The following is a 268219-nucleotide window of genomic DNA, read 5'->3' as shown; positions in this document are numbered from 1 at the left end:
TAAAATTGAGTATCATCAGCCAGCCTAAAGAGGTCAAGAAGGCAAGCTATAGGCTTGGATATTCAGATTGACACATTGTAAAGGCTGCCTATGTGAAGTGGGGCTTCTGAAGCCTTCTTTTCAGTATGATATTTCCATGGTTTTCCACCAGTGCCCTCTAACATAGTCAGCGGTGACACAGGAAAGACAACAGGAACAAAACTCAGGGAAAGGTGTGGTTCATTGCACACCAGAGTAGGAACCATGATCTCTTAGCTGTCATCGTGATAGAAGCAAGGTAGAAACCTTCGGGGTAATGGAGAGTAGGGTGGTGTTTTCTCCCTCACTTTGGACTCTGCCTTTGAAAGCCTTTTACGCAATGGATCCTTCCCCTGTTACGTAGTCAGCCATGTCATCTTCACCTTCACTGAACTGAATGCATTTGTGCATTTAAAACAGAATGTATTTTGTATTAGTGCTATCTACTTCGTATTTCTCTGGAGACATCTAGTGGAAAAAGTATGGTATGCAGATGTGTTTAGAAACACTGGTAATGTCCATCACATTTTGATTAAACTGATAAATTGAAATTCATAGAAAACAACTTAATTTCCAAATGCCAACCAAGTTGGGATTAATAATCTCTTGCAAGAAATCTCTTCAGGCTCCTGCAGAAGGGACTAATAAGTGAAGTCAAATCTGGATGAGAGCAAAGGTATGGTAAATGGTTGGACATACATTACTTTGCTTTCTGAGTCATTTTTTTTTCTACACTGGCTGGCACATGAGAAGAAAGCATGACTATGCGTGTACACGCACACATGCTGATACACAGGTGTGTGCCTACGCATGGAAGTCAAAGGCTGACATTGTGTGTCTTCCTCACTGTCCACCTTAGTTTATTCTTTAGGAATTTCACAAAATATATACGGTGCAGTTTGATAATATACCCTACTGTCTTCTAACTCTTCCCAGACACCCCAAGCCCAACTTCATGTCCTTCTATTTATTCATCTATCTATCGATCTATCTATCTATTGATCTATCGATCTATCAATCTATCGATCTAACTAAAACCATTGAGTTCCAAGTTAGTGCTAAGTGTGCGTGTGTGTGAATCTATCCCCCGGAGCATGGTCAACAATTGCTCCAATGGGCACATCTTGCCAGGCCAGTCATTATTGTAGTTCACAGGGCCCACACCTTTTGGTGACTTCTCTTCCCTAGCTTCCCATATGAGGTTCCAAAAGCCTGTATTGTTTGGGGTGGGGGTGACCCCTGACCACCAACTTGAAGAGATGTATCCCACATCGCTCACTGGGCTTTTTGTTTGGTGAACTGTGGCTTCTGAGAGAAGCATGAATGTATACTGCACTTTAACTCTCCTCCCCGCCCTCTCTCTCTGTATGTATGTGTATATATAAACTTACATATGTGTGTATGATATTATGAAACTTACACAATAGTTTATACTATATAAACTATATAATAGTTTATACTATATAAACTATATAATAGTTTATACTATATAAACTATATAATAGTTTATACTATATAAACTATATAATAGTTTATACTATATAAACTATATACACTATATGTGTGTATATATATATATATACACATATATATATATGCATATATATATATATATGCACACACTTACACAATAGTAAACTTCTATATGGCTTTTTCAGACATCCTTCATACTGTTTATTCCTTTCAAACCGTCCTCTATGCTCTCCTTCTATTCCCCATCCATTTGAACCTATCTGCTCATTATTTTCTTTCCCCCTTTTACTATTTGCTTTTTTTCTTCTAGCTTCCCCCTGCCATGGGCCCTTTCTAGTCTCCTGGCTTCAGGAGGTTTTCTCAGTTAAACACGCAGAGATCTAGAGAAGCAGAGTTAGGATGCACACAGAAGCAGGAAATTCAGTGTTTGTCTTTCTGGCTATGGGTTACTTTGTTTAGTATAACTATTTCTAGTTTCAGCTATCTTAGTTTGGGGCAATTTCTCCCTGAGCCCAGAGCACGTTGCTTAGTTATTGTGGACACCAGCAGGTTCTGAGAAACCCACAGAGTGGTTATCGTTCCTCCACCCTTGGGAGTTTTTTCTCTCACACAGTAGGTTGTAGGGTCCCATCTTACACTTCTACTTCTGTACACATTTTTTTTCTGTATTTATCTGTGCAAACATTAGTGCCAGCCATATATCCATGACACCTGCCACACATGCATATGTGACACATAGCTCCAAGATGTGAAAGAAAACGTGTTGATTTTAAGCTTCCTGATTCTGGGTTTTTGTGTTTAACACCACAATCTTCAGTTCCATTCATTTTTCTATGAATTATGTGATTTTGGCTTTCTTTATGCCTAAATAAAGCCTCCCTGTGTATAAACCCAGATCCCATGATGTATTTATCCATATCTTTACAGTTATTTAAATATAAGATATTACCTAGCACTGGGGACAATTTTACTTCTTTTTTTTCTACCTCTTTTATTTCTTCCTCCCAGATTATTGATCTAAGACAGAGGATTATATTGAGGAATACTGTGATGAATGTAGATCTTGTTATAGATCCGTCAGAGGTCTCAGATCCTAATGCTTTAATTTCCATAGTTCATATTAGCTATTATAAGTCCCCCCTCTCTCTGTGTGTCTCTCTGTCTCTGTTCCTGTCTCCTCTGTCTCTGTCTCTCTCTGGTTAGTTCGGCTAAGTGCTTGCCAACCCTGCTTTGTCATTCACACACTTATCTTTGCTTCATTTGTCCTCGTGTCCCTCATTAGTTAGTCTGAAGTTCATTCATTTCTATCTTGTTCCTTAGAATCTTATCCTATTGGCTGTTTGAGGTTGGTTTGTTCTTTTCTTCCTAAGAATTTAAAGAGAAATGTGAATTAATTCATTTGACAACTTCTTAATTTTTTTTAAACGAGCATTCAACAAGTATAGCTCAAGCAAGCTCAACACTGCCTTTGCTGGGACCCAAGGGTTCGGGGAATTCCATTTATATTTTCATTTGACTCAAACCATTTTCTTTCCTCCTTTGTTCCTTCAGTGACAGCCACAGATCAGTCAAGGGCACATTGTTCAACATCCTTGAATTTATACAGCATCTCAGATTTCTTCAGTTATTGTCTTCTCCACTCATTTCACTTTCATCTAATAAACTGTCAGGTTGTTTTGTTTTATTTTGAGACTTACTAATGGCATAAAGTATTTTAGAGAAAGTCCCATAGGCTTCTGAGAAGCCTGTCTGTTCCTTGGTGATTGATGGATGGATACACTTTGGACATCTAGGGTCCAGCTTAACTCTGAAATTTCATTTTTGGTTTCTGTTGGGGTGATTTACATTCCGATGAGAGTGAGATACTAAAGTCACACAAAATTATTATCACTGACCTTTTTGACCTTGATATCCTGTAGCAAATCTTTTGTGAAGCTGGGTGACCAGTTTCAGGACGGAGAGGCCTATTCAGTTGGAGCTTGCATCTTTTCTTTCTTGTCTTTTCGGCTGCTGTTGAAATAGAACAGCATCAGGTCAACCAGAACCATCTTTTCTGGGTCTTTCTTTCCTTTCATGCCAGCACCCTCTGCTGGTCACTCTCAGCTCTGCAGTTTATCGGCTAGAACGGGCTCTTCCAGCTCCCCAAGACTTCCCATTATGTAGAACATTTTTTAAAAATAAATTCATTCATTCATTCATTCATTCACTTTACATCCCAATATTAGCTTCCCTTCTCCCCTCCCAACTTCTCTTTTCATTCCCCCTCCCCTTCTCCTCTGAGAAGAGGGAGAGGGCGTCACTGATGGGTATCACCCCACTCTGACAATTCAAGTCAGTCACCCTAGGACTAGGCGCATCCTCTACTACTGAGACCAGACAAGGTGGCCCAGTTAGGGAGACCAGAATCCCTAGGCATGCAACAGATTCAGGGATAGCCCCTGATTCCCGCTACATATGTGTGTGGTGGGGAGGGGTCCATGGTTGCTCTTTGCTTAGTGGTTCAATCTCTTTGAGTCCCCAAGGGTCCAGGTTGGTTGGCTCTGTTGGTCTTCCTATGAAGTCCTTATCCTCTTCGGGTCCCTCAATTTTGTAGAACATAATAAGGCAAATGTTCTAGCCAAAAAGAGTCTCCAAGGTGCCTTAGGTGAGGTAAGCAAACAGAGAATGCTACGAAGTTAAAACTATTTAGGATAAAATTACAAATGCTGAGTTAATGAAAGGAAAGGGGTAGAGAAGTAGAAAAGGGAAGCAGAGTTAAATAAAGACAAGGTCTGAACAGGAGTTTTCAGATCACACACAGCATTAAACTTCACACTGTAGATAGAGATGAAGCTGCAGTGAGTCTACCAGGCTCCCAGCATTCCTAGTCCCTACCACAGTGATCCCTGTGACTCCAGAGGTTGGCCTACCTACTGAGCTCAGGCTTGGGTTAACAGACATCACAGATTTTCTCGGTGATAAGCTCATTTCCGAGTCCGAGGATCAGGAAATCAACAACCAAGCAATTGTCCCAGTCAAGTTTCCTGCCATCTGAACATCACAGTGTGCCCACGGCTGTACTAATCCTTCTTCATGACTTCCTTCTTTACGTCCTCATTCTGGAGTGGTGACAACTTACCCACACTTTCTGGCTCATGATTATTCTGTGTTTCAGGTTTCCAGGATGGCTCAGTCGTCAATAATAGGTCCTTAACAGGATGGTCTCTAACCACAGACTTTCCTCCTCCACATAGAGAGAAGAACAAACTGTGGCTTAAGTGTTAATTGCTCATGACCTGAGATCAGCTAGCAGAGGCATATCAACCGAGGAATTGTCTAGATCAGCCTGGGCTGTATGTATTTCTGTGTGAGACTGTCTTGATTATTGATTGATGAGGAATACCAAACCCACCATGGGAGGCACTATTTCCTGGACAAATAGACCTGGAATTAATAAGGAAAGCTATCTGAGCACATGCAGGCTTGCAGGTAAGCAGCTTGGGTACATCTGTTTGTTTCTCTCTACTCCTCACTGTGGGCCTTAAGTGAAAAAGCTATTCTGAGCCCTACCTTGACTTTGATACATTGTAACCTGGGATTGTAAGCCATGGAAACCCTGTCCTTTCCTAAGTTGCTTTTGGTCAGGATGGCCTATCCCCACAGCCCCTTCTGCACAGCTGACAACACCACCCAGGAAAAGTTACTGTCTTTCTCATAACACTGCAGTATATGAGCCTTCTGAAAAATGTGGACTTACTGTATTCTGTGGAAATGGACTGTCAGTCTCTGTTGATCAGGGTTATCTGACAAACCTTTGGTTACCAACTTTTTTGATGACTGGAATTCTATTATGTAGAGCAGGGGACACTTCACCTAATATAGAATATCCCCCACTGGCTCTTGTAGCACTAGTGAGAGACAGTGGGACCTTTGAGAGTGGGTCTGATGGGATGTCTTCTGGCCTCTTGAGGTCTTCCTCTTCTCTTTGGTTTCTGGTTATCAGATGAGCTGTTTGCATGCTCACAAGCACTCTCTTAAGCACTGAGCCAAAAGCAAACTGTTATTTCTCTCACAGTTTTGTTATAGTAATGGGAAACATGTTTAGCACACATGCACCTTTCTGGAATGTCATGAGTAACACTTGAGACTTTTCAGATAGATTTTTTTTTTTCTGCTTCCTTCCATGCTGAAGATTAAATCCAGGGCTTTGCAGAATTTCAAGGTGATCTTTTTTTATTTAGATCAGAGCCTGCTAGCACAGCTAAGGGTAAATCCTAAGTAAATCTTATCACAAAAAGATTAGCACCTCGTCTTTCCCCAAACAAGGATCAATTCTCTCTATCTCTCTTCTTTCTCAAAAACATACACATCACTTGAAGACTGAAGGGAGTTTCTGAATACTAATAAAAACTAAATGCTTTAAAACAAACAAATTAAAACTAAAAGCTTAGAGCCAAGAAAGAGATAGCACTATATACTTGAAAGAACCTGTGACTCTGGTCATCAGTGACCTGGGCTGACCCCTAAATTTTCCAGCCATAAGCTGCATGCTCACTAGGATAGTTACTTTTCTCTCTGTCTCCACTTCTTAGGCTAAATAATCAGCTAATAATATCTGTCCTTTCAACTCTTTAAAGATGCTTTGAGTTGTTTCCAAAGTAGGAGACAGGTTTTAAGTAAATTTCTGAATAATTCTTGTGTGTTGTTGAACCTGACAGAAGAAGTCATCACTCTCAAACTGTCAACTATGAATCCCAGCAGGTGGAAGCCCAGGGGCAGCTGGACAGTGTCTGCCTGAAACAGCCATCTCTCGAAAGCACCAAAAATAACAGTCAAAATGTCTCAAGTTCTTTCTTCTTAAAGATGGAGTGAACTGTGAATAATAGTTGTGTTACCCTGGGAAGCAGGTAGGTAGAAGATGGAGAATGATTTAGCTCTTGGGAGAGCACCGTGTGGAGAGGAAAGCAGGGAGGTGCTGTTGAAGCTGTCCGAGAGCACAGTTCTAGAACAACTCTGAAAACAGAGTTGTACAGGAGAAAAGCAGCTTGAATGGGAGAGGAGATAAATAATTTTGTTCGGAAAATTGAAAGATTATTTTAATGTATCTCATTTAAGAGACAAAAACCTTGATGCTGATATGATTATTATGAAAATGTATCAAGATGCTGGGCAGTAATTTTCCCAGCTTATTTATAAATACGTGGAAATTAAAATTTTAGGGGCTGGAGTGATAGCTCAGTGGTTAAGAGCACTGGCTGTTTTTGCAGAGGATTTGAACTTAGATCCCAGCACCCACATTGGGTGGTTCACAATTGCCTGTGGGGAATCTAACACCATTTCTAGCCTCTATAGGCATACACACACACACACACACACACACACACACACACACACGAAAATCAAGAAAATTGCACAATTTTTAACGTTCTTTTTTAGTATTTTCTCTGTAAGGTGTTAGATAGAGATGTTTTATTGTTTGTGTGTCTTTAGCTAGTTAGTTTTGATATTTTGGTTTGGCTACCAAGAGACTTGTACATATACTCCTCACAAAAGAAAAAAAAAAAAAACAAACAAGGACCCAACAGTCTGCTTTGCAGGGTGTCCCTAAAGGTAGCCGTTTCTTATCGATGGGTAAAACAATCAAAGAGTAGAGTCTGATCTCTTTGCTTGGTGACTGTTCAGGTCAAGCTTCATACAGCCTTGTGATGCATTTGTGCTAAATTGTAGTGAGGGTTTTTTTTTTTCTCTTAAAGTCTTTGCAGGTCTTCTCTGTATGCCATGTTGGCTTATCAAGAAGAAATCCTGGGTCAAAATCAGTGTTGCTATTTTTGTTGATCATGTTGCCATAGTAATACATCCCTTGTGGTTTAGAAAAGCCTTCTTTTGCTCAAGTGCTATTTTTATTTACTTCAAAGTGAAGCTGAGATTAAAAACACAATGCTTACAGATTTAAGGACCATGTCCAGCATAAAGACTGAGATAACCAATGCACGCTGCCTTTTCACATTCCGTATATGCTCTAAGTCTTAGGGATTGTAGTGTCAGAATGACCAAGGGAGCAAATGGGTATTTGTGTCTGTTTTATTTTCCATCTGTGGTCATATGGGGGGTGGGGTATTATTTCCCATCAATATTTGGTTTGATGTCAAAACATATGAAGCCACACATACACCTCAAGAAGTATAGACCTTTATGACATACACACTGTGCCTTCTCTGCAAAGCAAGGAGGCTTCCCGGGAGCTTCCACAGTAGCTTAGGAGAGTGTGAAGATAAGGACTGACTAGGCTTTTATTGGAAGAATTAGAGTTCTGGGTCACAGCACATGCTTTCACAGAAGGTGTGGGCAAGCTTGAAGCCCCTGAGCTTTCTGATTGGCAGGAGTCATGTAATGAGGCTTGTGTCTGTTAGTGATATGTTGATGACAGATCAAACTGTGTATAGTTGTCTTTTTCATCCCACTTTTCTCATGTAAGCTGAGACTGTAAATATGTGAAATAAAATTATATCTGATGGTTATTAATTTATTTGTGGTAAATATGGTATATATGTATACCTGCATCAATCAGATGAAATGGCATGGGGGGTGGCGCTGACAACTGAATTACTAGGATGGTTACCATGCAGTGGCAGAAAAATACTCCTCAGTCCACTGAAGAATAGAAAGCTTCCTCCAGAAGCAGTTTCTCATTTTCTACCTTTTTTGTTTCTCTGTTCTGCCTTCCGTTTTATATTTTTCCCCATGGGATTTGTGGATTAGAGGTAATAACATTCCTTAGCCCACAGAGGGCTAAGGAATTCCTTAACCAACAAAGGGAATGTTGAAGTTCCTTTCTTGTCCTATGCTGCTGTTAATTTCTTTTTTAAAAACGCACCCAACTTGGTCATCCTTTTCTTCTCATGAAAGCTCATGTAACTGTAAATGGAATGTATGTGGTTAAAAACACACTATGGTTTGCTTCAGTGTGAGTACATTATGAGTTTGCACATGTAGCACTATTTGGCGTGCATACACACACACACACACACACACACACACACACACACACACACATCATATGCTCAATACTAGTCTTAACATTAACCAAGTGGCTATATGTAGATTCTATCCATTACTTCTAAGCATTGATTATTAGTCAATTATATGTGCATAGACTGCTGTAGCCTCTGCTAGTCATAAGAGGCTAGAGATTTCTTTTGGGTCTACTTTCTTATCAGACATATTAGTCAGTGTTTTATAGAAGGGAATAGCTCTAATGAATATATCTTACTGAGGAGTTTAGACTGTCTTATAGCAAATATCTGGACAGTTTAACAATGACTGCCACCATAGTGGAGAAGTTGAGAACCCAGTAACTGCTCAGTCCACAACCCTGGATACTTGAGCAGAAGTTCTGGAGGATTCCTGGAGAGACACCAGTCTTCAGTTCACATTGAGGGGCTGAGGAAGCTGCAGTCTGGTATCAGTGAAGAATCTCTGGGACCAGCAGTACACCTAGGATGGGGGAAACTCCTAGAAGTTTATGGGAGTAACCTCAGCTGAGACTCCCAGCAGCTGGGGGGAGACTAAATTGGCCACCTCTTATAGCCAGGAAGGACTTCCAGGGGAGAGAGGGGGACAACACACCCACAACAATTTTGACCCTAGATTTATCTTACCTACAAAATGAACAGGAATAAAGATTGGATACAGGGTGAATGGCCAAAAAATGAATGTTCCAACTTGTGTCCTATCCTATGGGAGAAAGCCAACCTCTGAGACTATTAATGATACTCAGCTATGCTTGTGGACAAGAGCCCAGCATAACTGTCTCCTGATAGGCTTCATCCAGTAATTGATGGAAACAGATGCAGAGACCCACAGCCAGACATTAGGTGGAGCTTGGAGAGTCTTATGGAAGAGTCAGGGGAAGGATTGAGGAATCTGAAGGGGTGAGGGACACCACAGGAAGACCCACAGAGTCAACTAACCTGGACCCATGGAGGCTCACAGAGCCTGAACCACCAACCAAAGAACATGCAAAGGCTGGACTTTGGTCCTCTACACATACGTAGCAGAAGTGCAGCTTGGTCTTCCTGTGGGTCCCCTAACAATTGGAGTGAGGGTTTATCTGACTCTGTTGCCTCCCTTTGAATCTCCTTCCCGTATCGGGACTGCCTTGTCAGGCCTCAGTGGGAGAGGATGTACTTAGTCCTGCTGGGACTTGATGTGCCAGGGTGAGTTGGCACCCATGGGGGGGGGGGACTTCTCTTTCTCTGAGAACAGGAGGGGTAATGGAGGAAGGAGTTTGTGACAGTGGTAGTGGGAAGAGAGAATGGAGGGGTCTTCAATCCAGATATAAGGTGAATAAATAAATAAATAAATTAATGGGGAAAGGAAGAGTGGCAGTGGCTGTGGCAGCAGAAGGCGGGCAACAGCCTTGATGAACTGGGAAGACGATACAAAGGCAATGAAGCAAATAACGAAGCTCTCGCATGAGCCTGTGATCTGGTTGCTGCTAGAAGATTCGGTCCACACTGAGGGCAGGTCATCCCTCTATAAATAACTAGATTAAGAAAAAACACTTAGAGGTATACCAGAGGCTTATCTCTTGGTGGATTTCAGATTCAAGTTGACAATTAAGTTTGACCATCATAGATGTCCTGGGCTTCTGTTGTATTCTCAAATCCTTGGGCTAAGGTAAAATGTTTGCTTTCCTGTATGTCTATGTCTATGGATACACCTATAAGGTAAAGACAGCCTATGGCGTGTCTAGTCAATGTATTATTTGCTTTTCAAAGTCCTTCTGAATACTTACTGTAGTTTACTCTCGTCATTCAGTGAGCTGAGATATGATTGCCTTTCTTTTCTGGCTTTAGTGGCTAAAATCTTGGTAAAGATAAATTAGAATAAGTTCCAACTAATAGATCATAGAATAAAACTGGTTTTTATGAAAGTTTACACTAGCCTGGATTAGTTAAAGTAGATGTCTATCAAAAAGTTGTGATAAATGGGCAGATTTTAAGCATAATTAGTGGAGCCTAGTATTACCCAGACCCAGTGGCAGTTGGAGAAAATCATCCATTATTGCAGCATGGACCTTAATTTGACTTGGTACTAATTCTGTCTTGCTTCATCTAGTTTCTAAGTTTTGGTACAGATTAGGTCTCAGTACATTGGGTCTGAGCAATACCAAGTAAATCTCAGAAATGCAGCATTTATTATGAGAGTCGCTTAAGACTGATCTTGAAGATGGGACTTGTGATACCATGTGGGAATCTAGAAACGTCTATTCCTGTGCTCCTTCTGTTTTTAATTTGATGGCTAACTTTACATATGTAACTTTATCTTACTTACTTGAAGTTGAATTTAAAGTATTGGAATGGATGATTTTGAGATTCCTTCCAATCTGAAATTCTCTAACTATAGCATGCTTGTAATTTACATGGGATAATAACTTTCAAATAACAAAGATTTAAAATAGTCTGCATCTTTATTTGCATTGGCACAAATCAGAAGTAACAATGATTATCTATTTGGTACACAATGCTTTTGTGTACCTAAAACATGTCTTTGAATTGATTTATATCAATTAAAGTATCATTATACAATATGTATTAGTACTAGGTAAGATACACTTATCAGAGGTGATAAATTCCCTTCATTAGTTGAAGAAACATTTTCCAGCAGTTACTGAATGGCGTGCACAACTAGTCAAGGTGAGGAGAACAAGCCACATCGAATGTTCAGCCTTACATGCGACTTCTACATCATATCTGCTCTTCCCAAGGCTTGGGTATCATTATAGAAGTGGGGTTGGAAGAATTGTGAGATCCAGGAGTGGTAGATAACTCAAGGAAACAGTGTCTTCCAGACACAGCAGATCGATTACACATATTCAGTTGTTACAGCATGCAAATGCCTGTCAAATCCTCAGGCCAGTCTCAATCCCAGCATGGAGATAGGAGGTGGACACAAAGTCCCACCCCTAGCTGAGGTGCTATTAGCAGCCCAGAGTTGCTGGGAGAGGGAGAGTCAATTTTCTCTAAGAGTACATACCCTACTCCAGTCACCCATACCCCAGTGGAAGACCACACCTCTAAGAATATATGGGCAGCACAAATTAAGCTTTACAGATTTTTTTTTAAGGACACAAAGTTGAGTGAAGAGGGAAGAGGGTTGGATTTGGAGGAGTTGGGGGAAGATGAATATGATCAAAACACATCATATAAAATTCTCAACAAACTGATAAAATTGCATGGGCAGTGAATATTTTCCTTTATAAAAGTGTCGGACCTGACACTAGGTCTAATCTCCATTCCACCTTCACCCTTCAGTCATGTACACAGGTAGGTGTGATTGACAGGCCTCAGGCCCTAGAGAGATTTACATACTAATAAGGTACCTGAAGGCCAGAGGGTGGAGCCAATTAAGCATTCCTCCCCAGCCCCTCCCCATCTTTCCCTCCCTGTTTTACTCAGGTCCGCCCTGGGTTTTATGGGGTGTGCATCCAGATCCATCCACTATCCGTCATGCCAATAAACCAGTTTTGGAAACCCAGGGACTTCCTCGTGTGTTGGGGCCGAGCTGTGAGGAACTGTGGAGAGGCCTTTAGTCAGCAGCTGGGCCTAACTTCCAGCTGGAGGAACCCAGAGCGTTCCCAGCCAACTACCCACAGACTGGTATGAAGAACCCTGCGGTTCCCCAGGTTTTTTACCCACATAAAAAACAGAATATAAGTAGCTATACTGCCTTACAAAAGTTTTCATGGCAGACAGGGGCAGGGATGATTGATGCTGACTTTGCTGACAAATGTTGAGTGACATTCTTGAGTAAGTTTGAGGACTCAGAAAGGTCTCTACTTATGTGCAGAGGACAGGGAATCATGTGCAAAATTCTCTATGGGATTTGTAATTCATTGCGCTGGGATTATTGTCCCATTTAAACTCAAGGTTCCTATGGGCAAACCTGGGTAGAAGAGGGCAAGATTAAAAAGGAGAAAGCATGCAGTCTGGTAAGGAAGCAGCAGAGCTAATTATTAATTATAATTAATAATTAGGATGTGGCCGGGCAGTGGTGGCGCACGCCTTTAATCCTAGCACTTGGGAGGCAGACGCAGGCAGATTTCTGAGTTGGAGGCCAGCCTGGTCTACAAAGTGAGTTCCAAGACAGCCAGGACTACACAGAGAAACCCTGTCTCGAAAAAAACCAAAAAAAAAAAAAAAAAAAAAAATTAGGATGTGATATTCCAGGTACTCAAGAATCTACTGACTTTTAATGCTGTTTTTTTCATTGTAACTAGCATGAGTTCCCTAAGGAATTCCCTGGTTAGGATAAACAGAAATGAGAGAAAGCTCTTAGTTCCATTATAGTAGGTTCATGTAAGCAGCTAAATTTATCACATTGACGAGGTTTCTCCAGTGGGAAGAACTACCTGGAAGAATTAATGTGACAGGTGTCTGTTTGAAGCAGATTGTGTTTCCTCCCAGCTGTGATGTGTGCATGCATGAACCTGTGCACAGACTCTGCAGAAAGATGTTTTCAAAGGTCAAAGTCAGTGTGAAGATGTCCCCAGGGCTCTCTTCCTGACTGAAGCTCATAACTCACCCTCCCTTCCTCACAAGCAAAGGGCTTGAGAGTTAGTCTTGTCATGTTTTTTCAAGTCTCCTGGTCACATCTGAAGGACAATTCCCACACAGATGCCAGTCGCCACTTCACAGAAAGTGAGAGGGTGGGAGCCATGGCCAGGGACATAGTTTTTGCTGGAATTGTGTTATGAAGGTTGCCATTACATTTCTGTTGGAGTTAAGTAATTGAATGGTATTCTGGTAAGAAAAGCATGCTTCCATCACTTCATAGAACTGGTGATCTAAATGGAAAGGTAGACAGAAGACATTAACAAAGGGAAATTGTCAAAGAACTTGTGTGTCCGTTTTTGTTCCTGCTCTGATTAGCTGATAGCCAATTCTGTTCAATAACCATCAGCATATATCAGACAGGGAAAAATTATAGAGAAAAAAGTCACAACAGTAATTCTCTTAAGTGTGGTATTCTAAAAAATTATCATTTAAGTTTGTTCTCAGCTTAAATGTATTCAACTAACCTTTGTAAAATTTCATGACAACAGAGTATGCCTTGACTTTCTACACTGCGGCAATCTTGTTCCCCCCACCACATCTTGTTCCCCTCTCTCACCTTCTCTCTCCAACCCTCTCTCTTCTCTCCCACTCTCTGTTATTCTGCACACGAAACTAACTTTGGTTGCTGTAGCATTTGGCCTTTTATTTGTTTCAATTATATGCACCCAATAATCAAATGATTGAAATCTTTATCCTTGTCTGCAATGATTACTGTTGGTAATTACAGGAATCAAGGGGTCTCAGATGAGAACAGCTTCAGTAGGCTTAGCCTGCTAAAATCATTTCTCTACAATTAAGTTAAAATACAAGAATTCAACTGAATTGTTAATGAAAACTGCATTTACTGTCATACTGTACTTGTTTTCCTGGCACAGATCACTCTTGGGTTGTGCAGGGTGATTTTTCTTTAAGGCTTAATGGCGATTCTACATTGAAGTTTTCTGTGGAGACCAAAAACAAGAGGGCGGGGAATTCCTTTTAACTTGTATTTATGGTGTGGACTTTTGGCAGGCTCTCAGATGTGAGAGGAAATAGTTAACTGCAGTTGTATGTTGTGTGATAATAGCTTCGTGCTCACAACTTCCTTATAATTTTATTTTATTATGATAGCGATATGTAAGTGAAACAGAGCAACTCCTGCTTTATTTTTCTTGCTGTCTTCTTCCTCCCTCACCCCGTCTGTCCCATTCTCTTCTTCCGTATGCTTCTTTGAAGTATGATGCATGTGTTAAAACATGCCTTATTCTGTAAACACGTCAATGGACGTTGAGTACACTGAAAGTTTCCTCCGTGTTGTTATCCTCCACTGACCATGGATACGCTAAGTGAGATACGCGCACTCTAGAAGCGGTTGAGCTGTACTCATCCCACCAATCCTACTGTTTTGGTTTGTTTGAGGAACCCTAGCGAAGGTGTGTGACATGTAGGATGAACACGTGTCTCTGGGGTCTTAGCAGACGTTAGTTACCCCAAACCCAAGAGTCCTCCTGTTCCCTGGAAACACCACAGCTGTGAAGAAGAGACACGGCGGAAACATGAACGAAAGCAACAGAGGCAAGTCTGTTGGGGGAAGCTTTCAGATAGTTGTGGTCTGTGGAAGCCATCCTAAAAATTGTGAGCTAGAAATGAAATTAACTCATCCAAATGGCTATAAAAATTCAGCTGGGTCAGTTTCTCACGGCACACTATGCATTGTTCTGGTGGCAGTTTTTATTGCTTTTGATTTTTAACTAAAAGTATTGCATGATGGTGTCAGAGCCCAGTACTTTGACTGTGCCAGGCAAGGGCCCTGTTGCTATGTGGTATCCCTAGCCTCTTTATTCCCTTATTGAACAAAATTGTAATTTTTTAAAATAATAAACCTTCTTTATTCCCTCTCTCCTTGCCTTCAGCAATAGGTCTCCAGAAACCATTGATTTCAGATTTTACTTCCAGTTAAAAACACAATCTGTTGCAGTCTGGGGTGTCTTAGACTTAGAATATCACTCTGTAATTAACCTATACCATGCCCGCCCACCTGGGTAAGGACACTCTCAGAAACATGATTAATCAAGAATGAGGCTGATTCTTTTTGTTAGACAGGAGAGTAATACAGATGCTTCCGTGCCCACAAAGGTCCACACGGGCTCTGGGAAAGTAATTATCTTAGGAAGTCTTGTGCCATTCCAGAGTCAATCTGTTTTGTATCTTTGTTATATAATTACCACCAATGTTATTTTTGTAGTCATCTAGTGTGTGTGTGTGTGTGTGTGTGTGTGTGTGTGTGCTCATATAAATGCATGACTTAGCAGGTACAAAGAGAGGTCAGAGGATGGCCTAAAGATGTCTTCCTTGATAACTTCTCCGTCTTATTTTTTGACCCAGGTTTGCAGTGAACCTGGAGTTTTCAGATTTGGCTAAAACAGCTGACTACTGAGATCCTGACATCTGCCTGCCTTCATTCCCCACACCTGAACTCAGGTTGCCAGGGTTGCACAGAAAGCACAGCCCTCCACACCATCTCCCTAAACCACAGTCCTCTCTTCTTTCCTAGGATCTCTTCCATAAACGCATTCATTTTGAAATCTCAAACCGTTATTTTCTTGTTTATTTTTTGTAAAGAATTTATATTTAAAAACTACTCTTGGGTTCAGTCTTTAAAAGCACTGGCTGCTCTTTCAGAGGACCTGGGTTCAATTCCCAGGGCTTTTATGATGGCTCACAACCATAGGTAACCCCAGGGGATCTGATAGCCTGGCTTCTCTAGGCACTGCATACATGTGCTATACATACATGCAGGTTAAAAGCTCATACAGATAAAATTTAAAAAGAAAACACTCTCTACTTCCAGAATAACTCAGAATAACAATTCTCCCATTTCTGTTTCTCTGTCCCTTATAGTTTATTCTCTATGGGCACAGAACTCAAAAGCAGGGATTTAAAAAAAATATTATTATAAACATAAAATAGATTGTATTTTTATATTTTATTTCATATGTTTTTCCATTTTGTCGAAAATAGCCTTTTTCCCTCACATAACTTATCCTGATTACAATTTCCTCTCTCTCTACTCCTCCCAACTCCCAAGCCATCCAGATCCACACTCTTTGTGCTCCTCACTAGAAGACAAGCAGGCTTCTAAGGGATAGGAATAGAATAGAATAGAATAGAATAGAATAGAATAGAATAGAATAGAATAGAATAGAATAGAATAGAATAGAATAGAAGAAAATCATCATCATCATCATCATCATCATCATCATCATCATCACCATCACCATCACCATCACACATTGGAATTGGACAAAACAAGTAAGCAGAAAGAAAAAGTCCCAGGAAAACACACAAGTAACAGATGCAGATGCAGAAAACCATCATTTGCATACTCAAGAGTCCCATAAAAACACTAAGCTGGAAGCCATAATACATACGTAGAGGACCTGCTGTAGGCCTGTGCAGGCCCTGCAATGCGATCCCAGTCTCTAAGGGCTTTGGTCATGTTGATTTACAGGGCCTTGTTTTCTTGGTGTCCTCCACCTGGCTCTTACACTTTTTTTCTGACTCCTCTTCTTCAGGTTTCCCTGAGTCTTGAGGGGAATGATTTGAAGGAGACATCCTGTTTAGGGCTGAGTGTTCCAAGGTCCCTCACTTCCTGCAGAACGTCTGCCTGTGGGCCGTGTGTTCCCATCTGCTTCAGAAGGAAGCTTCTCTGATGATGGCTGAGCAAGGCCCTGATTTATGAGTTATAGTAGAGTGTCTGGGAGTTATTTTATTGCTATAGCATTTTTATTTGTGTATTTTAGAACAGTAGATTCCTGGTCACTCAAGCAATGTCAAGCATAGGTTTCATCTCATGGAGAGGGCCTTAAGTCAAGTCACATGTTGGTTGGTTACTCCTACATGCTTTGTGCCACCGCTGCCCTAGCAGAGCTTGCAGGTCAGACATGATTGTACATCAGAGGACAACTGGGTTGTTGTTTATGTTTCCCCTTTGGTGGTGTGCAGAGTACTTTCCTGTACCAAAACCACTGGCAAGTAAAGGTAAAGGTACTATGTAGGCTCCAGCTCAACTTCTCTATGTTCAATGAGTTCTGTATGTATTGTCTTCAGCAATGGGGCCTTGCCATCAGTTTGCGGAGAACAACCTACAATCTTGGCAATAGTATGGGTTGTTTAGGGATTTCTATGAGACCCCCCCCCCCAACAATTCAATTAGATGTAGCCCAATACTGGTACAGGAAGCTTCATTAGCTTCATTTGGTGACAAATGAGTTGTCCAGTTTGGGTTCTGTTGGTGATTTCATTTAGATGACTTTAGTGTGTGTGTGTGTGTGTGTGTGCGCGCGCGCGCGCGTGCGCGCGCATGTGTGCATAAAATGAAACTTCTAGAGGTTTTTATACTACCCTTCAAGTGCCCCTAAATTTTAGTGATCTCTCCCCACATTCTCTCCCACCTCTTCCCCGGCTCTCTATTTAACCCTTCCATTCCAGTTGCTCTTCTATCCATTTTTAATTATCTATGTCCCTTTTTCCTTTCCTAGGGAGATCTATATGTCTCTACCCAATCCCTTACTCCATACCTACCCTCTGTGGTTCTCTGGATTGTAGTTTGGCCATTGACTTAACAGTTAATATCCATATATAAACCAATGCATATAATACTTGTCTTTCAGGGATTGGGTTACCTCACTAAGAATGATCATTTTTAGCTTCATCTGTTTACCTGCAAATATCATAATTTTGTCTTTAAAATGGCTAAGTAATCTTCCATTGTGTAAATGTACCACAATTTATTTATTCCTTCATCTGTTGGAGGAAATCTATGCTGACTCCAGTTTCTGTCTATTGTGAAAAGAGCACCAATGAACAGGGTTCCAATGTCTCTATGGTTGATGAAGCATCTTGGCGATACACTCTCAAGAATAATAGTCAGATCTTGAGATAGAACGATGCCCATCTTCCCAAGCAACCGCCACTCTGATTTCCAAAGTGGCTGTATGAGTTTACACCCCCCCCCCCAAGCAGTGGAAGGGTGTTTCCCTTACCTCACATCCTTGCCAGCATGAACTGTCACTCATTTTATTGATCTTAGCCATTCTGATGGGTGTAAGTTAAAATCTGAAAGTAGTTTTGACTTGCATTTCCTTGGTAACTAAGGATGTTGAACATTTCTTTAAGGGCTTTTCAGACATTTGAGTTTCCTCTTTGGAGAATTCTCTGTTTAGATCTGTAACTGATTTTTAAATTGGGTTATTTGTCTTTTTTTCTTTTCTTTCTTTCTTTTCTTTCTTTCTTTCTTTCTTTCTTTTCTTTCTTTCTTTTTTTTTTTTTAGTTCTTTATATACTTTGGCTATTAGGCCTCTATCAGATGTGTAGTTGACAAAACAAAACAAAAAAGAAAACCTCTTTTCCTATTCTGTAGGCTGTCAAAAAGCCAAATATGTTCAATTTTTCTTGTGCTTTTTGAAATACAGGTTTTCCACCCCTCCCCCAGGCCCAAGTTATTACTCATCTATGTATCCAGCCAGGACAGAGAGCTAGGAATCCTTGAAGTCTCTGTTCTTCCTATCCACCCTCCTGAGTTGTTCTTTAACATTATCTGTAAGTTTCATTAGCATATATACTGTCCTAATTCTGTAGATTTCAGGACCTAGCCTGAGACTGACTAAATGGTATTATATGATTTTTTTTTTCTTTCTGAGTTTAGGCAAGTATGTGATTTGGTAGGGACTGGAGAGTTGCCTTTGGAATTAACAGCCTTACTATTCTCGCAGAGGACTCAGATGTGCCATACAGCACCCACATTGTAGCTCAATCTCCAGTACCAGGGCATTCATTGGTCTCTTCTGACCACCAGGGGCAGTATATGTATGTGGTGCACATAAACCTCACACAGGTAAACACTCATACCCATAATCAAGAAAGAAATCATCTTTTACAAAGTCTGATTTGGCAATGATAACTAGTATTTGAAGAGTGACAATACTTGATGATGTGTGCGAGTTTGCAGGCTCCTTCTGCTGCCCTAAGGTGAATTATAGTTTCATTTTATTCAAGTTGTACTAAGAGAGGGCACTCACATACCACTTGGTCTTAATTCTTGGGTTTTTCTCATTCTTATCCTCAGTCTGGTCTTGCTTGGGTAAATAGGTCTTAACACAGTGATGTTTTTTGGAAGGAAGACTCTGAAATACAACTTGGTGTCCATGCTCCTCTCCTTGCACAGATCTCTTAGCTCAGTTTAAAAGCTTTGAATCATCCACCAAGCTGCGTCCTCCCGCTTTCCATGCTCATGGCTGTCACATAAAGCATCAGTCTGATTCAATATCCCTAGTACACCCTGTATTTGATGAGTAAGCCTATAGTAGAAGTAACTAGGTTTAGGTAATATTTAATAGAGGCACCTAGTTAATCTCCCTCCATTCATTTATCCACACGGGTAGGTCAGCACTGTCCATAGAAGCAAATGATCAAAAAGTACAGCCAATAAAAATTCTTCTTCCTCCAGGGAGAATGAGAATGGCCAGCATCAAAACCAGTCCTTTAAAACTCTTTGTTAACTGACATTTCTCCAGACTCTGGCTGTCCCTTCATTCTGACAGACACCTTTTTTTCTATCTAGATTAATACAGTATATCAGTTTGAGCCTGAGGTTCATTCTGTTTTCTCATGGTGAATTACAGTTTTTATTTGAATCAAGTTGTATCAGAGAGAACTTATTTAACACTTATTCCTTATTTCTTTGGGCTTTCTCATTTTTATCCTCAAATAATGGGAAAAAGGTGTCATGATCCATGGTTCCTCGCACTTGGAAAAAATGCTCCTAATTGGCTTTTCCACCTTTTAGTCATGCTGACACAGAGTGACTTGATCCAGAATACTGTAATAAATAAATCAGTAATGTACTAGTATAAAACTATAAATTGGATTTTTTTACTTCCAAGTCTGATAGTTAAAGAAGAACGTTCTGACATAAATTTAAGTATGTACCCTTAGTTATTATCATCAATTAAACAGGATTATATCTGACTTTGTCTCAGTTTAGTATTCTCAAACTAGTAATGTGAAATCAGGCATTCTAGTTTATAGCTTGGCCATCACCATGGAAACAGGAAGTAAACATCTAGGCTGTATGTACCAAGCTTCTGATCCTAGCTGACTTGAGTGTGTGGTTGCAGAGGAACAAGCTACAGATTCGGACAGAGTTAGGTTCCAGAATGCATGTGCATTCATAATTAATTGGTCTGATGTCTCCAATAACAACTGGAAACTGTTTTGTATTGCAGTAATTATTATTTGGGGTGTTTTTAATCCCACTATGACCAAATAGTTACCAAATAAAAGACACAAAACTTTTAAATTTATAATAAGCCTTATAGCACTAGAGCTGGGCAGATATCAACCCACTAAACTGTTTTGTTTGCTTCCCTGTCTTTATCCCAGAGATACTAATTACTCACCATATGTTCTACCTCGGCTGCTCCTGCTCCATCAGGCCAGCCCTCATGGCCTTGTGTTCACGATCCACACTACCCCATGGCAACCTCCTCCTCTTCTTCTTCCCCCTCCTGCTTGAGACCCACCCCAACCCTGGAATCTCACTCCACCCCCTTTCTTCTGCCCAGCTCAGGCTGTGGGCATTTTTATTAGCCAGCGATAATTTGGGGGGCAAGATTTGTACAACAGAAGCTGATATACGTGAGAATCTCTTTGTCTTGGAACAGCCACATCTTGGGGTACAGAATTTAGCATGTGAATACAGGCAGCACCAGACCAACCCTCTACAGTTTTTTCTTTAAGTTGTTTTGGATATAGCCCAGAAAAAGCAAATTAGTGAGACACTGTCAGTGGGCCTAGTCCTTCTTCCTCTGAGAGGTATGTACAACTGCCTTGTCACTATGTCCCTTTTAACTTTGTCTCTAATTCACAGCAGCTTTTTTTAATTTTCAGATGGCATGGACCTCGTGTTCTCATATGCTTCACCCTACCTTTTCCTTTTATTTTCACCTTTCAGCTGAAATAACCAATTAGTCTGATGATAACTTTTTCTAAAGAAGTAATTTGAACACTAATCTCCAAAATGACAAGATTTATCCTCTTCTTGTCCAATATAATGAGCTGAAGTAATTTAATTCTAAAAGCTGGTAAATCCACAAATTACCCACAGGCATACTTTCCATATCAGTTAAAATTCCATTACTAAATAGAGTAAAATTTAAACTGTGAAAATTGCAATCAGCATTTGAATCCACTTGTCTGTCCCTTGCTCCTCACTGAACAGTAAGACTATAATTTGATGTGCATGTGAAGTACCATATGGGGGTTACATAATATATAATGACATTAAAAGGCTGTAGATCCATAAAAAAGCACTAATTGAAAGTTCCTTCTTCAAAAGGAATCATGAGAGTTTCATGTTCAGAGATGGTGTGAGGCTGGTGGCGTTGGCTTTTCTTGTTAATGTCAACTTATTTTAACAACCACAGACTCAAAAGCATAATTATAGATTGGCAACATGCATAAAATACTATCCATGTAAATTAATTTGAACCTATTAATTAGAAATCTAAAAGTGGGATGAATAGATGACTCAGGAGATAAATGTGCTGTGGCCAACCCAGAACCAGCTCTTGATAATGGTACTGCAATGTCCACAAGTGTACATGACTGACACATATGTGCCCACACATACACATGACACACAATAGACCAATGTAAGGTATCTAATCTTAACTGATGTAATAATTCCATTGGTAAATTGATTTATATGTATATATGTATACAATTTATAATTTTGAGGGCTTTTAAGTTATAATTGGATTTCTACTCACAATAGAATGCTAATGCTAAAATTTACAAAGATCTAAATAAAGAGAAAATATCATGTTTGTAGATCAGAAGTTAGTGTACACTTTAAAAACAGATTACTTTTGTTTCATATGTGTGAGTGTTTGTCTACATGTATGTATGTGTACCACATGATGCAGGGTTCCTAGAGGCAAGAAGAGGGCATGATACCCCTTTGGAGCTTTAGTTACAGACTGTGGGCTGCCATGTTGGTACTGCAAAGCAAATTCCAGTCCTCTACAAAAGCATCCACCTACATCCACCTTCGGGTCTGATACTGTCTTCTGTCCTTCCTGGGTACTTGCATATACATGTTACACATGTATGTACTTGGGCATAAATACACAGACACAGACACACACAGACACACAGACACACACACACACACACACACACACACACACAAATAAAGCCCTGTTCTTTTAAATCATTTTAAAGATTAAATGATTAAAATCATTTAATCATCATTTGGTAAGATTTCTTGAACTTATTCTTCCTGACTGATGATGTTTCACACCATCTGACAGGATCAACTGAATTTTGGGAAGCATGCCAAGACCATTCAAAAGATAAATAATAGTCCTTTATACACATGGTTTTGGAACAACTAGACAGCACACATAAAAGATTGAGCCTTATCCTTCCCATGCTGTGTACTGAAGGATTAACTGGTTACAGCTAAAAGATCTAAATGTAAGAGCAAACACTATAAAATCCAAAAAGTTGAGGAAAAATATTCAGGTAGATATGTTCATGATTTTTACAACACATGAGTAACTCTATTTAAGTGGGAAAACTGGACTCTAAATATTTTTAAGCTTTCTGAGCTTCACAGGTCTGGTAGCTTAAATGATGGCCCCTAAAGGCTCCTTGGGAATGGCACTATTAGTAGGTGTGGCATTGTTAAATAGAGTGTTGTCACTAGGATGGACTTTGTAGTTTCAAATGCTCAAAACATGTCAGTGTCTGTCTTCCTGCCACCTACAGATCCAGACATAGAACTCTCAGCTTTCTCTCCAGCACCATGTCTGTCGGTGTGCTGCCATGTTTCCTATGATGATAATAACGAACTTAACTTCTTAACTGTAAGCTAACCCCAGTTAAATGTTTTTCTTTATGAGAGTTGTTGTGGTCATGATGTCTCTTTAAAGCAGTAAAACACTGACTAAGATAATAGCACCCTCAAGAAACTCCAAAGCCAGTACATGCTCTGCAAAATTTACCAGTGATCTCTCTCAGAAGGGACTTGGTTCTGTGATGTATATAAAACTCTTAAAATTAAGTAATAAAAACAAAATAACTCATGATTAAGGTTATTCAACTTAAGTTCTGAAAATTTACTTTTATAGGGAAATTATACAAGTGGCCACTGAAAAGATGTGAGATTTTAGTGACTATTAATGAAATGTCAATCAAAAGCAAATTGTCATTTCACATCCACTAGGATGGCTAGAGTCAAGTCTGTGGTCAACCAAGCGCAATAATAATAGCCTGTATTGCTTTATGGGGGGCATCTGGGACATGCCTGACCAATATACTAATGGAATGCTTAGTAGCTAGGGAGTGACACTATTTGAAAGGATTAGAAGGATTAAGAGGTGTTGTTGGAGGAAGTGTGTCATTGGAGGTGGGCTTTGACATTTCAAAAGCCTATGCCAAGCCTGAGCGAGAGTCTCTCTCTACCTATGTATCCAGATTTAACTCTCAGCTGCTTCTTCAGCTACTACTCCAGTGTCCTGACTGCCACCAGATTACCAGCCATGATGAAAATAGACTAAACCTCTGAAACTGTAAGCATCCAATTAAATGCTTTCTTTTTAAAGAGTTGACTTGGTCATGGTGTCTCCTCATAGCAATAGAATAGTGACTAAGAAAGAAGGTGTCTTACACCTGACACTGGGCTTTTATTTGACAACTTATTGGTTCTGGGTAGAGCATTATCTTCTGTGTATGATAACTATGATCCAGTGATACCAGTTGTGAATATATTCCCAAATAACTCTATATTCTATTGTAGATATACTTGCTCATTCGTGTTCACTGCTGCTCTATTCACAATAGCTAGGACATGGAAACAGCCAAATATCTATCAAATGATAGGTGGATAATAAAAGCATTCTGCTTACGTATGATGGGATTTTAATGATCTCTAGAAACATAAATCATAAAAGCTGTAGGTAAATTGATGGAACTGGCAATATTATACCAAGTGACAATGCAAATGCAGAAAGAATGGTGTCAATGTTTTCACTCATGTGGATACTATATCATTAGATTTGTGTATTTAACTTGGAGCACCTGTAGAAGTCAGAAAACTAGAAAGCGGCTATGGAAGTGAGTGAAAGAGATTAAAGGGAGGGAGAGAGTGCAAAATGCTATGAAGGAGGACAGGGGAGTACTGGTGATAGAGATTTAAATAGGGAGAGAGATGGAAGGACAGGAGAGAGGAAGGATAGCAGAAGGATAACTAACATCAAGGGTATTTGAAAAAGCAATATGGAAACCTACTTTATAAGCATCCTAAATATTTATGCATCTGTGTATATATTCATGTTAAATAATTTCAGAATTGAAAGAATTTCTTTTTAACTTTATATTCAAATGTGATGACTGTTTCCTGTGTCCTTCCTTCTGGTCCTTAAGTGGGTTTTGTCATGACAAACTCCTACATAAAATTCTTTAATGACAGAACTTATATCTTGGATAAAGACCAACTACTGAGTAACTGTTACTCATCATTAAACCTCACTCTGCCTGTCTTTTATCTAAACCTAGGCTAAGTCGCCCTCTCATTGTCTCCCTGTGGGCAGCTGGCTCATGATGCATGACTATAATTGTTATTTCCAGAGATCATTAACCACATCCTAGATCAATGATATTTTATCATTTCATTCTCAATTTATATTACAATGCCTGCCAAAATGCACGCATAGGGCTGGTGAGGTGGCTTGGTGGTTAAGGCACTTGCCTGGAGGCAGAATCATCGGAGTTCCAGCCAGGGTGTGTATATGGTGGAAAGAGAGCTGTAGAATACATATCCTCTGAACTCTACACTTGTGCCACAGCATTCCCTCCACAAACATCAAGTAAATGAATGGAATAAAAAAAGATCTGTAAGTACACAGTTAGTCAATGTTTGAGAATAAAACATTGAGATAATAAAAAGACAGTACCTCATTTAACAAAATACCTTGTTTTTACATGACTTGCTATGTAATGAAGAAAACAGAGGCACTCTTCAGACTCCATTAAGCTCCAGATGTATAAAGAATAATAGCACATTTATAATCTCCTACAGTACGCATGAGAGTTTTTCCAGAGTTGACCTCGTGGACCACTCTAGAAAGAACTCATCCACTTTCTGTCTCTCCTGTCTACCTCACAGGTACTAATTGTGGAGATGTTGCACAGCTTTCTCTGGAGGTATGTGAAAAATGCCTGTTTGTCCCAGATACTGGGGCAAATGACAGAATCAGTTCCACACAAATGGACTGGTGAACCAACGAGGTTATTGGACTGACTTACAGGAGCATGTATCACTGACTTACAGAACAGCTGTACCACTGGAAAACCTACCCCATGAAGGGTAATGATATCACAAAAGCTGCTCCATGGAGTCCCACCTTCAGCTAACCTTCTGTCTGTTATCTACCATCTCACAAGAACACGTGCAGCTCAGGGGAGGGTGAGCAGCAGAGGAGTAAAGGCTGGAATTTCAGGTTCGAGTCTTGTGACCTTCCCTTCTTTGCTTGACAGCAGATTTTTAGTAATCCAGTAACTCAAGCTATCACTATGGTGTTTTACTTTTGTGTTGCCATGACTACAGACCATGGTTATCTCTGCTCCAGGATGGCAAAGGGATTACATGGTCATGTTGTGCCCTCTAGAAAGGGTTATATTGCTACAGAGAAAGTATGGGATGATACAAAGTGAAAGAAAAACTAAAGACCAAAAATATTTTTACAAATTGATTTCTTATTTACAACTTTGTACTTTATGAAACTTAACAAATTTATTTTTAGAGAATGCATCCACATTCCTATCAGTGATAAAATTTTGTAATTCAATGTCTCTTAATGACCTGCCCCAAATTTTAGTCTATATTTTACAGATGCGAGATACAGTTCTCTTCTCTAATGACAGCTCAAAAATTGTCCAGACCAACACAAAAGCTTTATACACTTTTATGGTACATTTATATTTTTATTCTGCACTGATGATTCATGCATATTATAATTATAATTATAATTTTATTATTCTAGTTTGATCAGGTTTATGCCAGTGAACTACATTGTTTTTTTATTCTACTTATTTTTGTTATGTTTGTATACTGTCAAAGCCAAAGAGAGGTATTTTTAAACAAATGATTGGTCATTTCCAGGACACACAAGCACCAGCTTCAATGCCAGAATTTTTGGGGGGCTTAAAAAAGTACAGAGATCTTGTAGTATTTCAGGAATTCTGGAACTTCTAAAATGCCAACTGAATTTTTTTTAAGAGGGTTGCTTTCTTGGCTAGCTTGCCCTGGCTGTAACAAAATGCCTGAGACCAGCTTAAAAAAAAAAGTTTTCTGCAACTGCTTTCATTCCATGTTGTTAGGTTGTTTGCTATATGAGGGCCTTTGGAGAGGCAGAGTACATTGCAGTGGGCACAGGATAGAGGAGGCTGTTCACCTCAAGAGGTACAGAAAACAGAGGCTTGGGTCCCACCCTCTCCTTCAGGAGCGCTCACCCATTACCCAACTCTCCTCTAGCCCCTACTTCCCGAAGGTTCCAATCGCTACAAGTCAGCAAGCAATCCTATAAGACCAAAGGCCTTTTGCTGACATGCAAGATTTAAATTATAACAGTTGCATTTGGGGGTGTATATTTGTTTTAATCATTGGTTTTCAATCTCACAGGAGTGTTTTTTTTTTTTTCTTTTCTTTGTTTCTCATCTTTATTTAGTCTCTGCTTCAGGAAGAAGCAGAGTGAAACTGACAAGCCCTTGAGGTTTTTCATCTCATAGTTGGAGAAAAATCTGACTATACTTGCTAATTGATTTTGGTTTTAGCTCGTTAGAATGATTCCCCTTTTCTTCTCACTTGACATCACTACTGTCATGTTTACTTGCCAGTACTCTTATTATTTTCCCCATGCCTGTGGTCCTTTCCCTGAAGCCAAGTTTTTGTCGGTTAATCTGTATCTGCTACTTAAAGCAGTCAGAAGAGAAAAGAAACAGAATATGATGAAACATAAAGCCACAAAGTGAACCCATACAGAACACACACACACACACACACACACACACACACACACACACACACACACACGCGCACACTCACACACATACACTCACACACACACAATGAAATTGCTTAAACTCAAGGCCCAGACAAAGAGGTCTTAGGGTTTCCACACAAAGCATGAATGAGAACCAGTGAAATGACTCAGCGGGTAAGTGTGCTCATTGCACAAGCCCCATGACCTGAGTTTGACCTCTAGAAGCTACACAGAGGTGGAAGGAAGGAACTGACTCCACGAAGTATCCTTTGACTTTCCGAGCACACTGTGGTATGCACACACCCATATCACACAAGCACATACAAAAGATAATGTTACATTGAAGAAATTGCTTAAAGAGTTGTTTTTATGTGGGTGCATTTGAGTGCAGGTCCTCTCAGGGGCCAGAGGAGGGAGTCAGATCCTCTGGAGTTGGAGTCACAGATGAGCAGCCTGGTGTGGTTGCTGGGACCTTAACACCGGTTCTTCGACAGACTAGCAAATGCTTTTAAGTTAGTCATCTCTCCAGATCCAATAATAAATATTTTAAAGCAAGAGTTAAAAAAATTAGACTTAACTAAAATTCAATACTCTTGCTTTGTGAAGGACGGTGAAAAGCCCAGTTATGAACTAGACAATGTCTGCAATCCACACACATAGCAAGCGTGAACGATAACTCTCAAAAGCTGGTATTATAAAGAAAATGAACAAGAAGTCTAAGGAAAATAACAAACACGTGGAGAGTCATTTCTTCATGAAGCGTGTAGATAAGAAGTAACCTCAGAACTGGTGTTTAAATCATTATCCACTGCAACACACAAATTAGACCCACAATATGTTGTCATTGTGTAACTGTCACCAGGACAGTTACTGTGCTTAAACTGTGGTTAAAATCACACCACAGATGAACAAAAAGCAGGGAAACTGAGTCACTCATATGTTGTGTGTAAAGTGGTAGAGCAACCCAAAATATATATTGCCCATCCCCCCCATATATAAAAACATGTGGGTGTTCAACTAATATAGTATCTAGCTATTCTAGTCCTTGATGTTTACCTCAAAAAACAAATGGAATACTCACAGAGGGACCTGCTCAGTGTGGATCCATTGGCAATCAGCCTCACCTGAGAAAGTTCTGGATATCTTGCAGTGAAAGAGACAAATTGTATTATGGCCAAACTGTGGAATGATACTATAGCAAACAGCCAATGAGTTGGCCGATTCTCCAGAGAGTTTTCTGACATGAAAAACATTAATCTCTAAAGGCTGCATACTGGAACTCCACTAACACAACGTTGTGAATGATTTTGTTTCCAAATGACTAAATTATACAAGCATAAATCAGGTTAGTGGTTAAGTGGGGGAGGGCTTGGGAATTAAAAAATTTTTAAAAAGATGTGACTATGACCAGTCTCGATGAGAAAAAATTTCTGCCACTTGCCTGTAGATCTGGATTCACATGCACACATTTTTACCCAATGTACAGGCACCTTCTCTCTACACCCCAGCCTGAATCAAGATGTAAAGACTAAATAGGGAAGGGTCAGGGTGATCTATACTAACAAGATATATCCATAAGGGAAAATAGGTAAATGCTACATCAACATTTCTGATTTATTTTTGTCGCATGCATAGTGATGTCAAGATTTAAAATATTTAATTAGAGGAGAAAACAGAAGAAATACCTTATGTTGTTTTTACTTCATTTACCAGGTCAGCCGGTGCTGCCAAGGCTGTGGATTTGCTCTGGCTCTATGTTGTGGATGTAGATGGGACATTCTCAGCCAGAAAATGTATATATCAGCAACGGAGGTCTAAAGACATGAAGGGCCACACATGCAGATGTGCAGAGCTTGCCACCCCCTGGGGTCCTTAGGACAGACTTAGGGCAGGGTGCCTTCTCAAAGCTAAGTCAGCCCAACAAGTTACTTCCTGGGAGTGAATTAAGTCTCTCAGAGTATACTGGTACCCTCAAAGCACCTCAGTGCAGAATGCCTATTATTCCCAGGAAGTAGGGAAACTTTCATTATTGGCAGGAAAAAAATGTTCAAAACAATTGGGCCTAAAGGAGAATAAGGTAAGTTCATTGCAATCATTAAATGACTACATTAAAGAAAATTTAAGTATGGCATTGGGATGGTGCTTCTACTCAAGTCTAGAGGAGCGGTTTGAAGGTGGGAGGAAAGCAATAGAAAATCTAAAGTAGCAAAAAGAACTTGAGAACTGCCACAGTTTAGAGTGAGAGTGAAGACTGCTCCCACCACAATCAGGCATGGGGACCCCATGCTAGAGATTGAACCACCAACCAAAGACCTAGGCCTCCCTGCACATATGTAGCAGATATACAGCTTGGTCTTCATGTAGGTCCTGAACAACTGGAGTGGGGGCTATCCCAAAAGCTATTGCCTGTCCATGGGATATGTTCTTCTAGCTGGGCTGCCTTGTCTAGCCTCAGTGGGAGAGGGTGAGCCTAGCCTCTCAGAGACTTGAAATGCCAGGGTGGTGGGATTCTCAGAGGGGCCCACGCACTCAGAAGTGAAGGGGAGGGGTTGTGGGAGAGGGTGACCTGGAGGGGGCAGTGAGTAGAATCGAAAGTGAATAGTTTTTTTTTTTTTTTCTTTTTAACTAAGAAAAAATCATCACTGAGGAGGTGGTGGCCTCAGTGGGCTGGAAACATAGGTCAGAAATGAATACATTTGCCTTTCAGAAGTGTCTAGCGTCTGTCTCATCCTCACCAATGAGAAGCTCTCCCATGGTGGTTGTTAAAAACGGTGTGTGGATTAAGTTACAGTAGGAAAAACAGTGAAGAAATGTGTGTGGATTGTATTCAATTCTCTGCTCTAGCAAAGAGCTACAGAGAGCTTTGGGAATATGATACTGTTAGATGAAGGAAATCGACTGAGTTGTGAGTTTAGGCCTAACCCATTCTTAATAAAGCAACCAACCATACCAGCTTATGGGCAGCACTAGAGACACCTGTATGTACCTGTACTCCTGAAAGCTACTACGGAGACTTGCAAAACTAGAAAAATCTCCAGTCAGCTTTCCCACAAGATTAGGAGTCTGTGAGATGCTACAGATTTCAATTGACCACAATGTGTTTTGTTTTCCTTTTTTTTTTTCTGTTTTTGTTTTCTTCTGAGTTGTTCATATTCATCAACTTTATCCACATAATGCAGGTGATGGAACTGAGGCGAGTCTGATAAACAGATACAAACATGTCGTTACAAATGCTTGCCATATATGTATTTTCAACTCTCTAGCGGTCACACTGGAAAGTAAAAATAACATAAAACTTATTAAGCTAATATTACCTTAAGTCACTTCAAGCAAAATATTTTAACATGTCACCAATGGTAATTAAAACCCTTATCGCATTGAGTATCTCTAACCTGTGAGTGTTTTAATACTTATGGCCTAACTTGAACCACAGCAACTGCGGCTCATTCTATGGACTCAAAATCCATGCAGACCGCTTTATTCAAATGTGCAGCCCTAAGACATTAAAGATTTTGAACTAGTTTCACTGTGACACCTTCAGTTCTGGTCAGGCTAGAGAAGTATGGTTGCATCCTGCCCTGGTAACATGGCCTCATCTTGGCCCAGTTTCTCATGCCCAGTCTTATTATTTCCCAGCAGAGAGGTCTTCACACTGGGTAGATCTTATTGACACCAGAATGCATATAGATGTATTACAGAAATCTACATTAGAAGTGAAACAAACTAGGTACTTTTAGAAACATTCAGAAAGGGGCTTTAAAATCTGTTAAAACAATTTTGGAAAGGCGAAATATAAGCTGATTTAGCTCTGCTTTTGGTTGTAAATAGCTCAGATACCAGCAGGTGTCTTCCTTCTACTGAAGGAACTGTAAAGAAGTAACAGAATTCTATCTGCCAAAAGCACAAAGAATTTGAAGCCTCCATCTAAACATCCAGTAGAGAGTTGAAGGCTTAGAAATTGCTTAAATCTTTGTTTAAACTTCAACTCAATTCAGCCAAACATCAAGACAAACATAGAGAGTTTCCAAAAATCTCATGAGCCTTTACTTCTTTAATTATCTATGTAAAATTTATTTGAGACACCTTAAACATTTAAGAATAGAATTCAAATAAATAACACGTGTCAAACTGCCCGAGCTAAGTGCAGCACAAGACACCAAAAAAATTACTAGAATTTGTAGAATTCTGAGGGGAAAGTCAAAGAAGTACATTGCAAGTTTGAATTTACTGGCATCTCTACTTAAAACATAAGAAAAAAAATAAGAACTTATTTTCAGAATGACGATCTATGTTCCGTGATGTGGTTTTTTTGAAATTTGGGCCACTGTAAATGTATTCATGGAGATTTTCCACTGGTTTTTGTCAGGCTGGTTTTGAGGGTGGAGGGCAGCCATCCACCCTACTGACTACACAGAGTGTGGTGCCTAGGAATGACAGTGCTTGGCAAGGGATCGTGGGACTGGACAGCTATTTACTGGCTGAATTCTATGTCTATCAAGGACTAGTACATGTAGAAGAATGCATTCCATACCCTTATTGGACAGATTACCCCTACATATGCTAGAAAACTGACTTTGCTTTTTGGGAATAGTGTTTTGCCACCCTTGAATTTTCATTTCTATATTTTATTACTCCCCGAATATTACTCAGAGAATGTGGTGGCTTGCCTTCATGTACTGGATCACCGAAGTGTGTCAGTCAGGTTGTTCTTCATATCTTGGCAAGAAATGAACCCCCCTTTTTTTTGCACTATTTTAATCACCAGCCAATAAACAAAATATAATTTAAAAAAGTTTGATATACACATAGGCAACTCATGAAACATATTTTTTTTCCAGGATGATAAGCACTTTGAAAAATAATTAATCATCCTACAAAAAGATTCACTGCCATTTTTTTAAAATAGCCAGTCTTCTTATAAAAACTAATACAGATTTATTTCTACAGAAAATGTCAGGCTTTCACTGCTGGCACACAGGGAGGAGTCCCCTTTATATCACACTTCGTTATAAATAAGATAAATAAAGGTTATTCAGCCTCAAATCTGTTCATCTTCATTGGGATTTTCTGCAAAATTCCCCCCCAAAATGTATACTTTCTTTTGATATCATGAGGGAATAAAACCAAGAAAATGCTATTACCACAAATGGAAGGTGATTTTAAATTTCTCCTGAATATTGAGAATTTCTAGGCATAGGAACAAGCATAATAAAGAAAAAAGCCCAAGTTGCTCACTTAGGGCAGTTTCCTTTGTCAGAAAACCCAGTGTTGCTTCCAGTTTCTCACTCTGTGCTGTCCGTTCCTCTTAGTTAATGCTGCCCTGAAATCAGAGTATAAAATATTGTAAGGAAATTTGACACTAATGGTGATACTCCATTCCTATTCACCAGGGCACCTACCGGTGGCGTCAGAGCCGTGAGGCAGTCATTTCCGGAATACTGAGAAGCAGGTGTTCTCTGACCCACATAAATACCTGTCAGTCATCAGGAGTCCAGTAAAATGCCAGTACTCTGCCATTCCGGAACAACAATGAGAAGAGAAAAGAAGAGAAGAAAAGAGAAGAGAAAAGGGGAGGGGAGGGGAGGGGAGGGGAGGGGAGGGGAGGGGAGGGGAGGGGAGGGGAGGGGAGAGGAGAGGAGAGGAGAGGAGAGGAGAGGAGAGGAGAGGAGAGAAGAGAAGAGCGGAAAACAGAAAGGTGTTGTTGGTTTTATTACCTTTGGTGTTATTTGAAGGGCAGAGAGGATTTGAAATCAATTCTGACAAGACATGTAGAATGAATATATATAAAGGGTCATTATTTCAAAAACACCCAAGAGGCAAGATCTATTGATTAAAAAAAACTCCAACATTAAAAATAAGCCTGCAGGGTTTCTATTACTGAGCAATTGGAATGTTTTGGTAGAACTCTGTGTGCTAAGACACTGGATATAAAGGTGCATTTGAAGCATTACTCACAACCACTAGGTTAGTGTATCTCTAAATGCCTGTAGCATGTTCTTAAATTCTCACAGAAAGCAGATTTAGGGGTAGATGCTCAAAGCCTTGGCTTTTCTAATACTTGAAGTCCAGAGCTGAGATCCCATGCTGTATACTGCATAATGCCTGTGATGTGGTTTGGTTTAAAGACTTTAATTTTGTGCATGGTTCTTTCTTTACAAAAATGGGCATGCATTTATGGAACTTTACCTAACTTGTTGTCAAAATAAACAAGGCTTCAGAATCAAAACCCTTCTATGTAGACAATGTTCTTCTGGTGTTTATACTTGGGGAGCTGTGGTGAAGGGGATGGTCCCCAAGGGTATGCAAAAGCGCCATCACAAACCTTCAGTTATAAATTGACTCAGTTTCCTCGTTTGTACGTGAGTTGAAATGGCAGCTCTTTAAATGTCTCCATTTGTATTACACACAGAGAATGGCTGACATTATTGCTGCTGCCATTTCTTACTTTTGGTCACATTATGCAGTTTCGATCTATACTAAATTACATTGCTTCTGTAGTCCACAGACACAAATTCTAAAGTAAAACAGACTCAGCAAATTTTCATTGTTTTGAAGTAATGCTAACAGCACATGGTGAGGAATCTTTCTAGGATGGCTTGAAAGAGACGCACTTAATTAATTTATACTGTAAGAGATCGCCAATGTCATTTTTTTAGAATATGTGTAAATATTTTCCTCTCAAAAGTCTAGGAAGTGAATGGAATCTAAGGAAAGTATCTCATAAATGACAAAATAAATGGGAATTAAAAGCTTTCCATAAGGAAACATAAACTAAGCACTATATCAATTCCACTGATAAAGTTTTCTGAGCGATATTAGTTTTAAAGCAATGAACCACTCAGCAAAGCGAGAGCTGTTTGTTCCTCTGCAGAGTGACACTGAGTGCTCAGGGCATCAGAAAATCACTGCCCTGCATTTAGATGCTGGACATGCATGTTTCCTAAGTGCTTGAACAACAGGAGCTTGTTATCGGGTTATTCCTGAGAACTTCGCCACGAGCTGGATTTCCAGAATGTGGATGAAGGGCCATATTTACCTTGGTAAGTAGTTAAATCTGATGCTCACAAGGGGTGTGAATTTGATGACAAAATGCCAACATAAATAGTCTATCATCAAGACAAAGCTTTCTTTCGCTATTAAAAGTGTGGCCGATAAGATCTTCAAACTGTTTCAGACATTTTTTTTAAATAGAAGATTGGAATCGAGTCCTATGGGTAGATGGTTTTTTGTATTAATAATTGTGCCTGGTAATTATTTATATGTCCAGAAGAAGTAACTTGGTAATGGTTGCTTATTAAATTATTACATAAAGATGGATGGAAGTCTTCCGTGAACAATCACCTCTAGCAATCCCCTCTCCCCCCAAGTTATGAAAATGTCTAATGTTTATTATTTCAACATACACTGTTTTGGATATAAAAATATCTATTGTAGGAGTCACTTACCACATGAAATCAATTGCATTGGTTTTAATTGAAAAAGAGCTAAAAACTGTCTGTGGGTGATTGTAACAGTACAAGGATAAAAGGTGCGTTTATTTAACAGAAACACTTGTAAAATAAATCGTGAAAGCAAAAGCAGGCTACAAAAGAGGAGGGTTCATGTTGCCTCTGCTTTGTTCAAACATATTACAGGTTAATATGCCACAACAGATAAACTTTAGAAAGTGTAAATGAGCATTTGATAATGGGATTTCAAACATTTTGCCTGCCCAGTGCACTAAGGAAAATATGTATAGGTATGGTAAACATTCCTTCTCCAAGTGTCACAATCTTGTGGTCACATAATCTTCGTGGGCAGCTGTGTCCGTGGGGCTTAAATCATAGTCAATGCTTGAGTCCTCCTCCTGGGCGTGTTTCTCCTTTGGTATAATAGGAACAGTGTCTTCCACCACCACCTTCTCCGACTTGAAGGAGGAGCACACTCTCTTGCCTACCTGTAAACCCAAAGTGTCCGTATTCCTTTCTCTATGGTCTACTAGCACACACTGTTCATTGAGACCAGGAATGCTGCGGTCACCCCGTGAAGCTAATCCTTGGGATTCCAGTTGGATATTTCTCTCAAGTGCTCCTGCCGCCTGTTGACGAGTAATCTCTTCTGAAACAGAGAAGATTTGGTTTGCGTTTTGCTCAGCAGCATTTTGTTTTGACCGTCTATGAAATAACCCGAAGTTTTTGATATCAGCCACAAAATTCACTTTCCTCTGCTTCTCCCTGGGCGGCTCCTGCACCACCAGGGCAGAACCATTGCTTAGGTTATGTCTCTCGGAGGCAATGACTGCCGACCGCGGGTGGATCAGAGTGGTTAAATCAAAGAGGCTGAGATTCTTTCTCTTGTCCTTGCCATTACCTTCGCTATGGCTCTTCTCGTCGGAGTCCGCTGGGCTCGCTGCGTTGGCTGACTGTATCGTCGAGAGCTTGCTTCCTCTGAGCAACCCCAGAACTTCGAAGCGGAAGCTAGAAATGTCTTGCTTTAGTTCCTGAATGAAATCCAAATGACACGTTAGGTGCTGACTTAATGGCGATATCATTTTCTGATTTCTTAGATCTGTCTGAAACGGTCCTGCACCTTTTGAAGACCCAGGGTTCTGTCCTCCTGCGTTTCTACTTAGACTTTCAGGTTCTTTCTCTGATACCTGGTGTCATTAATTTCCCTATTGGCATTTTATAACCTAGAATGATGGTTATTCTTCACAGCTAACATTATGGAGCAGTGAGATCCCCAAAACACGCTTCTGGGTATATCACTAGTATTAGGCCTACTCAATAGATTAATTTAAGTATGGATTCATAATATTATAGCATTTGCGGGTAAGTAGGACCTACTGGGAGAATGGAAATCATGATGAGCATGTCCATGGGCCCTTTCTACTCCTGGGAGCCATAATATGAACTGTTCCACCCTGCGCTCTCTGTCATAATGGATCAATGCTTCTCAAACCATGACCCAAAGCTCTTTTCAGTTGCTTCTCTTTAGTGTTTTGTGACAACAATGAGGAAAGCAGCTGTGCCACATAAAGAAATCTAAGTGTGCCATAGAAAGAAACAAAAGGGATTGTACTTTCTGTCACTGTTCAGTGGGTTGTCTATTTTCTTTGAGACAGTGGTTTCAAATATTTCCTCTCTGGAGTCTGCTTCTAACTGCCAAGTCACTTCATGGTCCTGGGGTCAAGTGTTTTAATGCAGTAAATTTTTTTTTTCGATGAAAAGAGATGTGCAAAGTAAAAATAACATGAACCTTAGCCTTCCGAGAAACTCCCTCTGTTCTCAATACCTTCTGTGGGTACTGGCCTAAACCAACCACTGGGTCTAGAAGTCCTGGCTCTGATCCACATGAGGCTCCTAGATCTTATATTTTCCTTATTTCGTTGGGAAACCTTTTTCTTAGCCTCTCTCCTGCCCCCAAGCCACACTGTCTTCCGGGACAAAGGGAAGCATTTAGCCTCATAATTGAGATTTATAGTTGCAGGAAAACATTTTTGACAATCTGTGCTGACTGTTTGGCAGTTCCTCTCCTTGCACACCTCACTGACTATTTAGCTGTTGTTCTATGAAGATCTTTTATGCTTTTATTGTTTTGATTTCACCTGTAAAATCACATTAACCTGAAAGAATTCCTCCAAAATTTATAAACAGCCAGGTAAAATAAAAGAATCAATCTACATTTTAATTTTAAACATACCATTTCCTGTGTTCATTTATTTCTTCTCACAAAAACTTTAAAAATAGAAAATCCAGTTCAAAGACTAAGCTTTCAAGTTGCAATTGATGAAAACCTTATATCCCTGCCAATGAGAGCTGCAGAGACCGGGAAGTCTGTGCCATTGGTAGTAGGCTGGTCAGTAAATGCTTCCGATGTAGACATCAGGCTGACATACAGATGAGAAGCTCACCCGGAGCAGCAGGAATTGGGGGCATGGATCAGAATGTTATCAGGGACTAGAGGCTTCCTCGCCAGTAAGCTAAGCCCCCTTGACAGTATGGATTAAGTATGTTTCAAAGCAATTTGGGAAATTTCTCTACTTTGCTGTTGTTTTTCTGTTTGTCTGTACTCTCCCTCTAAGTTCCATGGAAGTTTAATTTAAAACACAGGAGGCACGGCATGAATGTCTGCTAGAACACATGGGGCTAGGTGTGTAAATCTGGCCTTAAAGGCTGCCTCCGAACACTGCCTCCATGATGAAGGTGAAGCATTACCTTGACATTCTCCTCTGTCAAGCCTTCTTCTGTTTTTGCCTCTCTGATCATGGCTGCCACGTACCGCTTCACCAGGTTCCTCATCACCTCCTGAACGACAGGATTGACATTCAGTGCATGGGTTCACGTTCTGTCCAGAGTCAGATCTGCATTTTGTTTGAACAGACATTTCAGGAACAAACGCAAGCACTACTTACTTGGTATTGGTGGTGTCTTCTCAAGTTATCAGCAGCACGCCGCTGAAAAGGAAAGGACATTCCCGTGTGGTTATATAGACACATTATTATCCTCAAAGTTGCTGCTTTGGCAGATAAGGCTGTTCTTGTTGTCTGTTATCACCAAAGTGGGGCCAAGGAGTCACAGTCACAGAGAGGCTTCACATGCATCCAAAGAATCAATGAACAAAAGTGAAAAAGTGCAAGTCTATAATGTATAGGACTCTTGAAGCAGAGTAAATGAACAGTGCTAGAAGTGGGGTTCTGAGATAGGCTGCAGGGCCGTGGGAGAATGGACTAATCATACTGGATGCACACCCCAACAGCCCTAGAAATTACTGCAAGGCAGAGACAGGAAATGACCAGGGAAGGAAATAGAAAATGGAATTGGTGTTTCTCATAAATATCAACACAGAAAAATATAGAAATCGATCATTGTAAATAGCAATACACAGTCTAAAATCTTGGAGGGCACTGAAGGGGATTCTTGTTTTAATTAGATGAGATTTAATAAAATCAGTGAATAAAGAGCTAATGAGCCACAGGACTAGTTTAAGCCTTTGGTTTTTAAGGTAGTGAGTGTGACTTTCAGTGACCTTTCACCTTGTGGCTTTGGAGATGGAACCCAGGGAAGCCAGGGTGTGACTGAGTCCTCCCATTGAGTCACACCTACCAAGCTCCCCACTCTGTTACCTCTTGGAAGAGACTGACATGGTCTAGGAGCAAAGGTGGGTCTTCACACTACATCAACTTCTTTGTCCAGAATGGAGAAAAGATGGTTGATGGCCGACAAAACCCATTAAGAACCGAGTTAAACAACAAATGAGATTAAAATTTTATATTTTTGCCTTTCATGAGTATTTCTAAAAGCATTAATAAAAACCTGTCTATGATGACTTCACATAATGCATTTTAATACACAGCGGCATTGATTCTTAAGAGAGAACACTGAAAAATGTCAATCCAAGTAAAAACATTTCTGTAATAAAGAAATCAATTTGGTATATTTTGAGAAGCTAAGGGAATAATAGTTCTTGGTTTCTAAGAAGGCTTTTGATCTTTTTCCCTAGTAAATATTTAACCATAGGCTGATAAGATAGAATTTCAGAAAGAGTGGCTGTGATTAATGTTCACTGCACTAGAACTGAATTCTATGATTAAGGTATTTGCCAACAAAATCTTAAAAAATTAGACTATCTTGAAGAGTGTAGCATGGAAGTTTTATGGCTGGGCCACCAGATGGGGGTGGTGTCTGCCTCCTGATGAGACAAAACTCAAGATAAACTCCAAGAGAAAAAGCATTTCCAGGAAGAAACAGTGGCCTTACCAGATCCTATAGCAGCATTGCTTAAAATAAGTACTAAATAAGTTGTATGTATGTATGTATGTATGTATGTATGTATCTTTAACACTCACTAAAAGTGTTCCATATCAATAAATGACTTCCATAATACTTTAAGCATATAGACTCTTAACTTAATATAGAACCAATTCAGTTGGTCCACCTTCGCTTGTTTTAGAATCTTTTTAAATTCAGTAAGATAATGTCAGAAGAAGTTGGAGGTCATAGTTGAGCTTTACTGAGCCTAAAACTAAGATTAGGGTTAATCAACCCAGAGTTAGGAGTGATAAACAAGGATATCATGGTGAATTTAAACATTAAAATGGGCACATTTAATGCTGAGAGTTGCATTTTGTAGCTTTTATTTTTAAATAGATTGCTTGTCAACTCTGCCTGGCATTAAAATGGGCCAAGATCAAAGACTTAATTTAGCTCCAGTCTAGGGTGAGTATTTTGGAAGACGTGCACATGGTGGCGTCGTTCCCTTTGTCAGCTGTACACATGTCAATAATCCACTTGTAGCTGGATTGCATGTGGAATGTTCTCTGGTAGGATGGCATTCAAGACGGGGCTGACGGTATACCCATATGCCACATTAGCATAAACGGGTTCCACCTGATGTGTTAGGATCAACCGTAGCATTTGAACTAATGGGAAGAAAACGAAGTAGTGAGAAGCCTCAACTGTGCAAGAGAAGCTGTTTCAACAGCTGCACCGGCTCTCCGAAGCTGTGAGAGAGGTCTGCAGCAGGAGAGAGGCTCCGGGGATGCACTGTGGCATTTGCTACCTTTTTAGCTTCTATTCTTTCCAGGTCTACCATGTGGACTGTCAGGCTTTCTGCAAAGGTTGATTCCCTGCAGTCAACGTTCAGGGTCATTTTCTTTCATTTCCACTCTGGTTTCTGTCTGTCACTAAGTTCCTGGCCCATGAATTATGCCTTTTAGTCTTTCCTCTGCTCAGTGAATCCTATTAAGGATGCAACCTGCTGTGTTCTTCAGAACTGTAAAAAAAAAAAAAAATCCTTACTCCAGAAATTGCAGTTTGACTCTGCTTGAGATGAGTTTACTTAGTGTCTAGAGGACACTTTCAGCATGCAGTTGTTAATTTCTCTTCATAAGCACACGTTCTAAAAGTATAAAATAAAGAAGCAGGAGTCCTAGATACCATCATGTCAGACCAAGTGATCAGGGCCTCATTCCTGTAGTTCCAAGAGTACCAAGCATGTCCCATACCACCTCCCATTTGTGCAAGTAAATTGAAATGCATAAAAATGAAATCTGTGAAACATGATAATCAACTGCACTCTTTTACAGAGTCCTCTTGGTTTAAAAGGAGGAAACAATGGATATTTCAGTTTTGAAGCTGCCTCTGGAAAGTCACAATACTTCAAGGAAGCTGTACTTTCTGTCACAAATGCTAAAATGCAGAGGATGAATTATAGATTACTCAAAATTCCCAAACATTCTTACAGAAATTCCAACCTCTGAGTGTCATAATTTTAGACCCCTTTTGAAATATAAGTATATTCAGCTGACATATATACACATATCACATCCATATTCATATATATGTGTGTGTGTGTGTATCCACACACTACCCTATTCTAAACACCAAAGCATGTGACCTTGATAGTGTATGATGAGAATGACATGTACCATGTGTTCCTATGATGTTCTTACCTTAATTCTGTCAGATAAGAAAATATCCTTGGTGTGAGATCTCAACTAACTACACGTAAACATGTAAATAGCTATTTTACAAAAAAAAAAAAAAAAAAAAAAAAAAAAAAAAAAAAAAAAAAAGGCAAGTTGAATAAACAGTTCCCAGCAAATCTTACAGCAGTAAGTCAGGGGAACCAGGGTTTTCATGGATGGCTGCTATCCTTTCTGTAAGATCCACAGTCAAGCCCACTGAGAGTGGTAAAGCCTGAACTGTACATTTTGACAAATTACCATCAAAGATGAAGTGCAAGCATGGACTACTGTCTTCGTTTACAACTGCTGGGGAGTTGGGGGGGGGGCAGCAAATTCACAGGTTCTAATTCTCTTGTCACTGACTTAATTAATTGTATTTCTGTGGCAACTGCTGAGTCTTTAGTCGTTCATCTATATCCGGAGGCTGGCTGACACCGAATGACCCTGAGACTATGCATCATGTTGTACTAGGCACAAAAGAGAAGATCACACAGTGGAAAGTATAAAACTCAAGAAATGCCATTGTTTTATCAAAGATCTGATAGCTTGGAGAGTTAGTATGTTGCCCTATTAAGCATCCGAGTTACAAACCCACCCTGTCTACAGCATTAAGAATGTTTCACTTTAATTAAATGCTTTCGGGAGGCATTACCTTAGCCTTCTTGGACTTTAATTAAATGTATTTAAACCATTTCAACAATAAGCACAGAGGTTGATTTTTAGCTTATAAAGCTGAGATAGACCATAATGCTTTCTTTGAGTAGGGATTTCCCATTAATCTAGAATTAGAAATAATTCTAGATGATTCTGGTATAAGCTGTAGTCTGAGGACTAAAGCTTTAGTACCATTGAAAGCATTGACAAACATCTGATAAGGGACTATAGAAATGGCACCATGGTTAAGAGCACTGGCTGCTCTTGCAGAGGACCCAGGTTTGGTTTCTAGCACTCACAAGGTAACTCACAACCATCTGCAACTCCGTTCCAGGGGATCCAACATATTATTCTGACCTCCAAGAAGTCTTAGACATACAATAAAGATAAAAATATTTTTCAGGCTCATGATCTTTGATGCTATTATTTGATTAGTATACTCTCAGTAATTGGCCTTTCAGTGAGATTTCATGATTGCCTAGGGAAAGAATATGTCAATAATGGGTGTACTTCCTTCATAAAGGTTTTGCTCAACAATAAAACGTTTCTTCATCATTTGTTTTCCTGCATAAAGTAATCAAGTGAAAGGTTGATTTACCTGAAAATATCAATTTTCCATCAGAGGAAGTCTGAGGTTAAGACAAACATGAGTTAATGAGTTTTCAGGACTACTGAATCACTATTTCCAGGAAGCTTGAACAGCAAGATGAGATCAGCAATAATGGCTCCTGGAGAGAGACCAGGGCAGTCACCCCAAGAAGAGCTGTGTTTCTAGGCTCTTTCTGAGAATGGGCACTGAACAACCAGCAGTGTGAACTCACACAACTTAAGGATGACAAGACTCTCTAAGTGAACTACAGTAGGAAGATTAGAGAGAACGCCTGGAAGACCATAATCATCTCTGGCTGAAATGTGCATGATTGTCTTAGACAGGTGGGAGGTGTTTATTCTGCAACACTGGGCTACCATCTTGGGCCTTTGGGATCCTGATGTTCACTTACCTCCTTTTAAGGGAACAACGGATATTGTTTGATTAATGTCTGTCTCATAACTACCTAACTCTGTGGCTTGGTGGTTTCCCTCATCATTAATGGGTACCTTAAAGACAGAATTTAACCATCTTTTGGTATCCATCACAGGTTTCAGAGATGAGCAACAGATTGAATTTTTTAAAAGCATGGAATAGATTTACACGCTGCCGTTCAGAGCAGAATTCAAAACCACCTGTTCAAATCAGGGCTTTGAGAAATGGTTGCCTGAGATTTCCAAAGGCCTCATAGAAAAAATCAAAAGCTGAGTGTGGAGCACAGAAACCTGCTGTGCACTCCTCAGCCTTTCCAGGGAGTAAGAGGGTGATGAAGAGCCAAGTGCACTGAGAAACAAAAGACCTATTTGTCCCTCCTTGCTTCTGTCCCCAAGAAGCTTTGTCCCTAAGGGATCATGAGAAACTGGATAAAGTAAACAAGTTGTTTTCTAAAGTAAATGGTTGAACTGGATGATCTCTAAGTTCCCTTTGATGGGTGATGAGAACATATTTTAAGGCTTGATTTGATTTTGCAAAATGCATGTCACTGGTTTTCTGGTTTGGTCTCTCTCTCTCTCTCTCTCTCTCTCTCTCTCTCTCTCTCTCTCTCTCTCTCTCTCTGTGTGTAAACCTTTACCATCAAGTGTCTATGCAGCAAACTGTCACGGAGGTTGGTAAATGTGAGTGACATCACAGCTGAGTAACTTCATAGTAATAGCAATGACTTTGTACCCTTTTTCCTCATTAACTCTTCTACAGTCTCACAACCATCTTTTTAAAAATGAAACTGCATGTATTTATTGTGTGTGTACATGTAGACATGTGTGTGGACGTACATGCCCTAGCATGTGTACAGAGGTCAGACAATAACTTTTAGAAGTTGGTTCTTTCCTACTATGCAGAAAGCACCACGGAATTACCTTTCTGGGCCAGTTTCGTAACAATCAATTCATGTTCTTTTTGTTTTGGAGATAAAAGCAAAATATACAAATAATCTCTCTCTCTTTCTCTCTCTCTCTCTCTCTCTCTCTCTCTCTCTCTCTCTCTCTCTCACACACACACACACACACACACACACACACACACTCGCACCACAACTAAGAGCTCACAAGACAATCTATTATATCTTTAGAGAGTAGAAAAAGAACAAATTCTGAGTTTGGTTGGAACAAAGGATGCCCAAGACCTTTAAGGCAAGAAAATAAGAGCTCTTTGGTGCTGCAAAGAAGGTGGAGGAGGCAGGCATGACTCAGAATATTTGGTTTGGCATAAATTCTTAGAGCACTAAAGCATGCACAATAAAAGATTAGAAAAAAAATGTATGTTGCAAAGGAAAAAAATTAATAGTTTGTGGCCAATTAGCTTAAATTGTCTTGCTGTACACCAGATTAGAGCCAAGGATGTACATTTAAAAATAGAGAATCAGAAGAATTTTGTTTTTTTGAGAACAGTATTCTATAGTCAAAATAACTCTGGAACTCACATCATTTAAGGTCTCATTCTGAAAAATGGAAATTGTTCCTTTAATAGATAATTGAATGTCATCTGTGGTCATGGATCTGTGACCGTGTACCCAGACAGAACTAAACTTTTTCTGACTTCAGAAGCAAAACAGGGTTTGTGCCCCTTGGTGCTTAGAAGGGAAGAAGTCCAAATGAATTTTAAGACCTTCCTTGTATCTAAAAACTGGAGGTTCCATAGACTAAAGGTTGTTAGTGAGGGGCTTTAGAAATAACTAGAGGGCAGTTCTGAGAGTGGTCCTCCAGCCTTTGTGTGGATAGAACAGGAGGATGCAGTATTAAGAGAGGGGTGTGGTAGATTGTAACAAGTTTCATGGGGACATTAAAACCCCAGGTTCTCCGCTGCTTTTCCTAAAATTGAAATGTGAAAGACACTTTTCATGAGTTGACTCTCCTTTTTCAAAATCAAAACACTTATATGTGAAGTAATGTTCTAAGCCATATTGACTAAAGTAACATAGTCATTGCTGTCTTTTCCTTTTGAAGATCCATTTTAAACAATCTTAGAAATTTAGTCAGGTGTGATAGTACAGCCTTTTAATCCCAGCACTGGGGATGCAAAGGCAGATGCATCTCTAAGAGTTCCAGGCTAGCCTGGGCTACATAATGTGACCCTGCCTCAATAAATTCTTACATTGAAATACAGTAAATAAATTTTGATCCAGAAAGGAGTGAGCTGAATGTCCACACCGCAGAAACCATTTATCACATAGTTGATATACAATGTATGCATTGTTGGTGTAGCATCTTATATATTACCACATACATTTTGTATTGGTAATTGTATTATCAGCTAACATATTGATTAGTTTGTTTCACAGATATTATTGTAATGTCTTTACTGCTGTACCTTTCCCACAGATGCCTTAAAGGATGGGGCCCCAACTTTATATATCATCTACACCCCAAATTCTAGCTAAGTTACTGACCTGTGGAACACATGCCTTTATTACTTAGTGATCCCCGAAAGACTTTTTCTGTTCAATTCATTATTCTACAGCATTTTAAAAATTATTTAAATTTAACACAGCTTAGTAGACAAATTAAACATTTAGAGTAAAAGAATTCTACTTCTTACTAGCACTGATAAAGACAGCAAGTTACTAAGAGGTTTTCTATGTTATTTTCCTAATCCAGCTGTGATTTGTAAGGTTAAGTATATTCTCCAACTGTGATTCCTCAAGCTTAGAGGTCATAGTATATAGAAGCAAACAAAATCACCTCTTCTGAGCAGCGAGTCTTGCATACCAGTCAATTTCTCATTGGAATTAGAATTGATACTGGGTTGAAGGGACAATCCATGGCATTCTCTGTAGGAGAAAGCCTGTGAAAGCTAATCACAAGCTGTTGAATATGTAGTCAAGGACAAAAGGGAAGACCCTTACCTGCCAGTGCCAGCATCACAATCCAGGCCCTGTTTCTAGTTTTACAGCTTCTATAAACTTTTCCTGGTGAGTTCCCTCTAGATTAATCCTACCCATGCCATCTCCACACTCCCAAGGCCACCTCAAGATATGCAGCTACCATATTGGCCCAAATGTGACACAAGCAAGACTCTCAGACTATACACATGAGAGAGAAAGAAATCCACATGCCTGAGTCACACAACAAAACAAAACAATAGGAAGTGCCAAGACATTATGTCTCACCTGCCAACCCAGCTCCTATAGAAATGGCCTCCAAGAAGAATGCATGTCCCTGACCTCAACCAAGGACTCTTATAGAAATGGTCTTCTGTGAGAATGACCTGGATGACCACAGATTTTCAAATAACACAAGACATGAATTTTAAAATAACATTCATAAACTTGAAAGAGATAAAGAAGTTTAAAAAGACAAGAACAAATACTCCAGTGAACTTAAGGAGGACAGAAATAAATGCCTATGTGATGTTCAAGAAAACATAGACATACAGTTGAATGAAATGACAAAGTCAATTTAGTATTTGAAAACTGAATTCTGTAAATAAACGGAAATATTAAGGAGGACTCAAGCTGAAAGGAAGCTGGAACTGAAAAACCCCATTCAAAGCCTTTACTAGTACAATGGTCCAAATAGAAGCTATCAGAATACCTGTGGTGGTTGGAGTAGTAATGGTCCTATACACTCATATATTTGCACGTGTGGTCTTTAGGTATTAAGACAGAAGTTGCTACCAGGAACTAGCATATTGCTGTGACCATGCTTGCTGTTGGTGAAATGTGGACTTTGGGACTTTAGATTAGGAAATTAGTTGAATGCTCTAAGCAGGGTTGATGTGCCATAGTAGCAGGAGCAGGGAAGATAGTGGTGCTGACAGAAGTGTAGACAATAATGGCCCTACTCACAAGGCTTCAGAGAGAATATTAGTAAGTGGCCTAGAGATTGTTCTTGTGATATTTTGGCAAAAAATGTGGCTCCATTTTGCTCTTTTCCAAAATGTCTGCCTGAGGCTGAATTGAAGAGTTTTGGATTAATGACATTGGCAGAGGAGATTTCAAGATAGCATAGAATGGAATGTTTCTCATGATTATTAGTATGGCCAGTCATATGGAAATCTATAATGAAAAAGAACAAACTGAGCAAAGAAAACTAAAAAAATATGTACAGTTTGAGGGGAAAAGGATCACCACTAAGTATAATGGAGATAACTCCAGTTCTCAAGGAGATTAAAAAAAAATGCTTAAAGCAAAGCCTGATCCTAAATGAAAGAAAGTGGTCACCTCAGGGCAAGACATGTGCTTCCAAGTTGTAAAAAGTAAAGGAAAGCCTAAGCTGTGAAGAGAACTTGGCAGCTTTAAATACAAGAAAGGGGTTTTGGAATCTGCCTTTTAGACTAAGGAAAGCCACTGAGTTAAGTGTATGTCAGGAGTGTCTTTGCATAGAGGCCTCTCTTGCATGAGGCTGTGATGGTGAATCCTGGATTTCATTGGAGATCCCGATATGCTGGAGATGCAGAGCTGTGGAATACATCCTGAGGAAAGCTGAAGGCCAAGTGTGGAACCAGCCCAAGAGAGACCATTGTGTTTCAGTCAACAAAGCTAAAAGGAGTTGGAGATCTCAAGAACATTTTGACATCAGACATGGAGATATGGAGTTTGGAGTTTTCTGTGCTGCTTTTAGGTCTTTCTTTGGTCCAGTGTTACCCCACTATGCTCACTTTCCTCTCTTTTGGAAGAAGACTGCATATTCTGTGGCACTGTATATTGGACATATGTATATTGGAAATGGCTGGTTTCCCAGTGGAAACTTTAAAAGCCAGAAGAGTCTGAAGCAGTGCACTTCATGTTCTAAAAGGGCCCAGACTATTGTGCCCAGAAAAATTATCTGCCATAGTTGAAAGAAAAATTAGCTTCCCAGGATATAGCAGGAAAAAAAAAAAACCCAAACCCAACAACAACAAAACCCAAACAAACAAAAAACAACAACAAAAACAAACCAAAAACAAAAAACCAAGCCCCCTCAAAACAAAAACAAGCAAACACCCCCCCAAAAAAAACCAAAACCAAAACAAGCAGAAACTCCAAAAAACCCATGTCGACCATACCAGCCCTAGAACTGAAGAGAAGAGTAACATAGACAATAGACTGTAGAAGGAAAACAAATTTAGACACAAGTATTGAAACACAAAGTAAGACTTTGAACACAAACAGCAAGAAAACTTGAAATGGCAGCCATCAATTCACACCTTTCAATAATAACTTTAAATACTAATAGCTTCAACTGCATAATTAAAAGGCATAGGTTAATAGAATGGATTAAGAAACAAAATTTTGGATTGGAGAGATGGTTAAGCATTGAGAGCATTTGCTGCTCTTCCAGAACACCAGAGTTTGGTTCCAGCATCCATGTCAGTCAGGTGACTCACAACTCTGTATAATTCCAACTCCAGGGGATCTGACACCTCTCACCTCTGCAGGTGCCTTCACTCATCTGCATGTACATACATGCAGATAAAGACATCATCACCATCACCACCATCACCATCACCATCACCATCATCATCATCATACAAGTCCATCTTTCTGTTGCCTACAAGAAACTAATTCTGTCTTCAAGGAAAAGCACTATGCTAATGTGAAAGGTTAAGAAAATATTTTGAGAGCACTGAGCAGACCTTGGGTGGCAGCTCTGCCCCCAACATCCAAGAAACCAGAGGAAGCAGGGATCCCAGGCGCTCGAACTCAGGCATTATCTTAGGTAAGCAGACAGCAGGGCCTGCCCTAAACAGGGAGTAACTGGGAACCAAAAGGACCCAGGAAGTCACTCCCAGCCTGGAACACTGGTTCCTTCTGGTCTGGGCCAGAGCACTGAGCAGACCTTGGGTGGCAGCTCTGCCCCCAACATCCAAGAACCCAGAGGAAGCAGGGATCCCAGGTGCTCGAACTCAGGCAGTATCTTAGGTAAGCAGACAGCAGGGCCTGCCCTAAACAGGGAGTAACTGGGAACCAAAAGGACCCAGGAAGTCACTCCCGGCCCGGAACACTGGTTCCTTCTGGTCTGGGCCAGAGCACTGAGCAGATCTTGGGTGGCAGCTCTGCCCCCAACATCCAAGAACCCAGAGGAAACAGGGATCCCAGGCACTGGAACTCAGGCAGTATCCTAGGTAAGCAGACAGCAGGGCCTGCCCTAAACAGGGAGTAACTGGGAACCAAAAGGACCCAGGAAGTTACTCCTGGCCCGGAACACTGGTTCCTTCCGGTCTGGGCCAGAGCACTGAGCAGATCTTGGGTGGCAGCTCTGTCCCCAACCTCCAAGAACCCAGAGGAAGCAGGGATCCCAGGCGCTCTAATTTGGACAGTGTCTTAGAAACTAGTTCTCAGATCTGAGGCCTAGATCAGACCTCTGCCAGGTCTGCTGTTGTGTAGACCCCGGATTCCACCTGAGACATACTGGAAGTTCCACTCAATCCAGAGCCACAGAGGAACAAATGAACTCAGAGCTTCAGACAACGTATCCTGAGATATTCTAGAGGAGACACTGCACCCAGAACAGCAGACACCTAGCTGGACTACTACCTTGGAGGCACCATATCCTGAGGCATCCTAGAGGTACCACTGTAATCAATGCAGCTGGAAAAGATCACAGAGACATCTGGACCCCTAGGAGATCAGACACAAGCTAGATAACTAGAAAGACAGGCTTCAGTCAGAGACAGCAAGTACAGGCAGCACTAGAGTTAACCAGATGGCAAAAGGCAAGAGCAAGAATGTAAGCAACAGAAACCAAAGTTACATGGCATCATCAGAACCCAGCTCCCCCATCAGAGCAAGCCCTGAACACCCCATCACACCAGAAAAGCAGGAATCAGAATTAAAATCACTTCTCATGATGATGATAGAGGGCTTTAAGAAAGACATAAATAACACTCTCAAAGAACTTAAGGAGAGCACTGGTAAACAGATAGAAACCCTTAAAGAGGAAACACAAAAATCCCTTAAGGAATTTTAAGAAAATGCAACCAAAAGGGAAAAGGAATTAAACAGAACCATGCAGGATCTAAAAATAGAAGTAGAAACAATAAAGAAATCACAAAGGGACAATACCCTGGAGATAGAAAACCTAAAAAACCAACCAGGAGTCATAGACACAAGTATCACCAACAGAATACAAGAGATGGAAGAGAGAATCTCATGTGCAGAAGATACCATGGAAAACATTGACACAACTGTCAAAGAAAATGCAAAATACAAAAAGCTACTAACCCAAAATATACAAGAAATCCAAGACACAATGAGAAGGCCAAACCTAAGGATAATAGGTATAGATGAGGGGGAAGACTCCCAACTAAAAGGACCAGTAAATATCCTCAACAAAATTATAGAGGAAAACTTCCCTAACCTAAAGAAAGAGATGTCCATAAATATACAAGAAGCTTACAGAACTCCAAATAGTTTAGACCAGAAAAGAAATACTTCCCTCCATATAATAGTCAAAACATCAAATGTACAAAACAAAGAAAAAATACTAAAAGCAGTAAGGGAAAAAGGCAAAGTAACATATAAAGGCAGACCTATAAGAATTACACCAGACTTCTCACCAGAGACCATAAAAGCCAGAAGATCCTGGACCGATATCATAGAGACCCTAAGAGAATACAAATGCCAGCCCAGACTACTATACCCAGCAAAACTGTCAATCATTATTGATGGAGAAACCAAAATATTCCATGACAAATCCAAATTTACACAGTATCTCAACACAAATCCAGCACTTCAAAGAATAATTGGTGGAAAACTCCAACACAAGGAGGGAAACTACAACCTAGAAAAAGCAAGAAAGTAATGTTCCAAAACCCCCAAAAAAAGATAGTTACACAAACATATCTCCACGGATGTTAGCCCAAAAGCTTGGATTAGTGAAGACTCAACCCACAGACCACATGAAGCTCATGAAGAAGGAAGACCAAGAGGGGATGCCTCAGTTCTACTTAGAACGAGAAATAAAAATGCTCAAGGGAGCAAATAGGGAAACAAAACATAGAACAGAAACTGAAGGAGGGGCCATCAGGAGACCTTTCCACCTGGGTATTCACCCCATGTACAGCCACCTAATCTAAACACTGTTGTGGATGGCTGGAAGTGCATAATGTGAGGAACATGATATAGCTGTCTCCTTAGAGGTCTGCCAAAGACTAACACACTCAGAGGACAATGCTCACAGTTAACCACTGATATGATCAGGGGTTTCCCAATGGAGAACTTAGTGAGAGGACTGAAGGAGCAGAAAGGGTTATTGACCCCAGGTGGAAAGCAACAATACCAAACAACCAGAGCCCCCCAGGGTCTAAACCACCAGCCTGGGAACACATAAGGAGAGACCCAAGTCTCCAGAGGTATATGTAGGGGAGGATGGCCTTGTCGCACATAGGTGGGAGAGGAGTTTCTTGGTCCCATAAAAAAAAAATGAACACACAGTGGGGGGGGGGAATGATGTGAGGGTGGGGAGAGGATAGTGGCGGGGGGTAGGTGCGGTTACTGCCTCATAGAAGCATGAGGAGGGGGATGGGATAGGAGGTTTCTGGGTGGTGGGAGGAAGTAGGCTAAGAGGATAAAATCTGAAATGTAAATACTACAACCAATTTTAACAAGCGGGGAAAAAAAGTCTTCAGAATCAACATCTTTAAGAAAAAAATGTCAGCCCCCGGGGGTGGGAAATTTTTTTTTTTCTTGATACTAAAACTTGTTCTGAGAATTGTATATTGCAGAATACACAGCCTTGGTGTATCTACTCATCAAGCATACTGAGCAGACCTGCCCAAACCTCTGATGTCCTGGAATTCCATCTGGATTCAGTGAAGACACAGCATTAGAGGCTTATCAACTTACTCTTCCCCCCAACCCCTCTTCTAAAATCTCAACGCCCTTAATCAGCATGAAGAAGTTAAAGAAGAGTCAGCGCCCCTATTCCCTGAGCTTGGGGACTAATGTGGTTAATAATGGTCTGTCTTTCTAGGGACAAGTAGTGGTTTTGTTGGAACAGGGGGGATTAGCTAGGACTTATTGCATAGCCATAACCTATTTGTAGAAATCTGTATAATTATTATCAAGATGAAGTTATAATTTCTAAAATGGTACAAAATTTACTTTGATCTCAAATTTAAGGTTTTCATTGGTACGAGCCTCTTATTAATATAAAAATGAGATGAATATTGATACGCTCATGGGCACTGTGCCTGTATAACACATTTAGGAATACAATGCCTAGACCCAGCCCTTTTTTAACCTTTTTAACTGATTTGGGACGCTTAACCTATGAGTTAAGGGACTATAGCAAATTCATATTTTTGAGTTTATTGTTAGGGTGTTTCCCATATTTTATTTAGAAATAGCTGAGAGGAGTGAACAGACAACAGTCCAGGTTACCTTGCATGGATAGTTGGTTTTCAAAACATCAGAAGTCCATAGAACTGACGCTACAAATATTTATATATTAATGTTCATATTGATTAGAGACCTGTCTGCTCCTGACAGCTTCCTGTCGTGGATTCTAAGAAGAAATTGAGCATCCTTGGAGTTACTCCAGTTGTATGGTAACAGCCACTAGGCAAGAATTGCCTCTCTCCATCTACAGACAAATTACTGTCCAGAAAAGGACACACATGCAGAATAGTCGACTGATTATATCTGCCTAGACAGAGTAATCAGTCCTTAATAATCCTGCATCACCAAGGTCTGTCAGATGATTCTGGGCCAGAAGGCTGAAGATTTGATGCTCCAACGTTCGGTAGTATAGGGGCTTTTCAGGTGTTCAGAGGTCTCTATAAATTGGCTAAGTTTTAGAAGCTATGCTTTGTGCTTCCCACAATTATAGTTAACTCAGTCATTCTGGATTTCTGACGGGGTTGAAAACTTATAGCTATTTACCGTAAGAGAAAAGATTTGAGTGGATGGTAGTCAGCTGACATTCATCCTAAAGCCAGGTTCAGAACTAAATATTTTAGTTAGGATAGATGACAGAGGTGCTAGTTAGTCAACAAAATGATGGACTGGGTATTAGGACTATCTTGTACCTCACTGGTACAAATTGGCATAATTATGCTCTAATTGTATTTTGAGAGAAAAGTTTCATTTTAACAGGAAGGGTGATGTGTAGGAGGAGCTAAGGTAGGAGGAGTACTGAGAGCAAGAAAAGGAGTAAGAAGAGGAGGAGAAGAAGGATAGGAGAAGCTAGGTGATGAAAGAGAGAAAGAGGGGGGAGACAGGGAGGCAGATATTCATGTATCTCCACCAGTCAAAGATAGTTGTTATATCTAGGTCGGTCAGTGGGTTACACCTCTGATTGAACAATTCCAAACTTATAACGCTTATGATTAACATTATTTAAAAAAAATGTATAAATGCAAAAAGGAAAAGGGGGCATGTGATAGGGGTTTTCTAAGGGGGGTGGGGGGGAATGGGGAAAGGGGATGGCATCTGAAGTGTAAATAAAATATCTAATAAAAAAAGAAAAAAAAGAAAAAAAAGGTAAAAAAAAGATTCATAATTCTGAGTCTTTATTAATTGCTCTACAAAACCATCTTTCCATTTGAAAATGTAACTTGCATTATGTTTTTGAGCTTCTGATGAGCAATTGGCATTCAGTTTCATTCACATTGAATTCATTTTGTTGGATGCAATTTGGTATTCTTTAGTCTAAACTTAGGTGGTCTGAGTGATGCTGAAGACAGACAGAAAAGCAGTCTAGGAGTAGGATATTGAAATGGAATATTGAAAGCATAATTTGAAGGTAATTCAACAAAATTGTTCTGCTAAGGGAGAAATTTTTCAGATAAAATTCTCAAAAGATTAGAAACTGTGTTTTCCTGGAAATTTCAGAAACCCATTATGACAGGCTTTCAAACTTTCTTGAGATACGGAAGAATAAAATGAAGGTTCTAAAAAAAAAAAAAAATATTTTAAGGATCGGGGAGCAAGCAAGTGTTGTAACTTCATATTTGAAAAATATATATTTCAAAATTTAAGAAATAAATGAGGACATTTCATTCCAAATAAGGGTATGAGTACTCACAATGGCACTACAATTCTAAACAAGTGTGCACCAAACTTTGGTGTACCCAATCTCATAAAAAATGTTACTAGACTTCATGATGCAGATAAACCCCAACTTAGTAATAGCACGTGGTTTCAATACTTCTCTTTCCCAAATGGACAGGTAGAAGATAAACACGGTAACTCAGAATTAAATGACAGCATACATCAAATGGGACTTAAGAGATATCTACAGAATAATTACCCCCCAGCACCAATGAACATACTTTCTACTCCGCAGTCCATGGAAGCTCCTGGAATAAATTAGATCATATCCTGGGACACCAATATTTAAAAACTCATAAAAATTAAAGTCATTCTACTTATCCTTTCTGACCACAAAGCAATGAAGCTTAAAATCAACAGTAAATAAACTTCAAGTAAACACATCAACTCATGAAGATTATAAAACATATTACTGAGTAATACATGGTCCAAAGAAGAAATAAAATATTCCCCAAATGAAATTAAAGCACATCAAAACCTCTGAGACACATTAAAAGCCCTCTGAAGAGGGAAATGTATAGCTCTAAGAAAACAGAAAGAGCACAAATAAATTACTTAATAGTGGCATTCAAGAATTTGAAAATGCAACAACGAACCAAATCTAGTACATGGGACGTGGGAAGAAATAGTAAAAATCAGAGAAGAAATTAATCAATAGATTTATCAATTCTTTGTATTGCTTTGGTTTTTTTTTAACTTATTTTTAAAAAGAGTTAGTTTGAAGACCAACAGAATCAACTAACCTAGACTCTTGGGGACACCAACCAAAGAGCATACAAGAGCTGGACCTAGGCCCCCTGCCACATATGGAACAGGTGTGCAGCTTGGTCTTCATGCAGGTCTCCCAACAACTAGAGTGTAGGCTGTCCCTGATGCTGTTGCCCGCCTGTGGACACTGGTTCTCTAACTGGGCTGCCTTGTCTAGTCTTAGTGGGAGAAGATGTACCTAGTCCTTCAGTGACTTGATTTGCCAGCTTGAGTTGATACACAGGGAGGACCTCCCCTTTCTGAGAGATGAAGGGAAGAGGGTATGGGGAGAGGTGGTGTGAGGGAGGAAGTGAAGGGGGAGCTGTGTTATCTTTTGCTTTATCTTACTATATTTATTTATAAAATCCAATAAGTTTTTAAAATAAAATTATAAAGTTAAAAAATCTAAAATAAAAAGGTAAATTTCTAGGTTCTTTAAAACACCAAAGTGAGCTCTTTAACTTAAACAGACCCATAACAATATTGAAAGAGTATAACAAGCCTTCTAGATTAAAATCAAAACAGCAAAACAATAATAACAACAATAAAAAGCAAAGCCCAGGTCCAAATGGATTCACAGAAGAATTCTACCAAACTTTCAAAGATCTACAAGTACTTCTTAAATCATTGAAAAAAAAAAACCAAAAAAAAAAAAAAACCAAAAAACAAAATAGAAACAGAAACTGCACTTCTAAACTCCTTATATGAAGCCCATGTTATTATAATACCAGATAGATAAAGCAGGTAAAGACACAAGAGAGAAAACTATAGGCTAATGTCCTCAATAAACACAGATGTAAATTTTTTTTTTAAAAAAATATGTGTAGTTTTGGCATCTATCTAAAAGATCACTCACCATAATAAAGTTGAATTTATCCTGGATAAATAGGGATAGCTGAGCATATGCAAGCTTGTTAAAGAAAAAAATCAAATAAATGTCTTAAAAACTTCCACATGATCATTGCAACAGATGCAAACATGTCTTTGAAAAAAGTCCTGGAGCCATAGGACTGAAAGGAAAAGACCTCAATAAAGACTTATAAAGGCTGACAAACCAACAGCCAGCATCATCTTAAATGATGGATTCAGTGCTAGGCACTAGGACTTGAAGACACTACAGCATGCATCTTTCCTCATGGACTCCACTGTTCAGAGGGAGAAAGAGCCCTGTATTAGCTACACCACAGATAAATCACTGTTGAAAATGCAGAAAAGCTAGAAATCAGGGCACAGAGAGAGTGGGCTATGTCCCCAAGCCTAGGCTAACGGAATGGGGTCTCATTGAAGAGGGTGGAACCCACTGAATTGTGAGTGTTGTCTTTCATTCAGAAAACAGGCTAGGGAAGAGTCCTAGCTACTCTGTCAGGGAGTTGAACATGAGTGATGTACAGTTAAACGTCACTGTGTGCAATCAGTCAGGACAGGAAGTCATAAGATCTGCCCATATTCAGTTGCCCACAATCAACTCTACGCAAACACATGCTGGACAGCTTTTGTAATACTAATAGGATGTGCCCTTACCCCAATTGTCCCAAAGCTTTCTGGCTTTCTTCTCATTTTTTTCTTACATAAGTGTGTCCATATCCATTTGACCAGGTACCACAAGGACTTGGGACTTGGGATGACATTGAAAGGTGTAGGCAGGGTACCTCCTTCTTCAAAGTAGCTCATCCAAAGCTTTGTTCGAGCAAATTTCCATTCTATATCTGCATGGTCCTGAATGAGAGAAGATGACAACTTTAGACAGGCTTTATAATTCACAACGTAATATAAACCTCACAGACAGAGCCTGAACCTGACACAGAGTGGTTCTTGGAGTATTAATTAGATGGCTTATAAAATCACTGCTAACTCCCATAGACAATGGCTTACCCAGTAGGGACATATGCCACCATCACGCTGTCCATCATTCTCTAGGGAAACAGAGATCTACAGTTGTGTATTAAAGAGACAGTGGTGATTAGTTATGACTGGGAGGCAATGCTATAGTTGTAGCCCTGGAAATTGCATGGTTCAGTCTCATTAGATACCAGCCAGAGGGGTGGCTTTATATCTTAGCCCAGGCTTTGTACATGCTTAGATGAATGCCACGTGCACAGATGCTCACTGATGAACATTTGGTGCTTCAGGCAATGTCTTAGCAGATATGTTTCCACATGGATAACTCTCTCACCTTCAGACTACTGGTGTAAATTTACAGAGAAATCCCACCAACACACAATGCAGCATACTGCCTCCACCATAGCACCGAGTCTGGGTGCGATTATTGTATAAGAGCTATTCATCAGGATATTTGTGTCCCAGGATGGTGGCCAAATATCATCTACTATTCCAGCATTATCACAAGACTACATGCATCGCACATCATTGCTCAGCTCAAGTTATGCATCCCAGAGAAACCTAGAACATCGGAGGCACATTCACAGAAGATTCTACTCTCTCTCCTCAATGTTGGAATTATTTCCTAATTTCCTTTGTTTTTATTATATCCTTTGAGACAAAGAACTTTTAAGAAATCAAGGATATGACTGATTTACAGTAGATGCATTAGAAATGTATGATCAATGTAAAAGTAGATGTCTTTTGCTACAGCTTGTGCTAACCTCCCTACATTCTCCAATTTACTCTATGGCTCTGAGGTGTGGGTGGCAGGAATGCAAAAGAGATCTCACAGAGTCAGTGCTGTGATTCTGGGAGACACAGACTTCAGTGCTTGACATGCACACATCCCAAGGAGTTTCCCTCACATGACACTGAGGGTTCTCTAACTCTGTCCTGATGCTTGCCCATCTTACAATGGTTTCAGCATTTGGGCTAAATAAAATGTGAGACCTGAGGATTGCTTTCCATCCATTGCCTAAAAAAACAAGACTCATTAAAAGAAAACAATGAGTCCGTGTCACAATTCTATTGAGTAATGTTTTCTTCTGTACATAGCTGGGGCATCTACTGTTCTATGGAACCCAAAATGTTGGCACTCTGTCTATACCTAGCTCGATGGATGGGTTTCTCTTCTTTTCTGGTGCTCTGGATGTATGTGATGTCTATCTACAAATAGATAGGTAGATAGGTAGATAGATGGATAGCTAGCTAGATAGCTAGCTAGCTAGCTAGCTAGCTAGATAGATAGATAGATAGATAGATAGATAGATAGATAGATAGATAGATAGATAGATAGATAGATAAGTAAATAAAAAAGCTTGGCTCTGGGATGTTCCATGAGGTTCTGTGTAGCCAAAAATTCTGATGTTCATCCTCAGGCCAATAGAGCCAAAGGGATTCTTACATATAGCCTGTGACTCAAACACACAAATGTCATATTCTCATGTCCTGAACATTTCTTTCATCAGTGAGAGGTTGGAGAAAAATTTACCTCTGTGAATAAAATCGAACTAAAATCCAGAGTGCTGCTTAACAAAGATCACAGTAGCAGTTCAGCAGTTCTGCTACAGACTCAAGGGCACACTCTAACTGCTGCTACATGAGATAAAAAAGGGACAGCATCTAGCTATGCTGCACACTAAGGTGTGACTACGAACAACTTCTCATACATGTCTTGTGCCATGATGAATTTCAACTTGTAATATAGCTATTCTCTGTAGACTTAGACCACGAGTTCATAAGTTCAAAGTTTTACATGGACAAAGACTCCACCTCCATTGCTGCAATGTTTCTATAACAGTCCTTGGTAACACAATCATAATCAGTCAGTAAGACATTTTGCTTATTGATTTTGTGCTTTGTGACACAGTATCTCATGTTTAGCCTAGGCTAGTCTGGAACATATTTTGTAGCTCAGGATAGTCTTGAATTCAAAATGGTCTATCCACCTCAGCCTTCTAACTGCTGGGATTACAGATAAGCAACTATGCCTAGGCAGAATTTATAAGATTATGAATAAATAATGCTATGTTGTTTGCAAGCCAGGATTTTAAATAATATATATCATGTCACATATTGGTCTAGAGAATTCAAGATCATTTCTATATTTGTTGTATTTACTAAGCTTTTAGAAATTCAATTTCATGGGTCTGTGCACCACGTGTATGCCTGTGCCAGCTGAGGACATTAGATACCCTAGGAGTGGAGTTAAAAACTGGCGTCAGCTCCATGTGGGTGCTGGGAATCAAACCTGGGACCTTTAGAAGAACAGCCAGTGCTCTGAAATGCTAAGCCATCTCTCCAACCTCTGCTTTTTCTAGGCTTTAAGAAAAAATTTTTTTCTTTACCAGATTAATCTCTAGGATTTATTTTCATCTTTCCAAGCTGGTGTGGGTTTGTTTATGCTGAGTTAGCAGATCACAGGAACAGAGATGATGCTGAGTCTGATGGGCTACTGAGAGATGACCTATCTCATTCTAAATTGTTTGATGGTGGTGGCTCCCCGGCAATATAGGTTGGCTTAATTTTCCCTGTTACTCTGTGTATAAAATGGATTAATGTACAGCCATTTATGCTATACTACTGTTTACATAAACCACCAATAAACCATTTACAACTCTGATCTTTCTCTCATCAATAGTAAATTATTGCTTTATTTTTTCTGATGATAAGATAGAATAGAGGTGAGAACAATGTTATGCAGAAAGGATATTTAATTAAAAGTAAATTGTCAACTTACGGCAATTAGTTGGTAAGAATTATTCATCATAGCGATTAACATGTTCAGCAGGACAACCAGAGAGATGACATTATATGTCCCAAACATGGTGGCCCCAACAAACTCAGTGAATTCATGCTGGGCTTTGACATTAGTAACATAGAGATTGATGAGTCCAAATATTGACCAAAACAGAGACTGTAGTGTCTCAAATAACCTGGAATGAAATATGAAAGTAGTAATGTAATCTTATAAAGTATATTATATGTATGTACATATATATGTGACAAGTTTAAAGCAAAAATTACAAAATAAAAAATAATTTAAAGTATTTTTATCAAACTGATACAAAAATTATACTCCTTTGTTCTATTTACTAAACTATCCAAAAATTGAAGTCTACCTTGTTTGCTGGAGCAAATGGATAAAGGAGAATTCAGACCCTGGAAATATATGATTGCTGTGGTAAAGAATAGTTTATAATTTCTCACATAATTGGAGGGAAATGCAGAGATAATAATATAATATTCACGACACATGGAAATTATGTAAAGTTTCTATCTTAGCATCTTTATGAGACACAGTCACCCTTACTTACTTTTGTATTGTCTATGGTTTATTTTGTGCTGGCCATGCTGACAGAAATACACAATTGGATCAGAGAACAATTGACTCACAATGTCAAAAGATTTACTATTTATTCATAGACAGCTTGCCGAGTTCTATCCTCCGTCTCTGATGGACAGTAAATTCTAAAGCTTACTACCTGATGAGAGCCAGTCATGCCTTTTCTGGTTCATGCTTAGTTATGAAAAGATTAAAACAAATTATATTTGTTTTTCAGATATTTTACATTTATAACTGGACCTTACATAGTATACTGCATTGGACAACAGATAGAGTCAGAGTGCTTACATACTATATTTTAACTTCAAGGCATATTTTACTCACTCAGGTTAACAAGTAAATTCTGGTTGTTTTATTAAAAGGGGAATTTCCTTTATTTTTAACATGAGAAAACATAATAGTCTCAAAGTCACTTGAACCCAAATTAAGAATTCTTTGTTTTCATGTTTTGTGTCACACATTAACATGGCATAGTAAGACAATGGTAGAGGTTTTAGCCTCTTAGACATATTTAAAATACGACTCTATTAATATTTTATTAGAAAAAAATGAAGACAAGACTCTTGGGGTGCCAGGCATGGATTGTGAGGAGATGGAATTTCAGTGTTTAGAAAGACCAGGCCTAGACTGCAATCCCATTCAGAGAGTGAGTCAACTACATTCCAACTGCATAGCTCCTGATCCCTTCCTGAGCTGCCCACCCTGTGAATATGAGGTCAGCTATGGTCAGATGACCCAGAAAGACAGATTCATGAAGCTAATGATCTAAGTGGAATATGAGCAGTCTCCCTCTCTGGTGGAAATACTAAGATGATGTAAGTGCCCGAAGAGCCTGAGAACGAGTTTATGAGGCTCACTGGGAACACGGTATGTGAGAGGTTTGCCACAATGTATACCAAGATGCAGACAACGAAGGATGAATAAACCACAGGATAAGAAAGGACGCTATGCAGGGAGACACTGCATCATATTGAGGCAGATGAGGACAGAACCCTCCTGGACCTGCTGTGTTAACTCTCTCTTCCTAAAGCTGGGCTTGTCCTCCTTGCTCAGAGGACCTGAGGGCTCAGTTCTGTGTATCTTACAGCAGAGTGCCTGTTACTGACACAATTCACTTCTGGCTCTCATGATCAAAGAAGTTTAACTAAATATCTCTCAACTGCCACTTAGACCTTATTTCTACAAATCTATTGCTTTTTTACAAATAAAAGCTTCATATTTCAATCAGTTGAAAAGCTGAGTTTAGGAGAAGAAATTTAATTTTTCTTTACACATTAGAAGGGTTAAATGCTGCAATAGATAACTGTAATAAAGGTGTTGCTTTAATCACACTTAGCTAGAAGGAAGGGCACTACTACATGAGATGGTGAAGATGTGTTCATATGGGAAAGCCCAGATGGGTCTCCAAATTGTCATGGAGACTCAAGTGAACCCATCAACTCTAGAAAAGTTCATAAAAACAGCTTAATTTGGTGCAAGATTCAAATTCCTTAAGTTTTCATAACTCTTAGACATCCTTTGAATTTAATATGATTTACTGCATCCTTTCTTTCCCAATAGTGATGACTATTAATAGGAATATATAATGATAATCCAGATGCATTTGTCCTGACATGAGTGAGCATCTCCAGAAGTTTTACACGATGGAGCTGAGATTTGATTCAGTAATTAAAGCACTTGCTGTGTAAGCCACTCCCTGGAATCCAGATCTCAAGCATCCACACAAAAGCTGGGCAGGTTTGGCTCCTTCTTGCCTATAAATCCCAGTCTTTAGGGGGTGGAGACAGGGGATGCCTGGGGCAAGTGGCCAATCTAGCTAAATCAGCATGCTTTGGGCTCAGTAAGAGACACACCTCAGTGAATCTGAGAATGATGTAGGGAGACACCAGTCTTCAACCTCTGTCTTCCATATGCACACATACACACATGTGTAACCATATATATATATATATATATATATATATATATATATATATATATACACACACACATACATGAATCACATAGGAAAGAAAAGACAACATTACACAGCAATGACATGACAAGTGCCTTTTCATTATGGCCACCTCCTCAAGCATTCCCATAAAAGCAACCATGCAGATTAAAAGGACGCCATGGTTGAAAGTCCCCATTTGCTTCTGTCTGAAAGAACTAATTTTTTTAGAGAATGTTCACCAGTCATTTAGCAAATGTCTACAGGCATTTAAAAAATTAAGATTCAGCCTGGGAAATGCACAAAGACATTTTGTGACCAAGTATAGAATTTTCTTTTTTCCTTTCCCTTTGTTTAATGGGATAAAACAGTGGGGAGATTTATAGGACATTTTGCCTAGCTAAAATATATCTGCTCCTTGGGTGAACTAAGCTCCTCGTATTAAGGTATCCCTGGATGAGTTGTTTCTTTGTTGGACTTTTATGTAGGTTAATATTTCAAAGCCATTGCTTCTAGGAATATTTTAATCATTACTGATTCTCAAATCCACAGAGACCCACACTGTCCATAAATTTAGGAGTTGTTAGCTGAATCACATCTCAGAGGTCCTTAATGTGGCTTCGATTTTCCACATTGTGTTAGTGAAAAAATTGATGTTTTTAGGAAATGCTCATTAATTTCCCAAGGTAATGCCACAACCTAATTAACTGATGTGCCACAAAATCTTTGGTGATCTCTAAACTCAAGACCCACTTTATATGGGTCAGGGTTTTGTTTTTATCAAAATAGCATTTTATTTATTCCCCTTTGAAGGTATTTTCTAGCTGTTATTTTTCTTTAAATGACCATGATCCTTCTCTCCTAAATGCTGAGAGCTAAAAAAAACAAAATAAAGTAATAAAAGGTATGGTGTTCTGAGCTGACATTTCCTTTTGTCCTAGGAGACTGAAATGAGGAGCAAACAGACTCGTGCTGAGACCCAACTCAACATTTACTTTTTGATGTCTACCTTAACAAGGTCACATTAAAATACATAAAGTGTGACCTTAGCTAGCCAGCATAAGACATTAGAACTTTGGCTCCAACTGCAATACATACAAATGAGCTTGGCCTAATCAGAACTGTGCTAAAGCTCATGGCCTCCCTCTTCACAGGAGAGTCCCTTTACAGAATTACTTCAGATACCAAATAGTTGGTGTCTTTTAGTGACATGCATTTTTTCCATGTCAGTGATTTGCTGATGACAAATGCAGACTCGTATGAAAATCAAGGCACAGTCTATACTCACTGAGAGTGCAGAGCGGGCACATCTGGGGTGTGTGTTAGAAAAAGTATGTCTGAGAAGAATGAAAATTTGAGAAATGTGAAGGCAAAATAGGGGGCACTGAAATGGAAAATAATATACTGCGGATTCAGAACCAATTTGTCAGGAAATCCTAAAATAATGTTAGGATCCTGGAAACAAAACTTAAAAGAGGTAAAGGCCAGATCACTGAAGGACCAAGATGGTCCAGCTAAGGCCAGAGGTGAATCTGGTAAGAGGCAGGAAATCATTTGGGTACTTTAAATTGTGGAGTCTCTAATCTTGGTCTAGAAATACCTTTCCTGAGAAGGAATTAGACAGATAGACAGACAGACAGATAGGACAGGACAAACTCAGTGGCCAGAGGATGTAGACTTAGTCTCAGACAGTGAGCAAAGGAAGATATTGCCAAGATAATGATACTGATGGTGGGAATTTAACAAAGGCCATATGATGGGAAGAGGAAGGCACAATGCTAAACCCAGGTTTCTGTTTCACTTGATCTCTGAGTGGGTGGATTATGACAAAACTGGAAAAGAGAGCTGAGAATGAGGGAGGGAAATTTTGGAAAGAGATTGGTGAGCTGCCCATGATTGGAATTTTTTTTCAGGAGTCACAGCGAGTATGACCTAAGATGATAAACACTGACTAGAACCAGTGGTCAGAATGTCCTACCCTCTACTTTCTTAAGTAATTTTGGTGAAGTCTTGGAGGCAGGAGCTAAATGAAGAATGACCAAGAGGTGAAGAAACATGTTCATACAGAGTAACATTGATAAAAGAAAGGGGACAGACAACTGCAGTCTGGGGGAGAAGGGTAAGAAGTTAATGAAACAAAGGAGAACTGGCACTCTACCCAAAATAATACTGTTTCAGATTTGCTACTGTCTTTGGGGACCTCGGATGATAGCACAGATACTGTGTTAGGCAGTTTGTATGAATTAATTTTAATGCCATTTGGAATATGGTCTCTGAAACGATGGGTAATAAAAGATGAAATTTTTTGTGGGAGAAAGACTGGATGTGAAAGAAAGCAGAGATCGACTGTAGATAGATAACAAGAGACACCAAGTATCACCATATGTCCCTCTTACAGTGACAGACATCTGCTACATAAAAACAGAGTCAGCTAAGGATAAGCTTAAGCCTGACACAGCCTATTTAATAATATCAGAGTTAGTTGTATTATTTAGCTTTTAATATCATTGAGAAAACATAATTGTCATTTACAGAAAAAAATAATTTAGATGAAACATCTTTGGGGGAGAGTGTCAGATGACTTAGTCCTACAATATCTGAGGTATACAATTATCTATTGCTTTTCAAGTCATGAAAGAAATCATGGGTATAGATAAAATAAAACCATACTTAAGTTAAAATAATCCAACATATTTATTTGGCGACTAGATTTATATCAGGTAATTTATATTGGACATCTAAACTAAAATGTTTTTGGTCTGATGTTATATTCAATTATTTACTAATAAAACAATATTAGGAACAAAAGGGTGCCTTGAAATTTTAGGGTGTCATAAACCAGGACAGTGTTAGAATAGCCCATCAAAGGAATCAGGCAAGTGAGAAGGGATGGGCTGTGAATGAGATCTTTCCCATTAACTTAGAAAGGATGAGAGAGGGAGGTGACTCAGTTGTAGGTGCTGTGTAGAAGATCCTTCAGGAATATAGCACATGGAAAGGACGCAGCAACCATACAGGAGGAGAACTCGGCAAATAGCTTTTAATGGGATATACACTACAAACCAGCAAAAGTTTTAAGAGAAGTGGTGCTTGGTATGAAAGAAAGCCACAGACACAATCAGCCACCAGACATCCAGAAAGATTCTAAGAGGCATAGAAAAAGGGTGGTGGTTCTGGTACTTATTGCCTTATGCTCTCATTGCCTTTGACCAATTCACAAGAGAAAACAAAAAGTAAAACACACACACACACACACACACACACACACACACACACACACACACACACACACACACAGAGTTGTAAAATAATCACAGCCATCTGAGACAAGATACCATGTAATGTCCTAGCTAACAAAGGTACCACTGAAGAAGGTACCACCACCTCCCTGCAGCCCAAAGTCAGAGAGACCTAATGAAGGCCAAGGAGTAGACTTGAGGACAATTGAGATGTGACAAGGAGGAATCAGGATTTCATGGTTTCTTATGACTGCTAGTTTATATCAAATGTAAAAGGGTGAGATTAACTGTACAAATAAACAGATGCTGGTTAATTAAAATGGAGTTTTAAATATCAGGATAGAAACAAACAGATGCAGGATTAAACCAACTAGAGCATTTCAGCTACGGATGATTTAGATTATATGAAGTGTCTGCTTTCCTCCCAGCTAGAAAATTACTCTTTTGCAGTGTATATAATTCTATGAGGACCCACAAGGAAGGTTACTAAGGTGACAAGAGAAGCATGTGTTCAACTGTGATTGCTGTGTACGAAGAAGTCACCCAGCTTCTTAACCTACTAGCCTTTTATTTTTCACAGTGGGAAGGAAATAGACCCAGGCAGAAAGCCTCTGAGGTGGTGGCACAGACACTAGTCTCTCATGAGCACGAGCTGCCATCAGTTGACAGTGTCTGTGGATAACTGCTCATCCTCATGAAAGCATACAGGAAATTTTACCTAGGCAATAATAATGGGTAGATTTGAGTATTCATTTTGGATAATGTTTTTACATGCTCATGTTTTTTTATACTGCTCTAAAACTCAAAAGAAACATATGAAGGGCCATGTGGAAATACAGAAAAGCATTTGGATTTCTCAACAAGATTGAGTGTGTGTGAATACTTATAAGATGTCAATAATACATAGTTTCCTTTTTGAATTTCACATTTTCCCTATGTATGCAATTCACATATATATATATATACATATATATATACTCATATGTATATATTGCATACATAACCCTTCCTTTTCATGAAGCCATTCAAAAGAAAAAACATTTATTAAAACTTGAAATAAATGTGCCCAGTATTTCTTTTCTTAATGCCAGAGGTCTACATTTCTATTCAGAGCTGTGTTAATTCCATTTCCTGTATTATTCATAGCTTTAATTCTCCATTTCCTTTGCAATACTTGTGGTGAATTTTTCACATTTGTAACATCATAGTCTCAGGTCTGCCCAACATTACCAGGAGCAAGGCCCCTCCAACTTACGTGGAAAACGCGTTGTTCTGTTTCTCGCACCGTATGCCTTTGCAGCTTAACCCCTTTGTTTCCTCATAGTAGAAGTACAGTTGATTTAGGCCATTTGCAAAAGCTAGCAGCACAAGGCAGTAGATGAATAAGAACTTTAGGATGTCCAGAAGCATTCTTCCCAGAGATATCTGCAGAGGCCCCAGGTGAGAATTGGCAGTGAACAGAGAGATCAGGCGGAGGGAACTGAAGATGTTTGCAATGGCAAATAAAGCCTCTGCCACCAGGGTGGGGTGCCACATGTCCCATGATTCCCGTGGGTTCAGAGCACTGTACTGAAGAAACAGAAATGAAGGCAAGGTAAGCACACATGCTGACAGAATCAAATTCAGGTCTGTGGAGCTTTCTAGGGTCCACCTCAGCCACTCTTTGGAAGGCGTATGCTTTAAGATGGCAGCAGTTAGAGTAAGCCATACAAAGATGGAAATTCATTAATTTATAATTCATGAGACTTAATCCATGTGGCTGTAGAGGCCCATCCTTCTTATTTTGTTTATGTCAGTGTGTTAAAGTCTGGCACCTCCAATTTCTGTCTTCACATAAAGAAAACACCTTCTCTTATTCAACTGACCTGGTTCAACTTTTAGACTCTTGCCTGAGTGACATTATAAAATAATCAAATCTGAACAATAGATGAGTATCTTTTAAAATCCCAGTCAATGAGCTTGAATAAGTGCTTGAATATTTCGACTATATACAGTACGAAAGGGGAAGTATATTGATAACAATGTAAGCACTATTTAAACTTCTCAAAACTGTTCAATAGGACACACAATAGGAACATAACATGCCATAACATCCTCTTAGACCAGAACACAGACAGATACATCTAAGTATAACAGAAAAATTTAGGTGGATTAACATGAAATATTGCAGGAATAGAGGGCAAGCGGTGAGAAATGGATTGGGTCTCTATGCTGTCAAAGTGTTCAGAGTCTAGAGGAGCCGCTATGCCTCATTAGCAGCTTTGTACCAGTTAGAGATGACCTGGTGCTGAAGTCATCATCCTCATATTATAACAGAGTCTATTTCTACCCAGAAACTGACATACACAGAACCATTCTTAGTGAGTGATCTTGGCTGTGATTGAAAGAATTATAATGGATAATCATTGAAAGCACGAGGCTCTACTTTTGCCCCAATATAAGAATCCACACTGGATTCAGAGTCCAGTATGTCTGGTGGCTGTTATGGAATGATGATGTACAGACATCATCACAATTACATAGCAGTCAGGGCTTTTTGAGCAATATTACTGGGTTTAATGGTGTTGTAATGGCAAACTACCATTAAAAGTTACTAAGGTTCCTGGGAGACTCACAGATATCTTCTCAGGAGCCATCTGCTTCCATCATCTGGATAATAAGCCCAGGGACCTTGTTCTCCAGAGAATATTTATTTTCTTAAGAAACTTAAAGTCTTTCTTCCCCCAGGGGGAAGACAGGCAGCTAGCTCAGCTGCATCCTGTAAATTCTGAGAATCATAATTTCCGATTTCCTTTCCTGTGGTATAATCCCCTTGTGAACTGGGCACATCTGGCTCTCATCACATCCCTCATTGGGGAACTGGGACATGGAGGATGATGCTAAGATTACAATGTAAATCAATAATTTGTCTGTTTGATGACCCAGACACCTTGCTTCCTATCAGAGAACAAACAAAGACATAAACTGTAAGCAATGAGTGCTTGAGCCCATTCTTTTAAGTTTTGTTTTGCCTTAAAAGTCTCCTCCCGCCTGACACAAACACATTTTCTTAGGTTTCTAAATAGTTGTGGCAGTGTGCACCTGTAATCCATACCCAAGGACTCAGGGAGTAGGTTGTGAGTTGGAGGGAAGGCAGTGTAAGCTCTTTGGTGAGTTCAAGGTTAGCCTGGGCTGCACAGTGAGACTGTCTAAAAGCAGAAAGCAAACAGATAAACTGAGTAAATAAGCAATTGTATCAAAGCAATTAAAAAGCTTTGGAAACCACAGTGCTTTTTAAATCCAAATAGAATAAAGTATTTGGCCAATGGGCATATTTTCTAAATCTATTGTTGGGTATTAACATGTTAATTTGAAAATTTAACTTTGGTTCCAGTTCTTCCTTCTAGCCTACCACTAGCCCCTTGAGCCTCAGCTTCCTAGTGGTGTGGATACAAGGTCCCCCTAATTTTTTCTTGACACCCACCTCAGCCACTTCTCTGAGCCCACCTCCATTGTTTTGTTACTCCCCAACAACCTACAGGGGCCCCAAAGCTACCATTTTTGGCTAGGACCCAGGTAAGCCACCAGAGTTCCTCCTTCTCTCACCTACTTTATTCTTTCTAGGGACCTCTTACTCCAGCCTCCTCTCACCCACCTCCATCTCCTTCAGATGGGCTGCCATTCATAGCCAGAGTGTCTCTAGTCTGCCTCTGCCTCCTTTTGTGGAGGAAGACCTGTGTTTGTTTGAAGAAAAATGTCCTTCACAGGCTCATAAATTTTAATGTTAGGTCACCAGGGAGTGACAGTATTTAAAAGGATTAGGATGTATGGGCTTGTTGGGGGAAGTGTGTCACTTGGGGAAAACTCTGCAGTTTCAAAAGCCCAAATTAGACTCAGAGTCTCTCTCTTTCTCTCTCTTCCTCTCCCTCCATCTGTCCCTCCCTCCCTCCCTTTCCCCTTCTCTCTCTCTCTCTCTCTCTCTCTCTCTCTCTCTCTCTCTCTCTCTCTCTCTCTCTCTCTCTCTCTTGCTCTCTCTCTGACAGCAAGCAGATTAGAATGTAGCTCTCAACTCCTTCTCCAGCACTGTGTCTGCCTGTGTGCTGCCATGCTTCTCACATGATGATAAAGGGTTAAACCTCTGAAGCTCCAAGCAATGCCTCAATGAATTGTTTTCCTTTCTAAGAGTTTCTGGGGTCATGGCGTCTCCTTACAGCCATATAACACGACTAAGACAAGACCAAAGTCACATAAGAGATCTCCAGAGTCAGCCCCCTTCCCCAACTCTAGTCTACATTGTTTACATTGTACCTACCAGTACTGCTTGGAGTCTGAAACCAGAATTCTAACCAGAACTTCAAATCTTGGAGCAATCAGAGTCTGAGCCCTAAGACCCAGAGTGATCCTAACACTAAAAAACAAGCCATCATTCTTCTGGTTCACAACCTGTCAGAGTTGGGTAATAGACACCAAAGAATTGAACACACACCCAGCAAAGGTGAGACCAGATATCTACATATCTACACTGAGAACGCTACAAACATCAGAACTGCAGATGACTAGATCTCAGCACAAACACAAGCACCAACACCTAGGACAGTATGCTTCCACCCACAGCTAGCACCCCTATGTTAACATGCCCCAAGAAAATCAGTTTAGGTCAATCGCAAGACAAGAATTTCAAAATAGCAATTATAAGCATGTTCAAGGATATGAGAGAGGATATGAATAGATGCCTCCATGAAGACTGTAACAATGAAAACGGTTGAATAAAATAATGAAGACAATTCAAGATGTGAGAAAAATTTAACAAAGAAATAAAATCACTAAAGAAAAGATCTCTAAACTAAGGCTCCAGAAACATCTTACAAGATAGAGTGTAAAGACTGTAAGTGCAAGAAGACCAGGACATGTGCTTAGACAGTGTCTTCTATACATGACAGAGAAACTACATTCATGATATTTCATCCACCTGATCACCTAAACAAGACCTGTACAATGAAAACACCAGCTGACCTACCAATGTGGATAGGGAAAAATCTCTCATGGTCCCACCCCAAGAGCTACAAGCAGCCAATGGCTGCTGAGACAAGGAGAATCAGTCTTCTCCAGGGAGGAGCCCTGGTAGGTTATCTGATCCCAAGAGGCAAGCCCTAAGTACATGTCTATACGAGCAACAGCAAATGGACTCAGCAGGGTGTTTATGTGAGTGCGTGAGTGTGTATATGTGTATGGTGTGTGTGTGTTGTGTGTGTGTGAGAGAGAGAAAATCATTAAAGAAGAGGTCATGATTTTGAAATAAAGTATGGGGATACAGGAGGAGTTGGAATAAAGACAAGGAGGGCAGAAATAAATACAGTGCTAACATATGAAGTAAATTTACAAATAAATAAAATTAATTATGTTATATATTTTAAACTCAACCCCTGGAAGATCCTCTGTCTCACCTGCTCTTTAATGATAAGGTTTCTTTCCCAGCCTCTTCTCATTCACCAGTTCTCCCCAGATACCTCCCACATTCTCACCTTTCAGGGCTAACCCTAACTCAGACTTCCCACCCTCTTATCCCACTGCACACTCTACTGACAGGATGATTTTTCCCGGTTTTGAGACCTCGAATTTACAGACAAAAACTTAACTCTATCATCATTCGATCCCTCTGTTTACGCCTCCAGATTTGAGAGGATGGTGCACCCAGTTTCCCAGCATCTAATACCAAGCACTTCCTTATATCTTTCAATCTCAAACCAATTCCCCCTCTTTCTTCAATTATCATCGTGACATAGTGACATGTCCTAACTGCTTTTTCTTGTATTGTATCTCATTTATTCATTGCTACATTATCTTTCAAAGAAAAAATTGGTCATGCCATGTATTAATATTCTCAACTACTCCATTTTCTGGAGACAACATTTTGAGTTCTTAACATCTGACAAATGAAGCCTGTATCTTGCATCCATTTGTCAGTAGTCTGGTACTGAATGCCCTGGACCTACAACCATACTTGTGATTCTCTTAGGCTTTCAGTTTTGCTACATTCTCACCAAAATGTCATTCTATAAATGCTTAACCCTTTCCTGAGAATTAATGTAAGTTCTAGCAATTCTGACTTTTCATTTGTTGCTCCTCTATGAAACCTGTGTTGGATCCTGAGAGGTGGTTAAATTCTGTCTTTAAGGTGCTCATTAATGATGAAAGGGGAAACCACCAAGCCACAGAGTTAGGCAGTTATGAGACAGACATCAATCAAACAATGTTCATTGTTCCCTTAAAAGGAGGTAAGTGAGCATCAGAATCCCAAAGGCTCCCCACACAAAATGGTAGCCCAGTGTTGTAGAATAAACACCTCCCACCTGTCTAAGACAATCATGCACATTTCTTCACACACTCAAGTAACTGTGTTTCACTACACTCCTACTGTGAAGTAATTTTCCCTATATTCTTCCTTTCTGATGAATATAATTTTTCTGAGAACTCTTTTTTGTAGACGTGAAATCATGTGCCATGTGGTTCCTATCCTGAAGGGAGCACTGTCCTCTGAATTTCTTCACAGCTGAAGCTCTAAAAAAAACATGAGAAGAGTCAGATATGTTTAAGGACCTGGACGGTACAGAATGTGAATCAGCTGTAGAAATATGGGATTCTGGATAGAGCTGAGGGCTTGGGAACAGGAAGAAGAACCTAAGTATGTCAAACTCGAGTCATGAAGACTTGGCAGGCTGTTAAGAGCCGATGATGGATTGAATCATAATATTGGGTCATAAGTTCCTAGACTACAGAAAAATGTGCTAGTTCATCTTCATGACCATTACAAGTTCATCAATCAATAGGAGTAAAACTTCCAGGTGGATGTAACATGAAAATGGCTGCTGCCATAGTATAATCCAGAATGTCCTCCTAGGACTCATTGGTTAGACCATGAACTCCAGCGTGGTGCTAATGGGAGATGACAAACCTTTCAGATGTGATTGCATCATTTAGGGAGATGACATTGAGGGGGATGAGGGGACCCTGGTCTCATCCTTGTTCCTTTCTTTCTTTTACAGGTGGCTTGTTTGCTCCACCATGCATTCCTCAGCATATTATAGAAAGTGCCAAGTGACCCTCAAACTGTGAACCGAAGACCTTCTCCTTTTATAAGTTGATTGTCTCAGATATTTGATATAGTAATGAAATCTGACTAGCACATCCGTCATAAGAGGTTAAACAGGAAAAAAGTGTATTAATTTTAATGAGTACTTTACAAGATGAAAAATTTCCCCTTGTACAAATTTGCTAATAAAGAAAAAAAAAAAAAAAAAAAAAGACAAGCGAAAGGCATAAGGATTTCTTTCCTAACAGGTAATTCTAGAACAACTAGGATTCAGCTGCCTGCAGAGCCCTGCTGCAAAACTGAAGAATGTCCCAGACAGCATGGTTTGAGGGGGTAACATCCTTCATAAGACAGAAGCAGCAGTCCTTGTCCTCTGTTAACTGATAGGGAATGAAGTCATACATCCAAAACTGTTTAATGAAATGATGTAAAAACTCTACCATGGCTGTGAAAACAACTGTTTGTATTCATAATAATTTTGATTGTTGAAAATGTTCAAATTATCTAGTCAAGAGTCAAATAACAGAGTCAACTATCCTGGGCCCATGGGAGCTCACAGAGACTGAAACACTAGCCAAAGGCATACCTAGGACCCTTACATATCTGTTGTAGATGTGCAGCTTGGTCCCCTAACAATTGCAAAGTGGGCTGTCCCTCTGACTCTGTTGCCTGCCATTGGATCCTCTTCCCCTAGCTGGGAGAGGATGCACTTAGTCCTACTGGGACTTGATGTCCTAGGGCAGGATGGTAACCTAGGGGTGCTTCTCCTTCTCTGAGGATAATTGGGGGGAAGGATTTCTGAGTAGGACTGGGAGGAGAGTAGTGGGGCTGCAACCTGCATGTAAAGTGAATAAATAAGTAAAGTAAATTATTGAAGATGAAAAAGAGGAGAAAGAGGAGGAGAAGGAAGAAGAGGAAGAAGAGGAGGAGGAGGAGAAAAATAGAGAGAAGGAGCTTGGGGAGATTAATAATGAGTTCCAAAGTACAAATTGTCTGATCCGATATTGAATGCTCAACACTTAGAACTACTGTAATGCTAAATAAACACACACACACACACACACACACACCATATACACATAATTTATATATATGTAGAAAAGCCTGAAAAGAAGAAGGATTTGAAGGCTCTAAACAGAAAGAAAGGATAAAGATGTAAATAGTAATTACCCTGATCTGATCAATACATATTCTGGACATATGTTAAAATAATAAAATATAACACTGCACTTCATACATATGTATAAGTGGAAGTTAATAAAGATTTTATTTTACAATCCCCAAAAATAACAAGATGCCAGGCTTGTTGTTCATAAGACTGATAGAAATTTTGTTTCTTCAGTATTTTGTTGAATATGAGCAACATTTTAATTGAACAATAGCTAGAAACTGAAACATCCCTAAATTTGGGCAGCTTTGTTCCTGTGCTACATGAATATTCACAGAGAATAAGAACATTGTTTAGAGCTACACTAAGTGCATAGGAACTCTCACGGATGCTTCTGATTTTTTTAGCTTAGATGATAAATTACATGTATTATTCATGTGGCACCGAATCAGAATCTATTCTTTATTTTTCCTAAACTGATTCAATAATCAGTTTGTGTTATTCATGTGGCACCGAATCAGAATCTATTCTTTATTTTTCCTAAACTGATTCAATAATCAGTTTGTGACAAATTGTGTTTTAAAGGAGACAAAAAGGAAGAGACAAAATAAAAGCAGGCAAAGGGAAAACATATACTTTAGTTCAAAATAAGTTATCTCAAAAGTATAAAAATTTCAGCTGTCATTACAGAACTAAATGCTTTATATAAATTATGTTGCTGTGCTAAGAGCTGGGGCATACCCTACCCTGAGGGTTGTGTGAGATTTCAGACAGACAGTATCATGATTAAAAGGACAAAGACAAAGAAATGCTATTCTGTTCCTATCACACCAAACTGTTAGGTCAAGTTGAAATAATCCTATCAATTCTTTTGAAGTGTAATATTTTGATTTACCCATGAAAACATATTTATTTGTTGCATCTTGTAAGAATAGATTTGGTTTGCTTAAATTTAAGTGATGTTTGAAGAAGAATTTGTTTAGAATTAGGTAGAATTAGAGTTAAAGAGTTATTTCATTCTGAGGTAGTCATGTTAATTAGAAGACAGACGATAGGGTGGCATCTTTGAAGTGCTTGTTACAGCAATTCTAGGACATGCATGGTTTCTGTACTTCAGCCTATAAATAAAACAAGAAGCTGATAAATACTGCACACAGGGATCTTTTGATAAAAATTGATAGCAACGGAAGCTGTGCCTTTAAGAATTAGATGTATGTATGTGTCATCAACTAAGTAAAGAGCAATTGATTACCTTTACAAATGCGACAATCTTCAAGGAGATTGTTGCCAGATACAAGGAGTTCATCACAAAGTCCATCAGATTCCACCAGTCGTGGATGTAATCCTGGAGTCCGCCATCCCACATCTGTTTAATCTCTCCCCATATAAAACCTGCAATTATAGAGAAATTCAGCGTAAGTGGGACTTTCAATCTAGTGACATTCCCTAACAAAGGATATACGCAGCAAAGTAATCACAGATAGTGAAGCCATGGACTGCATAATCATGTAAGACACAGTAACTCTTTTGTACGTAATCATAGTGAGTCTCAAACATCTTTTTTAAGACAGAGGACACCAAGCTAATTCTAGAAGATTTTATTAGCTCATTATTTATTTATTCATTTGATACATTAATTTAAAAGTTATGATGTTTGGGGCTGTAGAGGTAGATTAGCAAGAGGACTCTTGCAAGAGAGTCCACCTGGTGGTGGCTAAAACAGTCTCCCTTGGCCCACTTCCCTGTTTTTGTTTTCTATTTGAGATTATAATATACTTACATAATTTCTTCTTTCCCTTTTCTCTACACAAACCTCTCCATATACCCGTCTTTTCTCTTTCAAACTCATAATCTCCTTGTTCATCAAGTTTTGTCATATAAATATACATATATGTGTAACGTTACTTGTATGTGTGATTTCAAGACTGGTCGTTTGGTATTGGACATTTGGTGTGCTCTTCCCTCAGGAAGGTTACTTCTCCCATTTCCAGCAGTCCTTTAATTGCCTATTGTTCCCCCATCTACTTTAGCATACCCATTGGCGTCATGCTTGTTTAGCTCATTTGCCCTTATACCCACAGATAAGTGTAGTCTTCACCCATCATCAAGGAAACTTCTCTTTGCAACATATGGAGCTGATCACAGTAAACCCCAACCAATCAAAATGCAGAGTTGTGCAGCCCAGTCCCAATGGATACAGCTACAAAACACACCAGCACCAAGGCTCAGGGAACATTGTAGAAGAGGAGGCAGAAAGATTCTAAGGTCCAAAAGATTTGGTTTGGCTATGAGCCTGTGTCTCCTGGTAATGTCAGTAGCTACACCCATAAAACCTTGCAAATATATCTTTCTAGTTCCAGGGGATCCAACCCCCACTTCTGGACTCAGAAGGCTCTGCAGGCACATGGAACACATACACATGTACACACAAAATACATATTCAAATAAGAGAAAATAGTACTAAAGTCTTTAAAAAGTTTAAGTTTTTAATTTCCTTATAACTCTCATGGAAAATGTCATAAAATGTTTTTACCTTATAAGCATGTTTTGGACTACATTTTTCTGGCAAGTCAAATGACTTAAAAATGATGGAAAATAGTTTACCTGAAAAAAAAATAAAGCAAACGCTTCCCTCTAGTCAAGTGATCAAAGAATCTAACTTTGATTCTTTATGCAGTTGGTGCTTTGAGAGGTTGACTATCAGTCTGTGGAGAATGGATGCTTACAGCATCCCTGCTAATTTATTGAGTACCACATACAGGACAATAACCTCAGCCCCACATCTAGGATCCATATAAATTCTTCTTTTATATAACCAGTTTTTAAACATAGTTTTTTATTATTACTTTATTTCCGTTGGTGTTTTGCCTGCATGTATGTGTCTGCATGAAGGTGTCAGAAGCCCTAGAGCTGGAGTTACAGACAGGTGTGGGTTGTCATGTGGGTCTCAGAAATTGAATCCAGGTCCTCTGGAAGAGCAATCAGTGCTCTTAACTGCTGAGTCACCTTTCCAGACCTTTCTCTTTTCTTTTCTAATAGAAAATATTACATTGTATAATTCTCTGGAATGTTTATAAAGTATTTATATAGGTCATTATTTTATTCCCATAATCTTATTAAAATAATGAACAACTATTTTTAGAGCCTAATGAGCGCTTTCAAGTGATCTAGCACTATGAAATATTAAAGAGATAAATTCATTTATTACAACTGCATTCATCAAAATAAATGAGACTCCTGTATAATAATGGTAGCCTGAAATGCCACATGTAAAATACCACGTTTGATAGCTGCTGAGAATACAGGAAGTTGAAAAGATTATAATTGCTTTTTACTAAATGCAAGAAGAAGTCAGATTAACTATAAATATCATAACTTGTCACATCCTCATAAGAAATGTAAGAAATGAAAAGCTGTCAGATTCACAGAGAAGCTTGCCACTCTTCCAGTCTCCTGAGAGAACAAGAACACAGGGCCAAGGAGATGACTTAGTGGGTAAAAGTGTTTGCCTTTCCAGCTAGTTCAATCCCTGTCATCCATGTAAATGCTGTTATATGGTAGAACATGTCTGTAATCCCAGGGACCCCAGGGCAAGATGAGAGTCAGAGATCAATTGCTCAGAAGCTCCCTGGCCAGCTCATCTGAAGTGTGAAGCCTCTTGGCTATAAACAAGAGAGACCCTGGCTCTAAAATAAGGTGGAAGACAGGAACAGACACCCTCTGCATTCTACTCCATGCCTCCCCACTCCAACTCAAGAAGGAGATTAGACTGGGAGCCTGGAATTGCAAGGTTTTTGTTTTTTGGTTTTTTGGTTTGTTTTTTTTTTTTTTTTTTTTTTTTTTTTTTTTTTTTTGACAAAGCACACACCTGGTCTAGGCATCTCTCATAGAAGGAGCGAACTGCTTATTTAATCCAAGGAAGAGGCAAGGCATAGTCCTGGGTGTCAGGTTTATAAGAACACCCAGTGTCATGAATTATGGCTGGAAAGAGATCAGAAAACTGCCCCTGCAAAGTCTGACTACCATAGAGTGAAGGGCAGCACCACAGACCTCAAACCATGGAGTTCATACAGAGGCCCCATGATTGAAACAATAATACCCTCAAACGTCCTAACTAGATTACCTTCTGAGACTTTCCACATAAAGTGACCCCTTGAGCTTTCAGGTAGGAGTGGGACCTTACCTGACACTTTGAAGAAAGGAGAAACACAGAACTGAATAAGATACAATTCATACGCTGGATTTCAGAGGTGGCAGGAAACCTAGAATTTATTTCATATAATGAGAAAAATCCTTTGGTACACATGACAACGCTCTCCTCTTGCACACTGAAGGTATTTTTTTCTGGTACAGTGGCAGGTTCTTGAAATCCAGCCATGGCCACAGTTTACATGGAAAGACACAGCACAAAGAAGCAGTGTGACAGATTGCTGGGTTACTAGTTAATGGGGACACTAGGGTTGGGTTTGAATCGCCAAATGTGATGGCCAGGACAATTTCTTACTGTGCAGATCCTTCAACGCCCACTATTTATTTTGTTGTATATAAAATTGTGCCAATCCCCAGAGCTCAGAAGATATGCATGTGTACAAAACCATTGATTTGCAGGTGTGTTTTCCATTAGCATTCAGAAGAACACAGAGAGATGGAAACTGCTATGTCAGTCAGATGGGTGTGGTACCAAGAAACACTGGGATTATATGACTTTCAATGAAAAGATTCTATCACAACTGCAAAAGGTTTACAAGCATTGTTTCTTATCACTGATACTACTGCAATGTTTGATTATTAAAATAGCTGACATTTGATTAAGATCTGTCATCTACAAGTAGACAGAGACTTGATCTGGCCCTGCCTCAGAAACGGTAAATCAGATCTTTGACAGGCAAAGTATGAAAAGATAGCTTCTGGCCAAATGTGAAGAATTCTCTGGAAGTTGTGTTGCTCTAAAATTGGTGGAGACAGACATTCTAGCCTCAAGTCTAGAATGCCTTTCAGTGTGCTTTCTCAGAAGAAATTTTGGCAAGGTATGGAAACCCAGTCCATATAACTCTCGAGAGAGAAGCTAGTTAAGTTTCTCTTCATGCTTTTGCAATTCGGTCATTTGAATTTGTATGTATTATCAAATGTAACAGATCTTAAATTACCCACACACCAATCAGAACATTGGTGACAGAGGGCAGAGAAGACCTCTTGACAAGCAGTGAGAGAAGCAGTTGTAAACCCATGACATGGTAGCATTTTAGTTTAAGAGGTCTTTAAAAGGTGGGTCCAAGGAAGTGAAACTTCACCTGGAAGTGAGCGCTGGTCGATATCCAAGGTTTCTTAAGGCTAAAAATCCTAGAGCCTGTAAGGCTTCTGTGGACTTCATAGAGATGGATCTCATGTGACCTTTCTGACCACCCAGGATCTTACCTCAATCCTGACATAAATCAAGGGAAAATAGATGTGGATAAAACTGTTAGTTTGTGATATGACTTTTCAAGAACTCATTTTTAACAACTTTATAGATAACATTATCAATTGACGCTTATTGATTAATGGGTGAAATCTTTTTAGAAGACTTTTTCTTAAAGATTTATTCACTTTAATTTGTATGAGTGTTTGAACTCTGTGTGTGTGTGTGTGTGTGTGTGTGTGTCTGTGTGTCTGTGTGTGTGTGATCATTATGTGCCCATAGAAGAAGGGATTGGATCCCCTGGAACCAGAGTTACAGATGGTTGTGAGCCACCATCTGGATTCCAGGAACTGAACCTGGGTCTTCTGCAAGACTATCCAGTGTTCCTAACTGCTGAGTATCTCTACAGCCCTAGAATGCTTTTTATTTTTCAACCCCCAGGTTGGAGTATCACCTCATAAATATCCTCCTCATCACACACCTGCTTGATGGTTGTTGACTCCCAGTCTGCTATAATCATGTTAGTGAAATGCCAAGTTTTATCTCTTCTGGCAACAACCACCGCATTTTTGAACAAACAAGCCATTAAAAAACGAGAGGGTGCTAGTACAAACTGAAATGCATCCAGGGAGTTAACTGTTCACGGAAACGGAAAAAAAAAATGGGAGAGAACAAAGCTTCGGGGAACTTCTGTCACAATGTGTTTGTCCTGTTCCCATAATGGAACATTTCAACATTGCGTTCTCTCTCTGTCTGTCTGTGTGTATTTATATACAGATGACACATTTCTCAGGCCTGTGGTAGAAGCATCGTTACAGTCCTTGGAGTCAAGATTCAGGATGGAAACAGCGCATGGGGAACGGGTCCCGGAAGTCCCTTTCAGACATGCTCTAGGGGTCTGGATGTTTGTCCTTTTTGCTTGTTTCTTTTAAAAACCTCTCCTGAGGCTGTTCACTCAGGAGCACTTGAGTGGTCTATCCTGAACATGGTTGTGAGGGACTAAGGGAGTAGGCCATTTCTGATTTCACACTCATTGCCAATTCAGATTTCAAGCTCTAGGGTGTAATCGTGTCACTGGGAGGGATCCTTGGCCTTGCCCTCTCTTGCTGTGCCTATGTACACAGATAGTAATCAAAGATAGTAATCAAATGCCCAGACAAAGAGCAAGGCATCTTTTCATCAGAGTAATCTCCAAGGACTTGTTGTTCAAGGCCCCGAGCTGTCCAGGCTGACCTCTATAGCCCCTTTATTGAAGATGGGGTTGCACTGTGAGGGCAGGTCTGGATCGTGAGACAACAAATCAGCAAAGATAAAAAGAACCCAAAGAATTCCTCATAGCTGGGAGTTTCCTTTGCTTTTCGAATTGGAGAATTGAAATGTGTCTCTGGGCTCAGAAGACTGTCTCTGTCAAAAATAATTGTATTACTAGAAGTTATTTTACTTCGTGGAGAGTGACATGATACCAGAACCTCCAGGAGACAGTAAGTTAAGGGCAGCTTCTAGGGTCCCGGAATATATTTAAAACCTAGATGGAGTGGAAGATAAAAGCCTGCAAAATTCCCTTTCTGAAGGCAGCTTGCAGGAAGCTAGAGATGACCTCCTGTTGGCAGGTTACGGACAGATCTGAGGATACTTTCCGCTATCCCACACTTGCCCCCTCCCTTCCATACCCCACAAAGAGAATCACTGCAAAGGGAGATGGTAAGAAATCCATATCGTTCTGACTGTGCAGTTTTGGCTCTTCTATGGGGCAGTAAATATCAGAGAGGTTTGAGAGTGCCTACTCTTTAATACTTCCTTAATTCAAGTGAGGGCATGCCAAGAAAACCTCCGAAGCCTGGGGATTGTACAGCAAGGAGAAACTAGTACTCCACACTCCCTGTGGAGCCATCTTCCTGACAGCTATCTGGAGTATCTCTCCCTTGGTCTGATTCAACATGGAAAATGGAAAACCAAGCTGTTTGTAAGTAGGGCAGCTAGTGGCGGCCTGAACGCTTACCATTCTATGTGTCTGGGTTTGCAGTACTCTTGCTAAGTCCACACATGGTGCAGAAAAAGCTGTGTGTGCCTCTTCTTGCCAAACTCAAGAGAGACTTGTAAGGACCAAAGAAGACCACACAGATTGACTAACTGCAGGGTCCGTAGTGGTTGAGGGAACTGCAAGGTGTGAGACAGAGCTGAATCTGTGTTCCCGTGTTCAGGCACAATAGGGCTGTCTAGAGAGTGCAGCACATCCCTGAAATGTCAACATATTCATTCCTGGCACAGGTACTCAGTCATTCCCAGAAAGCAGGACATCCAGGAAGACCTGTGGCCTGGGTGCTGATTGGTTAATTGAAGACCTAACTTCTGCTGTTAGCTGTCTTCCCTAAGGGAGCAGGGATGGAGAAAAGAAGAGATCTGTGTGCCCTGGGGCTGGAGTGAAAGCATGAGACATATGTAGATGAATGCATCCAGGTCCTTTAGGATACAGGGCAGTCTTTCATGAAGAAGAGAAAATCTTTAAAGTGCTTATAAGTTAAAAAAAAAATCTTAAAATAGACCCAGTCCTTTGCTGATTGGATTTAAGGCCCATTCTACAGGAGGAAACACAAACCTGTACTGTAAACCCAGCTTAGGAGTTAACAGGCCCCGAGGGTAGATCTACTACTATTCTGAGGATCTATTATTACTGTTATTCTGATAAATGGACACAACATCAAACTGACCTCCAAATCCATTTCTCTATACCCACACCCTGGTGATGCTCTCAGACCTTATCAGAAAAGCACCATTGTGCAGTGGTTTACACAGAAACTCACAAATTGCTCAAAGTGCACAGAATACCAGTGGAGTTGTTAGCCATAATTGGGACACCTACACCACTGCTCTTCCTAAGGCTCAGAGACCACCATAGAAAGACGGAGGAAAGACCCCATGCTAACCAGACAAAACACTGTCTTCTGGACATGACAGGACTTTTTGTGCTCACAAACTCACAACAGCTATGTTTGCATAAGACTTGCACAAGACCAATCCTGTCAGCATTCTGGCATAAGGATGATAGAGCAAGAGATCCTTACTAGAGAGCAATGAATATTTGATGGCTTTGGGGAGAAGTGAAGTCAATTTTTATGAAGGATGTGGCTTCTGAGCAGCACAAATGGGTCTTGATGGGTTATTAAAAGAAGGAGATACAAAGTTGTGAGCTTGGGAGGTGCGGATGGACACGAGGAGAGATGGGGGAGGATCTGGGAGGAACTGTAGAAGGAGTAGAAGAGAATCTGAAGAAAAAAAAAACACTGAAATTCTCAAGTATTTAGGAAAATGTTAACAATAAAGTAAGCTGGTCTTACATCTTCATAATTCAATGTTTCAGGAAGCCTACGTCTAAGAGTGATCTCATTCAAAAATAGAGACAGGCTCTCTAGTTGAGGTGGGCTGAGTAGAGTGTCTAGAAAAAGTAAACCTACTTTTCATCTAGATTCTGGGGAGTAGTGTTTCATAATTGTCCTATGAGAACTAAGTCTGGTATGAGATCTTTTTCCATAATTGTTTCTCATTCTTGAGTGTGTTTAAGTACCTCTGCATTTTCTGAATCAACTAAGCAGAAGGACAACTTAAAATTTCAATTTACTGAAAATAATTCACAGGGCTTCTGAGTGTAGTCAGCAGACCATCAAGAATGGCTGATGTACCGCAAATGGAGATAATTACTCTGCATTTGAAGACATTTGAATAACCCTTGAGTCTCTGTGGTTTTGTCCACTGTTTTAGTATTAGAAATAAAAAAATTAGAAAAACAAAATGAAGGAAGACCATAGTTTCAGATTAGTAAGAAGAAATGCCATGTCAGTTTCTGATGAAACCAAGAATATACAACTTGGTTCTGATAGTTTGCACCTAAATAAAATTAATCAATACTTAATTAGGAAGTTTAAGTGATGTCGTAGCATTTTTTCACATTATCTTCTTTAATTTCAATGCTTCCATGAAAATTACAGCAGAATATTTAAATTGATAGGAAAACAACAAAGGTTTCTTTGCTCCAGTTGCCTTGTCAATAATTAGTAGAAGCTGCATAATGTTAGTTTTTAAAATGTGTGAATTTTCATTATAAAGATTACCACATTCCACTTAAGATGAATTCTCTTTAAAAACAATGGACTAAAACACCTTTTACATGTGTGTATCTCTCAACAGACGTTTAAATATTAAGAATGTTCTTACAATCAAGGGAACTTAACTTTATGCCCCAGAAACTGATTCTTAGAAACTAGAAAGCAAATGTAACATTTACAGGTACTTCCTGTTCCTCCCTCTCTTCCTCCTCTCTTTGCCCTCATTTTCTTTCCCCCTTTCATCTCTCTTCCTTCCCCATCCTCCCCCTCCCTTCCTTCTCTCCTTCCATCTTTCCTCCCCCAACCTTTCCTTCCTCCAAGACATTGCTTATTTTGGCACTAGAGAGCCACACAGACTGTTCTAACCCAGTGGGAGCGATGAGGGAGAGGAGAGTAGCAGAGCTGTGGGGTGGTACAGAGGATTTAGTGTGTAAAGTGTGACACTTGTTATCGTCCTGACCAAAGTCCCTGCCTCCTTACACCTTTACACAGGTAAATTATACTTGTGTAAAGGTGTAAGGAGGCAGGGAATGGTGCACATGTATGCAGAGTTGGTGTTCTAGAAAATCCCTGTTTCTTTTAATCCCGTCTCTCCCATTTCTGTCAGTGTCTCACAGAGAAACAAGGTTCTTTCTTTGGAGGCTCGGGGGTTTTTTGTATCAACAAGCACCTGCTGGCCCTTTGATTCTGGACAAGGAATTCAACTTCTGAAGCCTGTCCCCTCTCTGGAAGACAAGCCATTCCTATTGTCTAATAGAGCCACATGGAGCAGAGTTGCTGTGACATCCACAGCAGAAGGTGCATTCAAATTTTTCAGCCTCTTCAGCATCAATGTCGTTGTGCAACTACATGTATTATTATCATTTCTAACTAAGGAAAACCAATTCATGCACCATCCAACCCTCTGACTTTTGTATGTCTTGGTGTCTAGGTTACTTTTCAATATGTGTCCCCTTCCCATCTAGACTAGGCACCAATATTCTCAGAAACTCAGTAGATTACACTTTTGGATGTTCAATTTGAAACGTGCTGTTATAACCTGTCAGAGGTCATTTTTTCCCCAGTAGAGAAATCAATTATTGCAAACCAGCAGGTGAACAGACAACGATTGAAATATTTCTAAATATTGTGTGTCCTGACAGTTTACTGTGCACAATTGTATACAAATAGCCTTTAAGTAGTCCCACCAGCACATACAGATAAACAGGAAGAAAAATGTGTCACGCTGTAATGGTTGTCTGGTTTCTGTTTGTTTGTTTGCTTGCTTGCTTGCTTGAAATCACAATAGTTCTTTAGAATACCAAGTGGCTGCTCTGCCTCTGTGTTGGGATCTCTACATGACTGAAGCTCATGTTGAGGTTGGTTAAGTGTTGTGTCATGGGGGAGGAGTGGAAGAAAGCTATATGCTAGCTTCTTATCATTGTAACACCATTTCGAGCTGATCGAGAGGCTAGGTGCTTTAGAAGTAAGGCTGAAATTATGAGTCACTGAAGACATATGATCTTAGTGGCAATCTGTAAAAGGAGGATCACTGATGTATGACTCAGTGGTAGAGCACATGTTTAACATTCAGGAGACCCTGGGTTCACTCCATAGCACCACAAATAATGGGAAACAAAAATGACCACAAGAATATATGTGTGTGTGTGTCACAAGCATAAAAATTATAATATATGTGTATAATATGTGTATATAAAATGTATATAACATATATATGTCACAAGCATAAAAATTATACATAGATATGTATATATGTATACAAAATGCATATAATATATATATGTCACAAGCATAAAAATTATACATAGATATGTATATATATGTATATAAAGTGGTCACAAGACAATGATTGTTGCTTCCTATGAATGTCAAGATGAGAATAAGATCAACCTTATTAAATCCATGTCACCTGTTTGGCAGACTTAGCTGAACATTTTCAGACTTCTTAACTTCAGTGTTTTAAGTTACATAATATACAGTAAATGAGGGAAATGAGAAGCCAGTGTTGCTAAAGAAAAATTGCTAAAGCAGCCTGCGATCCAGGCAAGCTGGGTAACGTGGATATTGTGAGCACGTCTTGCTTTGTGGCTAGCAATTCTCCAGGCGCTATTTTTAACCAAGCTGAGATTCTGTTCTCTGCTCCATCATCTCCTCACTTCACCCTTCTCGTTGTGCTCGCAGAGCACAGATTTGCATGCTGTCTGGCTGTGGCATATTCTTAGGCATGACTTAACGCCAATCTCTTCTGCAGCCATTTTACCTTCTCTTGGGAGCAAAGCAGTATTTAATATATGACAACCTTTACTGAAGTGCTACTTTTATGAAAAAATTTTATCAATTCTGCAAGTTTTTGCTAAGTTGATTATATAAGTGTATATGTGTATATTTCTATGTACATTTATGTGTGTGTGTATACTTTTGTGCTACACAAAATCTATGGAACTATTTTTTAACCTGTTATAATTTAGTTATAATGGATTTTAAGAAAAAACTCAAACTGGTTTTTGGGAAGGTCTGAAAACCAGTATCTCAAGGAAGTTTTTTCTTCTCTTTAATTTTATTTTATGTGTATTAAGTGTTTGCTTGCATGTGTTTATATGCACTATACACAACACACACCTATACACACACACATATATGTATATATATACACACATGCACACACACACGTACGTGTGTGTGTGTGTGTGTGTGTATCCTGCAGTGTCCAGTTGAGAGCCAAGCTGCTAGTTTTGTGCTGGGAACAGAACCATGGTCCTCTGCAAGAGTAGCTAGTGCTCTTAATCACAGAGTTATCTCTCCAGCCCCATGTCATTCTACTTTATTGTTATAAATCTAGAACCATATAGGAAATGTCTTACTATCAGCATCAGTGACCCTTACTAAAAAGGGTCACTGATGCAGCAACCAAATCAGACCACACCCCTTTAATCTAGATCACATGTTCGTAGAACAGTCTCAGCACTCCTGTCCTAATGTCATCTTCTGCGCCCTTTTGAGAACAGCAATTCCATCTCCCTACTGAGGGTAGACTTAATGGGACATCAACTGTCATCCAGTGAAAATCCTTGCCCTTTATTGATGAAGGTACTGAAAACCCCAAGGGTTTGTGCCTGCTTATATTTTAAGTCTGTAGAGGTATCCATAGCATCCCAGTAAGGGGTTCACAGCTCTTATAATTCTGGGTCTGCTAAAGCACTGCACACTCATCTTTAGCAAGGAGGCTCTCAAGATTCACAAGTATACCTCTCTTGAGAGACCTACCTGATACATAAACACATATCACATGTCCTGTTGCTGAAGAGAGATAAGCATTCACATTCTTTTTATTAAAAATTATGTTTTCATGCTAAAAACATTCATATCAATGTGCCTCCTCTAGTCATATGATCCTGAAAACATTAAGTCTAACAGATACTTTAGCTTCTTGAAATTATAATACATTTAAGACTATACATTAATCACTGAGTGTGTCTCTGACATCATTTCTTTCATCCACCTGTCAAAAAGTATTCTGCTACAAACTTAATACATAGCAGGTGATCAAAAGTTGTTTAACTTCAAAGTTAGATGTTTTTATTTTTTATAATATTTACCATTTTCTGCAATTCTGATCAATAGTTCATTACCTATTCCCTCTAGTGAAATTTAAGCTCCATGAGTTCAAGTTCCTTTTGCTTGCTGTGTGATAGTCCCACCCTTTGACTCTTTAAGGTAGCCAATGTATACTCACTGACTGCACGAAGACTAGCAAATACTATTCATGCTCACAACATGCTACACCTGTACGATCTTCCTTAAAAAAAAAAAAAGTTGTGCATTCCATTTGGTACGTCAGGATTTTCAGACATCTTGTGTGAGTTATGAATACATAAGATATGACCTCTTAAATGCTTTAGTAAGAGTTACTCCAGAAAGTTTCTCTCTGAAGAAAATTAACATAAAATATGTTCCTTATGTGAGATAGTTTGATTGACAGTGATAATTTCATCTTACTATCAACTTCCTTGCTGTAATGATTTTTTGAGTAATTACAGCTCTAACCTTTCCTTTTCCTTTATATAAGCATGTAGTGGATTCACATCAGATTAGTCAGGACTGATTCGAAAGCTCCCTTGACATGGTGTTTACAAAAAAAAGTAGTAACATGTAAAACACCAATCTCACATCACTATACTGTTCTTCATTACCACGTATTCTAAGGTTTAGGACTGAAGGTGGGTCACCTTCTTTCTCCCAGCTGGTTCTCATGTTACACACCTCGCAGTTTTGAAGTTAACTCCAGCAGATCTCCTGAGATTTTATGAATCATAAAAATGTGTCATGTTCTCTAAAAAACTGGGTCTGAGACCAAGGGGACTTTAAGTGAAATTGAGAAACTGTGCTTTCTCAGCAAACCACAGTAGGAGACAGGAACAGGTTATTAAAATGCAAATTCTAAGCATGGCTACAGTAACGGAAAGAAAGAAAAGCACAGTTTTTAATAAATAAGGTTTTCTACTCTGATTATAGCAGCTCTAAAATAATTATATATCTCTGGTAACATGAAGGTTACATTTTTTTCTATTGTTTAAATTTCCTATTTCTCTAACTCCAGAATTTACTGAGAAAACAATAGATGAAATATACATATATATATGTATAATCAGTAGTTCTTTAGAGACACATACTTATCTAGTGGAAGGCATATAAGAAAACTAGAGGGTGCAGTCAATAGCAGACCACCTGCTTGCACCTGTTAAGGCCTGGGATCAGATGCTAGCACAGGAGAAAAATAAGAGATTATGTGTTTCAATGGGACACACCAAAAAGATTCAGAGGACAAGCAAGGCACAAATCCTGATTCACTTGTGGGATAAGGAGCCAACAACATGTATAATTCTGTAACCTAAGATTACCTTTCCTGCATTGCATTCGGGAGCAAGCACAACACAGTTGGTAAAACATTTGTTTGATTTAGAAGATGAGGTCTTAGAGCTACCATGGCCAGAACCCGTGTGTCATCTCTCCCTCCTCCCCAAATATTAGTGACTAGTCTTTCTAAGCAACAAAATTCCACGGCAGAGACACGTTCGTTATTATATTTTCTATAGTAACACATTTACCCAGGACCCATGGTAATATCATCCACTCCACGATGGTTGGTGGTGGACCTTGCCTGTTCAAGTCTGACCTGTCGATGTGCTGAGAGGCTAGCAGCAGCAGAAACAAAAAGGTCAGGTAGGAGGCTGTGTGGCAGATAAACTTGATAAATGGCTTTCTGATGAACAGTCCAAGGGGGCTTTTGGGGGCTATCAGGTAGCACACAGAGAAGACAGGGAAGAGTAGTCCTATTATGAAACACGTCACCATCTTCACCGCCCAGTGTCTTCTCCTCCAGCCTGGGAACTCATCGTACCAGCGGGAAGCGAGCAGCTGCTGGCAGTTGGGCTGAGCAACAAACTAGGAGGAAAGGAAAAGGAAAATTAGAACCCTGTTATATGTAGTGACCTCAGGTCATCAGGAAGAACTCAAGACACCTTTATCCTTTGCCACGTAGTTTTAGTAAAAGGTAATGACACCCTTGAATATTTTTCCTAATTTCATTTTAAAATCGAATTTAAACAAAACATGCATTCTTTGGTAAAAGCAATATTAGAATTTAAAGACACAAGCTGTGGTTCACCTGATCTTAGAGTAAAATAACCAAACATGCGAACCCATTCTAACAAAGACCATATAATGGGTACTTACTGCACTCACGGCACAGTGCTGTGTGCTTAGGCTTAAATCAAGTCAAAATGCACTGGAAATGGAGGCAGAGGGAATAAGAATGCACATGTTCCAGTCTTATTCTCTGTTTTGATCAAACACCAACCACAAAAGCAATTTGGGGAGGAGGTGATTTATTTAGCTTGCAGGTTACCGTTATGCAAAAAGCCAAGGCAGGAACCTGGGGGTGGGAACTCAAGCAGAGACCATGGAAGAATGCTATTTATTGACTTCTCATCTATGTTTTTTACAAAGGCCAAGCCCCCATGCCCAGAGTTCATGCTCATAGCAGGCTGAGCTAAATTAGCAACTTAGAAAAACGCCCCACAGACATTCCCATAAACCAACATAATAGAGGGCCCACTCCATTTGACATCCTGGGTGTGTCTATGTCCCTGTCAAGTTGACAACAGATTACTCAACCCAGAGAATATACTACCTGCAAAATGGCCAGACATTTAAGAAAACTTATACACACAGGATAGGAAATGAAAGTGTTCGCATCACAGTCTCCTGGTCTAATGAGTTATGATGACATTATACATAATTTTCCTTTTAATTTTTTAATTTTCTGTCATATGCTTGCATGGATTTCACTCTCATAAAAGCAAATATATATTCAATGGGTTCTGGTTAATAGAAAAATGAGCATAATATTATAAGCAAACTAGTGAACATTAACATCATCATAGCTGAGTTTAGTAGAAACATTACTGAGTATATTATCATATATACTAATCAATTATTATATACAAGCTATTTCACAAACATCTTCCTCCAGTAACATGCCTAAGGTGTAATAAATATATTGCTTTCCTCTCTTAAATGAGGAGGGAAGAAGAGTTATAAGAAATCACTATAATTATCCAACATTTCAGATCAAGATGGAGTGTTTAAATTCACTGTCCAGATTTTCTACACACAAGTTTCTTTTTCACTGTGACTGACACCTCAGTGTCACATGAATGGAGTTGCAAATGGTCAAGGATGCCTTTTGGAGAGAAGAAAGCTGTTCAAGACAAGACACAGCAGGGGAGTACCAGACTATACTGGTTGTAAAATGTGCAGTGGGTGTGAGGAATGGTGGTATAATTCTGCATGAGGCCAACATGTAAAAGCCTTGTTGGCATCAGAAAATCACTTTCTCTGCATGCAAATTAGACACCTGTCCCTTCATGGTTCTTTTCACCCTTCTCCACATTCCCCACTCTTCCTCTTCATCTCTCAGCTATATGGACCTGTTAAGACTTGTCCCTGCCTCTTTTCAGGTGGTGTGCAAACAATCCCTGGGTGACAGGAAAGGATGCTTCCTTGGAAACAAAAAGAGGCAATGGAATGATGGATTGAGAAATCCAGATTCTGAGGTGCTTACCCATGTTGGTTAGATGACTGCTAGTTGGTCTTCTTGTTCTGGACACTTACAAATCAAAGCATATAAGAGTGGGCAGGGAGACCGGAAATAAATTGAAATTTTATGATACTGGCTTCAGTAAATGCAGAAAAATCAAAGCATTCCTTCAAGGAAGGGTCAGGAGGGCAATTTGTTTTTTTATTGTTATGAATTTAAGTGACTTTAAGACTCTGTAGAAAGGAAAGTTTGAATTTATATCAAGGAATTTAGACTTTCACTTGTTTTCTGGCCAAAGTCAGGCTATTTGAAGTGAAAGCCGAGTCCTGACGCATCAACAGAGTTCTCGCCAAATGCACAAGGGACCCTAACAAGCTCTGTTGCTTCTAGAGCCCCATCTGCTGCACAGTATCCTTCCCAAAGGCACTTCATATACAAATAATCTAGCAGTTATTTCATTTCCCATGACAAAATATTCTTAAGGAATTAGAACTCAGCATAGGTTAAAATTTCTTTTTGTTGAAAACATTTTAAATATTTATTCATTTTATTTGTGTTTATGTTTGCCTGCATGTATGTATGTGCACCATGTCTGTGGTGGGTGACCATGGAGGACAGAAGATAGAGTCTGATCCCCTAGAACTGGAGGATTTAGTGATGGTTTGGAGCCACCATGTAGATGCTGAGTCCTCTGTAAGCTCAACAGTATTCTCAACCCCTGAGTCATCTCTCCAGCCTGGTTAAAAAATTCTCAACAGGATACAACTGAACCCACTGAAGATAGAAAAATATGACTATAAAAGGCTATGATCTCATCATATTTTATGTATAAAGAGACCAATCAAGAGATTACACAGAGAAAAACACATTTCATACACTCTGGAAAAATGGAAGAAAGGTTTAAAGATGTGTCACCATGGTCTAAATGAAGTTGGGCTCACAACTCTATCCCTCCTGACCTAAGTCAAATGAGGCAGGGAGACCCCACCATTATTTTGCTTACAGTTTTACTTTTCAGGCTTTCATCAATTGGCCACCTTCCCTTGGACTGACAGAAGTGTCATATATAATGGTGGAAGAGAGTGAATGTTGTGTCATCTGCTTTGATACCCCAAGGTATCACATAAGGACACTGAAAATCCTCTCCCAACAGAAACAAGCTAGGGCCCAGGCCTTAAACACATGTGCTCTTATTCAAGCTATGGCATTTATTTAAGATTTACTTTTTTTATTTTATGTGTATGCTTACATGTATGTAAGTATACCACCTGTCTACCTGATGTATACAGAAGCTAGAGGAGGGTATTGGCTCCCCTATAGCTTAAGTAACAGACAGTTGTGAGCTGCCACTTGGGTGCTGGAATTAAATAAGATGTAACCTAAATCTAGCACTGGACATTTTACTTGGCAGCCTATGATGCCTAGCTTGGGCATTGTCTTTCTTATTTTTGGTGACCCTGCTTATATCCCTTTTGCATGTATATATAATTTAGGAAGGTTCTGCAGTGGTTGGTTTCCACATGGTTTTTCAAAGGGCCTTGTTTTTCCTTTACCCTGCCCTCATCCTATTTATCTCTCCTAACTAGTTTTCTCTTCATCTTTCCATAGCACTCAATTCTATTTCTCCTTTCGGGATGATCCTCTATGACCTCAACCCCTTATCAAATACCTAATGTCTCTGGTCATTTAGATTGTAGCACACAGATCAAAAGCTGGAAGCTGATATCCACATATAACAGAACACAAAATAGTTGTCTTTTGGAGGTTCAGGGCCCTATATCTTATCACAGAGAATTTTCTCATTCATGTTCATTGCTGCTCTGTTCATAATAGCCAGAAATTACAAACAGCCTAGATGTCCATAAAGAATAGATAATAAAAACATGGTCTATTTATACAATGGAATATTATCCAGCTGTCAAAATTAGAAATTATGAAATTTGAAAAAAAAAAAAAAAAAAGAAGAAGTGAATGGGACTAGAAATATAGTCAAACTCACTGGGGTAATTCAGAACCCCAAAGGCAAGAACTGCAGGATTATTTTAAACTTTTAATTGCTAAAGTAGATGATCTTATCCTCTGTTTCCCCTCCATTGTCTCCTTCCTTCCTTCCTTCCTTCTTTCCTTACTTCTCTGAGTCTTTTTGTACTTCTTGTCAACTTACTCAGCTTTCTCCAACTCCCTCTGAAGGACTTTTTCAGAGAACTGACCCTCTCTTTGACTAAACTACATGTCCATCCAGGGAAGACCCGGCCAGACACCAGAGCATTGCCCACATGAAGTTGGGGGTCTGCAGCCAGAGTTTCTCCACTGTCTTCCTGAGGCAGAAATAAAGGAACCACTGTTTTCTGCACCCACCTGAACTTGGGGAAGTGGATTTTCACCACAGGTCTGTGGATAAGGCCAACCCCTATACAAAGCAAACTCTCAGCATTCAAACTTACAATGGTCCCATGCAATTATAAAAGAGTCACTAAAAAATAATTTTAAATTCTTCATAATTTGTATCCAATAACCTTAAAGACATTTCAAAAACCTTATCCTTTTAGTATTATAGAGCCACTGAGTCACAGGATTTTTTAATCACTAAGGACATTGTGAAAAATAACTGAATCTAATCCAAATTTCATAAATAAATTGTGATCCAACATGAATTAATTAAAAACAACTGCACAAAATACTAAAATCCCAAAACATAAAGAAAAAATGAAGAGAAGACTAAAAATGAAAAATATATTAAAAACTACTTAAATGATTTATTTCATTTAGATTTTTCCAATTATGTTGAGTATATGCTTTTGAAGTAAGATCTGATAACTTTTTGAATTTCCTTAGTTTTTGTTGCTATGTCGTCGTCGTTTTCATTTCTAATTTTGTTAATTTGAATACTGTTTCTGTGCCTTTTAGTCAGTTTGACTAAGCCTTTTTCTATCTTGTTAATTTTCCCAGACTCTTGGTTTTGTTTATTCTTTGGATTGTTCTTTTTGTTTCTAATTGGTTGGTTTCAGCCCTGAGTTGACTATTTCCTGCTGTCTACTCCTCTTGAGTGCATTTGCTTCCTCTTTTTCTAGAGCTTTAGGGTATGCTGTTAAGTTGCTAGTGTAGGATCTTTACAATTTCTTTATGAAGGCACTTAGTGCTATGAATTTTCTTCTTAACACTGCTTTCACTGTGTCCCGTAAGTTTGGGTATATTGTGTCTTCATTTTCATTGAATTCTAGGAAGTCCTTAACTTCTTTTTTATTTCTCCCCTGACATTCATTGAGTAGAGAGTTGTGCAGTTTCCATGAGTATGTGGGCTTTCTGTTGGTTTTATTGTTATTGAAGTCTACCCTTAGACTGTGGTGATCTGATAGAGTGCATGGAATTATTTCAATTTTCTTGTACCTGTTGACGCTTGTTTTATGTTCGATTATATAGTCAGTTTTGGAGAAGGTACCATGAGGTACTGAAAAGAAGGTATATTCTTTTGTTTTGGAGTGAAATGTTCTGTAGATATCCGTTAAATCCATTTGGATCATAACCTCTATTAGGTTTCACTCTGCCTCTGTTTAGATTCTGTTTCAGTGGCCTGTCCATTGGTGAGAGAGTGGGGTGTTGAAGTTTCCCACTCTTACTGTGTGAAGTTCAGTGTGTGTTTTGAACTTTGGTAAAGTTTCTTTTATGAATGTGGGAGCCCTTGTATTTGGAGCATAGATGTTCAGCATTGAGACTTCATCTTGGTGGATTTTTCCTTTGATGAGTATGAAGTGTCCTTCCTCATCTCTTTTGATTACTTTTGGTTGAAAGTCTATTTTACTGGATACTAGAATGGCTACTCAAGAAGTCAGACTCTAAAAATAAATAACCCAATTTAAAAATGGGATTCAGAGCTAAACAGAGAATTCTCAACAGAGAAATCTCGAATGGCCGAGAAACACTCAAAGAAATGTTCAACATCCTTAGTCATCAGGGAAATGCAAATCTAAATGACTCTGAGCTTCTACCTTACTCCCATCAAAATGCCTATGATCAAAACCTCAAGTGACAGCATGTGCTGGCCAGGATGTGGAGAAAAGAGAACACTCCTCCGTTGTTGATGGGATTGCCAACTTGTATAATGACTCTGGAAATCTAGCTATTTCTCAAGAAATAGGAAATAGTTCTAACTGAAGACCCACCTATACTGCTCCTGGGTATATACCCACCATACTACAGCTATTAAAAACAAGGACATCATGAATTTTCCAGGCAAATGGATGTAACTAGAAAATAACACCCTAAGTAAGGTAACCCAGACCCAAAGGGACATACATGGTATGTACTCACCGATGTATCCATGATACACCCACAGACCTAAAGAAGTTAAACAAGAAGGAAGGCTCAAGTGAGGATGCACAAATCCCACTTAGAAGGGGGGGAAATATTCATGAGAGGCAGAAGAAAGAAGGAACCTGGGTGGAATAGGATGGGGGAGGGAAACAGGGAGACAGGCATGAAGAGAGGCAGGAGAGATGCCTAGAGGGCCAGGAGAATGAATGGAAATATACAGCTGCCCAGGATGGAGGGTGGAGAGTTGGGGGAATCTCTAAGCGGTCCCAGAGACCTGGAATGGAGGAGGCTCTCAGAATTCAGTGCTGGTGACCTAAGCCAAAATGCCCAACAGTGAGAATATGGACCCTGAAGAGACCACCTCTAGGAGTTAGACAGGATCCCACTGGAGGGATGGGAACGTCTACCCACCTACAAAACTTTCGACCCAAAATTGCTCCTGTCTAAAAGAAATGCAGGGATGAAAACGGAGCACAGATTGATAGAATGGCCAACCAGTGACCTGCCCAATTTGAGATCCATCTCACAGGGGGGCACCAGTCTCTGACCCTATTACTGATGCTATGTTTTGCTTGCAGACAAAAGCCTGACGTGGCTGTCCTGAGAGGCTCTACCAGCAACTGACTAAACAGATACAGATACTCACAGCCAAGCATGGAATGGAGGTCAGAGACCCCTATGGAAGAGTTAGGGCAAGAATTGAAGGAACTGAGGGGGATGGGAATCCCACAGGAAGACCAATGGTGTCAACTAACCTGAACATCTGGGAGTTCCCAAAGACTAAGCCACCAAACAAAGGGCACACATGGGCTGGTCTGAGTCACCCTGAACGTTTGTAGCAGAGGACTGCCTTGTCTGGCCTCAGTGGGAAAAGATGTAGAGACTTGATGTACCAGAGTGGGGGGATACCCAGAAGAAGCACCCTCTCAGAGGGGAAGAGGAGAAGTGAAGGGGGAACTGGGAGGTTGGGCAGCATTTAGGATGTAAATAAGTAAAATAATTACTTAATAAAAATACTATCAACTTAATAACCCCCCACTGCATAGACAAGAACTTAAACAAACTGAAAGGAAGCAGACAACAAACATCACAATGATGATTGTTCCCAGATGTGATTGATTTAGAATTCACCCTTCCTTTATATTTCCAAACCTCATACCCAAAATTTACACTACAAAATGTGTATATTCTAGAGACAATCATTCAATATTTGTTTTGGTTGCTTTTTTCAAAAAATGTGGGTTTTTTTTTAAATGTTGATAACAGGGTTTCAGGGCTCTCCCGGAACAGAGAGTTCCCCCAAATTATGTTATCTCTAGATGAAAAACCTGTTCTGTTATATTAGCCATTTATGTCACTTCAAAGCTGCCAGCGACTTTCACCTCCAGCTGACTATTTCCCAGAGAGAGCTACAGTCGTATCCACAGCAAAGACAATTCCCCAGTCTCCCTGCCTGTATTCAGATCATGTGACTGATTATATCTATTTACTTCATAAATCAAAGCACCATTTTCCTGTGCTGTTTCCTAATTAAAGCCAGCACTGTCTGTCAGACCCTAGCTACGAGAGAGAGAGAGAGAGAGAGAGAGAGAGAGAGAGAGAGAGAGAGAGAGAGAGAGAGAGAGAGAAAAGGAACAGTCTCTTGGAACTAGTAAGCCCATTTCAGGGAACTCAATGTGTATTGAAGATGGGTCATGTTATAGATAACTTACTATGGACTTCTGAAACAGAGGTCCAGAAAGCAGGGGAGATGATGCTCAATGTAAAATGATCATTGGAAATTCAAGGCAGCAAGTAAAGCCTGAAATAACAGGCAGGCTTCTGGCAGATACATGCTGGCTTCTGAATGTTCCTTGGCTTCTGTTTAGGAAAGACCATTCTGAAAATGTCGAGGAGAAATCCCTGGGCTAGTCTGTAATTTACTGTGGACTTAACAGAGATACAGTAGAAAAGGAAGCTGTCACCATCTCTATGCATCTATGTGAAAAATTTCGTCAGGGAACTTCTGAGTTTATGTCCTTGTTATTTGCAGCCCTGGCTGTGGCCAGTGACTCAGTCATTAACTAGAAGCATGTCAAGGACGCAGTGTGGCAGACCTAACGTTATACCTGGTGAAAAATACTAATTATTGCATGAATGTTAACAGTTTGGAAACACTGATTTGATATATTTGATGCCTAATAAAGCTATTCATAGATCTAGTGTATAGAATAAACATTTTAAGATTAGTTAGAATTTAATGTAAATATACATTCTACTATAAAAAAATCTAGTGTTAATCTTTGTGAGCAAAAAAGAGAATTTTGTAACCCAATTGTAATTAATATGTCATAAAAGGAATAATTAGTATGAGAAATATATCTATTATAAAAATAGTAATAGCTCAAGAATAATAGCCATATAATAAGTAGTTTGCCAGTGACTAATTTGCAAATTGTTTTTAGGAACTTTCTTGAAATAAAAAAAAACCCTATGAATACTTTATCATATCTGAGAAAACAATGTAAAAAGTCTTAAGAATGATCAGGAAAACTAACTGAGACCCTTGAGAGCCCATTTTCCCCTGCCAACAAGCCCTCTGGTCCCACTGAATGCAAAGAATTGTCAAACTGGTTTTCTAATCACTTTCCTTGAGCATACAGGATAAATTAGACTTTCAGAATGGGATTCAAGGATGTCCTATCACTAGGATACCATGTTGACGTAGGTGAGGGATGATAACCCATCCCTGTCTAATGTGTTGATATTAACCAGGCAAGCACATTGTTAAAGTTCTTAAAATACTCCTCAGTCTATGTTCAAAATTGGCGTAGAAACTGATCTGCAACGGAAGTGAGTAGTAACAGGAGGCTAGAAATGCCAGGCAGTCTTTAAAAGGAGGTGGTGATAGCTCAGCACTGAATACATTAAACTATAGAACTTGATACGGGTGGGCATGGTGCTTCATGTCTGTAATCCCAGCACTAGGAAAATGGAAACAGAAAAACCGAGTGTTTGGGACTACCCTGATGTGCACAGTGAGACACTGTTGCAACCAAGCAAGCAAGCAACAAACATATAAACAAATAAATTGAACCTAGAAAACAAGGCTAAGTGACCAGAAACTATAATCACTGAATAATGGCAGCTCTTTGACAATTACAAAGGGAGCAGTTGGCACTGTCTCCACACATGTTCATCACAGCCCATTTGAAGGCATAAGTAAATAATTGAAATGATCTCTGGAAATATTTCTATGATGCTGCCTAAAGTTTTTTTTTTTTTAAGACTAAAGAGACATGAGAGGCAGGAACTTCTTGGTTATTGATGGAACCATGTGTTTCTTTGTGTGTTGAATAACTCAGGATAGTACAAGGTGAAAACAGAGTGAGGTGTGGTCCACAGTCAGGTATTAAGGACTGACTCTCCAGTCCCCAGTCACTGATGAGCAAACAAAAGTCCCACACAGAGATGAGCCATATCCAGAAAGGGTGTTTTTCATCTCCACTGAAGTAAAAGACCTAAGTTTGCTTCTATCTGCATCAGGGCAAAGACCCTGGGCAGATGGGCATCCATGCACACTAAGATGTATTCATTCTTATTACACAAAAGAGTCTAATCAGTGTTCTGTTTGTTCTTTTTCCTGCCCTGTGTATTTCCACATAACAGCCAGACTTCCTAATTCTTAAAAAAAAAAACAACTTTATTATGAAAAATGTGGAAATAAAAATAGCACATGCTAACATCTATCAGAACAGTGTCTATACATGTCAATGAACTTATATGTAGTTAAAAGAGCTATCAGAAAGGAAACTATGTAGCTTCTCATTTTCTAATATATTTTATGCACTTATCCACCACCAAAAAATAAGAAATACAGGACAGAGTTAGATGCAGAAAAACAATTAGCTTTATATTCTCTTTTATAAGTCCTGTGCATCCCTTCATTCTGTCCTTCCTCATCTCCAATACATGGCCTTTCTTGATCTCTTTCTACATAATATGATGGACCCACATCACATTTGGTCTCACACATACATATAATATTGGCAGATTCTGCAGTGCGGAAGAACATGAAGGGCCTTTTCTTTCTGAGATTGTGTGACCTCACTTAATATTATACATTTTAAGTCCATCCATTTTTCTGAAGACTTTGTGATTTACATTTTTAGAGTTGAATAACATTCATATGTATGTGTGTGTTGTGTATATATGTACATATGTGTATATATGCATACATATGTCATTCATATATATGTTGTGTTATACACACACATACATCAGTTTCTTTATCCATTCATGTATTGATTGATAACTAGACTCTAATTCTTTATAATAGTGAATAAAACAGTAATAAACATGGTAGTGAAAAAGTGTCTATTTTAGGATACTGAGTTATCTGGGTATATGCTCAGAGTGAAAAAACTGGATCGTATTGTATACTTTCAATGCCTGAGAAAATCAAATCATGTAAGTCCTTAGACTCAGAAGACCAATACTCTTTTTTCCCCCACAATTAAAATCTAGTTTACAGGGTAGGGATTCTTTTCTGTCAATCTAAACATGCTGGTAAAACAGATAATGGGCTATGTGTATTTAAAATGTATGGTCATGAGCTTATAAACAAACTTTTGAAACAGGTTATCTGTAGGTATCCCTAAATGGTTCAGACCTTGATGTGTAGATTAAGCTGGTCTTGAACTCACAGATAACTACCTGCCTCTATCTCCTAACTGCTAAGATTAGAGGCAAGCACTACGCTATGCCTGGCCTAAATCGACTCTAAGTTTAATCTTAGGATCAAATTCCTGGTGACCCTCAGTTTTAACTGTTAACTTGAAAAGATCTAGAATCTCCTGGGGAGTGAGCCTCCATGAGCCACTGTTTATACATCAGGTTGGCCCAGCAGACAGGGCTGTGGGTGGTTATCTCCATTGTCTATTCTGTGTGGGAAGAACACCCCAGATATGGCCAGCAACTTTTGGTAGGGGCCCATATAAAAGGACATGACAAAAGGCACACTATCCGCTGTTGCACAGGCTTGTTCTTCACTTACACTGGAGAGTCCATTTCCTCTGTTGCTGTCACTGCTGATTCTCTCTCGGATAATAGAAACAGCTTTTTCTAGGAGGCAGACGTAGGAGAATCTCTAAATTCAAGGCCAGGCTGGTCTACAAAGTAAGCTATTGTACAGACAGGTCAACACAGAAAAACCCTGCTTGAAAACAACCAAAACCAAACAACCAAACCAAACTAACAAATCAACCAAATAAAAAACATAGACTTCTAACATAGACTGAAGACCAGGAATCATCAGGGTTTTTGGTACCAAATTGGCTCTATCAAAGCACACAGTCTTCTGGATTGAGCAACTACTAGGTTCTTGGCCTCTTCGGTGTGAGACAGCTGTTGTTGGACTGCTCTGACTGGGTGAGGTAATCTAGGAAATCGGCTTTTATTATATATTCATAGCTCATCTTATGTTTCTCTAGAGGACCCTGACTAATACATTCTGTGATGTCTCTCCCTTCACTAAAGTTCTGGCTGTTGACAATGCATAGCTTTGAAAGCTACCTTGGCTATCCCTCGAAAAGTATTCACTAATCATTACACTACTCAATTGTCTGCTCACTAAAGTTGGAATGAAACCACTTTGTTTCCAACACATGAGAACTAATGTGTTTTGGAGACAGCAGGGTTCATGTAGTAACTGGCACCTAGGGAGATCTGTCTGCTCTCACTAGAACAAAAGAGACACATGAACAAAATTGTACATGATGATCAGGACATTCTAATACATTCTGTGTATTAGAATGTATTACAGTCTCTCTTGATATCACTTCCAGGAAGCAGAGAACAAGGGGCAAAGTACCTTTGAAGGGGGATAAGGCTTTTTCATCACGGTTCAGTCATTTTCTCCTGACTGTCCCCAGTGTCTGCAGTCTAAGCATCCACAGTACATCTCAGTCCTGGACAATGCATCTCTTCAGCTCCCTGCTGTAGCTGGGTACCAATTTCTCACTAGGATTGTTGACTACAGTCTCACCACTTTCTTTTATTCCTTTTTGTTTCTTTATGATGACCCAAATCATATTCCTAAAATGATAGATACATAATTTCCTCTTGTTTAATCAGTTCAGGATTTCCACTTGTAATGAACACAAACTCCATTCGCTTAAGTCCTTGGCTTGTATGGCTTTCATCAGGGCCACCCCAGGCAATCACGACCCGCTATTTAAAGACATCACAAAGCCTAGGATTTTAGTTACTGGCAGCTTGGATCTATGGTGGCCAATAAAACTTTTTCAAGGGATCTGGACCAGAAGATTGCCAGTACAGAAAGGAACTTCACTGCTAGCTGTCTGACTTCAGGTACTGGTAAATTTGCTTTTATAAAAATTTGCATAGACTGTATCACTGTGTACTCTGTGTTATTTTGTTAAAACAAAATGTACTATTTTATCATATTGTTTTCTTAAATGCTGTCCTACAAGAGTCCATTAAGTGGGCAGCTGAAATGACTCCCAATTCTTTGTTCCAGCTCTAGAAGCTCACAGTCTGACATCTAGATTCCAATGATACCAACCTTCTCCTTGCCTCCTCCTGCTGCCTGCTATGTGGCTGTCAATTCTTGGCATTCCTTGGCATTCAGGGACCTCATTCCAGTCTCTGCCTGTGTCATCACAACACAGTTTCTCGGGTGCCTCACTTAGCACTGACTACCCTCTCATATAAGAATACCAGTCGTAGCAACATAGCCCACTGACCTCACCTTCCAACGTCTCATGAACACCAATCCTATTTCCAAATAAGGATGTGTTCTTTAGCACTAGAGCCGAGTTGCTAAAATACCAAGCTGTAATGTTCATAATTATACATTTTCTGATCGTTGCCTAACACATAATTTTGACATTATAGTTTATATTGCAGGTGCTATTTCATATGCTCCCAATATATATCAAACCCATGAATCATCTCTAAAACCCCCAATAACTCTAGAAACACTGTTAATTAGCTGTGATTGCTAACTTCAATCCATATTCTTTTAAAACAAGGATTTTATTATTAATATTGTTTACATATGAATGTTTCACCTGCATGTACATGTACTACATGTGTACAGTGCCATGGAGGCCAGAAGAGGGCGTCAGATTCCCTGGAACTAGAGTCACAGATGACTGTGGACCACGATGTGGGTGCTGGGAACTAGTTTTTCATTTTGTTTTGTTTTGTTGTTGTTGTTTGTTTGTTTGTTTGGCAAGAGCAGCCAGTGCTCTGAACCACTGAGCCAACTCTCCAGCTTCTAAACACTCATGTTTTTGATAAACTGAGGTGATTCCACAGAGGCAGACTGTAGCTCCTGATCTTTCTCTTCTACTAGATGTTGAATGCCCTACCCACCCCGTCTTTCCTGTCTCTATTATTTTCTGATTTATTATTCTACCACAATCTGCAATTATAAATGTTAAGACAAAAATAATTATAAATCTAAAACTACTCCATGTCTCTCTGCAGCTATAGTTAAATCTTTTTAAGGGCTTTCAGGAAACTTACCTATTGTAACTGTCATAAAATATTTGACTGCTTACACAGGCGAGATATCAAGCAAAGAATCCCTTGTTTTGTGGTAGAATTCGAGCTATTGTGCAGTACAATTGGAATTTTGGTGGTTTGAAGTGAGAGGTATGGAACGTTAATCTGGCCTAGAACTGAACCTTTCAGCATGTACTGCTTATTTTACTGTGCACATTGTGTTGATTACTGGTAAACTATCTACATAAGACATGAGCCATAAACTCATACAATGTCAAAATAAACACAGCTGTGAAGCTAAACTTCCCCTCAGCTATGTACTATTCAACCTGAATAAACACAATAGCAAGAAAGCAGAGAACACCTGGATCAGGTTCAAGGTTTGCTTGGGCATCATCAGAAGACACACAGAGGACAAATGGTGCTTAGCCTCAGGAGACACCAGCAACTTGCAAAGCTAAAACGCATGAAATGGACTGCGATGGTGAATGATAATGTCACCCATAGGCTCTGGAATGTGAACACTAAGTCTCCAGTTGGTGGTGCTGTTTGCACAGGTATAGGAGGTGTGACCTTTGCTGGAGGACGTATGCCATTGGGGCAGGCACTGAAGTTTCAAAAGCCTGGTGCCATTACCTTTTGAGTCTCCTTTCCTCTCTCCTTCCCTCCCTCTTTCTCTTCTCAGTCTGTTTCATGCTCCTGGTTGTGATGTAAGCTCCCAGCTGCCAGCTCTTGCTGCCATGCCGTTCCCATCACTGTGGACTCTAACCCTCTGGCACCATAAGCCAAGATATACTCTGGCAGAAGAGTTCATTATAGAACTAAGTTGCCCTGTTCATGGTATTTTTGTCAGAAACAAAGAAGCAACTGGTACACAGACTAACAGTATGAGGGAGGTTTGATGAAATTAGAATTTTCATACATTACCCATCAGATATGAACTGGAGAATAGGGAAGAGCCTTAATTTTTAATTATATATATATATATAATGGATATATATATATATATATATATATATATATGATATTGAAGTCATTCTAACTTTCACCATAGAGTCACAGAAAAATGAATTGCCTATCCATGCAAACATTGGAATAAAAATAAAGTGATTGTTTCATTTATAAGAATGCCACAATAAAACAGTAAAGTGCCCATTGATCCATGAAAAAAATATATGTTATGACCACAAATGCTAATTACTTTCAATAGAAGAAACAAGTTGTAATTGACTATATATATGCATACACACACGCCAATTTTACTATAATAATGTGCTATTAAAAATAAGCCTGTCCTTAACTTCTGGGGCTACAGGTACCCTGATGCTTAGGTTTTTGTCAGTTGAACGCAAGCTATGGTTCTGGGAAGAGGTTAATTGATTGTGTGTGTGTGTGTGTGTGTGTGTGTGTGTGTGTGTGTGTGTGTGTTTGGTTCTTTAAAATGTAATTTTGTTGGTTGTGTGTGTTGACCCAAATCTTTAATCTCAGCACTAACTTGGCAGAGGCAGGGGGAGCTCTGTGAACTGAGGGGAAGCTTGCTTTACACGGTAAGTTCTAGGTCTGCAAGGACTACATAGTGAGACTGTCTCAAAGTTACACTGAAGAAAAGAGTAAAGAGGATCACAAACAGTTCATGCTGTTACAATTCTATTTGTGAAAACCCTAGAAAGTGCAAAGTAATCTATACTTTAGAAATCAAATCTGCAGGTGCCTGAGAGGTGATTCGATCACTAAAGAACAAAAGGCAGCTTCTGAGGATGGTGGGTGTGCTCACATCTAACCATGATGGTGTTCTCGCACTATGTGCGCACACTAAAAAAGTACCAAAATGTACTCAGGTATGTGCAGCCTATCAGTCGCCAATTTTACTATAATAATATGCTATTAAAAAATAAGCCTGCTTGCATCTGCTGGGGCCACGAGGCAGCTAATCTGTTATCTAGCATATCATGCTGGCTAAGTTTTTGTCAATTGGACCCAAGCTAGCGTCATCTGTAATGAGGTGACTTAATTGATATATGTTCCACAAGATTGGCCTGTGGGGCATTTTCTTGGCTAATGATTAATGCGAGAGGGCCCAGTCCACTAGGCAGGTGGCTCTAGGTTGCATAAAATGAAAGCCAAGCAAACCAGGATGAGCGAGCCAGTAAGCACCATCCTCTGTGGCCTCTGCTTCATTTCCTAAGTCTAGGTTCCTGGCTTCAGCTCCTCCTCGACTTATTTCAGCTATAAGCTGAAATGAACCCCTTCTTCCCCGTGTGCTTCTGGTCATGGTGTTTATCATGGCAAGAGAAAGCAAACATGGGCACTTGGCAAAGCAACTTCCTGACTCTCTCCTGTCTTTGTCTCCTTGTTTCGTTTTGATGCACACTGGAGTTCATCTCATCTCCAGATAACATCATCATTTGACACCAGGATTACTTGAGATCTAAGCCCAGAAACTTAGTTATTTCACAACTAATTCTAATAGCTTCTAAATTCTTCTTTAGCCCTCCTTAAGTTATTTTAGCAGACTATACTAATAGAATTCTTTTCTCTCTCCTGTTCCTTTACATACACAGAACTATGTATGTACAATGGAAAATATAATTAGAAAGACAAACCAGAAATAAATAACCTTTTTCTTTTAATATAAAGTTATTAACTACGTTAATACATTGAAAAGAAAGGAGCAATATTGGATTTTTATGCAAAACACATTGGTATTCAATGCATATATAAGAAATGAAATTATTTTTATAATTTTTCATCTCTAGAGGTTGGATAATTCTCACTACTCATATAAAATCAAACACTTTAAATAGAGCAACAGTGTTTTTCCTTTCCTGTTCTCATGAATAAGTACCACAGAGTATATGCAGACGGCTTTAAACACAGTGCTTTCTTGCTTTCTTTTTTCTTTTTTTCTTTTTTTTTTTTTTTTTTGTTTTTTTGTTTTTTTGTTTTTTTGTTTTTTTGTTTTTTTGTTTTTTGGAACAGTCAACACTCAGTAGACAGGTCTTCAAACTTAATCACTACTTCAGAAGAATGTTAACACAAATTTTGGATTATGTCCAAAACATATATACTGGTTGCCTTTAAATAACATGCACACATACAAACACACACACAGAAACAAATGAAAGACCATGATGCACTATAATCCCATTCCTTGGGAGGCAGAGGCAGTAGAATCAAAAGTTCAAGCTTAGCTTAGGATATATAATGAGTTCATGTCTATCAAGGGCTACATTTTGAGATCCTGTCTCACCAGACTAAGGACTGGGCATAATACTAAGCGGCAGAGTGCTTATCTAGCATCTATGGGCCCTGAGTTCAATTCTCAACACTACAATAAGTTAAATAATCAAATATTACAAAAAATGGGAACAATGTATAGGAGTGAAGCATAATGAAATCTGATCACAAAGCTCAAGGCAAAACCTCAAACAAGACTAATGTCCAGAAAGTTTAATTTTCGCTGACTTCCCCAGGCGAGCAGCATGTGCACTCCATCTCTTCTCACCAGGCCTCCTACCACGTGTCAGTTAACATAATGGAAAGCAATCCAGAGGCTCTAGATCCCTCCACGCTCCAAGCTATCACTCAAGAGCTGGCTATCCTAGCTCCAAAGGGCCTGATTATTACGTGGAAGAATTCATACAAATTACAACTGATTCTTTGTCATTTCTGATTTGCTTCCAAGAAGTAATAAGAACTCTGTTTTATTTGGTCCCACTGCTTGCCTGCATTTTTGTTGTCGTTGTTTGTGTCTCATGGAGTCTGCAGACTTTTTTCCTATTCTGTATACTGCTTCATCGCTTGAATGATGGCATTCTTTACTGTACAAAAGTTTTTTTAGTTTCATAAGGTCTCAGTTATTAATAATTGATTTTAATGCCAGTGGCATTGAATTCATGTTCAGAGAATTTTTTCCCCTCATCTATCAGGTTCAGGATATCAGGTCCTGTGCTGATGTCCTTGAACATTTTGGGGCTGGGTTTCGTTCTGGTGAGAGAGGAAGTTGGTTCATTTTCTACCTGCCATTTTTCAGCTTGGCCAGCACCATTTGTTAGAGATGCTGTCTTTTCTCTTATATGTATTTTGGCCTCTTGGTAAAGCAAAATCAGGTAGTTGTGTGGGGTGGGGGTGGGGGGCTTAGTTCTAGTTCATCCATCAATGAGTCTGCAGTGAATAAAAAATTAAAAAAAAAAAAAACAGAAATTACATCCATGCATCGATGTCCCCGAGCTACGTTTCAGAGTGGAACAAATTGTGATTCTACAAGCTAAGCTTTCCTGTTCAGTTATCTCAGCCTCTTTTTAACCTCTGGATCTATTGCTAATGGGAAAGAGGAAGTGAGAACAGATATACTGTCCCTATAATCGATGCCAGCATCCAATCCTCACCAACATACTACTCTATCTCCTAAAAGAAAAAAAAAAAACTAAAATGGGTTTTAACACTCAGCAGTAAGTGTAACCTTAGCAACACTGGAGGTGACTGCAAGTGTACAGACTCCTTCTCTCCTCACATCTGAACGTTCGATGGAAGGAGAGGAAAATCCGAGGGGGTTCAGAAATGCCCAACATTTCTTGCTAAATTCTCTAGCAGTGAAAAGTCCACTTGATGGCAAGCAGAACCTCCCTGCTTTCTGTCACATGGATGTATTATTGCCAAGGATTAGTGACTATCTCATCCCTCCAAACATTTACAATGCAGGTCTTGTGAGAGATGCAGTCAGAATGTCTGCCCATGTTTCTGTGTGGATAAGTTTACTTCACACACACACACACACACACACACACACACACACACACACACCAAAATAACAAAACAAAAAACCAAAACCTGTTTAAAGCTGAAGATAGAATATTTCCCTTCTCTTAAATTCAGTAACACTATGATATATTGCCCGATATCTTGTAGGGTACCTCATTACTTGATCCTAAGGCGATTCAAACATCACGGTAAATATTTTATACCTTGTTCTAGAAGTTAAGAACACTGTATTACACACACACACTATTTAAATTAAAAGTCCTAACTTCCAGTAAACTGTATATTCATTAGTTGAAAGTAAAAATGACAACAGTACTTCAAGAGGCAAAGAAACTCTTCTTTTTCTTTTATACAGGTAAACAACAATTTAAGAACCTGCCTCGGTAGGTTGAAGGAGGATAGCTCACATAGCACACAGCAAAGACATCCTTTGTGTCTTCCCATCTCTGAGGTAGTCTCACTACTTCATTTTTACCACAGCAATCTCCCACTATGTCTACACAGGCTAATCTTCTTAAGGAAGGCAATGTCCTCCTGTACCTGGAGAAACGCTTCCAGTCTAGGGAGGCATGAAGGCAACAAAACACTGAACACAGATGGAGGAAGGGGGATCACAGTTGAGGTGTTTCAGGTCAGGGCAGGGCAGTGCAGGATTGACCTTAAAAGGCTTGGTGTGAAGACACAATCATTTTTGAGTTGATGATTTGAAACACCTATCAGCTAAGAGGTGATTAGCTTCTGGTACTGTGATGGTTTGTATATGCTTGGCCCAGGGAGTGGCACTATTAGAAGGTGTGGCCCTGTTAGAGTAGGTGTGTCATTGTGGGTATGGGCTTTAAGACCTTCCTCCTAGCTGTCAGGAAGACAGTATTTTGCTAGCAGGCTTCAGATGAAGATGTAGAACTCTCAGCTCCTCCTGCACCATGTCTGCCTGGATGTTACCATGTTCTTGCCTTATGATAATGGACTGAACCTCTGAGACTGTAAGCCAGTCCCAACTAAATGTTGCCCTTTATAAGACTTGCATTGGTCATGGTGTCTCTTCACAGCAGTAAAAGCCTAACTAAGACTAGTATCATATCTTGTCAGAGTCTGGACTGTGGCCTGATGCCCACAGTGATGTTAATCCACTAGAGGAACATATAGTAAGCATGAAATAGCAATAGCAATGCCCTGTAAGGTGTATGGAATTAGGACTAAATAGTCAGTTTTAATTGTAGAATTGCTATTTAAATGGAGAAAATATAATTCAGTATAGTTAATATAAAAGGATGGGAAATTACATGGTTTCATAGTCTTGGTCTTTCTTTTTTCTTCAGCTGGGGGAGGGAGCAGGGAACCCAGTTTAGTCAGGTACATGGGGCAGAGGGCCCAAGCCTCAGCATCTTAAGAACATCAAGCATCCATGGTATTTGTCCCAATCTTTCCTCCTCCCCAGCCAGCCTCCTGATCTTCATTCTTTCTTCTCTGGCCACCTTTCATCCTTTGAAATATCCTCTCTGGTTCTTTGCCCATAGCGGTGGGCTCTCCTCTATCCATGAACCACAATGCCCATGAACCACAGCCTTAAGTCCAGTGTCATGAGATGGGGATGACCCTTCTAAATTTTTATGTATGGTTCAAGGTATGAGTATCTCTGTAAAATGTGAAAAACACACACTTATGAGACAGGTGATTTGAGAGAATTACAGAGAAACTTCCTGCCTTTCTTCCCATTTATTTAACATTAAAATGTTAGCTTTCTTACTTTTCCTAATAAAGTACGTATATTTGATTGCCTTGGCACAGAGCCTTGAAGCTTCAAGAAACATATCGTGGGCTATTTAGATTATTTTTATTTATAGACAGTTAATCAATCAATCAATTAATTAACTTGGTTTGAGGTACAGGCTCACAATACAGCACAGGCTGGCTTTGAACTCACAACCCTCCAGCCTCTACCTCCTGGTGCTAGGATTGTGAGATTGTCAGCACTTGGTTGAAACATCTATATTTCAAAGGGAAACAAGACTAGCAGAATTAAGTAGTGGATTTTATTTAATTAGGTATTTCTAATTTTTTATTTTAGGGTATAAATATTTGACCTTCTCCCCTTCTCTTTCTTCTCCGTTTGTTCTGAGATTTTGAAATTTCATGTGTATTTTATGAACTTAGAGCACTCCTCAGGGTGGACAGACTGTACATCAAGTACACAACTACCTCAGGAACTAGTAGCTCCTTCATTTTATAGCACAATACAAGTGTTTCACAATTCAGAGGGTGATGACTGTCTTGCGAAATTTCAAAATGGGTCTGTGTAGGCAGAGAGGAAGCTTGGTGTTGATGAATAGCTCATCTCAAAAGATAGTGAGTGTGCCCATTTCCCTGGCTGCCCTTCCTTCCTTCCTTCCTTCCTTCCTTCCTTCCTTCCTTCCTTCCTTCCACAGAAGGACAGAGTAGGCACTTTCTTTTAATAGCCCTTATATCTTTTCCTCCACTCCAAGTCTTGCATACTGTAGGAACCGAACTCCTTTATTGAGCTACTGATTAACTGATGTGGGATCTGTAAACATAAGAATGGAGTGTCTGGTCACAGCTTTCTGTGTTATGATGCTTACCCTAAGAAACAAAGCCATACCACATACATTTACATTGTCATTCACACAATAAACACTCAGTCAACAGTTCCTGTTGGTAATGAGTGGTTTTGTCACAGTTGGGGGCCAAGCACTCAGTCTGCTTTCCATTTTGTTAAAATGAGCGAGCTGCTAGCTGTAGAACAACTGTTTTGTTCTGCTTTCAGCCAGTTGTGTCATTGGTTGAGTCTAAGATTCTGCCAACTGAGTCTTTGTATCCTGGAAGAGGCATCTCAAAATGAGTTAGAGCCTGAATCAGGTGAGAAGCCAAAAGATGGGGCCTTATTAGCAAGTATCTCAAAAATCTGGACTCTCGGATTTACAAACACCTCATAGATTCTTCATCCACTTTCATTTCCTGGAAGAGAAAGAAACCCATGAGATTTATTCCTAATCCTGAAGACACCTGAGCTGGATGTTCCAAGCACAGGGATGTTCTCGAGTGAAAATCTATGAGAGACTCACCAAATGTTCTCTTCCTGTTACTGTTTGTTTGTTTGTTTGTGCTCAGCCCAGTGAGTATCACTATTAGAAAGTGTGACCTTGCTGGATGAGGTTTGTCACTGTGGGTGTGGGCTTTAAGACCCTCAACCTAGCTGCCTGGAAGCCAGTATTCTGTTAGCAGCCTTCAGATGAAGATGCAGAACTCATAGCTCCTCCTGCACCATGCCTCCGGATGCTGCCATGTTCCCACCTTGATGATAATGGACTGAACCTCTGAACCTGTAAGCCAACCTCAGTTTCAATGTTGTCCTTATGAGAGTTGCCTTGGTCCTGGTGTCTGTTCATAGCAGTAAAACGCTAACTAAGACACTTCCCTTAGAAGTTACAGGTGAAAGCTAGTATAGAACTTATGTCTTGGAATTTACAGCTAGTAAAATGATGCTCACTGAGCCCAGTTGGGCTTTCTAGGGACACAAAACTAGAAGCATCAGATGTTGTCTCCCTACGGGATGTAGTGCTGATGAGGACATCATGTTGTACTATAGGAGGTTAGGATTGAAGTTGACCCCCATATGAGGTCAGAGTCCTACAGACATAATCTCAACTCAGCAAGAGTTAGTGCATGAATCACAAGACTCATAGATAATAAAAAGCCTAAGACAAATAATACTGATTTCACAAGCTCTGAGGGAGGAATAAAAAAGCTAGGTACTCAGTTGTCCTGCATAAATCATCTCCAACTGCATCAAGAACCTCAGCATAAAACCTGATACCCCCAAGCTATTAGAGGAGAAAGTAGGGAATAAACTTTAGTTTATAGGCACAGGAAAGGATTTTCTAAAGATGGCTCCAAGTAGCCCAGGCATTAAGATCAACAAATAACAAATGGGACCTCCTGAAACAAACAAACAAACAAACAAACAAGCAAACAAAACCCTTTTGTACAATAAAGGGCACCATCATTCAAAAACAGAGACAGCCAACAGAATGGGAAAATAATCTTTACCAGCTACATAAATATGCTGACAGATGCTCAGGGTCTAGAATAAAAAGCCTCAAAGGAATATTGTAAGCAAAACAACCCAATTCAAAACAAGTCATGGAACTGAACAGAAAAGTCTCAAAAGAATAAATACAAATGGCTGAGAAATACTTTTTAGAAATGTTCGACTATCAGCTATCAGGAAATAAAAAAGTAAAACTACTTTGAAATTGCATCTTACCCAAGTCAAAATGGCTAAGACCACACACCCCTCAAAAAGAAAACACATGCTAGTGTGGGTTTAAGGAAGGGAATAGTTACTCACTGCTGGTGGGTGTGCAAACTGCTGCAGCCACTGGGAAAATCAAGTATAAGTTCCTAGAAGAGCTAGAAATAGATCTACCACAGGATCCAGCTATACTACAACTGGGCATCCACCCAAAAGCCTACATCTCCTACAGAGATGCTTGCCCATTCATGTTCACTTCTGCTCAATCCTCAATAACCAGGAAACAGAAACAGCCTAGGTGTCCATCACTGATGAATGGGCAAAAAAATGTGATACATATATAGAATATTATTCAGTTGTAAAAAAAAAAAAGATGAGATGGCAGATAAATGGAGGGGGCAGAAACAGTCATTCTGAGTGATGTTACTCAGACTCAGAAAAAGAAAGGCTATGTATTTTCTCTCATATGATGATGCTATTTGGGAATCTTTAGATGCAGGTATCCAAACTGCTGTTCCTATAGGGGTCAAGAAACTAATAAGGGACAATGGGGATGATTTCAAGGGAAAGAGAGAGTATACAGATGGGATTAAGGAGGGTGGTGGAATAATGGGGCAGGAAGTGTTAGGTAGTACAAGGGGCAAGGTAGATGAGGGAGCATGAGGAGGTAACACTAAAGACCTGTGAAAAAGACATATGTGAACCTATAATAGTAAAAGGGCTTCCATATATAAATATATATGGAATACATAATGCATAATGCATATATATATATATATATATGACTGTAAATACAGTTATCCTGTAATATGGGGCTAATATATAACCTCAGGCAACCAGAGACTATTACCTGAAAATATTACTGGCAGGTATTGGCTCCCTATTTTGATAAGTTAGTAGGTAGAATCCATTAGATAACCCTAAATTTCACAGGCTATTGAGACTGCTCTTGGTACCCTCTATAACCTGATACTAAAACCCCATTGCTGAAGACACTACACACTTAGTCATAGGATGTGAAAAAAAATAACAAGCTTGTATAGACCTAGAAGTTTCATCTTTTTAAAGCTAGCTTTCATATTGGAAGTTTCTATGCATACTACTTAGGAAGAAATGTAATTAGCAGTCTTACTCAACTGTGAGCCATGAAAGACAAAATAACCAGTATCCAACAAGACATGTCCTCTGGTGAAATAGTGTCAGAGATGCCTTGGCAGTAACCAACCATTTCATGATTTAATTTGAAACTCACTTCATAAGATGGAACTTATAACTGAGCCCAAAACTCATTGTTAACTAAGCCATAGGGGAGAAGCTAGTATGACTCTTCTCTAAACAGAGATATTCATAAACTGCCCCTAATTTTTCATCTTCTTATAGTAGATTAGTGAATCATCAGGGATCATTCCAGAACCTTCTTTCTGCAGTAGATGTCTTTTAGAACAAGGGCCCACAACTGTCCAAGGTGCAGAGAATAGAAACTCAACTCTCAGTGGTTCATCTGTATCTACTCCTTTCCGCCAAGGTTTAGGAATCATTATGGAAGAATACTAGACTGTAAGAACCAGATGTAATAAATGTTTTCAGTAAAACAGTGTTTGTTGACATGATAGGGCCATGGCACACATGAGATCACAGCAGCTGTGACAGTATACACAAGGACAGGCACAATCACAGCATGAAAGAGGAGAGATTATGAAGCTCCACCCTTAGCTGAAGAGCTATTGCCACCTGACAGTTGCTGGGGAAGAAGAGAATTTTCTTCAGAGATGTGGCAATCTTAAGCATCTTTAGGATAAGGTTCTGCACTCTAAACCAGTAAGATGGTGTGTCTGGGAAGAGAGCTATGCTAGGAGAGCATAGAAGATTGTCCTTATTTGAGTTCCAGCCTATGGGAAAAGAGAGCAGGGCTTTCTTGTAACTAGGGACTACAACACCAATAGTCATGCCAAATACACCACCCCAACCATTTTGCCTTTGCTCTATACTGGTGACCCTTTCTGAAATACAGTATATTAATACCATCTCTTGAATGAGACTGCGGAATGCAGGTCTTGTTTCTTACACTTATTTCAATTTTAGTTGCTACTCAGAAGAGGAGACCCTCACCCCATACACACCTTTTCTTCAGTCCACATGATCAAACCCATTCAAAATTTCATCCAATATGGCTTTCCCTAGAGTTTACATTCATTCGCTTTCCCATTTCTCATCTTCCATACCACACTTAGCATCCTCACTCTTCTAAACAAAGCACCAAAACTGACCTTTCAAAACACACACTTTGGCCTGGAATGTTCTCTGTTGAACATTTCTTATGCTTTGTGTAGGGGGTGGAGAGACAGCTCAGCAATTAAGAGGCACTGGCTTCTCTTGCAGATGTCCAGGGCTCTGTTTCCAGGCTCACTGCCGTCTGTAACTCCAGTTACAGGGGATTCAACGCCCTCTTCTGTCACTTTCAGACACTGCACACATGTGGTGCACATACATACATGTAGGCAAACATTCAAACACCTGAATTAAAAATGTATAAAACTGTAAAAAGTTAAATGCATTTTGTTGCTTCTAGAATGAAGGCTGAAATACTCCAGAAGACCATTCCCTGAGCTAGCTCTGCCTGTCATTCTCCAGGGCTAGCCTGTGTGTTGATTCTGGAGACTGAGCTTCATGGCCCTTGGTTTACTCACTGCACATGATGTCCCTACTGCCACAAATGGTTCTCTAGCCCTCAGCACTCCTTTCCTTTTCTAGCTCCATTTTCTTGGTTGGCCATCTGATACATTGATATGCTTTGGCACTGTTATATAGCTCCCTATTTATCTCATAATGCAATTTTTAAAACTGATTCTCTCTGTTGGACTTGGGCACAAAACCAAAAACTTTTCAGTTTATCAATGTCTAATACTACCTGGAGTAAATGGCCACAAATAGTATTGTTTTTCAGGGATAAGCAAGTAAATACATATAAGAATGAATAAATGAATTCACATGGTATGAGTCTTATTTCTCCCTCCAAAACTACATCAGTTCCTAGGATAGTTAATATTCGTGGTCAGCTTGACAGTATCTAGATGGAGTTTTTAACTGGGATAATTGGTTGAGGGGGGCAGTCATTCTGAATGTGATAGCATCATTCTGTGCCTGCTCGGGTCATGAACTGAATGAAAAGGAAAAAGCAAGTTGAGTACCAACTTTCATCTTCCTCTGCTTCCTGATTAAAGAGGCGGAGTGGCTAATGGTCTCCTACTCCTGCAACCATGTCTTCCCCAAGATGATAGACTATGCACTCAAACTGTGAGCCAAAACAAAACCATCCTTTCCAACGCTGTTCTCATCATGCATTCTGTCATAACAGAAAGAAGTGACAAAGACAATTCCTGAAAGAATCTGCAAAATTTTTGTGGTCTAGAGTCGTAAGTACTTGTCCAGGCTCAACTTTGAGATGTGTTGACATTTTTTTTCAGGTATCTTAGCCTGGATATCTAGTATAAGCCAACAGTGTCAAAGCTGTGACTGACACTTTATTTTCAGTTTAGACAGGTACATCTCCTGTGTCAACATGCAGACCTGTAAGAATCTTTGCAAAGTAACACATATTAGTTTGGGCTATGACCCCCAACACTTCCTTTCTTCTCCAGCTCCATTTTCTCAGTTGTCCATCTGATGCTAGCAAATGAGTTAGCATCATTGATTTATAGCAAAAATAACAAGGTGCCATGCTGAAGAATGCAGTCTCCGGAACTGGAAAGGCTGCTCTTTGAAATGCACATAACAAACATAGCTTATTTTAACATTTTATTAATCAAACAACATTCTAAGTGCTTATCACAGTACTAGATGCAAAGCAACCACCTACTTCCTTCGGTCATCAGGCACACACCCACCAAGACATTATACTTGCAGGACAACTGACAAATAGTTCTGTATTAGCTCACAACCTTGCAGAAAAGCTGGCTCACTACGTTCAGTCAGGTATTGCTTCCTCTTGGCACTGTCTAGACTGCTAGGACATTACTACACACTGGACTGTGACACACAGGCCGGTTGCCAGCTCAGCCTGTTGCAAAGTCGTCTAGTTTTCACACAGACTGACATCTCCTAGAAGCTGTCCTTCTCTCCTCTCCTGTAAATGTGTATGGGAGTTTGAGCTCCTGGCTAGGAAGGAGGATACCTTCCAACCTACATCCTTATAGAAAAGTATGGCAAAGCAAGGGCATGTGTTAGGAATCCTGCTGGTCATTTTTAGGGTTATTTATGTATAGTATCATAAAATCTGTAAATAACAATACTTTGACTTCTTCTTTTCCAAGCTATACCCCTTAATCTCTTTTAGTTGTCTGTATTTCGTTTGCTTATTTGCTAGTCCCTCCCCCCTTGTGTGTGTGCATGTGTTTCTGTGTTTTCAAATTTTCTTGTAGTTGTGTTTTAAAGAGAGAGTAGTTTAGAGATTGTCTTTATTTATTTATTTATTTATTTATCACATAGGTTAATGCTTGGGCTACATTTCAGCCTCCAAGGAAGCAAAGGATTCTAAAGACCAAAGCATATGAGGATTCTAAGTGTGAAAATGAACTCATTCATTCAAGATCAGCTAACTTAGGAGTGAGGAAGAAAGTGCCTAGGGTGTTCTAGAATAGGTGACAGAAAGCTTTCTTGGGCTTACCCATTGTGCTACTAAAAGTTCAAGTCTTGTTATTCATATAAGTTAATTATAAATGTAACCTTGAATGTAATGTTATGGATGTGTCAACTTTAGAAGCACTCATTTGAATTTTTACTTGTTTCATACCAGGGCAGCACATGAAATAGCAAGGGTTACTCCATGTCATCAAAAGACTTTTAGTATTTGAGTTATTGCATTTCAAAATGAAACACATCTTGAACCACATATAGTCTTCAGGAAGTGGTTGACTCATGGGGAGGGGGGTCACTCTGAGGGCTGAGGAGATATTGCTGTTAAAATATGAACGCTGATTCTTAAAAGTCTTTGACATAAAACGTCTGATAAACAGATCTTAGGAAAACACAACCTCTCTACTTACGAGCTATTTTTAATCATTACAAGTCTCAACAAGGATGGTATTTTTAAACTAGGAAGCTGGAAAAAACATTTTTATTTTTAAATTGCCCTTTGTGAGTTTATTTTCCTCTCAGCTGCTTCTCTTGGGTTCATCTAAGTTTTGTATATATTTTCTTTTCCTTGGTTGATACAGAAGACTAAGTCTGGGGTCGAAGAACAAAGAAAGGTCTAACTGAACAAGAGCTCATACATAGGCATGGAGATAGGATGGTGTGACACTGTCTGTAGGTAGAGAACAAAACTTGGGGTTTGATACCTGGGACTATGTGACTTGTTTCCTTGTAGTCTTGTGTATTCATAAGACAGAGAACTAGACTCAAAACTATTTTTAGAAGTCAATAATAATTTCTTTCTTTTTCTTTTTCCTTTTTTTTTTTTTTTGTTTGTTTGTTTTTTCGAGACAGGATTTCTCTGTGTAGTCCTGGGTGTCCTGAAACTCACACTGTAGACCAGGCTGGCCTTGAACTCAGAAATCTTCCTGCCTCTGCCTCCCAAGTGCTGGGATTAAAGGCGTGCGCCACCACTGCCTGGCATAATAATTTCTTTCTTATTGGCAAGTTACCTGAGTTTAGGGATTTAAAAAGTTAGAGGTTTTTACCCAGAAAAGTTAACAGCCACTAAGTGGAAATGTCTTAGATTAAACAGAACATGTAGCATTAGATGCAGAGTTAATATCTGGTTTATAAGCTCATGGCATCCAAATATGCATCTCAAATACCATTCATCCATTAATGCTAAAGTATATCAGAAGATTTTAAAACAGTTTCACTCTGAAATTTTGCTTGTCATAAAACCCAAATAGCATCATTAATATAAAGAACCGTATGTGTTTGAAAATGTTTCTAAGCACACGATTTGTGATCTATGAAAACCAATGATTCCTGCCTTGGAATTTGTTGAGATATTTTTCTGAGTTACTCATTTCTTTTTAAATCACTTTAGTCAAGGAAGGACAAGAAGAGAATCTTGGTCACTTGCTTTGATTAATTCAACAAATATGTGTTATTCATCTGCCGGGATCCAGCTGTGTGCTAGACACTGTAGATCTTGTAATAAGGAAAACAGGAAAAAAATATCTCAGGGTAGTTGGCCTTGTAATGGAGGGACCTGGGCAGCCAAACAAAATCAGCAGGTAACAGGTCAGTATGTTATATACATAATAGGGAATGAGTGGGGTGGAGACATTGGGAAGACTATGGCCATCCTCAGAGTGAAACTCTGAGCCACTATAAACCCTGGCAGGGACCCCAGTGATAGACCTGAGATGAAAAGATAAACATAGAAGCAGTCAGCAGCAGCCATTTTGGATAAAGCAGATATTTCCAAAGAGATGCTCCTATTTGTGGTGTTGGTATTTTCTGACAAGTTAGAGGGCACGTGGGGAGTGGTACACACTCAGTGTAGGGAATTAGTATTGCAACTGATACTGTAGATGTGGTCGTTTATAGGGGTGGGAACACATTTATCTAACATACTAATGTGAATGCATTAGTAACAGAGGCCCGGAATATATAGTGAACAGTATCCCTGGAGACTTAACTAGAAGCAGAGGAAAATCCCATTCTGTCCAAGGTCTTTGTTTGTAGTGATATTCTGAAGAACCTTCTGGTGGGTCCTCCTTGTTTCAGAAGTGTGAGTTCTGAATTCCTGAACCTTGAGGTAGTCAGACGGGGCCTCTATAGAAGCAAGAACGTGAAAAGAAGCATAGGGCTAAGAGTGGGGCCCTCAGGGGAGGGACCTCCTGTCAACCGAGAAGAGAAGAGCGAGCATCTCAGGGGGAATACAAGACAAATAAGAAACAAAAAATGTCTTACACTGTGATCTTGGACTTCTGGCTTCTCGTCAAGAAAATAATTATTGTCCTTTAAAACACCCAATATGCATCATCTTGTCATAGAAATCCTAGCACTAGAATATGAGACCACCCTTTGCTCCTGAAAAGTGAGAACTGGAACTCTGTATGAAACAAAATGAATAAAAAAATAGCCACAACTCTGGAAATTAATACAAATCAGTTAGTGAAATGACTAGAACAATGAGTTTCCTTTCTTCAGTTAATTTCATCATTGATGATGATATTTGAAATGGCTATCAGCCTGAGAACAGGCCACGGATGTGCTATACTGTAGAGGAAGGAAGTTGAAATTCAGAATAATTCTGATCTATATAAATAGAGGCCAGTGGTCAAGAGGAACTTGCTGATGGGAACCTGGTGTGGCTGCTCCTTGGAAGGTCTGGCCAGCAACTGACCAGTGCAGATGTGGATGCTTGGAGCCAACCATCAGACTGAGCTCAGCGAACCTGGTGGGAGAGCTGGTGGAAGGACTGGAGGAGCGGAGGGGGATTGCAACCTCATTGGAAGAACAACCTAGGTTGGCTTAACCTCCCAGCTCTCACAGAGTCTAGACCACCAACCAAGGAGTGTACCTGGAGGGATCCATGACTCCAAATATATATGTAGCAGAGAATGGCCTTGCCCGACAGCAATGGGAGGGGAGGCCCTTGGTCTTGGGGAGGTTTGATGTTCCAGCATAGGGGAATGCTGGAGTGCTTGGGGCGAGAGAGTGTGGGTAGGTGGGGGAGCACTCTTATACAGGCAAAGGGGATGGGGGAGGGCAGATGTGGGATTGGTGGTGGCAGAGGGGTAACTGGGAAGAAAATAAGAAAAATAAAAAATAAAAAAGAATTAGAGGCCAGGATTCAGGCAGATGGATGTGCTAGGAAATGAGAGAAGCAAGAAGTGAGAGCCTTGTTTGAACAGGATCCTGAACTGTGTGTGTGCAGAGCAGAGTCTGCAAACACAGAGGCTAAAGCAGGCTTGTAGGATCGAGCTGAGGTTTTTAAAAAATTGCCTTTGAAATTGAGAAGCAAAACCCAAATTACTTCAGCTGGTTGTAAGAGGCCAAAGAGAAAGTTCAAGAGCAATCTGAGTGAGCAGTTCCTGCGTGGCTCCGAGAACGGACTTACCAGAGGAGGATTCTAAGTTACATTGGGATGATGGTGTCTTAACAAGGCTCAAGAAAGCAAAGCAGAAAAATTACCATAATCAATAAAGTTCATCAGATACAAGAGACACAAAGAAAGGTTAGAACTGGAAACTCAAATATCTAAGTTTTAAGAACATTACTGAGTGGGCTTAACAGCACAGTGGGCATACCAGGGAAGAATAAACCAGTGTGAACACAGATGAACCGATAGTATTCAATCTGAAAAAAGAAAGAAAAATACTAAACAAATGGTGGAACCTCTCCAGTGTACAAGACAATGTCAGAAGACTCAGGAAAAGAAAGGGCTGGATACAGTGGTGCAACCTTAAGTAGTCTAAAGTTTGCAAATTTTTAAAATAAGAATGGCTGGTAGTTAAGACAATGTGCAATTAAATATCTATATGTCAACATATGAGACTTGCATGAGACTTGTTAGAATTAACGCTGGGTTAATACATTTACCTCAGATGTGGATTACTTCCCAAATTTTATTTGAATGCATTTACTAAATTGCCAAACAAACTTTTACTCAAGTACATTCTTAATATATTCCATTCTCAATCTATTAGTGTTAGATTTTTGATTTGCTTTGTTTTGCTACATTTATTTTTATCTGTGTGTGAGTTTTTGCCTGCACTCATATATGTACACCAGATGAGTGCCTGATGTCTGTTTGAGTCAGAAGAGGGCATCTGATCCCCAAGAACTGGAGTTACAGATGGTGGTAGGCTGCCATGTCGGTGCTGGGAAACAAACTCAGGTCCTCTAGAAGACCAGAAAGTACGTTTAATCCATGAGCCATCTCTCCAGCCCTCAGGGTTAGGTATTTCATACTAATCGCAGACATGGGCCAACTCAGTCAGTGGTGGAGCCTAATCTTTAAACACATGGTCTTATCGGTGATTTACACAGATACACAGGACAGTGTTAAAAAAAAAAAAAAAAAAAAAAAAAAAAAAAAAACCTGCTGGCCACTGCCCGGCAAAATATTTATTGTAAGTATTTAGAAGATTTTGAGGAATGGCCCATTAGAAGAGTCTTCCAAACAAAGAACTGCCTTTCTACACTTCACAGACTAAACATGAAGCTTGCCAAGAGACAGATGAAGAATAGTTTCACATGATTGAAAACACAGACTACACATTCCTAGTTCCCACAGTGCCAATATGAGAGACAATCTCTTACGTCTGAAGAAGACTGGAAGGCATCTCCAGGTGCCACCTTTGCTACTTTGTTCCCTGTGGCAAAATAACAGAGATGAAGGATGGCTTATTTGAGACCATTCTTTTACGTTTTAGTCCACAGTCAGTCTCTGTTGCCTTGGGGCCTGAGATGAGGTGGAACATTCTGGTGACCTCGTAAAAGTGGAGGACGTGTCTCAGTATTTTCTCAAAGGCACACTCCAAGTCACCTCGAACTCCTGCCATAGACCCCACCTCCTAAGGTTTCCAGAAATGAAGTAGCGACACAGGCTAGTGACCAAGCCTTTCGTTCATAAGCCTCTGGGGACCATTTACAGTGCAAATGACAATATTCTGTGAAATCTTAGGAAGATTAGAATAGCAAATGTTGTAATGAGCTCACGTTTTTAATGTTTAAGGCAATGCAGCCGGCTGTTAAATGGCACCTCTCTGGTTGTTGCTGGGATGTGGCATTTAAAACTCTCCTCGGGATTTTGTGCTGAAAGCGAGGGACATCATAGACAAATACTTAGTGTTCAAACTATCTTCACTTTTATTTTTATACTTATTTATTTACTTATTTTGTGTGGGTAACTCTTGAAGCATGAATGTGGTAGTCTGTGCTAATTTTGACTTTTGGAACTGACAGTAAATGTTCAGATTGCTCAATTTTACTATTAATTGACTCAGAATAAAGAGTTTTCCAATTAATTTCATTTGGGCATATTTTATTTTATTATTCCTTACTTCCATCTCCCTGTGTAATGTAGTTTGTAGGCATTCTAATAAATCATTATAATGTATCATCCAAAGTCCTTTGAAAACAAAGGAAAATTTTTTCCTTTCCAAAATATAAACTGCATATGGTGATGTGTGATCATCTTATTGAACCCAACTGTATGTTACATGTTTTCTTTTGCTGTGTGTCAAATATCATGTAATGATGCCTTGTTACAGGTTTGAATAAAGCCTCTTACTGTATTTTCTTTATAATTAAGTTATCCTCTAAACATTGACGACAGACCTCTCGTTCATCATTTTGTTGATAATTTCCAGTTAAATAAAATGACTGTTTACATTAAGAAACATTACTATTTTTTTAAGTTTATAGAAAAATTTATAATGTTCAGATTAAAAAAAATAATATGTACTTATATGTGAATGGGTGTTTCCCCTGCATGTATATGTGTGTACCATGTGCATGCAGTGACGGTAGAGGCCAGGAGAGGGCGTCGGATCCTCTGGAACTGGAATTACAGGTAGTGGTGAGTTGCCGTGTAGGCACTGGGAACCAAACTGGGTCATCTGGGACACAGCCAGTGCTCTTAATCACTGAGCCTTCTCTCCATCCCCTGTTGTTTAGATTTACAAGAAGCCTTGTAGTCTAACCCTTTCTATTACATGGTACCTTCATCACTGGTATACACACACAGATCCATTTTTAAAAAGATAATCTATTAGTGAACTTGATTATTTGTAATGCCAAAGAAAGGAAACAAAGGTGTTAAAATACATTGTATTCATAAATGAGTCTTCAGGTTCAAGAGGGTTTTTCACTTTAGTTTTCCGTCTTCTGGTCTGCAGTAATTATTGGACACTTTAATCCAAACTTGATGAGAAAAAGCACATGGCTACATAGGCAGCAGACAAATGTATGGCAGCTGGGAGCTGGACCAGCAAGATCAAGGCTCTGGCATTTTTTTTTCAGGGTGATTTTTGCCAACAGTTCATCATTTTGATAATCAAATCACTATGAATGTGACTGTAGAACATGACTGTGAAGGGCAAGGTTTCTGTCCATCTTGAAATTTGGAGTTAGGAAAGAAAGGTTAACTATGTTATAAGCATTTTGTTTTATATAGTATTATAATATATTGAGACTATATTCGAGCTCACTGAGATGTATAGACTTTGAGTCTGAACAAGTGCTTGTTTGAGTGGTTAATCTAACTGCAATTTATTGCAAAAATTTATTATTATTTTTTTTTACTTCAAAAGTATTTTACTCACTTTGTCTTAAGTGAAAGAAAACTATTTGAGGCTTAAAAGGCAGTAATATACATTTTAAGATTTTCAGACTCAAATGATTATCCTTTAAAATATTCTATTATAAGCATTTAAAATCAGCCTTTAAAATTCAATTATTTAGAGTATGATTAGTGTCCATCTTCAGTCTCTTCCTTCTCTGGGATTTATGGACAACAGGCCTATTATTCTCATATCCACTCCACATGCTCCAAAGTAGTTGGCCTGTCAGCCTATAAGAGCCACACACTGAAGCTAGGACAATGGCCTTGTCCAAAGGCCAATGCTCTAAACAATCTGGGTCTTGGTTATTCTTCATTATCAGAAGAAGCTACGGAGATGAGAATGCTGTCTTAGTGTCTCAGTGTGGGGCAGCAATATACTCCAAAGAGAGTAAGCAAAATACCAACTGTAAAGCTAGGCAAGGCATAGGAGGGTACAACCAAGGAGGCTCCAACACCCATTATATTTAAATAGCTCTTGCAGATGTCTGGCTCCTAAATTTTCATTACAGTATGGATGCTCCATCAACAACATCCTTAGGTGTATTTGTCTGAACAGATAAAAGCCAAACTATATCATGAATAAAGCTAGGTGTCAACCAATATGGCTTAAAGTACTTTGCTAAGCTTTACATCCTGTAATTACCTGATTTGTTCATTATAAAAAATTTACACTAACATATAAAATAACATTTTTACATACTTGCCTAATCAGTGTTTAAGTATTGCTTGACCCCAATCCCAGGGAGCCATCCACTCATTAGTCAGTCCACAGATTTACTAGTGTTGAAGACAGGGGGAACAGTCAAGAAAATGATACACAAAACTTTGTTGTTTTTTCCCAAGTGGTCCAGTAATAAAATGCCTATGGTGAGTGTCATTGGGCATTATAAAAACAGATTTTGAACTGAAAAAAAATCGCTCAGAAAATCTACGTTGAGCTCATAAGAGTATTGGGTACATGGTGATTGTGAAAACTAGCCACATCAAAATCCTAGTTCTGATCGTCACAGAGCCCACATTCTCATGAGGAGGAGAAAACTGAGGCACAATTACCATAAGTTTTGGTCAGTGTATTTACTCCTGTAGTGGATAAGGGCGTACTGAAATAGTGCCAGTGAGGAAGAGTTGGGCTTAATTATCTATGTTCCAAAATCTAGTTTTATAAAACAAAATTCATGATAGCTCATAATCTTGTTGAGCAGATATTTGTGCTCCCTGGGTCTTTCACAGAAATGACTAAGTAATAACCCAAAAGTAAAAGCACAGGGAGGGCGCACGGGGCTGGGAAGAGCTGGGGAGAAGGGTGGAGAAATGTGTGATGTTATACAGAGAACACTGATTTTCAGCTGGGCAGAAAACGGCAAGCCCTGGAGATGAGTGCTGGGAATGGGTACGCAGCCTTGGGAATGGACTGGATCAACAGGACTGTCCACGGAGGAGTCCTTGAGGGACCAAGAGGCAAAATTGAGGATGGATTGGGTAATCTTGGAGGTGTCCCTACACAGGTTAAAGGTGCTTCCTCTTCATGGTCTTTCTTTTTAGTATCTTTCCCACTGAACTGTGATGCATTCTTCTTCAGGAAGCCTCTCATAAAAGCCTTAGGCAAAGTTAGGAATCATTTTCCTGGGCTCCAAGGAGGTATCTCCAGGACACTTCAAGGTGCTAGGAAATTTCTGGAAGAAATTCAAGCTTGGCCTTATGCTTACTCTCTTGCTTTTCTGTTCCTGGACTTTGGCATAGGATAGATATTTCAAACATCATGAAAGTTCACAAAAAGACAGAAACCATCCCCCAACTATCCAGCAGTTTCTTGCCCAGAGCTCTGGCTGCTTCCTACTGTTTCTTCCTGTGTTCTCTTCCCTGGCAGCTACCAAGAAGCTTCCTAGCATCACCCCAGGTGGCCCTGGAAAAGGAGAACAAAGGAGGATCCATGCTAGGTGTCCCCTGGAGCTAACTGGAAAAGTCACTGTGCTTTGGGAAAGCCATGGAGAATGACAATGGTCTCCAGCACTTAACACTGCACTGAGGCTGCAGACATGAAAATCAGGCTTTCCTCAGCACACAGGAGCTGGCACCTGAGCTGAGGCAGGCAGGGCCCACTGACTGCTACTGCAGAGGATGTTTCTCAAAGCTGACAGGGAGAATGTAATACAAAGGACAAAAGCCTGTCACCCAGTGGTGTCTCCTGGGACCCACCTGTGGGTACCATCTTTGGAGCTTAGTGTCAGAATGACAAGTCACTAAACTATCATAAGGTCATTGTCAGTCCTAGGAACTTTTACTGGGGAGATGTACTCCAATAATTAAAACATTAAATAACTCTGTTTAGGATGAACTCTCCCAATGTAATCAAAGCAACCCAAGGAAGAGAAGTTGGCAACATTCTCACTTGCACGATCTGGGAGGACACTCGAGTGTTCAAGCCACAGAGAATTTATTGAGAACTTTGTGTTTTATTAATTTCCAGAGGAAACCCCTATTTCCTTCTTTTCTCTGGGACACAGAATGGGGTAAATTCACTGTGAAAAAAAGGGCAAGTCCTTAATTTTACTTAGTGATGAGAGACAATGAAAATACAGGTCACTAAACATGGACTGCAGAGAAAATAATTCTGAAATTCCAGTGGGCACACATGTGCAGAAGAAAGATATGCCATGGTTTGCCTTCACTGACAAATGAAGCAACTGTATCTGAATAACGGAAACCACCTGCTAGCTCTTGCTTGTCAGTCATCGTGAAGCCAGAAGTACCAGGCTACACAGAAAAGCAATTCATCCTAGGACCAAGAAAAGGTATCCGATATACAGTGCAATTTTCAATGTCATTGTCATCAGCCTAGTGTTGTTGGCCATGGAAAACTTGTGTATGCACATGTACCTCTTTGGAAATAAACTCCTTAATTGTTTTCCAATTATTTAAAGCAAAATTAAGTATAAGCTAACTACTATGTTGACTTTAAAGATAATATTTGCTACTTTATTTTTCTTTTAGATATGGAACTATGATTTCTTAATCAGTGCACTTGTAAAGGCTAAATAAACATTTATATAATATAGATATAGACAATCACAGATTTAACTGTAGAAGGAATAAAAATGTAATTATGTTCAGATAAGAATTAGGAGAAAGTAGTTACATGTCACTTAATTAGCTGCAGAGAAACCCACAGGGACTGAGTTCCAAGCTCTTAAAGCCTAGTGTTAAATTAAATGCCTAATGACCTGTCATAGTTCTGTCTGCTGACTGACAAGTCCCGAACAGGCATTCAAGTCCTGCATTACTCGGTGGCAGGCACAGAAATGTGTGAAAGTGTGATGCTCAGAAAGAAGCTGAGGAGATGCATCTGGGAATTTGAGATCCATAGCAACAGCAGGTGTGTTCAAGCATGTGGAGCAAAGAAGCAGGCCCTTGCATTCAGTTTGTGAGTGTCTGCTACAGAGCAGAAGCAGAGAGCATGCACCTACAGGAAGGCTGATCTCTCCTATACGTTTTACAGAACTTGGTGTGGTTTCATGAGCTGTCATCCTTGAACCTGCCTGCTTTGTTCAATCTCACAGGGGAATGGATCATTGTTCACCAAACCACCAACACTTATAAAACTGCTAGGAAGTGAGGTGACTATCATTTCCTCTGTGATTTTATTTTAGGAGTGACTTTAGGTAGAAACACATCCTTAAAGTAAAATATATATAGAAGATAGATAGATAGATAGATAGATAGATAGATAGATGCATGCATACATACATGGATGATAGATGGATGATAGATAGGAAGTGAGAAACACAGAGAGACAGACAGAGAGGTGGCAATGTCCCCCTCTACCTATCAAAAGTACATGCTGGCCTTTCCAGGGATCCCAATAAGGTCAATCTTTGATACAGAACACTAGTGGCATTTGGGAGTTTATTTTTAGTGAACTCATTAAATGGGTTCAGAACTTTAATGAGTTCATTCATTTGCACTGTAGGAAATTTGGATTGAGCTTCAATTAGCAGTAGATAGCTTAGAAAAGGATCAAAGGCCTTGCGTTTAACCTGGAGTGTTTTCCATATGTGAGTGTGCATCACCTACCTGCTTGCTGACACACTCCCCTTGGGTGGTCTTAGGGCTGCAGCCTTTGTGTTCCTCCATCCCTTGTGCCATCTTTGATAACTAATAATCATTTCTTAACCATGAAAGTTGGGATAAACTCAGAAACATACAACCATAACTCTTGGATGGTGCAGAGGAGCTCTAGGAAGCTGGAATCAGCTCAGTTCCCATACAGTGGGAGGGCCGAACTGACAGGGACCTGCCCACGTCCTCATTCAGTTCAATCAAGGCTAGATAAAAGGAAAATTAGGTGTAGCAGAGGGGCTGATCTAATGTTGAGTTCTCTCCTCCCTTTACCAACCCTATTAACTCAAAAGACCAAAACCCACATTAGTGCCAAAGGTACATTCAACACCACAATGTTGCTGAAAAACTTCTGTTAAAGGAAGAAGTGAATTAAAAATATGTATTTTTCAGCTGATTTGCAAAGCCATAAAGAGGTAGATTGGTAATGTTTCACTGAACAGGATGTATTTATTTGCTTTCTGTTATGTAATATCTAGGCTACTCCACTGCTGGATTCATTTTTCAGTGTTCTCAGTGATGTGTGACTGAACCTAGGTAAGATTTCGGCTCTACAAATACTTAGGGAATCTGTCAAGCTCTCTGCATACATCCAGTGATGTCAGGAATATGAGAAATGACAGCACAGAAACAATTTTGACCTTCACAAATTCTACATCCTCAAAGATTATGCCAGAGACCGAGTGACAAGCTTCCTAAGACATGTCCCTAGCCATGCCTCTGTCTTACCTAATGCACAGGAAGAGTTCCGGTCTAGCTATGGGGTACATGGTTCTGACCTTTCCCCTTTATTTTGTGACTTTATTCTCAATGGCACAGGGATATGGGTACTGGCTTCCTGTCTGTCAAAGCTCTAAGTGAGACCAAAAGGACTACTGACACATACAACAATAGGTTTAAAAAAAAAAAGAAATATGTTCCACCATTAGGACCTAAACTTGCGCTCAGAGCCCAACATTTAATAAGGATAACACTTGGCACCATTTAATTCTCTGTGACTGGGAATCCATACAGTAAAATAAAACAGAAACCAAACAGTATACACAGCTTGTTCATTCTGATCTCCTCAGCAACCACAGAATTTAACACAGTCACTGTACTGCACTGCTAGGACTGGGGCAGGGTAACATCTGCTTTCCAAAAGCATGGTTCCTATAACTACGGCATCGTTAGTTGAATTCATAGAAATGGTAAATTCTTCACAGGCAAGATACTGGCATTTCTTTTGGGAAAAAACATTTGAACAAATCTTCATTCTGGTTCTAGCATGAGGGCTACTAATGTATATGTTGCTTGTTTTTGTCAAGTTGACACAGACTGGAGTCATCAGGAAAGACAGGCTCTTGCAATAGCAAAAAGAAAAAGAAAGAAAATACCTCTATAGGTGGCCTATACCCAAGTCCGATTCAACTTTTCTTGAATAATGATTGGCGTAGGAGATACAAGACCACTGTGGTGGGAGGTGCCACCATAGGGCAGGTGGTCTTGGGTGGCATATATACGTGTGTGTGTGTGTGTGTGCGTGTGTGTGTGTGTGTATACACACATATATGTGTGTGTGTTTGTGTACATATGTATATATGTATACACACACACTAAAAAGAAGACAAAAGCAGATGGAGCCAGGGGCATCAAGCCAGTAAGCAGCAGTGTTCCTCCACAGTATGTACTTCAGTCTAGTTGCCAGTTCCTACCTTGATCCCCTGCCCTGACTTCCTGCAGTGATAGAGTATAGCTTGGAAGTGTGAGATGAACTAACCCCTCTCCCCTTGCTACTTTTGGTCAATGTTTTATGATGTATACAATATGAGTAGCTATTGACACCGTAAGACGGGTGAGCAAGATGGGAACACTCCTAGCACAGCACAGTGTGGGATGTGTATAATGACGGAGTTCTCAGGGAAGTGAGATTTTATTTTTTGATAGCAATATATTCCTTATACAATTAACAGCACATTTGCTCCCTGAAAGGCTTTAAATGGATATTTTAGGTTAGCAGTCAATGTGATGACTATCCTAACACAGAACTCATGCCTTTGTGTACAATTAGGATCTTTAACTGGGATGCATCCAGGGCAAGTGGGCTATGAGGTGAGCATTCAAGAATAAGTAAGGACTTAGCTAACCCAAAGATTAGTGGGAAGGAATCAGACTCAGACCTGAGGCAAAGATCAACTTTGTTTAGACTAGACCAAGGAAAACCTATAATAAAAACTTGGAAGGCAAGGCATTCCACTAAAGCAGAGTTTCATTTAATACACGTGGTCTTGCTCAAAATTTTAGAATCAAATATATGTGGAGGCCAATCCTTTCTGGATAATCTAGAAATAGGTTTCATAAAACCCAATTTCCAATTTTAAAGAGTATACACGGGAGTAAAATTTTATTATGGATATTTTTATGCTGCCATCGGTCAAACAATTTCACGTTGCCTCATGAAAACTGTCAGCCCCAGAGGGTGGGGGTGGGGGTGGGGAACTGCTCTTTGGAAGCAAAGGCAGAATTTCATGAGCAACCATAGAAGAATTATTGTCATTTTGCTTCTCCACTGACGTCTCTAAGGACGAAAGGAGAAAATGCAAACTGCGTTTTTAAGAAGCACTCCTCTGAAAGGCCATTACTAATTCTTATTTCTTATTACAGGTTTTATGTAGTCCGTCTTTCATCTTAGTGTTTTTGAGGGTCCTATTACCTCCAAGATCACAGCTGCATATTAGCAGAATAACAGGCATCTTGAAAGGTTTTGGGGACTGATCAGACGCCTTTCCTTCCACTGCTGTTTTCACGTTGACATAACAAACAAGGGATGTAAAATGTTGACTTTTGTTCCCCAGACTTTGAAGGCAAGCTCACTTTGTAAAATCGTGAAGTAGACAAAGAACTGAGATAAAGAAACGGGTATTAAGGGGGATAAATAATTTTAATGATTCAGTTTGTTCACTGTCTCTCAGAATTGTCTAGAAGGTGTATGGAGGGCTGGCTGAGCGTGTCACCAAGCAGGAACGTATGACCTGAGCTCTGCCTGGAGTTTGTTACATGAAACATAGTCAAAGTCTTAAAGCCAGAGAAATGAAAGAATGATTCAGCTGCATGAAGCTCTTTTGTAAGCCAACATGCCCAAACATATGCATATGTAAGAAATTCACACTAAAATAATTGACTTGAGGTTTTTTTTCTTTTAAACAAGAATTTAGTAGCTTAAAGGATTAAGTCTTACTAAAGGCATTCTGTCAGGAGGACACTGAAAAGCAATTTATCAGAAGTTTGTTGCGGGGCTTTCAAAAAGTCTCTGTGACTGAGAGTAAAGTTAAAATTGAAGGTGCAAGATCAATGTAAAATATAATAATAAATTAAAAATAAGTAAAAACTACTTGATTCAGAGCTGCTAAGATGAACACTTGAACTTGGCAGACTGCCTCTCTTATTTTTTGTTTTGCGGTTTGAACATCTTAGTGATTTTATTACAATCACGGTGTAAAGAGAAAAATCAGCGCTGCACAGGAGACCTTGACAATCATTAACCAGTCCTGTAAATGCCTCAACCCTGAAGAGAACCAAAGAAAGACGATCGAGATGCAGAGATGCCGCGCAAACAAGAGATCTTTTAATCCTGCCCCCAAATCTGAATTCTGTCTATTAGCAATCAGGCACCTCTATGGCCAGCCCTAGGGTCCTGGCAACAGCAGGACAAGTCATCACTAGCTGCAGAGAGGGGACACATTCCCACTGTTGGTGGTGTTGCGTGTCCTCCTACGCATGTGCTATATCCAATAAGGGGCTCTATTCCTCCCCTCTTCTTCTTCTTTTTTTTAATTCCTTCACCCAGAGGCAGCCTTTGTATCCCCTCCTCCTTTTCTGAATAAATCTCCCATGTGAGACCTGTAGTATGGTGTGATTTCTTGGATCCCGCTACATAGATCCAACATTGTCACATGGAGTCCCATCATGCTGTCTACTGCTTATTAAAATTGTTGTAATTTCTTTTAAACATGGCTTCTTGATTCTTAAACATTAGGACCCCAAGGCTCGAGTCAGCACAAACCCAGTGTGGCTTCAGAGTCTGAGGAAGTGCACAGAACTGTTGTTCCAGTCCCTCTCAGAGGAAGACTTCAGTTTGTCTCAGGTGCCATGAGAACCACACAATAGTCAAAACCTAAGAATCGAGTTCAGGTATTCTGAATTGGAAAGATAATACGTAACAATAGAAAAGCGACAGGGCTGATACAGAACAGGCAATACTCAGTATAAAAGCAAGGGAGCATTTTAAAACTGCGTCATCTCAGGGTTAGATAGATTGCTCAGCAGTTAAGAGCACTGGCTCCTCCTGTAGAGTCTTTGGTTCTCAGCATCCACATGGCCACTCACAACCATCTGTAACTCCAGTTCTGAGGGATCTGATTTCCCCCTTCTGGATTCTACAGGCACTGAAGACATATGACACACACACACACATTCAGGCAAACAGTCATACACATAAAATAAAAAAGAGATTTTTAATAAAAATAAAGTAAAATTGATTAGTCTCTTTTCTTCCTTTTCATATTATGTAGTTTTCTTACATCTTGGTTAGGAATAGGCAATTATTTTCTTTCAAGAGTGGAAGAGAACAAATATTTTATGGAGGTTAAAACAAACACCTGAATGACCAAAAAAAAAAAAAAATCTCTCAGAACTGGATGTAAACAGATATTGTGACTGATACAGATATGAGTGGCCTAGGTACAGACGTGAGTGGTGGCCTAGATACAGATGTGAGTGGCAAAGTACAGATGTGAGTGGCCTAGGTACAGATGTGAGTGGCGTAAGTACATATGTGAGTGGTCTAAGTACAGATGTGAGTTGTCTAGATACAGATGTGAGTGGCCTAGGTACATACATGAGTTGTCTAGGTACAGATGTGAGTGGTCTAGATACAGATGTGAGTGGCCTAGGTACAGATGTGAGTGGCCTAGGTACAGATGTGAGTGGCCTAGGTACATACATAAGTTGTCTAGGTACAGATGTGAATCGTCTAGATATAGATGTGAGTGGCATAAGTACAGATGTGAGTTGTCTAGGTACAGATGTGAGTTGTCTAGATACAGATTGAGTGGCCTAAGTACAGATGTGAGTTGTCTAGGTACAGATGTGAGTTGTCTAGATACAGATGTGAGTGGCCTAAGTAGAGACTGGTGCTGTACGTATAGATGTGAGTAGCTTAGGTACAGATGTGAGCTGTTTAGGTTTTTTCACTGAAAACATCAAAATCTACCAAAATTTCATGGAAAAGCTATTTCCCACAACTAATTCTTTAGCCTCTATTCCTGACAGATCAAGAAGGTGAGCAAACATAAGAAAGCACCAATAGACTCATTACTGTTAACAGAAGACTCTTCTTGTGTTAGTTCTTAATAATGCATTCAAGTATAATAGCTTATAATTAATTGTCCTTACACCCACCCACAGGTGTTACTCTTCTTATAAATTTGTAAGGAACATGTTATATATATGAACATTATAAAATCCATTTTATTAAGTAAATGAGAAAACTCAAGAATCTCCGTGTGTGACCCTCTAGAGTTTAACATCTAGGCTGACAAGAGTTATAAGTGGTAGCGTCAAAATTCTCCACCTAGTCTAGGGAATCCAAATTTGTTGGGTTTCCATTTTATTACAAGTGACTGTACATGCTTTCATGCAGATGCCAAAAGCAACTTCAAATTATTGAACCACTGATCACTATTCTTCAATGTGGAGATAATTATGAATCCTGCCAACATTAAATGCCACCTCCTTACAAGAGAATAAAAGTGCTGTTAAATGTCACACTAATTCTGAGTAGCACTGGCTTGTCAGTGATGTGATTCTATCTCATTGATGGATTGTGTCTGGCAACACTTACCTCTTTTTGACGGTACTTAATGGCTAATTTTAGCCTCGCAAGATCATTTCCACTCTGTTCTTCGATCAGGCTATTGTCATCACGGTAATTAAGAATGATTTCCAGCTCTCTGGAACTCCGTGTCTGATCTAGGAGGTCCTTAGCAAATTGTTTGCACTGTCTAGACAGCTCCTCATACTCCGACTTGAATTCGTTCTCCACCTTGCTCAGTTCTTGTAGCTCCCAGCTTAACTGAAAGGCTGTGAGGAAAGGGTCTTCACTTGACAGGGCAATGAGCGAAGGGCTGGCCAGTGCCTTGTAGATGTTGAGCCTGGACCGTGAGTGCCTGAGGCTGTCCACATCTGAGCTGGAGACACACTCAACACAGTTACAGCGGACCTCATGGGGTCTGGGCACCGAGACACCTTTCTGGACCAAAAGTTTGATTATCTCATAATTATTTGTATGTGCAGCCAAGATGATCGGGGTGATGTCTGGAGTGAATTCGGAGAACTGTTTATCAAGGAGAATGGGAGGCACCTGAAAAGAAAAGAAAGCAGAGGTGTGGGCGTACATTCATTTCGTGAAGCTTTTGAATTTCAAACAGCACAGGACAGCAGTGCTGAGCAAGGGTCATAAATCATTTGTCATGTTTCCTTGCAGGAGAGACTTCTCCACACCCCCTTCCCATGAAAGAAAATTTCAAGAAAATTTAACTCCAATATAGTAAAATATCCTCCTTGGAAAATGAACTGTGACTTTTTTCTGAAATCTTAAAATGGATGGCCATGGGAGATCTAGAGGAAAAGCTTTCCTTACTCCTGTTATTTTTCAACAGATAGTCTTTTCTTTTCTATAGATACTGGCTTGATAATCAATAAATAAACATTGAAGAAGTTGTTTTTAACACCAAGATCTCAGGGCTAGAGAGATTGCCCAGTAGTTAGAACACTGGCTCATCTTGCAGAGGACCTGTCTTCGGTTACCAGCATCAACATGATGGCTCACAACTGTCTATAACTCCAGTTCTGGGGCATCTGGTGCCTTTCTCTGGCCACTGTGAACATGATACATACATGGTAGACATACATACCTGCAGGCAAATACTCATAATGACTTTGAATGTTTTCCTAAGTCTTACTGTAAAGATAAAGATGTTTCTAATGGAGTTATTTTAATATCATATAGCCATGCAGTTATCTGCATACATGGAGACTCTTTTCCCTTATGTGTCAACAGCTGTTCTCAGACGTCATCCATGTACTTCATGGTGAAGCCACTTGTCTCCAATCTGAAGCATACAATTTTAAAAATCCACAGTGTGCTACTTTACCCAAATTTATAAATACCTGTTATTAGAATCTGTACTTTTTACACTAGTAATGAAATAAACAATTTTAGGAGTGAAATTTATCATAACGTGACAGCTATCCAATCAAAGAGTCTTTGTCCCTTTTTATTCAGAATTTCTTAGAATATATTACACTGACAGAAAAAATGTGCACATAGTATTATTTTGTGTATTAGAAATGTTAAAAATAGTATACATTTGTTTGTTTCTTTGTTTTCAAGACCTGATCTCACTATGTAGTTCTGGATGTCCTGGAACTAACTATATAAAACAGGCTGGCCTTGAACTCACAGAGTTCGCCTTCCTCTGCCTCCAGAGTTCTGGAATTAATGGCGTGCATAGCCTTACCCCACTAGTAGCCATATTCTAATATGGATGTTTTCTTAGTTGGACATAAACATGTGAATAGGTTCCTAAGTCCATCTCATGTAGAATAGTTTGCCTAATAACATGAAGTTTCCATGATCCAAGAGTCTTCTACATACTGCAGCATACAAAACCCAGAAGTTTCATAAAACAGATACTTCTCAAGTAGTTTAATCAAAACTAGCTGGGTTCTGAGGCTTCATTTTGTTCACAGTATAATCTATCAGTGTAATACAATAGCACTTGTTAAAAACTCGGTTTATAAATGTTTTCTCTCTCATACATGCAGATTTCTTTGACTTTCTAATTCAAATCATTTAAAGTTTACTTTAAAATCCAATTAATAGATGCTATTTAGAATTTGAAAATGTACACATACACCCAATGATACAAAGGCATATTTCTATATGAGCTATTTAGTCAAGAATAAGTGGCATTTATATGGATGAATCAATGAATGGGTGGATGGTTAGATGGATGGATGGATGAATGGATGAATGGATGAATGGATGAATGGATGAATGGATGAATGGATGAATGAATACTTGGATGGATGAATAGATGGAAAGAGGGATTGCTTAGGTTACACTCTTATCCAATCAAATTCAACTATACAATCTCAGGGATAACTTACTGCTCCAAAACAGTAAGCAGTATGCAGGTTGCTAACACACAGCAACACAACTCTCGGGTCTCAGGGTAAGGCGAAGAATTTACCAACATGGCCACAGTTAGTCCATGAAGCAAAGATGACTGGGCTTGAAACTTTAAATGTAATAACAGTTTGATCTGACATATGATCAGGAAGCTGAGAGTGAAGGAACCACCTTTACATGCCTACAGTTCTCAATGTACCTATCTTTAACATCTGTATGACGTGAGCTCACAAAATCTTAGGCTGCCTGTGGAGCCTAATGCAGAGAACACTACTCTGAACAAGGCATGTTGAAATGGTAACAGAGAATATTTAAATGTTTATAATATGTCATTTAGGAGCTAGAAAAATTAAAATATATCTCCTCCTAGTTAATATATGTTTTTTATTTTTTTATCTATCATATTCTAAGTTGAACTGTTTGCACATGGTCAGCATTCAGTGGGTTTAAACAGTTGGCAGATAGAAGCGCTTGGTGTAATAGTAATTAGGTGGGGGGATGGGGAGTGGATGTGGATTTCATCAAAACATAAACAATAAAAATGCCTTAAGTCCCATTGAATTAAAATCAGAAGAGTCAACAGTGGACTTTTATTGCAAAGAGTTGATCATTGGTCATTTAGTGAAGAACTGAGAAATTGGACTTTCAGGAAAGAAAATTATTATATTTAATTTTTGAAACAAAGAGGTTATAATTACTTAAAGAGAGAATGTTCTATCTTTATGATTATTAGAAACATCAAGTGGAAAAAGTCGGCTGTAACATATACAACACACACACACAAGGGTGCAAACACACATGGCATTTTTCTTCATAAAGGGAAATATTTGGCAAATGTATCATGTAAGTAAAAGAAACTTAAAGAGAAAGCAAATGTTAAATAAAACATAAACATCAAGGACGGTCCCTGTTCTAAGCAATGATTGGACTATAGAAGATAGCCCAGACCTCTGGTGTGCTAAAACAATCACACTGTCTTAGATGCCTACTAAGATCCAAGGCATTAAAACCAGTGCATTACAATCACCAGTGTTGCAGAATACACGAGAAACAAAGGGACAACTTTGAATATTCTCACTACAAAAAAAATCACAAATGGCCCAGGGGTGGGGCCTGTTGAGTGTGTTGACTGAAGCTTTCTTTGTTCAGTGTCCACTGCCCCCAAAACCTGAATAATTGTACATGCCAAAACTACATTTTCAGAAGGAAATTAGAAAGTCTGCCTTGGATGGCTTACATGGTCCTGCACTTGGTAAAGTTACCATACACTGTATCATGCTCCTGTATTTGGTAAAGTTACCACACACTGTATTAGACACACAAGGTCCCATACAACATTCATATAGTAAAAGTCGGTATGTAAAACAGAATAGATTACATAGAGAGCTTTTAGAATGGAAATTACAGTAATGATAAAATATTTAACAGTGATGCGTGTGAGCTAAAGAAAATTAAAATCCAGTAGAAAAAGTAAAACCGTACTGTCTGGAATGATATCCGAATATGGGGAAAATCTATTGTCAGTAGATGGTAGCTAACAGAGAAGTCAATGACTGGCCATTGCGCAGAAAACCAGATGCAGCAGAATGCTCAGCCTTTAATGGGACATGCATATCCCATTACATCTACTCAGAGTGCAGAGATAATTGAGGAAGAGGAGGTAGAAAGACTGATGAGGGAAAGGTGGTGTGTGAATCCAGGAACCAGTGTCTGCAGGTCACAGCAAGGTACACTTGATCTCGAAGTGGCTGTGACAGCATGCTCATGCCATGCAAGCCCTGATCTCAGTGCAAAGAAAAGTGAGAACCAAATCCCACCCCTAGCTATGGAGATTTAGGGGAATTTCCCCCTAATTAATTGATTGGCTAATAAAGACAAGAAGAAGCCAATTGCTGGGCGAAAAGGAGGAGGAGGGCCTTCTGGTCCGAATGAGGAAGCAGAACGTGGGAGGAAGAAACAGGTCTTTTTTACTGAGAGGTGGGAGCAAGAACAGACAAGATGTTGTCTGGGAACTGTTAGACCTGGTGGCGGCTTCTGCCACCGGAAGATTTCCAATATAGAATAGTTGATGAGTTTAGGACGATAGATTCTGCACCCAATGGTTGTGTCATCTGTTGATTTTAAACTAAGATTGTCTGGTGTTTTTCATTCGCAGCGATTCAGGTAGGCCGGAGGGAAAGAACATAGCTGGGGCAGAATTCAACCAGGCTTTCGAACAGGAAGACTGGGCAAAGGATCGAGCTCCAGGGGAGAGGTAACTTTTGTGGAGCATGGGCTGGCGAGAGTGAGCCCACAGCTGGCTGAGGGGACCAAGAGAGCCATCTTGTAACTCTGGAGAGGCAGAGCCGGCGTTTGTGGCTTTGGCCAGGAGAAACAGGAGATCTTGGGCTTGGGCTATGCACTTAGCTAGGAACAGAGACCGCCAATGACGGTGGAGCAGGATTTAACATGGATAGGTCTTAAAACTATATGCTACAGCTATTAGCAGTTGTTAAGTGTTGAAAAGGGGAGACTTAGTTCTTTCTAGAGTCTACCTGTGGTGAGCAGACCACCACTCAGTGGAAGGCAACATCTGTAGGAACATCTGAGCAGCAGAAATTTATCTGGTTAGGTTTTAAGGCACAGAGTTGTATGAATGGCAAAGTGGACGTGGGGAGAGGTGAGAGAAGGGATTAAATATGACCAAAACACATTGCACAAAATCCTCAAAAAGTAATGAAAAATTAATGATGATGGTTTGTATATGCTTAGTCCAGGGATAGGCACTATTAGGAAGTGTGGCCTTGTTGAAGTAGGTGTGTCCCTGTGGGTGTAAGCTTTAAGAGCCTCATCCTAGCTGTCTGAAAGTCAGTATTCTGCTAGAAACCTTCAGATGAAGATGTAGAACTCTCAGCTCCTCCAGCACCATGCCTGCCTAGATGCTGCCATTTTCCCACCTTGGTGATAATGTCCTGAAACTCTGAACCTGTAAGCCAGCCCCAAATATATGTTGTCCTTTCTAAGACTTGCCTTGGTTATGGTGTCTGTTCACAGCATTAAAACCCTAACTAGGGCAATGAGTTTAAACAATAGAACTGAAGAAAATATAAACATTTCTAATCTATGAAATATGGAGGAAATCATAAAATCATTATGTCAAGTTCTATATAAATATATGTATTTCATAGCATTTTGTTGGAATCTTTTAATACTAGAAGTTGATGAAATAATGATCATTATTATTAATGATCATTAATAATAATATTAATAATATGGAGAAATTATCTAAGAATAAAAATTATTGTCGACTCCACTTCAAGAATATAACAAAAATATGAATTTTCTGAACAGCTATTTTAGAATGATCCCTGAGGATTATATATAATACCTTTGCATGTGAATAGTGGCGTTTGTAGTCTTGTGGATAAGCAGATCGTTTATTAAGTGACACTTAAGCAATTTTCCACCCAAACAAAATTAGTCCTCTCACTCAGTTTATAACAGTAAATTTTATATGAAGTAAATATTTAAATATTAAAACCAAAAGGCAACATAATTATAGAAAAATAAATAGTTATGTGGCTCTGAGGTTAAGGAGAACTCTCTCAGCAAAAATGTAAACACAGAATTGAAACCTGAATATTTTATTATTCAGTTCTTGCATGTAATGTTGAAAAATACCAAGTATGAACTCAGAAAATGAACTAATAAACAACAGTAAAGGACATGTGCAACACAGGGAACATACTTACTATCCCCACTACCCAGAGCAGCAATGATTTGAAAAGAAATTCGTGTGCCAGGCAAGAGACACATTGCTGCTTCTAAATATCTCCCTTACAGGAGAAAATCAAAGCATCGAAAACAAAATGCCAGGATATTTCTCACTGACAGTTATACAAAGGAAAATTATAACAATAGCAAAATGTACCATGCTCCTACCATGTTGCCAAATTTGAAACACCATAGAGACAAGGTACAACAGTTACAGAATGGTAGTTTCTGTAACCTTGCAGGAGGGTTACCTGCTACTTTTGTGAATTCTGAGAACCACACTTTTCACTCCAGAAAACACTTCACACAAGCAGGGCATGGTGACAATATTTCTCCATACTTCTCCACACATGACCTTACTTAACTGCAAGTTCTACATCCAGATTCAACAAAGCACACATCAAAAGTTCTTTAATAATGTTTCTACTGGGGATAAAGAGATGGCTCAGAGTTAAGAGCACTTACTGTTCTTGCAGAGGATCTGGGATCCCAGCATCCATGTGGTAGTTCATAGTCATTTGTAACCCCAGTCTTAGGGATTCTGATACCCTCTTCTAGCCTGTGTGTATCCTGAATGCACATGTGTCCAGACATATGAAGGCAAAACATTTATACACATAAAAATCATAAATAAAATGTCTTGTAAAATGTATCTGCATTAAGTATGTACAAACTTTTATTTGTTATTCTTTCCCCATATGTAAAAATTCTAATTATGGATCATTTGCATTTCATTGGGCATCATAGATAATCCATAATTAACATGCAGACACTGTGCCCTTTTATATAAAGAACTGGAGCATCCCAGAGGTTGCGTATGCTAGGAGAATCCAGTCTCCCATGGATAGCAAAAGCAGTCTGTGTTACTCTTAGCCATGATAGAAATTTGGAGATCACATCGATATTTTTCAAACATAAACATTTGAGAAAAGCAGAGATATTCTGCATTGTCTACACTATACCAGACATGTACCTTGTCTGACCCTGCTATACCACAGAATCTCACTTGGTGAGCAAAGACTCACTCATCAGGGGAACCTGGCATGTTAACATCAAATTCCATCACTCATTTCCTTGTTGATTTTTCTTTCTCCTTCCTCTTTAACCAAATGTATCAAACATTCGTACATAGTCCAAGCATCCTCACTGCAGTGATAAGCATGGTAAAGGTTGGCTGTGTTTAAGCTGCCTTTTCTTTCCTCTAATGTGGGCGGGTGAGAGGAGAGGTACTGTCAATTATCCATGAGAGGAGATGAACAAGCACTTGAAGAAGCTGGTGAAAATAGTAACACATACTATGTGAATTCCATTTCCTTGTCTCCTTAAAGGCTCTTACAAAGCTCTGTGAACCTCCCAAAGACGTAATACACCCAACATTAATGACATATCCATGTCCACTGTCAGCTTTGCAAATGATTTTAATTATTAATCATTAATACATTTGTTTTAAGCTACATTAAACATATGGCTTTGTGTAAGCCTACAGAAAGTCCTGCTTCAAATGAAATATACTGACAAATAGAAATGCCACTGACTTTGAGAAGTTCAGGGGGCACATGGGAAATACAACATTGTGAGACCTTTGATGGCAGACTGTAGAGATAGAAATACTTGCATCGCATGAAATGGGTTATGGACAAACACATCTCACCTAGTTGACTGACATCATGTAAATGTGCCTGGAGTCTGATAATAATGCCCTAAGTAACAGCTAACACATAGGAAACACCATGCTCTATGGCCTGTGCTGAGAACTTGTGTCCTACCTTGGTCAATCTTCAGGATTATTATTTTTTTTAGTTAAATGTTTTGTTTTATACAAATAAGAATGGCAAGTCTTAGTGAAATTAAGTGCCATGTCCATGTCCATAAATGCATGCATCCCAACTTTAAATTATTCAATATACTATACATTTCTTTTTAAAAATGTATTTTTTATTAAAGAGCGTGTGTGTGTGTGTGTGTGTGTGTGTGTGTGTGTGTGTGTGCATGCGCACACATGCTCTGCATGGATGCCAGAAACCAAACTCAGGTCCCTTGGAAGTGCAGCAAGCGCTTTTAACCTATGAGTCATGTCTCCAGCCCTGAGACTATGTCTCTTCTGGCTAAGGCAACCATGACAGCCACCAAGATAAAATGACCCACATTAAATTCTGCCTCAACCACTTTTAGCTACATGAAAAATAACAAAGCCAGTTAATACCTTTCTATTTCTGCTCTCCCATTCTCTAATGCACACATTTATTCCAGATCTTTCTCACTATAGATTAAGATTCAGAGAAACATTTATCAAAGACTTCTCAAAGTTTATTCCCACAGGGTTGTGATAGGTGAAAGGTGAAGCTCTGTTGATCTTTATAAAATCACCAAACAGAAGGCAGGGTGTATGACAACCTTGGGACTGTTTGGAGGAAGAGCAGAGAACTGTCTTGTTCGGTTTCTCCAGATTAATTTGCTTCTCCTCACATAAACACAGTCCCAATTATAGTACTTCATTCATCTGCAAGGTAGAACAGCCATTTTCTGGCGGGCAGTTTCATAAGCACATATGTCAAGGTTTAGAGGGATTTCTGTTACTAAAATTTTAAGCTATTGATGCAGGGCATGAAGATCTTTGCTGTGAACTGCTATGTATATTTTCCAATTGGTGATCACTGAACATTCTCTGTATGTATAGATACTATAAGTTATAGTGAAGAAAAATCTATTAAATGTTCTTTAGAAGATGTTAACCAGCAGAGTTTAAATATAATTTCCTAGGAATTGTCAGTAGTTATATGCTAACTCTGGCCCATTATTTGACTTTCAATTTATCTTGATAATGTTTTGCCATCTCCTTTTTGGAACTCCCTGGTCCTTGGGCGTCCATGACAATTTTTCTTGGGCTAGACAATTTTTCTACAGTGTTGGTATAGATATTGTTACAGTAATTGCAGTATTCAGAATGTTATTGAAGGACAACACCTGTTCTTTAGTTTTTCTCATCAGAAAAAAACTGAATATAGTCTTGACTGAGATTCTCTTAAGGAGTAAAATCAATCAAAGGTAGACATAAAAGCATTCTATATGTAATACTTCACAAAGCATAATCTGGTATCATCATTGTGATTGACATCTTCACTATCACTATCATCTCTATGGTAGCCCTCTCTTAGTCTCCCCAGGTGGCATGCGTCCATTCCACTCTTTAGCTGTGTTCCTGCTGAGAATCAATAAAGCCAATGTCCCCTCAATTCTCTGCACAGCGCTAGCTGTTCTCCGGGCATGAACTGTGGGTGGTGTAACGTGAAAGTCTATGTTTCTAGCCATTCAATAGCTGCTTGGTGCAGCTGGAGCTTCTGCCACTCATTTTGCCAGCTTCCAGGAATATAGCAGTGTGCACAGCAGATAATGTCTTTGTCTTCATTCAGAGAAATAATAAAGACATGGTCCCTAAGTAAACAAGATGATGGATCTATTAAAAACGGAAGAACTATAGAGTTCTCCAAGAAAGCCACAGTAGAGTAAGAAGAAAGGAAACATAGAACAGAGATTGGATTAAAGCTCTCTGGATTAAAGCAAAGGGAAATGAGGCTGTGACAATGAGGTATGGGAGGGTCAAGTGATGCCTGTGTGACTAACGGCCGAGCACTCTTGGAAGATGGGACAATGGGCATAAAGACTATAATACCTGGGCATGCCTGGAGCTTTGGGCAATTGAAGAGAAAACAGTTGGTTGTAGAAGAGTGTAGATGGCAATATTAGATGAAAGTAGATGATAGGCATGCAATTTGACTCATTTTCAGAAACTGTGGCTGTTATGTCATAGCAACATGAAAAGGGTAATGAGACATTTTGAGTGGAGGGACAACATGCAGAACCACTCTGGCATGTGCATTGAGCTAAAGGAATGGAGGATCCACTAAGGAGGAAGAGGACAGTCCTCAACGTAGATAATACTGGGTAGGTATCTAAGCCGTTGTGATTTGTTAGTGGAACATTATAGACATAAGATGAAATCCCACACAGAGAGGCCAAGGGTGACTGAACATCCAGACCTGAGCAGAGCAAGAGGCAAATCCTTGAGAACATTCTCAGAGAAAGAGTTTGGAGACACAAGAGAGTTCAAGATACAGTCTTTTCAAGTTGAACTTGAAATAGCATAAGAATGTGGACCTCAATATTTGACAGTTATCAGCATACAAGCAGTATTTAAAGCCATGAGCCTGAATGTCATTTTACAAGCTAGAAGTGAGTGCAGGAAGAAAATAGTAGTTAGAGATTTGAACTTGCTGACATTTCAAATTTTAGACTTTGAGAAGATGAGCGAGGAGCTGTAAAGGGTACGGAGAACACAGACAGTGGAACAGGCGATTGTACAGTGTGGAATGCAGAATGCTGAGGAAGATAGGCTAAATGAGTGGGTGGACTTTCCCTTATGATCAAATCTATTAGCACAAGAAAAAACAAGAGGTATTACTTCAGGGAGTAGCAAACATGTCCTGTGGACTTGCTACATGTCTGGGGAAAGAAGGCAAAGAATTAAGCATGAAGACAAGTGGGAGTCACATGTACTCACTCAAAGTGAATCAGCATGCCTTTAGAATGAAACTAGTCCGGATGGCTGCATGCCTTTCTTCAGCCCTCTCTGGATTCCCGGTTATAAGACAGAGTTGCAGAGACTGGAATTTTTCCAGATAATATTACAAAAGGAGTGTATCAGTCAACCATCCATTACTGTATCAAGTACTTGTGATGAGCAACTTAAAAAGACAAACAGTTGATTTGGGTTCAGGATGAGAGGATTCTGTTCATGGCAGATATCCTGGATGACTGGGTCTGTGGAGCATATCATGGTAGTCTTGGAGGCACGTTAATCTTCTGGTGTACTATCCATGACATAGCACCTCACACTGGTCCAACCTGTTAAAGTCCCACCGTTCCCTCAAGCACCATGAAAGAGTGACATACAACTACAGCAAGGCATGAGGGGAAACCTGAGTGCAGATGGGAGGTGTTACTGATGAACCATGGGACATGTGATGCCACAGGCAAGCAGAATCACAATGCATTGGGATGTTAATTCTAGAAGGAAGGAGGAGCAGGGGTGAAATCATTTACAGATTTAGAAAAGATGAACCAAGTGACCTGGAAGTGACGATAAAGAACAGTCCTAATGAGTGACAGATGCTTGTAAGACAGACTCTGACTTCAGACAAACCATAGCCTTCAAAAACCAGTGTGGGAAGAATATTAATAAAACAACAGAAAATCCTAGAATTTCAGATATGACCAAGGCACTTAGGCCAGAAGAGAGTGTTGAGACAATCACAAAAGGCTCAAGGAATTAAATAAGGTCAGGGTAGGAAATTATTTTTACTGTAGAAAGAAATGGATACTCAAGCACAACAGGCATTTAGAAACTTAGAACACTGTCAGAGAATCTCTTCATGAGGCACAAGAGAAACTTGTTATGAGGCAGGAGGGTAAAAATGCAAATAAGAAACAGTATTCAAAGCTTCAAGAGGATTGGTGGGATAGCACACTTGTCCTTAGAACCCACAATAAAAAAAAAGCATGGTGATACATACTTGTAACCTCAAAATAGGGGAGGAAGAGAGAAGTACATTCATGGGACTCACTGACTAGCCAGCCTCTCCTAGTTACAGAACACCAGGCCAATCAAAGACTCTGTCTCAGAAAACAAAGAGGAAGGTAACTGAGGAATGGTATTCAAGGATGAAATATTGCTTCTATACATATGGGTGAACTGCGTGGAAACCCACATACATGTACTGACCTGAACATATACCAAAAAACTCACTGTGAATACAAATACACACATGCGTGCTCATGAATACACATGCACATATGCATGCCTCAAAGGCTATAAGGGGGAAATAGCAACTCACTAACACAGGCCAAATTATCAATATAATGTCAGATCTCTGGTTGATAGCCTGAAATTCAAGCCCAGAAAATAAAGAACTACCAATTAAGGTGGTTATCTCCAACAGAGGAATCTTTTTAAACTGATGAGAAATTCAACGGAAGCTCATGACCACAAAGCAGCATGCTGAAGAACTTAAATGGGTATAATATACAGAGAATAATGGAAGAATGTCAATCACAAGAGCACAAGAAAGAAAAATCTAGAACAAATGAAAGGAAAGAAAAGAAGTGACCCACAGCTCTAACAAGCCAAGTCTGGTAGTAACAGGAAAGAAAGTAAAGAACAGTAGTCTAATCCATGCCCTCAAAATCAACATGAATTTGTAAATATGTGTTAATAATGAATTTAAATATAAGTGCCTCAACCTACTAATAGAAGGCTTGATTGGATTAGAAACTGTATCTGATCAGATGGTGTCACACAACAGGTACCCACTGGTAAAGATATCCTTAGATTGAAAGTCAAAGGATAGATGCCAGTCTTTGAGATGAAAAGAAACCAAATATAATCCACTCTAGCTATTCTGGTAGTTGGTATTGTATACTTAAAACCAAAATTACTCTAAAAAGACAGCAAAGGCCACTATGTATTAGTAAGAGGAATACTTCATCAGGAAGATATAACAATTGTGAAAATATAAGCACCAAGCATCAATCCTTCAGATTTCATAAAACAAACAAAAATAGACATAAAATTTTGAATACATCATCATACAACAAGAGTGGGGGATTTCAGTACTCTGTTCTCCTCTTTCAATAGACAATCTAAAATAAAACATAAACCAATAAATGTCAGAGTTACACAACATTATAGATCAAATGCACTCAACAGATATCTATAGAATATCACATCCAACAGAAACAAGATATATTCTTCTCTGGAGCCTGTGGAAAATTTAGGAGATAAAGCAGTCCTTTCATAGACACCTATGACCTACAAAAATTAAATCAGGAATATACAAATGATGTAAACAGTGAGAAAGACTAAACCAGTGGTAAAAATTTCTCCCATGATGAAAGACTCTACACCAGACAGATTTGATACTGAATTATTTCAAACATTGTTGTTAGAAGAGCTAACAACAATCCTCTTCAAACTGTCTCATAAGACAGAAAGGAACAGACCTTTACCAAGCTTACTCTATAAAGCTGGCATAACCTTGAGGCCAGAAATGGAAAAAGCCAAACAAAGAAAACTACAGGTGAATTTCCTTGATGAATATAAATTTTCACAATATAATTTTTCAAAACTTAAAGAATACGTTGAGGAGATCATGCATCATCACCAACCATAACTAACTTGCATTCCAGGAATATAAAAGTCATTCATGATACACAAATCAACAAGGTTAACTCAAGACAAAAACAGAGTTAGGGACAACAGTCAATGATCATTTTTATCAGTGCAGAAAAGACACAAAAAATGGCTCTAAGTGATAAAATGCTAAAACAAAACAAAACCAAAAATTTAAATATAATAAAAAAGCTGTCAATGCCAAACCCATTGCCAATCATTACTCTAAACTGTTAAAACCTAAAAGCATGGCCTCTAGATCCTAGTGTGAAAGATGAATAACAACTCTCCACATTCCTGTTCAGTATAGAGTTCACATCCTTAGCTAGAGTGATGATAGACTAGAATAAAGTGAATTAGAAAGAGGAAAGGAAGAAGTCAATTTCTTCTTATTTGTAGATGACATGACTCTGTACATTAATGAGCCTAAAGATTCAACTAGAACACTCTCAGACCCAATCAACCATACAGTCCAGTAGGAGGATGCAAGATCAACTTACAAAATTAGTAGCTTTTCCATATGGGAACTATAAAGCCACATAATGAAATAATGAAATAAATGAAAAGAAAACTCCACTCAGAGTAATTTTTTAAAAAGAACCTAGGAGTAGGACTAAAGAAAGATGTGTAAGACAAAAACAATTAAAGAAGATACTAGAATATCTAAAGAACCAACCAAGTCATGGATCAGTCGAATAGATACTATGACAATGGCTCTATTAAGGAAGTTAATCTACAAACAATATAATCAACATCAAAATCCTGATTCTGCTCCTCACAGAACAGAATCAACAGCTACAAAGTTGATCTGAGTCCCCAGGTAGCAGAAGCAGCACCTGCCTAAGTGCAATGCTAGGGATACCACAAATACTCGGCAAGAACTTACATCACAGAGCCATGGAAACAAGCATAATACAGCACAAAACATACACACAGACCAAACGGTGAGCACAAAGGTCACAGAAATCAAACTTGAAGGATTAGACTTACCTAATTTTTGAAAAATGCATCAAAAACATAAATGGTTCTAGGGCCAAAGGCCTCGGCCTAAGATCTGAAATGATGAAACTGCTAAGGGGAAGGAATTCAAGATGCAGGTGCACACAAGAGTGTCGGATGCAGGCTCTAGGGGAAGCAATTCAAGATGCAGGCACATGCGAGCATGTCTGATACAGACTCCAACAGCACAGGCCATAATCCCATCCCAAAAACTGACTTTTTTTTTAGTAAACAATGGTTTCAGTTGTTTACATTCCATTAATATCTTTATTTTGCTGTTCTTTTTGGCTGCATGCAAGTCTATAGTTATATATCATATAATATATATATGTATATGTATACATATATATATGGAGAGAGAGAGACAGAGAGAGATAACTTATATATGTTATAATTTGATCACAAGAAATTAAAAAGCTTGTCAGCAAAGGACACAATCACGTCAGTGGAAAGAGAATGTGGAACTAGAACAATAGTCTTTACGAGCTACATATCAGACAGGGATTCATATCTAGGATATACAAAGAACTATAAAAGCTTTAAAGGCAAAAATGAAATCACCCAGTCAACTAATGCATAAATGAATGTATTGGCAGTTCTCAAACACAAAAAAAATGTAAATGGTCAAAAAAGACTTGAAGATGTGTTTAACACACTTAGCAATAGGGTAAATTCAAATTAAGACTGCTCTGAGATCCGGTCTCCTCAATGGAACAATGATTTAAAGATGCTGACAAACGTGTTAGAGATGAGGAACACTAATTATCCACTGGTGGAAATATAAAATTATGCAGTCACCAAGGAATTCAGTGTGTAAGTTCATACAATGATTAGAAAGAGAACTCCCATATGACTCACTATACCATTCTTGGTTATATAGGAGAAGACCTTAATTCAATAGACTTTTAAAAATATCTCTGTGCACTGTGTGATGGTTTGTATATGTTTGGCCCAGGGAGTGGTGCTATTAGAAGGTGTGGTCTTGTTGGAGGAAGTGTGTCCCTATGGGTGTGGGCTATAAAGACCCTTGTCCTAGATGCCTGGAAGCTAGTCTTCTCTTGGCGGTCTTCCATGAAGATGTAGAACTCTCAGCCCTTCCTGCATCATGCCTGCATGGATGTTGCCATGCTTCCACCTTGATGATAATGGACTGAACCTATGAAACTGTAAGCCAGCCCCAATTAAATGTTGTCCTTTATAAGACTTGTGTTAGTCATGGTGTCTGTTCACAGTAAAACCCTAACTAAGACAGAAGTTGGTACCAAGGACTAGGGTATTGCTGTGATAAGCCTGACCATGCTTTTGTTTGGAAGAATGTGGATTTGGGGACTTTGGATTTGGAAAACCATGGCATGCTTTAAGTGGGGCTTAATGGGGCTTAATGGGCCAACCTAGTAAGAATATGGAAGACGGTGATGCTGAGGGTGGTTTGAACTGTGTAGGCCTGCTAGCCCAGGAGGTTTCAGTGGAGAACATTAACATGTGGCCAAGGGACTGGGTTTTTTTGTTTTTTTTTTTTGTTTTGTTTGTTTTTTGTTTTGTTTTGTTTTGTTTTTTGATGTTTTGGTGAAGACCATGGCTGCTTTTTGCCATTGTCTGAAGAGACTGCCTAAAGTTGAGGTAAAGAGATTTATATTAATTGCATTGACAAAGGAAGTCTCAAAAAAGCCCAACAGAGACTTTGTTCTCTGGTTAAATCTGATGAAGAGCATTTTAAACAAATGTAGCAAGCCGAGAAAGGAAAAATATAAAATATATAGTTTGAGTATTAAAGGGACAGCAGGAAGTGAATTGGAGCTAAATCCTGTGTTTAAGAACATTAAATTGAATTAAGGAAGTAGTGACCTTGGGGCAAGATTCTACCCAACTAAATTTAAGTCCAGGCATGGTAGTACAAGCCTTTAATCCCAGGAGTCAAAGACAAGCAGAACTCTGAGTTCAAGGCCAGCCTAGAACAGAACAAGTTCTAGGTGAAGAAAAACTTAAATCCAGGCTTGGTGGACCATATCTTTAATCCCAGTGCTTAGGAGACAAGCATGCTGATCTCTGAGTTTAAAAGTCAGTCTATGGAGCAAGATCCAGGACAGCCAAGCTTAGGCAGTGAAGGAGTTGGAAAAGAGGAAGCTAGTGATAATGTAATAGAACAAGGGGACATGTTCCAGCTCCTGCAAGCAACAGAACTTGGCAGATTCGCCCATGTGGCTCTGGCTTTAGAATGAAAAAATAGAAGGGACTACTAGGACAATTGATGCTGGTTAGCTGGAGCTAAGAAATTAGTGGTGATTAAGAAGAGACCAGCATCACTGAGGAAGTGTTTTCTGAGAGCACAAAAAAGCTGTGTTCCAGAGATAGTCAAGGTTGTACCTCCTGCTGCAGCTGTACTTGTATATGTAAGAGTCACCCAGGTGGTACTGGTTTTAAAGGCATGAAGGCAGCATGAAGAACAGCTGAGGCTTGGCACTGTGAGAAGCCATGGAAGGCCACTGGTGAAAGTGCAGCCTCAGTTGTAGTTGATGGCCTGGTACCGAAAGGGTCATGAAAAGGATATGAGGCTTGACACTGTGAAGAGAGCCCATGAGAGACTATTGGTGAAGCCTAGTTGCAGGGGAAGACTCCAGCATATTAGAGATGCCAGTACCATGGGATGATCACTAAGAACAGCAGCAGCAGTGGAGTGGATCAACCTGAGCTTAGAGTGCTACAGAGGGCAGAGCTGGAGAAGTGACAGCAGCCCTTCGGAGGAGTCCAAAAGATCATGTGTGGATCCCAGACATTGAAACAAGAAGCTGTAACATTGAAGCTGCCTTGGAGACCCAAAGATGTTAAAGATGCCAGAGTTGTGGCATACTTGCCAAGGAAAGCTGCTAACAGGGAGTGAACCAGCCCAGGAGAAAGAAGTTTGTTGTAGTCAACAAAGATGAAAAAGGAGTTGGAGATCTAAAGACTGCTTTGACATCAGACATGGAGATGGCAGAGTCTGGAGTTTGCCCAGCTGGTTACCTATCTTAATTCAGGGATTACAGTAAAGTGATTGGATGGATCTCAGAAGAGACCTTGAACTTTGGACTTTCACCACTGTTGAGACTGCTATAGACTATGGGGACTCTGGAAGTTGGACTAAATATATTTTGCATTATGCTATGTTTAGGCATGGCCCGCATAGACTCATATGTTTGATCAAGCCTATTGGGACCAAGGAGTGCAATGCGATGGTTTGTATATGCTTGGCCCAGGGAGTGGCGCTATTAGAAGGTGTGGTCTTGTTGGAGGAAGTGTGTCACTGTGGGGGTGGGCTTGGAGTCCCTCCTCCTAGCTGCCTGAGGATGCCCAGCCTGTCCCTGGCTTCCTTCAGATGAAAATGTAGAACTCTCAGCTCCTCCTGCATTATGCCTGCCTGGATGCTGCCATGCTTCTACCTTGATGACAATGGACTGAACCTCTGAACCTGTAAGCCAGCCCCAATTAAATGTCATTTATAAGACCTGCCTTGATCATGGTGTCTGTTCACAGCAATAAAACCCTAACTAAGACAACGTGCATAAAGGGTGTTTCTTTCCCTGTGTTCATGGAGTGTTTTCTGACGAAAAGTGTGTAATTAGCCAATGTGTTCTGATGCTTGCCACTCAGTGCTAAACAGAATCACTTTGGTCAGTTTTGTCATATGCTTTGTAAATTCCCTATTTCAAATATTTTCTATCTTATGATTTTATTCTAAATAAGCAAAGATGTTCACCTCATGGTAACCTGGAAACAAAGAGTAAATGACAATGGGTTAGCGTATATCCATAGTGGTGTAACTTCCTTCCAGCCCCCTAAGGATTGCACCAACTGTCAACACAACCATGAGCTGAGGACCAAGCCTTCCACACACTGCCCCTGGAGAATGCTTATGATTTAAACCATGGCCTCACTCAGAACATTTCAGCCCAGTTCATGATTATTGCTCCACCTTTAATTGTTGGTCAGCTGTGGTGGAGACTAAAGGAAAATCAGGAACCATATGCACACTGAATCAACTTATAGCATCTGTTGCAAAATCCTAAACTATCTACAGTCTTAAGGAAAGTATGGTTGTTCCTGTTGTTTTCGTTATGAAGGTGCATGTGAGGAGTGTGGGAAATTGACACAGTGGCTCACACTTTATCAAAACACTCAAAGTGTACAGCATAGGATATCGGCAAAGGGAAGGTAGGCTCCTTTAACTCCATCTAAAATGCAAATGAGAAAAAAGTCCTGTGTTGAACGTAGAGTAACCTCCTCCAGCAAAGATGGCAGTGCCTGTCCCTGCAGAGTCACAGCTTCATGGATCAGCTTAGAACAAACTCCTGGCAGAGCCCCACCTACCGCCGGCTTGCTGATGTATGCTTGGCCTGACATTCATCTCCCACTCTCCTGCTAATGTGCTGTTCTCACCTCCCTCTTCCCAGCAATTTCTCAGTGTGCCAGCAGCGTCTCCCTTATTACTGCCAATCTCTTCCTGCAGCCATCCAGGAGGAAATCGGGCAAGTTGTGTGCACCCAGTGATTATAATGTTATTAAGATATACCAGGAGCCTCAGGCTGAATGGATTTCAAGACAGTTCTGCAGAGCCATGGGCTCCAGAACCAGATTTTATTTCCAGGCTGTAGCATGCTCTCTGTTGCTGGTGCAGTTTGTAAGATGACCAAAGAAGGACTTTAGTAAAACCCTCGAAAGCGATCAAACCTGAACTTGGCTTTTTCAGGATAACTATTCAGTCTCTGAGCTTCAAGGTCTATATCCCTAACCTCAAATACTTACCTCCAACCCAGAGTTTCTTCCCTTCAGTACCATTACACCTGCATTTTTCCCTAGTTGGTTCAACTCTATTACTTACTGGGGACTACATTAGATAAATGGTCCATGAAATCTGTGAGGCACCCATAAAAGCCACTAAAATGAACCTTTAATTCAATGCTGCAATTAAGGAAGTTGGAAAGGGGGCCAGTTAAATTTCTTTGGCCCCTGTGTCAGTAGTTTTAACCAACTACCATTGATTGAAAACAATTACAGAAATTAAAAATGGCCTCTGAAATAATATCTTTTTCCTTGATTTTTTTCCAGAAAATACAAATATTTATTAGACATTAGCATTAGAGTGAGCATTGTGTTGGCTTTCTGTTACTGTAATACTTGCCTGACATATCAATCTGTAAAAAAAAAAAAAAAGAAAGTTTCTTTCAGCTTACAAGTTGGAAGAGCCAGTGGCAGCACTCATTTGGATCTGAGGTGAGATGGCACATCATGATGTCATGCTAGAAATGTGCATGTAATTAGAGTTAGCCATTCACCTCCCATGAAGCTGGTGAGAGCAGGGAAGAGGAAAGGTGTGTTCCTGACACTCTGAAGACTTCTCACTGGGCTCCAACTCAGTTCCCACCACACCCTGATAGTTCTATAGGCAGAGGACCACACCTTTAACATACTTATGGGTCTTTGGGAAATTACAATAGGTATTGTGATTTCTTACATAGAGTTTCCATGCAAATATAGACCTTTTTCTATTAGGAATTTGAGTACCCACAGGCTGCAATATCTGGAAGAATCTTGACAATAATCCCCATTTATATAATTATAGCTAACCATTCCAGTTAGCCTCTCTTTATCAAAGGGCAGAAACAAAACTTTCCACAGAGCTTGCTCTAAAATTTTCATAAGGTAACAATCTCAAATGGTCACAAATTGTTTTAGATCTGCTGTGAGGTTCCAGTATAATTTTTAAATGTGTTATAAGCTCAAGGAATGGAATAGGAATTGAGAGTACTTCTTGGTTTTGCAGAGAATCCAAGTTTAATTCCCAGTACCCACATGGTGGCTCACAATCAACCAGAATTCCAATTCTTGGGCAATCTGACATGCTCTTCTGGCCTCTGCAGACACTAGGCAAACGTGCATATATGCGGGCAAAAAAATCATACACAGATAATAAAATTCAGAATATAAAGTGTAAATATAGTTTTTTCTATTTTGTTTTCTTATTCTTGATGTCACTATATACAAATATGGTTTTAGTAGTGCATTGAATTAGTTGCCTATGGATAAAACTTAATCATCACATCAAACAAATCCATGTGCATTCCCTCAGAGGTTCCAGAAGCCAAGAAAAAATGTTGTTACTAGGTTACACATGAGACAGGATGAGAATGGCAAAGAAAAAGCCAGTCAGTCACCCATCTTCACCTCATTTAAGTGAGAAGAGATTACACATCTAGTAATGTGTTTGCCACCATCAACCTTTCTCAGCCTCCGGGATCTGTCTACTCCTTGCGTGGGAGTGAACCTTAAGTTCGTTGGTGCTCAGAGCCTGTGATCAGGCATATTCTTCCTGTGGTTGTAATAAATGTTTCAAACTATATATGGTGTGAAATGTGAACACTGAGACCTTAACTGATGTATAAATTCAATCCACAAAAGACAAATTATGACAACAAATATGAGGATGGTCCCTGCAAGCTTAGGAAAGTGAGCCTAATTCTAATTCTTCCTCTATTGACTATTGAATCAGTAACATCCATTTTACCCATAAAGACGGAAGGGTGATGAGGCAAGTTGGAAGGGCATGTTCAAGTCAGCGGCTGCTCATTCTGGCCACGGTATAGACTTTTCTGATTCCTACCTCTGCTTGTGTTAAATGTACTCAGTTACATCCAATGGGCTCAGCTTTAGTGCTATAATTAGTGAAGAAATTCAATGAGCAAATTCTCACAGGGATGTGTTTGTAGATTGAATCATGACTTTTAGCATGATTTTACTTTTATGTGTGTATCTCCATGTGTATCTGCATGCATGTTTGCCAGTGTACATGACGGTGCCTGGGACAGCTAGAAGACGGTGGCAGAACACATGAGCTAGAGGTACAGGTGGTTGTCAGCCACCAGGTATGTTTATTGGGAATGGAACTCGAGTGCTGATAATAGCCAGTTCTCTTAATCACCGAGCCATCATGCCAGCCCTAATCACAACATTTTTAATAGGTTGGAGAACTTTAGTGATATATAACCTCCCCAAAGCTTTTCATCAGAGGTCGTGTTTGATAGACTATGTTCTGAGGAACAATTAGCATCTTTTGATGGACATTTTAATTAAATTAAGTATAGTGAGCCTAAAGTGCATCGCGAGTGTGAGTATATAATACATTTCAAATGGCACCCAAGTGAAGGAGCTTCCACTGTCTGTGTTCTTGTAAAACACTGTGCAGGTTCACATGCAAATCTCTACAATGATTTGATCAGTAAGACTGTCAAGCACTTCCTTGTTGTGAGAAAGCTAAGGCTCAAGTAACTATATGGCTTTTCTGATGCTAAAGATAACAATTCTATCCAGGCTTTTCTCTTCTAATCTCTTGGGACATGTTCTTAACGCCCTCCAACCCAAGAATGACTCAGGTTCTGTGCCAGGCAAGGGATGCTGTTTCTCTAGGAAATCTGCTAGGTAAGAGAAGTGGCTACACACTGCTAGAGTTTTTCTTTCTGGAACGTGTGTTTGCTTTTCGCCTGATGTTTTTCGAAAGGGGTCAAATGCTTCACTCGGTGGGCTCCTGACATATCTGATGTGTTTTGCTTTAATGCCATCTGTGTTGTGATGTGCTAACGGTGGAGCAAGAGAGCACATCCCCAAGGGATTATGTGTAACTGCTGGCCTTCACAAGACCAAGGTTACCCACATATGATCAAGAACAGCTAACTGGCTAAAGCTACCTTATCACAGTAACAGTGTTCAAGGGCCATGCTTTAATATGATTTCATCTGAAGCTACTCACTTCTTCCATGGTTGTCATTGGCTGACTAAACAATCTATGCTCCGTGCTGTAATAGCTTTAAAATTCCCTACTGTGGAATAATAAAACCCAATTCTTTTTTCAGATCTTCAAAGTACTTGTTAATATTGACTACACTGAATTATAAAACAAAACAATCAAATAGGGAGAAGATTGCTAGCTATTTGACTCTAGAGGCACATCAAGAAAATATCGTACAGCATTTTTATTGATCACTTAAAATCAGAGTTTAAATAAAGCAGAATTGTTAGCTGTTGATGTCAGTAGATCTTAAAGCAGGATAAACATTTTGAAGCAGTGAGAAAGAACACTGTTTTGTGTATTTTTGATACAGGGTCTCACTCTGTAGTCCAGGCTAGCCCTGAACTCACAGTGATCTTCCTATCTTGGCATCTCAAGTGCCAGGATTATCTCAGCATGCCACTACAATGGCTAGCTTGGGAAATGACATCTGTACCCCTCACTATTTATTTTCTTTGTGTTCTATTCTCTTCCCTGCTGTGAATTTTAATAGTAGCTGATAATGGATTCCTGGAACTTTGGGTTCATTTACTTTACTGATAGCAGGCAGATTCACACTGTGTGCTCACTGTTGATATCCCAGACTTAAACCAAAGGCAGGATTTCAGGAGAACAACCAGGGGAAGCCACCATCAGGTGAACAATGAAGGACAGTCACAGAGTTTTCATTCTACCAATGAATCTGTGCTCTAACTAAACTTCTAGCCTGGTTATAATGTGGTCTACGTGTAATTTAATAATCCCTGCGTTAAAATCATGTCTGTGGAAGGCAAATGGCTTTTGCTGAAGCCTAGTAAAGGAAACCCAATAAACCTTTCCAGAGCTTCTGATTCTTGAACCGGAAAGCAAACGGAGGCAACATAAAATATTGTATCGGTTTAAAGAACAGGTAGGTCTACACCCAGTATCCAGGGATATATTTACTAAATGTCCACAGACAGTGAAAAGGGTTATACAGTTCTAGTTATTGGTATTTTTTTCTGGGGCATATTTTTGAATTAACATGCTAATGCCAGAATTCCATTTCATGCTCTTTGATTTTTCTGATTTCATAATAGTTAATGTTTCTAAAGCCACAGAATTATATTATAAAGATGACTGAGAGTGTAAACCCATCCCCATATGCACTGGTATGGAAAGAAAAGAGCAAACTTTGCTCACCCTGAGCTGCTGATTCCCTATTTTCAAATATGAACAGAGAAGTCATACATATTTGGGGGTAAACTGTAAGACATTCTGGGTTATTGATCTATATGCATTTATAGGAAGGCACAGATCGTGGTCTGGTACAGTTATGGTAGCATTATTATATTGATTTCACATGTAAATTTATAAAAATGAAAAATTTAAGCAACACTGGACTTTAAAAAGCTGGTGGGGTTACGATAACACAGCCACAGAACCACAGCTCAGGGAGATGCAGAGTTCTCAAATCAAAAGTGGAAAAGAGAGCCAGAGGACAGCCTTCTGCCAGTCCCTTCTGCCTTATCCCAGCACTTCACAGCCTCTAGTGACTAGTGTCCAGATGCTATGGCCATGGCAAAGAGTACAGAGGGCCACAATTAACATTTATCGAGCAACCAGACTTAAAATGGCATCGTAATATACAGAATACACAGGACCAGAATATTTTTAATAATATGTCTATTCTGTACCGTCAATTAGAACAATTAACAGTCCAAATGTCTCCTATCCAAATTGATGCTGTGGCTAAAGCCGGGCCAGCTAGGTGAGTGGTTGTATTCAAGGAGCCAGAAGTTTCAAGACTGATGACTCCTGGCTTTGCCATCTGGAAAATGTCACTCGAGATGAATTCTTTCATTTCCTCACCACTGGGAGAACAAGAGTGCCTACTTTCATAAAATGGAGTCAACATTCCCAAGAGCTCTGCATTACAAAAGCTTTCAGTCAGGCCAAATCCCAGGCACTCTGTGAACCCCCTTCTCTTTTCTTCTTTTTGAAGTAAAGTACTGGATTAGATGCCTTCATGACCTGCCCCGGGGTTATAGAGTTCTTGAAGTTCTTGAAGTTGTTTGTAGTTAAGTTTTAGAATCAATGTGTCTTCAACCTAAATACTCTAGGATCTCACTGCTGCACTAATTAACAATATTATTCTGAGGATTTTATGGGATTAATGGCAATCTCCTAAAAACCTGGTTAGCACCATATAGTTTAACACCCGACACAGACAAATGCATGTATTCTATGAATTTCAGCATCTCCTAAGTCACAGATCCTCTAGTGTTGTGCCCAGACCAGCATCAGCCTCTCCTGGGAACTTGCTTATTTCTATATAAATTTCAGGGTATCATTTCAAAGCTGCTGTGCCAAGAGCCACAGGTGGGGACCAGCAGCTCATCAGGCCCATCTTGTGAGTCTGAGGATGCTAAAAGTGCAGAAGCACAGGTGCAAATGAAGAGTGGGGAAGCCTGTCCTGCCTCTGGAGAAACACTTACTAGGGCAAATGCAGCTGTAATTGATCTGGCCTCTGAAGACATCTAGGAGGCATGTCAACTGGAAATAGTTCAAATTCAAGTAATCAATCAACTGACTAAAAAACAAGGATGAGAACTCATCCTTGGCTACTGTCTCTAGGGAAGAGAGGTATCATAAAGGCTAGAGAGAAGTTAAGAAAAACAAAACATACAGAGGACACCAGGGTTAGGATGCTAGCAAGAGAGCCATCCCTGTGAGGAGACACCTTCACACAGGTGTCGAGAACCATGGGTTGTCTGTGCCCTCATTACATCAAAGACATCAACTATTGTTCTTTTCATTATTATAGAAATATTTTCTAAAACCTCAACATGCTGAAACCTGACTTATGAAGACCTACATTAAATACAGAAGGAGTTTTATGATTATCTTTTACTTACCTAGAGAAACTAAACCTTTTCATTAAAAGCCACACTGAGAAGAGTCACTTGATGTGCTAAGAACCCATAAATACTTTAAGACGATTAAGGCTAAGACATGAGAAGCTGTTAGAAATGAAAGAGATCTGGGTGCTTGTTTGCATTCCTTATGCTCATGTATCTACTCATTCAGACCCCATTAGACCTCTACTTCTAATTAACTCTGAAGTATCAATAGTCATCAGTATCCAATCTGGTCCCTTAGGCCCTTTCTCATAGAGTCTATTTTCACCAGTGTTCTTATAATTTTCCAAGGTATTAAGCCAAGCATCACCATCTTTCCCCTTACATGTCTCCTGCTCTCTCACACCCTGTACCAGAGTGTGTTTATAAAATCCAGTTATTTTACTTTCATAAAGATAACAGGATGTTTTTCCTTTCATCTTTTCTGTTGTGACCATGGTGGGTTTTTTTTCCATTCTTTCTCCATAACTAGAGCTTAACACCTTTGAGAATAGGAATAGCTATCTTTCTTTAGGCTCCAGCACAAGGCCTATCTAGCTAAACCAGCAGAAATTACTCCCTGGAGAGTGTAATTAAGAAGTACAACAATTCGCTTCAAATCTCCCAGTGCTCATAATCGGAGTATGTCACCAAACACTGGATCTATTCCAGAGGAAAAATATATAGCATGTGACAAATTTATAAAATAATAATATATAAATATTTTAGGATCTTAGTAATTTGCTAATAATTAGTTTTTAATGGTTTTATCTTAGAACCTCTTCCTTGGCCTCCACTTTAAGTTACATTGATCAAACTTAGTAGATTATTACTGTTTTCATGCCTTAATACTTTGCTCCAGGGGCCTCAGCATTAGTATTGATATGTTTTAGAATGGTTGGAGATAAATATTTATCTGTACATCTGTAATTCTGTGGATTACCGCAGTACACAAAATTATTTCAATAATTGCAAGGGTTGCCTAAAAACTTTTACTTTATTTGAGAAAAAAAGGTCCAGTTAAAAATAGAATTGTTTCGAACATCACATGATGTATGAATAGTGATATTCCAATTGATGTCTGCATCTAAAAGATGTGCTGCCTAATGAAATCATGCACACGCAGCCAAACAGTAATGGGGTTTAAGGCAGCTCTCAACACATCTTTATGGACGTTTATGGACTGAACTGTCTATGTTCATACTGCCAAAGCCTCATTTCTATTGTGCAGCAGACCAGGAACTCTAAGATAGCTTGGGATTGCTCTTAAAAAATTATCAAGTTCAAATCAAAAAAGGACAGCTTTCCCTTAATATCCTTCACCAAAGTAGAATGCACAAATAGAAAAAGGGATTCTTGGCCAGAAGCCTCATGTGAGAGACATCTTCCAGAAGCACATGGCCTGGGAAGCTTCAGAGTCTTGGCAGACTGCAAACCTTTACTACTTTCTATTAATAATCAGGGTCCAAGTGCCTGTAAGGAGCCAGGACCTACTTGTGAGATGAGGACTTAGCTCAGAAGTTGAATGTTTTTCAACAAACACTCTCATAATAGCAGATACCTTCTCCAGACACCAGATTTCTCCAGTTTGCACAAATGGCAGTGTCTAAAGAATCCTCTAGAAAGCAAACTGGTGAGTCTCTTCAGTTGCAGATAAAAAAAATTACATTAAATGCCGATTTTGTCCTATAGACTTCTGGGCATCTATGGTGGTCTACATGCAAGGCTTAGCACCTGATCTATGGCTACTTAAGCAAAACTGTAAGGGAGTATACAATATAGTGTGTTGCTAGTAGAACATGTAGATGCTTTGGGGCTATGATTACAGGCACAAACGTAAAGCCCAAAGGTGTCTAAGGGTAGCATCTTGGGTCTTTAATGTTCTCTAGAAGCTCCTGTACTGTAGCGTTAGCCCCAGGGTATCAGTGTTCAAAGTTCAATCTTTTGGGACATGACGGAGGCTTTTCCCACATGAATGCATTATTTTAATACTGGATGCATGGATTTGTGGGCTACAGGGAAATGACAGAGACTCTTGCAAGTAGCACCCAGTTGAAGGAAGGATATTGTGGAAGCCATGCTCTTGAAGGGTCCTTTCACTTTGCATCTTGGCCCTTGTGAGTTGGTGAGCATTCTCTCTGTCTCATCTTCTCAAAGGTGCCATTCTGTCTTAGCACAGGCCACATAATACAAAGCTGAACAACCACGGGCAATAGTCTCGGAACTGTGAGAATGTACCTTTGCTCTCCTAAGCTAGGTACTTTTCAAGTCTGCATCACAGTGATGTAATTCAACCACTTAGACAGCAGAACCTCAGCTTATACCCATTAGTACAGACTCCTGTTTTCTCTATCCAGGCAATTGAAGCATCTTAGTAGTGGAACACTGGGGTCAAACAGTTAAGTGTCTTTAGGTGCTACTCTAACTTTATGCTCCAATCTAGGTCTGCTCAAGTTTCCAAGGGTCAATGTAAACTTGATCCTATCAGTGAAGTTCCACAATGTAAGAAGGTAGTCCAGAACTGGATATGAAACACAAAAAGTTGGCAAAGCAATACAGAGAAGTATGGTTCATTTAGAGATTTAGTTTATCAAAGTTTTGGTTCAGTGAAGAAGGGGTGAATGAGGGTGAGGTTTGAGAATGAATCATTGTCTACAGCATCTCAGAACTGGAAAAAAATGTTCGGCCACAGTGTTCAACCTACTAACTGTGAAGATCTTGATAAAAGTTCTTCAGAGAAGCAAAGGCAGTGAAGTAGTCATAGCATAGTTTGGATATGTGATTTCTCATATGTCATCATTTTCAGAAACCTCTATTATCAAACAGGCAGAAGTTTCTAGAAGTGGAATGGACACGTCTCCCATGATTCCACTTTGAAAGATGGATTTTGGAGCCATGGTAGTATCTGCAGTGTCTTTGCCATTAATCCACTAATTAGCCTTGATGCAAGAAAGCAAAGGGGCCAATGTTTGGGAAACATGATCAAACAGGCCATTCCAACACAGGAAAGGGCAGTATCAAAACAAAAGATCCAGACAGATAAAAGATGCCTTGCTTGTTCCCATCAACAGTCGCTCCATTTCTATGGAGGTAAATACGCAGAGAAAAAGCAAGATACGCTGCACTGAACTTACATCTACTTTCCTTTCATAGCAATCAAGTGCCACCACACCTCTGCCATTGGTAAATATGTTGCATTCCTGCTAAGGGAAGAGTTGGACTTCTTTCTAGCAGTCATATATGCTTCTTGAAGTATGAATTTGCAAGAAGCCTTAGGACTGTGTTAACAGACAATATCAAAATTAGATGGTGGTGTTTGCTTTTACGGGAAGATGTGGCAACCCACAACATGCAAGAAAGTTAAATAGAAAGACAGTCCAACAAATTACAGTTTGATAGTTCAGAATGTTGAAATGAAATGAAAGATGGAAGGAAAACAAACACACAGAGATACACACACACACACACACACACAGAGGATATTTACAAATGTAAAGAAACATTTCATAGGCAAAATAAACTGAAAACAACACACACACACCTGCTTCTCTCCACTTGGCTTTTTGTGGTTCAGCAGTAGCTCCACGGCTCCAACCACCTCTTTTCTGATGGCATGAAGCAGCGCATCGCCAACATAGACGTTGAAACTCAACAACAGTTCAATAAGCTCCAGGTTCTCGTTTTCAATGGCAATGAGGAGAGCGGTCCTTCCAAGGGGGTCAATGCAGTTAATGTTGATTTTAAAATAAATCTCAGCTTCTTCCAGAGATTTCTTGACGCTCGCATAGTCCCCCTTTTCTACAGCATTCAAGTAGGCTTTCTCTGATGGCGAGAGTTCAGATTCTGCTCGGACAATCCTCAGTGGGATGCGGTCTCTGTAGGGGGCGTTGACATTTCTTTTGTAATAGAACTGAGCCATGCTTCAGGCCATGCTAGTCCGTCATCTCTAGAAGCACACAGAGAAAGCATAGTGTGAGCACCAGCATGCTATCAAACGCACAATCACTATTGACAACAATAGTGTCTCTATTGATGAGTGAAAGATGCTTTTCCTTAGGTAACAAAAATAGGTACTCAGCTGCCTAGTAAACAGAAGTTAATAGTTCTTTTTAAAATATTTAATTATATGCTTGTATGTGTACACCTGTGACAGTTTATGTGCAACACACACACATGCATACATACACATGCATGCGTGTGCACACAAGTGCTCACAGGGGTTAGAGGAGAGCATTGAATTCTCTGAAACTGGAGTTTCAAACTGTTATGAGCCACCATGTGGATGCTGAGAACTGAGCTCAGGATCTTTGCAAGAGCAGTCAATGCTCTTAGCCACTGAGCCATCTATCTCTCTAGGCTCTACTGTTCTAATCTAACAGTAGAAAACTATCTTAAAATTTTAAAGTAACATTAAGCTGAGACTTTGAGAAATTATTTGCAAATATACATATTTATACACACATATGAATATATTTGCATATATACATGCATGTAAACACATATGTATGTACGTGTCCAAACACGTACATGTGCAAAGCATGTTAAAAATTAGAAGTCATGCCTTAGGAATGTTCAAATACACCACCCACTCTAAGGTTTGCTGATCATGAAGCTGGTGCTACCATTGTAGAGTCCTGTCATGGTAGAAAAAAAAATCTTCTCATTTGTATGTTGTCTGTCCTTAACACTAACAAGGATTCACATCAAAGTTAGTGTGAATAATGGAACTACTGTTAGTGAAGTAACATTGAGTTGAATGAATGTAATTTTATTATTTTCTGTTCGTAAGTGAATTCAGTGAGGGATGATATTAATTATCATGAGACTATGCAACTCACCCTAGAAAAAATAAAACGGAAACAATGTATTATGAAGATACATTTCTCAGTTCTTCCAGCTCTGAGATGACCTACAAGGTAGGGAAGCTTTCCTTTGAAAACTTGTTTTTGTTTGGAAGTCACAGTAAAGATTAGCTGAAGCTAAGGAAATAAATTTAAAATAATCACACATGAAATAAGCCAGTGGGAGCAGTACTGTCTCAGCAAAAAACTAGTGTGGCAAAGTCTCAGGAAAATTTGTATTTTTCATATAAATTCTGTACTGAACTTTTCTGCACTTCATACCTGTTACTTCAACTATTCTCTGAAAACATGTGAGTCTATATCTATAGTATAAAATTAAAATAAAAGGTCATATAAACCACTTGCATATTCCTGTTAATTGGTATTTGTAAGCCTAATGAGTGTGTGAGTAAACTAGCCTGAGATGTATAGTACTTTAACTGTAGATTAAATAGACTTTGCACTAACAAATGTGACCATATTTTTAAAGATTTATATTTTAGTTTTTAATTTTATGCATATGTGCCTGTCTGTGTGTGGTTATATGCACAAGAATATATGTGACTACACAGATCAACATAGGACATTGGATCCCTTGGAACTAGAGTTGTGAGTGCTCCTGTGTCACCCTACATGGGTCGTGGCTACTGAATTCGGATCCTCTGGAAGAGTAGGGACCAATTTTAACTGCTGAGCCATCTCTCCACCTCCAAATATGATTACATTTAATAGCTTTCAACTTGAGAAACTGAAATGTTCACCTATAGCTTCTTTCTAGTCGTGATTTCAATGCTCGTATAATTAAATTTCAACCTTTGGCCTCCAGATTACTCATTAGGAATTCTCCAGTGTCTAGGTAGATGAATTAATCATTAAGACCATCATTTCATACTCTGCAGCTGTTAAGTATGTTATAATGGACATTTTCTTCAGGTGTCTTCATAGACTAGTTAGACTTGAGTATGTCACATCTATTAATATTAGACACACAAATTAGTTAAATAAAGTCTGAGTGTAATTTAATTATTCTGAGGATCTTTTGACTCATTCTGGAATAAGAGAAGAATCATTTATGTTACTTAAGGGCAAGGAAGCTTCACTATTCTTTGAGTATAATGAAAACATTGACAAATCAAAGTTCTTATGATACTACTATCTTTTAAGGATCTCAGCTTGAATCCCTAATTAAGCACTATTACTACAAGTTACTATAAGTAGCCACGACCATAGGTTACTATTAAAATCATTGTCTTTTAAGAAGGAGATGAGCCATTTCTGCAGGACTTGAAGTTAGCATCCAAAATACCTGGGATAGATGTCAGAGACCTCACATGCTAATTCTGCATGGACCATAGCATGTATGTTTCCTCCAGTATATAAACTTCTGTTATCTTATTTTGTCCTTATATACAATACTTAAGAAAATATACATTTTCTTTATGTTCTTGGGTTTAATGTTTCTTATCAAATCATATATTTTGGTTGAGAAAGTAAACACAGGTAAAACTAAGATATACATATATTACATACACATATATTACATACATATATATAATATAAAAATTTTTTAGGAATAATAATTTATCTGGATTGGGAATTGGTCAAAAAAATAGAAAATAATTTCATTGCATTTCTTTTTCTTAATAATACTAACAATACCATCAATTAACAAATTAGGGCCTACATTTACTTCTCATTTACAAAATATAAATAAGGTGTCAATGGAAAAGAACATTAGGTCTTAGTGAACTGGGAGAGAAGAGACAGAAGAAGAAAATTTTGCTTTAATTAAAATTTATTTCATTGGAATCAGTTTAACTCCCATAAACAGAATGCATTCAGGTGCATTTTAAAGTGATACTATCCTGAATGATACTGTATTTCAGAGGTAGAGTGAGTGCTGGATACATAAGAAAATCTGTTTGTATATCTATAGGAGGAGGAATCAAACTGAAGGCTTAGAAAGGTCTTTCATTTTTCAAGCTCTTGGATTTAAAAAAAAATAAAGAGATAACGTACATGAAAAAAGTGCTGGGCATGCTTGAAATACAATTAAAGTTTATGTAGATTCGATAAAGTTCAAATATTTAAAGTGGGATATTGACACACTGAAGTGGAGCATAGCTTTGCTGCTAAAGCCTTAAAGAACAAGGAGACTGTGTAAGTTTGCAACCCAGAAACTTGGCCTTGTTGTTACTTGAGATGCAGCGTGTGGACACAGGAGCAGTGGAATGAGCAGATAAGGCTGATCGGACTCCTAGGCAGACACACTTATCAGCAACTGCAGACCTGCCACTCAACGATGGGAAGTCAGTAAAAGAACAGGGCACTGAGAGCAGAAAATACCTTTCACCAAAAATGTTGAATAAAGGCCTGGTACAGAATCACATCTCCAAAATGAGGTTTTTGAAGAAAAAAAAAATCTCTCCACCAAGAGTACAGAAATTTGAGATCTACCTTCCTTCCTTCCTTCCTTCCTTCCTTCCTTCCTTCCTTCCTTCCTTCCTTTTTCTCTCCCTTCCTCTCTCTCTCTTCTTTCCCTCTTTTCTTTCCTTTCTGGCCCTTTATAAATCAAACAATTCATTACATCAGGTTTCAAGGAATTAGTAGATGAAGATTAACAGTTAAAAAAATTAAATCTTGCAATATGACTTTTGACATTCATTTTTCTTAAGTATGGTAGGAGATTTAAGAAAAAATAGAGTTGTGGTTTGACATCAACATGAAAATAATGTACAACCATAGGTAAGCAGCAAACTCTAGATATTCCTGGTTCTGAATTCATGTTCTATGAAGGATCTGCTTTGTTCTGCAGTGGAATTATCAGTGAATGTGAATTTCAAATAAGACTAAGGAAATGAATAGATATCTTTATTTCCAGTAAATATTGCAAAGGGCAACATGAATATTCCCCATTGACATGCATGTTTTAGTGTGTGATCCCGTGCTTCAAGGAGAAAGCCAGCCATCAGTCCACAGGCATGGGGCGCTACTTCACATACTTAGGAATTTGTTATGAAATAGCAGCAGCAATAAAAAAAACTACACTTTACTAACTAAAATATTATGACATCTGAGGATTTTAAAGATAGAAATAAAGATTACTTATTTTTAAACTTGAAGACTCTTAGGATTTAATAGGGACCAAATTTGAAGCCAAAAATTGAATGCAATTTTATTCCATGCATGGAGGAACACAGTGGAGAAGTCATAGTTACTTAGCTGCCTTTTTACCTGGACAGTCTTAGGGATACATCCCTAATCAGAAATAGATGTAACAAAGGCTAGATTCCACCCTGAGAGTTAAAACATATCTATCAACTTCCTTTTCCCCTCAAGTTGCAAAGATGGTCTCTCTCATCTTGCTCCAGCAATGAATCCCACTGTCTCCATTTTTATTTTCCTAAATTCTTATCATCACCTCACTCTGCTGCACCGGCTTCTGGAGCAAGCTTCTCTAATGCTCCATCTTCCTCATCAACACAACCTCATCTGGACCCTCCTTTGTTTGTATAATGTTCAAATGTTGATATGGCCACCACTTTCTTCCCTCTATTGATACCCTTCTTTCTGTCCTATACTAGTCATTTAAAATTCCCATGAAATGAAAACTTATGCTTTGTGTATAAAATACACTATAAAATCAACACACACACACACACACACACACACAACACACACACACACACATATATATATCTTACTGTCCACTGCTGTCTGGGTCTGGGTAGTGGCACAGTGGGTAGCCAGTAGTCAACCATATGTAGCCATCAGCTCATAAATGAACTCAAGCAGCCACATTTCCTGTCAGTAGCATCCCTCTCTGTAACATCAGCTTACTTCATCTACCTTTGAGATGAACCTTGCTTATAATATCACTGATGCCCACAATACCATGGACATGCTCTGTCTATAAGATGCCTGTCTGGTTATGTCATTGTGCCACTGATAATCCCTAGAAGGTTAGTTTCATTGACAGAAAACCCTTCATTTATTAAGATCTACCCAATTTTGAAGACTACCCATAGCAAACCCTGTTTTTTCACTGACAAAAATGCCGAATTACTTGGCTACCATGACCCATGCTTCTTTTTCCTACATGACTACTCTTCTCCCCTTTGAGCTCCTTGCAACTCCTGCCAAGTTAGAAAACATTAACCAGAATACCTCAACCTCTGAGAATCTCCTTTTTTCTCTCTTAAAGCAGGGCAATGTGACCTTTTCTTTGAATGCATGCTTCACAAACCTTGTGGATTCCTGAGATTTAGGATTGTCTAAAATGGGCATACAGATTGCCTCCCGTAGCTTTGCATCAGGGCCCTACATTTATTGAATCAGAGAACTACCTTGTATGTCTTGAAAGCTATACCTCTGCCATTTTAAATAGTGAAATGCAATTAAGTGGTCAAATGGCTTTAACCATTTGCCTACAGTTGGTTTATCACTGTTAGTCAGCAACTAGAAGCAGTCTGCACAATATACTTCCTTTTTAAATGTATTGTTCTGCACATTTTCATCTCAAGCTCTTGTTAGTTACACTCAGAAGTATAATTGTGACACATAAATTAAGATGTATGTAATTCCTAACTCTGGAAGATGTCTGTCGTCTCTATGGCCTAAACATATGGCTGTTTAGGGAATAAGATTTTTGCCAGTTGTTGGTCCTTGGAGAGGAATATGGGAACAGAAGGAGAAATACTGTAGGAAACAACATGACTATCATATTTAAAAGTAGAATTAATGCACCAAGTAACAGAAAACTAGGATGTGTGAGTTCATCTCTAAAAAAGAAAACTACAAGAAGGTAAGAGGAAAACTTTGAGAATAACAAATTATTAAGGAACTATTAATTCGACCATGGACAGAGAAGACTCAAGCAAAGCAGTGACTGGATTTAGGAAAGCTGAAAGTCTTATCTTCTAATAAGAGATGGAAGTTAACAGGAAGTGAGATTAGAAATCAAGTGACAGTGTGTACAGAATGGGATGCAGAAGGGAGGACTGAAGTAATGGAGAGCAGACCAACACTTTCATCATAGTTATTACAGAAGCCAGCTATGTCCAAATAAGACCTAAGCGAGCAAAACTCTATACACAGGGTACTTATGGACAACTTCCTGTAGACAGAACAGTTAATAGGGGAACCAGGTCTCTGACCTATAGCAACCTGCTTGATTAGGAATAAACATGTTCATACTAATTAACTCTTTGTTCAGAGAAACACTGCCCAGCAAGTGAAGACTATAAAATAATAAATAATATCAGTGTTTCATTGCTCATGCCAATAAATTCTTGCATATTTGTGTATCTAAGATAGACTTCTCCTTACCAATGCAAATGGCTCCCCTTCTAAATAACTTTTTTGCTTTCATTTTTTTCAATATTTTAATCTTGTTAAATTCTCAACCATAAATCATTATGTTACAAATTTCACAATCCCAATCACTGCCTGTCCTAAGTATATTTTTGTTTTTGTTTGTTTTTAATCAATTTGATACAAATTGGAGTTGTCTGAGAAGAAGAGCACAGTTGAGAAAACACCTCTGTAAAATGGACCTGTAGACAAGTCTGTAGAGCGTTTTCTTGATTAATGATTGCTGTGGGAGGCCTCAGATCACTGTGGTTGGTGTCACCCCTGGGAAGGTGGTCCTGGGTTCTTTAAGAAAGCAGACTGAACAAGCCCTGAAGAGCACACAGTGTTCCTCCACAACCTCTGCTTCTATTCCTGCCTCCAGGTTCCTTCCTTGGCTTCCCTCAATCAACCATGACTCATAACACAAAATAAACCAAATAAAACCTTTCTTCCCCAAGTTGCTTTGGATCAGTGTTTTATCATAATAATATAAACCCTAACTAAGGGCACTATCCCTCAAGCCTTCAAAGTTCTACCTTACACTGTCTGCACCCAGACAAGAACTGTTGTACATACTTTGCTCTGACAACTCCTTGGTTATTATAAATTTTCAAGTCATGCTCTTCTTTATTCCCTGAAATCTAATTAGCAGTTTTGGTTTATTTGGAGATTAGATGTCAAAGTTCTGTGGAATCCCAAGCTTGAAACAGCTGAACATCCAGGTTGATATCCAAACTCTAACAGCAACTTGGTTAACTCTTTTGTTGGAAAACCACAGAACAGAGCTCACGTCAGGGGAAGGGTGGACAAGTAAGGTAAGATAATTTCCTATCATTTAAACAGTCAGGATACTTTTGTGTAATTTAATGCCAGATACCATCATAATGATAAGAAGACAATGTCTGCTATGAGGTTTCATCTTCTATATAGGTCAGGGAAGCTGCAGCCACAAAATTGCCAACAATATGGTCAACTCCACAAGACCTGCACAGTGACAAGAGCATTCAACATGCCGACATAGATTGGAGAAAATTTCACAAGACCCCACCCATAGATGAAGCGTTCCAGACAATCCATGGCTTCTGAGGCAGGAAGAAATCAGTCTGCTCTGGAGATGAGAGTCTAATAGGCTATCCCAAACCCAAGTGCTCAGCCCTCAGTGCATACAAACAACTCTAAATGGGTGTGTGTGTGTGTGTGTGTGTGTGTGTAACTAGAGGGGTGGGAAGGACATGTAAATGATATCTATGTAATACTCATGTATGAAATTCTCAAAAAATTAAAAATTAATTTTTAAAAAAAGCACTTGCATGTAATGTTCAATAAATATTTGCTGAAAGGGTGAAATATATATTGACTATCTATATCTAAAAATTTTTCCATAGACAATGACAGTCCACAGTGAACAAGAGCAAACTTACATTCCTAGGGTTTATGGCTCTTGGGAGGAGCTCACAGAAATGCTGAGCACAGTCATGATAAATTTTGGCATGAGTTTTAGTGGAACCAAATGGTGAAATGAACTAGAAGACTATGACAGAAAGACAGAGTCAGAGAGCTGTGTTAGGTGAGACAGCTGGGGTTAGCCTATCTGAAGAAAGAATAACAAACCTGAGCCATGTAAACCAACTGTAGACGACAACCATTACACTGAAGGGCAGGCTAGCAGGAAAACTGAGGCAGAAGGAACATAGGAAATTCTAAGATGTGTTCAGAGAACAGAAGAACTGAAACTAGACAATGGCCTGAGGCTCAGGAGGAGGGTGGAACTTATTCCAAACCCCATAAAAAAGCTGCAGAGTCTCCAGATGGAGGAATGACATAGTTCAATTTCTGATTTTGAAGATCACTGATTGCTCAAGCACTGTGCATAAATAGAGACATGCTAATAATAGGTGCTGCCATGGGTCCATAGGAATGTGGAAAAATGCACCCCTAAATGCAGACTGCAAAACTCCCAGACCTCAGTACAACAATCATAGAAATGTAAATGCCTGCTTTGGTTGTATGAGTTTATTAATGTTTTATCAGTGCTCTAAGTATGAATATTTCAATTGCCTTTAACCTTTTATTTCCTATCCTCTGAGTTTTCATAATTTTGTAGAATACAAAAAGTTTCAGGAATATATCTACATAGTTTTAAAATAAAACATATATAATTACTTACTTTTCCTAATAATTTTAGTGCTCTAGAAAGTGATTCATAGCCTAACGAGTGCCTACTTGCTAGTGACTTGTTTGTACTTAAGGACCTCCTCACTTATAGTAACAAAGTGCAAGTAACTCTAAGAAAACATTCTGAGTGCAGGCAGTAGCACATTCTGTAAGTACAAGATCAGATGAAGAAACATAAAATAACCTCTGCCAGGAATGACTTATTTGATGACACAATATATCCAAAGTGAATGACCATACTCAGATCTGTAGACAAGAGCTGATCTTTCGTGTGTGTGTGTGTGTGTGTGTGTGTTTTCACGACTATAACTCATGATAGCCCTTTTGTCCAAAACAGAAAAATAATTTTTTTTAGTAAAGGAAAAGTAACATAAAATGCTTGAAATTGGAGGCACACATGCACAATTTGTATGTAGATATTTCTGAAAAATTGCAACACTTGTGTTGGTTAGGATACTCTTGGAGAGGTGAGGTGAAAATGCCATGCATCTTAACTCTCACAGGCAGCTGCGATGGTGTGCAACTGAGTGAAAGACAGACACAGGGAGAGGACACATCAGTCTGATGATGGAAACACAAAAATGATGTTGGAATCACTGGTTAGCAGCAGCTTTGGAAGCTGTTCTTCTGTAGCATCACTGAAAATGTGTTCTAAATTGTCTTGAAGTTAAATGCTGGAAAAAAAAAAGCCCAGTGATAGGCTGGGCAAAGGGCAGTCTCTCCTGTTGATATGGAAGAGCACGACAGGACAGCTGCAGTCTCTCCTGTTGTTACGGAAGGGAATTCTACAGAACAGCACGAGAAAAAATGATTATGAGAAACTCATGACAGGCATACATACCGTTAAAAAATTCTTAGTATTATATTACAATAGAACATGTAAAGTTAAATTTTAAAAATAAGGAATGATTTAAAGTACATTTGACAGACAATTTTGCTCAATAGAAAAAAAAAAAAAAAAAAACCAAGATTCAAATAGCAAACTTAATAACTCCCTCTGAGAAAAGGTAATGCAAATAGCAAATATCCTTTCAAAAGGCTTTCGGCTTCACTGATCTCCCATGTCTGAGAAGTTTATCAATAAGATAAAACACAGTGCACATGAAGTGTGCTCGGATTATAGACAAAAGAACAGCAAGTACCGGAAAGAATAGAGAAGACACACTGAAAAAGGAATTAGAGATATATGTATTGGTCTTTTGAAAGGTTCGAGTTGTTTACCAAGAGTACTTTTCTTCCACAAATCTGCTTTAGAGTTACATTTTACAAGGCAGGCAGTAGATGCACTAAAATAAATGTGAATTTTATTCACTGTTGGAAAAAAAAAAAACAAACAGACACTCAAAAATACTAAATCACCAGCTAGTCAAACCATGTATTGAATACGGATTTAATGAAATGTCTTCAAATGGGGTCTGGAGAAACACTCAGTTGTTAAAGAATGTGTATTGTTCTTGCAGAGGACCCAGGTTAAATTCTGAGCACCCACATCTGATGGCTCATGACTGCCAGTGCTCAAGAGAACTAATGCCCTTTTACAAAAGCACCGGTGCACCCGAAGACACACAGTTAAACACAAAAATAAATATTGGAAAAATACCTTTGGATATTAAAATAATGTCTTGCATATTTACTGTCTCTGGAAAACAGCTCTACCATGATAAATGGTAATTGTGGCTCAAGCTCTAAACACATCCATGACAACAGAAAACCCTGTATTAAGAAGGGTGTACCTGTGGTTGAATTAGGAAAAACTGGAAGAAGCTGAGGAGGAGGGCGACCCTATAGGAAGACCAGCAGTCTCGACTAACCTGGACCCCCTGGATCTCTCAGATACTGAACCACCAACCAGGCAGCATACACCAGCTGATATGAGGCCTCCAACCCATATATAGCAGAGGACTGCCAGGTTTGGACTAAGTCAGAGAAGATGCATCTAACTCTCAAGGGACTTGGTGCTCCAGGGAATGGGGAGGTCTGGTGGGGTGGGGAAATGGGGACATCCTCTTGGAGACAGGATATGGGGAGGTATGTGATATGGAACAGTTGTGGTGGACTGGAGGGGGATAAAGTCTGGACTGTAAAAGAAGATTAAAGAATAAATTTAAAAAAGAAGCCTATAATTAAATTAATAATTAAGTATGATAACTCATCTATGAATAATAATTGATATTGGTTTCATATTTAAATATTATAATAAGAATATAATAAATTTCCATGAAAACAAACACTGTTTAGCCACAAAAGTCTGCTTGTTAAATGAAACCCTCATCTGTGCTTCATATTCAGTAGCATGCTTGTGTTGAGATGGTATTTTGACTTGTTTTTCGTGGCATTAAAAGCTACAAACCAGAGAAATCCATCACAATTGTACAGCCAAACATCCTTTCCAAGAAAACAGAAGGATGCAACAAAAGATGAGAAAAAGAGAAATATCAGCTCATGTAAATGGAAAGCCCATCAGAATTACAGCTGGTTATCCTACTGTAACATCTAAAGCATTAAAGAAAGCATAACACATTAATGAAAAATTAGAAATGCCCGAATGATATTCACCAAACTATGAAACACCAAAATCATCCACCCACACTATTATACTCAGCAAAACTATCTATTAAAATGGAAGTAGAAATAATATTTCCCAAGGTATCAACAGCAATAGAAATGACAGAGAGTGCAAAAACATCCTGGAAGCTAAACAGCAGCCTACTGAGAGATAACTAGACAAAAGAAGAAATCAAGGAGGAGATTAAACACTCCTAGAATTGAGTGAAAATCAGAACTCAGCATACAAAAATCGATGTGGCACAATGAAGGTGTTCTGAACAAGACAGTTTACAGCAATAGGTGCCTACATCAGAAATGATGAGAGATTAAAAGCATAATCAGAATCAGTGCTGGAATCAATGGATCAGAAATAAAAAATTTCCAAGAATTTGTGAACTGAACACTTGGTTCTTTAAAAAGATGATTGACAAACTTTTACCCAAATTAATCAAAAGAAAGAAAGAATACTCAAACTAATAAAATTAGGAATAAAAAGGCAGAGATGACCACAGGTAACAATGAAATTCAAAACATTTTAAGAATACATTTTTAAAACTTCTGTTTGGTTAACCTGGGAAATCTTACAGAAATTAATTTCTTAGTGCCTAAAACATACCAAAATTAATCCTAGATAAATTAATAATTTAAACAGATTAAAAAACAGCAATGAGATTGAAGTTGTACTAAATGTTACCTAGCCTGAAAAAGCCCAGGACCAGATGTATTCACTGCAGAATTATACCAAAACATCCAAGAACTCACACTAATATGCTATTTAAGTTATTCAAAAAAAAAAAAAAGTTCAAAAGATTTCCAGTTATTTTTATGGAGCCAGCACTACTCTGACTCCCAATCCAGATAAAGACTCAACAGAAAAAAGAAATTACACATTGAACTCCCCAACGAATAAACATGCAAAAACAAAATGCAGACAAACCAAATTCAAGATTATATCAAAAAGACCATTCATCATGACTGAATTGTCTTCATTCTAGAGATTTGGGGATCGTTCCATATAAATAAATCAGTAAATGTTATCTATCACATAAACTGACTCAAATATATAAGTTACATAATGATATCATTAATATGTAAAAATAATAATTCTTTGACAAAAAGCCATGAACAGGCAAAGGATGGAGAAACATAACCCAACATAGTAAAACTGTGGCTACATTGCTGGAGACTAAACCCAGGGCCTCATGCACTGTATCAACCAAATTTTATTCCCAGTAGTAGAAATTCTGTTATAAAGTTTTATTATGTAGAAGGAATATAGTATTTCCTAAAACTGCAAAGACTTACACTCCCTTGGCTAAGCAGATTTCACATGCTACTCTGAAGTTTCGAAGTAGATGGTGATTTTGATGTTTAATGGATATGTTGTGCTCTAGTCATTGACCCTATATGACAAGAAGTTGTCAAATGATTCTCAGATACATACTCCAAGTTCGTTTCTTTAGTCAGTTGATGCTAAACTAACCAAGACCGCAAGAAAAACATGTCTTATCTGTCTGTAGGATGGCATTCATATTCAAATCGAAGACTTCTGGTGCTCTGGGTCTTGCCATCCTTACTTGATAAAAGAAAAAAAAATCAACTAATTGCCTTAAAACCAAGGCCGTCTACATTTCTGTAAGTAGACACAGTATTTAAGGTACTAAGTCAAGGTGTGAGGAAGTGCCAAGACCTATGTTGTGATCAGACTCTCAAACATTAGCTCTCCAGCTTTCTCACTTAAACTATCTCCTAATCCTTCCTGGGGACTCAGAAAAAAAAAAGCATAAAAATCTACTAAAACAAATAAATAAGATACCACATCATTCACTGCAGCTGGTGGAAACTGGTTTGTACAGTTTGTATTGAAGACTTTCAAACAAGGAGGTGAGCATTCCAAGCAGACGACATGAGACAGTATAGGGGATAAAAAAAAATTGATAGATTGTCAAAAAGAGAATCCAGAATTTCTCAGAAATTCTGTCTTGTCATGCTTACTTGATTTAAAAAAAAAATTAATCCTTTTGGGAGATGAATAAAAATAAATATTCCCCTTTGGGAGAAAACCACACATTACAGGAGTGTGGAAGAGAGGGAAACCACCTTTTCTCATAAGGGTGAGTAGTTACCAAATAGTAAAAGGTGAATGCTATGATATACTGATGACATTCAACCTTCTATTAGAAGTAAATGTGCCTCCACTTATTCAATCAGTGAATGTACGCCTGAGTGGTCAGCAGGTGTCTGGCCTTATAAAATTCTGACATGCAATATTAAGAGATTAAGCAGACATCTCAACTGCTTTGAGGAAAACTGTGCCTAATGAGGAGCCAGTAACAAGAAACCTAACAGGACTACAGCGAACCCCACTGCTGTGTAGCAATGGGGAAGAGTTAACAAGAAGGTCATATAGAAAAAGTTGATCCTTCAAAAGGACCACAGCTCAGGCATTGCAGCAGGTCAAACTAAGGCTCAGGCCAACAGCAGAAACACCTAGGGATGTGAGCATGGGATTTCAACATCCTCTGACTAACTGAGCATCTCTTGTAAGGATGAAAACTGAAAGCCAAAAATGTCACAACTATGTAGAAAGGTTAAGTCCAGACAGGGACATTTGTGATGGCTTGGGTGTTTTAGACACACTTAACACATTCGGAATAGGCCAGTTCTTTTTTTCCCTTTTCTTTTATGTGTGAGTGCTTTGCCTGCAATTGTATGCTCACCACATACATGTGGTACCATCAGATTCTCTTGGAGTTACAGATGATTATGAACCACCATACGGGTTCTGGGAATTGGACCCAGGGCCTGTGGAAGAGCAATCAGATTTCCCCGGAGTTACAGATGGTTATGAGCCACCATGTGGGTTCTGGGCATTGAACCCGGGACCTGTGGAAGAACAACCAGTACTCTGAAACATTGTGCTATCTTTATCTTTCTAGTTCCCAACAATATCATTTCTTGGGAGAGTGGATGAGAAATGCAATAACAAATGTGAATACTCGATAGATCGCAGCATGTGCTGGGCACTCTGCCAGGTGCTTCACATAGATCATGTCCTGTAACTCACTCCACAAGTGGCAGAAGTGTTTAAGTATCACACAGATGCAGAGACACACTGTTAAATCCAAGTGTTTCCCTGAAGCCATGCAAATGGTAAAATGGAACTAGACTGGAACCAAGGTAGTGAGGCTCCAGACATTGTGAACTCTATCTCTGTCCTCTCTGCTCTGCAGTGTTTGAAAGACCCTGCTGCTGTCATCGGGAATACTTCACACAGTGTGATTCCCATTTGCTCACTTCAATGTCAGTATAAACCACATAATAGCTTCCGGCATAAAACAAGATAATTACTGCATCTTAGATAAAGGAAAAGAAGCATGTTCTGTTGTTTGTTACTGTTCCCCAGAGGTCCTTCCAGGTTTCAATTCATCACCGTTAATGAAGTCAAATAAGCTGGATGGGGCAGCTCAGGGCTTTAACCAACCAGTCAGGAGGCAGAAGAAGGTGGGTCTCTGTAAGTTCAAGGCCAACCTGATCTACAGAACAAGTGCTACGCTAGCCAGGGATACTCAGTGAGAACCCAGTTCAAAAGCAAAAGAAAGGATGAAGAGTAAAAACTCAAATATATACAATAGCAAACAAACATTCCAAAAACTTTAAACACAGTGATTATTAATGCCTCAGGTAACTGCATGACACTAATTTATCTGTGTTAGGTTTCAACACTATGGCAAAATACTCGGGGTTGGTGGGAGTCTGAGGAATGAAATGTTTATTTTAACTCTTGATCTCACAGATTTTGGTCTACAGTAGATGGGCTTAGCTGCTCTGGGGTGTCTAGAAAGATACAGGGCCACGTAGGCAGAGGGCAGAGAACCAGGGAAAGAGTCAAAGAGATGGAAAGTAAGACTGACGGCCAAATTATACATCCCAAAGACATGCTTCAAGTCACATCAATTTGCCATCCATGAGGCCCAACCTCCTAAAAGTTCTGTTTCAGTCAAGGTTTGCCTTTAACATATGTGTGTTAAAGGTTTGGTCCCAGCCTGTGATTCTACATCTAAGCTATTTCAAATGTTCTTCCTGCTGGTTTTAGTAAGCCATCTAGTGAGTGCCTTAGGGACTCAGCCCCTTCTCTGTTAGCTTCTTGGGCTCTAAGGCACTGGGTGTGACAAATTAACATCCCATTCTTTAAAAAGGCTAAGTTTAAGGCTCCAGGCTCAGAGAATTGTCCAAGGAAAACTTACAATAATACCCATTAAAACTACAGCAGACTGCTTAAGAATAGCACAGGAAATGACTTCCGGGGCACTGACGTACTGTGCTTCTCTATTGCTGTGATAAGACATGGAGCAAAAGCAACTTGGGAAGAGAAGGGTTTCTTTGGCTTATAGGACACAATCCATCATCAAGTAAGCAAGGCTGAGGTAGGAACTCAAGACAGGAATGTGGCAGCAGGAACTGAAGCCTAGACCTTAGAGGAATGCTGCTTACTGGCTTATTCTCCAGGGCTTGTACAGAGTGCATCCTTATAGCACATACAATCTTCCATCCACGGTTTACTGCTGTATCTCCACAGCTGATGAAAACTTTGTGATCTGAACCCCCATCTTGTCCTTCCCCACACCCAAGCTAGTAGGGTACAATAATTCTGCTTGGGCTTCAAGATCCTTCCAGGCCACCAAAGACACTCAGAACTAGAGATATATATCTACAGAGGAATTACTGACTACTATTCAAACATTCCAGATATTTTTTAAATAAAATTTAAAAAAAAAACATCCTAAAGTACATATGTTTAAAAGTATCACATCTGGGACTACAGAGATGGCTCCATGGTTAAGAGCACTTGATTCACAAATGTGAGGATCTAAGGTTGGATGCCAACACCCACCTGGTCTCCTATGCACTGTAGAGAGTATGGTGGAGGCAGGAGGATTGCTGGGTTGGATGGCTAGCAACCTAGCTGCAACAGATAAAACTCCAAGTTTAGGGACTAAACTTGCCTCAAAGGAATAAGGTGGTGAGAGTAATAGATGGAAAGATGTTCACACACACACACACACACACACACACACACTCACACACATGTAGATGTGCATACGAATACACACATACACACTCAAACATACACGTATATACACACATACATACACACATATGCACATTCACACTCAAACGTACACATACATACATATACACACAAACACTCAAACACACACATACATACACACACTTTAACACGCTTTAACATATTCACTTTTCAGCATCAATGAAGTAATAACAATGAGCTAGATCATTGAGAACTCAGACTGCTATCATACCCGAGTCATAATCTTAAACTTTAATACCTTGTTTAGCAAAAATATCAGCATGTTAACCCTAACAAACCACCTTGTTCTCCCTCTGCCACCAACATTCCACTTTGAAAAGGGTTCTGGTTCTAATGCACAGAGGGAGCTGGTTTCCTTGAATGTGCTCAGTGCACTACCATGTCAAGAGGGAAATGGATGGATGTCAGCCTTTCTCCTTCCATCCTGGAGGGACCATGAGCCCTCATCAATTTTGTTTGCGTAAACTATGTTTCTGAAATAAGTGGGAGATTGTTCTATAGGAGAAAAAAAGTAGCCAGCCCAAGGTGATTAATGAAACATTTTCAATGCTCAAACATTATAGGAAGAGAGTGTCAATTAATTCAAGCTCTCAAATTGTTGATGTCATTATTTTGTATGTTTTGCTTGTTTTTTCAAAAGACAATTTTGACACCCGGTTCACAGACCCCTTTCCTCGTGACAGGTGGTAAAGGCCTTCGTCTTCTCACACTTGTCTCTTTTGTTCTCCTTTGATGGATTTCTCTTTATTCAGAAGGAAAAAAAATCAAGAAACACACCTGCCAGACAAACAATGCTCTACATATTCAAAGCCTTGCTTCCAAATTATAGTCTCAGGGTTTGATTTAAACGACTCACCAAAATGATGAAAGACCATGACCCTTTAAAAGACATCTTTAATGAAACTGAACAGAAAGGAAAGAATCAGCAGATGTGTCTCAGGAACACACAGGTAGATGCCGTGTGAATCATTAGGGGTGGGAAGCATAGTGGCTATTGCAGTTGTCAATGCCCAAATGTGTACAGTGTGTTAACAAAGCAAGACCCATGCTGAGCTCAGGGTAATGTTAGCTGAGGGTTTGGGGAAGACATCTTGGTGGATCTCTGATGCACACAGATCTTGTTCAATGAAAGCTTTGCTGTTTTATTTCTAGGAGTGTGGCTAGAGACAGCTTTTAGCTGTCAGCTCCTTCAGCTGTTGCCTCGGCTGCATGGAACCATCCAAAACAGTGACCAGTTCCCAACACATTGGAGCCAGTTATCATGTTCGGAGTCAAGGGAACACTGCAATCGGTTACAAAGCTCAGCTAACTGTTTCTGCCTGTCTGCTTCCTGACTTCCCTCTCTTCACATGTAGACAGCAGAGGCGCCCCCTAAGCAATACTTCAATCTGGCCTCCTTCTCAGTCCCTCACCGCCAACTTGGCCTGCAGGCGCTATCTTGGTGATGTAAGACTCAGAGTACCATGGAGGCATTTTTAATCAGTTGACTTACATTTTGCAATTTATATAATTTTATGTTATCAGAAAGTAGGTTTGGGGAAAACTTAAGCATCTATGCTTCTGGCCAGAGTGAAACACGATAATAATCCACTGGGTTGAAAGATCCTGGTGTAATAGTAGCATGTGGTTGGCCTTCGCCTAAGTGATGTGGCAGTTTCATCGAATCAAAATCAGGACACAATGAGATCTAGTTTGTTCTTTATAATTTAACTCTGTCACAGAACAAAATTCAAAATCAATTACAAGGATATAAAAATGTGGAGCATCCAATAAAACAAAATTTACAATGATTATCATCTAATCAAATTAGAGCTAACAAAAAGATATCAAAATTGTTACAGTTCTGTCCCAGACGGTGGAACTGAACGGATGGGTAAGCAAGAACTACAAGAACTACATACAAGAACTCAGAAAAGATGAAGCTGAATTCCTGGGGATAGAAAATACATATGTGAGAAGCAATATATACCAGATGGGATTCGTAGAACATGGATGCTTAAGAAAATTACCTAAATACAGAGTAATAAAATGTATGCCAATCAAGGAGTGAGAGAGATCACTCTGCACTCAGGGCACACAGTGACTTAGAGGGGACTCAAGTCCATCACTGACATCAGGATCATAACTGCCTGCAGCTCCAGCTCCAGGAGGTCCAATGCCTCTGGCCTCTATGGGTACCAGTACACATACACACACACACACACACACACACACACACACACACACACACACACTCATAGACACACACACACACCCTACATAATTAAAATTAAGTACATTTAAAAGAAATTACACAAATCAATATAGAAAAACATAATTTTAAAATTAAAAAAAAACAGTAGCAAATAAGGGGACACATCCAATGATCCAGATGCATGCTTAAGTGAAGCCTCTGAAAGGGAGAGAAAAAGGGCTAGAAATAGTTTTTAAAAGAAGTGTTTTTGTCTCATTTGGATAGGATGGTTTTTGGGCAGTGGGGTTCAGCTACTCTATGACAATTTCATAGATGTGTATAATGCACTCTGAATACCTTTTCCCTATCCTCTTGTGTCCCTCCCTAGCAGGAATTTTTTTAATTTAATATTTAATTTTAGTTTATGTGTTCGAGTGTCTTGTCTGCATGTATATCTGTATGCCACACACATGGAGTACTTCCAGAGTCCAGATGAGGGCATTGGATCTGAAGGTACAATCCATCACGGTGGGAGGCATGGCAGAGATCACAGAGAAGGGACATACAGCTGTGACTTCTCACATCTCAAAGAATCAATAAGCAGAGAGCTAGCAGTCACTGGCTCTCTCCTTTTAATGTAATCTGGAATCCCAGCCCCTAGAATAATACTAACTACTCTCTCAGAATGGGTCTTACTTCCTCAACTAACTCTGCCTGGAAACTTTCTCACAAACATACCCAGAAGTGTTTCAACCAGGTGGCTCCACATTCAGTCAAGCTAACTGTGAGGAGCAAGCACTGAGGTGAACACTGTCACAACCACAGCTCTCAAATGTTGTTAATTCTCAAATTCTGCCAATCAGGCAGCCATTTTCTCAGGAAATTTTACTACACACCAACTGTATTTGAGTCTGAAAAGTGGTATTTTTTATTAGTTAGGTCTAAAGGACGACTTTTTAGACACTCATTTTACCTGACACAGAATTTCTGCAACCAGAAAATAAAATTCACCTTCCTGTGTTTTGATGTTTGTGTTTTCTTTTGCAACTCTGTCAATGGGGTATGTCAGTAGAAACACCAGGATGATAAAAAATTGAATAAAATCCAGGCTGTTTCTAGAGGAAACCCATCAATTATTAAATCCTGCTTCTTCATTATTACTGTCAGGTACGTGGTAGTGTGTGTGTGTGTGTGTGTGTGTGTGTGTGTGTGTGTGTGTGTTTGTATAATGATTATATATTATGATTATATATATATATGATTGTATGCATATATAGTAAACATATATAGTACTTATACTAGTAGAATATAGGTGTATGAATATATAGTAGAGACATATTGTAAAATAAAGTGTGTATGTATATTATTTCATGACAGATTTTATATTATTATGTCAACAAAAGTAAATATAGCTCAGTGGTTAGGTGCTTGCCTCACCTAGTGAGCTGCAGGCTTTAAGTTTAATCCCAAGCATGGCCAAAAAGGAGGGAGGAGGACATAAAAAAGAAAGAAGGATATAAATGGGAAAACTGGTAAGCTGAATTTCACCAAAACGAAGATATTTCCTAGGATTGATATGAAAATGCCAATCTACATAATCGAAAATATTTGCCAGCCAGTGTCTGACAAACATCCAATCCACAGGATATATGGAGAACTTAGAATGGACAAAAGACCAAAGGAAACCCTGCAAAAGAAGACCCTGCACTGAAAATGGAATTCATATGGCAAGAGGGGAATATAGAAATGTGTTTAACCCCAATAACATTGGTGAAATGCAAATTAATACCACACTGAAGGATCGCTAATAGAATGATTGAAATGAAAAATAATTTAAAAGACCCAAGGTTGCTGGTAAGAGGTGAAAGTCCAAGATCCCTGGACATGGCTGGTGGGACTCTACAGAGGAGAAACACTCTGAGAAACAGCTCTTTATTAAAGACATAAACAGGATGAGTCAACATTTACACACTGGGCAGGTAGCCCAGATAAATGAAGATATCCCACACACAGATGGTTACACCAACTTTATTGGTGATAGGAAAAAAAAAATACCTGGAGGTAAGCCAATGCCCTCCAGTGATTGAGTGGTTAAATATAAGCTGGTGCATCCATACTGAATATAGAATAGGCACAAACCCTTGAGACCCACAATGCCCTGAGATGACTCTCAGAGGCACTATGTAGAGGGAGGGAATCAAGCCTCAAAAAATTACATATATATGATTTTCTTCATATGATAATCACTATCAACCTATAACATAAAGAACTGATTTTTTTTCACTGTTAGGCATGGTTCCCAGGCAAAATTTAAACCAGGAAGCAAACCTTATATGAATCAAGCCTAAAACATCTGAAAATGAAAGGAGAGGAAGATTTGATGATTGGTCTCACACAAAGTAGATGGTTGGTAAGCAACAAAAATGTGGTCCTTGTGTTTCTTATTTGCATTTAATGGAGGCTGGGAAGCTCTTACGGCTAAGATGAAGGTGTCTGCTAATTTGGTGCATGACAAAGGGTAGCTTCCTATCTTGTAGAAGGCACTCCACCACCTCTGGGGAAGTGTGCTTATCTTCCTCCAAATATACCAGGAAGCTGGCTAGGATGTCATTACAGACCATTGCCAGAACCTAGATGAAACTTATAAAGTCCCTGGACAATGCGCATTTAGCCATGGAGACTCAGGATGCTAACAGGAGAGAAACTCAGGAGTAACATGCGATTATGCATTAATGTGGCTTCCATCTTGACCATGTTGCAATCCCGACTGATATGGAAACTATGGTTTGCCCACACCATGTAATGATTGCTACTGAATACTAATCTTTTGGGGATGGGTCTGAGCCCAGGGTCCCTCAAAGGCCCTGATGGAAGGACAAGGAGAATGCTGGTTTTGTGTTCTTGCCCAGGAGCAGACTTATCAAGGTCTGGTCTGAGGTTGAGGCCAGGGCTTCGAAGGAGGTAGTTTCAGCATATGGAAACCTGACCCCCACCCCCAAGAAGAGACTGTGGTTATCAGTCCCGAGGCCACTGTATGTTTGATCTGCAAGGCACCTGAGATATCCTGTGTTCCTCTGGCATTGTTTGACTAGCTCAACTCTGACTTCATCCCATCATAGTATAGCTTTCTGCTGACTCTGTCCCATTTGTCCCTGCAAACTACATATAAGATGCTGTAGCTCTTAGTAAACTTGTTTGCGTTAAACATCAGCTTGAGCAAGACTTTCTGATCCCAAACTTTCCTATCTTCTTTATTTTCTCATCTCTCTCTGCAGGTCCATGTCAATAAGCAATGGCTGCACACAGAGCAGAGGTGAGAGCCAGGATGTCCCTCTGGAAAGAAACCTGCATCTGTATTGGGTTATCTGAGGTTTGTGTGCTGTTGACTATGCAATGAGCTCCTTTGTGTGGTAGTCCACATGGTTTCAAATGGGTAAGGACTATTTTCAATCAAGACACCAAGTTGTGTGCTGCTGATGAGAACATTATAGACATGACCAACCAGCAAAGAGTCCAATCTGTAATTCTACATTGTCTTCTGGAAGACCATGTAGAGGAGTTTCATTGAGTTTGATACATATTGAACTAGAAGGAGCATGAAGGAGAATCCCTTAGTATAATCAGGTCTAGAATATTGGGACTCCCACACTCAACTCTTCCTACACCAGCACAGAGCTGAGGCCACGCAACATAAAACGCAGTCATGGTCAATGGTGGTTTAGGAAGATAGTATCCTTTTTGAATGATATTACATCTCATGGTCACAGATCACAACTATAGTTTATATTTAAAACCAACCAGTCAATGTACAAACTTGTCAATGATAATCCACATTGTGAACAGTGTAAACAGGATCTGATTCGTTCGGGTCATACTGAATACATGTAGCACATATATTAATCAAATGTCTTAATAATGACATTGTTGATAGAAACAGGGTGGATGGCTGATAGGCAGATTTGGAAAGTCCCTTTAACTGGCATTCAATATAGTGTTTGGTCTATCTGTAAAAACTCTTTCAGGAAACATTGCATCAAGCCTTAACCAACTTTCCACAAAGAAGAGTGATTACTAGCACTTTCCCATTGGTTTTATATTTATTTCAAAAGAAGCTTACTCATAATATAACAGGCCTGTACATCTCAACTCAATGAAAGAGATCCAATTACTACTGCTTTTATATCGCTTCTACTTTCTGTACAGTTAACAGTGTGGCTGCTTTCCACAAGAGAGCTATTACTTAGAACTTCCAACTTATGTGTGATAGGTGAGCCTATCACGTGGAACTTACTTAATGCACATGAACTGATTTAATGCAAAGTAGGTTCCAAGGGTTTTAAGTTCTCAGTGTCAAAGAGTTGGTGACTTTTTAAACAGGGCATTACTTTTGGTCCAATTACAAAAATAAATGGCAGATTAACGACCCTAAAAGTATCTATGTTGTTGCTGTAGACATCTCTATGGGTTGAATTATAAATTATTATTTTATCATCTGAATATTTTTTTCTTGTAGACATCTTAAAGTTTTGAACTAAGTATCAAATTTTGTGGAAAAATACCATACCTTTTGACTGTTCTGTGATGATGGAATCATTTCTTCTGAAAACACTAGGAAAAGCAACATAACTGAAAACACAGTTTCTGATTTACTAGGTCTTGAAGATGCAGCATCTTAGATGGAGGAAAACCTCATAAAGTGAAGGACCATCGACAGAAGTCCTCCATGTCTTGGTGAGACACTAGATAAACACAAATGTTACACTCTATGGACTTTTGCTTAAAATATCTATTTAAATTTGAGAGTTTTCAGTGAAGGAAAGAAGAAAAAAACTGCAAAAAAACTTGGAGGAACAGTCAGTGATTGATTTCTTAATGAGAAGAGAACAACAAATTTCTGATTCTATTCTTTTCTAGGGGCCCAGGTGTTAAAAGCTTGGTCCTCAACCAAGGGTAATATTAGTTAGGAGTAAAATCTTTAAGAGATGATACCTAATGAGGGTCCTTTAAGTAACTGGGGCCATGCCCTTAAAGGGGTCTGTGGGGAGCTGGTCTCTTCCTATTTCTCTTTGTTTCTCTTCTGGGACATGAGCTAAGCCATTGACACTGCAGCCTGATTTCTGCTACAGTACTCTGTCACAGGCCCAAACACCAGGACAATCATTGGATTGGAACCACTAAAAACGCTGGCCCAAAATAACTCTTCTTTCTGCATTCATTGGCTGCATTTGCTACACTAAGAGAAAGCGACTTACACAAACCTGCACTGAAGAACTGACTTCATTAAACTATCCCAAAATGCTCAGAAAACCTGCATTCTAGAGAATAAAGTCAAACCAGGACTGCAAAGTCCAAAAACAAGCCTCTAGTCATCCTAATTCATAAGCTACAATGACCTGCTTTCACAGAAGCTCCATTATAGAAGATGAACTGCCCCCCCTAGAGAAGAGTGACAAAGCTTCCCAGTTTTTCAGATACCTATTATCTTAGTTACTGTTTCTAATGCTGAGATGAAACACCATGACCAAAAGCAACTTGGGGAAAGAAAGGATTTGTTTCATCTTAAGGCTCACAGTCCGCCATCCAAGGACCTTAGGACAGACACTCAAGTCAGGAGCTGAGGAAGAGGCCATAGAGAAGTGCCATTTACTGACTTGTTCCTATGGATTGCTCAGTCTGGTTTCTTGTAACACCTAGGACCACCAGCCCAGGGGTGGCACCACCTACACTGAACTAGGCCTCTCACTTCTATGGGAAATCAGGAAAACACACCACAGGCTTGCCTACAAGCTGGGCTAATAGGTTCCTTCAATTGAGGTTCTCCCTTTCAAAATGACTATAGTTAGTATCAAGTTGACATAAAGCTAGCCAGCACATTGTCTGTGTACCATGTGCATGCAGTACTCACAGAGGCCAAAAGAAGTCATTAGATGCCCTGGAACCAGAATTACAGATGGCGTGAGTCTCCAGATGCATTCTGGGAACTGAACCCAAGTCCTCTACCAGAGCAGTAAGTGCACTGAATCATATCTTCAGCCTCCTATCATATTCATTTTATCTTAAAATAAAAAGAAATATTCCATGACAATATACCTACACATGACTTTGTTACAAGAGTTAGAAATATTCATTTTTAAAAGCACATAAGATTCATGAATAGTCATAAAATAAGAAGAAACTCAAGAAGGATGCAAAAAATGTGAATACCAGTAATAAAATACCCAAGAAACTAGTAGAACAGAAGGTACAACAAGAGTGTGGGGGAAATGTCATTTGGGAAAACAGAATGATAAAAATGTCCAGATAGGGACAAGCCTGACTGCATAGGGGTTGATATCAAAAGTATCCCCTCTCCAGGAAAAAGACATCGGGACGGGTATGGCCCTCATGCCTTACTGGACAACGACAGGAGTACTGGAGCCATTACAAGGTCCCCTTTAATTACTGGAGGTCAGACCTCTATCCCTGCCTTGGCAAGATTAGAATCGCCACAACCCTTCTATATTTGGAGAAGGGAGGAGATGTCAGGGGCAGCCCTGCTTATACACTGAAGGCCTAAAATCAGCCATAAGCCTAAAATCAGCAATAGGCCTGACATACATGCCTGCTAACACAAAGTCTTGGGTCTCTATGGAAAACACTGAGGTGTCTATAAACTATTGTAAACAGGCAGCTTTCGTAGAAATCTACCAGCTTGAGTAGTTATAGACCTTGTAAATAGGCAGCCTTGGGGGATAGTACCAACTTTGATAAGGACAAGTGAAGCATAGGCAGAGTCATAGTGACCTGACCCCTGAACCTTCACCCAGCTGATACCCTGTTCTGAAAGATATCTGTACTCCCCCTGAACATCTATGCTCCTATGTCATCCCCTTCCCCACATCCTGCATTTTTCTGTTTATAACCCCTGTGTTAAAAAGTAAAAATTATGATTTGATAATAAAAAAAGAAAAAAAAAAGAAATGAAAAGAAAAGAAATAACACACAGTGTCCCCCTGGCTCTGCTGACTTAGCTTCTGACAATCCATTTTCTTGTTCTCAGAAATACTTTGAATTATAAAATGTTATTGTGGTTTTTGTTAGTATGCTGGGTAAAATAATTTTTATTGATTTCATATTAAATTTCAAAGTTTGTAGTGAGTTAAAATGTCCTTCAACATAATTATAGGTCATATTTATTTTCATATTGTAAAATGCAAGTTAATCTGTTGAACATTTTTTAAAAATGGATTCCTTTTTGAGAATTTCATATATGAGTACTGTATTTACATAATTTTTCTTTCTCTTCTTCCTCCCACTCTTCCCAACCCCCAATACTTTTCAAATGTATCTTATTTAATTATTGTTCATATATGTATGTATATATGTATACATGTATAAGTATGTATGTATATACAAACACTGATAAATAAAGTGTTTGGGGAAAAAAAAGATAAAAAAAAATGTCCAGATAAAGACACAAAGACCATAACTGTTAGAAATGCATTAAAGGGAGAATTGAAGGATATTAACAACATGCCATGGAGTATAAAAATCTAGACATCTGCATTTTGTGACTTTAATGGAGAAATAAATGATGACACAAAATTATATATGAAGAAACAGCCATGAGTTTTCAAAAAACCATTGAAATGTATCAAATCACACTTTTCAGTGTTCTGTGAGTTAAGCAGGAGAAATTCATAGCGTATCATTTTATAACTAAAAGCAATAAATTGCTAGGGGCTGGGGAGAATGCTCAGCAGTGACAAACATTAGCTGTTTTTGCAAGGGCCTGGGTTCAGTTCCTGCAGCCACATGTGCATTGCTCACAGCCATCTGTCACTCCGGTTCCAGGAGCATTTGGTGCCCTTTTCTGGCCTACAGGACACTACATGCCTGTGGTGCACAAACATCCATGTAACAAGCACTCAGACATGAAAAATCTTTAAAGATAAATAAAATTGAGCTGGGCATGGTGGGCCAAGCCTTTAATCCTAGAATTTGAGAGGCAGAGGCAGGAAGAATTTTGTGAGTTTGAGGCTAGCCTGGTCTACACAGTAAATTTCTAAACAGCCAGAGGTATACATAAAGAACCTTCCTCAAACAAACAAACAAACAAACAACAGACAAACAAAGAAGCTAAATAAAATATTAACAGAGAACATTTACAACTAAATAAAAGATTAAAATAACTTAAAATAAATAATTCAAAATTCCAGCCGACTTCTCAACAGAAATGATTGAATTAAGTGTGGATTGAAATCCACAAATGTGTGGAAAGAAAATGAGTTTCCAGACCAGGACACTCTGACTAATTAAAATAACTTTCAACATGAAGGAGAAAATGTTTTAAAAAGTCAGTAATCAAAGCCAGAAAATTCACTGTCAGCATACGCTAACAGATACACAAACTAGAACTCAACCCCCGAGCAGGACCAGACAAGCACAAAGAAACGGTTGCGGAGAGGCGGGTCTGGAAGGAATGCAGGAAGGGATAGTAGCAGCTATAAAAGCAAAATAGGAAACAAAATATATTATTAGATGCTTTTCCTTTTAACTATGTGTTTATTGTGTTTATTGTGTGTGTGTGTGTGTGTGTGTGTGCATTTATATCTATGCACAACATGCATTCAGGGGCCTATGGAGGTCAGAAGAGGACAGCAGAGCCCCTGAATCTGGAGATAGAGGCACTTTTCAGTTGCCAATGTGAGTGCTGGGAACTGAACCTGGGTCTACTGAAGAGCAGCCAGCGACTTTAACCTCCAAGCTGTCTCTTCAGCTCCAATAATTGGTTTTCAAAAACCAGAACTAATCTGTGCAGCTCAGACTTCTTTCACCATACAAAATACATGTGGATGTTCAACAAAGAAAATGTATTTTTCAAAAGATAAGCATAAGATTCTTCCGATTTATCTTACCTAGAGTAATGATAAAGAGAAAACAGCTCATTAAGCAGATATGTATTCTATGTTTGATAATTGTATATTTACATTTCAAAAAATTGCCAACATTCAAAGTGTTGCTGAGGACATCAAGAAAATAAATTGAATGTACTTATTGTATAAGTAGGAATTAAATTTTTAAACTTGTAAAACAATGTTAACAACATCAATATCAGTAATATATCAACATTGGTGGTCTGTCAGATGTTGGTCCAACAGTCTTCTAAGAGTTCATACATATAAAGCTTCATTCTATCACTCTTTATGGAGAGGCCTGACACGGCTGAGGTAGCAGAAAATCTGCAGTTAGGCTTGGCAACTCTGGTTTTCTCTAAGCATCTGAATCCCAGGACCAACTAAAAAAAAAAAAAACAAAACAAAAAAAACCAAAAAACAAAAAACAAACGCCCATCTACAGATAGAAGACACACAGAGAATATACAACAGACACTCCAGTGTACAGATGTACGTGAAACCCTGAGTACAGCCACTGTCTCAGGTTCAATCGTATATTTATTTCACTGTGATCAAAATGATCCAACTAAATTCCACAAGTCCCAAGAGCACTTACTAAAGGAGGAGAATGCAATCTGTGTTATGAATAGAAGAACTCGTTTATCACTTTCAATATTTGACTCATAATCCTATCATACCCATAAGGTGGGAGGAGCTTAGCCTGCCTCAAGATCTGTATAAGAAACCAACTCACCAACTGGAAAAACTTGCTTTAAGAAAACTGAAACAAATCCTGCCTTGGATTCATATAGTTCTATGTCACCCGACAATGGATCATTTCCAACACTAGATTTGTTTAGACTTTTCTCAATGAGTGATACGTTTTCTTTACAGATGTTTATTATTTTATGAGAGACTGTTAATTTGAAATAGGTCTTTTGTATTTTGTGAATAATTATGACCATTATGCTAAAAGAGAGCAACTTTTGGCATTCAATTATACAAAGTTTTCAACTACAGGAAATGGAAAAGCCCGAAGGAAAGCATTTAAGCATTTTATCCAGTTCGTTTTTTGAGTTCTGGTTTAGTGATTCACTGCAACGTAAAGCCAAACTCAAGGCAGCTCTTACTTTTCAGGTTGAAGCTATTGATGTTTGCACACGATGGAAAGATATTTGTTGTAAGTACTGTTATAATGAAATACTTTCTCATTAAAGCACCTTTTATTCATGAAAAGAGAAAATCATTTGCCGGCTCTCTTTGTTCCAGGAACGTGCTAAAGTGCTGTGTGCTATGCAGCTCGGCTCTCCAAGCGCCCAGGCACTGCAAATCAAAACATTCAGCTGTGAGGTTAAAATGAACCAGATAGACAAATAAGCCCGCCCCTCTGCCAGCATTTCTATTTTACACAGCACATACAGAGAGGGCTAACTCTAAATGCTCCTTTTCCTTAATTTTAGAGGCCATTGGAGCCTCCCTTACAGGTGGGCACTCTGATTGCTCTGTATAAGATGCAGAAAAAAAAAATTCTGGTATAATCAGGATTCTATTCTTCACTACATTAAAAATCCCATTCACTATAGGCTTTTTATTTTTTAGTTAAATTTATTTATTTGTGTGTGTGTGTGTTTATGTGTGTTTGTTAGCACACACTACAACACGTATGCAGAAGATAACTTTTGCAGTCAGTTCCCTCTTGATACCAGGTGGGTCCTAGGGAGACCATACAGGTAATCAGGCTTGGTAGCAAATGCCTTTATTTACTGAGCCTATCTCCCCATCTCCCCAGCATTAGTGTGTGTGTGTGTGTGTGTGTGTGTGTGTGTACACAAATACATAAATATATGAAGTGCGTGTATGTTTATGCTTTCCTGTATGTATTGGGTCTTGTATATAGGTGAAATTCAACATGACCTGATGTGCTTGTCCAGGTACTGTGGCTACAGAAGAACACTGGGTGTGTGGCTTTCAGTGTGGTCATCAGGGTATCATCTCCCCTTCTTATCGGCATGAGCAATGCCTTTGCCCTAACAGGATGCTCAGAGGTGTGACAATCTGTAAGACACAGTGAGTGCTCCACTCTGAGACTAACCTGCACACACTAAGCCTCTGGGCTCACCATCCCATCGTATTTTGAGGATTCAAACTGGTAGGTGACCAACAGTTACTAAAGACAAATATATTAGAAGAATACATTTTAATATTTAATTCAAATATTAAAAGTTAATCTTTGTCTTAAAAATTTAATAGAAATACATTTAACACTCTTAACCTGTTGAGTAGATCATAAATATTGACCAGACCAACCCACTGATTCTGAAGGAAATAAATGTTGATTTGCAACTTCAAAAGCTCAATGATACACAAGAAAAAAAACAAAAACAAAAATAAAACAAAACTTATACCACCTACAATAGCTCATCATGGCCTGTCAAATTTAGGACATGAACTTTCAACTTAATTTTTGCTAAATATAATCCCGGACAGAGGCTATGCCTTCTTTTGGTTCAAGCACGCATTCCTGAGAAATGGCTGCGTCTGGGCTCTTTCATTTCTAACTTCTCCCTCATAGCCCAGAGGAGTGGAAAACTTTAGGAATCCTGGCACAGCAATGTATAAATCAAAGCACACTGGTGATCAGTTATAGGAATCCTGTGATGTGCTCCCTCCCCATAGCAACTAGGTGACTGAAAGCTAGATCCACTGAATGATGACTGGAAGATTGTGTTTTAATGTAAGAATCTGTGTGACATCCATCACACACGTATGTAAGGGAAATATTATTATAAGTTGGCTTCATTAAATACCTATGCTAAAAGTCATCTGTCACAAGCACGACACTGTGAAAACACGAAAAATGAGAGCCCTGCTCAATTACAAAAGCAAAATACCTGTAGAAACCTCTGTTGCAAATCCACATACTTCCAAATATAATCTTTATTTCTCAAAGGTGTTTATTGTCTAGTTCCAAAGCAGGACTTGACACACCCACAAGGCCTTTGCCTGTGTTTATACTTGAGCCATCAGGACCAAACTTCCAGAGTCAGTAATACGGGCTCCGGGCCTTAACAAGGGGAAAGTTATTCTAGACATCAGGAACTCTACCAGAAAATTCACAATCCTACCTTCCACCTGCCTGCCTATTCAATTATTTGTTTACTAATAGGCACTAAATATGCAAGTGGGTGGTAGTTTCAGATTAATATTACATACATTCAAAGGTGTTATCTTTTAGTGCATGGCAATAGATTTTGTACATAATCTTTCCATCTCAAATGTATGCATCCACTTAGAAACACCACATCAAAGTACTAAAGATATCTTACCAACTGTTAATCGTCTTCTAGGGTATCAAATGCCAAAGGTCATAAAGTAAGCAGTTAAAATTTCAGAAAAAAAATGAAGACAAAGCCGCTTGTCTTGACACTCTATATGACATTGAAAAATGGAATATAACTCTGGCATGTCTTACCCCGACTGGTTTTTCCATGAAGGCATCCGGTGAATAATTAAGATATACTGAGGTTTGAGTGAACACTCGTGTCAGAAGCTCTCTTCTTCTCCTTGATATTTGATGAAAACTGAGTAACCTCTAGTTTTATTCATGGAAATAAACTCTCTTTTCCACGTGTATTATACTGAAGAACAAGAATAAAAACAGGGTGCCTGGGTGAGGTCTGGGGTCCTGCTAGAGTGTGTGTGCAGCATCCCAGCCCAATGAAAACAGAAAGGGCAGCATGAGAGAGCTGAGCAGCTCCGCTCCTGTTTGGCTTTAAGGATGTTCTTCTAACTCTACCTTGGTAAAAGAAACAGAGATTTATTCCTGTGTTATAGTATTTGGAAAAACAAAGAAACAAATTGTAGGAAAAATACAATTGATTTTTAGGAAACAATTAAAAATGTAATTGTTATTTTCAGGGATTTTTTTGTTTGTTTTTGTTATTGTTCTTTGTTTATTTGGTTTTTGGTTTGTTTTCACATTTGTTCTGTTGTTGTTTGGTGTGTGTATGTTTATGTGTTTGTATGTGTGTATGTGTGTATGCATGTACGTGTATGTATGTGTATTGTATGTATATGTATTTATATGTGTGTATATGTGTATGCATATGTGTGTATGTGTGTGTATATGTGTGTATGTGTGTGCATATGTGTGTGCATGTGTGTGTGTGTGTTTCAATTGTTGTTTTGTTTTGTCACATGCTATCACTCTATAGCCTGGGCTGCTTTTGAACTCAAGATCCTTCTGCCTCATCCTCCTGAGTGTTTAGACTACAGGATTGCACAAGATTTTTTTTTTCTTCAAATCACTGATCCACCATAGACTTAAACTATGATGTCTCAGAAGTGCTTGTTTTCCAATTGGCTAAGAAGTGATCACAGTTCAAATTCAAACTGGATAGGAAGATAATGAACTCCTGGCACAGGTGCCCAGAACTATAGGCTCCTCCCTTCTTTCTCCCTACTGTCCTCTGTCTTATATACGTTTCAACTCTCCCTGTTATTGGCTCAAAGCATTATTTAGGGTAACTTCTTCAACATACTTTAAAAGGTTAAGAGCAGGTTTCGGGCAGCACTTAAGTTAATGCCTGTCATTAATTTTACTGCAGTTATGACTTCTCAAAGAGAATGCTCTGTGCTAGATACTTTTATATTTGTATCTAAATTAATTTTAAACGTATTTTAGTTTGGGGCATAAAGCTGTGCCCACATATATTCTGTTGTAGCTTAGGAAGCCATCACTCAGTGACACCGGTGTGTCATGCAGAGGCTAATGTTAGAAAGAATACTGTGTAACATTTGGCTACAATAATAAATCAAATAGTCTGACTGCCTTCCTTCCTATCCTATTTAAGATGAACTCTCAGAATCATCACAGAGCTATTCAAGAGGTTTAAATACTTCATTGAATTTACCAAATAATTCATGGAATAAGATAATTTTAAATCAATATATTTTCAATAAATGTATTGTTATTTTTTTGGTTTCTAGATGATCTTTTCTCTCCCTAGTTTAATTTCTCTGTCCCTCAGTTACTTGGTGTTGTCATAGCTGTTATGTGAAAGTTCTCCACGATCAGGTCTAAACTTGTGCTCATTTTGAAAACACAGCCATCTGTGGTTTAAAAAAATATATGTACTCTCAATTCCCTTGAAATGGTAGTGAAGTTGTGCATAGGAAAGGATGAGAAATGGAAAACTTGGGGAGACTAGAGCCAACCCTAAAGCCAATCATCCCATAACAAGATGGAAATAAATATTCAAGTGCAGTTGGGTTAAAATGAACGTTTATAGGGGATGAGACTGGACAGAGCACAGCCATGGGCTTCGCCATGTGTCCTCTCAACCTCAGATTTAGTTCAGAGTTCATCGTAAGCGCATGGCATTTGATGGATATTAAATAAGTCAGTGAGGCCAGTTTCTAATTAGGAAGTCAAGATGCACATTGTAATCCGATCTCATCACGGTCTGCCACTGATGATTTTAGAAGAAAATGTAACAGCCCGCAAGTCCCCGTTCATTCAGCTTGTTTAAAAAAAAAATGACATTTTTTAAAAAGAAAATATTCAGCCCTGTTTTGTGGTCCTGATGGCTGCGCTGTCCTTCTCTCACATCCATCTTCATATACAAAACCTCTGATTTCTCTGGTGTTTATAAGCTTTACTATTGAGTACATGTATGCTTATCTTTATCATTGCCAGGTTACAGCCATTATGTAGAAGAGGGACCTCACTTTAATCTTCAATTGATAAATAGGATGTTAATTGATTGAATCGACATATTATTCTAGAGATTAAGCATGTAGGAATAAAATCAGAGTATATCCAAAAGCATACTTCAAGATTTTATTTTAATGCAGAGAGATAACAAGCAGAGACTCTTATGGAGACTATCGCTTTTCATTGACTCCGGTTTAAAATATAGTAGGATGATGCCTGGATGATCACGAATGTTTATTATTCTGTATCATAAAAATAATGACTGTATCAAAATACAACGTGTATATAGTCTGCTTATCACCTTCAGTTTAGAAACAGCGACGTTTAAGGCTGATTACTGCAAGCAAAGTTTTAATGCCATGTACTTCATGCAAATACCAGTAGCCAGGACCATGGAGCACTGAAAAACAGCCCATCAGCCTTGCATTACATTACATTACATTACAGCCTGAAATGACACAATAGTTTATAAACCGTGTTGTGTTTCTGTCCTCCGGATGCAGGTACTGGACCAGGCAGGTTTTTAGCTCTTTGGGTAGATGTGGTTCTTCAAGTTTGAAGCATATACACTAAACAAGAATGATCTTCAAAGGTCCACTAAACAGAAAGGATAAGCAGACAGTTCCCATGGATCCAAGTCTTTATAAAGTATTCAGGTTCTACTCTGTGAAAAGCTATCTGGCCTGTGACTACTTGGTTCATTGAAATAGCCGCTTTACACATCCTTTTGATCTTGGCCGTCTAGAAATAAATGTGACACAAATATAAATAAGATTTTTTTTTAATTGAAGCTTGTAAATCTAGTCCCTCTCAAATCTCCGAGAATGACTGTAAAGAGGAAAGCTGAAATGTACTTCATTTCTTAAGATCAGAGTCTCACAAAGGCCATCCATGTTTGGCGGGTTCAGCTAAGAGATGTTTGCTTCATGTCTAGCTTAGATAATTTATGCTTTGGTTGAATGTGCATGTTCCTTCCAGATCAAGCTGATAAACTTTTCTAAGTTCACCCTTGCAAATCTTTTCCTCATAATAGATCTACTCAAAGGAATATGAGGCAACTTTGATGTATCCCTTTCACCAACCTGTTAGGTTTGGGTCTCTTTGCCTTTCTTGGCATAAGTCTCTCTCTCCTCCTCCTTCTCCCACCCATCAGTGTAAAGATTCTGATCAAAGTTCAGCCAGGGCAAACTGCTCACTACAGTCTTACTCAGAATCCATGCTGGTGCACTCTCCCTCCCTCTCTGTGCTACCGTTTATTAATCCAAGATACCCACATAGCCTTTGATGTTCATTTACCTTGCCCTGGTGGGCTGATTTGATTGATCCCTGTAAACCACCGCAACGATTCGCAGAGAGTGTAAAGACCTTCATTCACTTTAACCATGTTAAACTTAATTTTGATCCTAATTCTGAAAATCGGACGGAATCATCCCTATATCTTACTACTTTGTTTCCTTTAAGAACTTGATGTTTCCTGGTTTACTGTCCAGATGAACAGAAGTAGGCGTTACAAATATAACTTTAAATAGCAAATCGTAGCACCGTTAACATAAACGCCAACTCCTACTCCTCGGTGTCTGAGTCTTTTAAAAATCCTCTGCTAAATCTTTTATTCTTAAGGATTTTTTAAAGTACTTTGCATTGTGATAACTACGATAGAAAAGCCAGCAAGCCTATGGGTCTCGGTGGTTTATTTTATCACAGTTTTACAAATCTGTTCGAAGATTTCATTTTAAAGGCACAGTGGAAGCTTTTTCTCTCTCTCTTCCCACTCGTTTGGCTTGGTAGCTTACTCCCTCCGTAACTTGATAACATTTTATAGCAGCCAGCGGTATTTAATGATAGTGCTCCCCTGAGAACAAACCCTGTCAACAGGGACACACCACAGTGGCTGGAGAATACTGGACACAGAGACAAGGTCTTTGGTCCCTCTGCCCAGCTCTCTCCCCGCCCCCCCCCCCCATGTCTCTCTCTCTCTGTGTCTCTCTCTGGAGTCACAAAAGGCAGTTCGCAGCTGGAAACAACAAGTTGCGCCATGGATCTAAGCGATCTACTCAAGTAGCAAGCAGAGTCCCTGACTCAGCTGGAATCTCGGTTGCCAGGCGAATTAGGAACCTCCAAACCTGGTCCAACCACACGCTTAAAAGTGCTTTTGCTGCTTGACAGAAGGAAAGTGACGCAGAGGGGAATGGACCCACTGAACAGCGGTCGCTGTCCTCCCTTCGTGCCCTCAGCCTGTTGGAGAGTCCTAGGGCTCACCGTATGTGCCCAAGGACCATGTAATTTCCATTCTCTCCAAACGCACGGGAGGCTGGACACAGTACCGAGCTCCCTAGCACCTCGGACACCTTATGGGCTGATCCTTTGTTTACCATGTAAATCACACGGGGGTTCGCTCTTCGCCCTTACCCTTGCCTCACAACCCGATGCAGAGAGAGCCTGAGAGCACCCCCAAACTCCCCCTCATCCCATCTCATCCAAAGAAAGCTTCGCGAAAACCTTTCCCCGAACCTTTAAAAAAAAAAAAAAAAACAACCTAAAAAAAAGAACCTTAAAATTCTGCTGCACCCTGGTGACTCGCGTAACCCCCCAGGGATACCCGCCTCCTAGGAGGGAGCCTGCTTCCCAGTCGGCTTGGGAAACTTAATCAGTATCCCAGATGTGAGGCCAGCGTCTGGAGCGCGGAGACTGCACCCTCTCTTACCCGCAAAGTTGCAATCTGGTGGCTGAAGTGGCCGCGGTGGGCTCTGCGGACGCACGGCACCAGTGCTGTGCCTGGTGCTAACGCAGCTGGTCAGTTCCGATGGGGTTTCCGTAGTCGCTGCCGAGTTTTTTGGAGCATTCCAAGGGGGGGAAAAAACCCGCACGAAACCAGAGCCCACGCAGCTGGCACAGAACTGGGCGGAGTGAGGATGCTGGAGAGCCAGAGCAGGGGCGCGGGGGAGGGGCGGCCCAGGAGGGGGCGGGGTGCCCAGGACGACAGCCTCACCCACCCGGCACTGATGCTCTCCCCACCCACACCCCCAGAAAAGTTGCGTTCTCAAGGTGGCCAAAGAGCAGCCTGGAGGACCGCCCCTACCCATCCAGGGTCTGCCCGAATGGATGCGCATCCCACGCACCTCCCCAAGAGCGGGTATAAAGGACCCACAAGCGCCACCCGGGGAGCATCTCTCCAGGTCAGCCAGCGAGCATGGTGGCTCGCCACATGTCCGCTTGTCACTCAGCTAAGTCGGTGGTCAGGACAGATCCCGAGGTCTTGGGTGCTCGGCATACACAGATCCGGGCTTTGGTGTAGCCCAGGAGGGATGCAAAACTTCACTTGTCAACCCGACCCAACCCTGGAAAGCCCTGCTCCTACCATAGTAAGCAAACACCCATGAAGCTGATCAAGGGGTTGGGACAAATTGTCTCTCCCCCTACCCAGCCCTGGCAACTCTTGTAGCTGCTCTGGACTCCTGGCACCCCCTCTCCTGTCCTCAAGGTGTCACACTTCCCTTGCTAGTGCAGGGATGTGCTTGCCACTACTGTCAACAATCCAGACAGTGGCAATAAATAAATGATAAGCCCCAGCGTCCTATCCACTCCTACCTGGCTCCCTCTAAACTGGCACAGGAAATCAAGTTTCCCACATATTTAATCCCAAATTGTGGGCCAGCCTAGGAGCTGGAGGTCCTGGTGGCTGCAGATGGGCATGCTGGTGAGCGACAGTGTCTGCCACCCGACTCAGCATATCTAACTCTAATCTTGAGATTCCAGGTACAGTTTATCTCTTGGTCAGTCTGTGTAGTATACACACACACACACAAAAAAAATAAGATCAAAGTATAGAGGTGGAAAATTACACGTAGCTTGCCACACGCAGGAACCCTTGATTGGTCATGATCTCAAGACCAAGGAAAAAGCTTGGCAGTGCTTTTGCCAAAAGGCTTCAGAGACGCCCTCCTACAGTCTCTTCGAAGGTTTCTTTCTTTTCAGAGTACAGGCAATGGTGAGCTCCCCTCACAGCCGCTAGATTTGATTGACTTCCGCTCTGCTCCGTGTTTCTGAACATAAGATGAGTCGTGGTGGTTCTTTGTTTTGTTTTGGTTTGGTTTGGTTTTTTTTTTAAAGGGTAATTGTAGACAGAGTAAGGAGGATTTGTTGACTTTAGAGTGTACTCTTTGGAGTGAAGGGCCTGGTGTTTTGTTTTGTTGTTCTTCTCAAAATGCTGTTTGCAATTGTCAAGTTTTCTTTTTCCATAGCTAAATGCTCCTCTCATAGGTCGGCCTGACCCTTATTCTGACTATGAGGGAGCCCAGCCCACAGTCCATCCCACAAAATACCAAGGCCTTTACAGCACAGCAAACAAACCTGTACCCCTGTACCGGAAAACCAGATGAACAACAGAAGAACTCCCCTCCTTCCCGAATCCCTTTTCCAGATCTCCACAGACGTGTGTCAACGTTTTTCAAAGATAGTTTTCTTGTCTTAGCATTAAACACTGGATTTTATAAAATATGCAAAACACATCTCTCTGTAGACATGGCAATGAACTTTACAATAAATCTAAAGCTACTTTCTACTGAATAAGAAAAGAGGGAAAACACATAAACATCTATCTGTTTTACATGGTGCAACTGAAACTTTTTTTTTTTAATTTTTCAGAAAACCTGTTTTCTGAATGATCAGTAAATGTATAAAAACCAAACCTGGAGCTGACATTGATTGAAAGAATGTTTCTGCTACAATACAGGCTGCCATGAGTGTAGGTCCTTGGGACACGTTAAAGGATGCTTGGAAAGGAATGCCAACATTTGAGATCATCCACACACCCCTCTTAGGACTTTTTTTCTTCATAGCAGATACCGTTTTTTACCATGATATCAGAGACAGATTTTTTTTGTCTTCTCTAATTTGTTATTTTTTCTAGAAGAAAGGTGGATGTGAGTCCACAATAAAAACAAAATAGAAAAGAACGAGTAGGAGGAGAAGAAAGAGGAGGAGGAGGAGGAGGAGGAGGAGGAGGAGGAGGAGGAGGAGGAGGAGGAGGAGGAGGAGGAGGAGGAGGAGGAGGAAGAGAGCAAAAGTTTGAGGACTATAAAATGCACATCAGCATAGGAACTTGCTCCTACCAGACTGTGTTCCCTTGGATCACAAACCCTCCTCACCAACAGCATGTGTGATTATGGATTGCATGTGATACATGAAATGATCGGTAATTATACAAAAAAAGATAAGATCTATTTTAACAGTCTAGTGAGATGAATATTATTACCAATTGAATGACTCTTTCAGTTGCAAATAGAGTGACATTGTTTTTAAGAAACCTCTAAGTCCTTAAACTGCAAGTCAGTGGGGCCAAAGGAATCTACATAGACTCAAGTAGATTTATTTATTTGAAGTTTAGGTTTAGTGCCTGATTCAAGGAAAGAAGAACGTACTATTGTTTTGAAATTAGCAACAGAAAATGAAGCATGGAATGATAGCTTAAGGCAGTCACATCTGGTATCTATTCACAGTTAAAATAGACCATGAAATTGGGATAGCCATTGTTAGAAGAAAAGAATTCTTAACCTCTAAAGCTTCCATTTTCTCTTCAGGAGCTACAAGGTGTGCAGTTCTTTCTTTCAAAAGGGTAGAAGAAAGAGGCAAAGTTACAGGCACAGAGTTTTGGAAAATTTACTTCTGCCAAGGACCATTGTCATAATTTTCTGTATAGTGGGGCATCCATGAAGAATGCCATTACCATGCATGTATAGTCAGTCAATCTCTCTCTCTCTCTCTCTCTCTCTCTCTCTCTCTCTGACTCTGTCTGTCTTTCTGTCTCTGTCTGTCTTTCTGTCCCTCTCTCTATATATATATATGTGTATGTGTGTGTGTGTGTGTGTGTGTGTGTGTGTGTGTGTGTGCGTGCATGCACATCTGAGTATATTTTTCAGGTGCATTTCTACTAAGGGAGTCATGGGTCAACATGCAGGGATATCATACAAAGCTTGTTTGGGGAACCTTAAGGACCCGTCACCACAGAGCATGTATTTACCGTTAGGTTCCTTGTTATTTTTTATTTACTTTCATAGGTTTCTTATTGGGAGGGGTATATTTCTGTTTGGTGCATTGATTATCAAAAAAGAAGAATTATATATTAATATTTTATTCTTTGTTTATGTTGTGAATTTATACTCATTTTAAACACTTAATGAAGTTTTGTGCTATATCTTTGCTCCATAGTGATAGTGCTTAATGCATTCATGGATCAATGTTTTCCTATATATATGTATTTATTAGAATGTGGCTCTGCAGAGTCTCTATGGAAACAATTGTTTACCACCCCATCCCAGCCTTATGATTTGTCCCCTGTTGTACAAGTACCAGTCTCTACTCTACTCTGGGGATACATGATGACCTACAGTTCACCTTTATTTTCTATTCTTCACACAAACTCCTGCTTAGCTATGGTCTAGAGATTATAATATCTGCTGAGACCTAGAATGGTCGTGTGTAATAGACTACAGAAGGATCAGAGGGAGATATTTCTGAGGTTATTGGGTGTACACTAATAGAGATGGATGCACTGTTTTTAATAAGGAATCTGGACTTTTCCACTAAGGCCAGGATCACTCACCTCCACAGTCCCTGTAGAGATGCACTGGCCTGGATTAGCTTTGTTAAACTATCTTGCAATGTTGAAATCTGCAGATGCTAATTAATTAAATAAATGGTAATATTAAAGAAATCTTTCTCTGAGGTTGATTTGTGGAAATAGAAGATAAATTGTAAAAATATTATTAAGATAGATTATAATTTAGGTTGGGGCATTTTATCTGAATTAATTATGAGACTATAATTGAATTTTTAAAGAAAAACTATTATTGTTTAAAGAAAATGATTTCCCTTAGCTACTGTATACCAGTTTAAGTGATTCTGTACTCAAGTCTTTATTGACGAGGTATTAAGAATAAAAAACAAGGCTTCTTGCATGATAGCTAACTGCATAACAAACAAGTTTATATCCCTATCAATTAATTTAAATGTTTAAAAAAATTATAAGTTAATTGTTTTCAGGAGTGGAAGGTTAATTTTAGTTCATGATCTAAGAATGCACTTCATTGTTGAGGAGAGCATGGTGGCAGGATTAGCTTTCTGACGTGAGGTGGATGGTCACAGTGTGTTCGCTGTCAGAAAGCAGAGAGAGGAATTCTGGTACCCAGCTCCCTCTCTTTTCATTCTTTGATTATTTCATATGTGTATATGTTTTAGCTTCTTTTCTATTGTAATAAGCTGGTGTAATAAACAAAGTAACTAGAAGCAACTTAGAGAAAAAAGAGATTGGCTTACTCATTCTGACTAAGATCCATCGTTGAGCTGAGGGAAGACAGTGCAGTAACTCAAGGCAGGGACCTGGAGGCAGGAACTGAAGCAGAGGCCATGAAGGGGTTCTGCTTACAAGATTGCTCTCCATGGCTTCCTCAGCCTGCTTTTTTATACAACTCAGAACCACATGCCCAGAGGTTTTACACACACACACACACACACACACACACACACACACACACACACACACAATGAGTTGGGTCCTCCCATATTAATCATTCATCAGGAAAATGCACCCACACAGACTTGCCTACATGCAACTCTGACATATAAACTTTCTCCATTGGGATTGGTGCTCCCAGACAACAGCCAGGATGGTATGTAATACATAATACATACAGATCATATTCTCCCCATTACACTCTCTTATCATTCCTCTCACTCCTGCTCAATTTTATCATAACACTCACTCTGTTCCTTTATGACCTATCAACTTTCATGAAGGTTGCCTGCATGAGCATGGGTGAGAGGTTATTTACTGGAACATTAGCAGCACACCAATAGCTTCTTGATTAAAGAAAATTATCCTCTCTGTTCCAGCACCCATTGATGACTGTCAATCACTTTCCAGACTATCTGGGCAACCCCCATGCTTATAGAATATTAATGGATCTTGTGCAGATAACCACAACTACTGTGAGCTCATTATATAATAGCTGTATCAGGTCCAGAAGACAGCATTCCATAGCTTTCTAGATTGTGTGATTCTTATATGCATTCTGCCTCCTCTTATGTGATGTTCCCTGAGGCCAGGTGCTGGTGCTGGTGCTGGTGCTGGGTAATATCGATATCGTTGCTGGGAATTCAAACCCCAATGAGCCCATATAATAAAACACACAATCCAGTTATAATTATAAGCTATATGCCTAGATTGGGCAGATCTAACACTGTACTAACTTACTCCCCCCCCCCCCCGCTATAAAACCCCTGAGCTCTGCAGTCACGCAGGCAGTATGTATGTTTCTGCGAAAATAAATTACTGATAATGGGCAGGGTACTTTGTGTGTCAAACAGTACTAACAAACTGATATTTCAAGCAATAAAAATGGTAGGTAAGTAACATGTAACAGACTTTCAAGTAATGCTGAGTGGTTACTGTTTCATTTTCAATGTATTTTTAATATTTATTTTTATTATTTTTAATTGTGAGTAACTTTGTGGGTATATGCACATGAATATAGCTTCCAGAACAGGCCCTCAAGGTCCAGACTGGCATGCTGAGAATCAAAGTTGGGTCCCCCAGAAGAGCAATGTGCTTTTGTCTACTGAGCCATTTCTCTAAGCCCACTGCAAATGACTTTTAAAGTGGGTGAATGGGCAGCTGAGTGTAGCGGTAAACTCAGTCGTTCTGTAGCTAGACTGGACGGGAATTATATCCCTGCAACTGGCTGGGCTGCAGGTGTTTGGATGTAATACATAATTTTCTACTTCAGTATATTCATTTCTGATTTTAAAATATGAGGATATATCTCTAATATAGATATTATATTAGATATACCTAATATAATATCTTGTCGCGCCCCGTACTGCCCGGCTTTGTGGGCCAAAATGTTGCGGCCTGCTCAGCTCCACGCTTGAGGGCCACTGTGTCCTGGCCCAAGCTGCCGCTCCAGTCCGAGGGTCAGGGTCTAGAGAGAGAGAGAGACAGAGAGAGAGCGAGAGAGAGAGAGAGAGAGAGAGAGAGAGAGAGAGAGAGAGAGAGAGAGGAGATAAAGAGAAAGAGACACGAAGAATGGAGACAAGACAGAGATTCTGATCAAGTCTCGTCTATTGAAGGGAATTCTGAGGTATTTATACGCTTTTGCCACGTGCCTTGTAGGCGTGTGGATACCACATGCCTTGCAGGTGTTGATATGACATAAGCCTTACAGGCATGGCTAGCGTGGACAGCACGTGCATCGTGCGCCTTGCAGGCTTGGATACCACATGCGCCTTATAGGCATGTATGGCATAGATAGCACGTGGACAGCACGTGAACTGCAATGCCTTGCAGGCGTGACTACCATGCGCCTTGCAGCTGGGGGCAGTAAACAGCAAAACAAAATATGTGGGATATCAGAGTGTGCTTCAGCTGTTGTAGGCTATTGAAAACCAAATCTCTTATCAGGGTATATGGTTCCAGATGGCTGCAAAGATAATCTAGCCGCTTTCTGCTAAAAGTTGGCTCCCAATAATATCTAATATATCTAATATATATCTAATATAATATAGATGTATTATAATATAATATAGATATTATATATCTCTATATATTATATACCTATAATATATAGAGATATATAATATCTGTGTTATAGAAATGATACCCATAATTACAAATTGGTGAGTGTGACTTGCTATAGTTGCAGTCAGCCTGAGCATCATGTGTGGCTTTGTAAGCTCTCACATCAGGATGTACTTAATTTCTGGATGTTCGGAGGGTGAAGATGTTTCCTAAGAAAATATTATCACAAGATGTGGCCTATTCAAAAATATTTACGACTTATTTTGATTGAGTCTTTGCAGCATGTTAGAGCAGGCCAATAGAGCGAGGCTTTCCATTTTCCCCTATGAATTTAAGCAGAGAGATGAACAAATTCAAAGAGCTCCAAGCTGTCCAAGCAATCCAGTCCTGCACCTTATTTCTCCTAACTCTGCAGTGTGGAGCCACGAAAAGTCCTGGACAGATGGACAATGATCTCGCCTTTCTTAATTTATTTGAAACTAACACTGGGGCTTCAATATTCACACACACATTTGTCCTGAGAATAAGGAAACCCAGGTCTTATCTTTCCTGAGTTCTCGGTCCTGTAAGGATTTTTCTTCTCCTTTTCTGCAGTATCTATAAGTGTATGCTGTAGAATTAGAATACAAGGTTCAAATTTTGACTTTACTTCCTTCTACAAAAGGGCTCTTGGACTTTAACTATTCTGTGACTTGGAGGTTTCATTTTTGCAAATGGCTATGTCAACTTGCCTGGAAAATCTCAGAAAACAACAAGACACTGGCCATCATGTATACACCCAAATGCTATAGTTTGCATGTGAGCAAAGTCACTCTTTCATTGAAGAAGACAGTGAAAATTAATCTATTTACCAAGGGAGGTATGTACATCTTTTTGTATGGTTTAAGGTAAACATAGAGAGTTAACTGTTGACAGTGTCACTGAACTCCCCCTGGTATCACATATGGCTGAATGTATGGGGCAAACCTGTTTGCCATGATGGAATTCATTTGTTTATTTCTGATCCAAAAGCTAATTTCTCCTTGACAATTAAGCATGCTTTCAAAGGAAAGCATCTTCCCAGCACCTCAAGTGTGTCCCACATCCCTGGGCATTTTTATCTCAAAGAAACTTCAATTTCTCTTTTGAATTGATCAAAATGAGGCTTGATGACACCCATCTGTAATGAACATATCCAAGTTTTCCTCACCACTTCCTGATTTTAAAGCTCAAGATTTTGTAGCCCTCAGGATGGAAGAGATGTCGGTGCCTAGGAGGGCCTACTGCTCTTGCAGAGGACCTTAGTTCTCTTCCCAGCACCCACATCAGGAAGCTCACAGTTGCCTATAACCCCAGCTCCAGGGGATCCAGCACCATCTTTAGGCCTTTGCAAGCATCCACACAGGAAACTCCTCAGTCCTTGGCAAATGTGGACAGTTGAGCACCTTGGGGCTCTGTTACGAACCCCATCCTAATGCTCTTCTTTAGTTTTTTTTTTATTTCCTTTTAAAATACCTTTAATAGCAGCAGCTTGAGACTCTCTAACTATTCCTAGAATATAAAGCCTTCCAGTTGTAAAAGGACAGAGTAGCAAGTATAATTCTTAGTCTACAATACACAAGTAAGAAAAAAACATGGCAACTCCACCTACAGTATGAAATCCAACTTTCCTTCATATTAAATCAGAAAAAAAAAAAAAAAACATGCCTTCAACTAGAATATGAAACATGAAGATTTGGCAGGCAAGTTGGATCAGTGGGTAAAAGTGCTTCTTGCTCCAACTTGACAACTTGGGTTTGATCCCAGAATCCCGCGGTTAAGAAAAGAACAGAGTCATGAATGTTTCCCCTTGCCTTACACATGTGAGCCATGAACCATGTGTTCTCTCTCTCTCTCTCTCTCTCTCTCTCTCTCTCTCTCTCTCTCTCTCTCTCTCTGTGTGTGTGTGTGTGTGTGTACATACACTAAACATACAGTAATATTTTTAAGGTAAAAAATAGGTATTTTTAAAATTCCAGACATACTTAAAAGCTATCTACTTGAAATAGTTAGCTTATGCACTTCCCTAGCAGTGTGTATATAAATAATATAATGTATTTAGAAACATGGATTTTCTGCTCTCTCATTTAATGGAGTAATTTAACTTGGGTTCTTCATCTGCAATTTCCAAATCCATTCCTTACCATCATTAGAAATCGTATTGAGTCACATAACCAAGCTTTTCTTACAAAGAAATTCATTTCTGATAATATAAAGTTATCCCATAATACTCCCGCACACTTACTTTGTGAGTACATTATTAAAAATAACGACACATTCCTGTTGAGTTCATTTGCCTGTACCTTTTTACTGATTTACCTTTTGAAGGTGGTCCGTGCTGCATTCACCACTTGAGTCAGCTGAGATTATTTTAGATGGATTTGCAGTCTCTAGATACTGCCTTTACTAATTAGTCCAAACGAAGCTCTTGAAAGACTTCTGCGCCAGCTACCTGACTTCTTAGTCTAATGCTGCAATGACCGATTACCCAGACTTAATTAGTTCTCACTGATTTGGAGGGTGGGACATCCAAGATCAAGGTACTTGTTTATTTTGATCAAATCCCTCTGCTCCCAAGACGACACCTCAAATGTTGTGTCTTCCAGAGGGGTGGGCAGCCATACCCAGCTGTGGCAGAAGAGAAGACAGAGGGAGACACTATTTCACAAGCTCTTTTCCATAGCAACATCATCCATTCATAACACTCATCCATTCACAAGACTCTAACACCACCCCCACTCCCCACAAACAGTAAAAAATATACGTATGGTTTGACTGAGAGGAGCTAGTATACCTTTTACAAGTTACAATTTAAGGATAGAACTTTAAATACAAGATTCATTGTGATTCTACATATTTATCTGGGTAAAAATGCACCAGTAACAAGTTACTGGTCATAAGAAGAAGAAAATGTTGAGGAAGAGAAAGAGGGGGAAGGAGAACCGAGCAAGGAGGGGCAGAAGAGGGAAGAGGAACCAGTAGAAAATTGAGAGACTTTTGTAGAATCCTAGAATTAGCTTGCCCCAAACTCCCACCCCTAAACCTGTGAGTTATTGGAATCCCCAAAACTCCTCAGAAATGTAAATATCTCTTCTCATTTTTCCCTGCATCCATGCATTTTCATTCTCTGTAAAAGTTGTTACAGTAGGGGCAGATGGGGCAGGGGGTGGGGTGGAACTAGAGGGGGTGTTGTCATTCAAGTTGTATGTAGGAGAAGTGGCCTCAGCCACTTCTGGTCTCATCCTGCTGCCAGCCAAGATCCAAGAGTCAAGCTATCTGTGAGAGAGAAAGAGGAAAGCTTCATCCGTTTGCTTCTGCTTTGGAACACATTTGCCTTTAATGAGAAAAACAGAAACTTGGTTCTGATCAAAAGTGTGCGTGTCTGGTTTGATCTGAAGAGACTGGGGTATGCATGTCAACATACAAACAGTTTGTCTTCTCAGAAAGAGAATTTGAGCCCTTCTCAAGAAGAATTTAATCTCACAGATTCTGCCTGGGGCACTATGGCAAGGTCTGTTGCTGGAATATTCTAAATTTCAAAGGAACACAGCTTTCTACTGTGTGCTCATATCTGCAGGTAAATTGTTAAATCCTTTTTCATAGTAGCAAGATTTCATTCCTGCAATCTGTTGACACAGACAAACCCTAGTAAACCTGTGTTCTAAGCTTGCTTGCTTAGAAAACTTCAGATTTTGAAAGGTCCGGGACTCCCCAAAAAGGGGTCCACTTAAGTCACAGGATAACACGCACCCAAAGGACACACGAGAGACCGTCTTGCTGTAAAATACATGAGGTGGTTTATTATATCAGAGCTCTGGGCCAGCCCATATCCCATATCTCACATAGGGGATAGAGGGACTGACCTCGTGGCTCAGGGGCATAGCGCTTATATATGGGCGGGGTAGGGAAAAATCGAACTTTCGCGCGGGTGCACAGGATTGGTTGTTTTACCTCTTTTGAACACTAGTAGGCCGTACCATGGGGGAGGGTGTAGTTCTTCCCTTGGCCAGTCAGTTTCTGGGATGTTCTTAACAGGCCTTTGTACTGTAACTCCCCCCTCCTCTGTAACTAATTAGATGGACCCAAACCTGCTGGCAGGTGCTTTTCTGCCCAAGGTCTAAGGCGAAAAATTTATACATATTTGATAAGATGGCCTTTATAATTTTTCACTCTACAATTTCTCAACTCCAAAGCTGTAACATGATACAGTCACACATTTTTTTTAATTTAATGTGTAATTAAATGACATGGTCTTATGACATCCACAGAAAATTTTCATACTTTATTTCTTATCAATCTATCTTACATTGAAATAAAATGACACTTCAATTAAACGTGAACTTTCTTTCACGTGTTTAATGTGAGTTTGTAATGTAAAAATGTCAATTTTTTTTTGACTTTTCTTTCACCACGTATTATTTCTTGAGAACCCTTTTAGCACAATGTCTGTAGTAATAAAACACTTACTTTTAGATAAGGTAACATATATCTTGTTATGTTATGGAGGAGGACGGAAGCCCATGATTTGTTTTTAAGAATCTATAGTAGTAAAGATTTGTAAACATTTTTTAAAGGAATTCTCAGTAAAGATAGTGGTGGGCTTTGTAACTGTTCAAGGATCTAGAGCTAGGTAATAAAAGGAATCCAGGTAAAAGCTGTTTTATGGAAGGAACCTTGTAAAGTACAGCACACAGTGAAAGAAAGAAAGAAAGAAAGAAAGAAAGAAAGAAAGAAAGAAAGAAAGAAAGAAAGAAAGAACAAAAGGAAGGAAGGAAGGAAGGAAGGAAGGAAGGAAGGAAGGAAGGAAGGAAGGAGGCAGGCAGGCAAGCAGGCAAGCAAGCAAGCAGGGAAGCAAGCAGGAAGGAAGGAAGACAGGGCTAAATTTGTAACCTGGCAGACTGAAAACAGCATTGCTCAGCAGCCTGCGTTAAAGCCATGCAATGTGATCAAGACTTCATTAGTATCTAGCCCGTGTAAGACAATGGATCTCAGATTGCTAACAACTTCATACAGGCCTTGTCACTTCTACCTTGCCAAGCAAGACCCAGAATCCCTTTTCTTTGACTCTCAGGACCTCTTCCTACTGGACCTGACTGAAGCCTCCCTTCTCAGCTTTGAGCTCTTCATAGAAACTAAGCTGTGGGAGCAAGCATATCAAAGTGCACTTCACACACAGTGCACAGACATACATATAGGCAAACACTCGTGTACATAAAATAAAAACAAACCTCCGTAAAATTGAATTTGTCATTTTTATTCTAGAATTTACTTGAAAATTGGCAGTTTAGAATAAGCACTCTGTTTTTATACGTGGCTTATTATTGGAAAGCAATGGGAAGATGTCATGGAAAAGCTTATGGGGAGAGGAGAGAGAGAGAGAGAGAGAGAGAGAGAGAGAGAGAGAGCCACAGACACAGCGAGAGAGAGAGATCGCTGACTCAAATAATTTATTAAGTAGGAAAAACCTGAATCTATGTAATCCCTCATCTAGATTTTACAGAGGACAAACTGAAAAGCAGCCGGCTCACCCTGGATCATGTCAAAAACTTGTTGGCTCAGATGCCAACATTTGAAGACAAAGAAAGGGAGAATAAAAACTGGCGATTCAGAATTGGAATACACAAGGCATATGTGACAGTCTAGACTGCTTGATGACTGGGGGGAAACCAGATCACAAAATAGGTAGAAACTTTGTGATATTCAAAACCATTTTACAGGCAAGGTGGATTTTCAGGACTTTGTAAACAAGAATTTATTTTAAATTAGAATGAGAGTCATACTCTCAGCAGTCTCTCTGTGAGCTGCCTCCACCTACCTGCTCAGCCTCTGCCTTCTGCATTCCTCCAACTGACTTTTAGAATGGATTTGGGAGAACAATTGACTCCGTAGAATAAAAGACTTACAATTCCCAGCATTCCAGGAAGTTACCTGGTCCTTGGGGATGTAGCACTTACAGATTAATTTTTGGCATTACATAAGGAGGCCCAACATATCAGAAAAAGTTTGCTTAGGTTGTGACCAGCAAAAAAAAAAAAAAAAAAAAAACCAGAAAAGAAGAAAAACAGTAACAGAAAGACATAGACACAACCATGAGGACCTAATGGAGCAGCATGGGGCAGGAATTCTGGGAAAGGGAAGTATGGTACCTCATTAAAGGAAGAATTACTCCACTTATTTACCATATCTTAAGGTGAGCCCACATTAAGGGGAAATTTCTCCTTTCTTACTGTGATTGACCTGCCCACCTAGAAAGCTGTCTCTACTCAGGCCAGATTGACTTAATAGGATTTTATTCTAAGACTTTTTTTTCCCCAAGATTTATTTATTTATTTTATGTATATGTATGTTCTATCTGCATGGACAGCTACATGCCAGTAAAGGGCATTAGATCACATTATAGATGGTTGTGAGCCACCATGTGGTTGTTGGAGACTGAACTCAGGATCTCTGGAAGAGCAATCAATGCTCTAAACCACTGAGCCATCTTTCCTTTCCTTCTTCTCTGACAAAGTCTACTGAATATCTTTAATCGCAATTGCATACTCAGGCATCTTGTCTTCTTTAACTTATGAGCACAGGAGACCTACCTTCTTAAGGTAGCTTGGCTTTTTCATCCATTCTCCTTTGTACCTGATCCTCACAAACTGTTGACATTTAGTACAGAATAGAAGTCTTCTCATTAATTCAACTTTTAATTATTTAAATGTATTGTTTGAAATTTTATTGATTTTTTAAAATGCTTTCTATTAACTTCGGCACTCAAAGTGGAGATGTTTGTCATGTATCTCCGTGGAATATGCAATAATTCAAATATTAGTCTACTTTATGAGCCTAAAGTGCATGACAGCTGGGACATTTAGGAATGAAATTTTACCTGTCATGTTGATGGCACTGTTAATGGTTTAATAACTGCAATAAAGCAGCATGCAGGTGGTCACATGTTTTCTAGGCATAGCCTTTGCCTAGGCTCAGGTAGCCTATTTATCTGTTCTAACCCTTTGAAGAATAGGATATTGTTTTGCTCTGTAAGTTCATTCTCTTGAAAAGACAAATGTGTGGGTGGACAACAGACTTGGGGAAGGGTCCTAATAGATTTATCTCAAGGCTCATCATGTGTTCCAAATTCAGTTGTTTTTCATGTGTATAGCACTTCCCTTTATGCCTATTGTGAAACTTGAGGATTTGATATCCATAGGAATGAGTTTGTGGGTATGGGGTGTGGTTAAGAAAATCTGCTACCAACACCCTGAGAGTAATTATTTCTGAGTTCTTAGATGGATTGTTCCCCACCACCTCATGGTTTTTAGGTATTCCTTGTCAACCAACACTGTTTGCTGAGGGATGGTTTTGCCAGGCAATAAAGGACCCCCAAGAGCCAGAGTAGTATGTTGAAATGAGTTGGGAACTAAAACTGAAAACTCATCAAAGAGCAGTGAATGTGTACTTATCTGTTACTTGATTTTAAGACCATCTTTTGTAATGTTCAAAATTAACCTGTAAGCCCTACCTGCCCAGGAACCAGGTAACTTCCTGGAATTCTGGGAATTGTAGCTCTTGGAAAATAACAAAGCCTTATGGGAAAGTACAGTGGCTCATAGGTCTGTCCAAATAAACCCCTTCAATATGTGGCTCAAGGCTATTATCAGCTGGGAAATTCCAGGGAATGGTCTTAATCAAAGTACATTTCTTGGTCAGTTTAATACCTAATAAAGATTGCTTGTTTTTCTTTTACTTATTCACTTTACATCTCACTGTCCCCCTCCAGGACACTGCCTCCCATAATCCTTTCCCCCTACCCCCTCGCCTTCTCCTCTAAGCTAGTAGGGATCCCCTGATTATCCCCCCACCTTGGCCTGTTTTTAAAGTCTATGTTCAGAGTCAACAAACTAAAGAGATTATTGGCTTATACATTATTAAGTATGGTTAAAACTCTGTAATATCTGTAGCATAAGGTTAACTTAAAGGTTCTAAGTTAGAGAAGCCAAGAAATTATAGGGCTTCATCACCATCTTGACTAAGAGGAGCCACCTTATATCATTTTTGTTCATTAAAAACCAAGTTTATAAAAGACAAGACTTTAAACAATGGTTGTTTAGTGAGATATTAAAGCTGTACTTCCATGTGTTTATATATAAGAACACACCTTGCTGTCAGCAACCTTTTAACATAAAAGTAGCATACATGATACTGATTTTTAGAGACACTAAATTGTCTTTACTACTAAACCTTGGTTTTGCCTTCTGAAAAATTTGGCTAAACTCTATGCTTCACTTAAAAAAATACTTTATTTTGATATTACCAAAACACATAGTTAAGATATTTTAAGCTATAGTTATTTTTGTAAACTGAGTCACACAGGAAATGTGTGTTCTATAATGATGAATTAAATTTTTTGTACTAAATGAGCTTCCATTTAAAACCGTTATTTTATGCTTCAAACCTAACAGAGAGGGAATATATAGTCCTAATCTTTTAAAAGCTACCAAATTATTGAAAACTGTCACAGACAATTTAAAAATGTAGTAGTCACCTTATAAATGATCAAATTCTTTAATATGTTCAAAACTACATTTATAGTAATATTAAATACTAATATAATTAATTATAGGAATCAGTCTTATTTAGACTTCTATATATGTTTTTTCAAAGGAATACCCTAAAGCAAATAACTAAAAACAGACAAGGATTTTATAAATATGCTCAATAGATGCTAGTCCTCAAACCTGTCAGGGATTACTGGATATGGCATTTAAGATGACAGACAGAGACTCCCAGGTGCTAGTAGTAGCCCCCAAGGTCACCAAGAAGATAATGGACACATAGACAAATGACTCCACCTGGATTGTGGTGACACTAACCACTGAGTTAGATTGCCCCTGTGTTGTGTTTACTACTAAGTGTAGATAAGCAGGACAATGGAGAATTGATTGCCTCACTTTGCCTAGACAAAGTAAGGTCAGTTTCTCTCACATTCTTTCTCAAAGGGGGAGTCCTGGGGGGGGGGGGGCCCTCTCTCATCTTCAGGGCCTGATGGCCAAAGACTGATGCTGATGTTGAGGTAGCCTTTCTTCTCAGAGAGAAGGTGTGCCTCTGTATTTTGAATGGCTAGTTCTGTATCAGCAGAGAGCTAAGTGCTGGCAGGATTTGGTATTGCCAGTTCTTTTTTCCCCCTTTATTTTAATTGGATATTTTATTTATTTACAGTACTGATGTCATCCCCTTTCCCCATTTCCCCTCCCTAGAATCCACTATCCCACCCCACCTCCTCCTTTATGCTTTTATGCCATTTTGATTACATGCATGTATTAAGGTCAGTTCTAGGTTGAGGGTCTAGCAATACAATAGATGCAAATATTCAAGGAATAAGCAAGACAATAAACAAAAATAGTCAAAGAATAAGCAAGGCATTAAACCCAGTTATGTGAACACTCCCATGATCACTGTTTCTAAGGGCTTATCAGGATGACCAAAGTATCTGAGCCTACTTCCCTATCCTAGCCCAAAGCTCATTTTCATGTCTGAAGCCTACTTCCTTGTTCTAGCCTAATATTTAGATTCCTGCCTGAAATTACTTCTTTGTTCTAGCCTAATATTTAGGTTCCTGCCTGAGATTACTTCTTTGTTCTAGCCTAATGTCAGATTCCTGTCTGAAGCCTACTTTTTTGTCCTTGGCCAACGTCATATTCCTGCCAAGCAGCCCATTTCCTTGTCCTTGGCCCATGTCAGATTCTTGCCAAGCAGCCCCAAAGACTCTCTGCTTCTCCCCCTTTTTTATTTCATTAACAAGACTGAGCCTGTCTTAGGTTCTTCTGACAAGAATGCCTTCCTTACCCATCACGAAATATGCATTATTGAAAGCAATGCACTTCTGTCTTAGGTTGGTACGGTTCTGTGCAGAATTTTACCTGTCCTTGACTTGCCAGCCTGTTAATTTACTAACTCTGGGGGTCCATTTTCAGGTTCAAGCATGTACTTGGCTGCCATCATGTTGATGTTGTTGAAGAAAAGCTTTAACACAATGGGCAGGAATAAAAGTATTCCCAGGACAAAAAGGGCCAGCATGATCAAGCTATATATGCCATTTTTGAAGCTTGACCAAAATAGAAATATTGACCTCAAGTCATGGGTAACTTTATTAGCAGTATCTACTGCATCAACGTTCAGCAAAGCAGCATTCTTGGAATTCATAAGCTCCCTATGTATCATTAAAACTTTCAGAGAGGTGTTAGAATTATGTCAAATACACTGCACATGTCATTAAACTTCTTTGTAATTATAATGACTACCACTGTAAATTGTAGAACTAACACGAATCCAATGGTATTTGGCATGACACTCAAAATGTCTTCTTACCCTTAAATTCTGAACCTCCTTCCAGTAATTTGAATAGAATAAAGAACATCAATCCATTCTTCCAAATGCCTATCTAAATCCTCTGTTATATTCAACACATTAGTAACATTTTTTTGCTAAATGATTAACAAAAGTAGCTGTCTTAACTTCTTGTGTCATAGCAATTGCAGAAGCAGTGGCACTAGCAATTAATGTAATTAAAGCTGTTATACCAGCAATAATCAATCAAGCCCATTATGCTCTTGCTTCTGCTTAAAGCTTGACTGATTTCTTCCAGTACTTGCAAGCATTTTTTTAGAATACCAAGGTTCTGTGATATTCAGGGCAATAAAACAAAAGCTGGTTGATAGACCTCCATAACTGACATGCCAGATTTCAAAAGACAAACACAATTAGAAGGTGTACAATCAATGCAACTTACATTAAATACTGTAGAAGAAACAAAAGTATTTTTAACTTGACAATTAAAAGAGCCTTAATGTGCTCTTAACACAAGTTAACACATATGCTAACACCTGTTTGAAATCCAGATCCTGCCCCAGCTTTATTTCTTGCTAACATAATAACATCATGAAGAACTGCAGCTAATTTCCATATATGTCTCTGAAAAATGTCCAGAACCAGACTTTCAAATAAAGACTGTTATTTTCAATATTGGATTGATTTTTAGACCAGTCCATGATTAAGTTTGAATAACTGGTCACATTTAATAACAATATAAGAGGCATTATAACTTCTCTTTTTGATTCTCTGTTCCACAAGGTCTAATAATGTGAGGCAAAGCAGCTTGTTCCAGTGAGCTTGCTGAGTGCCTTGTCAATGGTACCTGGGAAGCTGTATTGGACATAAGTTCCCAACCTACCATTGCTTACCTATACCCCTAATGAGACAAGCTACCTTGCCTCAAGTTCTTAGACCTTGTGGTATTGCCATTTCTATGGCCTATCACCAGGTTTTCTATTTGCAAAAGCTTGTGTGTCCTTTCTTGCTTGCCCAAAAGAGGAATGGCAGGCAGCCCTCTTGCCTAAAGGCAATCCTGCTCTCACTGCTGATTGGTTAGAATAAGATCTGGCAGCCAGTAGCCAGACAGGAAGTATGGGGGTGGAACATCTAGGTAAACAGGAGGCAAGAGGGATGCAAATAGTGGAAAGGACATGGAAGAAATCAGAAGGGAGGCTGAGGCAGAAAACGGAGGTAAAGAGATAGTGATGGGGACATAGGCTAGAAAGTTGGTTAGGTTAGCAGCTAGCTGAGAGTCTGTCCCAGCTAAAGGCCAACAGCTTTATATAGAAGTCTCATGTCTTATTTAAACTGCAATTAGGTCCGTGAAAGCCCCACTAGATGCCTTTGCTCCCAGTGCCATGGAGACCACCGGAGCTTGGGACAACCATCTAGGAAATGGACTATTGATTAGTCTCTGTCATTTTCATTGATACATAGGTCATTTAAATTATAATTTATTTTTCTTAGGTCTCTGATCACACTGATGATTAAGCTAATTGTAGCTTTGTCAGCGCAACTAGCTCCATACCCCAGGGTAATCAGTTAATGTCTTAATTCATTAATCAGTTCATTAGTTACTTAAAGCTACTAAGTCTCTTATTTAAAAAGAGAAAGCAGGTTTGCCTTGCTCACAGGTTTTATATTAAAGGGTAGACAAGTTTTAGGGGTAACTTTCCACTAGAGGAACATGTTTTACAATGACTACTCTCAATAATAACTATTCATGTCTCGTGTCTCTGGAAATGATTAAATAAAACAGTTGTTCTGAGATATATAAAACCTTAAAGATATAAAACCTTAAATTAATTCTGAAGGTCTAACAATGTTTCAGATTTCTTTCCCCTTCTATGTGATTATTACTCTGCGTTTTTGAAGGTTCAGAGTTTTATACAGCACTGACAGCTTGCTACTTGGTCACAAACTAAAGATTTTGAGTTTTCTTTGGTTGTATTCTAAATATAGACATAAAGATGCTTTTCATGGAGCTGAAACACCTCTGTCCAGCCTATATACCTGGCTCTCTGGACAGAGGAAACAGTGTTCATGAGTTTCGCCAAGACTCAAAGGCATGAGTCTACTCCTGCTGCTTTACAGACACCTGTTAACTGCCTGGTCTACAATGAGCATTTTAATACAATGATAATGCTAACATATCTCATTTGTAAACTAAAAATTTATATAAGCTTCAGGGAATCAAAGAAATCATAATACTTGGATTCACCTACCACGAGTAAAATGGGTTTCAGATAAATAAAGCCTAAAACTTTCCACACCTGTCTGTTCCTGAGAATGGGATTTTTTTTCTTTTGGTCTTGGAACTCCTCCCACCACCCCCCCCCCCCCAATTACTGGAAAATTGTAACTTCTATTCCTAGTCTCTATTTGTCTTAGCAGATTTTCACTCAGCTGACAGACTTCATCCAGGGATCACCTGTAGACTGCAAACTGCAAACTGCTGAGCTCGGGACTTGCTGAAAGCTAATGTAAACCAGTCCAGCTGAAGAGATTGATCCCTGTCTTTTCAGCTGATCATCTAATCAGATGCCGCTGATAAATGTCCCATTGCCCAGCCTTTGACTAGCCTTTCAGTCTTTCTGGGCCCTAATAACAACATCCTAATGTCAGCTGGAAATAGTTACAAAAGAGTTACAAATGTCATCTATTGTTCCATGGAACAGTCTGAAATGCTTAGTTAAAAGGAAATTCCCTAGCATAAGGGACAAATGGATAGCTATAAGCCAATTGACATACCAGATTTCTCAACTGGTAGACTCATTAAATAGAATAATTCTACAGTATGATGGACACTTGACATGCTTTACGCAGAACAAAAAAGGTATTAGATGGCTTTTAAGAAATTATTATTTTTATACAAACCACTTGGGATTATAATCTTGGCTATACTCAAAAAATATTATAAAAGGAGACCTGAGATAAAAATAAATAACTGGTGTCTTTTTATTTCCACTCTTTCTAAATAGTAATTCTAATTATTATTAGACCCCAAAATAAACAAGCATCATCATAGGGTCAAAGATTTGACCTTAGCAACTCCAGGGCAGGGAATGTAATGCCCAACTTTAACCTGTAAGCACCACCTGCCCAGGAACCAGGTAACTTCCTGGAATGCTGGGAACTGAAGTTCTACAAAAATAACAACGTCTCATGGGAAAGTACTGTGGCCTCATGGGAAAGTAGGTTTATTCTTAAAAAACCCTTTCCACATGTAGCTTAGGGCTGTTATCAGGAGACAGAAAAGGAAGAGGAAAGTAAGTTTGTAAGACGTGACTGCAGTTAAATTAAAGCTTGGTTGCTATAACTGGGTGTGCAGTCAGACTTGGGAATCCTTGCTCTAGAAGATATTCAAATGAAGAGTTTGCAGGTGAAAGGAAAGAGTCACAGACCAAACCTCATTGTCACAGAATTCTTAAGGTGACCCTGATTTCTCGCCAAACCTAGAACTAGAGACAGCAAAAGAGAGATCTTAACTTTTAATACAGGACCAGTGAGCACCCACAGGCAGCTGAGTTGACAAGTCAGAGTTTCATGACTGCTTAACCCAAACCCATGTTCAGTTTAGGTCTTGAGCCAGACGACTCAGCCTACTTTATTTAACTGTGTGTCTCTCCCGGACCTACACCCTATCTGCCAAATGAATTCATTCAGGCTTATTTCTTCATCTTTGTGTTCAAGAATAATAACTATTTTCTCATTCCAGATAGTTGCTGAAATTGAGATGAATAACAAGAAAAGCCCAATCAGAGAAACCAGAGTTAAAATTATCTTCCGCTTACAAACCATCTTCCTGAATATGTCACAGTCATGGGATCCATCTACCTGTCCAATTCAGTAGAACACATTCTCCATTCTATAGATTCTCAGATAATATTTTATCTCCCTGTGTATTTTATAAGTATAGAGTGGGAGCTGAAATAAATAAACATCTGAATACACTTTATATATCTCAATAGCAACAACCTGCTTTTATATCAAAAGAGAATAGTGATTTGTAAAGAATATAATTCCAGACAAAGTAAATACAAATTAGAAGGAGATTCTTTTGTTGGATAACTGCAATGAAACCTGTCTCTGAGCTCACATGGCACTCAAAGCAACACACTGGCAGTTAATATGATCAGTATAATGTGCTGGAATCACCACAAGCTTCAGAACTAGACATGCATAGCCATCCAGGGGTCTTTAAAATCTTCCAGTTGACAGTTTAGAAGGCTAAATTAACATTGCCCTTTTTTGTTATCACTCAGAATAACAACACAGAGGCCTTCCACACTGTCTCATTCTGAGCGGCCCCTGATAGATGTATTTAAGTCATCTTCTTTCAATCATAAAAGCTAATTAACCCACAACTGAAACCACAACTGTATACAAAGTAACCAAGCAAAGGGCCTTGTGTTCAGCACAATCTGTGAGCTTCCACTCAGGTTTATTGAACAATAAAATCACAGCATTTCTTTTAAAAAAAATTTATGTAGCTCTACTGTGTTAGCGAAGATGGGAACATGCTAGAGAGTGATCATATAATAAACTCAATGTTTAAAAGAGAAAACTAAAGAGAGGTAAATGATTCATTTTAAATTAATTCTAAATTCTAAATTAATAGCAGAAACTAAGGGATTCTGGTCCTTTGTTGGGTACTGCTTTGGTTGCCATTGCTTCCTGATATCCTTGAGCTTTGAGAAGGCACAGTTTTCTCAGATCTTCAATCTGGGGCAGATGGCAGCTCCATCTATCCCAAGCAGATAACCTCCCAAATCCATGTTTCATCTCTCTTCTTGCCACAGTTTGACTGTGTGCTACAATTTCATGTTCTCAGGTGAAACTCTCATTGGTGCCCCTTGCTGATAGCAGAAGATGAACCTATAAATGGATCTCTCATATTAAGCCACTGAAAAGAACACAGGACCTTGATGGTCCTGTCCTGGATTCTCTATGGTATTCAATCCCTTATGAAGCACTGACAAACTCTGTTGGTCATTCATCATCTGCTTCATCCTCTTTATTGGGCACAGAGTAGTTCATCTCATGGCATTATTTTTTATGAGTTCTCTCTTCTCATGCACCCCAGGAACATACCCTGGAACTCGGGGAACCCTGCAGGTGCTTCTCTGCTCTGCAATGCTGGCTTTCATTTCCCCGAAGGTAACATAACCTCTATTATAGTTGTCGGCTGTTTCTCTCCTGGGGGGAAAAATGCTAGCTCCATTATGCTGTGAGATGAACTACTCTGTGCCCAACACAAATGTGCTTTACTTTACCCTTGTTGCAAAATTTAACTTTGTATGAAGTACCAAAAAGTAAGTTAAGAGTGTATTTGGGAGCGTGCCGACGCCGTGGAAAAGAATGCACGTGCCTTCTCTGCCCTACTTCCATTTATCATAGAAAAGGGGCACCAACAAAACATTTGTTCTTAAAAAAGGGAGGAGGGGCTTTCCCATACATATCGATCTAAATGCAATTTATATGCGTGTTGTGTGCATGTGTGCACATATGTATGTATGGAAAGGGAGGCTCATCTTTGTGTGCCTGTGGAGGCCAGAAGTCCAAATCGGGTATCTTTCTTAATCATTTACCATATTTTGTTTGGAGATAAAATCTCTCCCCGTGAAAGTGCAATTTGCTGTCTTGGCTAGAGCAATGTAGCTTAAGATCTACCTGCCTCTGCCCTCCCAGCCTTGGGTTTGCAGATGCATGTGGCCCACCTTTGATGCGGATCCTGGGGATCCAAACTTAGTTCCTCACACTTGCACAGAAGACACTTGACTAACTAAGCTACTCCCTAGCCATTACATTCAATTTTAAAGTAGTTTCTAATCTTATTATTTTTGAGTGATCTAATAAAAAGAGAGAAATCTGGGCTTAGCCATATCCCTGTAAGGATAAAAGAGAGAGAGAGAGAGAGAGAGAGAGAGAGAGAGAGAGAGAGAGAGAGAGAGCAGGACATGCAGCCACCCACTAGGAGGACAAATCATAGAACATTATGGGATTGTTCAAGCCTCAGATTTTTATAGAGAGCCCGGTGTGGTGTTACGAAAACATAAGGAGTCCATTAGGACAGAATATATGTTGTAGGACTGAATACTCCATGTGTCAGTAGCATTCAGTGTTGTGTGAGCACCAGTTTGTTAAATAATAAAACCCTATTCAGCTCCTGGAATGTAGCACAAGGAAGTAGCAGTTCTTCCATAGGCGGAAAGCTAGCAACATGACCTGAAAGCTGTGCTTCTCCAAAACCAAGTCCGGTTCATATAAACTCACTATGCAAACTCATTATTACCACCACTGCATAGAGATAGGAGGGGAACTGGGACAGCAAAGAATGTGACGATGGAAGATTAAAACCCACAGGGGTTGGGTAGGAGCACTTGACATGCTAGTGTTAGGGTCAGAGTCTGGATCCCCAACCCTCAGAGAAATGCCAGGTGGGTAGGACACCTTTCCTGTAACCCCAGTGCTTGGGGAGACTGAAGCAGGGGAGTTCTTAGAACATGTTGACCAATGAGACTAGTTGAATTGCTGAGCTTTGAGTTTAGACCCTGCCTCAGTTGAGGGTGACACCTGTGTACTGGCTGGCTTCTCGTCAACTTGGCAGACACAGGTAGGGTCCTGTAAAGAGGAAAATGAATTGAGAAAAGATGGCCTGCCTCAGTTGAGGGTGACACCTGTGTACTGGTTGGCTTCTCGTCAACTTGGCAGACACAGGTAGGGTCCTGTAAAGAGGAAAATGAATTGAGAAAAGTTGCCCATAAGATGGTCCTGTAGACAAGTGTGTGGAACATTTTCTTGATTAATGGTTGATGTGGGAAGGCTCGGCCCTCTGTGGGTGCTGCTACCCATGGCAGGTGGTCCTGGGTTGTAGAGGAAGCAGACTAAGCAAGCCATGGAGAGTGAGCCAGTAAGCAGCATTCCTCAGTGGCCTGTGCTTCAGTTGGTGCTTGCAGGTTCCTGCCTTGACTGCTCTTCATAATGGACTGTGACCAGGATGAATAAGGGAGATAAACCTGCCCCCTCTCTCAGATGCTTCTGTCACAGTCTTTTATCACGGCAACAGAAAACCTAACTCAGATAACCGGTCAATAACTTCTAGCCTCCAGAAGTATGTGCCTGTGTGCATGTGCGTGCGCACACACATAGAGAAACATACTGCAAAAAGATTTAACTTTTAAGTTTCTAGAAATGTATCAGCTTGTTGACCATCGGTTAAGAACATCCAGGGCAAAAGTTATATGTTTGCATCCATCAGCAAAATTTTAATGAGATATTTACCTATAGACCTGTCTGTATGCCTTTGTTAGACAATGCATTGCAAGGTTTTATTTTCAACATCACCTGTCTTCCAAGAACTTAACAAGTTACTGAAGTATGTGCCATGTAAGTAGTCCTAAGAAAATACCAAGAGTTTTTGGAAAATAAAAGTCTAGATAAGACAGAAGGGAAGGTCTTAGAATAGGTGGTGCAGATATGACTTCACACAGGAAGGAGCTTGTGACAAAGACAGAAATAAACACAAAAACTGCTTAGGCAGTGCTTTCTAGGTGGCAGATAACTCGGAGATGCAGGTTTTCTCTCACATTGCTCAATGCTCAATGATCCAGTGCGGCTGCAGAGGCCTTTGTTATAGCAACCCCACTACTTCAGATGCTCTGAGACTGAGAGCCTAGTTCTAATCTGACCCAAGCATCTTCACCAGACCACTGTCACTGCCAAAATAAGAATCTCAAAAAGACAAGGCAAAACCTCACTTTTTCTAGCAAGGTAAGGTAACATGTTAGCGTGATGAGGGAAAAAAATCAGTGACAATGTTACACTGGTGCTTTTGAAGCCGTGTGTGTGTGTGTGTGTGTGTGTGTGTGTGTGGTGTGTTTGCATGTGTGTATGGTGTGTGTGAATGTATCTGTGTGCATCTGATATTCTTTATCTGTGATATTAATTGATACATATCAGTATTTACAGTAATTATGTGATGAAGAACTTTCATTGATCTGTCATTCTTTTGGGAATGATTTACTATTAATATCATGCCCTTTAAAACGTTAATATGTTTACTTTTCACATGCAAGAGAGCTGGCTCAACAGTGAAGAGTATGTCCCAGTCTTGTAGAGCACCTAAGACCCAAGTTCTTATTCCAGTACCCATATTGGGCAGAACCACTGATCCTCTCTGTTCCAGGAGAATCGGATGCTTCTGGTCTCTATGGAGGCCTGTACTTGCATGTACATCCCCACAACAGATACACACAACTACACATAGTTGAAAATCATAAAAATAAATCTTCAGAAATTAGCATCCTAGAAAAAATAATTCTAAAATGTATGAAAACCTAGAAGACTCTAAGGTAGCTGCAACAGACCTGAGGAACAGTGTTCCTGTTTCAATAGGAATACTGTTGAAAGTGTCGCCATATCTAATTTCAAGTTATACAACAGAGTCATAGTAACAAGGCAGGGTGTATTGACCCAAAAGTACAAACACAGATCAGTATAGAAGAACAAAGGACTCTCAGGTATCTTTTGAAAAGAACCATGAAATTCAGGTAATGGACACCTGAGCAAGAGTCATGGAAGAAGACATAAAGAAGATTGTTTCTCTGGTTTTAACTCTGTCACTGATATTTTAGTTTGGGGTGGTGCAGGGCACATGCGCATGCATACGTGTGTGGGGTAGGTTATGCCATCACAGCGTAATTGAGAGGGAAAGTTCAAAATCAGGGCGTGAAGCTCCGCAGCTTCAGAATGGCCCTTCTCACTGCATAGAACTTCACTGGGATGCATAAAGTTTTGTATCTGACTAACTTCGGTATTTCTATTTGAAATTTTCTTTATAATAAATTTGTAATTTAAAAAATGAAATTAAAAAGGAGGAGAGTGCTGTGCTGGATCTCCTCTCACAGTTATGCCAGAATCTGTGATGGATCACTCTTGTCAGCTTGATAGGAACAAGCCTGCGGGTGTGAGAGGCTTTCCAGGAGTGGGCTGATTGAGGTGGGAAGGCCCACTATAAACATGGACTTCCCCATTCCATGGGCTGGGCCCTTGGACTGCATGCAATGGCACAAAGGAGATGAACCTTGGTGTGCATCTTTCCTGCTCCCAGGATGCGCTGATGTGACACAACCAGTGAGTTGCCGTGACTGTACTGCTGTGACTTCCCCATCACGATGGATGCATTTTCAAACTGTGAGCCAAACAAAACAAACCCACCCTTCCTTCCTTCCTTCCTTCCTTCCTTCCTTCCTTCCTTCCTTCCTCCCTCCCTCCCTCCCTCCCTCCCTCCTTTCCTTCCTTCCTTCCTTCCTTCCTTCCTTCCTTCCTTCCTTCCTTCCTTCCTTCCTTCTTTCCATCTTTCCTTTCTTCCTATCTGAACACAGTAAAAAAAAAAAATAATGTATGCTAACTAATGCTTTGGGAACTGTGAGAGGAGCTCCAAGGGGGGGGGGGGGAGGCAAAAGGCCTTTTACCTCAGGTGCATTTGTTCCCAGGATGGTTCTTGGATGTGATTTCCTGCCTCCTGTGACAAAAAATTGCATTCAAAAATTTACATTCAATCTATAAAACACGTTTATTCTTGTTGGATGTCCGATCTATAGAACAAATCTGGTGAATGCTGAGTGCTGTACCCTGACTGTGGGTACGGCCGTCTGCCTTTCATGCTTTCCCAGATACAATTCGTACTACATGCCCAGGCGATTGTGTTTATTGGGAAAGAGCTGCTCTGTTAGTATTTAGTATGTGCTTACTGGTGTTTATTTACATGTTTTTCTGACCATGATTTTCTGAGTTCAAACAATCTTACATTATTTTCTTTGTTAAATTCATGTATAAATCTACACTGAAACTGAAGTAAGGTGGTCTACAGCTTTAGGCTGTAGTTAGTCCCTTTCTTTCAGTCCTCAGATCCCAGGTCCAGCAAACAACATCTGCACAGATCAATGAAAGTCAACACTTTTCCTCCCTCCCTCCTTCTTTCCCTCCCTCTCTCCCTCCCTCCCTCCCTCCATCCTTCCCTCCCTCCCTCTCTTCCTCCTCTTTCCCTCCCTCCCTCCTTCCCTCCCTCCCTCCCTCCCTCCCTCCCTTCCTTCCTATCTTCCTTCTTCCCTAAACTTGCTTCAGTCAAAAATTTGGTCACAACAATACAAAAAGTAACTTATTCTTCATAATTTATAATTTACTCTGTTGTGAAATGTTTCCCGAGGCAGCTTGCACAGTCTTCTTTGATATTATGAGTTTCTAAAAGAAAGACTGGTTCCACAGTTAAGTGAGCCTATTGTATTATACCAGGGTTTCATGTGTTCGCTAATTCATAGATGTGTGTGGTTAACCTTCAGAGACCACCAATCTACTGAGTCACATGAATATGTATACATATACATGCACATATAGAGATAGATAGATAGATATGAGTGTATATGTGTGTGTATATATATATATATATATATATATATATATATATATATATCAGTTTTGATTGTCACTCTTTTATATGCTGTTTACATTTACATGTCCATTTTTTAAGTTGTAACTAAGCCAGCCTGTGTTTTGAAATTTGCCCCTGATCTCTGCCATGGGAAAGCCACTAGAAGTGTTAAATGGGGAACACTTTATCTGCTATGTTTACTGCCTGTTTACACCTTTAAGAAAATATACTAACCTCACAAGGAATGCTATGTTTTACCATGATCATAAAGTGTGAAGCATAAATTCTAGAAACTCTTCAGTTTTATCAAGTTGAACCGACCTAAGACTACCTCTGTGTTTTAGGAAGAACACATTTTCTTTTTAATGTGTGTAGGCTTAAGCTCGGAAAGAAACTTTAAATCAACCTTGATTGTAAGGCCCCTGTTCCTGTTCTTCAAGGTTGTTCCATATATCAGTCCTGAAATCTCATCCCTGTCCTACAATCAAATGATTTATCTGGAGGGGAAATGGCTTGCAAAGCTGGAAGGCAGATTAAAGCAGAGGAACCACTGAAGGCTGGAGAGCCCACTGGGTGGCAACTGGTAACAGAGTGCAAATAGGCTTCACTCAGACTCTAGGAGGTGCTGTGTAGGTGTGTTCTGGAATAACCTGGCTATGCAAATGTGAGGAGGCTGGGTGGTAGCTTAACCACAAGCCTTGCTGAGGAAAGGGCATGGAGAGCCCAAGAGCCATCTTTTTTTAATCAGTTTGAAAAAGACAGAAATTATTGTTATTTCCACATGAATAATTTTCTCATCAAATTAGGTGATGAAGCTGGTTCATTATTAGGTCTAAAAGACATATTTTCCCATTAAAATCATCTTCTGGATGAAATTAACATGGAATATGAAAGAGTCATGGTAGAATAGAATTAAGAGAGCAATGAGATCTTCATACGTTTTCTTCAAAACTTCAAAACTTGAAAACTTTCATCAAGTTTGTACATAATTAAAATACAGTGTATTGGGGATGAGAGATGTGCAGAGTCAATATTACCATTGTACAACAGAATTTACTTCCAAGCACTCTCAGCAGGTGGCTTACAGTTGCTGGACTCCCTGGGGACCAGCATTCACATGCCCTACCTACAAGCATATAAAACAATCAAAATAAATCTTAAAAAAATAAGTTATAATGTATGAAATGTGGACTTAAGCTGACTCTGGAGAATGGAGGGTTCCAATGTATAGCGTTTTGAAAATTCTGACTGTTGCTAGTCTTTTAAATTACCGTATTTAAATCACCTCTTTTCAAGTTCATGCACTAAATGCCTACATTTAAAAAAACATGGAGTGTTCTTATTCTAGAAATTCAGCAGCACCTCAGAAAGCTCTAGAACAAAACCCAACAAATGATACTGAAAAAGAGTAAACAGCAAGAAATAATCAAGCTCAGGCCTGAAATAAATCAACTAGAAACAAACAACAGCAACAAAATAAGAAGAATCAATGAAATGAAGAATTGGTTCTTTGAGAAAAATCAGTAACATCAACAAACTCTTATCCAAATTAACTAAAAGACAGAAAGAGAATATCCATATTAACAAAATTAGAAGTGAAAAGTAGCACGAAACAACCAACCCCTGAACCCCTAAACAACCCAAGTTGTTGCCAAGACCATAGGTTGTTCTCCACAACCTGACACCAACACCCACACAACTCATTGAACATGGAGAAGTGCAGCTGGTGCCTACACGGAGCCTTTACCTTATGTGATACAGTCATTGGTCCACTACCAAAAAAAAAGAAACAAATGCCAGGCCAGCCATAAACCCTTGAATCAACACTGGTGCCCTCACTGCAAGATGTGTTGGTGCAAAGCTTGTAGGAGTAACTATCTGATTTGACTTAAGGCCCACGCCATGAGATGGAACCCATTCCCAACACTGTTTGTGTGACAGGAACCTGAAACTAGATAGCTCAAGGATCTAGGGCAAAACCAAACATTGCTCTTCTAAGACAAACAAAACAAAGAAATGTAACAATAAAGTGATTTCTAATGACATCATGCTATACTCATAGTCAGTGTGTTGCTCAACCATCATCAGAGACGCTTCCTCCTGCAGAAGATGGGAACTGATGCAGAGACCCACCGCCAGACATTGTGAAGACAGTGAGACCTTGGAACACAACTCTAAATAGGATTTCTCCATCAAATCCTTCCCCTCTGGCTTGGAGAACCCTGATGAAGAGTAGGAAGAAAGAGTGTAAGAGTCAGAGGGGATGAAGGACGCCAAGAAAAAAGGTCCACTAAACGTGATCAAAACTCATGTGAATGCACAGAGATAAAGGAAGCTTGCACAGGGCTTGCATAGATCTGCACCAGTTCCTCTGCATATGACTTCCAGGTTAGTGTTTTCATAGGACTCCTAAGTGTGCAAACGAGTGGATCTCTGATTCTTAAGCATTCTCGTGGGCCCTTTTCCTTCCGTTTCTGTGGGTTTGTTTTGTTTCGTCCAATTCTGATATGTTAGTTTCTGCTTCATCTTCTTATATTTTATTTTATTATATTCTCCTTTATTCCTATCTCTTAGAAGCCTATTTGTTTTCTAATATCTTTTAAAATTCTCTAGACTGCCACTTTGTCTGAACCATAGTGTCCTTTGCTGTGCAGAATCTTGTCAGTTTCATGAGGCACCACTAATTACTAATCTTAGTGGCTGTGCTGATGCTGCTTTGTTGAGAGTCTTTTCCTGTGCCAATAAGCACAAGGCTATTCCCCACTTTCTCTTCTATAAGGTTCAGGGTATCTGGCTTTGTGTTGAGCTCTTTCATCCACTTGGAGTAAGTCTTGTGCAAGCTGATAAGATCTATTTGGATTCTTCTATATGGAGACATACAGTTTGAACAGCATCATCAGTTGAGGATGCTGTATTTTTCCCAGTATGTATTTCTGGCTTCTTTATTAAAAAATAGGGTTTCTATTTGTATGTGAATTTACGTCTGGACCTTCAGTTCAATTCCATTGATCAATGTGTCTGTTTTTGTGCCAATACCATGCCATTTTTATCACTATAGCTCTATACTACAACTTGAAATGGGGGATAGTGATACCTCTAGCAGTGCATTTATTATTGAGGATTGTTTTACCCATACCTGGATTTTTTGTTTACATATGAAGCGGAAAACTGTATTTCAAGATCTGTGAGGAATTATTTTGAGATTTTGATGAGAATTGCATTGGATCTTTATATTCCATTTGATATGTGGTCATTTTTATATTAATCCTACCAATCCATGAATATGGGAAATCTTTGATCTTTTGATATCTTTTTAAATTTCTTTCTTCAACGTCTTAAAGCTTTTATCATACAAGTCTTTCACTTGCTGGTTAGAGTTACCCCAAGATATTGAGTCTATTGTGAAAGGTGTTATTTCCATGATTTCTTTATTTCATTTGTCATGTGTATATAGAAAAACTACTGATTTTTGTGAGTTAATTTTGTATCCAGTTACTTAACTGAAGGATTTGTATTTTTGTCAGCTACTGAAGGTTTTCTAGAACTTTTAGGGTCATTTACATATACTATGATATCATCTGCAAGTAAAGATATATTGAGTTCTTCATTTCTAATTTGTATCCCCTTGATCTCCTTCAGTTGTCTTATTGTCCAATTAAAATGTTAAGCACTATATTGAATAGGTATGGAGAGAGGGGACAACAGTGTCTTGCTCCTGATTTTAGTGAATTGCTTTGAGATTCTCTCCATTTAAATTGATGTTTGCTAATGGCTGCAAATTGCTGCTATTATGCTGACCATATGCCCCTGGTATTCCTAATCTCTTCAGGACTTTTTATCATAAGGAGCTGGATTTTGTCAAAGGCCTTTTCTGCATCTAATAAGATGAGCATTTGTGTTTTTATTTTTCAGTTTGTTTATATGATGAATTAAACCTCTCAATATATGTATGTTGAAGCATTCCTGCATCTCTGGGATGTGACATACTTCATCATGGTGGGTAATCTTTCTTGATCAATCCTTGAATTTGGTTTCTAAGTATTGTATTGAGAAATTTTTTATCTTCATTCATAAGAGAAATTAGTCTGTATTTTTCTTTGTTGAATCTTTATGTGGTTTGGGTGTCAAGGTAACTATAGCCTCATAAAACAAACTGGGACAGTATTCCTTTTGTTTTTATTTAATGGAATAATTTCAGAAGTACTGGCATTAACTCTTTGAAAGTCTGGTAGAAATCTGTGCTAAAACCATCTGGCCCTGGGCTCTTCCCCTTGCCCCCTTGGGAGACTTTTAAGTGCTACTACTATTCCACCATAGGTTATAGGTATGTTTAAATTGCTTATCTGATTTTGATTTAACTTAATAAGTGGTATATATCAGGAAAAGTATCCTCTTTTAGATTTTTCAATTTGGTGGACTATGGGTTTTTTAAGTGACTCCACTGGTGAGGGAGGCAGGTCTCAGCAGGTAGTCTGCTTCAGAGGTGGGAAAGAGACAGAGACAGGAATGGATTTGGGGGAGGGGACGGGAGGGGATGGATAGGTGAGATCTTCAGTTAGCCTGTCTGCTTCCCTGACTGGAGTAGCCTGTGGGTTCCCAGGGAGTGCCTGTTAGAGTTGGGGTCTGGGAAAAATCAGTGAGTGGGGGAAGGAAGTTTGGAGGGAAGATATGTGTGATCAGACAGACAGTAAGACCAGGAGATGAAGAGAAAGAGTGAGAGTGATCTGTGATGGTGGCGACCTTTTAAAGGGTTGTCAACTAGTAATAACAAGGCTTCCCTTGATGAGTCCCTGAGGGCAGCCTGGACAGCTCTAGATTTCTAACAGTTAGCCTACCTGGTCCCCTGGATTGGCCCTAGGATTCCCAGGATGCAACAAACCACACTTAAGTGTAGATTGCATGCCCAGCAGTAGACAACAGAAAACTAACACGATGGCATCTTTGGATGTCATATCAGGCTTTTTTATTAATTAGTTTGGAAAATTCTATCTCATTTTATTTATTTTTATTTGTTTATTATTATCCTCTCTCTTTTCATCCTATAAGTCTTTGCATATGTATTTATGGCTTTCACTTTAGTTTTTGTTTTGTTTTGTTAAATGGGATTCCTGAGTATGCAAACTAGTGGGTCTCTCCATCTATATCTGTTCCTCATGCCTCTTCTTGGGCTCTTTTCCTTCTGTTTGTTTGTTTTGTCCTGTTCCAATGTGTTAGTTTTTGGGTTGTCTTATTTTATCATTACCCCTTAAGCTTGTTTGTTTTCTAGTGAGAGACAGAATGGGGGTGGCTCCCAATTTGAGGGAAAGGGAGGGGTACTGAGAGGTGTAGAGGGAGGAGAAACCATAATCAGGATGTGAGAAAATACTCCCTTTTCAATAAAAGGAAAAGCATTCTTATTTCTGAGAAAAACATAATACATCTAAGAAGCAGTAGAACAGTATTCTGCTTTAGCAACAGAGCTGTAGTTACAGCAGGGATGGATGCCAGTCCCCAGCCTGGTCTAAGTCCCAGCTCTGTCACCTCCCCAGTGAGCTCATTCAAGCTACTGAACTGGCCCTGTGTACAACCTTCCTCACAAAGACATCAAAATCAGGATCAGACCATTGTCATGAATTGTTGACTAAATGGCTCTTTTTTTTTTTTTTTTTTTTTTTTTTTTTTTTTTGTTACTATGAATTGTTCATTGGAAACAGTAGATGGCTCATCAGTTAAGGCACTTGTTTGTAAGCCTGGCTACCTGAACCCAAATCAAAAGCCTGATGAGGCCTCATCCGTAGTGGGGAGAAAAATGGGGAAGAAAGGATTACTTGGCTTATGCTTTCACACCATAGTTCATTATTGAAGGAAGTCAGGCTAGGAATTCAAGCAGGGCAGGAACCTGGAGGCACAGGCTGATGCAGAGGACATGGAAATGTGCTGCTTACTGACTTGCTTCCCATGGCTTGCTCAGCCTCCTTCTCTATAGAACTCAGAGCCACCAGCCCAGGAATAGCACCGACCATGCCCATAATGATGGACTCTCCCCCGTTAATACTAATTAATAAAATTCCTTACAACTGGATCTTATGGAGATATTTTCTCAATTGAGGTTCCCTCCTTATGTCAAATGGATGTAAAACTATGTAGTGGGATATCCCCCCCCCCGAAACATTTACCATAAACTAGATAACTTGGGAGGAGATAATGTGGGAGGAGTAAGGAGAGGAAGAGTAGGAGCTAGGAGGAGCAGAGATGTAGGAGCCATGGAGAGCCATGCATGTAGCAAGAGCAGCCCTGGGTAACAGCTTATATCTAAGTTAGTTAATGGGTTAATACTTCCAATTGTGTGGGCATTTTGTTAACTTGAGCATTACTAAACATAAAGCCTTTGGATAATCTTTAAGCATTAGACTCTCATTTCTACCAGGTACTGTGTGGATGGTGGGATGGTCTGGGCTCAGCCCAGCCTTGTGAAGAGTGTGGTAGATTGACAGAGCCATCTCCCACGCTGGTGTCTCTGGCTGGCCGTTTCTAGCTATGGCGTTCATGAGTGTGGCCTCTGGCCATGGAACATGGTGGCAGAGCTAAGCAGAGCCGCTGCCACTTAGATAGCCCAAGAAAACACTGTTTTAACTTTTAACTGTAACATAGACTATCCAGCACACTCCCATTTAGTCATTCAGCTAGACTTTTGTTTTAAGCCTAAAGTATCAGAGTAGAGGCTAATTCATTAATGTGTCAGAGAAACTTGAAAATATTTTCATCAAGTTTATCATTAATATTATATACTTTTCAATAGGAAGAACTCATTAATATTATATACTTTTCAATGGTGTATATCATTATCCTGAGACTGTAAATCATAAATTGAGAAGATAATTAATTTGTGTAGCTAGGCAGAAAAAGAAAATGAGGGCCTCAAAATTGTTTCAATTGATATTTTATCTTGCAACATATTGATAAGCCACCTTGGGACACTGTCAACTTAAATCTGAGTTTCCGTGATTAATATTTCTGTCTCCTACTTGGTCTGAGGCATCTCACCAAATCCAAGGACTCCATAGTGATTTATATCAGACAATAGTAAACTTTTGTTGCAAGTCTTATCTCTGAGAGAGTACTTGAAATATTGTGAAAGAAAATGCAAGAAACTTGAGAAGTAAAGTTTAAGCATTATGTAGAATCACCCAAAATAGTCTACGAGGTTAAATGAATTTGACTGATAAACTGGTTGATCTGAGTGTGAATAATTATCTCACTAAGACTTTCTATTTTTATTATTGTTCAAATGAGAGCTATGCAAAGAGGTAGTATGGATTCAAATTATTTGGCCAATTGATTCCAGGAACATTATATTCCAGTAGTTTATATGAACAGTCTTCACTTTGTTTAGTTCTGTGGGATACATATTAGTGTATATACCAATACTCTGTAAAATAGTCTAATAGAATGACAACTATTGTGAATGTCTCATGACCTTTAAGAGTTTTTGTCAAAACACTAAAAAAATTCTTTCACTATGGATTATAAATGCATAAAGAAATAAAGATATAATGGCACATTTACTTTTACAACATTCTTCAAGAATTTAGCAACATAGAAAATTAAGGTATTTTATTTCTAAAGATATTATTTCCTTTTTGTTTGTTTAGTCTGAGAGCTGCATAAATCTATAGGTAGCAAGATGAGAACCTGGAAAACAATTTGGTGCTGTGTACATTTAGCAAAAGAACATTAAGTTTAGACTTGGGGCCTGTGGCTCCCTGACCATAAGTTCTTAGCCAATTACAGGCATGTGTTTCCCACTGTGGATTGAGTCTTAAATCTGATCCAAAAGTGGTTGGTAATTCTACATCATGTGTGCCACTGTTGCTCTGATGGGCATATCTTGCCTCACCAGTCATTAGGTTAGCTCACAGGTTCAAAACTGTTAGTTTTTCTCACTCATCAGCCTGCATAGCACCAGTACTACATAAGCTAACCAGTAGGAATGTCATGGGAAGTACTGACTTTATTTCTTCAAGTCCTGTGGTCAAAATGTGTGGTGTCTTCAGTGATCGGATCATATAATGGAGTTTTTGTGGGCGACTAAGAGCAGTGGCAATCATCTGTATTGTTCTGGGCATCTCTGGGACATCTTTGGCCAACACCTGAGGGGAAGCATCCCACACCTGACACTAGAGTTTTTCATTTGGAAAACTAACTTCTAGGAGAAACATTTTTCCCAGTGTAAGGTAACTCCAATTGAACTCTGTTCTGTGAATGAGTGTGTATGTGTGTGTGTGTGTGTGTGTGTGTGTGTGTGTGTGTAATAGACTTCATGGGCTTTTCAACCATTGGTAGCGTTATTATCCTTCTACCCACCTGTTGTTTACTATACCCATGTATTTCTCTTGCCATCTCCCTGTAAACTATTCCCCCTTTTCCTAGATTTTCTATTTTCCTGCAAAAGGCCCCTTTTAAGTTTCTGGATTCTACAAATTCCATGTTTGTTTCTAAAATCTTATCAGGAAGCTTTTATACTGGGAATTATCTCTGTTTTTCCTACCAAGAGCAAAGTAAAGGGCATTTATGTTATATTTTTAAACAAATATACAGAAACTGATTTTGGAGAGAAGACTCCAGAGACTCTAGGATATGAGGAACAATGTGGTACTACACTGTCAGTGCTTTCTTTGTGTGTAACATTCTAGCTTCAGAGATGAAGACAAACAAACACAGAAGGATATAAAGCAACCATAAAATGCCTGCTATTTCCAAATACAGGTCCAGTAAAAAGTCCTCCTAGCAACACATAAAACCTTAGGCAGTAACTCTTTACTTCAGATTTTTACTACTGGAAAACCCTGCTGTTGTCAGGCCAGGCTGAGCAGGAACTTCTTTCCTGTACCTGTAACATGGCACTGTGTACACCTCTCACCACAGGGGAATCAGAGGTCCCGGGCAGAAACAGGACCCTCCCCCAACTGCTGCACAGCATTAATAGAGGCTACATGGGGTTGGACCTTCACCACTCTCCCTAGAAGGTAACAAAGTAAAGATGAAGGTCTTTCTCCAGCAATTAAAGAATCCACTGACTCCTTCAATGGACAAGTTGGTGGCAAGAAATGTCTTCATTTCTTGGAAGTCACACGCTGTGTTAGCCAGAATGAAAGCAATAGAACACAAAACACCAAGTGCTTTTCTTCAGGATAATGTATGAGTTAGAAATTAACAGTGCTCAACAATTTTCTATGGAAGGTCCTTGGAATTATTCATGGTCTTCTGTGTGCAGGTGGCTATGAATTCCTTCTAGCAACATTTTCAAAATAATTCCAGCACTGTGGTCACAGTGTTGAACAATGAGATGAGATTTATGCCTTCATTTGATTTTCTTTCTGTATTAGTCAACATTGTTATGGCAAAACACCCAGGGAAATCAATTTAATAAGCAAAGTTTATTTTGGCTTGCGACTTGGTCCTGTTGCCTTGTGCTTGCAGAGGGACAATATTGTTTATGGTGGGCATATATAGTAGAGAAGGCAGCCATTAAACAAAGAGAGGACAAGAGAAGAGATCAATATCCCAATGTTCCTTTAAATGCACATCCTCAATGACCTAACTTTCTTTACAAAGTGCCACCTGCTAATGCTTCCACCATCTTCCAACAGTGTCAAAGGCTGTGGATCAAGTCTTTACCTTATGGGCTATTGGGGAGGTTCTCGATCCACATTCTAGTAACCACTAAGTCAAACATTCTGTTTGATCATCACGCCATAGACCAGTGGTTCTCAACCCTCCTAATGCTGATACAGTTCCTCATGTTGTGGGGATCCCCAGCCATAAAATTATTTTTGTTGCTGCTTCATAGCTATTTTTCTAGTTCTGAATCATAAGTAAATACCTTGTTTTCTGATAGTCTTAGGTGGTCCCTATGAAAGATTCATTCACTCCCCAAAGGGTTGAGACCCACATATTGAGAACCACTGCCATAAACAGATAGAGACTGAGTATGTTTTGTGCATTGTGCTTGGCATTGAACTTCTGAGGATTTGTAAAATCATTCAGTAAAAGTTGCTTTCATCTGTGTGTGAAGAAAATCGAGGAAAATACAACAGGTGAAGACATTTGTACCAAGTATGCATACTAGTATAATCTATAGGGAACCAGCTCCTATTTTTTCCAACACTTGTTCTTGAAGGAACTGATTTTCAAATGGTATATTTCAGAAAAAATCCAATTATTTGGGTGTCATGACATTATGAATAAATTACTATCTGAAAAATGATTCCCAATCCTACATGCTTTGTAAATGTTTAAGCAAATTGGAAACTAAATTATTCTCCCCCAGATCAATTATGGTGAATTCACAGAGAACTTTGAAGTAAATTCCACCAAACAAGGAAGTGGGAGGCATGAGACTGAGAAATGACAGATAGGGAGAATGTTTTCAAGGATCTTACCTGCTGCTGCTGTCTTTGGCCTGTGTGTTTCAGAATGCCAGCCCCATTTGGTATGTCCTCATTCCATGGACATTAAAGATTCTTAGTGTTACATGGTTAGTGTGTGGAGTGCTTTCTGGCAGTCATGGTTCCTGACAAGATTATCACGAGGAGCAAAGAACTTCAGCCAAGCAATGCCTTCCATGGATGACCAGTCTGAATCCATAGGATCTATGTATCTCAGCATATAATAGCTAACCAGGCTTTCTAGGTGCAGTCAAATGAGGAATTTTGAGATGAGGGATTATCCTAGCTTATTCAGATGGGTCCACAATAGTCACAAGAGTCCTTGTCAGACAAGTACTCAGAGGGTCAGAGTCAGAGGGAAAAGGAATTGGATTTGGTGGGAATGGAAACTAGCATGTTATGCTTTGACGTGGGGCCAGCTGAGGAGGAGCTGAAACACCAAGCAAGATGGGGAGTGGTTTTGTCTTGAGCACCTGGAAGGATCACACCTTGTCGACACCTTGATTTTGGCTGAGTGAAACCAATTCAAGATCTGACCTCATGGAAATTAGAATGAATGCATAATAGTTAAAGCTACTACATTTATGATAAGACAGTTTTATAGTAGCAGCAAGAAAGAAATTATTTATACACACATATATTTATTTTCAAAATATGAGCATTTGTGAACTTTTTGCTGCTGAGGTCACTTCTTCATGCCTATTTATATTTTATTAAAACATCCATAGTGAATTTGCCATGTATGTTTTAGAAACAAAGGTAGTCTCAGGGTCAATGGTAAAATGTTCTGTTGTTTTGCTTGCCAGTTTTATGCTCTGCTTGTCTACTGTTTATGAATCTTATTTACTATGCCCGTTATCCGAGCAGCTCTCTATCTCTTTAAATACATTGCTACTGTTTATATGTGGAAGTGTCTTCATGGTCTCACAAACTCCTCTTCCACTCCTCTACCCCAAAACATGGTTTTATAAATAGGCGTTAGTGAGGCCTACTGGCTCATGCTTGGAATGTCAACACTTGGCAGACTGTGGCAGAACTGTTATATTGTGAGGCTGACCTGGGATATGTGTGAGTCCCAGGACAACTACAGTCACATCTCTTGTGATTTAATCTTTAAACACACACACTAATAATAAATTGAATCTTTAAAAAGAAAAAAAATAAAAAGGAGAAAGTGTTATTACTCACTTTTTCCTTTCAAAAGGAAATCCCCTTCTGAGGATTTCCCCATACTCAAACTCTTGTGTTTTACAGTTGTACAAATATCATTTCTGAAAGACCTTTCATCAGAAGAGTGTTTGTCTTCTGATTCTTACTTTTATTAATCTTAAGATTTCTGGGTTGAATATTATAACCGGTCTTAATGCCTTCCCTTATATTCTAAATTTTATTAATATTTTTAGTTTATTGAAAGGCACTGTTAGTGCCTTTATGGGAAAACTGATCATTGTAAGAGCTTTGGCAGATGGTCCTAGGCCAGTACTATTTCTTCCACAAACTGCTCCCTTGGTTCCTTCCCAGTGTCTATAATCTTCCCACTGTTTTTCACAATTCAACACTAACAACTTCAAATATCTCCAGAAGCATCTCCTGAATTCTACATGCCGCTCGAAGAACAAGACATTTGGAAATGTTGTGTGCTTTATATTTTCTTCTCCACCTTTTTAATTGTACAAGAAAAACAATCATCCTGAGGTGTCTCAGCCCAGATGATACCTTTTCTTCGGTGCTTTAGGTGGTCATGCTTACATTTAGAGGATAATATCCTAAAATCATTATTCTGATCCATCCTATGAGACTTCCTTGCTCCTGTGAGTATCTTATAATAAAAATATTAAAAATCAGTTCAACAGGACATAATGAGGCACTCACAGCAGGTAGGGATGCAGCTTACAAAGGTGATGCAGTTAAGAGTAAGCTTCCATGAGTTAAAGATTTGGTGGCCAAGGTGTTGCCTCTGGGAGAAGACATGGACCATCAGAAGGAGGGACCTTGGGGTGGTCCTTAGGTGGTTGAAGGCTTTGTGGGAACCTGGCAAGTTCCTTTTATATTTTTCTCTTTCTGGCCATGAAAGAAATATTTCTACTGTGTGCTACTGCTGTCAGCATCTGCATGGCCCTTAGATGTCTGAAGCAGCAGGACCAACCTCAGACTAGAATGTCTAAGACAGTGAGCCAAAATAAACCCTTTCTCTTTGTAAAGCATGATCCCAGGCATTTTTGTTTAGTAGTAGAAAGCTGAGCAGCATAATGGGCTTCTTGGATCTAGGATCCACGATTCTATCAGTCTAAGATGGATGTTGAGGTAGGAGAACCTGACAGGGAGGGAGGGTCCAATGGCATCAAAGTCATCCTTGCAAAAACAGTAGCAGAGGAGAGAAAAGCAGGCACAGGGGAGGCCACAGCTCCTAATGTTGAGGAAGGGGGCTGCTACATAAGACCTGCGAAGCTCACCATGCTGCCTAGGGGTCTGTTTTAGTTTGGTCTCTGCTGTTGTTGTAAAGGCCACGCTCAAAAAACTTTCTTGAAAGAAAAGGACTTCCATTATCTTATTATTTACAATCCACCATGGAGGGAAGGAACTGAAGCAAAGTCCATGAAGGGACAATTGATTAGTAGTCCGATCCTTCTGGCATATTCAGCGACATTCTGTATGCAGCTCAGAACCACTTGACCAGTGATGGCACCACCCACAGTAGGCTGGGCTCTCCTGCACCAATAATCAATCAAGAAAATTCCCCAAAGATATGTCCCAGTCTGGTCTGATGGAGGCAGCTACCCAGTAGATGTTCTCTCTCCCCATGTAACAACCAAGATTAGCTACAGCATAGTGGTTATAGCATCTCATGCCTCCAGGTATATGACCCCCACCCCCACCCTCCACCGTGCCTCTCTCTGTCTTGATGATTGGTATCTCTTCTAATTCTTTGTTCCGGGACACAGGAACTTGATCATCTCCGTGTGTGTCTCCAGTGCTCCAAGCTACAACTGTAATAGTGTCTTATTATTTTATATCGCTAAATAAATAGAAATCACTTGGTTTTGAACTTCTATGTAAACTAATTTAGAAGAATAAGAACAATTTCAAAATAATGATGTTATTCAAACAATTGCTTAAAGAATGTGAGAAATAAACCTGAATCTAATGAAAACAAAGGATGTTCTGTGTGCCTCATTTCCTTGATCGATCTACCTTTCAGATACCGTTCATTGATCTACATTTCTGCAGTTCAAAGGGATTAAATTATTTTGTTGAGATCAAATAGATTGTGATAAGCCTAGATGAGAATATTTAGTTTTAAATTGTTTCCTGCTGTGGTGTAAACATGTTCACCTCAAATTCATATGCCGAGCCTCAATAGTCAAAGCGCAGTATTTACAGGGTACAAGGTCCTGAAGAGACAGCTTCATGGGCAAAATTAGGGTCGATTTAAAAAGCTTTGGGGGGGTGGAGAGAGAGAGAGAGAGAGAGAGAGAGAGAGAGAGAGAGAGAGAGAGAGAGAGTTGGTCTTCTCTTCCATCCTCTCTGAAGGATGCATTACACACAAGGTTGCTCTTGTTTCTTCACAGTTCCTGCAAAACGGTCCATCTGTTCTGTGGATGTGCTTTGCTTCAAGCTCATGAGTCTCCCCTACCACTGTATCCTCTACAGTGCTGGCAAGCATGCCTGGGTTAGGATACAGACTGTTTGCAAATGAAGTAACTTCCTTTGGGAAAAGATTAGAAGCTGTCTGAGTTTTGGGCTCGTTTTGTTATGAAAGAAAAAAAAAATCTCTGAACACAGTTCTGAGGCTAGGAGTGGGAAAGATGACAAGCTTCACTCTGAGAGACATCTCTCCTCTTCATGGGAAGAGAAGAGCTGGAGTATTCAGTTGTCTTCCTGGCATAGAACCATCCCATCCTAAGCTGGGTAATGGTTCTCCAGCTACCCACATTCTCAGCATGTACTTGGTACCCAGCACAAAGCCCTGACTTCACTAACAGTGCTAGATGGAAGAAGAGGGTCCAAGTCAAGCTTCCACACACTGCCTAGATAATAGGTGGCAGAGGGAGATGAGCCTCTGAGGAGACAGAACAGAGCGGGTGCATTTGGTTCTGAGGTTTTCATGTGGAATTTCTGCCTCTCTGAGGTACTTTTAGTTCAAACACCACAATCGTTTGCCTTTCTCAAATACTTTTTGGTAGGTTCCTTGGGAAGTTTATTTTCTGCTTGCCCTCAGGACCATGTCCAGGGCTCTTAAAGTAGCTGTTTTCCAATCCATTTTTACCAGTTTCCCGAAGGAGTGTACCGGGGGAGTTCTGCCTGCTGTGAATTAATCATAGATGTATTGTGCTTTACGATTGTACTTGAATCTGCAATTATCTCAAAATAAAAGCTTTTCTTAAAAAAAAAAAATCACGAAGCAACAACGTAATATCTCTTTTTTTCCCCTAGTGCTAAGAAGGTATTAAGTATATTAGTAAGTTCATTTCTTGGTTATTTTGTTTGTCTTGTGACTCTGAACCCCCTAGCACGCTGCCCTGAGCAGGTTGCTTCTGGTAATGTGAATAGAGTTTGCACAGGGAAATTGATTGATAGTGAATTAGAGGTAAAGAACCACCGTGAACACCCAAGTAAGAGTCAGGTAAATTGCCAGCATTAGTGATGTCTTACTGTCAGTTCTCTTTGTTCTGATGATCTTAACCCCTCGCCACCACTGTTTAGCATATTGTGAGGAGCTGAGAAGCACAGCTTGTGTCCAAGTCACTGGGAGACCCTGGAAATGTTGCCTCAGTTTATTTTATAAATTGCTGCAAAATGGGGACAATGGGGGTAGCTATTCTAGGTTTTTATCCAGTGCCTCTCTGTGACCCTAACAGTCTGGATTTTGTTTTTGTTTGTTCTTCAAATTTCTATTCCATGGTTTACCCTCTGTGGTTTAAGGCCCTGGGTTGAAGAAGGCAACAGGAGGGCAGCTCAAACACCTGTGCAGCTGAGGAGATACTGGCGCAGGTGGAAGGCTCAGAGGGGACCGAGCTGGGGAGGTGGGAAGGGCCTCTCTGCCTCCTTAGAACACTATTCTGAGCCTATAGTAACCTGCCTTTTGATAAATACAGAGTCAACACGTCTAGAACATTCTCCCCACACACCCCACATGTGGATTGCAAGGGCGGAAAGCAAGCAGATCTATGTCTATACCATTTCGAATAGGGAAGGAAAGGCTTGGTTGGACAAAGCCAGTCCCAAACACTGAAGACTTTCATCTTTGTCCTAGAAATGCCACATTGGCTGGGGGAAAAAAAAATCAGCTAAGCAACAAAGCCTTCTGAGCATTTGCTTTGCCTCTTAATCTTGAAATAGGTCTTTTGACTGCAGTTAATGGTGAGTTCAGTGGGCTACTGGCTGCATTAACATCCTTAAACAATTTCACAGTTATTTTATCTGTTCAGAAAATTAGGTTAGAGAATATAGGCAAGACCACAATTCTGTCTTAGAAAACAAATGAACCCCACTGATTATCTGGACCAAGCCACCTAATCCACAAATCTAGGTTCTTGTAGACAAAGCCTGAATGCAGAGACATACGTGGAAACAGGAGAGAACACACCTCTTGTCTGGAGAAAATTGTGTGTTTGTATGAGACAGACTCCCACTCTGCAGGGCTGTCCTTAACTTTCCATGTGAGATCTTCTTCTCTCAGCCTCTCTAGAGTCGAGATTCCCAAGAATATGATGCCATAGTTGGCTCTAGAGAGGCCAATTAAGAAGTGCGATCTAAAGGAAGAAATAAAAAATAAAAAAACCACATGTTAATGCATGCAGAAAGCCCTCCTGTTTTCAGCCAGTCTGTTGAACTGTAGATATAATATAGACGCTTTAAACGGTGCTGACTCCCAGTTACCTAAGCACAATTAGAAATGAAAAGAGAGAGACTAGTCACTATCAGGGATGCTGGGAGCCTCCTAACCATTCGGTTCAATCTCATTCACTCAGTCACATTTTAATGACATCACTTAAATAAACAAATGACCTGAGCAACAGGGCTTTCAATGAAGAGTTTTAGGGGTGGGCTTGAAAAATGGCTCAGACAGATAGCCCAGTGGATAGTGCTTGCTGTGTAGACTGACTCCCTAAATTTGATCCCTAGGACCTACATGGTGCAAGAGAACTGACACCTCCAAGTTGCCCTCTGACTATCATATGTGTGCCATGACACAGGCTCACCACCCACAACCTTCTGCAATATATATACAATAGATAGATAAATAAATAAATAAATAAATAAGAAATATTTGATAATTTAAAACATAATTTTGGGTGTACATGTGCTGCCGTGGCTCTTTAATTTATTTTGTTGGGGTCAAGGAGCCCCATAAATCCCAGCTCCTCCTATGTCACATTGGCGCCCCCAATCTTGTATAGATCTTGCACAGACATTTACAGTCACTATCATTTCAGTGCAGCATCTGTGTCCGGTCCGGTCCACAAGCTCCTACCTCCTGCTCTTACATTCTTTCCACACCTTCCGAGATGTTTCTTGAGCCTTGGAAGGGGGTGTTATTGATGTCCCATTACAACTAGGAATTCAACAATCATTTATTCTGTACTTTGACCAATTATTAGTCTCTGAAGTTACCACTGACCAACTTCTAAAGAAGTTTCCCTGACCTGACAAATTCATACACAGATACCAGTTGATAGAGGAGGGAGACACTTGGTGCTCTGAGGCGTAGCCACACTGAGGTGCTCTTAGTCCTGGAAGCAACTGTAATGGGTCAGAGAGAGAAGAAAGAGAAAGAGAGGGAGAGAGAGAGAGAGAGAGAGAGAGAGAGAGAGAGAGAGAGAGAGAGAGAGAGAACAGAGGCAGAATAAAGGGTCTAGTTGGAAAGAGCAAGGGGATTAGAAGAATAGAAAGAGAGTAATGAAGAGGGGGGTAAATATGATAAAATACTACGTAAATGTGTGAAATAACATTGTACAAATAACATTTGCTAATATAAACATTATTACAAAATGCACCAAGGAAAAGCATGCTGGAACCTACACAGGGCCGGACTATAAGGACTCTGCATATTCACCGCCAGTTACAGAAGAGGCTTATGGCCCAAGCCTCCTAGAAGTATGTGACTTAATTTTGCCAAAATATCAACAGAAATGCCCTGCTCTGCCTAAGGAGCCTGTGACCAGCTTCTAAATATCTTGTCACTTTTATTCTGGAAACATGGACCCACTGTGAATCTCTCCCAGGGTCCCTGACTGACTAGGAAGGAGGTAGTCTTGCTGCCTCTGTAATGATCACTTAAATACAGACTTTTAAAAGGTTACTGCTTGATTTTATTCTGCAGTTAAAACACATTTTTGTCTGTTTTTCAAAATGAAAACTGAATAGAAAAATCAATTAATATGTAGAAAAAGCCAACAAGGTATTTATTGTATATCTTAGGCTAAGTCTGGCAACAAATCACCCTGGGAAATAACAATGTGTTTATTTGGCAATTTGTATGGTCAATTAGATTGCCAGAGAGCAATACTGTCTTTCTGTGATCATTCCGTTTCACATTCACTTTCACAACTTACTTTTTAAAAAAATAATTGTCGCCACACTGGTCTTGGGGAACTCTCTGAAGAAGTGTCTACATCTACTTTGTGTGAAAACTACTTCATACACAAAGCCGTCTGAGAATAAAAATGTAACGTAACAGAGGATTCCTGTAGAATAAGAGGTGCTACTGATTAAGGATTGATCTTATTCTTTAATTAGATTTTGCGGCAACATTGAGATATAGAGATGTGTGTACTTGTGTGTGTGTGTGTGTGTGTGTGTGTGTGTGTGTGTTGTGTAATTACAAAAGCCTATGAAATATCTGTAGTCGCTAGAGTGTGATTGACTGGCTTACTTTACAACATGGATAGCTTGATTCATCAGACACTCTGCCTTTTGTAGCCGCAGCTTCCACATCTGGAGATTAAAAAATATTGGTAAGCAAAACCCTACATCTAAGCCTGTCTAGACGGATCTCCTCATTGCTGTTTCCTAGGTAACACAGTGGAAAACTATTTGCCTAAAATTTACATGTTATTAGGACTTACAAGTAATTCAGAAATGCTTTAACTGTGGAAGAGGCTTTGCAAGGCCTCTGAAAATACTGCTGTGGCATCTGCACAAGACTTGAACAGGTGGTCTTTAGCATCCATGAAGAGTTCTGAGACAAACCCCACTGATAGCAGACAATGACTGCCACTCCATGTGCTGCACACAGGACTGAGATGAATGATCAGGTCTGATGGCTTTGTCTTTATTAAATACACCAGTTAGAAGAAGTATGTTTGTTTATATTCACACACACACACACACACACACACACACACACACACACAGAGAGAGAGAGAGAGAGAGAGAGAGTCATACACAGAGTTACTCACACAGTCACACACAGTTACACACACACATACACACACATATAATTACCCAAACTCTCTCTCCCTTTGCCTCTCCCTCTCCCTCTCCTCCCTCCTCTCCCTCTCCCTCTCCTCCTCTTCTCCCTCTCCCCCTCCCCCTCCCCCTCCCCTCCCTCTCCCCTCCCCCTCCCCTCCCCCTCCCCTCCCCCTTCCTCTCCCTCTCCCCCCCCATTTCCATCTGATTGTACTAAACTTATAAATGTAAGAAGAGCACACAGTTAGGTTCATGTGGCCACCAAGCTGGCCCCGTCACAAAGCCTATATATGTATACATTTCAGTCAGCTCCCATACAGCTTGAACAGCTATCCTTAAGTCATGGAGCTTTGATTACAGTTTTACATTTTTTACAATCAGTTACATTGTTATGCACTTATCTATCACAAACGTGAAAAAAAAAACAAGCAAAACCAACAGTGACAGACTAGAAACTAAGGACATGATCAGTGTTTAGCCTCCAACCTGTGGGTCCTTTCCCCTGTTTCCATCCAACCTGTGGGTCCTTTCCCCTGTTTCCATCCAACCTGTGGGTCCTTTCCCCTGTTTCCATCCTTCCTCGGCGCCTGATATTACCTTTCTCAGTCTCCTTACTGCATGTGAAACTACACCTACAGTCACAGCTGCTTATGTTACAGGATAGAATCCACACATGAGAGAGAACGTGTGTGTGTGTGTGTGTGTGTGTGTGTGTGTGTGTGTGTCTGTCTGTCTGTCTGTCTGTCTGTCTGTCTGTCTGTGTGTGACATGGATTCTTTTCTTTTGGAGTTCAGGTGACCTCCCTTTATATTTTTCAGGTCTATCAACTTCCCTGAAAATTTTACGATTTTGCTTTTCTTTAGAGATGAATAATATTCAACTTTAGATATGTAACACATTTGCATCATCTACTTTTCAAATGATAGCATTTAAGTTGGACCCAGCTATTCTGTTCCTGGGTTTATACCAAGAGAACTGTATAGTCAACCATACAGATGATTGCACATCCTTTCTTATCAGTAGTTTATTAACCAAAGCAAGGAGAAGAAAGTGACCTAGATGTTTTCCTTGTTGTGTGTGTAGTTTCTTTTTTCAACAATAATACAAGAAACTTATTATCTAGATACTTAGAAACAAGGATCAATAAAATGTATATGAAATTGCAATGATCATGTAAACAGCAGTAATATCTTCTATCCTTTTTAACCTGTAAAGATGAGTGCTTCCATAACCACCATATGAAGGAGGGATTATTGGTTCTTATTCTTAGCAAGTCAGAGACTGATTAGTATGAAGTGTCCTGAAGAGTTGGTGCCCTTAGAGAAACACTAATTTGATTCACTCCATCCTTTTGATCTCCTACAGGAACTGCAGAAAAACCTGATCCAGCACAGAAAAAAAAAAAAAAAGAAAAAAAAAAAAAAAGAAAAGAAAAAAGCCTAGTATTTGGTTCCAATAGCCACCCGTTTTATTTCCCTGTGTAAAGGCACCTGCTGTTCTTATTCTAATGTGGGGAAAATATGAATATAGTTAAGAACTGATGAAGATTCAAAGAGATAATGTCTATTAAGCTTTTAGCTCAGTACCTGCCATGGAGCAAATTCTCAGTAAGTGGAATCTAACATGATCAATTCTTGCTTCTACATCATCAAGAGTATTCTTAGGATGGTGGTCCCATGCTATGGCCCAGATTATAGATGTTTGTATATCATCTCCATACCTATTGGGTTCAGATTCTGTGTGGAATAAATGATTTGAAGAATCGTTTGAAGAATCACATCTGATTAAACAAGAAGTAAGTCCATATGTTCTAGTTTGTTTTCTGTTGCTGCAATAAGCACCATGACTCAAAGAAATTTGGAGAACGAAAGGTTTCATCTTCCATGTCATGGTCCGCTGCTGGAGAGGAGCCAGGAACTGGACTCAGGCAGCAACTTGAAGCAGAAACCACAAAGGCGTGCAGCTTACTATATTTTGCTCCTAGCTTTATGCACAGCTCCCTTTCTTAAACAAGCCAAGCCTACCAACCCAGGAATGGTACCAACTATGGTGGACTTGACCTCATAATATCAATTAATAATTTAAAAGACTGCCTAACAGAAATGCCAATCTGACTGAGATCATTCGGCAATTGACACTATTTTTGGAGGTATAAGCTGACATCTCAGGTCAACCATTGTACCAGGTAAGAGCCACTTACACAGTAGGTTTCTTTTATCTATAACTTTCTCAGCCCATTCATCCACTTCTTTGCAGGAAGGCCATGTTGGGTACCATTTAGAAACACAACATTCACTGTTTTAACTCTGGTTCCTCAACACTTTTCTCATACCCATGCCTTCTTGTATCTAAAATAAAGATACTGGTAATGCTTATTTAATAGTTTATATTAAACCTTAAATATATTAGTATATATAAAATGCTTTGAACAACACCTGACAATGGTTCAACACTCATTTTACAAATGTTCGTTATTCATAATGTCTTAGACATTGACTGTGTGCTGATAAACTTGGGTTTGGAAGTCAAAGAAACAAAGTTGCCTTCCACAGGTTGCAACTGTTTTCTAGGAACAGAGTCTTCTAGGGAGTCCAGTCAGGTAGCATAAAGATGAAGAGGGTACACAGAATGCTGCCCGGAGACAGTATATGGTAAGTGACAGAGTAGTTAGGGTGGGTATCACTATTACTTTTATTTATAAGAGAAAGATATTTTTTTAGTCATACCAATTTGAACCCGTGCTTCTGACTGCAGATCTTTTTTACTATTTTTATTCTTTTTTTTTTTTTTGGTTTTTCGAGACAGGGTTTCTCCGTGTAGCCCTGGCTGTCCTGGAACTCACTCGGTAGACCAGGCTGGCCTCGAACTCAGAAATCCACCTGCCTCTGCCTCCCAAGTGCTGGGATTAAAGGCGTGCGCCACCACCGCCCGGCTACTATTTTTATTCTTAATTATTTTTTCTTCATTTCTCTGGCTTGATGACTTCCTTTAGCTATAATGACAGAAACAGAGACTCTTATGGCAGAGCAAATGGCCTACCTACTTCTAACCTCATATCCAGGCAGCACTACTCACCCTGAAGGATACAGAACCTCAAGTTGTCCCTATTTTCTTCAGAACCTCCCATGCTTTGTTTCCAAGCCCCGCCCCCACCCGCCCTCATCACACCCTGCCCCGCCCCAGCCCGCCCCCATCCCTGCCCCCTTCCCCCCACCCCCTTCCCCCATCCCTGTCCCCCTCCCTGCTTTATTGCTATCTTCTTTTAGGATCAGTCTTGTCACCATATGAACATGCTGTAAATCACATTCTCTCTGGTTTCTGTCCTATTTTCCAGCTTCAATTTATAGCAAAGCTTCTGGAAATAGTTCACAGTGGCTGCTCCCATTTCCTCACTGTTCTTTCTCTTTTGAGCCCATTAAATTGAAGTATTTTCCCAATCCTCCATGAAGATGCTTGTCAAGGTCACTTACAAAATGTATATGGCCATATCCAACAGGCCTCATTCATGCTTTATTTCACAAGATGGGGTTAAATATGTGACCATATGACTGAAGAGCTGAAGCCTCTCAGAACTGTAGCCTTAAATCTGACCTATGGAAGTACAGTATCACCTGGTGAGGTCAGAGGAGTTTAGAAACAAATGGGAGTTAGGAAAGATTTCTCCTGATTTGGAAGAATTCAGTAGGTCATGGAGCTTCTGCAGAATAGAAATTGTAAGAAAGTCAGAGTTTGCAAACAAGAGTCTTGCTGGCAATGAAGGAGTCTTCTCTTCCAAACAGGAGTCCATTCTGGGTTTGCCTCTGGTCTTTCTTGAGTTAAACACAGATGCCAAATGAACACCAGTGAACCCATGCGAGCTTACACAGTTTGCTATAGAATGGTTGTGTGGCAGCCTATTTTTGAGAATCACTGTGAAGTTGGTTTGGCAAAGCAGTGTTTTTATTTAACTTTCAGAAGGGTTCTTGTCTCTGTCCTTTGGAGCACCTTAATCAGCATTTTGTTTTGCTGTGATGAAACATTCTGATGACAAGCAACTTGGGGAAGGATGTTGGATAGTTTTGTGTCAACTTGACACAAGCTAGAGTCATGAGAGAGGAAGGAGCCTCAGTTGAGGAAATGCCTCCATAAAATTCAGCTATAAGGCATTTTCTTAGTTAGTGACCCATGGAGAGTGGTGCCATCAGTGGGCTGGTGGTCTTGGATTCTGTAAGAAAGCAGGAGGAGCAAGCCATGTGAAGCAAACCAGTCAGCAACATCCTCCATGGCCTCTGCATCAGCTCCTGCCTCCAGCTTCCTGACCTGATTGAGTTCTGTCCTGACTTCTTTTACTGATGAACAGTGATAGAAACCCTAACTAAGGCAGGAGGAAAGAGTTTATTTGGCTCACACTTTCATGTTAAAATCTGTCTCTGAGAGAAGTAAAAGAAGGAACTCGAGACAAGAACATGGAGACTGGCCCCAAAGCAGAGGGCATGCAGAACACTGCTTACTGGCTGCTTTTCCATGGCTTTCTTCACTTGCCTTCTTATGCAATCATGAACCACCTGTTCAAGGGTAATACCACCCACAGGAGGCTGGACTCTTCCACATTAATCTTAAATCAAAAAACTGGCCCCACAGACATTCTGATGAGAGGCATGCTCTCAGATGAGGGTCTTCTTCCCAAATGACCTTAGCTTTTGTCAAACTGACAAAATAACTAGCCAGAAAGGAATCTAAGACAGTTCATTGGCTATTCAAATAGTTTCTAGCTTTAAGAATCCTGACAAAACCCACAGTCGGGCAATTTTATATCTCAAACGATTAATAATTTTAGTTGTATGGTAAAGTATATTTCCTCACCTGGCCTCTTGACTCTAAATACCATGGCATTAAATGCAAGCACCATAACCTGAATTTAGAGCAGTCACTGTCACTGACACAGGCCTCTGGAACATGCCTAAAAATAGCAAATGATACCTAATGGTAAACATGAAGTAAATATTCCGTTTGCCATAGAAGAAATGAGTGTTTGTCCCACCACTGATTATATCACATTCGTAATCTTATTATATTTGACAGAAGATAGAAGCTGAAATTCAGAAGGGATAGAGGGAGCACTGGGTCCTGGGACTTTTCAGCAAGGAGTACTGACCACCTTCCAGCATAGAAATTCAACTAAATAAATCTGAAAGGCCTATAAAAGCAAATATGCCTTCTACCCTGTGTAACGTGTTGTGTGGATTCTTATAGGGGTGGATAGGAGTGATTGAGTAATCCTTGGATATTGGAAATGTTCATTTTTTCAGTCACTCTTATTGGTATTCTTCAATGTACAGAAGCTTTTATGGTTTGACTGCAGTTCTTTTATTTTATCCAGAATGAGTAGCTTCCAAAAGTCTGAATATACTGTGAGAGTCCATCACACAAACATTGTTGTTTAAAAAACACGGAATGTATCTTTAAAAATATTTTAATAAACAGCAATGTAATCTGAAAAAATATCAGGGCCGGAAAAATTACATAATAGGTATCTGGAAATTTTGCATAACTTTATTTACCACTCAAACCAGACAGATGATTTTTTTGTTGTTGCTGTTCTGGCTGAGCGTTTGAATCCCTAATTCAGGAAGACAAAATCACTCCAAGGATCTTGAATTATCAGCGTGCGTTGTGATCTGTCTTGGTCAAGAGCCAGGAGGGCTGTTATTATCTTCTAGCTTGGACATCATTACACAGTTCCTTCAAATACATAGCTATTATGTGGATGCTTCTCTAATTATATCATTCTAAGCTATGTCAGCTAAAAATACTGTCAACAAAAGTGTACATCAGATGACTGTTGTAGACACAGAATTATAAGATTCTTTTCAACTGTCCTGCTGTTTAAGAAACTTGTGCCTGGAAATGCATATTTTTAGCAAGCTAAACTGTGTTCTCTGAAGAGTAGTTAGTAATATGAAAGAATATATATATATATATATATATATATATATATACATTACACACACACACATATATATATATACATATACACACATATATAATGTTGGGGACAACATGTATATATATGTATGTATGTATGTATGTATATATATGTGTGTGTATATCCAAATTATATAAAACATAATATATATATATTATGTATAATATAAATATACAGTTATGTCTTACTTTGACTTTATATACTGATGAAGAAGTTTGCAGTGTTTATCCCCTTTGTAGCCGATGGAAATATTAGTTTTTTGCACTAATTAAGATGGCCTGTGTTCCTTTGCAAAATTTAATTAGCAGTTTTCTGAGAGCAACAACTGCACATACTCTGTGCTCACAGTGTTTATGGTTTAGCATTGGTGTTCCACAGATCCCCAACACATACTCATTCTGCCTTGAAATTTTTGACCGTATGCTGCACAACAGTAGTGGGTTGAATAAAGGCCATAGACGGCAGCTCACATTGGCTGTCAACTTAACACACCTGGGAAAAGGAAGCCTTAGCTTCCTCATTGGTTAGCCTCTGGTCATGAGGGTGAGGGAATCTTCTTCACTTCTAATTGACATAGGAGAACCCAGCACATGGTTCCCAGTGCTGTGCCTGAGTGAATGAGCCTAGGATATACAAGCAAGGTAGCTAGGCAAATCCGGGGAAGGATCTGTAAGTGGTGCTCCTCTGTAGTCTCTGCTTCAGTTCCTGCCTTGAGGTTTCTGCTTTGAGTTCCTCTCCTGGCTTCCTTTGATGATGAACTGTAAAGTATGATCCAAATGAATCCTTCCCTCCCCAAGTTGCTTTTGGTCAGAGTGTTTCATTACATCAACAGAAACCAAACTAGAACACTATATTTGAGGTTTTTAGACTTGGTTTCCCAGGCAAGGCAATCTATAAAATACAGTCCTCTTCAGTAATTTGGAAAGATGTCGTGAGCTATGCCTGTCAGTCAGGCATGTGATCCCATGGGAGACAACTCACACTTTGCTGGGGACATTGCCAGATGAGGGAATTGAGTTAGTTAGATTTATTCAGTCCATTCCCAGTTTCAACTCAACTCATGTATGACTGGTCTTTGGGATCATACACTGTCATAAGTCAAACCCTGTCTACTGAATTCATATGATTTTGCAATAACTTACTGCTCGTGTACACAAATTCTTTAACTGGATTTTATTTTTATTCCTCACATGAATGCTATTCGCCAAATTGTCCTTAGCTGTGATTAGAACACAATAAATTTCCACCCTGTCAAACAATAACACAGCTCCAAGAATTTGCCACGGTCCCCTTAACTCATAACTCTCCAGAAGGATGAACCTGGACAGAAGAGCACTGACTCAAAATTATAAATGTCCGTGTGAATTTTAGACTTCACCAAGATAAAAATGACTTGGCAATCCAATCTTTAGAAGTAAGTTAGTCACTTTAAGGAAAATATTATATAATCTAGCAATGAAAGAAATAACTTTGTCATGCTCTGTGTATCAGGGCAGTGCTTTATTTAAAAGACTTTGGTGACAGGAACAAAGACTATATCTGAAAGTATATCTGTAGCGCTGTTCATGAGAGATTATAAAACTGAACATTTTGAATCTGCTTTCTGTCTAAGTAAAATTCATACACATACTCTGCATAATCAATTAGACAACTCTACGGTATGCTCAGCTCGGCATCCAGGAAGAATGACAATGGTCTACACTCAGGCCTGGCTTCTGAGTAAAGAACACCATATATTAAAATGAATCCATATTAGGGAGCCTGAGCAGTGTCTAAAATTAGATTTTATCTGAATATTTTGACATATTAACAAACATCAAGTGCATTTTCTTTGAATGCACATAACCTATAGATTTAGAAGGATGAATATTCAGCCAGAAGCAAAGTCCGCAAAACACACTAACACCAGAATGAGAATCAGGGGTGGAAATGTAAACCAGATCACGGATCTGCACAGTCCAGTGCACACTGGCTGTTTTTGTTTTTTCTCCACAGACAATTATACCAGCTTTATCTGGGAGACACTGCACAAGCCTCATACCTGATTTTCAAAATCTGGCTTGAGACTTAGTGCATGCAGCCATCTCTCAACGTCTCTTAGCTCCTCCTACCTGGTCTTTCTTGGGGAGACCAGTATAAAAATTTGTAAAAACAACTCTAATAATAGAATGCTATATCATGCAAAGAGACCTTGAAGCCAGCCACTGCTTACAACTCTTCTTGCATCCCTCTGAAGTCTTCATTTACTGGTCCTGTTAAACTGCAACCCTTTCAGCAAATTATTGCCTGGAATGTTTGCTACGAGGCAATCATGTCTAAAGAGATTTTAGACTTACTGAAAAACATTATTTTTTAAGAGTAAGTTTTAGTGTTTTACATCATTGTATACACCATTTCTTTTATTTTTAATTTTCATTTTATTATTTATTTATTTTATTGGATATTGGGGCAGGGCATGGGGCAGGGTTTTCTGGGTAGCCTAAGCTGTCCTGGATCTCCAGTTATAGAACAGGCTGTCCTCTGCATTTCAAGTCCTAGGTTAAAGGCATATGCCCCCACACCTGATTTGTGCCTCTTGTTTAAAAAAAAAACATTTTAAATAGAATGTCAAGCAAATGATAGCAACTATTCCAAGTAGGAGCAAGGGTGTTCGTTTTTTGAACACTTAGCAAAAACTTCAGGATTCCTGAACTGTGTAAAAGTGAAGTAGGTAGCCTTGAATAGACATGAGGAGAATACTGTGTTATCTGGAACTGCATAGTTTGTTCTTACATTTCACCTCTGTCATTCTCTTGTTATAATGACACTCATGTCACTAAACAGCCCTATGTATTGGCCTCTTCATTTGTAGTACGGAATTATTATGAGCCTGGGATGAGCTAACATTTGTAAAACATTTCAAGTAATAGCCACACCTAAGTATTCACTAAAAGACAAGTTTCAGGGGTCTGGAGAGATGGTTCAAAGTTAAGTGTGCTTGTGGCTGTTATAGAAAACCCAAGTTCAGTTCCCAGCACCCACATTGGCTAGATCACAACCCACTGTAAATCTAATTTTAAGGGATCTGATGCTGTCTTCTGGCTTTCATAACCCCCCTGCACACTTGTGACATACACTTACAGACATACAAGCCAAACAAAAAAGCCTCTCTTAATCCATTCACTTTGCTGTCCTTTGAAGCAAGCAGTATGAATAACAGACTGGTTTAGTCTCAATAAAAGACTCGTTATTTTTATGTATATGAGTGTTTGCACCCATGTATATATGTGCACATTGGGCATGCAGTGCTTGTGGAGGCCAGACAAGGATGATGGGTTCTCTGGAATCCTTACAGATAGTTGTGTACTTCCATGTAGGTGCTGGGAATTGCTCCCTGCTCCTCTGCAAGAGCTGCAAGAAATCGTAACCACAAAGACACCTCTCTTGTCTTAACTGGTTTTATTGCTTAGATAGTTGCTAGAGCACTGTTTCTTAGTCTGTTATGCATTGCTTATTGTCACAGAAAGATCACCCTCAGCGCAGGAATTCCAGTCCCGTGCTTTTGTGTACAATGGATATGAATGCATGCTATCTATTCTAAGGGTGAACTTTTCAATTATCTAAATAATTATTTCTAATATATAATAGTTTCCTAGTATGCACTTTTGATTTTTTTCTACATGTTAACTCAACTCCCAGACTAACAACAATATAATTTCCACAATTTATTTATTTTTGTTATTTCTCTGTTTCTGAATTTGTGTACGCAGTGTCTATGGAGACCAGAAGAGGGCACTGGATCCCATGGAGCTGGACTTAGTGGTAGTTGTGAGCCTCCACATAGATGTTAGGAACTGAACTTGGGTCTTTTGGAATCTCTCCAGCTTGTTCGCACAGTTTCAAATCATTCTTGTGGTGTTAATATGCTTGAAGGTTGACAAGGAACCACAGACTTGTCTATGAGATCTTCTTGATTGGGTTAATTGAAGTAGAGCTATCCTAAATGTAAGCAGGAAAGAGGGAGGGAGGGACAGAAGAAGGGAGGGAGGGAGGGAGGGAGGGAGGGAGGGAGGGAGGGAGGCACAGGGGGGGAGAAGAAGGGGAGGAAGAGGAGGAAAGAGGGATGATGAAGAGGAGGAGGAGGAGAAAGAGGAGGAGGAGTAAGAGGAGGAGGAGGAAAGAGAAGAGAATGAGACTTCAATTCTCTCTACTTTCTGGCTGTGGGCACAATGCTGACTGAAGCCTCTGCTCCTGCTGCCTTCTCCCTCCATGATGGACTGCAGCCTCACATGTGAGCCAACAGCAACCCTTTCTTCCTTAAATTGCTTTGTGAATTATTTTGCCACAACATCAAGGAAAGTAGCTAAGATGGTGTTTTATCAAGAAAGCTGAATTTTCTACATCCTTATGGGAAGTCTAAATAAACCACCACAAATAAGTCAGGATCAAAATTTAGGAAGCGATAGTGATATAGTTTTTATTAGCTTGTTTGTTATAACTTGTAACATTTATATAGATGTAAAATTGAAGCAGGCAGGTATTGCAGTGGAGATGAAAGGCAGTGGTGTCCCGTCTGGTGGAGACACAGGCTCATCATTTCTAATCGATGTGCTCAAAGTGGCAAGTCCTTTCTTTCCTAGCTGTCAACTTTGGCTATTTGGAGGTCAGTTGCCATCTTAGGTTGTAGATTTTTAAAAACTATTTCAATAAAAATTTAACATACTGTGTAGTGTAACATTTCTGCACATGGGAAAGAAACGGGGCGTTTAATAGCAGTCATTTCTAAAGAAAATTACAAGAATTTGCCATGAATTGGAGAAAATGAGCGCAAACAGGAAAGCACGTGGTGAGCCAGAAAGCACGCGCTGTCCTCCGGCACTCATTATCCACCTCGCTCAAACTAACACAGGCTTCTCCAGGCACCTCCATGACCCAAGCTTTAAAAGGCTGCCGGGCGTTTAGTGGAATACAAAGCTGATTGGAAAACCGCTGGTTTTGTAGAACACAGACTTTAAGATGTGCCATGAGTCTGAGTCTGCAGCTTACATAAGGCCGTCATTACCTGTGGCCATTAGAAAAGGTCATTTGATTTCCCAGACCTTGCCAAAAAGAGAGAGAGCTAAATTGCTGAAATCATGCCCATTGCAAAATGCAGGTTTTTGTTTATTACATTACAAGGGGACATTTTACATTTTATTCCACTTAAAATATTTCATGACAAGAGATGAAAAAACACAATGCTTTAGAATGATACTGGGTTTTAATTCTTATTTCACAAAATAAAGGCTCGTTAATTAATGAAAATCCTTAAATTATAGGTAATTTATAAAGAGAACTTTTCTTTTTGTGTTTATGTGAGCACACATGTACATGCATGTGTGTCTACACAGGCATGGCAAACTCCATGTGAGAAATGGCATTTCCATATGTTTTATGATATGTCGATCCATAAAAGATTATTTATATCAACAAACACACCTGCATTACAGTTTACTCAATGTTATTCCATTTTATTTTACTTATGAATGTATTTTTAATTCTTTTCCCAATTACTTCTATTTATCTTAAACATCCAAACAGTATTATGACAAGTATTGATTTGTAACTACCTAGGACATAATCTGTTTCTCCAACATAAATTCATACGTCTGACAGAAGATACTCAAAGTTGACGAGCAATAACATGCCTCTCAGTAACCTTACAGTGCTTTCCAGATACAAGATCAGTTGCCATTCCCACCAACGACCTATGTGACAAGTTTCAACTACAGCAGCCAAGTATCACTAAATGAATATGTGTATATACATGCGAGAAACATACTCTCATCCATGGGAATGGCTCAGGCAAGTGCAATCTCATTTTAAGTACACTTGATTTGCTCTTGTGTCTCTTAGCTATGATGGCAGATTAGAAGAGTTACAACCTTGCAGAGGAAGCCTCTGTTGGCACATTGGGAACCATTAACACCATGATACAAAGCTGCTGACCCAGGGGTCAATTTAACATGTTGGTGACATTGCCTGGGGTCCTTGGGGTAGAGAGAGGCCAAGTGCTTTGCTTCACAGGCGAATTGCATCCTGGGAACTTACAGAGAACCTGTGTCTGGATGTTCTTCACACTTCGGCTATCTTCATGTAGAGTCCAATCTTCATGTAGAGACCAAAGGAGATGAACTTGGAAATAAATCATTTCAGGGAATCCGGGAATTAACTTTTATGACACATACAAACTATCTAAAGTGAACCTTACTCATGCATTAAAACTAACCTTTGAGGATGATATTTTATTAAGTTCTGCATATAATGGAGAAACTGAATCATAATGCAGACTCATAAGATAACAAGGAAACTGTCTTAGAGCAGGCTGCTATAAGAAAAAGACAAATAGAAACCTTGTAAATGACATGAATGCTTTACAGCCCATTAGGATGGAAGTCTACAATGAAGGAAGCATGAATTATTTATTTGATGGGGCTGCTCTCTGCTTCATGGGTGGGGGCTTTTTTTTCTTGAGTAGAAGGGGAGAACCCCTCTCCTACCTCTTCTATGAAGATGCTAATTTCATTCTCTGGGCTCAGACCTCCTGACCTAAAGACCTCCAGAAGTTCCCAATTCCAATTGTATTGTATTGTGGATCACATTTAAACATAGGGATTTCAAAGGGACTGAAACCTACAGACCAGACCCAAAACTTCTTATGTGTGGATAGTTTATCCCAGATCACAGTTACTGTGTTAAGACTGCATCTCCCTGTCTCTTACTTTCTCACTGTTTCTCTATTTCTGTTCCTTAATGATGCCCACACAGAACACAGACAAATACATTAAAAACACCTATACATCTATGCATGCGCTTACCTATTAGCTCAGAGAATGCATACAAATATACATATATACTGGAAGCCAGAATTTAATGAGTCTAAATGTGTGTCTGTTCATAGTTTATATTTGCACACCATTTTTCTTGATAAACAATATTTCAGAGCTTTGGGAATGTCTCTGCCATTCACTAAAGACTGGATATTATAAAGAAAATTCATACTAAATTTAGTGGATTTTTATTTCTGGTGTTCTATCTGTGACTCACTGTGAAGGTGAGCTCTCTCTTGCCCTTCATTAACTGTAGGATGAAGATGTTCAAATCAGGCAGGGCCTGACACGTGTCTTCTCATGTGTGGGAGGGAATGCTAGGCAGATGTTTATCTCAGGGCTCTGTCTGCCCTCAGTAGATTTAGTTAATTCAGTCTGAATAATTAACTGTCTCAACAGCCTGTAGAGCATCTGCCGGGAAAGATCAGAGGGTGAGTGACCATCCAAGGCTTATTTCTATATGCCCCATCACTTGCCCTTGTGGCTTCTGTCCTCTCTGAGTTCAATTGCTGACCCAGAGTCTGATGGCCCAAGTAAGATCAAAGTGCTGTGCATACCAGAGCATCAAGCCAGGCTGAGTGCATAAAAATGGGTCTTAGATTAACTAGGAGTTAAAGAGGTGAGGGTTTGAATTAAAATGTATAATAAATATTTATTAAGTACCCAGTTTCAGAAAAAAATGTTTTGCAATAGGCTTTAGAAAGGAGGAAGCATCAGAGACGGATCTAAATACTACCTGTTCCACTGTTTTCAGAACTACACTCACCGTAGGAACTAGCTCCTGTGCCCCCAGAGCTCTGTTTCCCCAGCTGCATCCGCCCTTTGGTTTATTGCCATGACTACTGAACATGCTCACTCTTCACAAATCACGACACAAGTAGAAAGAATGTGTCCCTCTCTTGAGGTTGTGAGATCTCACATTATATTATAATGTTTTGTCCCACTGGATATCTAAATGACCACACATCCATTAAATAAAAGACCTATTTTCCATAAATGATAACTGACATCTGCTACTCTCTGTTTAGAAACCGAGTAAGCAAATGATAATATTTGTTATCTAGTATTTTAAAATTTTATTAATAGTATTTTATACAGGCTGTTTTATAATTATTTTTCTTGGGAAGTCAATAGTTTTAAAGTTATATTTTTATCAGCTTTGGATATTTTTTCTATAACCAATATCCCATAATTTCCTCCTACACTGCACTCAGACTAGTAGATCCTTATTTAATTGAGTCTCTGATTTTTCTCAATTTGTTTTTATGTCTATTTTGAAGCAGACTGTACTGTGAGGAAACTCTAATCTTTTCTTTCTTATTCTCTGTTGATATTGAATAACAGAGACTGTACTGGCTGGCTTTTGTGTGTCAACTTGACACAAGCTGGAGTTATCACAGAGAAAGGCACCCCCTTGAGGAAGTCCCTTCATGAGATCAGCTGTAAGGCATTTTCTCAATTAGCGAACAACAGTAGGAGGGCCCATTGTGGGTGGTGCCATTCCCTGGGCTGGAAGCTCTGGTTTCTGTAAGAAAGGAAGTTGAGCAAGGCAGGGGAAGCAAGCCAGTAAGCAGCATGTCCACCCCCACCCCCACACCCATGGCCTCTGCATCAGCTCCTGCCTCCAAGTTCCTACTCTGTGTGAGTTTCTGACCTGACTTCCTTTGGTGATGAACAGCAATGTGCAAGTGTAAACTGAATAAACCCTTTCCTCCCCAACTTGCTTCTTGGTCATGATGTTTTGTGCAGGAATAGAAACCCTGACTAAGACATAGTTCAGTTCCACAAAGATACAACACTGCTCCTTCCTTGAGACAAGGTGTTCTTATGTAAGACCTTTACCCTGTCTTAAAATAGGATATAAGTCTTAGGCAAATGCCCCTTTCTTCCTTAGATCCTCTCTCTTGGCTCTAGGGTCTCATGTCTTAGTTAACTTGATCATGTTCTTTCATGATCATTATCTTTCTTTTTTCTTTTATTCCTTTGTTTTTTTTTTTTTTCATCTTTGGTAACTCTGGATTTGATATTTCATGTTTTCTTCCTTTTGTCCTACTTTTCCTGGCCTCTGCCATGAAGATGAAAGTATAAGTAGCCCCAGGACTAAGACAGAAAGCAGCTGTGTGGTCCTCACCCCACACCTCCAAGGTGCTGCAAGGGGAGACGGGGACATTCCTGTGACAACAAATCCTGCTCTGATTTCTTGGTATTCCCACTACACTAGACTATTATCAAAAGCTCACAGACGTGATGTGTCATAACATGTTTGCTGGTTTGGAAAACAGTTTGAAGGTTGCAACAAAGACCTTGTCACCTCTGAATGTAAGGCAAAGCTGTCGTGTGACTGTCACCTCCATGTGGCTCTTTCTGACATTTTCATGTCACCTCCACATTCACTATGGCTTTGATTGTCCCCCAAAGCTACCCATATCTCAGATCACACTGGCCTTCCATCTCTCTGAAATCCTCCATAGTGTTGGCTCATTTATGGCCTCTGTTCTCATTCACGTAGAAGAAGGAAAGCACCTGGGCTTGCACTTCCTGGTTGACATTCTAATTCTTATTTGAGAAACATGGAGAATGAACACTGGGGAGGTTTTTGAAGTAGTAAAAGTTAAGTCATGTCAAATTTAACTACGGAGTTACTGAATGTATAGATCATGCAAGACCCCATATAAGCCTATGTCACTACTCCCTGCTCACCTAGCAAGCTTACCTAAACCCTGACTTACTACTTCTTATAATACAACCCTATTTGCACATGTAACTTTCTTTACCTTCCCATGCATTCTTATGTGTTCTCTCAATCATTCCTGTACCCATCATGAATTAAGGTTTTATTAGATGTGTTTGGTTTTGCCATATGCAATATGAACAATGTTCTAGCAAGGTTATGAACAAAGTACAGTGGAAAGGATGTTTCCCCCTAATGCCATGGCTCTTGTATAAAAAGGTCATAGTAATGAGGGCTTTAATAGCCTTTTATTATCTAAATGTTCCCATATGCCTTACAGTGTTAGCTTCTGTGAATATATTTTAGAAAATAATATTTTATGATTATTTACAGAAAAAACACACACCAGGCAATGAGACCAAGAAGAACAATTTCTGAATAGTTGATTCTTGAATGTGAACAACTTGCTTCATGACACAGGATAATTCAATTAAGTGCTTTTGTCTTCCATTTTTTAGATTGTTAAATAAGGATGTATGTAGTCACTGACATCCTTTCTTCCTTAACAATTCATATCCAGCCATATTTGTGACATCTGGCTTCCCAGATGCCCAGGAGAAAGTATTTAATATCCATCCAAACATACAGATATGGCATTTGTGCTCCCAGGGTCACAGCAACTTTGGAGCACACTAGACTAGATTTGTTGAACTCCTATGGTCAGAAATCATCACAAGACCCATAGCAAAATGTCTCATATCTCCTATGTTGAGATCTGGGCACAGGAGGAAGAGCAAGAGCATGAGGGAACGGCTAGGCTCCGAAGTACCTTCCTCTTCATAGATCCTGTTACCTGTTCTAGAAAAGCACTGGCCGGGTACAGGACCATTGGCCAGAACTAGACTGCACAGGATCTGTCCAAAGTTTAAAGTAAGATCTTTCAGCTGTAGAGATTCACCTGGGTCTAATGTTGTTGTTGTTGTTGTTGTTGTTTCAACCTTGGTGGGTTTTTTGTTTGTTTTGCCTTTTCACTGCTTGTCCCCTTGAAGCTTGCTATTGTTTTGTATATCTCACTTAGTGATTCTACATACCACAGCAACGTGAATTTCCTTTCCAATGTTTGAAATGAGCACAACATGGCCAGACATGCAGTAACATTTCTGTTATTATCAATGCAAGCTTGGCCTTTCTATTACAAATGGACAATTAAGCATTTAGGAAAACAATTGAATCTGATCTCCATCTTTGCTGCCAAGATGCCAGGAGTTCCTCCTCAGCCCGACGTGAGAACTGAGATGCAGGCCAGACACGCAGGCACGTTGGCTCTATTCTCTCTACTGAAGAGTCTATATAATACATTAGTGGACAAGTGGTATATTACTAAGATGATAAAAATAAAGTTAGAAGAGACTTTCTATTATTTATACATAGAGAGAAGAGATTTATTTTTGCTATACATTTTTTTATATAAAATATGGTCATTGAAATGGACTCGAATCATCGGGGGTTCTGACTCCGTGATGGTGATTGATGCTGTAAACTCTAATTTTTTTTTTTAAAGATTCTGGTGGTTACAATGGTTAATCTTCTAGCTAAAAATTCACAGCAACCCTTAGAACAGTGTTTCTCAGCCTTCCTAGTGCTGCAACCCCTTAGTACAGTTCCTCAGGTTATGGTGAACCCCAAACATAAAATTATCTTGTTGTTATCTCATAACTGTAATTTTGCTGCTAATTCCTATGTAAATATCTGTTTTCTGACAGTCTTAAGTGACCCCTGTGAAAAGATCATTTGACAGTGTTGGCCTTATTTTAGAGTTTGTCCCCAAAAGACCATGGCTGGTCTGGTTGGTGTCATGTCCTTTGAGTGACAGATGTATTTTAACTGTAACTGGATATGAAATAGAGATGAGGCAGAGCAGGTACACAAATCCTCAGGGAGGGACTGGGGAAGGAGTGGAGTTGATCAAAACTTGAGACCTAGGAAAAAAGATGCAGGGCCAGAGAAGCAACATAAAGTGTTGGCCAGGGAGGCTCTGGGATAAGAGCAGACCATGCAGTCTGGCTGACTTACAGCTTACTTCTCTGGCCTTTCAGCTTACCCATTTAAAGAGCCAGGGCAGGTGTTTACAGTAATATTGCTAGGTGTTGGTGTGGGACTCCTGGACAGTGTTCATCCGTAGAAATGCAGTTGGAGTCTGAGTGACAGAAAGAGCTGACCAGGAACATGGTTCTATGAAGCATAATGTGAATCCCCTCCAAAGAACAAAGTGGTTGTAAAGGTAAAACACAATACATCCAGGGGAGCAGTATCTATAGAATCAGAACACAGAAGTAGCTGAAGCACACAATAAAAACCAAAGAAATGTGAATGATCAACCCAAGGCCCATTGTTTGAGGAGAGAAAGAGAGAAGTTAGACAAACATTCGGTCTTATCAATGGTGAATTTTTCATCTTTACACTTTAAATTATGTGAGGGATACTGGGCTCATGTTTGGAGCTAAAGTCTAGCAAGAAGTTGGAAGTGGTGTCACAAACCAGGTTGGGAGGCTGAGAGGCACTAGGCTGGCAAGGTCAAGGCTAACTTATACATTGTGCAACCACTGTTCTATTGATTGACTTCCATCTGTGTAATATCGCCCAGATGATATATCATCTCCAAGAATATGACATTCTGGAAGATATTTCTGTAAACTCTGGTTCTCCTGGGCACATGCCTTTAATTCTGAGGACAAAGATGACGTTTAATATTACATCACAGTCACATACATTTAGTAGTATGAATGAATATCTTTCAGGCTGGGTAGACAAGCAAGTGGAATGAATACACTAGAATCCGGACAGGATGACAAGGAAGGAAGAAGTTGTGGATCAACAGGAAAGGTGTGGCAGAACAGGGAAGAAGATGGAGATGAACAGAGGGGGAGAAGAAAAATAACCAAGCAAAGCATTGAATGCTACTACGTCTGTGCAAGATTTTAAGAACAAGATGACTAAACTTGCAAAGACTCTGCTAAGCACAGGAGCTCAGGTGAGACCCATAGATTCACAGAGACTTAGGGCAGGAAAAAGAATCAAGACTGAAGAGAGACTTGGAGATGTGCAATGACAGGCACAGGCTGTCTCTGTCCTTGCTCTACAAAAAAAAGTGTTAATGAAAGCAGGGTTAGTAATTTGAGCTGGTGCGGTGCCTTCACAGATGTTAAATTTTCATTTGACGTTAATTTTAAAATAAGAGAATTAAGAGTGTAGGTAAATTGAAAGAAGTGGAGAATTAACCGGGCTGAGCACGAAATCAGAAGTAAGATCTTGAGTTACAGAGAAGGAAGTGTGAAAGACAGTTCGGGAAATTAGATGCGCTCTGAAAAAGACTGCAGGGTGAGAGGGAGAAGAAAGGTCAGCAAAAGAACTTCACTATGCCAGAAGGAAAACGTGGGAGCATTGCCTCCAATGAGAAATGTCAGAATCAGTGTCACTAGAGAGATACGAAGGTGAATCTCCCATCTGTGTTGCAGATGAACAGACATCCTCACAGAGATGTAACAGAACTAATGATACAGGTTCTCATGACATTTAAAAAATCCTTTCAGACTACCCAGGGCACCCTGTTGGAGCTTTTGATTATCTTCATGTTTTAATATTATAATTACCGTGTGTCAGTGCTCTATTTAAAATGTTAATTATTGAAGCTCAGAGGAAACTGATTCCTATGCATCCATAATTTCATACAATATAATTTTAGAACTTGAACTATTTTTATATTATCTTGTTAGTCATGGAAACACAGCTGAGAGTCTATGGACTTGTAGTTTTCACTTTCAATGGGCTTTTAAAGATAATCTTCATTTTTAAAAGCAGCCTTGTCACTGAATTAGCATTTATCTGAAATAAATCAAATTGCTTCTGGTGGGGTGAGACAGTTCAGACAATTTACATAAGTGTATTCTAACAACTAAAGTGTATCCTGCAAAGCAAAGTGTTTTTTATCAAATTCTTTCATTAAGGTCATTCTCCAGCAACACTACCATAAGATTAGAACATTTTAAGTCATGGAGGTTCTATTGATTTCTCTTGATCTGCTTCAGTGCCGTCCCACAGGCCTGCACAGCCATCCTGGATAAATTTGCTGCACTGCAAAGAGAATATCTTGGCTAACTATGGCTTAGCCTGGTTCACCAAGCATCCACACAGCCCAAGCAAGGCTCTATCAGGAGAACAGACAGCTGTTCTTAGAAAATATAGCATGACCTTGATGTAGTGTCTGGTATGTTTGTGGTAGAATTTAGTACTTTTAAAAGTGTTTTATACAATCATTTGGAAAAGCAAGGCATTTTGGGGGAAAGTGCTATCTATTTTCTGTTTGTGTGTGTGTGTGTGTGTGTGTGTGTGTGTGTGTGTGTGTAGGGGGTTATATACATGCCTGTGTTCACATGTGCCAAGGTCAGAGGAGGAGTCAGGTGTCCTACCCAGTCACTCTTTGCCCCATTCCCTGGAGCCAGAGTCTCTCACAAGACCTGAAGCTGGGCTGTCAGTAAGCCCTGCCTATTCTCCTGTTTCTACCAATACTCCCTCTTTCCTGGCCCCCTCCAATCATGCTGTAGTTGTAGGTATCCCAGGCCATTTGTGGCTACTAGAGATATAGTTTCTTATGCTTGCACGCCGCCTACCCTCTGGAACCTCTCTCCAGCCTCTGCTTCATTTTGAGACAGGACATTGACTATATCCCAGGTTTGTCTTTCTTTACGACTTTTAAAAATGAACTTTCATTTAATCGTGTGTGTGTGTGTGTGTGTGTGTGTGTAGGGGAGGGGTGGTTATCATGGCATGGGTGTGGCGGTCAGAGACTATTCTGAACAACTTAGGCAATCCCAACAGAGTGGAGATAGGAACTTTGCTTAAGTGGTGTCTAAGCCTTTGTTCCTATGAGAAGATAAGAAGAGCTGTGAGCCATGGGCATAGGGCAGGGTCTAAAGAAGACCTTGGACTGATCTCTCTTCTGCTGCCTACAGAGGACAATGACTGGGAGTCAGGTACTCTCTGGGACTTTGGGTTGTGGTGTAATTGATGAAGGCAAAGGAGAAAACTGACATGTTCTTTATGCGAAAGGCCATTACATAAATACTAGAAAACCTCCCAAACTTGACTAGTGGGAAGGTCAGGGACAGGATTATGTCAGGACACGGATAGAGAGGATGTCACTGTGGGTAAGAGACATCCTCAGGGGCAATGCTCAGCGGATGCTTCATTTGTGACATGCTGGTGTGTGTACTTCTCTTATCTACCTCCCCCCACTGCTTACTGAGATAGTCCAGGAAATAACTTCCCTAATTAATTTTCAAGGCATTAGAAGGAGAGTGACATCACTCCAGCTCCCTCTCCTTCTCTGAATCTGCCTAAACAAAACCTTATCTATTCTGTTTGTTCTTAACTAATCAGAACAAAAGCAAATTAGGATTGTGAGTTTTTAATCCAGGGAAGGAGAGATATCAGGCAGCTCTGGGACATCACACTCTCTCTTAATAATAATAAGCATTGCTATAAATGGTTGTCAGTTGTGGCAGTACGAACGCAAAGGAACAACTTCAGAACCACAGGACTTTGTCAACTGTCCTGGAACTCTGCACTCAATGTGCTATTGATGTAAAACACATGCCACAGCTTCCCTCCCTGAGTGACAGCAGAATTTTCTTCAGCGCAGAAAAATAAGGTAAAGCCATGTACTATTCTGCCAATGGTATGTTTTATTTAAGCTCCCCGCACCCCGCTCATTAGTGCTTGAGTATATTACATTGTCTACTGACGAGAAATCTTGGCAGTCATTCCAAGAAAAAGGATCGCATCCTAGTTGCCTCAAACATTACAGTTTATGGCCTGAGAATGTTAGATACTGTATCTGATGGATCATGGCCTCTGTGATGCCAATTCTTCCATTTTATTTGTATGGTTGTGCCTGGTAATTTTGTATATATATATATATATATATATATATATATATATATATATATATATATTATTTTGTATATATTTAATTTTGTATATATATTATTATTCATAATATTTTTTTAAAAAAAACTGGTTTTAAAATACTGGCTTTAAGCATTTCTCAAACAGCATGTTATGTTAGTTCACAGAGATTTTAAAATGTAAATAGAGCTTTGAACTTGCAGAACTCTCGATGTGTCTGAGAACAAATATAAAGGAGCATGTACTGTACCTGTCATTTCTATACACACATGCACACACACATAAATATGCACACACTTGCATGCACACACCATAGACACACACACACATAAATATGCACATACATACATACACATGCACACACACATAAATATGCACATGCACGCACACACACACACACACACACACACACATCCTTCCAACTTACTGGAAAACGATTCAGGAAATCTCATACTATGGAACGAACATACTGTCCCCTCTCAGGTGCCTGCCCACCTTGTGTTACTATCAGTATTTGGGGATATAGTACCTAACTTTTCATGTACTGAACTCACCAAATGCAAGACATTGGGCCCTAAATGACTTTGCTGTTCTCTATATTCTTTCTCTAGATCTGTTACTTCTTGGCAGCCATGAAGCATTATCACTGATGACAGGGGCATGCTGGCCATGACGGTAAAGTCTGTCTGGTCCGTGTTTCCTCTCTGTGCTTCTCAAACAAATGTCTGCCTGGCAGCTCCCTGTGGTGGGCTCTCCACTGTGTGTACCACTACAGGCTAGTGGTACCAACTGAGAATAGGCTGGCCTGTCAGGAAGAAATTACAGGACATTTGGAAACCTAATAATAAATCTGAAAATGCAAAAACTTTGAACAGTAAAACAAATAAAACTTGGGCTTTATTTTTCAGAAATTTCTTTTAAATCTCAGAAGTTTATCTCAGGGCATCTGAACTTTATGTTAGGGGAAGAAGAAAACTTCAGGTATGCAGTTCTCAACTTTGTAAGAGGTTTGATATTAGCTCACAAAAAATATCATACATACATCCGTTTTTCATTAACTGTAACTTTAATTAAAATATGCACGGTTTGCCTCAGCTAAGGCTGTGTGCTTGTGTGGCATTGGCCTTCTGTCTGTCTAGGCTCGGTATTTTTATATAGCTCCTGTAACTTTCTATTTACAGGGCTTCCAAGTCAAGCTTTGCACCCTGATTTTCTTTCAACATGTATTAAATTGAAGTAAATGAAGTGTTTATGACACAGTAATGCTGGATATTTTTGTCCCATTTCTCTGCATGATTTAAAGACAAGAGGCCCACATAATATCCATCACACACTGGTAAGGAACAAGTACATAGCTTCCATGGTGAACAGTAGATGGAAAGGCCTCAGAGATGAAGCCCACTTGGTAGTCAGGGAGCACCACATGCCGTACAACCCCAAAGCCAATGATGAGACACAATATCAAAAAGTTGGAATCCATGCTGTTTTATCCTGCTAATTACATGCCTCGTGAGGATATGAAACACATGACCACCAATGGAGAGCTGCAGATGACCCTGGAAAGCTAAGTAGCCCCAGGGTTAAACTTTTAAATGTAATGTATATGAGAAACATCTTAAAGTAAAAAAGCATACTTTCTAATTTATATTTCTTAAGCATTGATCTTATCAAACTCCATAATAGACTCCAGAAGAGCTGGGGTTGGGGGAAGGGGATACGGGAATGTTCTTTGGTTTGACAATTGATGCTAGGATTCTAGAGTATCAATCAGTAAAGTATGGTTAGACTCAAAATGCATCTTAAAGACAAATCTGGAAGCTGGGTGTGGTGGTATGTGTCTGTACTGGGAGGCGGAGGCAAGAGGATCAGTGATCAACGTCATCTTCAGATACATAGCAAGTCTGATGTCAACCTGGTCCATGTGGAACCTTGCCAAAAAGTAAGACAAAACAAAACCAGGGATTAGGGGGAGATGGTTTTATGGGTAAGGTGCTTGCTGTGCAAGCATGAGCTCCTGAGTTCGTTTTTTTAGCATCTTGTAAGAACTGGATGAGCAAGGCCTGAGTACCAGACTGGCAGAGGTAGGCAGATGCTCAGGTATCACTCCTTCATCCCAGACACTTTCTCAAACTGCTCATCTGCAGGTTTTCTCAGCTACTACAGCTTCATCACTCAAACAAACAAAGGCTAACAAATCCAAACAACTAAAACTTCAGAGTAAAATAATCAAAAGAAAACTACCCTGCCCTTTCCAGCTTATATTTTTTTCAATGTAGCTGGGTTTTGTTTTTGTTTTAAGGTGCTTGTTTTGTGAATAAATATTTTAGGTATTTCCCACACCGGGTACCTCCCTTAGCTGTTGTTACTTATTCCTTTGGGTATGTGCTATTTTGTTTCATTTTACTTTGTTATTGTATTAGGACTTGCCCTGAGTGCAGTTGACATCCCAGTGGCATCTCTGCCTCCTGCCTGGGTCTTTTCTAGGAAGCCCTGGCAGGATCTTTGCCTGCTCCTGTCACTGTGTCACTACACACAGTGTTTCAAGTGTCACTTTAGTTGCTTAATGGAACTAGGATCAGCTCCCATACGCAGCCTTTTTTTCCCTTCTCAGATACAGAGCAGTATTTTTTTTTTTATTGTTTGTTTTGGTTTTTCTGTGTGTGTGTGTGTGGTGGTTGTGGTGTTGTTGATTTGTTTTTGTTTTTTGACAGATTCTTGTTTCTTCCCCAAAACCTCAAGTTGTTTCCAAATTGCAAACAATAAACTATGGTGACATAGCCTGACTATGGCACCCACCCATGTCTTCACACCTCGAGCAGTCCCTGTCTGCCTCACCTTTGTGCTACAGTTAAAAGATTAACCTTTTAAAAGCAGGAGTTCTGAGGTCACCCACACTGGTTCAGGGGAGACAGAAGGTTTTAAAAATGCATTTAAAATGCATTCTTCTTTTATCTAGACAGAATCTTTATCTTACCTTTGTTTTCCAAGTGGGGTGTGGGGTCCTTGATTATACTAAGAATGCACCTTTCCCTCGAGTGCCTGCTAGTACATGTTGGTTTTTAAAGTCATGCAACTTTACGGCATTCCAGAGAACAGTCCTATCAGTCAATCAACAAAATAACCAGTCAATCAGATACACACAAATTAACAGTACAGAGGAGTTTCTAATTAGGCTACAATCTTTCTTGCCAAGCAATAGTACCTGGGTTTGAATCCCTTGTACCCATGTAAGGCTGGGTTTGACCATCTTCACCTGCAATCCCAGTGCTGGAAGGTGGAGGTAGGTGACCCTGGGGCTCACTTGTTAGCATTTTGTCTAGGCTCTGCCCCACAGTTACCTGGCAACAGCCACACATGCCTGACTCGCCATAAAAGGAGCTGCTCATCCCCTCCTCTCTCTCTTGCCTTCTTGCTCTAACTCTGTCCTCTTCCTCCTGCTCCACCTCTCTCCTCATTCCCATCCCACCTCTCTCTCCAAGTGCTGATGGCCAGCCTCTACTCCTCTACACACTCTGTCTCTCTCTGCCTTCCTCTGTCTCTACTACCCCACTACCCTTTCAAATCCCCCACCCCATGCCCTGAATAAACTCTATTCTATACTATGCTGTGGCAGGTACCTCAGGGGGATGGAATGCCTCCGCATGGGTCCGCAGAGGAACCCCCTTCCCCAACACCTGACTACACAACCACCAAACATATTCCTTTGCTCTATCTTTTTTATAAAACACACCACTGGTGAGCCACTAAAGCCAAAAGAGAAAGTTCAGGTTTACTGAGAGAACCTGCTCACAGAATAAAGTGGAGGCCAAATTGAGGAAAGTGCTCACCATCGACCTTTGTCCTCCATGCATGCTCACACAGGGGAACATGCATACACACGCACATGCACACGCACATGCACGCACGCACGCTCACACACGGGGGTGGGGGCGTGGGCAGAGCGTTTAAACTTAACTTCATCGCAAAGTCCATATTCTAGAACTTTTTTAAAGACTCGGATTAAATGCCAAAGTCAGAACAATGTAAATGTAAGAGCTTTCTGGTCAGTATAATTATTTTAATCTATAAGACCTGAAAGGACATTTAGATAAAACATCTGTATTCTTTTAAAGACTTGGAGAAATTATTGTGATAAGTGAAAATCAATTTTCATGTACTTAAGGCCCCAGATAAGGTACCTATAAAAGCTTTAAGCCCAGTGGGCGGGTCCTCAACGTCAATGCCATCTCCGCTGTTAAGTAGCATCCTAGTTGAGGCACATGCATCTAATCTGATTGGGACTTAGACAATTCTGACTTTGAGACTTACAGCACAGACCAGATAGATTTTCTGACCTTCTCTTCCTCAAGTCAATGCCATTTCTCTTCTGAAT

At 39.6% G+C, this 268219-nt stretch overlaps 1 protein-coding gene across 3 annotated transcripts; it reads right to left on the bottom strand.

Moving 5' to 3' along the window:
• Window positions 1-34629: 34629 nt before the first annotated feature.
• On the bottom strand, window positions 34630-196105 carry Trpc4 (transient receptor potential cation channel subfamily C member 4). 3 transcript variants are annotated; one of them, XM_076932364.1, is made up of 12 exons: window positions 195885-196105; window positions 159929-160333; window positions 131385-131903; window positions 87262-87598; window positions 73911-74050; window positions 65737-66050; window positions 58704-58899; window positions 55604-55798; window positions 37569-37610; window positions 37372-37461; window positions 35525-35654; window positions 34630-35272 (listed from the first exon to the last, which is right to left on the bottom strand). In XM_076932364.1, the coding sequence occupies exons 2-12, from the start codon at window positions 160304-160306 to the stop codon at window positions 34941-34943; spliced, it is 2673 nt and encodes an 890-aa protein (XP_076788479.1). In that variant the 5' UTR covers window positions 160307-160333; window positions 195885-196105; the 3' UTR covers window positions 34630-34940. The 3 variants fall into 3 exon arrangements, with proteins under 3 accessions (XP_076788479.1, XP_076788477.1, XP_076788478.1); XM_076932362.1 differs by having other exon boundaries at window positions 34630-35654; XM_076932363.1 differs by lacking the exon at window positions 195885-196105 and adding an exon at window positions 190937-191072 and having other exon boundaries at window positions 34630-35654.
• Window positions 196106-268219: the final 72114 nt, after the last annotated feature.

This window comes from Arvicanthis niloticus, chromosome 4, assembly GCF_011762505.2.
Source record: "Arvicanthis niloticus isolate mArvNil1 chromosome 4, mArvNil1.pat.X, whole genome shotgun sequence".
Taxonomy (NCBI): domain Eukaryota; kingdom Metazoa; phylum Chordata; class Mammalia; order Rodentia; family Muridae; genus Arvicanthis; species Arvicanthis niloticus.
Note: the sequence above shows the minus strand (reverse complement) of the source record. Positions and strands in the feature narration are given on the sequence as shown.

What these genes read in the sequence shown, in the direction of transcription:
- Trpc4 (XM_076932362.1), bottom strand. Translation starts at nt 160,306, where the DNA reads ATGGCTCAGTTCTATTACAAAAGAAATGTCAACGCCCCCTACAGAGAC. An exon ending in GATATTACCATGGGTCCTGG is followed by an intron (nt 74,051 to 87,261) that starts GTAAATGTGTTA and finishes CTATAATTGCAG; the next exon opens with GTTTTATATGGGGAGAGATT. An exon ending in AGATTGTCGCATTTGTAAAG is followed by an intron (nt 66,051 to 73,910) that starts GTAATCAATTGC and finishes CTGTTTCTTCAG; the next exon opens with TACAGTGCTCTGAACCCACG.